The sequence below is a fragment of the Anabas testudineus genome, chromosome 24 (assembly GCF_900324465.2).
Source record: "Anabas testudineus chromosome 24, fAnaTes1.2, whole genome shotgun sequence".
Classification (NCBI taxonomy): Eukaryota; Metazoa; Chordata; class Actinopteri; order Anabantiformes; family Anabantidae; genus Anabas; species Anabas testudineus.
This window is the reverse complement of record NC_046632.1, coordinates 6,032,644-6,321,001: the sequence shown is the minus strand read 5'-3', so window position 1 is coordinate 6,321,001 and position 288,358 is coordinate 6,032,644. Positions and strand designations below refer to the sequence as shown.

The 288,358-nt window shown below is 40.8% G+C and overlaps 8 protein-coding genes across 12 annotated transcripts in view; 6 read left to right on the top strand and 2 right to left on the bottom strand.

The window, feature by feature from the left end:
- Positions 1–1,416, top strand: part of trmt6 (tRNA methyltransferase 6) — a 5,775-nt gene extending 4,359 nt beyond the window's left edge. Inside the window, exon 12 of the mRNA XM_026341709.1 lies at positions 496–1,416. Within this exon, the coding sequence (XP_026197494.1) occupies positions 496–657 (162 nt within the window). The 3' untranslated portion in view covers positions 658–1,416. The remainder of the gene's footprint in view (positions 1–495) is intronic.
- Positions 1,403–5,393, bottom strand: chgb (chromogranin B). Its single transcript, XM_026341708.1, has 7 exons — positions 5,058–5,393; positions 4,853–4,899; positions 4,673–4,763; positions 2,985–4,344; positions 2,678–2,777; positions 2,401–2,511; positions 1,403–1,538 (listed from the first exon to the last, which is right to left on the bottom strand). The coding sequence occupies exons 1-7, from the start codon at positions 5,095–5,097 to the stop codon at positions 1,458–1,460; spliced, it is 1,830 nt and encodes a 609-aa protein (XP_026197493.1). The 5' UTR covers positions 5,098–5,393; the 3' UTR covers positions 1,403–1,457.
- An 8,617-nt stretch (positions 5,394–14,010) lies between these two features.
- LOC113149523 (solute carrier family 23 member 1-like) lies at positions 14,011–21,433 on the top strand. Its single transcript, XM_026341707.1, has 12 exons — positions 14,011–14,167; positions 14,643–14,789; positions 14,877–15,034; positions 16,339–16,498; positions 16,582–16,763; positions 16,955–17,075; positions 17,188–17,344; positions 17,424–17,677; positions 17,772–17,936; positions 18,038–18,146; positions 18,257–18,352; positions 18,483–21,433. Exons 1-12 carry the CDS (start codon positions 14,120–14,122, stop codon positions 18,737–18,739), a joined length of 1,854 nt encoding a protein of 617 aa, XP_026197492.1. The 5' UTR covers positions 14,011–14,119; the 3' UTR covers positions 18,740–21,433.
- Positions 21,434–23,605: 2,172 nt separating this feature from the next.
- gpcpd1 (glycerophosphocholine phosphodiesterase 1) lies at positions 23,606–37,104 on the top strand. Of its 4 annotated transcripts, XM_026341701.2 has the most exons (20): positions 23,606–23,943; positions 24,248–24,325; positions 24,680–24,770; positions 24,868–24,952; positions 26,706–26,781; positions 27,627–27,668; positions 28,025–28,148; positions 28,329–28,569; positions 28,664–28,826; positions 29,002–29,131; positions 29,312–29,366; positions 29,481–29,573; positions 29,782–29,856; positions 30,334–30,373; positions 30,504–30,562; positions 30,780–30,845; positions 30,948–31,084; positions 31,442–31,577; positions 32,049–32,209; positions 35,520–37,104. In XM_026341701.2, exons 2-20 carry the CDS (start codon positions 24,277–24,279, stop codon positions 35,716–35,718), a joined length of 2,022 nt encoding a protein of 673 aa, XP_026197486.1. In that variant the 5' UTR covers positions 23,606–23,943; positions 24,248–24,276; the 3' UTR covers positions 35,719–37,104. The 4 variants fall into 4 exon arrangements, with proteins under 4 accessions (XP_026197486.1, XP_026197490.1, XP_026197489.1 ...); XM_026341704.2 differs by lacking the exons at positions 23,606–23,943; positions 24,248–24,325 and having other exon boundaries at positions 24,754–24,770; positions 26,540–26,781; XM_026341705.2 differs by lacking the exons at positions 23,606–23,943; positions 24,248–24,325 and having other exon boundaries at positions 24,711–24,770; positions 24,868–26,781; positions 27,943–28,148.
- A 1,795-nt stretch (positions 37,105–38,899) lies between these two features.
- Positions 38,900–45,032, top strand: napbb (N-ethylmaleimide-sensitive factor attachment protein, beta b). Of its 2 annotated transcripts, XM_026341723.1 has the most exons (11): positions 38,900–39,098; positions 40,573–40,652; positions 40,852–40,968; positions 41,682–41,728; positions 42,104–42,181; positions 42,295–42,350; positions 42,870–42,954; positions 43,069–43,173; positions 43,255–43,323; positions 43,423–43,473; positions 43,868–45,032. In XM_026341723.1, the coding sequence occupies exons 1-11, from the start codon at positions 38,998–39,000 to the stop codon at positions 43,967–43,969; spliced, it is 891 nt and encodes a 296-aa protein (XP_026197508.1). In that variant the 5' UTR covers positions 38,900–38,997; the 3' UTR covers positions 43,970–45,032. The 2 variants fall into 2 exon arrangements, with proteins under 2 accessions (XP_026197508.1, XP_026197509.1); XM_026341724.1 differs by lacking the exon at positions 41,682–41,728 and having other exon boundaries at positions 39,044–39,098.
- Positions 45,033–45,323: 291 nt separating this feature from the next.
- On the bottom strand, positions 45,324–49,859 carry gzf1 (GDNF-inducible zinc finger protein 1). The gene is made up of 8 exons (XM_033325892.1): positions 49,314–49,859; positions 48,840–49,198; positions 48,369–48,552; positions 48,012–48,181; positions 47,717–47,811; positions 47,467–47,634; positions 47,145–47,302; positions 45,324–46,997 (listed from the first exon to the last, which is right to left on the bottom strand). Exons 1-8 carry the CDS (start codon positions 49,857–49,859, stop codon positions 46,263–46,265), a joined length of 2,415 nt encoding a protein of 804 aa, XP_033181783.1. The 3' UTR covers positions 45,324–46,262.
- Positions 49,860–83,195: 33,336 nt separating this feature from the next.
- On the top strand, positions 83,196–90,935 carry trib2 (tribbles pseudokinase 2). Its single transcript, XM_026342114.1, has 3 exons — positions 83,196–84,551; positions 86,084–86,376; positions 88,650–90,935. Exons 1-3 carry the CDS (start codon positions 84,282–84,284, stop codon positions 89,122–89,124), a joined length of 1,038 nt encoding a protein of 345 aa, XP_026197899.1. The 5' UTR covers positions 83,196–84,281; the 3' UTR covers positions 89,125–90,935.
- A 10,438-nt stretch (positions 90,936–101,373) lies between these two features.
- On the top strand, positions 101,374–286,169 carry LOC113149836 (kelch-like protein 29). The gene is made up of 15 exons (XM_026342174.1): positions 101,374–101,631; positions 112,166–112,234; positions 165,190–165,501; positions 196,777–196,924; positions 199,618–200,160; positions 219,939–220,077; positions 226,643–226,839; positions 229,055–229,167; positions 230,625–230,771; positions 242,680–242,878; positions 255,807–255,989; positions 258,203–258,383; positions 275,390–275,583; positions 282,222–282,366; positions 284,703–286,169. Exons 3-15 carry the CDS (start codon positions 165,229–165,231, stop codon positions 284,884–284,886), a joined length of 2,646 nt encoding a protein of 881 aa, XP_026197959.1. The 5' UTR covers positions 101,374–101,631; positions 112,166–112,234; positions 165,190–165,228; the 3' UTR covers positions 284,887–286,169.
- The last annotated feature ends 2,189 nt before the right edge of the window (positions 286,170–288,358 follow it).

The following is a 288,358-nucleotide window of genomic DNA, read 5'->3' as shown; positions in this document are numbered from 1 at the left end:
TAGAAAGATATGTTAGCATCTTACTTTATGCTGACTGATTTATTCCCAAAGTCACAGACTTTAATCTCAGGTAGCTCTCATACAAACCTGACTCAGTGTCCTGCAGCCTCCTTATTGAGTGTTGCAGAAAACTGATATGTGTAGAAAATATGTTTGCTAACATGTGTTTAAAATAGAAATGCTGTGATTTTCTGTTCCAACCCTTTGTTTTAGTATGAAGCATCTACATTTAAAAGAAGGAAATTATTAAAATCCTTCCTGTATGAGTTGCAGCCACGTCTCAGTCACTGATATCAGGACAGACACTCCTCCTGGCTCCTCACCACTTGCTCTTACCAGCTGTATTTGTCTAATGCAGAATTTTACATGAGGCCAGATGAGTTTTGAGTGTTTGTATGCTCACAGATTTTCTCCCTGAGCACATAGTGTTATTTACCCCTGCGCTTCCAGTAGAATTAATGTCTCCTGACTAAATTTGTGTGTGTGCCTCCCTAGGTGTTGCCTAACAGGACACATCCTCTGCTTCTGATGAGCGGGGGCGGGGGCTACCTTCTCTCAGGGACAACAGTTGCCATGGACCACTCCAAACCTGCAGGCTCCCAGCAAGCTGAGGAACCGGCACCAAAGAGACAGAAACTGACAGACACCGAAGGATAAACAAATACAGAAGCGTCTAATCTTGTAAGGGCCTATAGGGAATTTCCTTCAGCATTCACCTCCACTTCTGCTGAACTGATTTGACATATCTGGAATAAGGGAGGCAGCATCTGGTTTGCATTCACCAACCCATTCCCCCTTGTGTATTAAGATCAGAGCGGATGAAGGCATAATGCTGAGGAGTAAACTGTAAACCTGTTTAGGCTATCTGAGCTCAGTTTATGTGTGTTATGTGAGGAACGGGTTGAGAGTATGCCACAGGTTTGTGTTTATGCTTAGTCAGTTAATTTTAGGTTTGTAACTTTATGTTGTCCTTGAAGAAAGTGCCCTTTGTTACATGATCCTGTTGCTTGTGCAGCTTCACTGTGAACGAAATCTGTATTTGCACAGAATTAAAGAAGCAGTACTCAAGAGCCTGACGTGTGAACATTTCATCCCCATTGAGAAATAATCTGACACGTGTGTTTGGTCCCAGAATAACTCTTTATTGGGTGCACACTGAACAAACTCTTCAGAACAATTATTTTAATTATTTGACTCATGTTATTTTCATAATTTCTATGTATATGTATAAACATCAAAGCCATTCCCATGCTGATTAATTTAACATCAAAATATCACAACTACAATGTTGAACAAGTTGTTAAGGTGTATTTGCAAGGCAAGGTCCAGGGTTTTGTTTTGTTTTTTGTCTTTGTTACACTGTAAGCACACTACTGTACATTGGCAGACAAACAGTAAGACAGCAGCTTTTATAAACTGAGAGCTGATAATGTTGTGAAGTTGAAGTCCATTCTTGCTTATGCACTGTTGTCATGCAACTTGGCAGCGATTTTCTGCAACTCCATGTCCATTGCTGCTAGGTTTTCCAGCTCTTTCTCCTGAAAAACATAGTATTTTTAGTATTTAGTATCAGAAACTAGATGGCATCAATTTTTTATGACACCTAAACAATGTACATTTTTCACTGTGCACAGAATAAAATCAGTTTTCTGATGCCTGCTTAAGCATTTGCATAATATGCTGAATAGGTAATTTAGCTTAAACATTCCCTTATTATCCCTCGAGTTGTAGAGCTGTAGAATTACCAAATCACTATGTCTCCTCCTCCCTGATTTGTTTCTCTGCTCCACAATATGTGACAGGATAGCGAGCTCTCCGTGGGCTCCAGCTCGCTTTTTAATGGGCATATTATTACTTTGATTGCTCTGGGAGGCTATAATCATGAGGTTCTTAGTGTGATTACCAGAGCAGTCATAAATCCATTGTGTAGAGAGTGCAAATACAAAAAGGGGACAAACAAGCTGAGAGGACAAGTGCTGTGAAGAAGGACTGATCTGAGCGACGCACTAGTTGTCCGTGTTCATGTCGGGGACTGTTCCTGATGTGCATTTGCACAGATGCACATTCACTGATGCTCTGTAGTTGTGAAGGTTACTCCAGAGATCTCTATGTAGACTAGAGATTTCCATAATGAACTCTGCTGCCAGATACTGTGTATTTACTTAATGCATCACGTGAGATATAAAACGTGAAACACACAAATGTATATTTTCTCAGTGATTGTCTGATTTTAATGCTGCTTTTTAATGCCTGAATTCTGGCTTGTTGGTAGTACTGTGCACCAGTTACGGGACAGTACTCTACGCAGCACTTTGTTTTAGAACCTTGCAGATCTGTGTCATAGAGACACTAAAGGCAGTGAATGCATGTGTGAGTCCTAAAGGTCGAGTACAGTTTTACCTCCTGCGGAGTGAGTGTTCTCTGGAGTGTGCTCCTCTTTGCCTCCTCCTTATTAGAATAGTTGGCCATCTGGTTTATTTTATAGCTCAGCAACTTGGCCAGGTCATCCATCTGAGCAGAAGTAGAATCAGAATTTCTCTGAACAGAACAGTGTGGGGTAAAATCACAGCCATCCACGTTCTTATAATACATTTATGTTGTCAAAGATGCAAACATTTATCAATTATATTATTTCTGTTATGTATATACTTGTAAAGCTGAATCTTTCCATGCATACCTTGTTTGAGGTCGCACTATGTTCATCTGAATCCCTTTTAAACCAGGCAGGATGGTAATAGCCTCTGTAAATCCAGGGATTGCGCTTCTCTGCCAGATACCTGAAAAAACAACCCCAATCAGATTCAGTCCTACCACTAGTTTTACCATCAGCACACGAACACTGCTTAAGGGGTTTGTTTATTTTGTTGTACAAAATTTAGTTTTGATCCCCGGCTCGTATTACTAAAACCCTGCAGTGTTTGGCGTTCCCAGGTGCAAAATACAAGCGTGTAGAAGTTGTTAGATATTATGCAAGATAGCAGTACCTCAAAGCTTCATCCCTGCTCTTTGCAGCCTCTTCATATTCCTCAGAATCACCCCTCTGCTCTTCCTCTTCTTCAGATGAGCCTCCGCCACGCTTGTGAAGTTTCTTTTTATGGTGGTATCGGTGTGTTGGTTTCCAGACGCGCTTTTCCACTTCCTCATCTTTTCCATGTCTTTTTTCCAACCCCCAGTACTCCTGGCTACGCTCCCCATCTTGCTCTTCTCTCTTGTCTTCTGAGAGCTCCTCGTTACGCTTGTGTCTCCTCTGGTGGTACCTGCCGGGCTTCCAGTCTCTTGTTTCTCTTGCAGTATCAAAATCCCAGTACTCTTGGCTGCGTTCTTCTTCAGGTTCCTCCCTGGCTTCTTCTGAGAGCTCTTCGTCACGCTTGTGTCTCCTCTGGTGGTACCTGCCGGGCCTCCAGTCTCTTTTTTCTCTTCCAGTATCAAAATCCCAGTACTCTTGGCTGCGTTCTTCTTCTGGCTCGTCCCTGGCTTCTTCTGAGAGCTCTTCGTCACGCTTGTGTCTCCTCTGGTGGTACCTGCCGGGCCTCCAGTCTCTTTTTTCTCTTCCAGTATCAAAATCCCAGTACTCTTGGCTGCGTTCTTCTTCTGGCTCGTCCCTGGCTTCTTCTGAGAGCTCTTCATCACGCTTGTGTCTCCTCTGGTGGTACCTGCCGGGCCTCCATTCCCTCTTGTCCCTGTCATCAAGACCCCAAGATTCCTGGCTGCGATCGTCATATTCGTCCTCATCTGAGGGTTCATCACTGCGCTTGTGGATCTTTTTCTTGTGGTGGTAGCGATGTGTAGGTTTCCATATGCGCTTGGATCTCTCCTCCTCCTCCTCATTCAAATCTCTTTTGTCTACATCCCAAGACTCTTGGCTACGCTCTTCCTCTGGCTCCTCCCTCTGTTCTCCTAAAGGTTCCTCATCTCGTTTATGTTTTCTTTGGTGGTATCTTCCAGGTCTCCAGTTCCTTTTTTCCCTTTCTTCACCTTCTGTCTCTGATCTCTTGTCGTCCATCCCCCAACTCTCTTGACTGCGCTCGTTATCTTCTGCGTCTTCTTCGCCTCGTTTGTGTTTTTTTTGGTGGTATCTCCCGGATCTCCAGCTGCTCCTTTTCTCTCGCTCTTCTTCCTCTTCGTTCTCGTGTCTCTTGTCCTTCTCATCACCCAGACTCCAGGATTCTTGGCTGCGCTCGTCATCTGGACTTTCTCTCTTCTCCTCCACAGATTTCAGGAGTGCCTCGATGTCTTTTACATCTGCTGAATTTGCCTCGGGCTCCTGAGCTTGACCTTTGATCGCCTCTTTATGTGTTACTAACTTCTCTCCACTCTTCGTGTCCAGTGGGGCGTGTTTAACTCCTACAACAGAACAGGAGAAAGATCAATAGAAGTGTAATAATCTACCCAGAACAGCTGTGGGGCACAAGTTATGGGTCGGTCATTAGATTTCAGCCTCGAACAAACTGATTATGCTCTGCTCTAGTTTCATATTTAGGTTAAAATAAAAGCCTGCACCATGAAAGAACTGTATATTTTCTTCAGTAGAGAAGTGGCATGAAAACAGTGACCGTGATTCTCTTTAATTCCTGATTATGTCACAGGCTTGTAGTGTATCTGCTTTTATCCATCTGAATTTGTCTCCTCAGCTCCCAGTAAACAATAAGCAGATCCGGCTTGTGCTACAAACCTGCTTGGAGAATGTCTCTGCACTCCTGATCCAGCTGGGAGTCCGGGTTGGACAGAGCTTTGGACAGGACTTCAACCAAACACCGTTTAACCTGCAGAAATGAAATCAGCAGAACTGTGTTGATCTGTGCTGCATGTTTTCCTCATGACTACTCTTTTTAACTTAATCATATGAACCTACCACGTCTTCTCTTTGTCCTTCTCTACCCACTGGAAGCGCTAGATTTTCTGCAACAGAACCAAGTATTCAGGTTAAAATAGGAGAGTTTCAAATGAGGCTGCAGAAGGAAACTGATCACATGCGTTCAAGTGCGGGGAGTCGTCGGTGTCTCTGTCCGTGGTCCTGAACTCAGCTCACCAACTTGCCTTGTGGCCGGATCACCTACCTGTCAGCAGACAAGCGACGAGGACAAAAATGAGCCTCATCTTGGCGAGATGAGGACCAGTCCAGCCAAATGTGAGGAAGCGACTCCCGTCCGTCCGAAGAGGCAGGAGAGAGCTGCGCTGACTGGGCGCCTGCTGCTCTGAGGTGTGGAGCAGAGGAGCGCCTCAAATACTGAGAGGAGTGGGCTGGAGGAGCGTGGGAGGAAGGCTTTAGGCTCTGTTACTGTCATGACTCATTAGACCTGCAAGGAGAGAGACTTGAGTGAAATGTGAGGCACGCTCGATGCCAACGTTTGGTGGAAAAGCGCGTTGGTAATCTCGTTGCTGTCAAAGCCGATTCAGGTGCCAGTTTGAAGGGGTTTGCGAGATGTTGGGGTCAGAGTTCGCGGAGCGTGTTTGAGCTTGATGCCATGAGACAGATGCTTGAGGACAGACAGGTACAGAGGCGGACGGATCAGATTCACCCACTCCTATGCGCTCTGATCCTGCTCTTCCAACTTTATGAACAATTCTAACAGTGTTTTATTTTTCTGTGCAGTTGTTATTCTTCTGCTGAAATGCATTATATTAGACAGTATTTGTTTTAAATCAAGTCGTGTGCATCCTTTATTGGTCTGAATTAGATGGCAGCAGTCAGGCATATGGTACCACGTACCGTATCATAGCACACATTAATGACACCTACAGACTAAACTGAGGGAGATTTTAGCCCAGTTGACTCCTGAATAATTCACTATGCTTCAGCTCATCCCATCCAGTTGTTTCCCATGGGAGCTGGTGATTTTCACCACCAGTAGAGGAAATCTCAGTGGAGACCTGGATCAATAGTTATTGTTATTAACACTCAAGCAACATGGAGGCACTAGAAGAGTAGATCTTTTTTTTGCTCCTGTGTAACATATTTTAAAATACAGCTGCAGTGAAACAATAAAAAAGACCCACTGGATTTGTGTTTATTCATGTGTATGTGCCAAAGAACGGTCATCTGATACACATGTGCTACCCATGAGCAGGGTATTAATCACTTCATGCTTCTGTGTTCATAACATCATCCTGGGTTGGTGCGAGCTGACATGTGCAGTGCAGTTCAAAAGTAGTGGGCTTAAGTCAGTGCAGCTCAGAACATTGAAACTGACAACTGCTGCCACCTTCTTCTTGGCACTTTGCATGATTTTTTCTTCTCGCTTCTTTGTATAGCAATTTGTTTTCCCTCAGTGCATATACTCTTTTATTCTGTCAAATTTGAGCTTGTGAATGAGAATATGAAACCATGCTTTTTCAATGGCTCGCAGTGTCATCTACTGTACAGCAGAGGATCCTATCTGGATGCCTAAAAGTGTTAAGTCTTAATAATAATTTCACATGAGATCTAACAATGCTTGAATGACAATGAGCATCGACCTTTATGTATGGCACATTCACACTCAGTTTCAATCTTGACTTGGAAACTGTGAGGCCAGAAACTGCGACAGCTGCAAGCAAAATGGGAATATCATGCTCCATAAATCTGTTCACTCGCCTGTGCTTCTTGCCCACATGACTGGTTACATATATCTTTGTAACCGCAGCGAACCTCCAGTGTGGTGGCTGAAATAATTAGTGGCCAGAGCTTAAAACTGTGGCATCAGAAATTCTGTTGTAGATCTAAGGGATACGCACTGATGTAAAGGACCCAAGTGGTCCAGCAATTTGCAGTTTCACTTATTTTGTGTACAGTGAGCCGCAGCAGTGCTGTGCAGTTTCCTGTACAGTCCCCTGGCAGGAAATCGTGTCTGAGGCTCAATACTCCACTCTGAGCCATCCAGCCTCTGGACATCAAAGGCACTGAACCACAAAATGATAGAAGTCCCCTCTGAACCACACACTTGATGATGCACATGTGTTTTCGTGGCATTTACTGATATTGCTCCTGGCCTGATTAATATTTTAGCAAGCCGTGAAGAAACAGGAGCATACAGACAGTGTAGGGGGGATTTGAGAGGAAAAAAGCTCAATGCGCTCCGACAGCCTCTGAGAGCACGACTCAGATCGGTCCCCGTCTGCAACAACACCACCCCTCTCATCACGACTATTTACGTGCGCGAACAAAGGTCGGGTGGCTCACGATGACTACAATGCGATGCACCTCATGAAAGCCTCAGCTGGCCTTTGATTTTTTCAGGGAGAAGCTTCATGTTTGACTCAGTGACTTTGATCATATTCCAAGAACAATAGAGCAGTCAGTGTATGGTCCTCTGTAGTCAAATGCACTCACTCTACTCTAATGTCTGCATTATACTGTCTGACATTTTGTAAAGAAGACACTTACTGTTGGTGTTCTAGCACAAGATCTAAAGGGCGTCACTAGTTCAAACATTCACCCTAACTTGAAGTATGATATCATCTTGATAACTGCTCAAATAGATATCTACCATTCAGTAACAGGACGGCTCATTTCTCAATAAAGTACCAATACAGACTTTAATGTCTGAATAAAAAATGCCACTTAAACCTTCCAAGCACATTCTAAACATTATAAAGCTGCTTGGTTGTTTATGTGCTCATCAAGTAGGATGATAAACGGCGTGTATTTGAGTCTGTTACATAATGTGTCTGTGTTCCCATGTATCCCAAGCTGTAAAACTATTAGCATCAGTATTGTAGCAGCAGGGTGCTTTCTCAATACAACACTCAGTAGGACCCAAAAGGCCAGTGCAAGAATTAAATGGCCCATAAACAGGATTCAGCTCTGATTTATTGTGTAATGTGGGTTTTGAATTGTCCTCATTTTCAGATAAATGACCAAAGACTAATTATTACATGTCATATTTAATCAACAGACTTTTAAAAAAATATTTTAGTGCCTGTTGCTTCTTTTAAAAGACAGAATTTTAAATAAAAAGCACTTGTGCATGTGTGTGAATTGGGTAAAAGTCAGGATACATGTAAATAAAATATTAATGGAGTAGACCAAGCCAGTCTTTATATTTGATATGAACAAATGTTCTTGTTCACAGGAGAATGATGGCCAATAATTCAGTCCCAACAGATGCTGAGGGGACTGTGTGCACACGTTTTCTACTTCAACACCGATGCTCTTAGGGGTTTTGGCTACAGTGCAGTGGAAATGTATGAAATGTTAAACAAGAGAGCGTCAAAGAGGTGTTTGATTTAAACACTGTCACACTTCTAGTGTCGATTACTTTGATTACGTTTTACATTTGGCTCTGCACTCTATTTGTCCTGTTTCTCTGGTGGCTTCACACACAGACTAAAATCAATTCTAGCTGGTATCATCACAATGGCTGACAATTTGACAACCTGCGTTCAGCTAGAACACCTGGGGCTTGTCGGCTGTATGGGATGAAACACCAGCGGCACTTCCACTACTGCAGGAGCAGCTCCTTTTTAATGTGGCTCGCATTTTTACTGAAATGAGCTCATGAAATGTCCGGGATTATGGATGATGCGATATTGCCACTGCTCAGTACATTGAATAAAATATCTCAAGCAGCCCAGGAAGAGTTCGACAGACGATTAAATTAGTTTAGTTGAGCTTACAACAGAAAAGAAATGTTTGCATAATCACACAAAAACCTGGACAACCTAATGCCCCTCTGCTCCTTGTTGAAAAACTGTTGAAATGTTGTTGTTGTTGAAATTATTACTGTAAAACATATGTTGCTGCACATTTTCTTCTTTTTAAAGCTCCATCAGTTTAATTCAGCGAAACAGCCCAAATGCCCGTTTTTCAACAGAGTTGGTGGCCGGATGGTCCAGTAGTTTACACTTTTGCCTCACGACAATAAAGGCCTGAGTTTAAACCCACTAGTCAGCTGTGTGTTTTCTCCTCTTAACTGGAAGAACAATGCAGAGTTTAACATGTATAGTATTGACATAATTAAAAAATAGACAAGCACATTTCCACTCACAAAGCTGCTCGTACTCGTGCTCAAATCATTGCAGCCGCTGCTCCTCATTCATATTTTATCAGCCTAAACATAACAAAAGACAAGCTGCCACACATCTAAGCATGTTTATAAACCTTTATACCAAACCTCTGCAGTGGATGAAAATTTAATAGGCCAGTACTGCTGCATTTACTTCCTCCCCTGTGTTCGTATCATGAGTATTGATTTTGATATGCTCATGCAAACTAGCCCCATTACACAACCCTGCCAGCTGCACAGATGCACAATTGTAAAGATCAATACACAACTAGAACGGTAATTATTTTCTATTGATCTTGTGTGATCTGTATGAGCTTGTTTTGTATATTGATGGCAGACCACATCTTGACATCCACAAAACTAAGGATATAATCCTTAGAGACGAGACATTTAAAGAAACATTCCCGTTTTTCAGACAAAATCTTTTGCTGCTGACTTGTCTTAGCAGAACTGTGGTAACATGAGGTCACTAGAGATCAGACATTTCCCCATTAAAAAATAAAAAATAAAAATTTAAATATATTAAAAAACATCATTAGCTTCCCAGTTAATCAAAATTCATGCATCTATTTGAGTTTGACACTTCCTTAAAACTCCCTTAAATCAGAAACAAACACAGGCTGTCCATGTCATTGATTTCCCCACTAGCTGACACTGAGGAAAGGCGCCCAGGACACAGTGTGCTGGAGAACTGCAATTTACAGGTAATGATTCCAGTGGTCCTGATTTGTTTGGCCTTGTGCTTCCACGCTGGGGAATATCTTGTATTGGCTAATTAGGACTGCAATTACAGATTAAGTACTTGAAAACCACTTTCAAATCAGCTGCAGGATCAACTTTTTCTCCTTAGGTTGATGAGTAGGGTAGTAAAACATGTCAGTACTGCGTTTGGGACAACACATGCACAAATTCACGTTTGGTTGCAAAAGGACAATGTTTTATAGCTGTGTTACAACAATCAGAGGACTTTAACTGTCTGAGTTTCTCATATTGACACGGTATTGAAGGTGATCGATGCCACAATGTCTTGCTGTGACCTTCAGCCCTTTACCTAAATTGACACTGATGCTAAGCATTCTTCACAGGGGTGATGACATCAAGCAGTACGGAGTCAGGACAGGAGACAAGAAAGTGAATGAAATGTGATTAGTTTGTTTACATTTTCCCTACAAAGGTTTAAAGGTTGCCACTAAGTATAAGAGTTTTGCCATACTAAACTCCAACAAACCTCCAGGGTGACATTCAGTGAGGCCACATGCTTTGAACGGTAATCTCTATCCTACAACTTTGTTTAATTCAATGTGTTCTTCAAGTCGCCTTACTGTGATCATGCAGTATATTCTATCTACTATAGTATAGAATATACAGAGTATGGAATTTCCTATTAAAATTCCTATTAAAATTGCTAAAGACCAGGCAGCATGTCTTTGTCTCTGTTTTCACAGATTAGCACCTTATTACTTTATTTGCACCTTTCACAAAAGGTACTCAAGCAGAGATTTACTGTAAACTGCTGTATAGACATGTTTAATGCCTATACAGGTTTTTATGCTACATGAATGAATGTGGTCTCTAAAATTATTACGAATAATACAGTTTCATACTGTACTCTTTTTAAGCATTTTTTGACTTTACAATCAAGGTAAATGCACTAAAACATCAGCCACTTCATAAAAAAACAGTTAAGTCTGTCTGAACAGGTATAACACACAAAAAGTGTTGTACAATATAAAAGTGATTTTTCTTTTCTAAGGTCTTTCTAAAAAAAGAGTATCTTTAAAATGACTGAATAAATGACTTCTGTGAATGACAGTAGCAGTAATTGATTGGCTAAACAATTTAAAAAATAGAAAGTGACTAAATGTCAAGTCAAGTTTTATTTATATGGAACTTTTCATACACAACAGCAATGCAAAGTGATTCACGCCCACTTAGAAGCAAAGTCAATTAAATTCAAAAAGTCAAATGTGAACCTTGTCTTAGGGGGCTTTTGTAATGTACTTGACAACAACACCTTCTGTCCTTAGACCTTTGACTTGGATAAGGAAAACCTCCCAATAAAGAAAAACCTCGTAACAGGGTGTAAAACTGACTTTGAGTAGCTGAAAAGAGGTGTGGCTGTAGCTGTAGACTGACTGGGTGTGAATGATAAGTACCACTCTAAGTTTTTTTTAGTAAAAAAAACATGAACACATGAACACTGACTAGTTTTAGCATTTTCAGACTTCATCTGTCCGTCTCGTAAGTACTTTGCTTCTACAGTGTTGGTGCCTATCTCACAACTGATCCCTCTGAATGGCCTGGGAAATAAGTGTTTGTGCTTAAAGTTGATAAAGGATAAAACATTTTTTTCATTTAGAAACATGTCTTGATATCAGCGCTATTCTTGTATCAATAACAAATAAACATTTTATTTCCTTCCATGGGGTTGAAGGTAAATTCATATGGCACATACATTTAATGACAGCAGGAAGTCTGGACAGTAATCTGGAAAGTAAAAATAATTTTACTCATTTGTAGATGAACCCTGATGAACCCTTTTAACAATGTCAGTAATTTGGATTAAACGGAGCAAGAGTCTATATTTAATCTAAGCTATCCCATAAACAACATAAATGTATTGCATTTAAAGATAACAAAATGTTTCTGATTACACTAACATACATTTCAGTGCATCCAGAAATATTCAAATGTCCCATTTAAAATGTCTTCAAAGAAAATCGTGTCCATGACCTGTATGGACACAACACACATGTATTGTTGGTGGTGTGAAGTATTCAAGCTCAGCAGCAGCGTGGCTGTGGGTATGCTTGGACACTTGCTTTAATAGCTTTTATAATGTGGCTAAAACTCAATTTAAGCAACACTGTACGACGGCCTTGTAGTTTATGTACCTGCCTCTCTGTAAGGACACTCAGTGGTAGTTTGGGAACAAAGTTGTGCGTTTTTTTATTATTTTCTGACTTCACTTTTAAATGGATTGGTGCTGGCATTTGTTTTGAGAAGGCCTGGGTTTCCCAGTTGTAGACAAGTATTAGCCATTCAGCCATTAATCTGATTTTACTCAGCTGAAGGAGTCTGGGCAGGAAACACAGTCAAGTTTGATGTACAACATGGTGGAGTCTGTGTGTGAACGTCTCACTGCTCACCATCACTCCCAGGGAGATTCACGAGATGTGATATGGAATCAAAAGGGTGAGAGCACAGAATCCTCCCTACATGCACACGGATGTGCTCCTTTAACCTGCTCTTTTGCCTTTTAACATTTGAAGCAGGTTATATTATCTTAATGCACTGTCAGCAAATTATGAAACATCCTGCGCTGAATAGTTGTTATGCGAAATGTAAAGTTATGGTACATCGCTTGTTGTACAGCCACAGTGTCGTGTGTTGTCACAAGAGCTTTCAAGAAGATCTGTAATCTTCTACTACTCATTTCCTCAGTCTGCACCAAGAGACAACGGCTTGTTGCATGAACAAATCCTTTATGTACTGTGACATCTGCTGACTGAATGTTCTTCTGCTGCCTTTAACCCATGTGTTTACATCTGTGCTTGCTACCTTTTGCTGTCAGAATGAGTCTGCACTATTCATTAACAGATTTGAAACATGAGCATTAGTCATACTATAAATGAGTGAAGTGCAAATGTAAAGTGGCGGCATCACCAAGCCTGTCATACTTTAAATAATGAAACATCACACGGCACCGGGGGATGCGACTTTGGTGCAGTGCTGCTGTTGATGTGTGCGATTTCCTAAGATGAGAGTCACTGGGAAGAAACAGGGACACATTTACAGCATGCAAAATGCACTTTTATGTTTTTATGAGCAGAAATCAGAGCAGAACCAGATTATCACATTTTTACACTGTCTCCCCACAAATTGGCTGAATCGCTTCTTTACACACAACACATGAAAAATGAACGTGCACAGTAATAAGTCACAAAACGATAGAATAGCATTATCTATAAAAATGCCACTGGAGTTAATGATGCCCAAGATTGCAGGCAGTGACATTAAAGTTTGGTGTTCTGCAAGAGCATCCTTTAGAATATAAATGACTCTCCAAGTGCTGAGCCAAACTGCACTAACAAACAGTACCTCAAAGTGCAAAGTACTTGCTTGTATTGCTGTTGACTGTCCCTCCATGACCTGTTTTATTTACTTCCTCTCTACTTTGTGACACATGAGTGATGTGTCAGGTGTGTGATTTTCAACTTAGTGGCTTGAGGAGGTGACACGAATAAGTGAGTCTGGTTAAACCTGACATCAAACACCACTCTGGCAAAGACAGTAATAGAGGGGAGCGCAAAAAAATAAAAAGAAAGAAGACAGAAAAGACGCTGTTGCTCTAGACTATAAAATGATTTTTATACAGTAATTTTCCAAGACTTGGCCTGACACATTTATCGGCATCACACAGAGAGATTATATCATATTCTCTTCACCCTCTAATTGAAGGAAGCGTCCTCTCTTTGAAGGCTTGAATCCATTTATCTAACAATCTTCACAATTTTTTCCTGTCAAGTGACTGTGACAGTTTGAGGTAAGCGCTAAATTCTCACCATGATCAAACAAACAAGCCATCAAGCTGAAACTGTCTGTTGTGTCTTTGCACTTCCACTGAATTGAATTGAACTGAATTAAATTAAGAAGCCTGTGATCGCGTACAACATACCTTTAGATGAACTGAGAATTATCCTTCCTATCATCTACCTACAGATTCCTTTACAAATCATTTCTCATCTTATCAGAGATCAGAAAATAGATAAAACAACTGCTCGTAAACTCCAAGTCCCTTCCAAATAGAAATTCCACTTTATGAAAAATAGCAAGTAATAATTAATATAGATATGTTCAGTATCTAAATGATGTTGAATGATGATGATTTGTCTTAAGATTGATATGTAACACCAGCTGTAACTGTGATAACAGGAAATGAAGTGCAGGTCAAGCAATCATGTTGTGTTGCCAGTAAAACACATTTATAACTCATGTTGCAATAAGTGAGTAATTTTTCCCGGCATCTGAAGATTATTCCTTCTTCCTCTTTTGACCCGTCTGTTTGTTTGACTACTGTTGTCTTTATTAGTTAATTCACTTCTTGTTAGAATTGGTTCATACTAGAATTTGTAATGGCTTCAGAGAAAGAAAGGACTTTACTTGACAACCTTGCATTTGATGTAAGTACAACAACTTGTTTGTGTAAAATCAGCCTATGAGTGACTTCATGCTGTATTAAATACTCATGACTACACTAAACTGAGGTACGATTAATCCTATTATGTAAGAGGCAAAGATTTGGACAATAGGGAGCAAACTATGGTCTTAGGCTGTTTCACATTTGAAGAAACTCTTTTTTACTTTCTCTACAAAGAGATCTACAAGCTTTTTTATTTAAACTGTGCACATAAACAACCAATATATCAACACTAGGATAGAGATGTCCATTCACTGTCCACGAAATCTACCCACCACTCCTCACTAACTGCAAAATGTTTTGAATCGTGTTAGTCAGGGTTAAACATTATGCGACGTATGTGTATAAACGTATTAGTCATTCCAATCATGTGAGAATCAGTTATTACACAGGTGTGTCTCTCTGTGAGCTTTTGTTATCTAGTTGTTTACTACACACATTTTTATATGGTGCTACAGATAAATGAGGAAGTCAATGATCAACCCAGAGGACATGCAGCTGAGGAGTGCAAGAGCAGCCGTGTGGCAGAGGATGACAGAAATCAGCCTGCATATTGTGTGACGGATGTTCCCCCCTGGTACCTTTGTATTTTCCTGGCCATACAGGTGGGTGTAAGCCCAACACTTGATGTTGGTTGGTTGTAAGGGTTCATCACTATTTATCACTCTGATCACCGTTCCTCATCTCTGCAGCATTACCTGACTGCATTTGGTGGGATCATCACCATCCCTCTCCTTCTCTCTGAAGGGTTGTGTCTGCAGCATGACAGCATGACCCAGAGTCACCTCATTAACACCATTTTTTTTGTCTGTGGCCTGTGCACCATGCTGCAGGTCACCTTTGGAGTAAGGTCAGTATGTTGCTGCACTTAAAAGCAGAAACCTACCGTGACTTTTATTTACTTATTCTTACACTTTCTTACATCAGATTGGAACCAAAGCATAGCTAAACTGAAACATATGGTTGGTGGATTTGCTTATACCGAAACAACACCATTATATTACAGTATTTATTTCATTTTTCTGTGGATTCTCTTTTAAATATCATGTCGTTGTGCACATTCAAATACATTTTTTCCAACAAAAAATTTGATGAATTCTGAATAAAAACACTGTGAGCTAACCAATTACATTCTGTACACAAAAAGTTTGTACATGAAAAGTATGAGCATGTACAGCACTCAATACTCAATCATTTTGCCTGAATTACTGCAGCAATTCGGGGTGGCATGGAGTCAATCAGTCTGTGGCACTGCTCAGGTGTTATGAGAGCCCAGGTTGCTCTGATAGTGGCCTTCAGCTCTTCTGCATTGTTGGGTCTGGTATATCACATCTTCCTCTTCACAATATCCCATAGATTTTCTATGGGGTTAAGGTCAGGCCAGTTTGCTGGCCAGTTAAGAACAGGAATACCATGGTCCTTAAACTAGGTACTGGTAGATTTGACACTGTGTGCAGGTGCCAAGTCCTGTTGGAAAATGAAATCTGCATCTCCCTAAAGTTGGTCAGCAGCAGGAATCAGGAAGTGCTCTAAGACTTCCTCTTCTCCCCCACATTTTTAAATGGGTTTCGTTTCACAATTCTCTCCAGGGTGCGGTTATCTCTATTGCTTGTACACTTTCTTCTACCACATCTTTTCCTTCCCTTCGCCTTTCTATTAATGTGCTTGGATACAGAGTTCTGTGAACAACCAGCCTCTTTTGCAATGACCTTTTGTGTCTTTGTCCTTGTGCAAAGTGTCAATGGTCGTCTTTTGGACAACTGTCAAATCAGCAGTCTTCCCCATGATTGTGTAGCCTACAGAACTAGACTGGGAGACAATTTAAAGGCCTTTGCAGGTGTTTTGAGTTAATTAGCTGATTAGAGTGTGGAAAAATCCTTTCTTTATATTGATCTTAAGTAATATTCTAATTTTCTGAGATACTGAATTTGGGTTTTTCATTAGTTGTCAGTTCTAATCATCAAAATTAAAAGAAATAAACCCTTGAAATATATGAGTCTGTGTGTAATGCATGAATATAATATACAAGTTTCACTTTTTGAACAGAATTAGTGAAATAAATCAACTTTTTGATGATATTCTAATTAGATGACCAGCACCCGTATTTGTCATGAATTGATTTTTCTAAAATCTATATTACGCTACATTCTGTAGGCTTCCTATTCTTCAGGGAGGTACATTTGCCTTGGTGACACCTGCCATGGCACTGTTGTCCATGCCAGAATGGAAGTGCCCAGCTTGGACCCACAACGCCAGTCTGGTCAACACCTCGTCCCCGCTCTTTATAGAAGTGTGGCAGACGCGCATGAGAGCAGTAAGCCGACTCATCACTCAGCCAACGACAGAATGGTGATGTTGATGCTAATAATTGATGCGTGTTGTTTTTCCTGTCCGCAGTTGCAGGGTTCTATCTTGGTTGCCTCTCTCCTCCAGATTGTGGTTGGCTTTTCTGGACTCATCGGTTTCCTCATGCGCTTCATTGGCCCCTTAACTATTGCTCCCACTATCACTCTCATAGGACTGCCAATGTATAACCCAGCTGGAGCCAAGGCTGGCACCCACTGGGGCATCGCTGCTATGTATGTAACCATTCACCTTCATGGCGAATGCCTCTTTGACCAGCTGGAAAGAAAAAATCTGTGCTGTGTGAACATGTAGCATTGCGCTGTAAAGTGGGCCCTAACCCTCTTAGACTTCAATCTAAAATCAACTTAAAAACTAAATTCTGCTTAATTTGCACATCATCTTGTTAATGTTCTCCTACTTGCAGGACCACACTGCTCATCATCCTGTTCTCCCAGTACCTCCGTCTCATACCAATCCCTGTTCCTGCATACAGCAAAACCAAGAAACTCCACACCTCAAAGTTCTTTATCTTCCAGATAATGCCTGTACGTTTTCTGGAAAGCCCTTACTCCATGCGATACATCACATTAAGATTTTACTGCATTTTGTGGTGACCAGTAAATGGTGACGCTGATACTAATACTAGATGTTGATTAGATTCTGTTGGGGATTGCGGTTTCATGGTTAGTCTGCTACATCCTCACCATCCATGATGTCTTACCAAGTGATCCAGCTCAATATGGCTACCTGGCCCGCACTGATGTGAAAGGAGACGTGGTGAGCGAGGCCTCCTGGTTCAGATTTCCTTATCCTGGTGAGTTAGAACAACAAGAAAACTATGCTGAAAGATGATTTAATAGACTGTCCAATAATCGATCATTTGACTGATTCAGGTCAGTGGGGAATGCCAACTCTGAGCCTAGCAGGTGTGTTTGGCATTATAGCAGGAATAATATGCTCTATGGCTGAGTCTGTGGGTGACTACCACGCATGTGCCAGGCTGTCGGGGGCATCCCCTCCCCCCAGGCATGCCATCAACCGGGGTATCGGTGTTGAAGGGATTGGCTCTTTGTTAGCAGGGGCCTTTGGCACAGGCAATGGCACGACCTCATTTAGTGAGAATGTGGCTGCCCTCGGCATTACCAAGGTTAGATACATAAAACAGCATAAAACACCCCATCATACAATTATGTATGTTTCAAATGACCTGTGCAATCTATCGCATGGCTTTTGCTCGACAGGTGGGTAGTCGAACGGTCATTCTTCTAAGTGGCGTTTTCATGATTTTGATGGGGGTGCTGGGTAAAATTGGAGCCATTTTCACAACCATTCCCACCCCTGTGATTGGAGGGATGTTCATGGTCATGTTCGCAGTTTTAACTGCTAATGGAATCTCTAATCTGCAGGTAACCAACAGCATGAAATCATACCTTTATTGTTTGCCAGCGCTATTGTACTAATAGTGTGTCATCTCACAATTTCACCATTTCTCAATCTCATTTTACAGTTCACAGACATGAATTCCTCCAGAAATATTTTTATCTTTGGTTTTTCCATGTTCTCTGCACTTGCCATTCCAAACTGGATCATGAACAATCCTGAATCCTTAAAAACAGGTATAATCAACAAGAAAGTGTCATTAGTTTCAACGGTTGTTTATTACTATTAGTTTTAGCTGACACTAAGATATCTTTTCATTAATTACTTGTCCCTGTGTGTGTCTCAGGTGTGAAAGAGGTCGACCAAGTGTTGCACATATTGTTGACTACTCACATGTTTATAGGAGGGTTCCTTGGCTTTTTCCTTGATAACACAATTCCAGGTGAGCTGCGATTGAAAGTTGTTGTTGAATCACATTACATTCCATGAGTGTGCAGTTCGTCTCAGTTGGATTGTTTTTCTACTACTATTTAATCATGATATAACGTGAGAGTCTTTCTGAATCCGCTCAGGGACTAAACGTGAGCGTGGCCTCCTCTCAATGGACAAAGACCATCTTGAAGACTCCAGCAACACCTGTGGAGGTGAAGAGCTGTATGACCTCCCCTTTGGCATAACCTCTCGCCTCTCATCCCAGTCTTGGGTTCGTTACATACCTTTTTGTCCTTGGAGAGGCCACAGATTTCAGTACAAGTCTGAGGACTGTGACATGTCACAGAGCCAGAAGAATGAACACAGTACAGGGCTCACTAATGATTCTGCTCTCTGAATCTGATATTTACTGCCCCTTTTTAAAACCCTTAAAACATCCATAGCTCAGATCTTAACCCTGTCGCTGTCTGCTTGTTTTTTATTATTATATTATATATCATATTGTGGTTTATCATAACTTGGTGAATATCATCACCTTAAATACAAAATACAGTTCTGGCCACTCTCTCTACTGTAAATATGATTATAAGAAGTTAATCAATGTTTGTATGTTTTCTATCTTACATTATGTGTTGCAAACTACCTGCAATGTGTTAAGCGTTTATAACTATATGTGTAAAATATTGGAAGAGAAATAAAATTCAGTCAGTACCAATTTACAAAGAAATAGTCTTGATCAAAGTGTTACAATGTTCCACCATCACTCAGAATTCTTCCAGTAACTCAAAGTTGATCACACACAAGAGACAAGAGAAAACCAAAATAATGCGCTCTTCATTCTCCTCTTTCAAAGGAAATTAAATTTAGCCTGTGGTTAGATTTATTATCACACGGTCCTATCTCCACACTTCCAGGCAGCTGCTTAAGGATCCACAGCGACAACCCTCTGGCTGTTATTGTGTTGCTTTTAGCAGAAGCAAACAGAGATAACACATCTCCTGAATCTTTCTTTTTGCCTCCTGTGTGTCTCTATCTCTTTCTCTCTGTATTCATTTCCTCTTTACAACCACCTTTGACAGGCAGGTGGGATGTGGTATAATGATTTGATCTGCGGTGCCATCAGTTTTCCCTCAAGCCCATTTTGAACACTGGTCGCTGGTTGACTGCACACTCTAATGTTATTTCAGAAAAGAATGGGCTTCTGAGTGTATTTTAAGCTTTAGAAATCTCTTTTGAGGAAATCTGTTTTGGTTCCTCACTGAGAACATATTACAGAATATTTAATTTTGTAAGGCGGTGTTCTGGAAGGAGAGTTTGCATACATTACAGTAACTCACACCAGGGTTTTATGTAACCCGGTGCCAGCTATCTGCATTTCAGAAATGATAACGATAACTCAGCAAATCACTGTTCATCATGGTCTTAAGTGTACCAGCTCCACTTTTTTTTCTGTCTCTGTCTCCAGCCATGAGATATTACTTTTATTTTCTGTTTTTGAACCGTCTTCTCAGCTTTCAGGCACATTATGAGATTTATTGTAAGCTCTTCCAAACGCCAAGTTTATCATTTTGACAAAAATAACACTGCAAATGGGATTTGGCGAACAAGGCAAGAGATAAACACACAAATGAAGAGAGAGAGAGAGAGACTGTGTATTCATGAGGAGTAGATGGAGCATGCTGCAGACAGATGTGGGATACTGCACACCCCTGCGGACTAATTCATTTAAACACAATGAAATAAAAAATATCCAATAAACTCACGCACAAGTAAATGTATTCAACTATTATCATTTACCAAACGCACATTCATTGAGATGACTGATTTTTATTTTGACAACAGTAATGTGCATTAATACACACTGAAGTGCTTTCACATTCCTTCAGTGCCTTCTTGGCTGGAACTACAATATAAACTGTTTTATTAGCAGATTTTCTGAAGCAACCCAAAAGAAAATATTGCAATAAATTTCAACTCTATTTGATTTAAGGATATGTTAATATATTATATATTATGTATAACTAATACATTTGTAGAATACATACAATTTGTAATATGAAAAAGTGAAAACATCACAGTTTGTGTGCTTGATCATGGGATTAAGCAATAGATCAATAGCATCGAGGATAATTACAACTAGGACTTTTTTGTTTTGTTTTGTTTTGTCTTTTATTTACTGTAGGTGATCAAGCACACAAATTGTGATATCAGCCATAATTCAGTTAGTTTGATTCCAATTTCAAAGATGTTTTTATGACATATTTAACCTACTACAATGACTGCAAAGTGTGCAGAAAAGCATGCAAATACAAAAATGACTGAGCTGTGATGGATGTAACTGGTAAACGCCGTTTGCAGTGGGAGCACTGCTGGTTGCAGAGAATAACCTGAAATATTCATACTGCTGCGGCCTTTCTTCCCTCATCATAATTTCTCTCTGTTCTTTTACTCTTTCATCAAGTCCTAACATGCTGCTCTTTCCTCCTTTTTTTTTTTTTTACATCACATCAAACCACTTTCCAGGACTTATTCGCTGTTACTGACATCAGAGAATTCAGATCCCACACACGCACCTGATAGCGAGAGCGAGTTGGCTCTCTGAAATTCCCATGTTTAAGTCATCCAGAGCTTTTTAAACATTTTAGCAAGTCAGGTCGATAATTCTCCCCGTAGCCCGAGACCTGTCTTCACTTCATCACAGTGGGGTCATGTTTGAGGAACAGCTGAATCAAAAGTGAAACCCCATCATCTCTCCCTCGTTGAACTCATCAGTCCTCTCCAGCTTCTGCCTTTATCTATAGCAAGAGGAACTGTGAAAACCATGATTACAGGCTTGTTACATTTCAGAGGTGATGAACTGCCTTTGTAAGCAAGCTTTAGCCCTGACACTACATTTTGTGGGAAGGTGGGAAATGTTCAAATTCATACTGCAGTGAGTTTCTCCCTCTCCCTGCTCTGTGTTTATGCTGTATCGTTTTGATTTAAACACTGGAGGGGGCTAGAGCTAAACTTTGCTGCCAGTGTAATGCTGAGTTTCATGATTTACAGATAAGAAGATAAAAATATAGTTATAAGTTATGTCACACCTATTTTTTTATACCAAAATGTTTGTTGTTTAAAGACTCTCCTGCTTTAAGGAATAATGAAAAAATGAAATCCAAAATTTTATGCCAGAGTAAAAAAGAAACAGTGGCTTCAAAGATTTAATGTGATTGTGCCACAGTTAGAAATCTGATAAAAGTTTTCCCCTTTGCCGGCACAATGCACTGACCTCAGATGATGATCCTTGCCTGCATGTTTACATACTTACATATGTTAGTACCAGGTTTCATATTAAAGTCACTTACCACTGAATTGCTCAGACAATTCGTAGCCACTACTTCCTGTGTGCAACTGCAGCCATGTCAAATCAAAGCAGCGTGATGGAGGGCGACCTTGTACTCTTTGTTCTAGTCCTGATTTGATCTGAGAAAACCCTCTCTGCTTATTCAACTTGACACTCTCACTTAGTTTTGATGCCCTGAAAAGGTCATTTCCTTCAGGGGTCTTGTCTTGTGTAATGTTTTGTGTAGGGCGCCAAAATGTCCACAAATGTCTCTGTTGTCCCAGCACAATAAAGTGTACTGTGTTAAAGTGTAATCACAGTGTTTAACAAGGAGGTTTAGCTGCTATTGCTGTTTCAAAAAAAAAAAAAAAAAAAAAAAAAAATTCCTTATTTGACTGTTTTCAGACTGTGTGTGTGCAGCTGGTTTCTATATTCAGCTGTATTTTCTTGTTTCTTTTCTCGATTGCACATGTTGTAAATGCTGCACCTGCGTTATTGAATTTATCAGCATGTTAATTTGTTTGTGTTTTGTCTGTTTACATGCGTTTTCTTAAACAGGGGTATCAGGACCATCATACATGCAATGAAGCAGAAAACAAATGAATTTATACACATCAACTTCTGTCCATAAAGGAAAGCCTTGTATTTTCAATTAATAATCTGTTGGTGTCATTTTAGAATATGGAATAAATAATAGTTAAAGTGTCGTGTAAGCATTTCAGCTCTTTAGTACATGTAGTCTTGAGAAGTCATTTCAGCCAGGTCACATGCCAGGATCCCACCGATGTAAACAGCTGAGTTACATTATCACATTTCAGTCCTTGGTGTGATCGCTTTTGAAGAAAGCTCTTTCTAGGTAGTCTATGTTTGTGTTTTCGGAGTCACTGCCAACTTAAGCAGCTGATTTGGTCAGCAGTCAGGAATGCTATGTTCCTGACGTCACTGTCTCAGACATGCCCTGCTGCCACATCTTCACAACACGAAGTAGTTTTTAGTGACGGAACGTGCAAGGTGTCGATTTCCGCTAACGACGTGTTCCCACTAGTTGTTTCCTTGTGGTCATGCAACGTGATTGTCGTTGCTGAGCCTGCACTATGTCCCTCTTAGTTCGTCCCGGTTTGTCTGTGTACTGTACTCGTACAGTCGGTAACAAACAAGTCAGCTGATGCGGCATTGGAAGCACCTCGTAAACCCTTAAACGTCAGCCTGTTTGCTATGTTGTTGTTTTTAATTATTACATGTATATTGGAAATATTGGAAAGCCATATTTACTGTTTGTGGTCAATTCGGCAAAAGGCAGTAAGTGTGTTACTTTCCTGTTTGTTTGACACTTTTGGGGTCTAATATGAGAACTTGACCCGATGTTTCCGAAAGTGCTTGAACGCAGCATGGGTGACAGGCAGAAATCCGGCGCGGGGCGGTTTGAACCAGTCCGTCAAGTGGGAAACGGAAACCAACACCACGCGAACTGTGAAAATGACGCCTCCAAAATAAAACAGCATAATAACGGTACCGGGGGACTTCATAGAAGTTTATCTTTAACACTCCGTGACTATGCATCAAGCACACTTTAAACTACATAAGACGTGTAATGCCAAGATAAGCTCTTTAATTATGTTTAATTGATTTTTAGCTTCTGTGAAAGTGTCTTTTCGAGCAGCTTGGTCAACGTAGCGTCAGGGTTTCGCTCTTGTGCCGTGTGGATAACCGTGTTTGGGATAATGTATATTTAATTAGAATTATTTTAAGTTTTGCCTAAAAAGACTCCTTCAAACCTAGCATGTATTGTGTTTCACACAATGTAAACCCCTCCCTGGCTCTTTGATTTATTGATAATTCACACCACACTCCCTTCTGGGCGGTTTACTGTACAACAAATTGTCAGTAAACGTTTTAATCTGAAAGAACAACCCGGATGTCGCTGTTATTAGCGGGCGCTAACTTCACGGTCATGCAGCAGGATGTTATCGGAGTAACTGGGGAACCTTTGTGTACAGTCATCTGCACCGGCAAGATTAATTAACATTAGCTATTATTGGCAGGGCTGTATCGTTTCTGGGGGCAAGTTAGATAGTTTTGAAGTTACTGCGACCTTATTGTTAAAGTCGTTCTATTTTTTAAGCTATAATCTGTTGGTTGTTAGCAATGGACGCACCGGCAGAACATGTTTGCTTTGGCTCCGACAGATGTCTCTCAGCGGGTTAGACGAATGATTTCACTGTGAGTTCTCCATCTTCAGGGCGAAGAGACAACTAGGAGCTGCATAAACCCAGGAGGTAACACCCGTCAGCTTAGCTGGGGCTTTACTTTGGTTATGTTTTTTGTTGTTAGTCGTTTTGAGTTCCTGTTTTGCTAATAACCAAATGTTAGCTTAGTTAGTGAGTATGTTGGCTAACTTCGAACTAAAGAAGTCATTTAAGTTGGTGACCAGGCGTTAGCATGAGCTCATGACTTTTCAAGTCGACGTTAACCACTTTTGTCACATGGCTGTGTTATTTTTCTGTAATTCGTTAAAATAGTGTTATTGATTATCAGTTAATAAAATAAAATGTTTATCTTGAACCTGTCAATTCCTTTCAGCATATTTCCACCTCCAGTCCGTGTTCACTATGGAGACCACTCAGGTGACTTTGGCTGTAAGAGCAGATACATCCCCAGGTATGGCTGCTTAACTTTACTATACACACCAAATCTAAAATAATATAATCATCTAATTATTTAAAATAATTTAGATTAGTAATGTACAACAGAGACTGAAAACTGAGACATTTCTTCTCCCTGACTTAACCTTATCTGTTTTGCCTCACTTTGGATAAAAGAGTCTGCCAAGTGTTATATTTCCCAGACACAAGAAGGTCACATATGTCAGCATGAACAAGTATTTTCAGACGCGTTAAAGGCAAAACATTGAACATTGTCTGTGAAGGGTGTTAAACCAGTTGTAAAAAAAAACAGTTTTTTTTATGTTTGGTGATGTTACTTCAGATAACAGGCCGCTTTGAACATTTCTAGGGGAGGTGATTGCAGCTGTCGGGAGCTGTGAAGCCCTGGGAAACTGGAGCCATCAAAAAGCTGTGACCTTACATCCCAGTGGGAATGATGGGTAAGTGAATCTATAATGTATTCCTTATTAAAACATGCTTTTAAAATATGACAATGTGCCTGTTTTTCTTATTGTTTTGATGTTCTGAAATCTACAGAAATACATGGATTGCAACAATCACTGTACCTAAAGGAGTTGCTTCCACGTACCGCTATTTTAAAGGCTTCTTTCTGGAGTCAAAGGTGAGCAGACTCTCCTGTGTATATAGTGGCAAAATTGCTGGTTATTTGTCTATAGTTGTTAAAAGCCCTTCTTATACAGATACAAATACCCAAAAGATGTTCCAGTGTTCATTTTACACAGTTACTGGCATCCTGGTATTTGTGTCATGAAGTTCAACTTGACTGCAACATGACGCGTAATTGACACATATATGATTTGCACACAGTTGATGCGTCAAGCACAAGTGTAAAGGATTATGGTCATAGATACAGTTTCCTGCAGTTAGATTTGTGGGTGATGAGAAGCTGAAGAATAAATGATTCATTGCTACCATTAGCATGTCTTAGTGTAAACCAGTAACTGGTCTCCCAAGAAAGTGTAATCAAGATTTCATGTCACTTCCAGCCAACACCCAACACCACCGCGCCTTTCACATTGCCTCTTGACTAAGGCGACTAAAACAAGCTTGTGTCAGTATGGTACCTGTAATACATTATGGTGAGGCATTTTATTTGCATGAGAAACCCACCTTGAATGGGCTGTGTAAAAGGGGCTACAGATTATCATTGAAGGTTGTCTTGGCTGTTACTTGTGAAACATATAAATATTGTTAAATCCAATGTCAAAGTAAATTTCAAGCCAGTGTCAGAGTATTGTTGCATATTTTGTGATGTGATGTGATGATTTCAGGTTCTTGTTTTCTGTCAATTGATACTTTTCCTTTTACAGCTCATCAGTGTGAAGGGGAAAACAGGTTCCATTTTTTGTTGCACTGACTTTGAAAGAGTGTGTTTGATGGCACTAGATTTGTCAGAGTTTAATCTAGAATAACTTACAAGATTTGTGTATGACTTGCCCTACACCTGTGTTTATGTCTAGTGAAAGAGCTTTAGGTTAGTTTTGTGCAATAACTAGCTTTGGGCAAACTGCCAGCTGACCTTTTCTAATCTAGGCATGTGAGCCTTGCCTGAGCCTCTGCTAGTCACCTCTGTACACAGGAATCAAATGTCCCTGTAACATGGAAGAAGTGATGGACGTTTTCCAAGAGATATATATGTTATATTATGTAGCTCTCTGTTAACATTATCCCTCTCACTAGTACAGGTGTGTACTTTTTTTTTTGTTCAAGAGGTGGGGCTCACATTGTGTGTGACTAAAGGCCTGCTCTGACTTGATTTCCTCATGTGTTTGTGCTTTGTTTTTCGTGAGATGCCCCACTTTTAGATCGCATAGACTCAGAGTTCATGTGAAGTGAAACATGTCATTGGCTTTCAGCAGCTGATGCAAGGTTAAAACCATTAACCTTTTTTCAGTGTGATTTATTTGATTTGTTTATGCAGTCTGAGTCGTGTTTGAACATTAAGTTACTCCCATGCATGTGGAAAAATAATTGAAATTGTAGTGTTGATCCTTGGCTTCCTAAAAGTAATATTGTAATCAACTATATAATAATAACATACAAAGTCAAAATGTGATACAAATACATCATTGCTATGTTTATAACTCGCTTTATTTATTATGGGGAAAAGAGAGCAGCTTAATATATAACTAAAGAAATGTTTCCAATTTTTTTTTTTTTTTTCTCCACTAACAAATCCACTTTTCAGATTCAACCCATGGTGGCTGACTGCCCTAGCTGGGGATTGGTGACTATACCAGCTCTAATTCTTTCCTCACACTCTGGTTCAAAGACAACTTGGACACCAGACTGAAAAGTAGTTCAATGTATTTGATTTGAAAACCCTAACATTGTGCCAAACATTGGAATTGCAGAATGCAGGTGGTCCCTGTCAAGTGATAGTCAATATGTGGGAGACCCATCATCACCCCCGCACGATGATCCCCACAGGTATAGAACAACAAAAAATCGTGCACAGTGTGGTTGGGTTTGATAAATTGTGTCCTACACCAACCCCCTATAAACCTCCCGTTCCATAGCACTATATCAAATGTAGGCTAATTACAGGTATAGTTAATTCAGAACTTATTTTTCTTGTTTTGGGCATTGTGTGTGTAAAAACTAACTTACTGCTGCTTAACGCCAGTGTTTCCACTTGATGTGCTTTCTGTAATTTTTTAGTAAGCTCTGGAGTTTCTTGCTTCTTGGAAAGTTTGTGTACGCTTTGGCAATAAATGCGGAGAACAGTTAAGAATAATGTACAACCAAAGCAGAAACATTGCAGTGCAGTAAATATCATGATCTAGCGCTGTAGCACTCTGTAGTTAAAACCCCATTGTGTTGGTGCAGTCATGTCCACACCCTGCTTGATGTCCCCTTTGAACCCTGCCTGTTACATAACCATTGTTTGTTTCTTTTAGTTCTTCTAACAGATGCTACTTAAATGCTTTCCCCCACTGTAATAGGAATTTGATTATTTTCAATCCAGAAGTGTTCTTTCTGAATTCTGGGAATAGATTTATAAACATCTTAACTTATCTTAAGTCATATAATATAAGGTAAACATATTGATATTTTCATATCACAAATGCATTTTTATTGTATAAATGAGTTTTGAATTTGAGGCAAATCAAATTTAGAGCAAACCATTGAATGTTTATATTTGGCATCTTATTATAAATGGTCAAAATTAAATGATAATAACACTAGTAATGCCCTGGTTGATCTGTCCTCCATTTTAATATAGTTAAGATGATTAAATTTTCCTTAATGAATGTCCTTTTTCTTCATTGCAGCATCACATTTGAATATTGATGATGGACAATTTGGAATTCACAGTAAGTTGATTTTTTTTTTTTTTTACTATTAACTGAGACACTTGCTACCTTGATTACTTTGTAATCACCTCGTAATTAAGATATGTAGTACTTCCATGAAAATGACGTACTGCCAAACTAAATTACTTAGCAATTTGCTTAATCTCTTAGGAGAACTGAAATCACTTTAGACCACATTTGTGGTCACTTCCTTCATTTTGTACAGCGGAGATTTTGAGGTGCTGTAACAAAAGAAAACCATTGTTTCCTCCCTGCTTTTGTCTTTTTCCACCAGCTGTGTGGTCAGCATTAATGGGAGACAGAATAGATACACATGGTCATCAAATGCTTCCTTCCTGTGTCCTTCCTATCAATAGATGGGGTGAATTGTGTTGACTCTGGGTGGCTGACGTGCCAGACTGATATTCGCCTGCGTCTGCACTATTCTAAGGTGTCTCCTGTGTCTATCACTAAGAAGAAATTCAAGAAGTCTCGCTTCAGGTAGCAATGACATCAATGCTAAGTTTAAAACTACTTCACCCTTTCTACCTGTTACCTGCTTTGATGATTATAATAATAGAAGTTTAGAGTACATTTTTGTACAGTATTTTGTTTACAGTATGGACTTTTTAAAATAAATAAATGCACTTTTCAGTATCAGTATTTTACCTACCTATATAGGATCAAGTTGATATTGGAAGGCATTGAGGAAGAGGAAGACGAAGAAGAAGATGTGCACAGTCCTTCATCTTGGCACAAGATGACCACCACCCTGGGGATCAGTATGATCAGTGCTAATGGCTACAAGTCGCGTCACTCACAGCCTGAGTGTGGGTATGCCCTGGAGCCCTCCCAGTGGACCGAATACAGTATCCACACCATGGACCCAGACAACCTTGAGCTCAACTTTGAGTTCTTTGAGGTAATGCTCGTGGAAGTACTGCCTCTGATAAAACAGTAAATCTTTATTTTAAGATGACATACATTTGTATTCTTGACTCTTGAATAATGTCCAGGAGGATCTGGGTGAGCATGTAGTCCAGGGTGATGCACATCCAGGACATGTGGGCACAGCTTGTCTCCTCTCTTCTACTTTTTGGGAAAGTGGCAAGGACAACGGAGTAGTTACACTCCCCATAATGGGTCGAAATTCCAGACAGACCATTGGTAAAGTCAGAGGTAAGTTTCCATATTCCACACTGGCTGATAATGATGTGACTGTATGTAAAAGCAATGGTGGGCTACATAATTTGTTTGGTAAGTATTTCTGAGCTTGTCTGATTTACAGTGAAACCAACGTTTCATCCAGTGTGCACTGGAAACCTGTAACAAACTATATTTGTTACTCTTTCAGTGGATTACCTAGTGATTCGACCCATCCAGGGGCTGCAGTGTGACATGAGCTCCTCATTCACCAAGTACTGGAAGAAAAGAAGTGCTCTAAATGTGGGTCACAGAGGAGCAGGCAGCACGCACGCAGCAAAGTGAGTCAACAACAAGTCTTTCACTCAAATAGGACTGAGTGCTTTGCATGGTTAAAATAAATGAGTTGATAGCACAACATTGATTCTCAATGGGGATGAAAACACCCACATATCCAGTAGGTGTTTGTATCAACATAATTTTTTTTTTAAAATATATATTTTTATATATTTTTTATACAGACACCAAAGAATCAGGGAGAACACAATAGCCTCATTCAAAAGTGCTGCAAAACATGTAAGTTAACCACACAGCCAGTGCATGAGTAGATATTTACCTTTAGATATGTTATCCTTCACTTTAAACCCAATGTTTTAATTTATTATTTGTGTGTCAATTGGGTACATGTAGGGTGCAGCCTATGTGGAGTTTGATGTTCACCTCTCCAAGGATGCTGTTCCTATAATATACCATGATCTGACATGCTGCATATCCACCAAGAAGGTAAATTAAAAGCTTTAGTGATGGAAAATATAAAAGTGACTTGAGAAATGTTTAAACCTTCGTGTAGTTTATCTAAAATGTTTTACTCTGTTAGCATTTACTTACCACTATCTAAGCATTGCTTAATCAACACACATTAGGAAAAGTGATAAGCAAAACCTGTTGCTACGTAATGAAATTAATGTAAATCTTTTAATCCAATTGACAGAAAAATGACAAGAATCTGGAGCTTATTGAGGTGCCAGTGAAAGATTTGACATTTGATCAGCTGCAGCTTCTGAAGGTAAAAATCTGGACTTACTAAAACTCAACTCACACTAACTTTGCTATTTTTGAGATGAAATTACTCTTAATTACAAGTGTGATTTTCCTGCTTTGAGAAGTCCATTACAGAAATTAGCAAAATAATAATAAAAAACAACATAAATGTTAACAAATCTTTTTGTAAAGATGATGTTGTTGCATAGTAACACAGAAGAACTGTTTGTAACAGTTTCATCAGTAGTCTCATTTCAACAAATTATAAATTGGCAGACTGCAGGTATTGATGTAGTGTTGTGACGACAATTTTACTGGCGTTTTATCACAATGTTATAAAACAAACTGCAGCCGCGCCTGTCTACCACACTCTTGCATAAGATAATTTCTTGACTTGAACCAGCCCTGCAGGCCACATGAGTGATTAAATAATTAAAATAGTGTTTTGTAATGTAATTTATGGTGACTGAGAAGATATTGTATGTTGTGTGTTGTTGCACAGCTGGCCCATGTTACTGCAATGAAAGCAAATGATCACAAAGGTATGGACCTCTTAAAAGGTGTTTTATCAAGACCTGTGTGCCCTGATCTTACTTTACTGCAAACTATCAATAAGTGTATGATGAGCTGTGTTTTGTGCATTAGCAGTCATCTTCTTTGTGTGTTGCTCAGATCTGCTGGACGATGAAGATGAAATCGATGAGCACCAGCCGTTCCCCTCACTGTCACAGGTAAATTACTTTATCATGATCATCATTATTAAATAGCTTATTAAATCAGTATAAGCTGTTTCCCATCCCTATATAAATAATAATATAACCAATAAATACTAGGAACTCCTCTACCCCATCTTTAGTTGCACTGTCTTCCAAATCACTGTGAATTACCTGTTATATAACCAACAATTTATCACTTTTGACTTTATTGATTTTTATACGTCTTGTACAGATCTTCCATGCAATACCTGAGCATGTGGGCTTCAACATTGAGCTGAAATGGATCTCACAGATGAAGGTAATGTTTTGTATTGCATTCGTTTTTTTTTCCATTTTAGGACAATTGCAACAATATATTCTTTTCATAATAAAAATATTTGATTTCTGCTTTTATTCTCAGGATGGGTCATGGGATGGTAACTTATCATCTTACTTCAACATGAATACCTACCTCGACATCATCCTTTCCTGTGTTCTGCAGAAAGGCGGCAAAAGACGCATACTCTTTTCCTGCTTCGACCCAGACATCTGCACTATGTAAGCACTCAAACTCAAACTATGCCTAAAGTATGCCTAACTTTTATTAGACTGCTACAATTGAAATTATTCAGTGAAGCTATTAACTTGCACAAACATTTATCAAAATGGTCAAATATTTTGGGGAGGGATGGGGGTGGGGGGAGGTGTAAAAGAAAAATCACCTGATTTAAAAACCACAACACAAAAATTGCCTGACATTTCTGTTTCACTCAGTTAGATTAAGTCTGCATCCGTGTGAGTCTTTGAGCGAAACTGTTTAAGATTCTTGCTATTTTAAATCTGTTTAGTAGAAAAGCCAGGATGTAAACACTGTGCTCTCCCACTGCTTCTGACATATTGTCCTGTTTCTTTCAGGGTGCGTCATAAGCAGAACAAGTACCCCATTCTCTTTCTGACTCAGGGAATTTCAGAGAAGTATCCTGAACTGATGGACATCCGCTGCCAGACCACTCAGATTGCCATAAGTTTTGCACAGAGTGAGAACATTCTGGTGAGCAGTCACATCAAACAGTCAAATGATTTATTATATTATAATACTACTTTACTGAAATATAAATAAAATAAATAATAAAATAAATAAATAAAATGAGGCAACTGTGGATCAGGTGACTGGGCAGCTGTCCATAAACCCCAGGATTGGTGGTTCACTTACAGTTTCACCTGTTCTGGACTATGTATGTTAAAGTGTCCCTGGACAAGCCAGTAAATCCCAAAAACCCTACCTGTCCACAAGAATTTTCCCAAGAGGTTTAATAAAAAAACTGAACCCAGACAGCTTCATGTAGCATATTCTGATAGCATCACTTGTTTTTTGCAGGCACATTTGGGGCTGTTATATTAGTTGTTATGTGCTACTTGTACTGTGTTATGAGGACATACTGAATGTGAGTAGATTTGTTCATTATGATATGAGCTTAAAAACACCACTTTTCTTCCCATCATCTTTTGATGCTTTTTTTAGGGAATCAGTGCTCACACCGAGGAATTGCTAAAGAACCTTAGCTACATTGGTGATGCCCAGTCTAAAGGACTGGTGGTGTTCAGCTGGGGAGATGACAACAATGAACATGACAACAGAAGGACCCTGAGAGAGCAGGGAATAGATGGGCTTATCTATGACAGGTAGGTTCTTCTATGCTTGCAATGTAGCTCCTTTAAGATCTCAACAATTGTAGATTAGAAACTCATAATGTTACCGTTAAGTGTAACAGTGCGTTGTTTGGTGCAAACTGTCACCAGTGTTTTGTTAAACATTCTCATAATTGTTTTTACCTATAACCATGCTTGTTACCCAACATCCTTATTCTGGAAATTATACAATACATCCAGTGCTTTTGTCTGGGGTTGACTAAAGCCTGAGTTACTAAGCATGGATTTCACTTTCATAAATTTGATAATTGCATTCACAGCTGAGCTTCTTGTCATGCAATGGCATGACGAATTACAAGCCCTGTTTGTTTGGGTTGAAGGTTATATAATGAACTGGCAGAGATGTTAATCACTTGGCACCTGCCACAGTTGATTGTGAAAATTGTTTCGTTATTCATTGAACGTTTTATATTCGAGTATGAAATAGGTGTACAACATGTGCCAATGCTGTTACATAAAGCTTGGATTGCAAGCAGAATGATTTTTTTTTCTCTGGTGTTAGCAAAGCTGCATGGTCAGCAGGACCTGTTAACTGTTTCAGTTCTGTTTTCCATTGTATCACAAGGTTTGCACTTTGGCCCATAGTCTTACAGATCCCTGCCGAATGCACGCCATAGGCTTTGAACCTTATGTTACAACCCAGTTGTCTCCGATTGTTCCAGATGTAACTCCATTTGACACCTCGAATCAAAACGTATCCATACAATCTCCAGGCTGTTGCTATAACTATGCCTCTTTCTTACAGAATTGCTGAGTGTTTGGTGCCATATTTTTGACTCAAGTTCTCCAGATTCCCGTAATGTCTCTCTGGTTCCTGTCTTTGTTGTTAATGTACTCACTCAACAACCCTTGGCTGGTTTTTGGTTGCCCTTTCAAGTACTGCCTGCAAGTTCATATCTTGCTCATTAAAATGCAGCTGGAACAAAATAATGTTCCTTGACAATGATACAAGATGGTTGACTTCTCATACAGTGCTGTTAAAATGTTTTAGGCACTTAAAGTGAAGTGAGGATGCTTTAAAAAGATGCCATTGATAGTTATGATATATAAGTTAACTTCAAAACAAAGCATAGTATTTGGATGAAGTTAACTAATTTAGTTTGAACAACCTTAAAAAAAGGACAGTTTCTCCCAGCAGGCAGGTTGTCCCAAGTATCTTGCCAAGTCTGTCCAAGTGTCTTCTGTCTCTTTGTGTAATCTATGGTGTTGAGATCAGGGCTCTGTGGGGGTCATACCATCTGCTGCATGACTCATTGTCCTTTTTGCCCTAGTTCGCCGTTACTCTGGCTGTGTGTTTGGGTTCATTGTCATACTTAAAGCATCTGAAGTGCCTAAAACATTTGTACAATTTTGTTGTGCTAGATATTAATAGGTTACTGGTTACTTGATATTTGAGTAGTGATAGTGGTTATAGCTTTTTGTCCTAAACACAGTTTGATTAGTCAACTGCCATGTTTATCATTTCTGAAACAAGTTTTCCTAGCTGATAGCTAGGTCACTTTCTGTTTTTTAATGACTGTGGGAGTATGCTTTGAAAGGCTTATTGTTTTCTGTTTGATTATGCTACTCAGTGATGTTAAAAAGTGAATGGCTTGTTTAGTGCATGAGATTGTGTTACTTCACAGATTGGATTCTGTTTGAACTAAAAATGATTTGCATTAGTCTCAAATAACCTTAATCTGAGACACTCCTGCATTTAAGTCTGAATATTCACCTCTTAGCAACTTGGTCACAGCACCAGTGCATTTTATGTTTGTGGATGATCTGCTTGTGCACTAGTTTTTTGTTTAGTTTAGTTTTTTTTTAAGGGGTGATTGCACTGGTGATTCTTTCTATGTTTATAAATGGGAAGCATTGCTCTGTCTTCACTTGGTGAGGCATTTTTCAGCTTGTGTCACATCAAAATGTGTTCGAGTTGCCTTGGCTCTTGCTTATCTGACCGATCTCTTAGAATTTCTCATCTCCACTAATCCATCGTGGATTGTAGGACTCACAGACTGTGTGGATTTCAGCCTATGAGTGTGTTTACTTTTGCGTTTGTTCACAGTTGATCCACATGACAGAAAGTACTCGAGTTTGTGTAAAGTTTTACTTTGGTTGTTAATGTTGGCTTGCCCTAATCCTATCCATGGCTTGAACCCAAAGCTCAGTCAGTCATTATCTGCTGTAAATCATTTGATTTGTGCACTTCTCTGGGGAACCTGCTGTAACCCTTATACAATGTAATGCAGCCCAAAGTACATTTGTCCTACACATAAACCTACACCTTGAGTGTCCTTGAGTGTTTTGAAAGGCACTTTAAATAAAATGTATTACCTCCATGGAATATTTTAGCTTTCTAGAACGTTGTATCTATTGTACAGGGGTAGATGGAAAGATATTGTTATTTTCTGTACCTGAATGGTGAGGCCACACTGTGGGATTTGATCTGATATCAACATAATCTGCTGCAGGTTGTAAAAGTCCTGTTCAGTCAAATTCAAACTGATAAGCAAGGGGTCATCCCAAAGTGAACTTGCTGACCCAAGGTGATGTTCCATGAATGTATAAATAGCCTCCAAATCCTTTTAAGTCACTGTAACTGTTAAGGATCCTTCTCATGGCCAAAATGGCAACCAGTGCAATCACACCTGTAGCTAAAATGAATGCTGCATATGTTGCTGTTTTCATTGACATGGGTCTATGGAAAAAAAGTTTGAAACTACTGTAACAGGTAACTGGTAACATTAACCCTTTGCTACTCAGTTGAGAGCAGAACTGGAGCACTGTCTATATTTCTTCCATCTTTTAAATAATCTCAGGTTTTTTTTGTTTGTTTGTTTAAATACAATTCTAAAATCCATTAACCTTAAGTTAATGTTTTATTATACAGTTAGTACTAACATGATTCGCACTACTCGGCTGTGCTAGGAGATTCATTCATCAGTTACTAACTTTTAGTGGATGGTACTGTGATGGTATAATCATACATCATATGTGTTATTATATATTTTGTAACACAACGCGTTTCTGTTAAAATTATTAGACTTTTAAATTATTATGCTTAAATGTGCTTCATGTTGATGTGCAGTCTAAACAGTAGACAGTGGAGCGATATTTTTGCTATTTTTGGGATGTGCAGTATATATTTCAATCCCTCTGCCATATCAATGTGAATGTATATTCAAACTTTTGTTAAAAATGTTTAAGGGGGTCAGAACAACTATCACTAATAAACATTGAGCAGCAGTGTAACACTAACTACTGTCAGTAATGTAACCGTTTCTTTTTCCTTTGCCTTCAGTATCTGTGAGGACCAAGGAGAGCAGCCTAACATTTTCCAAGTAGAGGAGCAACACTCCCTGCAGGAGGTCATCACAGAGGAGACCTTAAAGAGCTCCACCTGTTCCTGCTATTCCATTCCCTGCTCCATGGCTCCCTGCATTGCCTCAAAGGCTCGTGCTGGCAGCGGCGAGTCTGATTCTGGCCTGAGCTCCTCATAAATAAACCTGAACTACCCTTGAACCAGCCTCCCTGCTCACACACACTAAACAGGACCAAGGTGGGAATGAATAATGAACAAAAACACACAACACAGATTAGGTTGTATAGAAATTATATAATAGATTTAAGATTTTGACAAGATATAGCTTTATTTCTACCTTCATACGTGCTCAGAGTAGTAAAACCACTTTCACTACCATCTCAACTCCACTCTACTCTGTCACAGATCATATTTTCTGTCTCGTTCACAAATATTTCATTATAAATGCTATCTGCTGGATTAGTAGATAAAAACATTGAGGCTGTCATTCAAATGCTTTTATTTTTTTCACAACAGTCAACTGTCAATAAAATTGATATTTATTCAGCCAATATGTTTAATCTCTTCATAGTCCATGTGCTAAAATATGCATATGATATTCTAGAAAATGCAAGAATTGCTAATTGTACGTCACGCAGTACATGATGATGTGTGACATACAATTTATCACACATAATACATAATGATGCAGACACTACCGTGTCTATTTGTGCATGTTGCCATTACCTGAAGTGTTATTTTCATTGTCTCAGATAGGAATGAGTAATGGAAACTGACGACTATTTTAGGTGTGAAAAATGATTGACAGCGTGTTTAGAACATCCATTGTTGGGTTTGCATACAATGTATAGTACAAGATGTGTGTTTGGATAACATTTGAAAGTTGCCATTAATGAATGATTGGTGGATGGACTACAGCACTTAGTAGATGCCTACATGATGGATTCGTCTCACTGGAGAAATGAGTCCATTAATAGGGTGTTGAAATCCTTCAAATGCGTATATATAGATTAATAGCCATTATTGTTAATTATACACAACAGATTACATGTACTGTATAGCTTTTTATTTTTATCTATATGATTTGTGAAAAGCAGAAGAATGTTTTATTTGCAACAGTGCACACATACAACAGCCTTAACAGGGAAAAACGAAATCATGTCTTTTTGTGTTATGCTTTTTGTTTCACAATCGCCAATACCTCTCTCATCATCTGGTAAAATAGAATGAAGCTGGGATGTCTGGACAGAATAAACAAATACTTCTATAATTCCTTCTTATAAATCTTATTTCACTTCACAACACAAGAGTTTTTATTGCATAGCAGGTCGTGTTTTGTCATAAATTACACTTGAAATTCTTCACCATTTGAGTGTTGCATTGTGTGTAAGTATAATGCAAAAGTGGCATTGCAATTTAAAACAGTCTTATCGCACAATCTCTGAGCTTCAAACTGTGACAGTAGAGTCATGCATGATCTGTATATCTGTATAAATTAATAACCAAGAGAATGGCTGAATCTTGTGTAAATGTTAAGTGTAAATAAAATGAAAACAACAGTTCATTTTGCCTTTGCCTTTTTTTTTTGTCTTTCACATCACTTGACTTTTTGTGTTGCTGGTGACTTACCTGTTGCTGCAGACCTTCTGGATGTCATGTTATCTTTATGTGTCAGTGCTGTAATCAGAAATTCTGTTGCGTTTTTCTATTTATCAATCCAGCACAACCAATCACTGACTTTCAACACGTAACATTTGTCTGTTTTCTCAATAAAAAAACAATGGATCTCAGTCACCATTTGGGAACTGTGGGAAGCTACGGGAATCACGTGGCCCACTATTGTTTTTGACCCTTCAATGTGGGGCTGTGTGTTTACTTGATTATTAATATTGTTAAACATCAGATTTGTAAATAAACTGTAATACTTGATATTACACTCTAATCGGTGGATTTGTCAGTAGGATGCTATTAAATAAGATAAATTCTGTAGGAAGACAACTCTTATTTAATAATAAGAAATCCTTTAAATTTTAGTCCAACTGTCTGTAATGTTAGGCTTCTATAGAGTAGGCCTATATTTGTTTATACTTACATGTGTAGCTTGTTCCATAAGTTAAGGAGAAAAGGGATTAAAATCACTCACAATGGTGTTTAACCATCAGTTAATGATTAATAAGCTAACGTAAGCACAATGCGTAGTAGGCACCACTAATGAGATACAGTAGGCCTCTTATCTCTGATTGTCTGTGGCATTGGTTATCAGAGTGAACCTTGAAACTGATTTATCACTGATCAATCTTGACATTTGCAAATGGTTAGGAGGAATTCTCAGATTCGTATTCAAGTAAATATTCTGTATGTTCGAGCGGATGTATCTACAGACAGGAGAGGAACCTAATGGATGCAGATGCCTCCACACGAGTGCACTGCATGGCACGATGGGGCATTCGTCTTCCAATCATGCTCTGTGGCATGTTCGTGATGGTACACGTGGCAGGTCATCCTCGTCAAGATGACAACAGGAAAGTTAGTAGTGACTTAGAGCTAGGGGAAAACAAATCAGTGAACAGGGCAGGACGTTGAGGTCGACTGTGTACATCTGAGGACTATGATACTCAGGCATTGGTGTGATGTGTAGATGAATGGTTTGATGAGTATGTGGGAAACTTCTACTTTGTCCTTCACACTCAGTGATCTGATCTAAACCCAATTAAACACCTACAGGGGAGGTTGGCTAGTAGATTTCCAGAGACTTGGAGAATCAATGTCGAGAGGCACTGAAGCTGTTCTGGCTTCAACTGGTGGCCCACACCTAACTAGAAGACTTTCTTTTCCTTTGATTCATCATGCATTTGTTTAGCGCCCAATGGATCTGGCTAACAGATATATGATTACCTCCATTTTACAGCCCTTATTAAAAGTGCAACCGGTTTAAGCTTCCTCACTGCTGACTTGACATGTTGCAGCAGACCATGGTTGTAATACTTTAGCGCCCTCTGCTGCACACAAGAGCAACCTACAGTCATTGCGTCGCGTCTGTAGGACGATAACATGCTTTATTATTTTTCCCATTTTTACATTTTACATTTCTATTACAAAATATAATATAAAGATAAAAATTAAAGCGAACGTCAAATATATTTCGCGACATGTAATGACATAGACATATACACGTGTTAATATCTATGCTTGTCATCATATATTGCGTAACACTGAATATAAAAAGACACATCCACGTTGTATTGGGAGTTGTAGTTCTCTTTTGCCTCGACGCCAACTGTGCCTGTCGAATGAAACACTCAAACTCCCGTGATGCAACGGTGTCGCCTAAGCCGCTAGCTGGTGCACGCCTACGCCAAATAAACCCCTCGACTGTAATCCCGACTGTACACAGCTGAATCCTCTGCGGGTCCTTTCCGTCCTTTTATAACTCTGTTCCACATACAGCGTAGAAATAATGGACAACTCTGGGAAAGAGAAGGAGGCGATTCAGCTAATGGCCGACGCTGACAAAAAAGTCAAATCCTCCGGCTCTTTTTTGGGAGGGATGTTTGGAGGGTAAGACAGCACTGCACCAAAGACCACACAGCTAGCAGGCGCCACTGTGCAGCAAAGTTGGCACGTAGCCGATTTCTTTATCCACAGTCATTCTGTTGTTTGTCCGTCTGTCCACCATCAGGACGTTGTACAAGTGCAGCTGCACGTTTGACCCGTGTGAGACAACACGTTATATTTAGTGTAATAATCCCCTTAAATAAGTTAGCTTACTTAGTTAGCTGTTACCATTGTAAACAAAGCAGCAGATCACGACTCTGTCCTGGGCCTAATGTTGTCTTGAGAGATGCGCAGTTGATTGTTATTAGCTACAAATATCTCCTCTAACTGTAGTCTCACCCAGTCTCAGCATTATGGCTGCTTGTACTTACATGTCAGTACGTTTCATGTGGTTTCCAGTGAATTTAAACTCATGGGATTGTTTTCTATCTTTAATACATCCATACACATGTTCCAGCAGAGCGAGAAGAACCCAAACCAGTGACTGATGTATTGTTTTAACACAACACTATTTGTAACATGGGAATCATAGTGATTGCTTTCATAAGTGGAAACATAAATACTTGTGTTAATCCTCAAAACATATAGGATAAGACAGACCCTGCATGGAGACACATGCTAATAAGATTTGTTGATTTGTTCTGAATACTTTGGTAGACACATCCAGCCCGTATGTTTTAGGTCGAGGTTCTTCTTGATTTGACATTGTGGTTACATAGTATGGAGTACAAACAACATATAACATATAGCAGAGTAATGACAGTAGTGTTACCATACTCTTTTAAAGAGAGTCAAAGGTTTTCTGGAGAAGGCACCAGATTAACAAGATGGGTAATGTATCTGGTAATAACAAAGTTAATTTAAACTTTCATGAAAGGTTTTTCAGGACGCCTTCTTAGATTTAATACACGTGATACTTGTTTCCTAAGGTGCAAAGGTTGCAGATCTCTGCTTTCCATTCAAGGCTTGACTTCTATCAGTGACCTTAGGAATCCCGTTAGTATGTTGGTATTTCTATCAAATAAATTCACGTTGTCTTAAATGTAAATATTTTAAAATGCCACTTCTTATGCTCTTAGTAGGCTTTATACTGGTAATTCTATGACTGACCAACCAGTGATGCAATCCTCTGCCTTGATTGAACGGCCAGAGTATTAGTACAACTACAGGGAGCTCCCATGGGTCCACTTCTTGTCACGGAGAGACAGAGCTCTCTAGTGCGCGTGGAGAGAGATTTACATAAGCCAGCCGACCATCTGATCATGGCATCTCCAACTGTGTAACAGCATGGCATGTTACACAGTTCATCACTCTATCATATTGTGTAGGGATAATTTGTTAGACCATGTGTACTTCAGACTAATTATAAGCTCAAGCTGGTTTGTAATAGAACTTATAAAAAACTATAACTTATAAATCATATTTGTGCTGTGTTCATTTTGTTTACAGCTGTTTTACTTTTCCTTATTTTCCCTAGTGGACATCACAAAGTGGAAGAGGCATGTGAGATGTACTGCAGAGCAGCCAACATGTTCAAGATGGCTAAGAATTGGAGTGGTGCGTGAGCCTGTTTTCACCTAAGGATAATATCAGTTTCAGCACAATTGACAGACTGTATGTGCTGTTTTTTGGTTCAATAACTACAAAGTGCAGCACTTGTGTAGTTGCCATAAATTAAAAAAGGTGGAATTATTTGCGTACATTAAAGCAAGCTATGTAGTCCATGCATATCTGTTATTCTTTTGCCTGTCTACAGCGGCTGGAAATGCATTTTGCAAGACTGCACGTCTCCAAATGCAGCTACAGAACAAACACGACTGTGCCACCAGTTTCATCGATGCAGGAAATGCCTACAAGAAGTCTGACCCTAATGGTAGGATGGCGAGGTTACATAGTTTGAATCTGATTTCAACTCACAACTCATAATAACTCTAATTTAACTCTAACATGTATACTTGTAAGTTATTGCATGCAGTCAATTATTAGTTTTTGCAGTAAGTTATCACACTTAATGTCTCATCCTAAAAATATATCAGGTGTATTTATTTTGGACTTGGTATTTATTGTTTAGAGTATTTAATAGTGTTTGTGGTAAACTTGGATAGCTCGAGGATTACAACAACCAACAATGTGGAAATTAAGCTGTTCAAGTAGGACATGTCCTCTGACAGGAAATTAACTAAATCTCCTGAGATGAGTCATTTTGCCAGATGACCTAAACACATTGTATTCCCCAGCTGAATACTCAGCCTATTGACAGGAAATCAGGACATTTTCACAGCGAGTCTTTAGCTACATGACTGCATTTTACTATGAGGCCGAATTTGCTTTTTACAATCTGGCTCAGTTACTTTGCTGTTTATATATCAACCAATTGATCATGTAAGATTTATTGCCCTTGGATTGGTTGGTATTTACAGTTAGCTGATTTAGAGGGCTTTCTGTGGTGCTGTTTAATATTCTCTTGAGTGTAAATGTGTCCATTGGTTTGGGGGACTGATTTTGGCTGAGTTGTGTGGTAATGGTCTGTCAGATATTAACAAAACTCACCATGTCTAACTCTTTTTCCCTTTATGCTGCCAAAAGAGGCAATCAAGTGTTTAAATGCTGCCATCGATATATACACAGACATGGTAAGATGCACGTAGATAATGTGAATCTGTGTTCTCATTCACAGCAGTAAATCCAGCCATCTCACATCACCTGGATAACTAAAAAAATGTCACAGCGTCGATGAAGCAAGTTGTCTCTGCCTTATTTAATTTGTGGTCCCACATCCACATATTAAGACATTTGTTTATTTAATGCTGATATCCTGATAAAATCGCCTACTTGATACTCGTCTCAGTGGGTATTAATGTGAAAAGTTAAAACCTTGTAGACATGAAGCCACATGCTACTACTTGAACTCTCTGCACTGAGAATGTAACAGAACACTTTCTTTAACTTGACTTGACGTGAGAGGCTTCTGTGGAAACATCTAGTAAGTAATGATTTCTCCTCTCCAGGGAAGATTTACCATTGCAGCCAAACACCACATCAGTATAGCAGAGATCTACGAATCTGAGCTGGTAGACATCGAAAAGGTACCATTACATTGTCAGCAGTTACACAGTCTATGAATAATACTAATATTAGCATTATAGGGCGTATTTGTGAGAAACACTTACGATTGCCGTATTGTTTTTGTTCTGTTAAGGCTATAGCACATTATGAACAGGCAGCAGACTACTACAAAGGAGAAGAATCAAACAGGTACTGTCGCACACACATCACAATATTATGTCTTTTTACAGTTCTAATTCTTCCCTTTTCAGTAAATCTGCAGTTAAAGTCATGTTTACATATTTGAATTAATGTTGCTGATATTGTATCAGTTGACACTGATATTAGAATCAGTTCCCGTCACTGTCTCTGCCACTGGAAAGGCTTTTGGAGCATTGTAAAAATAGTTGACCTTCACATGACACCTTTGGAATCGTGAGCTTCTCATCCTGCAAAAGGCACAAAAGTATAAAACCTGCACTTATTTCACCATTAATAGTTTTTTCTACTAAGACCAAGTTAATATGAATGAATATGATCATGCTGAGTCGCTGGTGCTGTCAGAACTTACTGGGACATATAAAAAGTCCAGAGCCATTGTTAATATTATAAGTAGCACCTGTGCTTTTCTTAATGTGGCAAACTAAAAACCTTAAAGCAATATTAATTACTCATTTCATCTTCTGCTTTTCAATGTACTTCCACACACTACTTTACACTTTTCCTCAGTTCTGCCAACAAGTGTCTGCTGAAGGTGGGAGCTTACTGTGCTCAGCTGGAGCAGTACCAGAAGGCTATAGAGATCTATGAGCAGGTGTGTGTACTTCTTGTGTTTGTGTGTAATGCATAAACTTTCTCAATCAACAACGATGATGAGGATGTTAAGTTTTGTAATAAACTGCATTTTGTGTGATTTGCACATATGTAGGTTGGAGCCAACACCATGGACAACCCACTGCTGAAATACAGCGCCAAGGAGTATTTCTTCAAAGCTGCCCTCTGTCATTTCATTGTTGACGAGCTCAACGCTAAGGTGAGTTTCTAACTTTGTGGTTCAGTCTCAGGATTTGGGTCAGCGAGTTGTGGTATAATTAAACATGCGATATCTCCACAGATCGCTGTTGAAAAATACGAGGAGATGTTCCCGGCTTTTTCAGACTCCCGAGAATGCAAGTTGTTGAAGGTAGCTTGATGTTAGGAGCACTGAGGAATCTGATGACTCACTTTTTCCCCTTAAACTATCTACTTTCAATGAGTAACCTACATTTTTTTCATTTAACAGAAACTTCTTGAGGCTCATGAGGAACAGAACAGTGAAGCTTTCACAGAGGCGGTAAGTGTTATATGGAATATAAGTTTTAAAATAAGGTCCTTTGGTGAGAACAGAAATCCCTCTGCTTCAGTTTTGTTGGATCCCTTGTGTGTTCATTGAAGAGTAGACCTCAGGTATCCATTCACTCTCCTAGGACTGCATATTTTAGTCAAACCAGTTTCCAGTGATGAAGTGTATCACTGCTGTTGAGCTAAAAAGATTTTTCAAAGTTACCTAAAAGTCAGAGAGAGGGCACTCGTGATGCATCTGAATTTTACCGGGTGTGTTAGCTTTATACATGTGCAGTGCTGGTGGGAGTAAGTTAACTGATATGTATCTTGTTTAAATGTGAAGAAAATTAAAGTAAGTAATCCTAATTAGGGGGGAAAAAAGCTCACTGATGTGTCCCTTGCAGGTAAAGGAGTTTGACTCAATCTCACGTCTGGACCAGTGGCATACAACCCTCCTGCTGCGTATCAAAAAAACAATTCAGGGTGATGAAGGAGATCTGAAATAAAAGAAACACAGGCTACAAATGCAGCACAGAGGGACAATTCCATCACGCATGCTTTCAAGCACACACACACACACACAGACACACACCACACTGTGTATAGCGTCTGGAGAGGAGTGTCTGCTGATGATTTTGAATATTTTGCTCACTGCTATTCTGTCGAGTATGATCTTTGCTTTCCTCGCAAACATATCTGAATCTAGTCAGAATGTAAATCCTCTCGCCCTCACCTCTGTCTAGAGGATTGCTGCATTCCTTTTTTCTGCTGAAATCTTTCCTGGAGGATTTCAGAGCAGTTTAATGTATTGAAACAGATAGTATCGACGACAAGCACTGCATGTTTTGTACAGTTGTTTCCTAGTCAGATGCAGCTTGTTTTTTTTATGTAGTTTATTATATTTAAACTATTTAAACGTTTCAGTTTGTTGTACATACGAATATCATAGTGTGTATGTTTTTAAAGAATGTACTTTAATCTTTATTTGTATTGTTTTGAAGTAGAGCAGTAGTCAGTCATTATCATAAAATTAATTTTGGTCTCTTTTTTATCACTCGCAGGAGAGATAATCCTTGGTGAAGGCCGGTGATATGCACCAAGTGTAGACTGTTAAACATTTATACCTAATCACAACCATTTTAAGGTTATTATTTAGAATACGAGGATGTAATCATACTTTGAATGTTTGTGAAATGTGGTTTATAGTTTGACTGAGAACACTTTTCTGAATGAATTTTTTGAAGCACTGACACAGAAAACCTTACTCCTTATTCCCAGGGCAGTAAAACTTGGGGTATTGCGCATCATTAGTCCCTCATCTCGTGCTGTGTTGTGTTGTAAACATATCGCTGAAGGTTTACTGCTGCGGTGCACCTTCCAAATGGCCAGTTGCTAAGCATGTCATTGTGTATAGTTTAGTGTTGTTTCATTCACTAGTGTGAGTCAGACCAAAGTTTTTACAAAAAGGGTCAGTCACCCTGCGTATCCAGCTTCTTCCAGGTGGAATGGCAATGGACCTTGGATATGATCTGTATGCTTGTGCAAATGGACAATAATAAAGTTATTATATCCCAGCTGTCTGTTGTACTGCCCTGCCTTTGACCTTCAAGAAGCAGTGTTATATGTAATAAAAGCTTATCTGCCTTCAGATATAAGAGTCTGCAGACAAACAGAAAGGAAATGGGAACCAGTGTTATTTGAAATTCTGATATCCACTTATTATTGGAGTATATTTTAAAGCTTTTTTTTTTTTAACCTTTGTGACTTTTTCATAATGATTAATTTTTATGTTGCTATTGGAGGTATGTCATTCTTCATCACTGAGGCTGTTTTGTTGTGCACTTCTTCACAGAGTCCTTTAGAAAGAAAATTTTGTAACTTCTCTCACAGCAGTTTATTAAATGTAGACCTCTACTTTACATTTTTTTTCATCAAAGTGTTTTCACCAAGGTTGTAAAACACAGGCCAGCTGAATAGTTGCTTTTTTAATCATAATTTGTAAACTTTATAAATCCATGTATCTGATTAACTTAAAACCTACAAACTTAAAATGATTTCCTTATTTGAGGCAGCCTTATGAATCCATAATGATTTTACGCAGCATCTGCTAAGAAACTAAAAAACAGCTGTAGTTTTATGGAAATAACAAATCCAAAGAAAGGGCAGTGCTAGAATTCAGAAGGATTTAAACCTCTCTTCTCTTACCTACTTTACATTTGCACCAAAATAAATAAGCAGACTTGTGAAAAGGTGAACTTCATTCCCAAGGTGTATGAACACTACTTGAGATTCAGCAAGGTGGAGTACTGCAGGTGCCAAGGCTTCTGACAGGACTCCCAGAGCATCCTACAGAACATCTAACTAGTATCTTTTGCTATACATGATGTATGGAGAAGAGGTGTCTGCCATTTCTGTCAGGAGGTAAATATATTGACATCACTTTTGGCTTTAAGTGTTAAGAACTAATAATTATCTTCATTTTATTTGTATTCAATATTATTTGTGTCACATTTCATCATATATGACATACACATTATGTAATTTGATCTAATAGCTTAATACATCAGTTATATCTCTAAAATGTGACTTAAGAGCAACCGGTTCTTTTGATGAATACCATGACATTACAAAAGAGAGTGTTAAACACTTAAAATCACATTCAAGTGCGGTCGTTAGTTAAACACTGGACATGAGATTATAATGAGGATGAAACACCACATGGTCAGAACACACTTTCACACATTGCCAATTCCAAATAATAGACACAAAATAACATGAAATTCATACAATTACATTTTTCTACAAAGCATAGTTAACAGAATCTTCTTTAGGATCAACCAAGATATTATCTCCTGTACTTTGCTGTCCATCACTTTGGACAGTTGTGTTGTCACCGACAATCACAGTTTGAATATTAGGGTGTAATATATCTGCTTCAGACATTGTCTTAGTCTCTGAAACAGGAGCTAAAATGGTCTGTGAAGCAGCAGCTTCTAGCACAGATGATGTTGAAACAGGGATCTCGGAGACTGATGTGACATCAGATATAGGAACTGAGAGAACCGAGGATACAGACAGAGCAGTGGAGGAGGCATCAGAGGACACAGGGATAGAATGAGCCATAGACACAGGTATAGAGAATGGCACAGGGATAGTTGAACCATCTAAGGAAATGATGCCAGCCCCTGCTGTGTCTGTGGTTACAATGGGCTGTATCTGCGTCCCAGGTGGTACTTCAGTGTGGATGACTGTGATCCCACCAAGTGCGCCGTGACTGACCAAAGCAATAGCTCCATGACTGGTCCACTCAGATGGCAGAGCGACTGGCTCAGCTGAAACCACAGTCGAGTCGGTGTTGGTTTTAGCAGCAGCACCAGGGGTACCAACAGCAACACTTTTTCTCGTGGTGTTCTTTTTATCCCCTGCTCCCGCTTTTTCTGTCTTTCCCTTTGTAGGTGTTTTGGGTTTCCTATTCTCCACATTGCCCTCCAGTACAACAAGGTAGGTCTTCCAGGGAGCATCAGAGTCATGAATCTAGAGGTATAGAGGCTCATGTTAGTTTCACAGCCAAAGTACTTGAAACAATTAAACTTATCAGTGGATAAAGATGCATCAGTAGTCATTGTGGCCCGAATACCATTAATGTACACACGGAGTCACAATAAGTTAAACACTGCTGACCATAGTGTGCCTGCGAAGGGTGGACTTGTCTGTGAAGGTGCGGTTACAAAGGCCACACATGTAGGGTTTCTCTCCAGTGTGAATACGCTGGTGCCTCTGGAGGGCGTTGAGTTGTGTGAACTGCTTGTCACAGTCCTTACAGCTGTACGGACGTTCACCTAACAATCAGTTGAGAGGGAAAAATCACACACAAATAAGGACATCACTGTAAGAGTGAGTACAGTGAGAATAAAAAGTGAACTAACAACACATTTTTATTTAGCTGTACAAGTATACAATTCTGCCAAATGACCAAAAACATGTTAATAAATTCTACAATTGCCTGTATGTATTTTTAAATGCTGGTGGAGGGAGTTCCTCTGAGCGAAGCCTCGGCCACACTGTTCACACTTGTATGGCTTGGACCCAGTGTGGATGTTTGAGTGGTGTCTGAGGTATTCTTTGGATGCAAAGCTTTTCCCACATGCCTCACACATGAAGGGCTTCTCTCCTAACAAGAGAAAAAAAGATGTTCTTAGCTAAGACTCATATTAGCATAAATAAATTAGTGGTTGATACTGTGTCACGCTTACCTGTGTGTGATCTCTTATGGTAGGCCAACATGTGCTTCTGAGTGAATCGGGCATCACACTCATCACATGCAAATGGCTTCTCTCCCGTGTGAGTCCTGCACATGGTGAAACAGACATGTTTAACCCTTAAATATGTCCTGCTATAAATGATATTATTGTTTATCATAGCTCAACATGCAAAAAACAGGCAAGCAACGATTCTTTCATCCTTCTGTAAAAATCCTGGCCCTGGTTAGCGGCTACACACAAACCCCAGTTTTAAATATTACTTGACCAGTCATCCTCTGTTTAATACCTGCGGTGCATTTTCAGGGCTGAGTTCTGGGTAAATTTGGCCCCACAGTCGGTGCACTCATAAGGCTTTGTTCCTGTGTGCGTCCTCTCGTGCAGCAACAGAGCAGTTTTGGAGCTTAGCGCCTTTCCACAGTCAGGGCAGATATGCTGCATATTGTTACGTTCATGAACCTGAGACGCAGCAGAGGTGTACGACAGAAAGAATCAAATCAGGAAAAATAAAGCACATATGTAACACTTCTTTTCTTGACACAAATGATTATTGTTATTTATTACACTGCCCATACTGTAGTGTCGGGTAAATCACTGCAGTTGACTTTTAGAAGTGCAGTTGTGTGGGAATTTCATTAAACCTTGCCTGTCTTTGATGGCGAACAACATCCTTCTTCCGTTTGAAAGTCTTTGTGCAGGCCTCACAAGCAAAGAGCCTCTCGTTGCTGTGGACGTGCTTTTCGTGGATCTTCAGGTTGCTCCGGTTAGCAAAGGTCTGCTGGCAGGTCTCACAGCGATAGATGACATCTGCTTTCACTCCATGGTATGTACTGGCCAAGAGAGCAGCAATAGCACAAGATGAATGATGATCATCTAACACAGGTGCTCAGAGGTGAGTTTGCCTTAAACGTTTTACTCCAGTAAATGTCGGTGAGTTATGGTAGCCTAGTGCTATCACTGTCTCTAAGAGAACTGCTGAACAAAATCATTTCAATAACTTGCACACACATTAAGTTATCCACAGTTACTGGCCTACCTTATGTATGAATGCATATTCGTATGGCTGCTATTCAATCTTAGAAAACTCATAAAAACAGGAACTCTCTGTATGTCCTACCTGATGTGCTTCAGGTAGCTTCTCTCATAGTGGAAGGTCCGCTGGCACTTGTTACACTGAAACTGGGCTTTAGATGTTTTTTTGGAGGTCTCCTTAGACTGCCCCTCCTCCTCCTCCTCCTCCTCCTCCTCCTCCTCTTCCTCTTCCTCCAGAGATAACAATAAGGGGTCTTCAGGATCATTACTCTGCAAATCCTCCTCAGATTCCCAGTCATCCACATCAGAGCCTGGCAGCGCCAGCAAAGGCTCATCCCCTTTCTCCGTTTGATTCTCTGGCTGAGCCTCGGCTTCAGTCCCGTCCCCACACCCTCCTGTGTCTTCACTGGTAACGTGGTTCACAATTTTCAAAGTCTCTCCTTTTAATATTTAAACGCCTCTGGAGTTCTTTACGGCCACCCAACCTCGGCCTTAGCTTTCTTTCTTGTCTTTTTTCATCCTTCACCACATCCTGTGCCTTAAATCTTTTTGACATTACGTCTTTCTCAGAGCTTTGTGGAGAGAGCCGCCTCTTAGGAAATAAGCTTTTAGGCTGCCTCTTTGGTCGCCCAGTCCTTTGTTCTCCCTCAGCACCATTCATGTCATCTTTATCTACCTCTTTTGATAGAGACGTTTTCTTTGTGTGCTTTTGTAGAATTCCAGCACTCATGGCCTCTCCACAAACCACTGACAGATCCTCACAGTCCAAAAATTGTGCCGCTGCTTGAACATCACCAATCTTGTCTCTGGAAACTTCAACTTTGCCAGTGTACACAAATTCCAAAAACTTGGAGAAATCATTGGAGTGCATATTTGAGAGTAATAATTTGTCTCTGGCTGCATCCTGAGAGAGGAGGATCTTCTTGAAGTAGCCACTGGATGCTGCGAGCATCACCTGGTGGGCCTGAAACTCCTGCATGTCTCCTTGGTAGTCTACCTGCACTGTGACATCACTGAGCTGACCCTGCAGCCTCATCTGGTGCAGACATGCCAGAATACTGTCATGGTGGGATTTAGAGGTGAGCTGGACCACTTTGACTCCCATTATTCATTTGTGCTGCTGAGAATAGCAATGAGGAAGGAATGGTGACTTGGAGGATTTCAACAGGACGGGGTTTGATCAGATATAAAAGGCCTCACTTTGGAGAAGCCTCGCATCGTTGCTGCGGCTAAATGAGAGCAGTGAGTGTTTACATGTTAGTTAACTACATATTAGTCTTACTTAACTGCAAAGAAGGTCATGTTTAGCTAACGCCACATGCTTGGGAGAAGTTTGCTTAAATAATTACCTTCTAACACGAGGTACATGTAAAATAATGAGTTGTCCAAGAGTGTTTAGCTAAAGCCGAACTGCAGTGACAACACACATCGTGTGTGCTTCTGTTTCCTAATGTCCACTGTAGCTGCTAACATTAGCATCACAGAGACAACGACAAGCTAGGCTAGCTAACAATAACGCTCAGTGTTAACACTAAAACAAACGCAGTACAAGTTTAACCCATGTGAAATGCACGACTAGCACACACGGTGTGTGTGTGTGTGTGTGTGTGTGTGTGTGTAGCAGCCGACTAGCTAGTTTTCTTACCGTAAGCTCGGTAGAACAGCAGCCCCGCACAAACGCCTTCTACAGCGGACGGTGTTTCCTGAAGAAGTCGCCCCAGAAAGCGGCCGTTGACTCGGCGACATCCGGCGGCGCGCTGGCTGATTCAGGATCAGCTTTTCACGTCGGACTCACGTCTTTAAAGTTTAAAGTCCGAGGTCAGGTACTGCTCCGGGATCGTTTTGGCAGGTTTATTGACTAGAAGCGCATGAAAATAGCGCCTCTAGCTTTTTTTTTACATAACTCTACGTTTCATTTGAGGCCTCGCTTTTAATATGCAATCAACACTATATAGAAAAAACTAATTATGATTATTATAATTATAGGAATAGTATGCTAAATGTATGAGTAAATTGTGCATATTTATTTAATAAAGTAGCGATGTTACCGTAAATCCAGCAGCAGTAGTTGGATTTGTGGTTCTCGGTGCAGTTCTTCCATGCGGCCACCCGGGGGCGCCAACGCACAGGGGGACGTGACGTGCAGCAGCTGCAGCTGCTGCAGCTGCTGCTGGTGGACTGAACATTAATTGAACCCTGTTTAAGGCCAGATTGACATTTTTCTTAAGCATTATGAGTTTTCATAAAGGCTACTCTCATTCTAGATAGTTCCACTGAGCACACACGATCATTAGATGTTAAGCTTGCTGCCTAGAAATGCTTGTTTTGGGTCTGTAGTGCATAATAGTAACAGTGTCTTGGAGTGGCTCCCAGTCTAATACAAATAGGTCAACACGTGGAAAGATTTAAGTTAATTGATTTACATGCAGACCAGCATAAATCACCTACGCCCCTCACGAAAAAGCTCGCTGTCATACCAAAGGTGTATGGAAAGTTACTTGAGGATTCACTGGGGTGCTGTTCTGCAGCAGCTGCTGTCTTTTTTTTTTCTTCCAGAGGAAATCCGTATACCTTACATTTGTCTTAATGAATTCTGCAAGCTAGCAGTCTGCTCTGTTACGGTGACTCATGCTGCTCTCTGGACTAACGCTGCGCAGACTGATCTCTGATCTGGAACACTGTGTTCCTCTGGCTTTTATTACATTATTCCTCTGCCACACACACACACACACACACACACACACACATGCACAATGCCATATTTTATAGATTACTCTATTCATACTACTGGTCCTTCCTGAGTCATCTTTCTTATAAATATAACTGTACGGAACTCAGCATCTGCAGATGTAATGATCTGTATCTGTTGTTCATGAGAATCAAGAGTATTTGCATAGATATTAACATGGTGCAAAAAGAAACCTAGAGAGTTAATGGAATACAGAATTACTTTGTGCAAATTCATGAGACAAGACAAATAAATTAATTCACAGCATATGGCCATTAGTACAAAATCGACATTGCTGAGATTAGAGAAAAGAGAAAAAAGAAAATCACTTATGACCAGTTTAACTAGGATTTAGTCTGCATGATATAGAAAAACTTGCCCTTTACTTGTACTTGAGTAAAATACAGAAATAACAATAATAATAATAATAATAAAAGAATTCATTATTATTTCTATTTCTCTTTTGCAGAATATTATAGGGTTAGGGTTAGGTTCATGGTAATGTCAGTGGTAAATGGCAAAGTCATGTCAGCTCAACATTTCAAGGTTTCATATGTTGACACAGGATGCTTTGTCTGACTGAAGAGACGCCAGAGAAGCCAACATAAGGTTTCTACATGTCATCACTACTTGACATGTGTAATCGAGGGGATGAACGCATGCTGCATCACCGAAATAACAAAAGGTCACACAGTCATTTCAGAAACACGCCATTTTAATCTACTTTCAACAGTGATACTGGTTGACTTTTAACATTACCCAAGGGTATTTTGTGTTGTTTAAAGGCTCACATTATAACTGGGAGGGAGCACATGGCTCTCTTGTTATAGTCAAGGGTTCAGATTCAGTATCACCAGCGTCTTTCTGCCAATATACCATCAGGTTGTGAGGTGAGGATGAGGTGCACATACTATGCTGCACAAGGTGATGGGCTCAGCAAACACAACATCCTGCCATCACTGGGCAATGTTTACTCTGCTGTTGGCGAACTCCTCCACGCAACCCAAAATATCAGTGCTGACGTTCCACAGCTTGCAAACAACATAACAAAATGTGCACTGTGCGAGAGAGAAAAAGCGGATCTCAAAGCCAAAGCCGATTTTAATTTGAGACCAAAGAGTACACATACACACGCTGTAAAAAGAAAAACACTGCAGAATTCCGGAGTTTGGTGGTGATGGTTATGTCCGGGCTCGGTTTGTGTGCTGGAGTCGTACAAACACTTCAATTTGGATGCAGTGTCAGTCAGTCGGTGTCCTTGCAGGACCTCTCCAACTCAGAATCCCAGAAGATGAACTCAACCAGCGATGGTAAACACTCGAACATTACGTGGAAGTGTGGACAGAGGTGGTCCAGCATGACCGCAGCATTCTCTTTTAGCTTGCCTATATAACCACACAGATGATGCCAGACCAATCAAAAGCCAGGCCAACTCAGTATTCTGCGGCGTCTTTCTCTCCCCCTCCAGTCAGTGAACTCAGCTAATAGAAAACACATTTCATGAAATATTTTGTTCATCTTTTTAGACTCAACAATCTTTTTTTTATCAATGGTTCATTCCTGTTTTTACACTGGGATACTTTTTCTTTACTTACTATACTATACGATACTTTTTTTCATTTAGTACATTTATTTTTAAGGTTGTTTTTTTTTTTTGTTGCTGTTTTAATAAATAAGCATGGATCTCCACCCATTTTATGCAACAGTGAAATGGGGCAGAAGTCAAATATTGTACATGTTTGTGCAGTTCTCTCAAGGCCAAGGTTACTTGGGTAGAATACACAAAGCAGTTCCAACCTGCCTATGGTATGTCTATGCTAAGTCTCTTCCACTTTCCCCTTCTCATTTCTTTTTCACTGGCTAGATGCCACAGCATATTCAGTGTGTTCAGCATATAGCTGAAGCCCTTAAAACCTGAATGTAGCACTGCAGTATTTGAAAGTAAATATATTTATCTCTCTCTCTCTCTCTCTTATATATATATCTTCATATATATTTATATGACTATAAACAGGCAGCAAAGGTTAAAACTTTTTAGTTTTGTTAGTTGCTACACTCTGGTCCAAATTTATTCATTTTCATTAGCAGATGTTGGTTTTGCTAAAATAGTGAATGCAATCAATCCCCAAACATCATCATGCTAGCCTGTCATTGTGAAAATACTAGTGTGCTGACGTTAGTATTTCATTCAAAACGGTCTCACAGAGCTGCTGGTGTGGCTGCAGACTGTTAGTCTTGTACTGAGCGTCTTTCACTGCAGTGTATTGTAACAAACAACTTCACCCACATGAAATGAATATAGTGCAAAAATAACCTGTGAATGGGATCTGTCCTCTCCCCCTCGAATATGCTCCATTGCACCAAACAGAGATGTTTTTCTTCTCGTGCATGCCTGCTTCAGAAAATACTTTCCTTTCATTGATGAAAAGATATACGGCATTCAGAGATGAAATTACTTTCCAAATGGCCTCTGACTCACCATCTCTATTCCCAGTGCTCTCTTGCACTCACCCTCCCTCCCTCACACCCTCTCCACCTTCACTCGTCCTTGTGAATGTTCTATTGTAACTGTATACAGCACTTAGCACTTCAGACCGCAGACAAACCAGCTCAAGGACAACTGCCCACTCTTGAGATGCTCATAAATAGACTATTTGTCCAGGCTTACCAATCACCTTATACACCAAGCCTGTGTGGGTGCTTGTGGACATTGTGTAGCTTGCACCAAAATAGATCTCCTCTGCCGCTGTGTGAGGGTGGATTTGGGCCTCCAGCCTGCAGTGAAAGAGGAAAAATGATTGTTGTGCCTCTGAAAATGAACAATAACCGCTCACAAAGTCTATCCCTTTATAATGTGTGATTTTATCATCCGTTTGCAATCTGTAGCCCTCTAAAACAGGTGGTGTTACCTCCGCAGAGTTTCCCAGAATGCAGCACGCTCCCCGACTGTGTGGGACACGACCGTCAGCACATTCCTGGAGAGCTGGATCCCCAGAAGCAACAATCCCTCCTTCCTCTTTTCCCTCCCTTCCTTCCTGCCGCCCTCGTGTCCTCTCCTTCGCGTTCATGGATTGCATCACTCGTCTGCCTCCTGGCCTCCTCTGCTCGGACCCTTTAATCACATGCACACATAGAAGTAAATGTGCGCACACCACAGACACACACAGATGCAGACACACACACCCGTTGTGGGCAGAAGGCACCCTCGTCATTTCTCATACTGGTTTTGTGGCCTCGGTTGGAATTTTATGGTTGGTTTGAGCAGAGGATTCTGGAGGATTTCCAGCCGCCCTCCAACGACTCTGCTCCTCTCTCTCTCTCTCTCAATCCCTTTGTTCCTTCCCTTCATCTTTGCTCTCTTTTTCTTTTCCTCTTCTCTTTCCTTCCCTCCACCCTCGAGTTCAGAAATATCCTGTGGTTTTGGTTTGATCCCCTTGGATATGCCGTCGTTCTGCCTCTGTGTCTGTCTGTCCCTTCCTTTCCTTCCTCTCACTTCCTCTCTCACACACACACACACACACACACACACACACACACACACACACACACACACACACACACCGTACTGTAAGCGTACTACACTACTCATTACCATACAGGAAACACATCCTGGGATCAGTACAGGCAGGTCTGTGTGACTTTCAACTGCACACACACTCTCTTCCACCTCGAGTCTACAGGCTATCCAGGCAGGTTAACCCTGGGGTCACCTAGTCTCCAAGTTGTGTAACATGGCAAAGGTCCAGCACTTGTGTAATACCAGGGGCCTTGGCTGGCTGTAAGGACGCCATTCCAGCTAATAATTCCTTCTTCTCCACCAGTTTATAGAGGAAAACATAGTTGTTGAAGCCTTGACACAGAGTCTCATCAGTTTGAGGTTTTCTACTGGATCATGCTACATAAACCTGAAATAAAGCTCCTTCTTTTTCTTCTTATAACAGTTGACTTGGGTGGGATAGTTTTTTAAAATTCTGTATATCTTCCACATAACAAAGCCAAACGCAAATCATCACTTTGCATGTACAGTACAAGGTCCTACTAGTAAATCTGGCCTTGAGCTGAGACAGTCACTTGCAGGGAAGTGAACTTTGACCAGAGGGATTGATCCAGTGCTCTTTCCAGCTGACGTTTTAACTGGGAAGTAAAAAGACTCTCCCAGCAAAATAAACCACAAAATAGTTCTCAGGAAACACTGCACCCTGCTGCTCGGTTTGAGCTTGTTGACACAACGGCTCAAGACAGATTGTTTTTCAGATACGGAACCGGTTGTCAAATATACAGTGCCAAATTAACTTTGGGGTTACCTCACAAAGATCTGTGCTTTCCATACTACATTTGTTCATTTTCTTTGGATAGCCTCCCAGAAGTTGAGGAGACCACAGACATGATAAACACCAATGTGAAATGAAGCCCAACCATACTGCCAGCTGGCCCAACCCATGTAATGTAGCCGCCTGTAGACATATAGTTAGATGTTGATTGTTTCTCAGTCTTTCTCATCATGGTTTCTTATTCCTTGTTTATTTCAAATACAATGTACTTATTACATATCATTTGATTTCCTGCTTCAGAGGAGGACGTGAGACTGAGGAGGTATTTATTTTAGTTTCTACCCAAACCTTGTTCTCGAATGACTTATTCCCTTTGGACCTTTTTTGCATCACCACATAATCCCAATAATCCCAAGAAACACCGTTTTGCTTTAAGAGCCACCATTTTCTTTGTGTATGAACTTCGCTCTCCCTCAGCATCCTTTTGAAAATGTCCAAAAATGGAGAGGAGAGAGGAAAAAGAGCACGGGACGAGAAGGGGGGGGGGGGCTGACAGGCGGCTCCAGCGACGAGACCCATGACTGACACATTTACTGTGGAGCATGACAACTATGTGAGTGTATAAGAGAGATAGACACGGGAAGTGAGAGGTTGGGATAGAAATAATGCCTCTTTCTGTCTCTCTCTCTCTCTCAAACACACACTCACTCACAACCTGAAATGTTAGCAGTATGTCTTTTGCTCAGCTGAGTGAAGTCACGGGACACAGGGTCCACTTCGCTAATTTCATTCCATCCTAACTGGCCAGGAATTTTGCAGGGACACATGTGTCCGAGCAGGACTGCAGTCTTTTTCTACCCTGACTGTAAGCCACAGCTACAGACACCGATGTGTCACTTTGTCCATAATGAGCTCTCAATTGATCTGCTGCCATTGAAGTGGCCTTCAGCCTGAGACAACTGTCACTGTTTATCCGCATTATGAAGATAACAGGGCCGTCGTCTGTGGTTTGTGGTGTCGGATGAGTGAAGTGTGGAGGAGACTGTGAGAAGACAAGATAATGATTCATTGTGATCTATAATTGAATGATCCAGCGCTCATCGTGGGCATGATGGTGAGATCATCCACCACCATTAGACCTGGAGCTGGACCACAGGGCACCAGTATTTTGCAGACTTATAAAGAACAATGCTGGTGGATTTTGTTACAATTTGTAAATTTGTACAATGCTAGATTGTAAAATTCCCATAATGCAACTCAGCAGCAATGCACAAGTATTTTCAGAGTCAGTAGCACCACTTATATGAGTAAACCTGATTGTCCTGAGTAAATTCAGTGAAAAACAACTTCCACGGTCTCTGGCTCCTGCAAAACAGGATGTTTATTAAAACATTTCAAGTTTGACTTGATGATAAGCGTTGTACCTTAGTGATTTACACACATTTAACAGTATTAGAAAACATTAATTCTCTTAATATGAATTGTTACTCATGGTTTGTCTGTGTGTCTAAAGCACTGCCTATCATTTTAGATAATAGGAAGTAGCCATTTGCATTTAAAATGCTCTCAGTGGGACTTCTTTATTTCCATTTTGACTTCAAATATTTTGGTATCTGGCATGGGATGTAAAAATTATGCTGGTAAACTATTTTAAGATCAGCAGCCGAATAAAGGATGACTTGGGAAGGCTATTTGTGCAAGATGTAAGATAAGAAAAGTTGTTTAGTGAGCATTAAGAAGCCATCTATATACTGCATGTGTCTGCAGCACAGTGCAGTACAGACTGTCCTTAAGAGCACAGATACTGGTACTCTTAGAGCTTCATAGAACAACTGCCAACACCAAGCTATAACTATGCTACAGTTATTTTTATTGACGTGAAATTTGCAGGTATATCTTCTTCAATTTGCGATAACATGAAATATCCTGTGAACATTACACTATTGAAGTTAGATGTCAGGTTTGATCATACTTCATTAGTGCTATCATAACATTGTGTGTATGCGTGTTTGTGAAGGAGAGGTAGAAGTAGCATGGGGGTCACCTTGACTTTGCCGCTGCTGTGCAAATCAGTCAGTTAGAGGAGGCAGTCTTTTTCACGTTTGTTTAGCAGGAGTCACATCAGCGCACAGAGAAGCAATTTACTTTCTCAGCATTGCACAAAGTAAATACACAGGCTGCAGTCATAACCTCGCCCACCTCCTCCCTTGCTTTCTCTGTGTGTGCACAAGTGATAAAAGGCACGAGGATGGGAGAAAGACTACAAGGTACACAGGTGGATGGACAAAATGATCCAGTTTGCCTCATTAGAGAAAAACGTTATGTTCCTGGCGATCCTAGCAGAGCCAGGCTGTCATGGAAACCAAGCAGCATTGTCACGGACTGTTGCCGTGTGGTTTTTTTTTTTTTCTGTCTCTCTACTTTTCCCCTTCAACAGGGACGCTCAGATCACTGATATTCTACACCATGAAAGTGTGACTCAGACACATGTGTTTTTGCATCTGGAACAAAAAAAAAACAAAATTGCAAAAATGCACGCACATGCACACACACACACACACACACACACACACACACACACACACACACACACACACACACAAACACACACGTAGACTACAGACGTGCACAGAAGTGTCAGTACCTACAACACAGATTTGAAGATTTTGCTCTTTTTCTTTTGTAAAGACATGACAGATGTGCACCACACCGTGCGCTCCCCAATTCTCAGTGGTTTATCATCAGGTCCCCCCCCCCCCCTTCACGATCTGGGATGTTTCTTCTCATTACACAGTATCTCAAGTAGTATTATGCTTTAATCGCCCTTCAGCCATACAGACTAGCTGATGTGCTCAATGTGTTTCATGCTTATCTGGGCCACCAGATGTCAAAAAGCTGGAGCCCTTTTAAAAGCCAGAACAGCATCCTCAGCACTGGGCAGGGAGAGGAGATGAGGGATGTGGAAAAGATTGCCAGACTTTGTAAGGATACGTGGTGGGATTGTGAGAGAGGCAAGACGTGAGTGTCTGCCAAAATGTTTCACGTGCACCAGGTAATTTTTATTTGACTTTAAGGAGGTTTAGCATACAGTACCTAAGCAAGTGCAGGGCATGCAGTCACATATGCACACACTGTGGTGCTTGGTAGCACAAGTGACGAGTGACCCACTGTCTCATCTTTCTCCTGCGGCTGCCTACAGCTGTTCCATCAAAGCCTCACTTCTGGCACCCTCCTCCTGTGCCTGCTACACACACTCTTAACCATTTATCTCTCCTGCCAGCTTGATCTGGCTGCTTATCTCTTCAATCTTTTCCTAACTTGGATGGACAGACATATGTGCACACACTCACACAGTCTGTCGCTCTCTCCCTCTTCACACTAGAGGAGAGAACTACGTATGGATCCACTATGAGGCAACGTTCAGAATATATGGGATGTGGGTTGTCTCTGTCAGAGTGAAAGTCTTACAATCATTACAATCGGTCAGATAATAGTGATATTAATTATAATAATAATAATAATACATGGTAGAATTTACTGTAAGTTATTAGTATGCAGTCTTTTCTTTAAAGGGGATCATTGCTACGATGTGAATATGTGAAAGTAAGACCATATGCTTGTTAATTTCACATAATTCTTGGTGCAGGTCACAAAGGGAATGCTGGTTGTTGAGCCTCTCTTTTCCAGCTTCACTTTCCAGGATAAACATATGAGCTGTGATTATTCACGCTGCCTTTTATTTGGATCACAATCTCAACATTTCAAGAAATGTTTCACGCCTGTTGGTCAAGAAAGAACAGAAAGAACAGACCTTCACGCCTGCAATAGAACATTCAAACTTTGCTCCACCTATTTAAGTGTATTGTTATTCGCTGTAATAATGCCTTTCAGATAAAATCAGTTCAGTTAAAAATATAAGATCTAACATCAAATCTGTGCACTTGCTGTTTGTCCATGAGCCAACATATCTTTTGAAAATAATTATTAGGACTTTGGAATAAAATGGATCCGTGACCTTGACCTATTTGAGGAGGACTGGAGCAATGGCCCACACACACAATTCTGCTCTCCTTTAGCAGCTTCTTTACAAAACCATCTATATCCATCATCCGATGCTTTAAATGAACTAATGAGGTGTGAAAATGGCTGTTAAAGTCACTGATTGCAAAGTGCGTGGCTGCTTCCATACCAGAACAGTATTTAACAACAATGGCAGCTATTTTGCGGCCAACTGCAAATCAAACATCAGTTAACAAGAAACTCAGAGAACCTTGTACGAATCTCACCGGAGTCTTGAGCTCAGCGGTGCATAGCTAATGAGTTTCCTGCCTAACTGCTTCCAACCAGCCAGCCAGCCGCTCCCTGGCAAAGCAGCCTGTGTATGACTCATCACACGGAGCATGTGATCGTTCTCTTAATGCACACACACAGACACACACACACAGTCACTTTTGTCTGTCTGGGGCTTCCCTCCCTCCCCAGAGGTACATTACATGCATAAAGAAATCCCTGACAAGCATACAGATAAAGGAAGCCCTTTGTGTTTAAATTTGTGCATGCTTGTCCATTGTGCATGCGTTTCTTTGTGCCGCTCCAGTTTCAGTGGTTTTACAGTGTTAATATTAGTGGCAGCGTCAATGTGTGAGTGGAAGTGTGTTGATTTTCCTACAGGGTCACCATTTGATGAGGGATGAGTCATCTGGATTGAGACCCCCAAGGAAGACTGGCAGGTTGGTGATTCACCCTGCTACAAAAAAAAAAGTGTAAGTGCATCTGTGTGTGTGTGTGTGTGTGTGTGTGTTCTAAATGTGCATGAGCATCCATGTGCATGTTTATGTATGTGCAAGCATTAATGAGGCCATATGCAAACATATTCACACTCACTCACACTTGCATATTATTACAAGAGTGTGCCAGCGTGCACATGCTACATGTATATGTGAGGTCCTGTGGGGTAGGCAGCTTGCTTTGAGCTGTTTTTGTTTATCATCCTGCAGAGTGGGGAGAGTCGGTATATGCATAATCAGAGAAACACCACAGGGATTTTTTGACTCCATTAATCCAATACACAGGAGGGTATTCCTCATTCCACACCACACGCCCCTAAAGTCACACTCTTCTCAGCCATCTGAAACAATATGGCACAATTGCAGATGCAAACATCTGCAGGTCGGGCACAAATTGAAGTAATCTTTCTATTTTCGTGGCAGATACGGCTATACTTCAAAGCTAAACAATGTGCAGCAGAGAGGACTTAATCAAAGAAATCAGACACCAAACTGATATTCTGGTGGCTTCAAATCTGCAAAATGTTTTATTATTTAAAAGCCTTTGTGTCTGGAGAGCAACATCCCAGATTTCCAGACAGAATATTATTGTTAGAAGGTTCATTTTGATCATCCAGTTGCACAACATGCATGAAATTTCCAAGTGAAGCGCGTCTTCAATGAACCTAGACAGACATTCTTAGGAGCATTCTTACAAGGCATTACAGAGCGTCATGTCAAATGGCATTGACCTCATGAATTGATTAAACAAATACCTTTCTCTAAGAATCATTTAGGGTCAACAAAAGCCTTCAGCTGTATCATGTATTACACTGTGTACATCATGGAATCCACAGGAGGAAGTCACAGGACCCATAATGAGTGATAATCAGTTGAATGCTACTGTGGTTAAAGCAGTCAGAGCCTATCACTTTATATTACAATGATTGATCAGCTATGCGGGTTGCCTGACTGATGATGAGGCAGTTATCTTGAAGAGACAACAGCAAGATCATTAATCTTCCCCCACGATGAGGATGCAGCAGTGTGTGTGTGTGTGTCTGTGTGTGTGTCTTAGGACGCCCATGTGTGGCTGTTTGATAGGTGAAAGCAGCACTTGTTTATTCACAGCGGCACTGATGAGATTGATAAAGCAAATTTTAAAATGTAAAAAAAAAAAAAAGGGGAACACTCTCTGTCTGTCTCTCACATACACTCACACATGTACATGCACGTAAACACAATGATTTGCACACCCCCACGGGGTCACCTTGAGCTGCACAAATTGGCTTTGGTTGGTCGAGGTGTCCGCAATGGTAAATTAGCCAGGCGGTGCATCTCTTTGAAAGTCTGAACTCGACTCACACTCCCAAATGTCTTACCAGACACCATGCTTTGTCTCTTTTGTTCTCTTTCTTCAGCCCCTCCTCCTTTTTTTTTGTGTGTGTGTGTGTGTTTTTGCAGCACTCCCTTCTTGTTTTTGCTTTTACTCATTTCCCCCTTGCTTGCCCTTCTCATTCATTAAATCTGCACCTCTTTCTCATTATCCCTTCATCTTTGTCTGCCTTTTCCCTTCACTCACTCGCACACTCCCCTCTTCCTCTTTTCACTGCTGATGAATGGAGTGGAAAGTTCTCCCGCAGTATCACTAAACGCTGCTGCTGTGGCATTTCTTTACTCATTCATTCAGAAGGCTGTTAAATACAGTTCCACTTTCCAACTGCTATTCTCCCTCCGCTGTTTATGTGGATACATACTTTAATTATTGTCGCAATGAATGAGCTTGTTTGCTTAGCTGACATGCAGGAACCTGGGAAAGACCTTTCATTTAGGAAGAGTGATACTGCTGTGTTACTAAAGTAGCTCAGATAATTAATTTCCTGCCTCAGTGCATCAGTGTGCATCTATATTATAGGAAGGATCAAGGCCATGTTAAAAATCAGATGCATCAATACGTTGATGCATTTTATTTACTCATTTGTAACACTACCATGTAACTATTTCTTATGGATGTTGGGTTTAACATTTTGAGCAGCTAACGTTTGGTCTCGTCGATGCAGCATTTTGTATTCTGCATAAGACCTGAACGGTTGTATTGATCGTCCTTTCACACTACTTTAAGAACTCAAGCTTTGTTTTCTTTGCACATTTAAATAATTTTAATCAGCATAATCATGCTTCTTTGCTTGCTTTCCTGTTTCAATTCTAATTATTCACATCGTGCACCTCCAGATCTTCAATTGAACTAGTGCTATTTTAGTTCCTCTTTAATAAGGCACAGTGCACTAAAACAATATCAATAGTCTGCACCAATGATTCCTTTGAGAAGCTTAACCAGTTCAGTTTGAATAACTCAATAACTCAACTAGAAAATACAGTTTATCATTTAATAACAAAAACATATCCACATGTATGTGGATATGTAAAAAGGAAAATACAGAGCTAAAGACGACTACACATATGTGATACTGCTGCCACAGTAACGAAAGTTTTTATGCCAGCTAGGAGCAACACAAAATGTTAAAGTTAGGTATATATTGAAGCTAACCTTAAGGCTGACAGCTGAAGTTTATTAAAACACTAACACAAGTTTCAAATTGAACAAAATCTAATTCAAAATCAACTCATTGTGGATTGAACATGATGGGTGGTTGCGATGGGTTTGATGAGTTAGTACTGGGACATTAAGGTTGGGGTTTATATATGAAAAAGAAAAGTTGCACTCCATACACTACTTTCTTTCTTTATTTTGTCAGTTTTAGAACCTGCTAGGTACGAAGAGCAACAGACAGAAGCAGTGGTCTCTTTGATCAAAACAAAGTGAGTGCTCATTTTCGTCTTGCCATTGGCTGCGTTGGCATGGAAACCCCGGCAGAGCGGGGAACACTGTGGTCAATCAGCAAATGGGTCACATGGCGGGGAAAACAAGCACAGACAAACACACACACACACACACACACACACACACACACACACACACACACACACACACACACACACACACACACACACACACACACACACACACACACAACTTGTGTGGCAACCCCCCTGAGTATCAAGTGCAGTGTTACAAAGTAAAGAAACCTCTCACCTTTTTCACCACCGGGCAAAAGAATGAGCTCCTTTCTTTTGCACAACATGCTTAATGTGCAACAAACTATACACTTAAAGTAAGAGCCATATTGTTAGTGTAACACTCTGGACCATCGCAGAAGGCTCCTTATTTCACTTTCTGCATGAGCGTTTCTTTTAAGTCATTTATTATTGATATGTTAGATGACTGTAGGTTTGCAAGATGGAAAAGCTATCTGGGAGGCAGATGCAGAGATATTTGTGAGATTAACATTTGATTCTGTGATGTAGCCTCAGCTTCCTGTTGGTGATGCTCAGGCAGAAGGCAGGAAGAGAGTTAGAAAGGCGCTGGCCTCTGTGCGATTGCCTCCTGCTCAAGAAGACTCCTGAACAGTGACTCATTACTGGTTAGCGGGGAATACTCACTGCAGATAAAAGCACAGGAAGTTAGGAGAAGGTAGAAAAGGAGAGGTGACTTCGATTTTTAAAAGTTTCTTTTATTATTATTCAGATCTCTGGCTGCTCGCCCTCTTCACCAATTCACTTCCTGAGACAGTGTGTTCTCCACTTGCATTTATGGTCCACAGAAGATTTACAGGAAGTATGTGTCTTGATCTGCTGCCATCCTGGTGACCTTGTAAAAGTATCTGCAGGGCAACGTGATGCAATAAAAGATCATGTTTACTGCAGTACAATCTGTGGAAGCCAAAAAGAGCGATTGCAATAGAAAATAAGTCTCTGGCAACGTCTTGCAAATAGTAGTAAATAATGACATGAGTGATGTAAAGAGATATAAAGAATGTACACACAGACATGCAGACACACACATTTTAGTGTGTCTAGCTGGCTGGCTCTCCTACTTGGTTTAGGGCTGGCATTCAGTTACATCATTCTTCAGAGAACGGAAGCTCAGATTACAGGAAAGGCAAACACAGACCTCTGGGGTCTGTACGAGTGTGTGTGTGTGTGTGTGTGTGTGTCTGTATGTGTGTGTGCGTGCACTTGCTCTCTCTGTATGCTCTTCTTATATAACCAATCAGAATGCCCGACACGCTTCTCTCTATGGATGCAGTTTCGTTTGGGTTCAGATTTCATCATTCAGTTTGACACACAGTTTCAGGGCTGTTTGTATAGTTGAGATTTGGGTGATGGGTTTGTCTCTAAGCATCTTGCCATGATAGTCATTGTTACACTGCCAGAATACACTTAAATAATTGATATGCGTATGTAAAACAGCTTTGGTGTTCCATTAGAAATTATTTTGTTAATATTGCAGCACCAGCATTGCGGTAATAACTAAAGCTACACCAGCCAATAGTTCAAAGATTTGGGGATTTAAATTAAAAGTATTTATATGTCTATACTGAAGGTCTTTGCATTTTATCTCACAAGCAGAGGCCTTCCTGTATTTGCTTCAAAGATGCTGAACATAATCTTAGCTGAAAGGCAACATATTAGTTTATTTATTTATTAGGATATCTTTTTCAGTAGGTACATAATATTTCCAGGCACTAGAGCAGTTAACCACGCAAAAAGCTGCATAATTACCATGGAGACGTACGGTAGCTGTGAGCGTCATCATCAGGCAGGTTGAACAGGAAATAAAGCACAAGTCAGGACACAGTGCTCCACAGTTCACCAAGCATCTCCTCCCTTGTCTCTGCCACCCAGTGAGAGGTAAATTAGTGCTGTTTAATTAACAAGACCAAATGGGCTTGCAGATGTTCCAAAGGCAATTGAACATCAATAACTCCAGCTGAGGCCAGTGACCGTCTCCCTCTGTCTCTCACTTCATCTCCCCCAACACCACGGTATCTCTCTTTCTGTCTTTCTCTCTGTCTGTAAGACAAACTCTACCCCCCCCCCCATCCCTCTCCCCCCGTCTTCGAACTGTGGAGCTGAGATGGATTTCTCTGTTTCAGCTGGATGGATAAGTTGGTTTAGCGTGTTTCTGTATGTTGCCGCTGATTTCTCTCGCAGCTCATCCAGAGCTGACAGGATGTCACACATACAGTATGTGTTTGCTACTCAGGGCTTTTATGCTCTGATCACAGTGATTGAAGTCCTCCCTATTGATTTTGTGAGTTATAGTTCTGTTGCATGTGGAGAGAGAACCATCCAAGCACCATTCACATAATGTACTGCGCACAGACAGGCGCTGCTGCCGCTTTAGGTTCACGATTCACGAGATCCTGGACAAACAAAAGCAAAATGATGACCAGATATTACTACAGATTAGCAGAAAAAAAGTCTACACTTGCATCCAAACATCGATATGCTGACTCGATTTTGCCCAAACTAGGCCAACATCCCACATGTCTTCAGAGACCATGAGACCAAAATTGTAATTTTTTCCTCAGCTAGGATTCACTGTTCATGCCGAGCTTTTTGAATTTGGCTAGAACAGCAAGTTCTGCTGTTAATTAGTTCAAGAAATAGTGCACTTCCGCCCCAAGGCTTTATTAGCAAAGAATCAGATTGAGCTCTGATTAATCTGTGCTGCAGTAAAATTGAAGTAGAGGGGCATGTCGCACCGCTGTGTAAGACAAAAGCTTACTGGAGTGTGATGGCTAATTCAGATGAGGGCAGGGCAGAAACTTCGCTTTAGAAGGTGCAGATTGAATTCACCCCCGCTTCGGGAAGATTGTCTCAGAGCGAAAAGGGAGAGGGTTTTTTTTTTTTTGTTGTTCTTTGCAGTCTTTGCTCATTCTATGATGCAATTCAGCAAGGTGACAACAATGTGGCCCACATGCAAAACCTGCTGGCCACCTGCAAAATGGAGTCATTCAACTCAGGGGAAGACAAAGATGATAGGTTGATGCTGATGAAGGAGAGCATGCTGATGGCTAGAGGTTGATCCTTAGGGTTCTAACTTCAATTTAGTAACTCGTCATGTTATCATGTTGTTCTGCCTTTGCATTTTTCTTCAAGATGGAAAACTTTGTCCATCGATGTCTTTTATTCATGTGTCTCTATTGAATAATGCTCTTCTTAATTGTTGTACTCCCTTTCTGACTCCGTTGCTCCTCCTGGCTGTATTTCAGTCTCTCGAACTGTGGCAGCAGCATGACTCATGCACACTGATAGGCTGACTGACTGTTCTGTGCCACTCTGTTCCTGCTTTTCCACGAAACATCACAAGTATCATGAATTTTTACCCTCTGCAGCTCAGGCTGGGAGAGAAGAGGAGGGATGGTGAAATAAAAGGGGAGAATAATAGAGGGGAGCTGGGGGTATTCTGACAGACGCATAGAGGCATACTGTGAATGACAGAGATAAACTTTGACTTTTAACTCTCGAATGAATAATCTGAGATGAGAGAAAGGCAGACAGGATAAGAGAAGCCCTTTCTCCTCCAGGAGTGCTGTGATGTGGCGTGTGAGCTAAGATGAGTTGATGGCAGTGAACAGCTCTCTTAGCAACAAAGAGATGGTGTTCAGCCAGGCAACAAAGTACAGTAAAGGTAATGTTGGCAAACGAATAACCCATATCCCAAAGGTTCTGAGACATCTGGCCTATGGTAACACAACACACTTACAATGCTCCTGCAAGAATTTATTGCCTGTGCACATCTAAAATACAATCAGGATCCACTTCGCAAGAACATTTTTACAAGCTAACAATATTTCACAATGGAAAAAGATGCAAATTGATCTTTGCATTAGATCTGAAATATCTGCCTTGATATGGTATGCAGTTTTTTGAATACGCTTTTATTAGCACCTTGTGACCCAGACTCATTGACCCATTCAACAGCAAAGCAATATTCACTTCTAAAAGTTTGTGTGAGGTTTCTTCTAAGCCTTCTAACCAAAAAGACACATTTCCATGATTTCTACTTGATTAGCTTTGGATCATTGTCATTATTGCACCTGAAGGGCCGTGCAGAGAATGGTAAAACATAGCAGAGTATTGAAGAGCACGGGCAGCATGCAGAAGGAGGGTTTAGTGGAGCAGAATAGAATAAGTCTGAATCTTAAAACACTGCTACCTGCATATTAGCATAACATGTGGTTATGTTGCACCTCACAACACATGCATATATTGCAATATACTTTACTTGTCACGTCTCTCTTCATCCACTACCTCACATACTGTATCTTTCTATATTACTGTGTGACTCACAACCTGTGACTTTGTCTTCATGCCATCTGTGCTATGAGATCATTTCCCAATGTCAAATGATGTAAATCTATGTAAAGTATAGGCAAACGACTCTGGAGCGATGCACACGTGCGACTGGTTAACAAGTCATTTGTCACTGAAATGTATGAGACAATGCAAGAAATCAGCGAGCTGGTATCAGAGGGTGTAATCTGACTTCTGTACAAAGAGGTATTCTGGTTTTACAGGTTTGCATTTGCAAAAGGATGAGACATAAAGAAAGAGGCAGAATGAATGATGTAATGTATTAAATGTTAGGAGGTTATTTTTTCTTTTAAAGGATGAAGAGTTTGGACAATACTGTCACTTGTTGGCTATTGGCCATCTTTTACTGCAATGCAGTATGTCATCACTACCACCGTCTAAAGGAATCAAAACTATGGTTTCCCATCTCTGTGATGAATATTGGAAGCAGAGGAACTGAGACCAAAGATATTTAAAACTGTGTCGCCCCAGTGCTTCAAAAGATGTTCAAGGGGTGAATTATTCACTGAGGCATCCTGATTAGAAAGTGATTAATCAGTTCATCCAGGCTGGTCTAAATGGAAACAATCTTCAAACACTGCAGAGAGGTATTAATGTTGGTTGGAATATGTGACGACAATCTAATTACAGAAGCTAACAGCATGTAATCTTCCTCTTTTCTCTTTCCTTTGCCTCCCCGTTTCACTTTCTTGCTCTCTTACTCTTGTTCTTGCAAATATGCAAAGGAGGCATTTCCTCGTAATTAGCACAAATTATGCAAAGCAGATCAAAAGTTAGAATTTAATGTTTCATATTGACAACAAATTAGGTTTTAATGAAGGTGTCTCCTCCTACCACTGCAAAACATTTCACTCATGTTTAATTGCTGAAACTCCGGGTTGACCTTGAAACTCTTCATTTATATAAAACTCACAATTTTGAACTTCCAGTGAAGGATTGGATTGAACAACTTGGCAATGGAGACATCACACATGAACAGGCTCTTATTTTTATCATCCTAGTTCTGTGTAAGCACAGCAGAAACTGTGATCTCTAAATTGACACAAGCTCTGCTAATCTTCACAGGATCAGGTTTATTGTCTGTCAGGCTCTGAAACCAACATCTATTTATTAAACTAAGCATGCTGAGTCACAGGTACACTCACACACACACACACACACACACATACAGACACGCACAAATGCCTCAGGTTCTACATGCTGTTCGTATGTTTCTATGTTTATGAGCCGTGTTTCTGTATGAGTGTGAAGGCATACGTGTATGTCAGCATGCATACATGTGGTAAATGTATACCTGACTCCTCATGTGCATGTCAGTACGCCTCTTGTAATTATGAATGCACACATCATGTATTCCTGAGATAATTTGCTGTTGTAAAATCACCCTCAAGGTTAATGCATTGGCGTGAACGTACAAACTACATAGCTAATAACTAAGCGGTGATGGTAGTGCCTGGGTCTTCAATCTGCACATAGAAGATGCTTCTTCATTACTTTTCACTTTCAACGTGATCCAGGGGGTGATCTGTGCAGTGTCGCAGTATGGACTGGCAGCAGGAAAACACTGTGGTTATGATAAAAATTGCCCTTGTGAAAAAACAAGAGATGGTGTTCATTGCCAGTGTGTGTATTGGTGGGGAAAACAAAAACAAAAGCCGGAGGCAAACATGTTAATTTTGCACCCACTAACCACTCACACCCACTTGCAAGCCCGCCATTATAGACAAATACGTTTACCCACTTGAGCTCATGCACGCACATTGTCCCAACATCCATGGGATTAAATTACCAGAGAAGAATCACCTTAGCATCTTTCCTCCTAAGTAATGAGCAGCAGTTCACATCCTGGCTCTGCCTGTCTGAGCGTTTGAATGAATTCAGTGGGGGTTCCAAGAAAAGAATCAGTTCCCATCCAAGCCACCCTTAAAATTAAACACTTCAAAGGGACAGATATATAGTGAGAAAGAAGGTGGTAATTTGTCTGTGTGCACACGCAACACCAGTTTAATTTCATCTTACAAATATCAGGAAACCATACAAACATTTTGAAAATGTGCATGTCTTATTTTGATCTTCAAAACATCTCTGTGTCGTTGTGGCAGTACAAGACAATACATCCTAGGCCTCAAATCACAGGACGTTGCTGCTGTCTTATCTGTTTGATTAAATCTCATCGTGCACCTTGTGTATTTCTTGGGCTGAACCGCAGCATGGTGTCTGAGTGCCTGAGTAAAGTCAGTCCCCATCAGCAACAATCAAGGTGAGGTCTTTCTCCCCAGGCTAAGCTGAGCCACCAGCCACATGTTTCTCACTCACCGCCCTGCCTTGCATCATGTTCTGATCATAGCCACAACAACAGACGTAACATGGGAAAGACAGCAGATTGCAGCACTTTGGGCTGAGGTAAAAACTGCAAAACTTTGCATCAGAACTTTTTTTTAAGTTTGGGTGTGTCTAAAATTGCTGAAAAGTACCAGAAAGGATGTGTAGGGGCAAGTAACATCACTGACTTTTAGGACCTTCTTCTTTGCAACATTTGTAGTTTTTTCTAATTGCCTACAAAACGATTGATCTCCATCTTTCTGCTGACTATAGCCAAGTAACTACATCATAGGTCTGTCTGCTGAGAGTCTGCATCCAGCCTTGATGAATGAAAGTGCTCTTCCCCATCAGAAGACAGGCTTTCCTGTGGCCCTGTCCATTAATGCATTATAAATGAGCCTGCTAGCATCTTCAGAGAAACATGTGATGCTTGTGAGACACCACAGACCAACGTTTCCTGTCTTCCAGTAAGGAGCAGCCAGCACCACGTGACCTGGCCGGCAGGAAACCATGTGATGCAGCAGTCTAGACCACCAGACCAAAGACTGACAAATTTAAAGATCTCCCCATAATGTATGTGCATTTAAAAAAATCTCATGCTGTAATCATTTACTTTGAATCCTTCCTAGCTTTGTTTTGGCTGAGGTCGACAATGTGACACTTTAATTGGCAGCGTTACTTCCAACATAAGAGTCAGATAAAGCCTGCACTGAAAGTTTCTACAAAGAATGCATCTGAGGATTAGTACACATGTCTGCTCTCTAGTGAGACACAGCAACAACTGGACTCAATTGGCTCTCAAAGCCATATCAAAGGCTTGATTTTGGGATACTTTCTCCAGGTATTACGCAGTACAGAAAATCCTGTCCTTTTCATCTGTGACAAAGTTAAAGTGATGCTACGTTTGATGTCTGAGCCAAGAACTCAGAGCTAAAACACTTCTGCACTTTGAAGTTGCTTGTTGTGCAGACTCAGTCGAGAATTCATTTAATGTTCTGATAGTTGCAGCGTGTCACATGATGACTCTGAGCATGAAAGCCAAAGCTCTGTAAGGGTGGGAATAATGATTTCTTTTCTAAACCCCCTGCTCTGTGCTATGTGCCACCATATGCTGTCTGTATGCTTTATCCTGCCTGTGTTCACGGCAGCCACGAGCTATCTCTTACCTACATGGAGCATAAATGGAGCACACACAGCATTAAGTTGACTGGAGAAAGAGAAGAGAAAGATTGTGCTGTGGTCCACTTTGGTTGGTAAAGCCCCAGAGTAAGCACAGTGGTTATATGAACAGCAGCAGACATGCTACACACACCACAATCACACATATAAACACACACCTGCGCACACACGCAAAGTTGCACTGGGAGAGTGGGAGCCACAATGGAAACTCTGAGTCATGAGCACTCCTTTGCCATTCTGAACCTAAATCATTGTGGCACTGAGTCACTGCAGGGCTTCCTGTGTGTTCACTTATGTGTCTGCCTCTGTGAGCTCGCACAAAGTCAATCTACAGTATACAACTGGGTGTACTAATTGAAGGATGTGTGTGGTTTTATTTTCTATGCATGCACGGTCTTGTGTTATTTGCATTTTTTTCCCTACATATTCCAGATTGTCTATGTGTTCCCAGCGTACAGTATGTGCACATATACAAAAAAGAAACCTCAAGAGGAAACCCTTTTTGTGAGGGCTATGCAAATTTCAGTATAATCTGTTACCAGAAGAGAGCGAGAGAGAGAGAGAGAGAGAGTGTGTGTGTCTGTGTGTGTGTGTGTGTGGCAAGCCTAGACTTCAGCCCAAACATGTGTCTGGTGGGTAGCTTGTCTTACAGATCAAGGGTGTAGGCAGTCAAGGATGCTGCAAATAGCAACATAGAGGGGGATTTTTATGTCTCTCTCTTATTACTGTCTCACACACCTTCTCTCAGTCACCTTTCACGTTTTAAAACATGCTGCTTGCCTGCATCCTACACCGACTCTTATTTTAATTCTCTTAGCAGCACAGTTCAGGCCCAGAGCTTTAATGCATTCTGATAGCACATAATAGGACTGACATGTCAACATGACTCTGGTCAGCAATCACACATTTTCCATAGAGATAATGAGGGCTTTTAACATTCCTGTTGGTGCACACACACACACACACACACACACACACACACACACACACACAAACAAACACACACGCACAGTTAAGGGGACATACAGAGGGCATTATGACCTGCAGCAATGCTGAGATGTGTTTGTGGTTGCAGTGGCTTGATAAGCAGGATGCCTACATGAAAATGAATGAGATAAAGCTTTGCAAATTGTGCTCCTACTTCCTAGCTGTAATCCACTTCGCTTCGATTCTATCACACAACACTTGGCAGCAGGCTAGCATTGAGGGTAATATACTTTCCACAAAACTTAAAGATAGCATTTATAGGCCAGTCACCACCCAGATATATTGCAGTTCACGAAGATGAGAAAAGAGCTGTTGGATTCCTCTGAAGGAATGGAAATTTTGGGCCGAGGAGTTGACATTGTGGCCATTCTCAGTCATTTTAAGCAATCATAGAAGATTGCGTGGACACCAAACATCCTTCTCAGACCGCAGTGAAATGTTTTTAGGCGTCACGATTGCCAGTTGTTGATTAGAAGTCATTTCATTCTGAGCTTGGGCTAGAATTAATTCGAAAATCTGTAGGAGTGATCATGAGACAGGAAGGTGGGAGGCTTTGAAACTGAAACCAGCCCGAATGGAATCAGATGCATGCTCAGCCAACCGCCATCAGCCTACTACTGGCTGCCTAAAAGCTTCTGACCTTTGAGAATTAGACGGATATGGAAATTATTGCTTAACAGGTTTTGAACTCATACACGTCCTGCATGAGTATGCACATGAATAAACAGTATACACAGGTTGTGGTGACTATGCAAGCACTCACAAAAATATAAAAAAAATATCTCCACACAAATGTTTTGCAGTTTAAAAGGTAGAGGCCTGCACTTATTCATACTTAAGAACAGTGCACGGTGGAAGTTGCACTTTATTATTAGCTTTCTAAAAGATTCAATCCACCATAGAGAGCAGGGTGTAACTGAGCATTTTGATTTTCCTCAACTCCAGGCAGGCAGACCGGGAGAAATGAAGCGGCTGGCTGCCTCAGATGACTCATCCCCATTGATGAGCTTAACAGCCATCAATTCCACTCTGGGGAGCAGAGCCCAGCACTCTCCCCCACCCGCTGCACCTCTGCCTGGGCTAGGCTTTCTCTCCACTCCCCCTCTCCCAGTAGAAGGCCTGGAGCTTAAATTAGAGCTCTGGCAGCTGGCCATGTGAGAGAGGAGCAGTGAGACGGCTGCAGCCATTCATTCCTCTGGAAGCCTGAGTCAGATTCACTCTAACAGGGAGACAGAGCTGGGGGCTGGCTCAGGGTGGGCATGTTCATTTTTCCACAATGGAGAAGTGGGATTCTTCAGTTCCATCACAATTTGAATAAAACTGCTGTCAAAATGCAATTCAGCACAAATAACAGATTAGCTGGCTCATCAGCTGCTGAAACTGTAGGAATTTCACGCTATTATTGTATTTCATTTTTATCTATATACTATAGCTATACTGAAAAGATCACTTTATTCAAGGACTGACTTACGGGGCCATACTAAGCTTTTCAGGGCCTGATGTTACATATATATTGTTGTGGAGTTGCTGCCCATCCTATAGGTAGTTAGAGGCCCGGAGCTTGAGGTGAACACGTTTGCATGCTTGCTGGTGGTGAAACACTCAGGTTTCATCCAGCCAAAGAGTTTTTTCTAAATGCCATACCATCTGTTGTCAAGCGTTGTTGAAGTCAATAACTGGTCATCCGCTCAGGTCTCCTACACACACTAAGTACACTGTGCCACCCACCATCTCAGGTTAGCTGTCACCACTCTGCTCACGACTAGCGCTTGTTCAAGTGCTCATACTGAGATCGATATGTTTCTGAGAAAGTGTTTTTTTTTTAAGGTGAAGATAAATTTACTTTACTTTTCCCAAAGACAAAGCTAATATACTAAAGTGGAGATGTATACAGGTCAACAACAATCTTTAAGAAACACTTCACAGACTCTGTTCCACTAAGCCACAGGATTTTTGCTTGGTTGTTGTTGGGGATGGTGTTGGTACCTGTACAAGTGGAAGAATCAGGAGCAGAACTGGTAAGTTAATATATGTACCTTGGACATTGTTTTTGTGTCTGTTAATTTTATTGCACAGCTCATTGCATCATTAGGCCATGTGTTGCTCTACAATTCAGCACACATCATTTGCAAAGCAAAAGCTACAGAGGTGATACATTAGGCCCACAGAGGTGCTCCAATCAATCGGAGAATAAATCATTTTTTATGATCCTATATTTAACTAACATAAATGCCACACGGATGACGCTGACTGCTCACATCATGTTAGTATTGGGCAGTAGACTCACCCCAAATGTTTGTACTGTCTGCAGTGTAAAATGTTATTATTCACTGTAGATCTGAACTGGACATCTTTTTTCTACAGGAGAGCATTCAAAGCCAACGAAAGATACCAGTGGTTGACAGCACTGTTTTGGGCTTAGTTTGACACACTGGATGTTTTCCACAAGCTGGCCAATGAGGGAGGTACGTGTTTACTCCCCAGGCCAGGGGAGGTGTTGCATAAGAAAGGATGATAACATGTCTTTGCAATTTCTTAATTTGACAAGTCACATAATTGTTTAATCAGTAGAAACCCCATAAAACCCTATATTTAGCATAATATGACACCTTCAACATTCATGACATTAAAACTAGACACCAAGAGACAGATCAATGGATAAATTCAACATTTGCACAAAAGCATATACCCTACACGTACACACATAAGTAATATAGGACTATAGGTATATTTTAAAAGCATTGTAGCGGTCAACAGGCTTAGACGCTCTCACGTACACACACGAGAGTTTAAAATAAATGTCTGTTCAAAATTCAAAGGAAAATAAACAGATTACAGATTAGTTAATCGATGGGAGAACATAAAACAAGAGCAAAAAAATACAGCATTGCTATTTGGTTGATTTACATTTACTATGAGTGTATTCCAGCAATACTCCATCATATCATTATAATAAAGGTAAAAATGTCTCTTATACAGCTTAGTAAGATGAAATCAATACAAAATAGAAAACTCATTACAAAGACACCTGCCACACTTGTATAATATTTGGTATTATGTGTCAATCCAATCCTTTTGTTTTCTCCACAGTGTGCTGTTATCACTGTCTGAACAGATTGCTTTTCGCTTTGCTCCCTTATTTCTTTGGCACTTATTACATCTGAAGTCAGAGAGTAGCCTCTCAACATATTGCACAGGTTGTATTAAGTCATCTGTTAGATTTCATATAATGTGGTGGCCTGATGGCACATTTCAGAGTAATAACACAACATATCAAACATGCTTCCCCAAAGCAATTTACTGCAACATCTATGACAGGCAGACAATATGTGCTGTGGCTCTGCCACATCTGATACAGATTTGCAGCACAGTAGGACACATTTCAGGGTGTAATACACAAAATGTACCTCTTCGTATCTGCAGGCTTTTGAGAGTTTTAAAGCAAAATAGATCCAAATGTATGAGCCTCCCATTACTCTAATCACCATTCCTAGCATTATTATCATTTGTTTTAGCAGCAGTCTAGTTATTACTGTTACTCCCTCCATCCATCCATTAGCTATGCCTTCTTATCCTTGAGGGTAATATACTCCACCATGAAGACTTATTACACTGACATCTGTAATCTATTGTTGTATAACATTTGACCTCAGTGCCAACCACAGACGCGTCTGTTAGCCTGATTCTTACTGACATTCTTAGCCATTGTAAATGATAGAAGATGGGTGTTATTCCCTGGAAAGTGATCCGAATCTCTTTAAGAATTCTTTTTAATCACATATTATTAAAGACTGATGAGTATTTTGCAACTCAGTATGGCAAATTTTATTCAGAGAAAATACAGTGGATCATCAACACAGTTAATAGTGATGTCAGCAGTAAGGCTGGGATGTGACTCCAACATCTGTTTAGTCTGATGGAGAGCACTGTGAAGGAAATGTCTTTTTCTTCTTTCCTAGAATACACACACACACACACACACACACACACACACACACACACACACACACACACACACACACACACACACACACACACACACACAAATACAAACACACACAGTAACTTTGTAAAAAAAAAACACATGACTGCATTCACTTGGGAAGAATAGCTGGCTGAACTACACAATCTCCAGTGTTTTATTTTATTCTTGTATAATATACTTCATTAAATGGCAACAGAGATAAAAAAAATATGCAAATATGCATTTTTAGTGATTGTTTTTAATTATGTTACAACAGCAGTTCTCATTTGGAGGTCATTTCTCAGCAGGAAATGAATTTTCCAAGGCTGCAATAATTACATCATGTCTGTGTTATTTGCATGTGTGTGCGTGCATGTGTTTGTAAAAGGAAGGAGAGGAATAATAATTCCATTTGAGAGAAGATTAAATCAAATGAAAATGCATCTGCTGTGCTGTAACAAATAAAACAAGGGGGAGTTTTTCCTGAGTGTGTTTGTCACATGAACCTTGTTCTCATTTTTAACAGAAAATGCTGAGGGCCCATGATGAAAACTGACCAAATGACCTTAGAAAACAGAAACTTGTGGAAATGCAAAAGTAGGCAAAACTTTCTCTTTTGCTTTAATTTGCCTACACACATATACACACACACACACCTGTGAGGTCAGCATCATAGCAAAGCTTGCCTGAGTCAGCAGAGAGAGACAACGGAGGTGCTACACTGAGAAATCAGCAGCCGAGCTGTTCTCATCTTCACCCTTATCTCTTGATCTGTGCCTCACTTGCAGAGGTACAATGCTGAAGGGGTTGTCCTGTTCTGATTAGGAAAAACCATCACAAGATACCATCACTGATGATATCTGAAAGTCTGCTACTCCAATCCTCCAGCCACCTACACGCTCTTCTCCTTTTATGATGCACCACATTAGAAAGCTATCTAAAATCAAACCATCAAACATAAAATGAGCTTCAACTCCTTTCTGGAAGACGCTGTCAAAGGTTGTACGTAGTAATGGCAAAGGATATGGTAATGGTCTTCCACACAGACATGGCAACCTTTTGCTTTACCCATTTCTGTTTAAGCCATTATGATCAAAAATAGAGTAAGAGGAAGTGGAAGGGAGAAAAATAGCACAAGATTTCTCCTCACTGGCCTCTGCAAGTGCTGCGGTAGCAGAATGTAGTCATTTGCACTGTAATGGTACGATAAATACACTGACCCGTGCCCAGCGCTGATTGCCACAGGCATGGTTTGTTTGACATGCCAGCCGCCGTTAGGCAGATATAGTAGAAACAGATCATTACTGTCACAGCTAATGCTGTTAATGTTACTTACTGTGACAGTAATCGCAGGTCCTTCCTTCTCTCCTCACTTTCTCTTTCTCCCTCTATCCACCCTCCTTGTTAGTTTCTGTCAGGCCTGGGGCTGTTTTGCGTGGAGAGATGGCCTTTCAAGATGACAGTCAGTTATTATCTTAATAGCTGTGCATCCCCAATATGAGAATACATGTCATATTCAAAGCAGGGTGGCAAGCAGCCCACACAAGCATCTTTGAAATGGCAACAAAAAGGCAGGCATTCCCTTTTGCGACTCTTATCTTGTAACCATTCATATTTTTTAAAACTAAATGATGTGTGCCCTTATCTGATATCTGCTGCCCTCAATCTAGTGGCCTAGATTGTCATTGTACAACAAAGACTTCCTCTTCCAGATTTCATAGCAACAATAGGAGGCCTCTGCCCGTTTTGTTGTTCAGAGTGAACAGTAGAGCAGACAACCTTGTTTATTTGAACTGATTGTCATGCAGCTTGTTTGACACTCACAGTGTAATGAGCGACAGCGCAGGAGTGGGATTTCAAAGCAGCCTCGTGCTTGTGTGCATCTGCACCTGCCAATGTCTCGTAGGTACAAACGCAGAGAGCAGGCTTCCACGTTAGATGCAGCATCACTACAGGCAGGAAGTTGAGCCACAGTGAAGTGATGTCCTCGCCAGCAGTTCATCAATGTGCACTTCGCTGCTGTATCCCCACCTCACAGTCTGCTGCCTTCAAATGCTGTGTGTGATTGTTCTTCACAACAGTAGCATAAAATAAATGCACAATATCCCCCCAAAAAGGAATACTACACACTCTGCTGCCTCCGTATAAATGGATTTAACTTGTATGGATTTCAGTTTTAATGTGTATGGTCTAAATGCTGTTTCAGGGACTGTTCCACTCCATCAGGAAAAAAAATGGAGAAATTATGTTGCACATAAAATAAATACAGCATAATGAAGGAGTAATTCACTTTAGATGATGGAAGCTGCATAAGTCGACCATAATTATGCTATGATGGAGTTCTGTTACTACATCATGATGCATTGTATAACAAAATGAAAGTGAATCTTGACAGTATTGGATAATTAGATTTGCACTGGTGAATGTGTGTTCGTGTCTATAGCTGCGTTGCTCCTGTAAGTGCCAGATAAACCCGCCGTGTGACCTGAAGGCCCCAGCTAAATTTGATTGGGTAATTTGCACAAGCACCATTCTGTTTAGGTAATATGCATGTGAATGTGCAACAAACATCCACTTGGACCCAAAGATGAACTAATAAGATTTCGTTTTTTTTTTTTTTATTCTAAAGGTTGGTGTGACACATTTTTACTATTTAAACCAAAATATATCAGGAAGGTTCACATATTTGTAAAGTCTGCAGTTCATCTCTGTAGTTCGGCTTCTGGTCTTTGGATTGTGTGAGGATCCAGAGAAGAATATAACTACAACAAAAACCAACCTCTTTGTACTGAGGTAACAATGATGACCACTACGTGACAAAGCGTTTATTAGTTCTCTTTAACTTTTTAATTAAAGATCTTTACCCATCTTTACATCCTCAACACTAGGGACCACATGTCTTTGTTGTCTTGTGTGAATATGTTTTCTCTAGATGTGTCCAGTAAACATTTTGTTGTTTGTTATATTCAAGAATCATTATCCAGGTAGTCAGATTCTTTGTCCAAATAACATCATTACAGTGAACTGTAACAGTGCATACTGAGGTTGATTCCCTAACTGTAATGGCTCCCCTGTTATGACACCCGTCTAAACGGTAGGAATAGGAACGCTGTGACTGACTCATCACCAGTGAATGCAGTAATATGCTGGTGTCTCTGGTTTTCCCTGTGACGCCTCAGGCAGTTCCATGTCGGTGTAGCATTGCCAGGAAATATTTTCTACATGGGGAGCACAATATCAGCTGTCAGAGGGACCAGAGAGAAAATGCAAATCGAGACACCACTGATGTTGTATTTGCTGGGTTTTTGTTCCCTTTGCTTGGCAGTTTGAACATGTCATGCTTGATTCTTTCTTCTATGTGCCTGTCACTTGAAAATAAGCATTCTACGCTGCATATTATAACAATATTATATCTTTCTATAAACTGTTATCAGTTTAGATTGAACAAATTTCCATTGACATTATTGTTATCTGACACATAAGCTGCACATTAACGAGAGATCAAAAGGTATTTTTGCTTTGCAGCTGAGCCATTTAGAGGACTTGAGCTGCTAAAGCGGTGTGATTTCACTTCTGCGGCTCTAATGTACGACTATTATTAACCTCCCCACTTAAGAGTGAGTGAGTCACCCTGTGACAGAGCTGCCACAAGTCCTCACTCAGCTGTCTGACTTCATGAAGGAGAGATCCAAGCCAGTGACGCCAATCCTGTCTCCCCCTTGAGCCAAGATCCTTCCTCTCCACAGAGAGGAGGTCTCGTCTGCGTGACCTGCCACTCACAGTCACTCACACTTCCTGCTGCCTCAGAGAGGAAAGTGGAAAATAATGTCTCACCAAAAAACTCTTCAGGCAGTACATCCTGTACAAAAGCACTGGACATTTTCATTTGGATTTGTCTAATGTAGCAGCACAAGAACCTGCTGGTCATAAGCCAGCAGGTTCAAATACCAGTGATCCAGTGGTCACAACTCACACTTTTTGTGTACTGCTTTAAAGTTTTTCAGTTCTTGAAAGGGCCAAAGCATTGCTGCTGCAGTGTATCATACAGTATGAAACAGTTGTGTGTTCTTTTTTTGACCTACTTTAATCAGTTTGCATCATCTCTCTTTATTTTGCCCCCGGAGGTATTTTCCAGGTTCCTTTGACATTTAGCCTTCATTAAAAATTAAGGTTAGCTCCTGTCACTCAATAGATGCACAGACCTTCAGTTTAATATGTGCTGCATTGTGCCCAACACAGTTTCAAATGTCTTCATTGTCTCAATTACTGAGACAAAATGAGGACACTCTTAGTGTGAATACACCCGTCATAAACATAACATTTCAAACCTATAATGTATACAAAATAACAGGTTACCCTGCAGTGCCACAGCTTTCAATGAGCGCGCTTACATTGCATTTTAATGGGTAGATCTGATTAAAAATTGATATTAAAAACAAGCTTGAAGTTGTAATTGTGCCACTTTTTATGATTACAATTGTTATGTGACAAGCTGCTGTATCAAGCAGATTATCTGGAAATAATGGAAAGAACTATGAGCATCATTACATAATCAGTGAAACATTATCTTCCCCACGCCCTCCTTTCTTTCCTTTCTTTCTTCCTGTCCTGAAATCCACAGCGCCGGTTGGTTATAAACAGGCCTTAGGTCCCAACGCACCATGAAGGGCACAATGTGGCACATGCACCCATGCTCACCAAAATAACTTGTTTTTTTCTCTCACTTGAGACTGTGGGGTGTTGCAGCTGTTGCCCATTATCAACATACTTACGATGGGTCCAAAATGAAGTATCATTGGAATTTGCCTATAGTAAACCAAAGTCAAAGTGAGACTACCTATGATAGGAACTTCTGCACTTTTACCTTGACTGAAAGTGTTTGCCCTGTTGGTTTTGTAAAACATTTTCGTCTTGTTTGCTTTCATTCGATGTCTTTACTCTCCCACATTTCTTTAATAAACGTGTTGCTCCTCTCCTCAGCTGGGATCTGACTGACCGCCTGACACAAAATGTTTCACCTGTTTTCTAGAGACTACGTTGGAGAGGAAAAACACTTCTTTCTATCACTAGGATCCTCTTTCTTCTTTTTTCTCTTACAGTTTCTACCACTTGTCACGTTCTCCTGCTCCCAGCCTTTCCGTCCTCCAGCCTCTCTCTCCCTCACATCAGCTACTCGCTCACTCACTGAGCGATCATATTTCTCCTATGCTTCTGCATCTATCTTCTTGCATATGATTGAATTTCCCAGTGAAAGTTACCTGCAGGGTATGGATGTTACAGCACTGATCTTTGCTGGTATCAACATGAGCTGGCTAGCTTGTATTACTACGTGACAGTGGAAACTGACTGTTTTCAAAATGAAATACAATACAATACAGAGAAAATAACGATAACTGGTGTGGGCTTTGTGATGCATCACAATAATCTCATTTGATTGCCACTATGGAAAATATATGCCTCTCATATTATTCTCTCATATTTAAAAATGACAGAAGAAACTGAGCTTAAATCATTTTCTACAAGGCAACACTGTCTATTAGAAAGTTGGTAAATAACATCACCCTGGGAATTCAGAGATGCTCACCATCCTCATTGACCTCTGCAGTTTTCCATGAGACACATCTTGTTTTTGTATTATACATACACATAGTCATAAGCTCTCGCTGGAAGGCACTGCTGAGGCAGCCTGCCATTATACTCTTCGGCATGTAGGCGTGTCTGGAGAGCTGATGAGCCTCAATGGATTTTCTCGAGTGCTGCTCTCCACTGCGAATGAATCACACAGTGTATCAGGGAATGGGGGCAAAAGGAAATCTCTGGGGATTATTATACTGATTCATGCACAGCTGTGGTTTAGGCTTAACAGAATCTGTGGTTAGATTGATGGGCAAATTCAGAGATGTAGTGGCATGACACAGAAAGGCACATTGGTAGCTTGTGCATATGTCACTACATTAATACAGTAACCTGCAACAGTTCTCTAGTTTAGTAGTACTTGTATAGTTTTTAACTAAATGAGCGAAACAAAAGCAAAGCAACTGTACAGTGTGAAATGTTCCAGCGTTATAACAAAAAATTAAGTAGGTGGTTCACAGAGATTATATCACAGAACCCAGTATCATACACTTGGGATATAAAAGCTTGTGGGTGAAGCCACATTCTGCAACTGTGAACTATCATTTCTGAGATGAGAGGCCTCTGTGTGAAAAATGCATTTCCATGTTGCGGGGGCTTATTCAGGCAGGCAGCAAGAAACGAAGATGTAGAATAGCGTGTGTTTGTGTATGCGTGTGCAGTGCTGCTGCCTGCACACAGGGGAATAAAGGTTAACTCGAACACTTCTGTCAGTGTCTTCAGTCCAGCTGCAAGCATTCCTCTCACCACCCCTCCATGGAATTGCACAATCCTGTTGTCACAGGATTAGGTCCTATCATAGTGCATGTTTTTGTTGTGTTCTTCCTAATTGGAATTTCATATCCTTGCAGAGGACAGTTCATGAGTGAGTCACACCAGTGGCACATTCATTCGCTCATGTTTAAATAATCCTCAACATAGTAGCTGTGCATACTGTTAGTAATGTGTGCTAGATGACTCTATAATGGCGTTGAGGCAAATGATCACCATGCTGTATAGCTGCGCTGTGCAGTGTACATCTGTATGCCATTGTGAGGGAGGGATCCCCCTCGCTTTCATTTCAGGAGGAAACACATTTGTAACACAGCACGTACAGTAGCTATACTCTCACACACCCACCTCCACTCCCCTCCCCGACCCAGTGATCAGCATGCGATGCTTTCAGAGTCCTGGGGGTGTAGCCGCGCTACATGGCTCGCGCATTAGAAGTCGGCTTGAAAGCCAATGGGGTTTCGCTATGGGAGTGACGTCAGGGGGCGGGTCGGGTTGCTCGTGTATGTGTGTGTGTGTGTGTGTGTGTGTATGTTTCGTGTTTGTGTGAGCGCGCGCACGCGCAGAAGCCCCCCCCCTATCCGCCAGCCAGCTCCCGTACAGGCGCAGTGTGTGCAAAGTGTGTGCAGTGTGTGCAGCTCGGCTGGCCTCCCTCCGCACTGAATGGACTAGATTCCCAGCCACGTAAGAAGCACAGCGGCACAACGGGAGAGAGGATGTCCTGCTGAATCAAGGGATAGGCCTGGGAAAGTCGCCGGCCGTCCCTTCCTTCCTCTCAGCAGCGTACACCAGCAGACATACAAGACGCACTACACATCTCTTCCACTGGACTAAGAGACCGAGAGAGGACGTAAACTCCTGCACACAAAGAGCTACAGCAGCTTCCGGATGCGGTTTCTCCTCCTGTGATATATCCCAGTCTCCGTGCATGGATACGATCCTGGGGAACAAGGCCGTGCACTGACCTGGTACTAGTTAGCCAATGAAGCTAACTAGTTAGCTCTGCACCTGCTAGCCATCATTTGTCTGTCCCATTTCGCCTAAATTCAGCAGCTTACAGTTAGTTTGCAACGCTTTATACATTTTGCTTCAGATTTGTTTTGTTTTTTTTTTTCTTGTGCCTACAAGCTGTTTTCAACGAATCTGAAACGTGCCATAGCATTAACCGGTGAAATAAGCTAGCGGACGAGCTGAGCGTTGTCTTAGCCGCTCTCCATTCATTGCAGAAGCTGACTTTCGGAGCCCTTTGTTGCAGTTTTTCGTGCCTGCTCGCAACGCCGGCGTTAATGAAATCGCAGCAGGTCTGTGCAGAGGCTTTCCAGTCGACTTGGGGCAGCGGTTCTGCTATTTCAGCCCGGCCTTGAGTGGGAAAACAAAAAAGGGGGCAACAGAAGATTACAGAGCTCTTTTTGTTGCACGAAAACCAACGAGCCAGCTTTGCCTGTTGATAGTCTGTCATTTCTAGCAGCAGCCTGCAGTTGAATCAAGTCTTCATCCTCCTTTTTTTTTTTTTTTTTTGTTTTTCTTTATCAGAGATTTACTAAAGCTGGACGATTTTTTTGACATTGCACTGAGTTTACAACAAAGTGTTGATCGCATCGAGGACGAGAAGAACCAGGAGGAGGAAGGACCCCCCCCCACCCCACTCCCCCGTTTTGTGGAGTTATCACCCTTGTTCCTCATGAACATACAGAGGTCAAATCCAATTAACATTTCACGTTATGGGAGATCGCGGCACAAATCGCACGATTTCGAAGAATTGTCTTGTTTACGGACTACAGAGTCGCACCAGAGTTTCAGTCCCAACCTCGGGTCCCCCAGCCCGCCGGAGACCCCGGACTCCTCGCACTGTATCTCCCGCATCGGGGACTACCTTTTGTTGGAGCCACTGGAGGGAGACCACGTTTTCAGAGCCGCCCACCTGCACAGCGGGGAAGAGCTCGTATGTAAGGTTAGTAGGCAACACTGGAGACGTATCCTACCTTGGATAGCCCGTTAGATCACCAAAACGGGCTCCTCACCTCACTTTATATACATCTACTGCAAACAGGGCCATGCAATGAAAAAACCAACATCTGCAGCATAACATAAAGGGCTCGTCCAGGTTGACCACCGTTGCATTTCATTTGCATTTGCACAACAATGATTCTGGCTTTATTCCACTATGTGTTGCCCTAAATGTAATGATACTGTCCAGAGGGTTGAGTTGGTGGCTGTGGGTTGGCTATTGCAGTAAGGCCACCCCCCCTTGACTTTTTAATAATTACTTGAATTGTAAATAGAGAGCTGGCAGAGCAGTCTAATGGAAAAAGTGAATGGGGCAAGCTGCGTGGTTTGGATTGCATGATGTAACGTTGACAAAGGAGTGAGTAACCACGCACACACTCCTCTCAGTGCTGCTCTCGCTTACCCATGGTTTCTCTCTTTCACAGTGCAACGCTATAATCCTATTATTTCACCCTTGATTTCACATTTGATGCAAACGCATGGTCATATTGTTCCTTTTCATAGCGGGACTGCAATCTTTTGTGGGCAGTTTTGTTGAGGGTTAAGAAATTTGTACAAGTTCATCCACCTGCTGTGCAGCACTGACCTCTCTAACTATGTGAAATAATCCACTGTTAGCATTGAGGATCGCATAAACTGTGTATAGCTGAGATTGACTTTCCTATACAGCTGATTACGTGGGCTGATGTGTTGTCCCTCAGGTACATTCCAGCTTTAAGAAGGATTAAGTGGCTTGATGAATTGAGTCCATAGTTACAAGCACCATTGGACTCATAAGCCATGACATATTCAATAACCTGTACCTTTTGACTTGAGATAATGTTTCGTCATGGCAATAACAAATTAATGGCCTTTGGCACAGCCTGTGAGCTAACTGCTGTTTGACCTCATCTACTTTGTGTTGGTTTCAATACAGCACCAATCAATTCCCCACTTCCAGGATTGATCATTCCTGCCAGGCTGGAAGCCTAGGTCACAATTTAAGATCTCAAGAGCTGTGGGGTGTATTTGTATTGACTGCGAGCAGAGGAGCCCTCTCATCTGAACTGGTTGTACAGAAAGTCCGTTGGGGGGTTACTATGGAAACAAAAGAGACACTGCAACCCTGGCCTGCAGTGCAATGCTACGCACTGACATGATGCTTTCACTTTGTCTCTACGTAACCTTACCCCCTCTGCCAAAAGATTAAACACAAGTCTGGTGTCACGAGAGCATAGTGGGCTTACTCACATTTTGGTTGCATTTTGCTTAATTAAAGGGCAATTTGAAGTTCTTTCAGTTGGGTTTAATTGTGTGTCTCCGCAGTGGGAACCAGAAAAAAGTGACTGTTTGGCAGATGTTCTCACCCAAAGACCTTTACACCAAAACAACCTAATGAGATAGTTGCACTCATAAGCTACTCTAGACGAGACACAATGACTAACTGGCCTGAATGCAGACTGCAAGAATAAATGTTTCCTTTTCTTATGATTGCAGGTTTTTCACATTGGCCGATACCAGGAGTCACTGGCGGCCTACTTTGCCCTGGGACAGCACCAGCATATTAACCAAATCCTGGAGATCTTGCTCGGGGAGACACAAGCCTATGTGTTCTTTGAGAGGAGCTATGGTGACATGCACTCTTTTGTCCGCACCTGCAAGAAGTTGCGGGAGGATGAAGCTGCCAGACTCTTCTATCAGATAGTCTCGGCTGTGGCACATTGTCACGACAACGGACTGGTCCTCCGTGACCTCAAACTAAAGAAGTTTGTCTTCAAGAATGAGGACAGGTGAGTTCTGCAGAAAAACATAGTCTCTGTTGAACACATTGACTGTGGAATTGTGGCATTTTTTTCCACAGCTTCGCTCGTACATATTGCATTTGATATGACAACGTGTCGATGTTATCTGTGTCATATCTCAGCTTACAATGGGGACAGTGCAAACTGATACAATACAAGATTGACATGCCTCTCCTAGATATTATGCAGAGCTCAGGAAATATAAACCCTTTGTGTCTCCCCCCCAGCTAATCTTGTGCAGATGGTGTACAGTATGACACACATAGGTGTGAATGTGGCATCTGTATATCACACACAGTCTTGTTAGGTAGTTACAATTATTTCTACTATTGCTATTGTACTGACAAGCGTGGACAGGGCTACCATGACCAATTATTGTGTGACAGATGATCAATTAAGCCAATTAATCATTTTTATAGTGATCCGCAGTAGAAAGCTGTGGAATCTCTCTTGCACAGCGCAGGTTTACTGACACCTGGTGGCAGAATTTTAAAACTACACGCTTGAAATTCAGGCGTCTGTTGCCACGGCAACCAGAGTGGCCCTTTTTTTTATTAATCATTTTGATTTAATAATCATTTTGTACTTTTTATGCTTCATATTCAAATCAGTTTGTTACTCTTTTATGACATTGGCGACATCAACACAATACCAGTGTTAAAGATTCAAGGGACAACTTCATGCCAGCCAGTTTTTATCCAGCACCCTGTGGCACAAGCACTGGCTGGACCTCAGTGCCCTCTGTCTCAAAGTGTGATGTCATTGTTTGGCACTAACTGTGGAAAAGGGAAGTTGAGCTGGCTTACATATTCAGCACGGGTCCAGTGACCTTGAATGTCGCACTAGACTGTTCATGGGGTTAGATGCTGAGTCCCCCTCCCCTCCCATTGAATGATTGATGTGGGGTGAATTTTAAGAGTGATGGTTCAGGACAGTATTGGGTCACATTTACTATATGGCCTGTCAAGAATCCTCTTACACCTTTTCAGTTCTTCAGGCTCAGTGGACATGTGGGTACAGAGATACTGTAAGAAGATGAATCTACTTTATAGTCAGATCCATTTTTGTCATACCCATGTTAGCCTTTGACCAAACAGAAACATGTTTAAAGAACACTGGTCAAAGCTTGGCCTCTAATGCAATCCAACACATATTATAAGGTCACTGCACACTGCATTTAATATAGCTTAAAATAAGACACCGTGCTACTATTAAAGTGGGCTAAGTCTTTTTTGTATTTGTCAGCCATCTTCACTAATTGCTGTTTTGCACATTCTCCAAATGAGCCATTATCCAGGCAGTAACATGCTGTATTTAAATAAGCTCATGGCCCTTTATCTCACAGAGGAACAATGGTCATTGGCTCAAGGAAACATTAGAATTTTCCCGAAGTGTAAATATGAAAACGCTCCACGGCATATTAATAAAGGATATTGCTTTACAGACAGCGAACCATAGAATGAGGGTTATGTGCATGCACGTGCACATGTACATTGAAATAAATACATTCTTGAATAGGTCTAAGCCACTGCTTCATGGTTTTAATTTTCCTAGTGGCTCCCAATAGATACTATCACACATTCTGGTTCTCTGTATGGAGCATCATATCTCATGGACCTCACACACAGATGGCAGTGTTTGCACAGACACACAAGTGTCTTTTACCATGCGCATGGAAAATTTTTTTTGTCTGAGCCTCTCAGGATTCTTTAGTGACAAACAACCAGCCATGATTATCAGCACTCAAGGGTATTATAGTTGCCATTGTTGGGTTTAGAGAAGAGTGCAAATAGATGTTATTTTGAGGGGGTAGAGTAGGGGGGAAAAAGAATCCACATTTGTCGGATTCTCGATACTCAGAGTGAAACGGTTCAGTGCGTGAAACTTAAGACGATCAGTCACCCATAATGGTGTTTCTTTTGAATTGCGGAGGTCTTTTGGAAAGCCTATTTGTACGTCAGTGCTTTGTGACTAGGCTTTTATCTAAGTGAAAGGAAATGTCAAACTTAAGCCTAGAGCATTATGTGCTCTACTTCCTCTGATATCCAAAAGCGATGGATCTGAAAAACTTAAGATTTCCATCAGTGCAAATTACCCCACTTGAGTGTCCTTTGTACTCAATTTTTTAGCCTAGCTGCATGATGATATAAGAGTAATTGTCCAGTAATATCATTCACATTATCAGATGATTCTGTGTGGCCATTGTTTTGTAAAGGGGTATCATCATGTTTAATGTGTTTTTGTTTTCGTTGTCTCTCCAGAAGCTTTGTGAAGCTGGAGAGCCTGGAGGACACTTATATCCTGGAGGGTCATGATGACTCTTTGTCAGACAAACATGGCTGCCCGGCCTATGTAAGTCCTGAGATCCTCAACGCCAGTGGAAGTTATTCGGGAAAGGCTGCTGACGTCTGGAGCCTTGGTGTCATGCTTTATACCATTCTTGTGGGGCGCTACCCCTTCCATGACGTTGAGCCTGGCTCTCTGTTCAGCAAAATCCGCAGGGGTCACTTCAATATCCCTGAGACGCTCACACCCAAGGCCAAGTGCCTGATCCGCTCCATCCTCCGCCGGGAACCCGCAGAGCGCCTCACCTCTCGGGAGATACTGGAGCACCCCTGGTTTATGTCTTCCGGGGCACTTGGGGGCGCTGTGGTGCACGGCAGAGGGGAAAGAGAACAGGAGCAGATGGTGCCTGAAGTGAACATGGAAGAGGAGCTAGAGCAGTTCTTCAGCTGAGCAAACACCAAGCACAAACGGACGACTCCGCCACGGTCGGCTCACCACGCTCACAGCAGAGCCAAAAACAGTAGAGTAGAGATTAATAGGTGAACATTTGTCACTCATAATAAAGGTGTTTCCATCCTGTTTCCTTTTCCATCCTGTCATGGAAAACCTTAAGCCTGGCATGACAAATGGCATCTATACGTCACCTGGTGACGCACGTCCTGTTTCTGGATGTTGCCACCAGACATGCAAGTTGCAAACAATGTAGCAAATGTTCTTTTTGGATCAGTTTGGTCTAATGTGGTGCTCATAAAAGTAGACACATTCACCATTTTTGACACTATGGAAAGCATGAAGGGACATAAGTACACAGGAAACCAAGGAGAACAATTCAAAATGAACTGCAACACCACACCTTTTCTTAAAAACTTTGTTTTGTTTTCCGCCATAGCTTTAGGTGGTACCGGTTTAAACCATAGACCGCGGTCAAAAATCACAACCCCAAGTTATGTTGTTAAACTAATACAGGGTGATTATGCCTGAGCGGGGACCATTGGTTAAGAAATGGAGCAGCTTGGGCTTTTCATTTATCACCCATCATCAACATGTTTGTCCTTGACTTTGTTTCAAGTTTTGTTTTGTCAGCTCTCATTTGTCTATGTTTTATGTTATTGAAAATTAGTCACCACTCCTCGATGGCCTTTTCAGTAATTTTAATGTTTCCGCCTTCTTAGTCTCTTAGGCCTTCACCCTACTTCATTCACCACCTCACTTTCATTTTGTTGTATGATTACTTTTGTTAACCATACTCTTTTTTTTTTTTTTTTTTGATGTTGTTTTGTTTTTAAGCTATTCCAGTCTGACGTTATTGCTGCTTTAATATCACTCCCTCAACCTCAATCTTAAACTGTTTTCTTGGTAAGCCTCCAAATATGGCATCATGCACTTGATGAGTTAGGTGAATGACAATTCCACCTCTTAAAATTAGCTTCCTATTATTTAAATTCATTCTTCAGTTTTAGGAATGAGAACGTAACATTTATTTAAATTGTAACAGCTATATAGTATATATATCTATATATATCTATATATATATATAAATAAATATAAATATATATATTTAAAATTACATTGCAGGGTTTTTCTTTATTCAGAGATTCCTTTTTCATGTATGATGTAGGCAATATCTTGACACAGGACAGGTGCAAAGAAGAAAATATCTGTCTGAAGTTTTAGAAAACACAATATCTTCTGTGCCAGTATTCCTGTGCCCCGACAACCCATGCCACCCGGTCTCCCTCATTTCTTTATGAAAACTTGATACGAGATATTCAGTGATAGTATTGCTATGACATGCTCACTCCAGGACCTCATGTTAGTTTTCTACTGCTCGTGTAGGTTCTGTGAAACGATCATGCTCGGAATGGGTACCAGTGGACATGTTTTGTCGTATCTCAATGTTACTTGAATTTGTGTTTTTATCTAGTCATTGGCATGTGCCCCATGAATGCTATAGCCTGCCTAGCAGGGGGCAGAGGGGTGGGGGGAGGAGGGTGCTTGTTTTGTAAGAAAAAAAAAAAAGAAAATCCTCAATTTGCTACTATTCTGAGTTGCTTTTCAATAAACAACTATTGCTTTTATTGTTTTTGTAGACAGAGCTACCTTTTATTTAAGTTGGTGCTGATTTGGTGCTAATGTTTAGTCCTTTTTGTTTCATGGAGGGTGGTGCATGGTGGGATACCTGCCTCAGATGTTCTGATTGTATTGTAACAGGTTCTGGTGTTTTGTCCAAATTTATTCAGTAAATAAATTGTGAACTGCTATTTGGCTTGTTCCTTTTTCCTTTTCCTCTTACATACATGTTGAAGATACCCAGTGACATTGTAATTCAGAAATCACATTATAACTTATGCCAGGATGACATTTCAGCAATGTATAACAAGAGGGTGAGAAGGCCTTTTCATCACCCAGCTACAGCTAACAATTTGCAGCCTATTTTACACAGCGATATAAAAAATAATCATTTTTTGTTACTTCCAGTACGCTCTCAGACGGGCCGAACAAAAGCACTTCCCAGTTCATCATTAGATTGCAATCACTTGGCAGAACTTGAATGGATTCCAAATGAGCGAGGAGAAAAAGGTTGCTGCTCCATCTGAGCTGCTCTGTCAGACCCACTTCATCCAAATGATTGCACACGAGGCTCTAGGATAAAGCTCTTTAGCCGAATAATTTTCCTTGTGATGAGAAAGCCCTATAAAATGTGTGTATATATATATATATATATATATATATATATATATATATATATATAGTCTTTCTTTGCAGTTTGACGTCATTGCAGTTTAGCAAGGCCGAGGCTGACCACCTCTGGCTCTGCTGACCTCATCCAGTCTTGGAGGAAGAAAATCACTTCAAATTCCTTTAGTTCATGTTGTGCCAGGACATGTGTGTGTATAGACCAACATCTGTGCACATATGTGCATGTGTGGTTGTGTGTGTGGGCCCAGAGCTCATCCACCTGTCATGTTCGTGCAGGATAATCCTGATTAAGGTTGGATCTATCAGACAGCTGCTGTCATAGGGCATGGGAGCTATCCCTGTATAAATAAAGGATAAACAAAGGTCCTTTGGCACACAACGACTATTTCTACTCATAGGTTGCTGCTCAGAAACAACTGCAGGTATGTAGTTGTGATCAGCTTTCTGCTTCTTGTAGTTCTGTTAACACACTGTTGTGCATGGGCGTACGAGCCCTTCCTCCTCTTCGAGCTGATTCATGTGAGCTGACACAAGATGAGAGGCTATGGAAGATTGAAAATGATTTCACGTTTGAGGCACTGCGACAGGCTTTCTAGGGCAACCGTATTCCTCCAGCTATGTAAAAATAAAATCCAGTTTCTCTGTAATCAAATGTGAAATTGAAGGATCAATGTAGCGCTGTGTATTTAGATTTTTTTTTCTTTGACAGCGTCTTATAAGCAGAGCGTGTCTAAACATTACAACTTGCCATCATGCAAATAAAGGATGCAAGAACAAGAGCTCAGCGGACCGGGAATTGCCTTCATGAACTTGAGCTGGTGAAAGCTAGCCTGACCTCTAGAGGCAACAGTATTAGAAGTCCTGACCAGACCACATTTAATCAGGTACATAAATTTAGAGAAGCTCCAACCAGCCATCGCTGTTGCAGAATAACAGCAGGAAAGCAGATAGCCACATTTCCTCCCCTGCACGCTTGTATTGCCTGTTGACAGGAATGATTCATCTTGTGTTTACACTATTCTTTCAGTACTGTGCATTTTCACAATCTGTCAAGCTGACAGTGAAAGCTGTTGACGTTCACAAACCATTTCAAGACTTAGAAAACACAGGAAAAACCTCTCCGATTCTGCTTCTGTTTGAGATAAATAATTGATGTGTGTTTGCAGCTTATTGTAACACCAGGACAGTGCGTTAGCTATTTAGTCAAGAGGGAAAACTTTCTCTGTTCTCTGTTTTCTGTCAAAAAGACGAGCCAGCATCCAGTCAGGAGCTGCTCTATTAACACCAAATGGAAGACGAACCTCAAGGCAGCTTTTTATTTCTTTCTAAAATTAAAAATGCAGACAATGTGTGGCAACGCTGCTGGTTCTAATGCAAATGCTGAGTGACCGAATGCAACAGATTTAGGGAAGACTATTTCCTCTGATGAATGAAAGATGTTAATTTTACTAGCTCCTTTGTGGAAACAAGACTCAACGCTTAAAATTCAGGTTATTGTGTTATAATGTTCCCCACATTTCAGGATGCAATATACTTGTTTTCTCATGTGCCGCTGTCACCTGTTTGCCCCAGGATGTTGTAGGAACTCATTTGCTCTTGAATAATTAAAAAGTCTAGACATGTGATACATTACTGTAGATGATGCTCACATTTAGGGGTTTATTTAACCCTGAGGCTAAATTAACATCCTTAAATTCATTTTGAGAGCAGTTTTAAAGGGAACTGTTCCCATGTCCCCTAATATGTCTTTTCAGTGGTTTTTTATCTAATTACAGACAATATGAGAATTCAGTATAATCATCCTGCATGTACCCAGAACCAGAGGGAGGAGGATAAGCCCTTATACCTGAAATGATGTCATGTTACTATGTTTGTGTAATGGTTGTAGTATTTCGTCAGGGCACAGAACTTGAGAATTATGTCTTACTTTATTGCGTTTACTCCTCAATTACTCCTCAGCTTCTCAGCAGGAACATAAGCATTCTGCAATTCAATTAACTCAGCTTGGGTCAGTTTCGATTTTATGTAACTCAGGGGAACAACTTTACTGTCTCGGAGCTTTAAAAGTTTTTCTGTGTTCCACCAAGCTCCTCCAATTAAGGTTAATGGCATGGTTGTGTAACGATCCTGCTACAACAAGGCCCCTTTCAAATACCGCTTCTATTGTGTCTGGGCTTTGGCAGGATACAGGCTTCTCCCGACGGAGCCAGTAGGCTATAAAGGTGCTTCAGTGAGCTGGTCCCCAGACGCAGCTTCGTGCACATGGGTACCCTTGGGTGTTCTGGCAACAGAGTTTTGTGGCAGGGCACCAAATAAAACACACAGACAACAGATGGCCTCTGTTGTCTTCCACCCAACCATGAGACTTCTGCTGGCTCTCGGTTACAAAACCCACTGAGCAACAGAGACGCAGTGAGGCCAGGTGGAGTATATGAGTCATGCACTGTGTGTGTACTAGTTTCCTGCTGCAAATGATCAACAAACAACATATAGCTGCACTGCCACAGTTCAGATGGTCAATATAGCTCTTTAAAGCCACTGATTTCTATTTTCTTACATTGCGTGTGAGTATCGGTGACAGCTGGTGTCAATGATTAGTGTAATTCACGTTATAAAAATACAAGCATGTTTGAATCACTGATGAAATTAACCTTTCATCACATTATTGTGAAAGCACCAATCAGCTCTTGAATGCGGCACATACAGTACATAAGCACATGAGTGCTTGTGTGCTGGTTAAAAGAGATTAAAGGTAATTGATTTCAACACTAGATGGTGCTCAGCAACAGAGTTTTTGGAAGAAAGGTTGTTCCTGTTGGATACACAGGCTGTCCATACTGAACTACATCATGTTATAAGGAATATGGATCAGAACGGATCCCTCCCACCTCACAGGTCACAATGTGGCTAACAACAATCAATCAAGATGAAGCTTTGAAAAACTGATTTGAACAATCAAGTCTTCACTGGACTGTGTCTGTGTGGTTTGATTTGATTTGACGACTAACCTCACCATTGACTTCGTTATTTTCTAACTCAAGCCTGCATATTTCAAATCAATGAGAAGTTTGCAGTCAAAACAGAAATACAAAAGTTTTTTATTGTAATATTAGCGAATCTGGTCTAAGTTTGGCTGAAGTCCACCAGCATCACTCTAGTAAGAAGCTGATCTGTGGGGCCTTCAACCCCTTGGCTGCAAGCAATTAATACTAAGAGAACGTGGATTGATCAGTGCCCTTTAAATGGCTGTGTAGCAGAAACCATGATTGTCTTAATCTGGTAATTATCTCCTAACAAGCCACCCGAAGACGCATGGAACTCCCTACGCTTTTAAGAGCCGCTCAGCCCAGTGAATAACAGTGCATTACACTCCGGGGAGCCAGGAAGGCATGTGTCACAAGCCGCTGCAGAACATAAAAAAAGCAACATCCCATTTAAGTCTCTGGAATATTTTTACGCAAGTTGCTTGTATTTGACACTTCACCCGAAAATGTTTGTTTTTATCAAGCGTTGCCCCAATTATTGGGTCAGTAAACAGCATAATCAGAGCCTCAGGATGACAGAGTAAATTGGAGAGTGGTCTTCTATGCTGTCTTTGCTTTTCACAACCTTTTGTCAATACCCAATTATCCTTTCTGTTGCTTCCCCCACTGATAGCACGTGGCTTTAAATAGACTTTTTTAAAAATAGGGCATTGTTTTCTAATTGCAACAATCCAGAGTGATTTTGACATATTGATTAACTATTAAAGGTTTTAAACATTGCAAGGTAGTCTGGAGCAGAAACAAGATCATATGACTAGAAGCCTTTTCTTTCTTTTTTTTTTTTTTTGGATGCTCACTGCTGAAGGTACGTCTTCTTCTTCCTGTCTTTTGTCATTTTTCCCCACAGTTGGCTCAAACTGCGTCATTGATTCTGGTATAATGTACATGAAAATGGGTTATAAAAGGAAAGCTACAGTTTACTGACGTTCTATGTGCCTGAACAGTAAAGCTCACAGAGTAATCACTGGGAATTAAGATAATATGCACCAATGATCAATACATTGTCAAAATAAAATAGTATAATTTCCTGAATAAATGTATAATATGGCAGACTGGCCATGTTACATCACACTTAATAACAGTTTATTATCTCTCAGAAATGTGGTTTTTTCGCAGAGTGAAAAATGAGGAAGAATTAGAAATAGCCTGCTATTTTTGTCTCTGTAACCTTTGGTGGAGCAGTGCGCGCTGCTAAATATCAACTGAAAATCATGGAATAGTTTCAGTCCTGGTGGGCTGACTTGTGCCCCCCAAAAGCTTTAAATCATCTGGCTCAATGAATCAGAGTCTTGACTGAGCCAAATTGCCTGACTGTGCCCTGTGGGAGAGATAATTGGGTGAAACAGGTTGTTTTTGTGCTTTACTGAGGTGCAAGAGAAGCGAGAGAAAGGAGAACACAACACGGATTTCTCTTTTTAGATAGTAAAACCTCTGAAGCGTGCAGCGTTTTGTTTTTGTTCAGGAGGACGTTTTTCAGTAAAGCGGTTCACTTTTGAACTGGAAGCGCAAGATACTGATGTTTTATCTTCTTTACGTCGACATGGCTAGAAACAGTTGCCCAGTAACTCAAGCAGAAGATACTGAAGACATTTCCTTTTAGCTTTGTTCTTTATTTCTATCAACTGTGAAAAAATAACTACCTGCTGGTTTTAATTCTCGCCGGTTTGTGATTACAGGCGACTCCTTTCACAACACACATGTTCATTTATTCCTCTGTAATAAAATCTGCTCAAAATTGATTTGGTAATAGCAGCCAATTTATCTTCTCCATTTGGTCAGTTTACCCATCATTTATTTAATGAAATGTGTTTTTACACACAACATGTTATTTAGAAGAATCAATAGAATACAATGTGAAATAAATCTAACTGTAGACAAATCTCCTTTCTCACGCTCAAACTACCAAACATGTAGCAGTTGGCACCTGTGGAATACAAAATGCACAATGTAGCCTGTTAAGTGTTCAGTTTCAGTTTTGTTCCCGCTGAACCAATTTCATGCCAATTATCTAGTCGAGTTAGATAAAAGATTTTGTCCCTTAACTTATCATTTTCCAGTGTTTTTAAATTCCTGCTATGTGACGAACAGTCAAATACACACTCACACGTGCACAAAAAACCCCATACACACACAGAGTTGTGACATAATTAGACTTGTTAACTGGAAGAGATCCCATCTCCAGCTGTGGCAGTAAACGTGTGAGCTTGTGGTCATCTCTACATACAAATAAAATCCTGTTTATTGTTTTGGTTTCCAGGCATCTATGTCGGAGCTGGAATGTGACAATACAATTTACGCTCTCAAGTTACACCACTAACTGCAAAATGTACTGTCATTAAGGGAAATGTGATCAATTTATAGGTTTTATTGTCATAGGCCTGGCAATTTAATTCACATTCCATCCATATAAAAAGCCACTTCGACATTGCTGCAAGAATGGAAGTCATTCAACCTCGTACTAACCACCTGTGTTCACTGACAGAAAGATAAGGAACATCCAGTTAGGCAGGAGAAATATCTGACATCAGAAAAGTCTGTCTTAAACAAAGATCAGGCCAGAAATACTTTGATAGTTTCAGAGGGCGAGCAGCATGAATGTCATTATCATTTAATACAGGCCAAGTACCTCCACCCATCAACATTTGCATTTCTGAAAACCTGCCATTGCTTTCTGTTCTCGGGAGTTGTACTTTGTTACGGATGCTAAAGGCTGATCAGAAAACCATCGCAGCTAATTAATCATTTTAAAAGGCACATTCTTTTGTGGTCGGATCGTGATGCGAGAAGAAGACGTGGTTTGGAGACTGGACGTTTGCTTTTTCATTTCCAGACAGATATGGATTTCATAATGGATAAACACAGACTCACTGTCTGCTTCATTTCCTTTTACAAGGATAAATGTGTTGACTCTCCCCTTTTCTGTGATTCTACTTAAAACATTATTGCCCACATGAGTCTCCTACACAAGGGTGGGGTTTTTCTACACTCACAGAATAGCTGCAGAAACCTATAAATGTGACAAACAATTTCATTTCAAACAAGTTCTTTTTTCTTTTTGTCTTATTACAAGAAGGATGATGAGTGTGAGTGTTATCATATAGAATTTACTGCATCATGCAATGTTTATCACAATCTGAGCTTGGTTTTCATGTAAAAATAGCTTTTACTAACTAAAGCAACAGAATATTAAACTGTAGAGTTGTTACAAAATCTGCTTTATTTAAGTAATGCTGGTACGGGTATTGGCACTGGTGTCAAAGTACAACAGTGCTGATATATCTCTTGAAATGAATTATAGAAGCTGATCGATAGTAAGTGTAAGTGAATTAAAGTATAAAGAAAAGCAGAGGTTGCAAGGTTTCGCTGTGTCCACACACCGTCCTTCCAGATCTCTTTCTCCAATACAACTTTTTGAAAAATATTTTGAACCAGTCACAAAACTCCTGCATGGAAAGCACAAGAATCTTTTTTTCATTCACGGATTTATGCTCTATTTTCATTCTATTCCTATGGATTATACAGAAAACAAATCCGCCAAACACTGAGATGAAATGAAACTGATGCGATTTGTTTTTCGGCCACTGCCCCTTGAGCCCAATTACTGTTGTTTACAGGCTCCGGATTTTGTCACATATAGGGAACAGGAAAGGGCATGAGTAACACAGTGCCCTGCAGAATTGCCGGCATTCTGGGTAGGTAATTGCAAAGCAACCTGTGAAAGATAAAGCAAGTTTCAACACGCCTACAGAAACAGATAATTACAGAAAAAATGTCTTTTATTCAGCTAAACCTCCAGCATTTATTTTACAAATAGGCTCCAGTTTAGGATTTAGTTAAAATAAATATAGGATACTGATGACCTTTTACAGCTTCTTGTAAATGTGTTTAATTCCTTGTTTTTGTTGCGTTATATTTATTAGAAAAAAATAAGATCTTCAGTTACTTTGTTTAAAACATAATTTTTGTCTCTTTAAAAATCCACATTTTTATTTTGCAGCTCTTGATCGTTGCCAGAACCAAACAAAGACAAAGCAAACACTTTTAGGTTGCTGATACATTACAATTATTTTAATTATCAACGCACCAATGGCTCATTGTTGTTCCCTGCTTCTTACAGATCTTGAATTGCATCTTCATCAAGCCTGCCATTAACTGTGGCGTTTGCATTGTGCACTCTCCTCATCCCAGTCTTTCTCTCTTGATGAACACTGAGTCATGCCGTTGAACGTAAGCCTATCATCAGCGAATGGCCCTGCTGAGCTTGCTCCATCGTTGCACATGATACTCATTTTCCGTTGAGAGATTAATTTAATAAAACTAAGATCTCGGATAGGGGAAATTTATTTGTACAATATAAAAGCCCCCCTTTTTAATTCCAGCTAGTACCTGCTGGCTCAGATTAGGCTCACTGAGCTCTGCAACACATTTGTACACACCGTTGCACACCATCGCATATGCTGCCATGGCTGAAAGGCACAGCTGAAAGACTTCTGAAATTACTGCAAAATAGAATTTGACCCCTGATAAGGCCCACTATCTAGTCTGCCAAGTGTGACTGTGACATTTTGATGCAACGCTGGATGTCTCAGTAGTGGAGAGCACTCAAGTGTTTTGCCTAAGCATTTTAGAGTGCTTTCAGAATATGTTATTTATACTCTGCTATGCACTTTAAACCTGCTATGGTTTAAAGTATAATGATAGAATATTTTACTTTTTTATCAATTTAAATTTGCATTTGCTCAAGCACTTTATTATACATAATTTTGTAATTTTAAAGCAACTTCATACTTAACTTTTTACTTTTTACTCCACTACATTTATTTTAATCAGTCAGTGCCTTTCAAAATAAAAGTATGTTATTAATGATAGGTCCTCCTTGCATAACTGTGTAATTTACGCATTAATATTGTACTTAAGTTCATTTTCCTGATAGGGCTTTATAAAATTCTTATTTTATACAGCTATATTGCTGTTTTTACTTGACCCTGTGAAGTTTTCTTACATTAGATTTAGTGTTACTCTTAAACTCACTGTCTGTGAATCTTTGAGATCTACTATTCAACTATGTTGAATGCATTCCTTCCTCAAAAGTACTCATCAAACCAAGTTTTAAGTAGTTTAGATTGTATACATCCTGCTGACCGCCTAACTGACTATAATAATTGATGTGTTTGTATGTTTACTGACACTTTACCTGGTAATTAGAGGAAATGTGTGTGTCTTTGTGGTAAATATTACCGGCCCACTCACTGAAAAACATCTGGACAAAACCTACACAGGTTCCACCGCTCTCTCACCATTGGATATTCCTGGCATACATCAGCTAAAGGATGATTCAATTGTGTTACTAAATACTGGTAATGCAAGTGAAAAATGGAATGGAAGACATTTATCATACCATATAGAGGACCCATGTGCAGAAATGAAGCTGTAACTACTTTAGCAAACATACTGCATGTTCCAAGTGTGAGTATTTTACAGCTTACAGTGGTGATTGGTGTTGGGCCATTTGATAGCACTTTAATGTTTGTGGTATATGACCAAAACACAAAAAAGTAACTCAGCTCTGGATAGCCCGTACAGCGCTTTGTGGCTAATTGATGTTCTATTATCTAGCAATTAACACCCAATACACTGCAATAACAGTGGTTTTCTTCTATTAATGCGTTAACAGTGAGGCAACATGCACAAAACCAGGACCCTGAAGCTGCGGTGAATTCAGCCATCATTCATTTATTATTTGCACCTGTGCTAATGTATTCTTGGAAAACAGCCTATTGAAATACAAAACAATGCAGTAAGCTACACTGTAATTATGCTGTTTTCACTTCAGGCTGATTGGAGCCCTTCTCAGGTTAAGGATGGGTGGAGCTATACAATAATGAGCGTGATAAAGTTGTCCCGCCTTCATTGATGGACAGAGTTGTCAGTCAAAGCGTGCGTGTACGCCCACACACTCCTGAGAACAGGGCTAATTAAGCAAAATAAGAGAGAACACCTGTGTAGGTGCATAGAGAAGGAGCAGCAAAGGAGACGAACAGTAAACTAATGGATTCTACATCACAAGTCACTGACAGAGTGATAATTCATCCGGGAAGAACAAATAGTTGTGTTAGGGAACAGCTGTAAAACATTAGAAGGTGTTATCAAGGTATGGACGGTATTTAAAGGAACTATGTGATTAGGAACTGTGGGTTCATTCCTGTGTTAAAATCAGAAGTGCTATATTCAGGCGTCATTGGTTTTCCTGTTTTTCCTACTCTGATGTCGTGATATAACTTCTTCTCTTTGTCTTTGCTTGATAGCATCAGATTGTTCATTATGTTCATGAAAAAGTGGTTAGAAAAGTCAAAAGGACATTGATTTTTAGCCAGAGACCGCCCTGTTGATTTTTATTCTAGTCATCTAATCAGAGACTAATTTAGAACCAGGACACGAGGTGAATACAATTACAAGCATTTAACTACTAGGTAGGATAAAAAGAGCAGTACTCTGGGTAATGCAGGAGCAAAGATGGAGGGGAAAAAAAGGAAAAAGAAGCCGTGTTGGTGGGTGCTTTTGCTGAGATTTTCACCTGGGGGAAGTTCTGTAAACATTTTTTCTCTGCAGCCAATTAGTTTACTGTAAACTGATATTGTATAATTATAAAGATCGATGCGTTCACTCTTCATCTGGAGAATGGGATTTTTAAAACACACAGTCACCAGATATGGATCTGCATGCACCTCTCTGGGACTCCTTCAGTGGCCCCTGGAGATGTCAAGACACTCCAGTGAGCACGACTGGGCTCTCCGTGCTGTGCGAGTAGCACTCAGCAGGTCGGTGCAGTTGCACATAGTGGCTGGTGGGAGGCGCTGTGGGGCTGATGTGAGCGGCGCAACGTGAAAGGGGAGGAGCAGCGTTGGGAGTAAAGTGGCCACACGGTGTGCCAGTCCGTCCAAAGCCGGGGCTTGCATCTCTCCGCCGCCGCGCAGCGAGCGCAGAAAGACGCGTTCGCCAAGTCCCCGTCCGCACCACTTGGTGACGTGCACCGCGGAGCACGGACGAGCCCCTCGCCGACCAGCACGCAGCCGCTGCCGGCGCACACTGTTGTTCCCTGACTGTAAAATGCAACAGCAGTGTTTACGGGATAAAGACTGCATTCATACATAAGCGGCGTCGTAGCGAAACAAGGACAAACGCCGGGGGACAGGAGCAGCGAGCGGCCGCGGAGGTAAGCGCTCGTCCAGCGTAGGTGGAAAACAGTCGGCACGCCGACTGCGCGTCCGCTTAATTTGGCCGTGCTTTGTGTCGGCTCGGAGTTTTTAGACGGCACACGGGCACTTGTCCTATCATGAATGGATGTAAGGAGGATCATTAGTTTCACTGCCACCCCTAAGCCGAGGACCATAGCCTACCCAAATGGTGTGTGCGGCGCTCGCGTTGTGCGCAAGCGCTCCTGCAAAAAGGGACAAACTTGAGCTTGAAAGAGGCTGAAGGGGTTAGAGAAATAACAAAGTAGTGGCTGATCTGAACAGTTTGGGACAAACTGCTGGTGCACGACTTGCATTTTCGTTTTAAAACCTCTATAGTTCTGACCCAGGTCTCTTTTTTAATAAAGGACAGAATACATTTGAGATTTGGTTGGAAAACTATTGAGCAAATTGGTAAAGTTATACTTACTAATGGTCCGTTGCTTTACCATGCACTACATCATTGAATGTGTGCTTGTGTAGGCTCTGTATCATGAAAAAACACTACCATAAATATCATAATTGCTCACATTGTGTGCTGTGAATGTATTTCTAAAACCCTGTAATGTTCCACAGATGTATTCACTTTGTAGTCCACACTATCCAAGACCCGTCCTCTACATTACAGAGCACTGCTCATCACAAGTCCAGTGTGTCCTTACAGTGAAGTGCTGTACCCTTGGCTGTGGAGTAGCGCACGGTTTTTGAGGGACACTGTCTTTTCCTGGCAGAAAGTTTATGATGAATACTAATGCCGTTTGTGTAGAAATGCTGCCACTCCTCCATGATAATCAGTGCCTTTATTTCCCCAGCGTTTGAAGAGGTTTCAGCGAGAGAATGTCGTTGGTACACGACATAACCTTATCACATTTACCCTCTGGTTCACATGTGGGATGACTTATCAGCCCTTGTACTCACACTGGTCACTGGTCTGTCTGTTTGACAGCCCCGAAGTGACCATGTGTAACTTTATATAAATATACAGCCATCCCACTCTTCATGTATGAATTCCTAAGTGGATGCACCGCAGTGTTGTTATTTGACTAATGGGGTGGGCATCTGGGGCAGGAACAGGACACACTTCCCCACTGATGACATTTGAAAACCTAGCAGGCTATTGTGAATCAAGGCAGGGATTAAGGGCTTTAGCCGTAGTCCTCCCTGAACAGGCGGGGAGCTCTGCACTCTGCGTTTGCCTCAGAGCTGGGGCCCTTTAGCGGGGGTCTCCTTGCCTCATCTGCTGTGTATGACGGAGAATTGTCTCTGCATATTTAGAACCGCCAGTCACCGTAGGTGGATGATTGTGCAGCAGCGTCGGCAGCAATAAACAGGAGCGTGTCATTTGTTTGTGTTAAGCCACAGAGTCTCATAGTCAGACAAGCCTTACCTATGTGGAAGTATTGTGGTTTCTCCAGTTTGTCACAAGCTTCATTGCCGTAAACTCAATCAGGGATAATCCTTCTATATCAAACGTGATTTAGGTTGGCCAGGGGAACCGATTTAGCCTGAGGAATTCATTTAGAAATTACCCTGAGGCATTGATCCTATTAGTAAAGGCAGAGCGAAAAATGACTCTTGTTATGGTCAGCAAATTACAATAATGTACCTCAAGGCCATTTATTTCTTTTCCCTCAAGAAGGAGAGGTCTTTTGCAGGGTAAGGTGTGAATAATTTGACTGGTGTGCATATTGAGCAGTAAATAGAGCCCCAAAAAGTTAGGACAGATGAAATGCTACACACTGTATTCTTGTACAAGTGTTGCCTCTGGTGATGGACTGTAGTCTAGGGGAGTCTAAAGAACAGAAGCTGTGCCTGGCTCACCAGCAAACATGACCACAGAAAGCCAGACTCTTAGTGTTTTTCATGTAAGTACAGTCACAAAAACATAATGGTGCCTCAGCTGCTGTAAGGCAGCAGCTTGAACGAGATGGAGGCATTTCCACCGTCTCCTTTTTTTAAGAATGTACACATAATGCTTCTGTGTATCTGGACCCACTCAACAAAGCAAAATATTAATGTGTGAGTGTAGCCAGCAATTACACTGATTCTGCTGGAGCGGAGGGTATTAGAAGACCAATCTGGACCAACCCCTAATCTTTATGAAAACGAAGAGCAATTGTGCATGTTTTAATGTTTCAGTTGTTTTCCCTTGACAATGAAATCAATTTTACAAGGTTAAAATTTGTGTTTTTTCTTTGTCACCACATTTCAAAGACATCCAAGCACATTTGTATATAATTTTCACTAATAAAGTTTCTTTCATGGGCTCTTTCCAGTCTTACCTCCATATTTTATCTGTGTTGGTTTTGGTTGTTTATTTTTTTTTTTCTGTTCATCACTCACCTGGCAAAACGACTGACCACACCTACTGAAGATACAATAAACACCTGTTTTCACACAGTTTTCCTGTATTTATGCTTCTCATGGAGGAATAGCTTAAAACGGCAATAGAATTGCCACAGATGCAGCTATTCGTGTCTGTTTTGACGTGTGTGTGTGTGTGTGTGTGTGTGTGTGTGTGTGTGTGTTCATTTGTGGATTCATTTGCACCTCCGTTACTCCATCTACGTTCCTGCTGCATCTTGTCCTCTCATTCTTCTGTCTCCTCACCCCTTATCCCTTTAGTCACTCTGAGAATTTATAAAAATCAGTTTTATCCTGTTATTATACAGTGTATCAAGCAGGTCTCAAACAAAATGTAATGTTAATTACAGTAGTTGTGGTTTAACAAGATAATGTGTGACAGGTTGTGAGCTGTGGAGTCACTGCCACTTCCTCCTCCATGGGCATGCAGTATTAGGGAGTATTAGGAGCTGGATATTGCACTCACTGACTTCTACAAACTACTCACTTTGTACGTGATGCATGAGTCTTTTTTATCTTTGTGTGGCTAACGACACACGGCCTATTACTGTCTCTCCCTCTGGCCGTGCTTTACATTGGGATGATATCATGCAAATAAAGCACTTTTATAGGCTCTGAGAAAGTTTTATATATATGAAAGCTCTATGTATTTTGGATGCAAAGCGGATATTTATTCTAATTATGTAAAATAGATTTGGACAACCATAAGTGCTGCATTCATTAATTTATTGGCCGGACATGTTTTTATTTAAACATTTAGGGAAATATGTTTATTGATTTTCTTTCTGAGAAGAAGTAAAAGTAGCAGTAAAGATAAATTGATCCTGGTACAAAAACCCCTGTAACCCACAACATATTCCAACGAGATGTACAGAAACTATGTTAAAATACTGAACTTTACAAGGGTTTTGTTGTTCTGTTTCACCGTGTTCAGTCTTTCAAATATACAGATTTAACCAGCTGCTGGCACTAGTTCATATTTACTCTATTTGAAAACAGTATCACTAGTCTGATTTACACTCGACAGGCAAGCAAAAAAGTGTATATGCAAGAAATATTGAAACGGTTGTGTAAATGTGAATGGTTGCTGATGCTTCTGCTGCTGTTAAAACCAACATTTTGAATTTCATTAAAACCCAGTTTTTTGACGACGCCCACACAGGAATCTTGTGTCCACAATTCCTCTTTAGTCTATTTGCAACATATACTTGTTATTCTTTACTCGTCCTTGTTTTTGTTCCACTTAAAGCTGTCATCTACATCCCCCCAGTAAGCATTGAAAATACTGCCTATCATAGCTAAATTGCTACAGCCACATAAGTGGTGCACACAGCTGAATGCAGCATGCTTATCAAGCCTGTAGTCAAAGTGGTCGTGCTAAAGCGTGGAGGACAGCAGTACCAGACTTTCTTTACCTGTCGGAGACAGGTTCAGATAGGATAGGTTTATCTTCAGCCCCAGCCAACAGTTGGTAGGATGAATAGACTGTTTAACCCAGTCATTTAAAGATCCAGTCTCTCATTATCGTGGTGGGTTTCTGGGTGTCCCAGCCACGCTCATCAGCGTATCAAAGGTAACAAGCTTACCAGCAAAAGAGCTATTTGTCTTTCAGTTTGTTGGCTGTGTGCAGCTTTGATATTAAGATGATGGAGTTCTCATCTCATAAACGGGGCAGATTAAGGCCATCCTTTGAAAGTCTTTCCTGTAAGTCACCTATAAGTACTTACTTCAAATTTGAATCTGTCGTTTAATTTGTTGATGTGGAGCTGTTGAAAAAGGTCGCTACTGTAGAAAAACAGATGTATGTTCTTACTCTCTTTAGTACCAATGAGGAAAAGGTAGTTATCTATTTCATATTAACAGGTGTGTCACCCCTTTTCTAAGGATAAATATGGTTAAACAATGTAAGGAGGATTTTTGCATCTTTGACCAACAGCAGCGAATCGGTCTTCTGTTATTCCCACTGCAGCCTTTATGATGTTCTTTTTGGGACTCAAGTGGAAGTGATATCTATACTTGAATATGCTGCTGGATATTTAGCATCAGAGGGTATTACAAAGCATAATATACTTGCTAATGTACACAGGGCAAAAGGCCATGAGCAAACACTGTGCCTCCCGAGCTCTTTAGAGATCAGTGAACTATGAAAGGCTTCTCTTCACTTGCCCTCTCGAACACAGCCGCTGAAGGGCTTGTGCTGCTGGTATCATATTTCTAAAAAGCCCACAGTTTCCCTGTTCAGAGAACCAAATGGTCTCAAAATGCACTAAGATGTCAACCTCCTACATCTGTGGAAATTTGAGTCGATAACTCTGTCAATTTTTTTTTTTGAAATTCTGAAACTGAAAATTTCAATAACTTGCTATTTGACTTTTTATTTTTTATTTTTTTTGAATATAGTGAAAAATAATGCCTGAAACTTTCTAAGATATTTATTGAATTCCTATATAAATCACTATATATTTTCGAGTGTCTTGTACACAGACATTAGTTTTCATGTATATTAATATACTGTAGCATAGATAAACACATTTTATGTTTAAATGCATACTAACAATAGTTCTAGCAGATTTGTCCTCGGTTATCTTTTATTTTCCATTTACGTAAAAAGCGCTATTCCTAAAAATAATATTGCCCACTGTTAACAGAGTTGGTGAAGTGCCTGCTCTTGTCTCTGGCTCCATCCATGTTGTCCACCACTATACTATTCACATACATGCCATATTTGTTGAGAGCAGTGCATTAGCCCATGTCCCAGTGTTATTGTAGCCTTAGTATTTTCTGTGCAGTCCATCAGCTATGCTTTCAGGAAACGGAGCCAAGTTACGCAGTCCAACAAATTGCTGAGACTCATAAGGCCCTGGGCAAGCAAGCTGACACCAAGAGCCAGGTCCAAGGGCCGTATTTACCAGATAAGGACCCAATTCCAGATGTACCCATAGCTTAAGAAAAACCCACTTTGACTACATAGCCTATTTGAGAATAAGTCATTACCATAATTCTAATACTCAAAGAAATGCTTAAATTCAGTTGACATTTTTGGGCACAGGGTTGAAGATTTGGTTTTCGTCTCGGGGTCTATGCAGTAGGTAAAGCAGCCGTGTGTCTGAGTGGCAAGTTATATATAATGACATATAATGACACCACAGGTTTGTTCCATGGATGGGGAAGAGATGGACACGGAAAATGTTTTCTGTCCATCACCATTGCTACAGCCACTGCCGTTTTTGTTCTTTATGCAGGCTCCCGTTCAGCTTATGTTAGTGCTTCTGCTTTGTGGCTATGAGACAGCCCCACCTCCCGCCATATCTCTTTTATGAATCTTTGTAATTTTCATGATACATATTTTACGATGTGATCTCTATTTTGGGATAAACATTTATAATGATGTAAAATCTGCTCTGGTTATGTCTGGACTGTTTAAAAATGCAAAATATAGCAGACCTTATTTGAGAGTGAACTGGCCCTTAGAAGGACATGGAGGCATTATGTAATAATTTATTTGAAATTGAATAATTGAATCTACCTTGAGGAGAAAAGGGAGCTTGCTGGAACAGGGTTTGAGGTGGAATGTCAGACCCAAAACCAGGTCTGTCCACTTGAGGCAAACCAGACTTCAGATTACCTCAAGAGGAAAACAAATTAAACTGGTCACTATAGTCACTTGAACTAATTTCCCCTGCCTTTCTTCTTCGGAACCATGGGAAATTACAATACAACTAATGTCAGCTCAGTGGTGTTAGTACAGTGTATGGTTTATTCCTCTAATTGCACTGTGGAGATTTTTTTCCATCATGATTTGTCTTGATATTCAAAAGGAGCAAAGCATATTAAATGTTTTAAAAATATTACATATCAAGAAGGCTTTTACCAATAATCTCTTGAAATCATTATTCGGCCATTAAACATTATGAAGAATAAGCAGAACTGACGGGCTTTTGTTTGCCTGAATCTTATGATGTCACCGTTTCTTAATTCTCTACCATGTATTTTATTTTGAGGAACCCACACATTCTGCAACTGTGAAACTCTAAATCATTTATCTTCAGAGAGGAATGAATATGTAAATAGTTCGCTTAATGCAAGTATACATAACAGCAACTTACAACCATGTCTCATTTGCATATTCCGACAGTGCAAGTTGAAAGGTGGCTTTTGAGTTAAGAGGATACATAAATCATGTGTTTTGTAAGAGATGTGATGTGCATCTGTAATAATTCTGTTTACAACCTGTTTGCTTTAGACTGGATGTATTCATCCAAGGACTAGAACAGCTTATAAAATATTGGCCTCATCCCAACCACCTAATGCTGTGATGCATGTGCTCCAGGGTTGATTAATTCATGTTGGCAGTAGATTTTCCCTGCATAAATACCTGCAGCACAATGACCAGGGTCATTAATTGTATTTAGTAATTACTGCATGACATCTGGCAACAAATAATAATGAAACGGGCTGTTTTTATTTGGAGGCTCTTTACTAAAATTTCCTCTTGCTATCTGTCAGGGGGGTTCTAGCTGTTGTCATTCATAATAGTGGAAAAATTGCATGTTACCGCCACATTAGCTGGGTGTCAGTGGTTCTTGTAAATATCAAAACTTTATGTTGGTATATAGAGTTAAAAAGACTCAATTAGCAATCAAGGGGACGTTGCGAGTTTAAGTGGATTCCTACTCACTTAACCTCCCTTTACATCTTTACAGTTCACTGGAGTCGAGTGGTCACTGCTCATATCGGCAGCCAAGGAAATGAACAGTGACAATTGGAAGTAAACTCGTGCTTGGACAGGCATCAAGGGCAATCTTTCTGCTTGGTTTATGAGTTGCAGTTTGCCTGTTTTTTGTATTCAGAGACACAGACATTTGGCTGTGATAAAACTGACCATAATGTTAATAAGACGGTGGCTGAAGGTGGCATTGTAAAGATATCTTTTGTCATTGCTCTGTGCCTGTGGGCCTCAGTGGAATTTCATAGCTTTGCCGAAAAGACATTTCTCTTTCTCAGCATTCGCAAGATATTGCCCCTCTCTGGATATGAATTTAATGTTACTCGGAAAAGAAGCCTTTTTGATTTTACGAGAGAAATCTTTAAACTGTAGTTATACCAGTCTGTGGTCACTTTACAGTTCGGCTGACAGTTTTAGAAGCAACTCCTGGCCTTGTTTTTCGGATCATCTTGCAAATACCCTTTACCTTGAAATGAGTAGTTCTGCTGAAAAGTGCTCCACTAGCCTTTTGAGAGCTGAGCCAATGTAATGGCAGCCAAGTTTGATTATTAATGGCGGGTCTCTATCTCTCAGGCCCTAATTGGTCTCTGCTGATTGCTGAGCATTCTGATTAAGAAATACCATTAAATTTGATGTATCATACTTCCAAGTGTTTTTCACAGTTAGCCAGCAGATTGAATCAATTGATAATTACATAAATGATTTATTGCTGGGGGTCACTTTGACAAGTTTGCAATAATTGGCACTGTAGGACCCTTACAGACTGTCTCGTGAATAAGAAAGCAGCTTCTTTGTGTGAATAAATTGAACTGATTTCATGGACAGTGTGTTAATACTGTTGTAAATGTTTCACATTATTTTGAATCCGTAAAGAAGATGTAATACTAATAATTTTTAGCATGATCTATGATGAGGTATTTATTTAGTTACTGTTTTCGATTCAGTAGTGACTTTTTGGACACAAACTGCTTGTTTTTCATATGGATATTCAAGTAGTTAATTAGAGAAAGAGGAGACAAAATATAAATCTATAGGGAGAAGTCAATGAGGTAGTTAATGGCCTTGCTTTGTGTGGAGTTAATGAAAAACATCTCTAATTTCATGCCAAAGTAAACATTTTTCCTACAGGGTTTTAACTCATTTTCTCATTAAAAAGGGAAAAAAGCAGAAGAGACGTTTCAGGTTTAGTTCACACTACAAGGCTTGTGTCTTGTTGTTGAGGGGAGATGGTCATAAAGTTGTCGCATGTGTAATCTATGTTGTTGGACGTTCTTGTGTTAGTGTTTTTGTAGTTCTAATTGCAATTAGAATACAAGAAATTGAAAAACTGTGAGCTAGCAGCGGGATATAATGCATTCAAGTATAATCATTTCAACTTATGTTAAATATTTCTAATGTATGCACAGTTAGACTCACTCTAACTTTTAATGAGATATCACTTAGGATCATTTTGACACGGTTACATAAACAACCATATGTTAGAACTTTTTTTTTAGAATCACTCTGTGTTCAGCAGCAGCAGATCCTTTTTAGCTCCATAAACGGATGGTGGAAAGAATTGGTTTTATACCACTGAGCTTCTGTCTTTTATCATCCTCTCGAGGAAGATTTGGCAAGGTAGCGCTTTTCATTCTTGCCCAATCATCACAATGGAAATTTAAAAAATAAAATAAAGCAACGTGTCTTCACCTACCATTTCTCATCTTAAAAGGAAAAATACAGTCAAAATCATGTTCTACAGACTATTAAGTCTGATGTGATGTATGTGACTAGGAAGTGGAGTCAGCAAAACATGATGAATGAGTATTATGAAATGTTTTTCCTGTCTGCTTTGTCTCAGACATATGGTTTTTCTCTTCAGCCTCATTTTAAGAACCTTTTGAAGAAGAGCAACTACCTCCACCTTTTCAGACATTTACAAAAACTAATTTCTGGTAGCATATCTCAACGAGAGACGGTGTGAGAGAAAAAGAGAAATGTACCTGCGTAAATGCAGATGGTGTGATTACCAACTTGCCTGCACAATCGGAGCCTGTCAGTGGCTTCCTGAAAGACAGGGAGTCTGAAAGGAGAGGAAAAATGCCTCTCTTGGATTCTTCTTCTGCTGAATTTAATCAAATTATAACAACTGATGCGATCAGATTTACCTTTTTGTTCTCCCTCAAGCTGCCTCATCTACCTCGGGAAGAGATTGCCTACATTTCCCAGAATGTCTGAGAAGCCCCAGAGAACATGCATGAAGTTGCCTGAGAATTTCACTTGTGTTTTTTTTTTTTTTTTTTTTTTTTTTTGGTATGTGTGGGTAGAGAGGAGAGAAAAAAATAGAAAAGAAATCCTCTTAAAAGCAGAGTGAGACAGGATTCACAGCCTTTAAAGTTCACCACAGCTACATTGCATTCTGGTCTATAGAGGCTTCTCTGGGGGCTTGAGTTGTATCTCTACCTCATCTATGATGGAGCTGTCTCTCTGTATGGTTAAGTTTAGACAGAAAGCCTTGCTGTGTTTGATTGTGAAGGAATTCCACCCAAACCTGATTCTGACACTGATTTTATATGATTAGCTCCAGTTAAAATGTCATCTTGATTTTGGCCATGTTACACGTGTAATAAGGAAAAAAATCACATCATAAAAACCTCAGAATAATTCATACTGTTCAGACTGAAGATTCTCTCCTTTGTTTTCTACATTGATCTTTATTTCTTTCATTTTCTGTGATTAAGTTATAATTCAAAGCGACGTCTACCGTCGTGTCTCGTTGTTCAATGAAAATGCCCTTGTGCAGTGATTCCAGCAGAATCACACACTCTCAAGTATAAACTGACACAAAGAGCAAGACGCGGTGACGTCCAGAGGCTGCCGCAGTGAAGGCGTCAGATGATCGCTGTATTTATGAATACCAGAGCTGTTGTTAGGTTTGACAATGAAGGCCTTTGAAGTGTCATCTCCCATGTGAACCCTCCCCTTTGTCATCATCTTAAAAGGAGCAGAGCCTTCAGGTTTGCAAGTAATTGTAGTAATTTTTTATTTGCTACTATTTTTCTTTGGAGCTTTTCCAATGCAAACCACATGCCTTCAGCTTGACCTTTTTCCACTGCTGAATTATCTGACGTTGACCTCCAACGTTCTCTCAGGACAGTTCCAGAGTTATTGATGGGTTTTTCTCAGTAGCGTTTGTCTCAGTGGAGTCGTTTATCTGTTCTCCAATCCAAGCACTACACTAATAAATCTCTTGATGCTGGTTATTCCACCCTTTCTAAATTCATATTTTTGATTGAAGGGATGCCTGATTTATTTATTATTTTTGTCATTAACAGATGGCGAGCATGAACATAGTAGGGCCAGAATTATAGATGTTTTCACTTTGTGTGTGTTTGTATGTATTTGTGTTTGAAGGATTCACAATATTCACCACTATGTTTCTGCAGGTGTCGACGGCAATACTCAAAAGATCTAATTTGCCTGTGATGAGCATCCCCATCCACCAGAGACCAAAGGTACGGTAGGATATGAAAAGCTCATTATCTTATGTCCCAATAAACATTTTATTATGCCTCTGACAAGCCACACAGCATGACACAAAGGGCAATAAAATATGAGCCAGTCATATTCTGCCTCATCATTTTATTGTACCTTATGTGTTTAAACTATTTAGGACAATTGTCATTTTGGTAATTAATGAACATTCTTATTATAGTTAACAATAATTTGTTTATGAAAGAAATAAGAAATTGTGGTCCGATAGAACCTGACATTCCAATTCTGCAGGCTTAATGTGCAGTACTTGATCTTTTGATACAGCTTACTGTGTGTGAGTGTACATGTTCTGTGGTGTTGGCCTGGTTTAGTGGGGGGTTGATCGTCTGGCATTATTTGATATATGGCATCATTAATTCTGCTTGACTTCCCTGCCGTGTCCAGAGAATGAGCTATGTATGTCTTTGTTTCTCCTCCCGCAAAGTTCTTGCAGTTTTGTCAGTAAGCAAATCCAAGCCGATCGCTGAGCAGTTATGGGGTTAGAGTCTGATATGGGGTCATTAATAGATAGGATTACTCCTGGACCACAGGACCCTAGCGATGTACAGACCCCTCTGGTGGTCTGCTCATTGCTGATGAAATAGAATTGAATTAATGGGGTTGCCCACTGCGAGGACTGATTAGAACAACATACTGCCTTTGATCCCCGGGTGAGGTGACCGGGCGCGGGCGCCACAGGCACATGGGGGGTTGGGCTTTGTGTCAGTGTGTATTAGTGTGTATCTGTGTGCATATGTGTCCGTCCTGGGTCAGTGCATCACTGATGAACAGGACTCATTATGTGCACTCTTTGCTTGGCTCCAATCCTCACTGGGGGGGCTTCAGGTGTAAAATCGTTCTGTGTTTTTAGTTTGTGGAAGTCTGCTCATACTGTGGCCTGTGTCATCCAAAGCTGTGGTGGTCCATGCTGTGTTCAGCTTTCACAGTTTGGCAAATTAACCCCACTGCTGCATACAGTACTTTTTAAAATGCAATGCAAAAAGCAATTACACATTTAACTGTACACACCTGAGCAACAGGTCAGGTGTGTAGAGGTTAGAAATCCCATATATCTAACATACGCAGTTATTGGGTGTTACTTTAAATCACAACTGGCTTTTCACCTGAAATTTTGGATGTGGTTGTTTCACATGGTCACATTGAATGACATTTCATACAAACTAGCAGCTGGATGGTTTAGTGGTAAGATCTTTGCTCTCCTCGTCGGAGACCAGGGTTCGAATTCCAGTTGTGGCCTACCTCCTGTAGCGGTACTTAGACAAGACCTCCTTACGCTTACCCTGCCTACCCCTTGTCTCCCTTGTAAGTCTCTTTGGATAAAAGCTTCTGCCAAATGACTAAATCTAAATGTAAACTGGATGTATTTGAGCATTTTTCTGCCTGCAGCCTACACTCAGTATCCAACTGTTAATCCTGCCCCAAGTAAAATGCACCAACCAAGCCCACAAACTCAGATGTATTGTGGCATGAAATTACATAAATTACATTCTAATCAGTAAATCTTTGGTTAGTGTTTTTGCCAATGAAATGTGATCTGTGTCATAATGATTCCATTTAGGAGAGTTTGAGCTGATTGTAACAAATTGAGCACATCATGTACTTTCTCAGTATTTATTTGAACCTTTAGTGAATATAAATTTTTTTTTTTTTACACCTTTAAGGTCCACCATAGCGTACATTAAATCAATTTACCTACTAATTAAAAACATCAATGGGAATCTTATAATCTATCTTCTATATCCTATCAACTTATAGTCAGTGGTTACCTGCTGACCGTAAGGTGTCTCAATTCTTAAAGCTCGGAGTGGTTTTGTTTTTTGACTGTTCTTATTCCAAACAAACTGCAGCACATTTAGCTTGGAGTAGCACACAGACTTGAATTTTCACAGCCCTGGTGTGGCTATTTGTTGCAGAGCCAAGTTTCAGTGCTCTTGTTCTCATTCTCATAAAACGAGTGAGTTCTCCACAGTTTGTTTAAACCATACAGACATTCGTGGTGTGAATTTACTCCATAGCATCACAGCCGAGAATAAGAACAAAGAATTTATTTTTTTATTTACTTTTGTTGGCAGAAAAATTCGAAAGTCCAAATGATCAAAAATATACCACTGCCTGCAAAGCCTGCCTCTCAAACTTAAGCTGGAACACAAGCAGTACATTTTAGTTTTTATCCACATACCTTGGGGAGTAATGGTCATCATCACCCTCGTTTGCCCAGCAGTGTGCTGTTTACATTGGGCCCCCAGACGGTAAGCTGGAGATGTCTGCCGGAATCATTCTCAAGGCCACCTCAAGTAATGATAGATGACAAGCTTCTGCGAAGAGGAAAACAAGTCTGCTGGTTGCACGCAGAGCCGCTCAGACAAAGGTGCCATCAGCTGGCATCCTATCTGATGCACTATTTGTGTGGTGAATAAAAGACTGTAGGGGGCTCTGTAACAGCTACTAAGAGAAAGCTAAATCTCTCCTGTTAAAGGGGGTTATAAATTACGACTCCTCCCTGTAAGTGAATCCTGATAAAACGTTATGGTCACGTTGTTTCAACAAGATCTTCACATTTGTGATACAGAGCTACCTGCTTGTGCTGAGCGTTAATGTTTAATTGCATAGTTATTTGTATTACATTATTATTATTAATTGCATACATAGTATGATTGAAAATGGAACTTTTCTATCAGCTTAAATGTTTCTGTGTGTGCATTTGAGTTAAATGTGACTGACAGAGATGTATTTGGTTTTCCTTAATGACGTTTATAGTCATTCTCAATGACTCTAATTGATGTTGATGTAAAAATTTTAGAGAGAAGAGGACACATGCTGTCCTTTAATAATGGGTAAAATTATGATGCAGTATTGAAATTACATAATTATTTGGCATGATAGTGGTATTAGAGATACTGCTGGGAGATCAACCAGTGTGGGAACCATCAATATCTACAGCAATTTCTTGTAATCGATTCAGTGGCTTTATTAAAAGAAAAGAAATTAAGCAGACCCTGGCTTTAGATTATCTGGAAGTTGAGTCATGGCAACTGGACTTCGTGTTCTCTGTCCTTTTTTGAATGAAGCTAAACAGCTGAAGGTCCCATAGTGTTCTCCTCCTGTGCTGGGCCATCCTCTTGTGTAGCAGCTGTGTAGTTTCTCCAATGTACAGCTCTGAGCACTCTCCATCTCGACTTTCTTCATCCTTCTTGGCTTCTGTGGAGGTGTGGATGTTTTCTGTTCAAACCGGAGCCTCATCCTAGTTTACTTACTTTAGATTATTTTGGATCAGATAACTGTACCTAAGTTCATACTTTCATTCTCAAGTCTGTGTATTCATTTTCAGTGCTTTCCATTAGAGCTGCGCTCTCACTTTCTTATCAGCTGATCAATTGATTGATGAATCACCGTAGGTCTGCACTCAGTGAGATGTTGTGAGCAAGATCCAGTTTTGAAGCAATCTGGGGGAAATAGCTCAGCGTCAGTAAAATCATTCGAAGATGTTTTGTGTGTTTTAAGGACAAACTACTAATTACTTTATAATGATGGTTTTTACCTATGTCACCTGCATAAATAAATATAAATGGATTATTCAGTGACATTCATATTGACAGACTGAAGAGTGAATCCAAACACTGAAATTAACTCATGCTACTGAAAATAAAATTACTCTTACCCACACACACTGAGCACACAGTAAAGAAGCCACAGCCATGGAAGACAACATTCACTGACAAATTTGAACAAATTATCTCAAGTAAATTCTATTTAATTTTATTTTTATAGTCCCAAATCACAACAGCAGTCATCTAAACTTTACAGTGTAATGTTTAAAACCTTACAGAAAGTAGTTAATGTCTGACTAAAAACTTTTTGCTTCTTAAACAAAGGCCTTTGTCCTGCACATGTGCTCCTGTAAAAAGCAGATTAGGAACTAAGTTATGTGTATAAATTGCAGAAAAATAAAAATTTTTAGTTCTTGAGGAAAATTCTACTTAATACTACTTATATCCTCTACCCCCAGTTACTTAAGTGCATGTAAATGCAGTCACTGGCTGGGAATCAATTTATTAGGGGTGTAGATGACACGACTGCACACAAAAGGTCAAATATAAGAGTACACACGTACATATTTATTTAATAAGGCCAGGCTGACTTCGAGCACTAGCTTCTACCTCATGTAATCTTAAACACAGTTAAAATTGTGCTTCTGAGTCAGCTTATAGATGAGCCTCCACCTACCACCATTATTCAGACAAAGAGTCCTCACCTGCTGACAAAGGGGAAAAAGCCTTGAGACGGGCATTTATCTGGACGCAGTGCAGTGAAGTATTTAGCTGTAGAGGCAGAAAATGATGGGGGTAGTCCTTGGTAAAGGTATTTTCTAAGCAGAAACATAATGACACTAATGACATGACCTCTGACTTCGCCACTTGTCTTTTCTATTGAAAGTAATCAGGTGTGCAGGAAGGAGGCAGAGAGAAGTGTGGGGCAAGGTCAGGTTTTTTCAGGCTATTAATGAAACAGTGCACAGCCATGCCTTAATGATAAGAATGGCTTCTTCCTTTTTTGTGGGGCCACATGGGGATCCCATTCACACGCTGTGTTACTAGACCATAACAGAGGCGGAACATAAACACACATACATAAACACCCACTGCACATTGTGCTGTCACACGTAGCCAGTTATATTCTTGTCACAAATAGTGAGGCATTGTCTCCCACATGCCCCTGGAGTGATTTAGACCTAAGGCACCACAGGGGGTTGGCCCATGGTTAAAGGAGCATGGAATCCTAAGAGGCTGACATACACAAACACACACGCATACACACAGCAGGGATTTAGCATGGCATCTTATCCAGGCCATTGAGGCTAATATCTGTGAATGGGGCATGCTGGCACTTTCTGCATTGCTATCAGTGTTTTCTTTTTTCCTTAAAGTGCCCTCGGGCACTGCACAGCATAAACACATCATCAGGGAGAGGAAGCGTTGTAGCCCCTTTCTCTGCAGTGTCCTCACCCAGGAGTAGAGAAGTAGAATAAGGACAGTACTCCCAAATTTAAAGTCATTAATATTTTACTGTCAGATGATGTTTTGCTCAGAAGATAAAACCCCTCTAATTTTCACTAAAAGTACTACATTACTTGCTTTGGCTCCATGATGTCAGCATCATATTCTCATTGTGATGTTTAAATAACTTGTTTTATAAGCTCTTCTGTGCTATTTCAAATGGCACATTGTAAGTAGGCCACAAAAAGCCCATTGATTTTTTTTTTTTATTACAGCTTCATTAAAAGCTTTCCAGCATGAAAAGCAAAATGTCACCTGGCCATCCACTAAAAAACACCTGGAAGGAAAAACATTTTATTAAGACTTCTGTTTAATCAGAAAACCTCAAGGAAAGTAAAAACTTCTCAGTAGTGTTAGTTCAAGATGGGTCACAGTGACATGGCGCTAAAGACAACAACAACATATGACAAATCCAGCTACAATAAAAAAACAGCAGGCTTCTGTTTTTTTTTTCGTTTTTTTTTAACACATTCAGGTGCAATTTAATGATAGAAACATGAGCTACAGAAATACTGGACTTTATAAAAGCATTAAGAAATAATTAGATTAAACTGTCAAACATTTTCAAATCTGCTTTACTGGCTTCTATTCATTTATTGAAGGGCTTTTTTTTTTTTAAGTATCTCTTTTTGTTCAGGTGTTAAATTGACAATTCAGACAAGGATAATGAGTTGAGCTCGGTTATATATAAGAGAAAACTGCAAAACACCAACTGTCTGTTCATCCGTCTCTGCAGCCACAAAATCTTGTCTGCCATGGTTTGCCTGAGCTCTTTATTGGTAGACCTTTATCTCCTCTTTGGTGAAGATGTCCTGCAGCCCAATGTTTTCAGCAGCAGACCTTACCATTTACCAAGACATACATTGTGCCTGTCATGTCAGCTGTCTTATTTAAGAATATCTACACCTGAACATCCCCGCCATGCATGGGGAGAGATTATGGTATAACCTATAGACAAAGTCTTAGAATGTGTCATTAGCTGCCATGCTTTTGTAAGATAGTTACCATGGCAGATAAAGTATATTGTTTCACTTAATGTCTTGAGCAGCACTCAACTTGAGCTTGGATATAAAACAGTGTATGCTTCAGGAACAGCGTTATAGGTAGTTTCATCTTTGCAGAACAATATATTGCATTACATTACATTGCTCTTTCTGATTCTGCAGAACCTACTGAGCTAGTAAGCTTTTGTTCTTTGGCTCTTTCTTTTTTTTTTTTTTTTTTTTACAGCTGACCAATAACAGTAACAGTATTGTTCTATTTTACTGCAAACTCCACAATGGCCCAATGATGCACTTTTAAAATACAGCCCGCCCGCTGTACTATGCAATATCTGAGATGGAGATAAAAACCCAAACATATTGCTGTTCCTCCTTATTTTTTTGCTCACTGAACTTGACTGTGTATTTAAATTTTTCAGCTGACTCAAGCTGTTTGGAGAGTCAGAAATATGATTTGCTCTCTGTTTGCCTTCTGGGTCGAACTGTTGCAGAATGTAGCAGCTCGCCTCAGAATCGCACTGATATTGTAAATAGTCACGGTCCACCTGCTCTAACCCTGTCAGATTTACAAAGATACATTTGAAAGGAAGCAATTTCCATGCCTGGTAAGAAAACTCCTTTTTAACCTTAATTACATTGCAGCTCTGTAAGAACCAAATGTTCTCTGCTGAAATTAATTTCCCAACAGGGACTCTTATCAAAGAATTCAGATGTACCTTCTTATCATCTGTGGTCAATGGGCTTGTGTGAAAATTTACTCTGAATTAATTGCGAGTATCATCTGCCAAATTTTTATTTGGATATCTCCCTAATGTTGACATAAGCTTTAATGGCCATCTGCAGAGTGCAACTCATTATGGCACATGTCTTTATCCCTACATATGTAGGGGGCGTCTCAGATGTTTTACTGTGTTTTCCACTGCTGTTCACAAGCGTGACTAAGGTGCCAAGGTTGGTATGCACACGGGTTCTGCTCGAGGCAGAAAAAAAAAAAATAGTGCATTTTCCACTTAAACAGGGACATGAAAGGCTGCAGTCATTTGTCTCGGTGGTTGTTGCTGAATTCTTTCAGCAGAGATGAGAAAGCTAATTCAGCCATCACTGGTATGCGACAGGTCATTTGCAGTTATGTATTTAGCTGAGCTTTTGAAAATCAAGATTTGCCCTTGAGCTTGTCCCTGTCTTTAATGTTATTGTCAAGAATGTATCAGTAAGCACCTCTTGATCCACAGCTTGTGCATTTGGCACATTGTAAGACTTAAAAAGGTCACTGTGTAGTTTTATGGGTGAGGCACATGTGTAGGGCAGATGTCAAGGAGATCCTATAGGGGCTCAGACAGGTTACCCCTCACTTAACATGCATTCCTGCACCATATGTGTTGCTCTATTCTTCTTCTTTTCTTCCTCGTCTTTGCATATTACTCAGGCAAAACAAATCAGCTTTTACTTTCAACCCCGACTGCTTACTAAATTAATCACCATTCAACCTAACCGCTCACACAAATCAACAGTTCTTCCCTCCAAATTGTGAGCTGTAGAAATTTGTCTTGATTAAAAACAAAAAAAAATCTCACACTATAGCATAGAGAATCCAAGCTGGAAAACAGTGCAGTGTGCAGTGAGGACCTTGCTAGGCTTGTTTCCTGAAGTGTACTTCAGGTTTCAGATGAGCAGGTGTTCTTAGCGTTGAGGAATATTTGAAAAAAACAAGCCCTCTTCTAAACATACTGACCTTCTGTTGCTTGATGAGCTGATGATATGTCAGGAAACAGTCTATCAAAAATCTGTGCCTTTCGGTGCAGTCATCTCGCATGTGTTACTTCAGAGATGCCACCTACAGATTTCATTTAATATATTGATTTGAGAGAGTTGACAACACACTGTGGAATTTAAAAGCATCCCGTATGCTTTCACTTGAGTCTGTCACAAACCTTTTTCTCATTTTATCTGATCATGTTGCTTATGTACCACTCAGCTGTTTTTGTGTAGAATTTGGTTTTCTGCATGTGTACCTCTTCTGCTTTTGTCAAACTTACAACCCACCCACTGAGATCAGATTAAAGCTGACATGTCAAACACAACAACACTGAGTTGCACGCCTAGAGCAAAGCATGCTGGGATGGAGCGACACATGCAGTATGCTGCTCTCTGACAGCTGAATAGGCCAGTGATTTAAATGGTGCTGTCTCCTGTAATTGCTCTAAATCTGATGTTGGATGTATAGTTCACAGCTTACTCTTAATGTTTTTATGAAACTTTCATTGATCTTGTTTTTTTCTGCAGTTGCTGCTGCACACAATATTGATCTATATTCTATAAATCAGTATTTATATATTCTATATTATACACCTGTGGAAAAAAAAAAAAACCTTGATTTTTTTTTTTTAAGCAGCAGTAGACTGTTTTAAATACTTACTGTTCATCAATCCAGCAGTCTGACATATAAAATATCTAAAGTCACATTCAAAAGACTGTTGAAGCCACTTATGGCATTTCGCTTATGCAGTTTATTTCAATACCAGCTCTAAAGTTTCTTATAAACTGACATTACTCGCTATTTGCGATATTTTAAAAATGTGAAAAAGAGGCTGAATGTCTTCTCTGTTAAGCTTTTGAGTCAAAAGTGACACCCGACGCTTTACGCAGCAGCCATTTGTAAAATTATTGTCAAGTGCCAAAAGCCTAACAACATAATTTCTTTAGATAAACTTGGAGAAGAATATTTTAATCAGTATTCACATATCTGTAGCCCCATTTTTCCCAGTTTAAGTATTTGTAGTGTTTCCTGTGCAGGAAGATGTGCAGTGTATATATTAATTGATACACTCAACCTTGTTCTTTACCTTTTAATTCACTTGTAGATGAATTTCAAATGTCCACCTTCTATCTTCCTCACACCAGAGGAAAAGTTTAGATTACCTTAGTTTACCCCAAATATTAGACTTTTTCATTTGTGTCGCAAAAACATGGAAAAACTTTTTGAGGTAGAAGTTACACTTACACCTATCATCTCTGGGGAATTACGTTTTTGACATGCCTGGAGTGATTTCTGCACATCCAGGCAAAGAGCTGACAGGGGTCACCAACCTGTGAGCTTTGGTCCTTTTACATTACACCAATGCTATCCACACTTTTTAAATTTCTTCTACTCACTCTACCTTTAAGACATTTTTTAGAAATCTTTTTACCAATTCAGCCACTTCTGGACTTGAGAATGCCTTGTTTTGATTCTGAAAAATCAATAGCCATTACAGGAGGGAGAGAAAAGAGAGGGAACATGCTCAAGAGGGAGGGAGACAGACTGCTATCCCTGTCAGTCTGGCCCTGCCTGACGGCTGTCATCTCCCTTAATTGCTTTGCTAATATCATCCCCACTCAGCCTGGATCTAGGTCAGCAAGGCCCCTCTGCTGGAGCTGACTTGAGGCTGTCCTCCTTCATGATCTCTCCCTCTCTCTGCCTTTTCTTTCTTGTTTCCCCTTTAGGCCTTTCTCAATTAGAATAAAAATGTAGAGTAGGAACATAAGAAAGTTGCATTGTTTCTTGTTCTAAAATAACCTGAGTTTGGATTAATCCAATCAGAAATAGTTTTTTTTTCCTGGCAGTAGATAATCATTTATGCACCCTGCTCTATTCTGGGATGGGAAATAGGCTTGCCAGAATTAACCTTTATATTTCCCTCAGGTGATGCAGGATCTGCTTTTTTATTTTTTTTTCTACCATTTTTCTGCTGTTAGCACCTTCAGGTCAGACTACAAAGCCACACAGTAACTGAAAAACTCAACACTGCTAACTTGTAGCAATGGTAAATTTAGCAGTATTTATAGTTTTTATATTAATGTTCTACTCATTAAAATTATAGAATTTATTTATTTACACAAATTTTCATTATGCTTAGTGGTTTTATCAAAACACGGGCAGCACGACAGAATGGAGCATAGATTTAATGTAGTAGACTGGGTTAGATTTCATTATCACTGCTCTGTTATTTAGCAGGGTAAATTGTGTTTGGAAAATGTAAAGCCATGGTCAGTAACTTTTATGCATAACCATTTATTTAGAAGCAGTAAAAATAAATGGCCTGTTTGGTGGCCAAGGATGGGCAGGATGCTAGGTCAGATATGTAGAATCAGCAGTAATCTTATTCCACTGCTGTTCTTCTTTCAGAATATAAAGTATAGAAACCAATTTGGCCAATGAGTGCTCTGAAGCAGCTTTCAATCATTTTTAGTCCTCAGTAGAACCAGAGGGGTTTGTAGTGTTGAATAAAACAAGGTATATCATTTGTTTAGACAGAATTTCCAAAAATCGAGCTTCTTTCTCCTCAACACATATAAAGAAGCTTAGTGAAGTCTGAAAAGCTCACTGCGTCCTAGTTATTGCTGCCAACACACCGTGGTGCTTTGTCTCAAATCAGCCGATACTTCAATTATTTTTACTATCAAGAAGGTTTGCATAGCAAAACATTTTCTGAGATGAAACTTAAGCACTGTGGAGTCTGTGATTCGGGGGTAGAGGGGGAATATAATGTGAGTGTTGGGGCTGAAGCACAGAGGAGCTATTTTCTGCCTTGGGGAAAATGGCAATATTTTCAGTGTGATGTTGTGAGTTCGTTATGGTTCAAGGCGTTGTTCAGATTAGTTCAGGGTAGCTTGTATTTCTGCATTCCTGTTTCAACCTTACAGTTTAAATGGTACTAAACCTTACAGCTTTGTGCACCTTAATATTACAACAGCATTTTGGGGATTTTGAACACAACACCTAGGTAAAGCTACTAAAACCTGCCCAGCCACCTGGAATATAGTCTCCTACCAAAACACTTGAACTCACAAAATTAATAGATTAATAGTTGAGAGAATGGCAGCTGTTTTCCTCATTAGGGTGTTGAAAACTTGGTTCTTTATCTTGTGTTTGCATTCAGAGTCACGCCTAAATCAGCCATTTTAAAAGAGAAGGGACAAGGTACAAGGGGCTGGTAATTGTGTCAGCAGGAGAGCTCTGAGCCAGGAACTGTCAAGACCCTCATACTTTCTCCCACTCCTGGTTTAATGGAGCATGTGAGGGCCTAGGTGTGCAGCCCCAGCCTCGGCTTAGGTTTTGTTCAAATGGCCTCCCATCCTTTTCTGCACACTGGAACAATAAGCCTAAGGTGGAGCAGCTGGAGAAAGCATTAGTGTAAGACCCTTCCTGCAGGTTGTCATTTCAGCCTCACCGCCCTCCATTTGCTTCCACAATAAGACAGTCCTTTTCATGACCTATAATAATAGCAATAACCTCAGTTTGTGCCTGGAGTTGTTTCGTTGCAATTTAGTATAAATGTACAACTGATGCTTATGTGTAGCAGTCATACCTCCAGGTGCAAATGAGCATTTGGAAGCTACAGCTAGCAGTCTGATCTCTCGCAGTGAGACCAGGCAGAGGTTCTTTTACAACATCTCTATCCCCTCGGGGGCTGTAATCTTTTCTCTATTGGCTCACAGTCACAGATTCCAAACACCGTCCAAACGAAGCTTGCCTTCATGGTAAAGAGTGAAAGTCCAGCTGTCGTCCAAACTGTTTGGTTTGGAGGATCCTGGGAGATGAATCGAAGCAGATCCTCTGGGTAGAACGAGGCCTGTTGTTTTGGAATTGCTACTGGTGGGAACAATGCCCAGATTTCACAGATCTGTGGTATCATTGTTCAAACCACATCCAGGCTTGCTACTAATAAGCTTGTGACTTAGACACATTTCTCATTCACATGTTCTCCGCTTGCTCTCTGCGTTCATTTTCATCAAACCAGATTTTTATGAAAGTGCTTTGCCTTTACTGCAGTCACCAAGTTCATGATCGGTTGAAATGTGCTGAACTATCATACCACATTTACTTGTTTGAAATGATCTCAGAGTTCAGCATATTTATATAACTGTTTAAAAGATTTTGAGCTACTTCAGTGCAGAGGCTTTGCTGTCGTTTGCATGCCCTCCTGGCTCAGCTTTCTAAGCAAATGCCAGCTTATGGACTTTTAAAGCATTTTTGTGGTGATAACTAAATATGATGTAGTCGGTCAAGTATTCAACCTAGCTGTTTTTAAATTCGTAGGCAAGAACAAGTCTCAAGTCCTTAAAGGCAGGTTTAAGTCAAGTCAGAGGCGTTCATAAGCAAAATCCAAGGTGAAATGCAAATCTTTCACATCTTTGAATGCTGAGCGTTAAAAAGACACAGCACTTCAACATTGTCCGTCAGATTTTTTTTTTAAAATGGTCCAATACTTTTGCTTATGACCAAAAGCATGTTCTCAATGATCTTTTCTTTAGCACACTAATGAGCTAAACTAACACGATCAGTACTTCTTACATCTGCAAAAAATTAAAACCAATTAAATGATGGAATTTATTAATTTTAGTTTAATATTTTTGGTCAAAACTTGAATGTTTTTGCTTGTAGTCCTAATTATTGTGACTTAAATCTGATTGACTAAGTCTCAAGTCTGCAGGTCTGGAATTAGCAATATGGCCTTTTGCAGGAGAAATGAACAGTAATGAAACTTGTCTTACTGACACTGTATTGCACCCAGAAGACTGTAGAGAACAGAAGTCCAGGAAATTGTGTGGGTGCTTCCAGCCTATTGTTTTATCACTGTCTGCTCTGCGCCCAGCCAACATACAGGCCCGGCTGTGTTCTCATGTTGATTAGCCTGAGCATGTCTGCTTGCAATACTTTTGATACTCATTTTCTCATTGGGGCACCATCTGCAGCTCACTGCATCAGTGTTTGCCCCACACTCCCAGTCCCACTCAGATGTGAATGCCAAAACAATCAGATAGGAGGACATCGACATGAACACTCTTAGGTTGAATTTGTGAGTCAGATTTCCCCCTTTGCTATGTTGCATCCCGGTAAACACGTTTTGAAGATGAGCATGTTGAGTGGTGTTTTCTTTGCTATGCGAGGCCACAGCATCACTGGGGAAAATAAACGGCAGTATCTAGGAGTGAGGATGATGACAAAGCTATATTAGGATGATCTTTTCATTTCTTTTCAAACAGCTTCATTTATTTATTTAGAGCCTGCATTGGCCTGTGGGTAGTCTGTGTGTATACATTTGTATAGCCACACCAACCCACCAGTTATGCCATTCAACATCACCAATTGACTTCCATCAGTCTGTAGATAGGAGTTGCTTCACCAACAAAAATGTGGGAATGAAAAAGACATATTTTCTCACAAAAACCCATCCCAACACTAGCTTTTAAAGATTTTGTGCTTATTCAGGTAATTCTGTGTTCCCTTGTTCACATCAAACTCAGGGTCATGTTGTGCTCCAAAATACTCAGGCTTGAGAGGCAAAATGAAATTGCTTCAATCAATCCTTGATGATTTTTATGTGAGGAGCCGTGCAGAAATAGTAGATGAAAAGAAGTAGTTCACCCGGAATTAGTCTTCGGGATTCCTCCTCCTCATTCCTGAGGATTTATTGTAACAAGAACAAATTTAGAGTTGGCCAGTTGTGTCATGTAAACCCTCTTGAAACCTTTATGCATAATCAACACAGCACAGCCAGAGGTGTGATACTATCTTGTTAATGCCGGATAATGGACTTTTATTCTGAAAGATCTTTAGATATTTGGTCCAGATTAAAATAAAATAAAGTACAAATAAAGTATTGGATTGATTACTGTAAAAATTTACTACAGACAATTGCCGTTTTTCAGACTATTTATCAGGATGACTTTCATGATCCCCTGACTTTTTATCTGTTGCCATGAAACCACACAATTTGGTACACACCTCAGAATACATTTTAACAATTGATATCTAGCATAATTATCAAATCTGAATTGTAATTTTATTCCTTTATGTTATGACCACATTCAAACAAAAAAACTGTACTTTGTGTGAAATGCTAATTAGCAATCCAAGCAGGCTTGAAGGGATATGGTTATGATGAAGGTGCATAGCCTCATGGAGGTGGTGGCATGGCCATAAATTATTATTGACAAATAATGTAGTTCCAGCATGAAATGCAAACTTAAATGTATGTTTCAATGCATGTTTTTTTTTATGTATTTGTGGTTTATTTTTTACTGTATTTACTGAAATATTAAAATCTTCCACTTAAAAACGAATGTTTGCACTGAACACAGTGTTAAGAGAAAACATAGTACCTCAAGCACTAAAAATCTCATACCTCTGCATTTTTGTTTCTCACAGCACAGAAATAAATTGAATTAATAATGTTTGGAATAAATGTTTTAAGTTTCACCTTGCGTCCTTAAGATTAAATGAATGTGTCTGTTAAATATTATAACAAAAGGCAATTCACAGAGTGACCCCTAACTTTCAAATTCCAATGTCACTTGCAATGTGATATTTAATAAATGAACAACAGGACAGTTCTTTTTCCAAAGTGTCCGGGTCATGTTAGATAGACGTGCGTCAAATTATATTTTATGATTGGGCTAATTGAAGTGGCCAGTTTTTTTGTTTTTTTTCTTGTCTGTGGCGGACGGCTTTACTGCCTCCTTTGAGGAGGCAGGGAGAGTGTGACATCATGGAAGGACATGCAGCTTCCTTCATTACTCAAATCCTCTTCATAATCTCATTCTCCACCTATGACCAGTCAGATAACCTCTAGATTCAGTTAAGTTTGAGGTTTCACTGGCAGTTTTCAGTAAGAAAAGGTGGAGAATGAGAATATTACATTTCCTTGTCTGATTAACCTGAAGGTTGAATCATAGGCCATACCATTTATTTGCTGTTTAATGACTCAGCTATATATCATTCATGCATTCTGTATTGATTTGGGAGAAATGTTGCATAAAGCATCATAATGAGTAAAACAGAGAGCCAGGAACTGTCACTGTTTATAATAACTAATTAGTGATTCCAATAAAATGTGTTTGTTTATCATGTAATTAATTACCACCATCACATTATAGCTTGTCTTGACAAGACCAGTCCATAGACCTGCCCATTCCTGCTCTGAGCATCTGTGTTGCTTTAGTTTCCCCATGGTTGTGATTTCATATGAGATTCACTAGACAATTTCCAGTTTATTACTGCTGTGTCCAGGCAGTCCCTGATAAGATTAACCAATGTCTATGAATCATTGCTGGAGAGTATTTGAGGCTCTGGTCAGCAGCGGAATGTGTTTTCCAGGATTGTTCACTAGAGTAGTACAGTACCCTTGTGATATGAGCAACATTTTACAGAAACTGCCCCTGACCACTGGTCCAGGACTGCTGTGATGATGTTGTGTTTCTGTTCTGCTATTGGCTGAGGTTTGGATTGAGCGCGCCGGTGTGATGATCTCTGATCTGTGGAGAAGGCCGTGATGAGCCTGTGGGGAAAACATTCTCCAGCCCCAAACCCAATTTCGACTGAAAGATTGAGGAGACTAACATGCGCCGGGCCAGGCACTGAACTCGTTCTTTTTCGACTTGTCTTTTAATCGCATCAGGCTTTTAATTCTTTCATGAACTAGTCTCAGACCATTTTTAACCTTTCATGAAAAGTGGGGAGATAAGAGAGCTGTGATTGTTGTTTTATCCCCAGAATCTTGGCAACATGTTGCATTTTTAGAGGAGACTTTTGTTTTACCATCACACTTTTGGTAATTGTATGAAGGGAAGTGCATTCTCATCTCACTCACACACCGAGTTGGTGATTTGTATATTGGGCCATCTGAAACAACAAGTCCAGATTTAGTATTGACCAGAAATGTTGTGCACATTTCTAAAAGTGTAGGTAAGTTGTTGCTTTAATCCACTTTCTCTATGGATGGATGGTTGTATATCAGATGTGTGTCCATGTTTACATCACATTGTCTCGGTTACGCCTGGATCTATAGGCTTAGTCATGAAAGTGTTGTTCATGCAGTCTGTGTGAGCCGTTGCCTGTTATACAGATAGTGTCTGAAATCAATAAGTGTCTGCGTCGCTCCTTGCCCATGCACACTTCCCCACCTTTTACCTTCAAAAGGTCAGACACAGCCTAGTCTTTTAACGCCTCATTGTTTATTGTGTGTCATGTCCGGCTCTAATGACCTGCGCCCGGCTGGAAACAATTCACTGCCGCCATCAGCAGCAACAGCAACAGCAGCCCTGCTTCTCCATTTTGATTAGTTGTGAGATTTCTTGGAAGATGAATGGTTCCAACATTGTTGACTGGTTTGGAATATGTGCTGCCATAACCTCCCTGCATGCTGCATATTCAATCCCAGTTCTCTGTCTGATGGCGGACAATTTACTGGAGATCGTTTCTCTTTTGTTGTACATGCCGGTAGTCACACTGCCCCCTTTCTTCTTGCAAAGTGGTGTCTTTTTTTCTATTTGACAGTTGCACAAAGCTTTAAGAAGAGCACAGTTTGACTCAGTAAGCACAAAGATTGACAGGTAGTTTATGAGTAAATACAGTTAAACATGTGAACAATTGTGTAAAATTAGTTGTCTTTGCTGTCTGTAATCTTCAAACGTGAAAGAGTAATTATTGTTTATATTGATGGCTGGGTGTCTTCTGTTAAACATAACTGGCCATCATAGTTTACTCTTTATTTACTACAATCGTGTTTACTATAGTTTCAGAGCCCAAAGAAACAGGAACGGCATCACAACACTATTCTTGTTTTTAGCTACAGCATTGTTGTGGTTTATTTGCTTTAGGAAGGTATTAATTTTGCAGCTTTAACACTTACCTAGAATAGTTCAGCCAATTATTCAGGTTTTTCAGATTTGATAACAACCTTTAATTAAAAAGAACTTTAATCTTTATGGGAAAAATAATTAAATCAGTCTGGAATCCAAACAAACAACTGACACCATCTTTAAGATGCTTGCTAATCAGAACAATATCATTTTGCAGTAATTCTAGGCTGCAGTTCCTGCACCCACTTCCTCAGGTAGCCTTAATTAATGTTCCATCTTAAGTACAAAGAGTATAGACTGTGAGAGATGATGTATAGCAGTAATAAGGGACGGCTGCGTGATCGGTACGGATAGCTGGAGGAGTTTGACCTTGGCGCCAGGCATTCATATCTGAAGGTGTGGGAAATAATCAACATTGGCTCCTGGAGCTCAGCAGCAGCATGCCCCTGATGACTGTGCTGCAAACAATGAGCTTTACTGATGGAGGCGAGTGTGTTTGAGACATGTGCATCAGTTTCTTCTCTTTTTGTTCTACTCTCTCTCTCTCTCCTATTTTTGTCCCGTCTCCCCTCCAGAGGTTATGTGGCTTTATCAGCAGAAGAGGTCACTCATTAAAAATGGCTTCTTCTTCAACAGAAGCTTTCCTTTTTATTTCTTCATACTAATAAAGTATACATTCCTACACTAATCCTGTTCTTAAAAAAAAAAAAACAATGTTTCTTTTGGTTAAAATAACATTAAATGTAGACAAAGGTTCCAGCAGTAATAAGCAGGGGCACACCAGCCAATCACTTTGGCTTTTTCTGGCTTACTGATATTTATTTGGCTCACAGCAAGTGTGATTTTGTTCAATATTCAGAAAACAGAGATGGAGGATGTTAACAGTGAAAATAAAGTCGTCACGGGGCTCCGCAGTGTTAGCAGTCACCCCAACAGTCTCTGTGACATTCAGAAGTTGGAAATGGCATTTGTGACATTCACTGAGTGAGAGTAATATATTCACCTCGGTTGGCTCATCTAGCCCTCACCAGAGCAGACAGCTGCTATAAAGGCTATGTGCACCAAGTATTCTCACATTGTCAACAACTGGCTGTAGCCAGACTGCAAGATTTTATCATCCCAGAATTGAGTGAAAAGCCAGTGATATTGAGCTTATGCTTTATTTAGAGCTGTTGCTATATAGGGAATTTTTTGTTTTATTTTTAATATATTTTATACAGTGCCTTCAGAGTAGATTCAGACCCTTTTTGCCTGCACACTTTATTGTTGTGTAGATTTTAAATGGCTAGTTCTGCCCATAATTTTCTCCGACACTCCACATTCTGATCAAGTGCATCCTGTTGACCTAAATTATTCTTGTAACATAAATAGAACTTCACTAGAGTCCACCTGCAACAGACCGACTGGACATACAGTAGTTTTAAAAAAATATATTTTATTGCCAAGTGGTTGTTTAGAAAGGCACATACCTCAAGGATCTGTAGAATTGCGTGATAAAGTTGTCATGAGAAATGGATCAGGGTAACGGTTTAAAACTATTTCTAAAGCTTTGAGTGTTCCCATGAGCACAGTGTCCTCAATAACGGAACAGAAGACATTTGCAATCATACAGGATTCTTTATATCATTATAGGAGAGGTGACCAAGCCAAGAACCCAACCTGCAGAGAAGGAAAAACCTGCTTAACACCTGGATAAGACTATGGTATATATAGTGAGGCGTGGTGGTGGCAGGATTTCATTTTCTTTAGATATGTTTGTATTTTAATACATTTGAAAACATATTTTTCATTTTGCCATTATGTGTTATTGAGTTTAAAATTAAACCTGCAACATAAAATTAAAGGGGTGTGAATACTGTCTGAAGCCACTATATGCCATCACATTTATGATGTGTGTACATTCTTTTTATCACACTGCACCACAATAGACCAGCTTTAACCCAAACCAAAAGGCGGCAGAGATGTGGCAATGGGCTATTACTTTCTGACATATTGCAGTGCATATGTCATTTAACGTTTCATTCGAATGATGGACAGGGGCACGTTCCCGCATTCAGCTTGTCACCAAGAGCATTGCTTAATATTTTCTCTTCCTCATGCTGTATTAGATGACAAAATGGCAACTGCTGCCATTCTCTGAATGCTGATGTTGAACCCTGATGCCAGAATTTTTATTTACTGTCACTGTGCAGCATGAGGAGAACCATAGCACCACCTTCCACAACAACGTGGGAGAGGAAGACGGCCACTTAGGACCTTCAGCCCTTTCCGGAGGTGTACTGTGGCAGTGTAGCTATCATATCTAGAGGAACACACGCCTAAATTATTACACCAGCATTTTGCCAAAAAACTACTCTGCTATTTGTGCATTTTGTTGGAACGTCTTTAGCTTTGAAACGATGGCAAATTTCATCACAAGTTCACACACTCTACCCTGCCCATTCATTTATTAAGCCCTCTAAGCTATGCCTCAGATCTTCTATTCAGTCTTTTTTTTTCTGTTGCACTCTATTATTCTGTCCTTCTAAAATCTGTTAGCTTTTTCCAGCCATGTGACCCTTAAGTTGCCACTCTACTCTAAAATGAAAACCACAATGAACACGATTGCTTTTGAAATAGCAACAAGTGTAATGTCAGGCAGGAGGTCCAGAGGAAGACCAAAGACGAGATTTATAGATGTAGTGAGAGGAGACACAAAGTTGGTGTGAGAGCAGAGGATAGAGTTAAAAGGAGGCAGATGATTCTCTGTGGCGACCCCTGAAAGGGAACAGGCAAAAGAAAAAGAAGAAGTAGTAGTAACGTCAGACCCTAAAACATTGTTAAAGAAGTTTAGGGGAGTAGATGACCAGCTCCAAAGGGGGGAAAAGAACCGTAAAACACAATCATCAGTCTGTTCACGAAGGCTGGTAGTCAGAATAGAATTTGAAGTTGTGCTTTCAGTTTTAATACTCTGGAGGGCTGCATGGTAATTAACTGTTCATACTGAAAATACAAAGTGCCACTCAGAGAGTCCGTTTGTTCATGTTTTTAGTTCACTACACAGTTAAAAATATGTCATATTGTTGTTTAAATTATTTAAATGTTCAATTATAGTCTCGGCTTTCCTTACTTTTTCACACCACAACTTTTATCAGTAGCTAAATTTACTAAAACTAAACTTAAAAGAAACTAGAATGAAATAGAAATAAATGATTAAAATAAAAAATAACCCAAAAGAAACTTCTGCGGCAACTAACCTAAACTGTACAGAACTTAAGAATGAACCTAAATATGATTAAGATTTAAAAACAGTAAACATTAAAAAATATAAACAGGCTTTTTCTGTTTTAAGTACCAACTATGAGCAGAAATTTCAACCTTGTCATTTTAAGTAATTGTCACATTCACAATTTAAACTATGGAAAAAAAAAAGGTGGGTGGGGACTCGGCAGACATTTCCGTTTCTTATTGCTGCAACAAAGGACCACTATGAAATGCACACAATGTTGAGGTGTTAAGCTACTTTCTGATGGCCTAACCAGTCATGTGTTATGATGCTTAACCTGAAGCCAGCATCATCCATTTTTTTTAAACCGGAGGTAAGTCCTCTCTCCACACTCCAATGAAGAGAGATGTCGTTCAAGCTGCAGATTCTCTGGTGAGCTTGAAGGACATTGGACGTCCTGCAAAATCCACCCTCTCTTCCACAGTTCTCCAGCCTGACCCCTGTTTAGTTGGCATACTCCTATATTTAATCAGCACAGTGATGGCTGCTGAGACCTGAAAGAATAAAAGGACTAGGGAGAGGGTAAAAATAGGAGTTTTCCTACTGTCTCTGGTGGGTTCATCGTACAACTGTAGAGCTGTGATTGACTTGGCAAAGGCTAAATCAGGACTTGCCAGGCTGCTGGATTGGAGTAGGCTGACAGAGAGCAAGTATGAGTAAGAAAAAGGGAAACCAATAGAGCTCGATTGCATTTGCAGCTCAACAGAGAGCAGCCCATTTTATTTACAAGCCAAGCGTGTATGTGTGCGCTCTCCTCTCCCCCTCTATCCCGCTCTTCCACTAGAGGATTGGGAAGGCGTGTAGCACGGTGTCCACAGAGGGTTCTCAGTACTGCCATGCATTTTACCGCTTGTAAAGCAATCATTTCCATCTCCATTTCCCTCTCTCTACCCCCTTCGGCTGCTGGGACTGCTGAGTCAGCTCACCTTCGTATGGAGAGTGGCTCCCTCAACCGACACGTTATTGATTTGCCCCTGTTTGTAAGGGGGAAATTTTGCTGTGCTGCACAGCCAGGAACACTGCTGGGCATTTAATTTAGAAGGGGGGGAAAACCTAAACCCAACTACAGTAGCATGCATGTGCACACACACACAGTCGTGTGCATTTAAAAACATTATGTCTTAGCGAAAAAGTGGAGGAAAGCAGGGATATAACACACAGGTTTACATGGATACAGACTCACCCCCTGACACAAGTGCAAAAATGCATACACCTATTGTGTATATGTCAGTTCATTTTGGTACCAGATTTTGATTTAATGCCAATTCATTTTAGTCTAATTTATTAATTTAGTGTATTAACCTATCCCAAGACGTTGCATCAGATGACAGAACATCACTGAATCTAACATGCGTTTTTATTAAGAGCCAGAAGTAAAATCAGCTTTAACCAGATAGTTTGGGCAATAGAGGAAATCGTTTTACTGATTTGGACCAACACCTTGTGATTCCACAGATGCTGCAGGTTGTCGAATAAGACTTTGCATTAAGCCATTTTATTCATGTCGCTTTTCCTTTTCACATTGTTTTATTTTCATTCATTGATGAAGAGCTTTGATAACTTATAAGTACCATATAGTACCCAATAAATATACAGCAGTTAAATAACCAGATGATAACTCACTGATCGTCCTTGGAGGCATGACAAGGATGCCTCCAAACAGGTCTATTACACTGTTTGGGATGTAGCTGGTGTAACAGCCCCCACGGTGGGGTTAATAGAGTCGTATGTTACCTTACTTAAATTTTCCTTTAAATAAGCCTCAAACCTCCTGGAAAGAAGTTGAGATAGCATATTGCCATCAACTTCAATTAGGCTAATTGATCTGTAAGAAGAGCAACAATCTGAAGGTTTATTCTTTAAAAAAAAAAAACAACCTGAGATGAGATGACCAGTACTTCAGCCATTTTCTTGTAAAATTCTGGCCAGGAGTCATCCTAACCTGGTGCTTTGCCACTTGGCAATGATTTAACTTCCTCACTGACCTCGTCTTTAGTAACTGGACCACCTGGGATATCTTTGCCCTCATCCGAGAGGCTTGTTAAATTTTAGTGGTCTAGAAATGTGCACTATTAACACATTCTGAGTGTACATATGTTTGTAAAAACATTTTATATTATTAACCATCTGTCTGATTTCAAGGCATCTAGCCTCTTCTATCTTTCACAATAGAATCAGTCCTACCCTTTGCCAAGCAGGTTGAAGTCTTACCTGTTTTATAGGGTGATTCAAATAATCTGTGCTTGGAATAAAAGATGGCCTCTTCTGCTTTTTGTGTTAGGTTATTAAGGGCTGACTGGGCCGCGTCGAACTTTAACAACTCTAATTTAGAAAGAGAATGCTTCAGCTCCCACTCGAGGTCAGAAATCTGTTCTGCAGACTCTGTTGTCTAAGTGCTTCTTTTCTTTTAGCCGATGTATATGATAAAATGACTCCCCTTATGTAGGCGTTTGAGACTCCCATTATGTAACTGCTGAAACGTCTGGGGTGTCATTAATAGAGGAGTTTTAACTGTTCCTCCAAAAGAGTTAGGGAGGAGGGATTACAGAACAGTGCAGGGTTTAATGCCTGACAAGCAGAGGGATTGTAATAACGAGTTGTAAGTACCAGGCTAACATGGGAGTGATCTGAAGGCACCATGGCCTTTATGGAACATTTTGGCTCTGTCAAGGACTTGTCTTGATGTAAAAGAGTAATTAATTCAGTCTTGATAAAGAATGTGAATTTTACTATTGGGTTTGGTGTCCTCCAGGTGTCAAAAAGATTAGAATCATTACAAAGTTCCCTCATGGCTGCTGCTATGAAGGATGTAATGATTTGATGGGGTGCTCATCTGGACCTGATCTAAACATGCAATAAATTCCCAAAACCCCAAATTACGAGTGACTTTGTACTAGAGGATAAACCTACTAGTAGATTTGAGTTAAAGGATGCATTAAATATATTAAGGGGAATATCTATAAGTAGCCAAAAATTATAATTAATCTCCCGCCTGAGCCTGCCGTGCTTTTATTTCATGTCAAGGTTATTTTATTCAACTGTTAAGTAGTAAAGTTGCCAGCTGCAGACTTATAGGAGGAATGAAAAACTTGACCAAACCTGTGTTTTAATTTTAGGTTCTTTAGGACGGGACAAAAAATAGTTTTCTTGTAGAAAGGCTTTCTGTGCCTTTTTATTTTAAAGTGAAGAAATAATTTAGCATCTCTTAACTACGTTGCTGATCCCTCTTCAATTCTATTGTGCTGCACGACGAGCTTTTCTGGATATCGTATTGAAAATTAGCATTGAAGGACATTAGGCAGGTTTTAGCAGATGAAAATTTGAGATTTCTCCCGTACCTATTTAGCATTTTCCTTGTGGCTGAGCCTCGGCTTCTCCCAAGAAATGTGAAGTTTGATGATCAGCAGCCCAAGGCGATCACTCTCCTGCCCGGAGGTCTCGTCTTACTACGGGCCGAGCATTGTCGACAGCCAGGACTTGGATAAGATTATCATCCTCCTTGTCTCCCTTCAAATTCAGGACTCGTTTATTGTCCTGTCTGCTACGACTCTCTGCGCCGTCCAGCTGCTCAGCCATGGCTGCTTGTTCTTTTTCCATCTGGCAGAGTGTCACAATGAGAAGCACAATATTTGGAAACAACACTTTGTTTCTGAAGTGCATTTTGTCAGATTGACGAGGAAAACATTGCTCATTTAAGACGAGCTATTTCTGTCATGCAAGGCATTTAATCTCGTGATCGAAGTTAATTTATTTTTTGTGTGTGTTAGTCGCAGACTAGTAGGCTGCTGTAAAATAAAACTAGCAGTCACAAGTATTTCTTTCACAAACACACTCTGACTCAATGAGAGCACATTTTACTAGCACACTCTCCACTTCAATGTGGGCCCCGGCCCAGTGAGCTACATCATTGCTTCATTTGGATCAAACTCTAGAGCTCAGGAGTCATTTATCTACATAGTATGTGTGTCTAACCTTCAGGCATCCCACTCTTTGCCACTGGGAGAAATCAATGCCAGGGTGTAGAACAAAGAGAAAACCCACTCTGACTTCACCAAGGTAGAGATTTGAATAATTTATTTGTTATTCTTCTGCTGTAGACAATTCTGCAATGTTGCAGACATTATGGGGCAACATAATGCATTTTCTTGTCTGTTTTCGTGGAAACTTTGGATTTTTATGTTTTGTCTTTTTTGTGTTTTACTTGTTCTCATCTGCTGGATGTGATCTGTAATGAGTGTACACGAGTTGGTGTGTACTGAAGTGCACCAATAAATAATTGCCTTTGGAAATAGAAAATACATTTTTATATTTAATAGAGATCTGAACAGGGTTCTGAAAGGACTTTCAGAACCCTTAATTTTGTTCATATTTTTTTACAAAAGCCCTCTTGAGCATTTTTTCATTGGTAAACAGTTGCCCGTCTTAATATTGTAGCTTTTCATTCAAACCAGTCTTCATTACCAGATATTTTTGTTTTGCTGTGCCCATTTCAATGTTAATCAAAAGAGGGACTAAAAGAAGCATGACGGTGCTTGCCAAGAAGAGAACACTTGTATAAAAATGTCAAGGTGATTTAGACAGCTGCAAAATTCACGAGGCAGCATTTGCTATTATCAGCATGTCTGTGTGTGTCTCAGTCTGGAGATTCCCAAAACCTTCTTCACTATCAAGAATTTGTTTTTGTGTGTGTGTGTGTGTGTGTGTCTCAGAAGTGACTGATGATATCTCACTAGACCAGTGACTGTCTGCACTCTCAGCTTCTGCATTTCTTGTCTGGGGCTCTGTAATGCACACACATACACACAGGTATAAGCACATACACACACCGCTGGTGTCTTGCTATCCTGTTTTCCTGTCTCCTGTGACTCTGTCTAGCTGGTATTGCTTGAGTGACAGCTCTTGGTTTGTCTGGGTATCCGTGGTTACAGCCCAGAGGCCTGCGCCGGGGGACCCAGTCCTGTCAGCACTCTCTGAATCCTGAAACCAGAGATGGATGGCCGTGAGCCACCTCTGCCCTGAGCTCTGTGCTCTGCTCGTCTCTCCCGCTCCTCTTCTCTCTTTATCCCAGACCGTTCTTCTAAACTGACCCATTGTTGGCAGGTTGCTTTTGCAGAAGATGAAGCCAAATATGTCTCGTTACTACCGCTTTTTTTTTAGGGTTAGCACAGAAAAGAAACTTAAGAACAATATAAAGCTAATTTGAATACAAAGCAATAATTCAGTATAACTGCAAATTTATCCAACCACCGCAATAATTATTAATAGTATCTTGTAATCATAGTCGACATGTTAAAAGCCAGCGAAGGTACAGGAGTCAAGTCACTGTACGTTTAATGACAGCTGGTTTGCTTAATCTCGAATCTCATTCTAACAACAAGGATCAGTGGTCCAGCAGGGGAGCAACAGTTACAACAGATCAAGTGTCCATCCGTCTTCAGTGACCCGCTGCTTCTGCTTTGACAGCTCCAATGATGGCTCCAATCCTACTAGAGTCTGTTGCTTCAGAGACTGGTGATGAAGGCAGGAGGACAAGAAAGCACAAGTGTGGCGGGAGTGAGGGGTTGCGTTTGAATTCTTTTGGCCCAGAACGTGAAGGGCGATAGCACTGTTGCAGGCATGTCTGATCTCTCAACCACCTAATGAGAATATTTAACAGTTGCTGAGTCCACAGTGTGTTGGAAGTCATTCATCACTCCACTGATTTAGTCCTCACCATTTATATGTTGAGTGTGCAAGATGCCTGCCTTGGGGCCAGAGGGCAGTGCTAGGCAGGTGTGTTTAGTGCAGAGAGAAACACCAGGGTAACTGAAGGGACTTTGGTCTGGGATCTGCTTTATTATTTATTTATTAGAATTGTGGGATTGGCTATATAGGTCTTTCCAAGTTCAAAACCTAAAGCATTTATATTAGTAATTATAACTTATTATGCACTTTATTGTGAAGCAACAATTCTAAATGTAATTTATATTTCCCACTTTACTAATTTTTGATATTTAATGAAGGATTTGACTTTGATGCTAGCATCCAGCTGAGTGTGTTGACATGCACACAGTGACACTGCTTCATCTTTAGTGCTAATCATCAGCAGTATTTGGTGAAAGTATTAATATATTTTTTTACCTCATTATGCAAGATGAAAAGTCAAGGAATTATAAATCATCTTGATGGTGTCTTTATCAAATTGCATCTTTTCTGTAATCTCTGCAGGGAAAAAAGGAGGAAACAAAGCCTCAAAAATCAGATCTAAGCTATACCACACATTTATGTCATTGGCTTCCAAAACTGAGCACTGCAAAGGCCGGCTCCCTTATGACTGACCAAACACAGACACCACACTCCTATATACCTGGAAGAGCTCCAAAGCCGCTTCCACTTTCATGTCATTTGCTTGGTGACCTTCATATATATATCAGCTTGCATACACTCAATCAAACAGAAACATGTACCACACAGCTGAAGAAAAAAATCCAGAGTGTCAGCCTTTCCAAAAAGAGAAAGAGCCCGTCCTGTAGTTCAAATCTGTCAGTGACCGTGATGTGACCCCATGCCATGCAGACAAACCAGTGAGGTTAAAGCAAGGTGAGCGTATGTGTGTGTTTGTGCCTGTGTAAGTGTGTGCTGAGGCTTGCATGTAGTGACAATGGCCTGGTCCCATAAGGAGCAGTCTTGCACTCTACCTGACCCCTAGATTGACAAGCATAACATAAGCACTAAGGATGAAACAGGCTGGCCTAGCCCACTCAGGCACAGCATAGCTTAGCACGGGGTGCATGACTATTTAATGAAGGTTTCCAGGGCAGAGGCCTGGAAACACACCGGCTCAGAGTGTGTGTTTTCTTCACCCGCAGAGACCCATTCTCATACCCATGTAAATTACCATGGATGAAGGCAACGTGAAGGTCAGCACTTTACTGTTGGAGCATGATATGTCAATGGACCCTTTTGAACTGGGGGAAACAGGAGGTCACATAATTCACAGCTTAATGTTTAGTGCATGTATAAAAACAAAATCAACTCCTGATGACCCCCTCACTCATCCATTTTTAATGGGATATAACAGCACAAGATCTATTTTTAAAAGGACTACTGCAACACTCACAATGTTTCCATTTATCAAGCAGTGTTCACCAGGGCAGGTTGTCTGGTGTAATTATTACTGTTAGTACAACTGGCCATCATGGATTTTTAATGTTGTCATGACAGGGAGTATTGTAATATATTGAAACACTTTTGAAACTGTCTACAATCTACAATTTTCTTTTTTCATTATTTCCATATCTGGGGTTTTTGCATTCTTTGTCAGGCAAAACCTAAATTCAGGTTTGGTTAGGTACCTCAAGCTACACCACTGTGCAACTAATAACTAATCTGTTAAATACTTTATGATTATGAGATGATACAATTGTTTATTCAGTGTATTCGGTTGAAGATAATGGCATTTAGTGTATATTTTAATCTCACTCCAGGTTAGACTAATTTCATGGATATGGCTATAAAATAACCAGCTTTCTCAATTTTGACCTCATTTGTGTCTAACGCAACATTATTCCACATAGAAATTCCCTAAACGTGTAAGAGACCAGATTGTGAGACGCCATAAAGATTGAACAAGGCACAGGAATATTGTTAGACTGCTGAACATAGGCTGAAACTGAGACGGGAGGTGTAAGAAGAGCCATTCTACCAATGATGGAAGCCACTTTGGCTGTGTGATGACACAGTAAATGTGCCATTTACACAACCTTGCATTGGAAAAACAAATGGGTAAGTGCGTCTTACTTAACACTTCATGATTACCTGTGGAAATCGATGTTTAAGTGATGGGTTGAATTGTGAGAAGGATATTAGTATGGACAGTGTCCAAGAAGAAAGCCCATACCCACAAAAGAGCACAAAACTGTAAGATTATACTTTGTCAGAGAACATGACCTGGCTAAGGCCCCTGACTTAAATGAAGCATCACTCATGCCCAAGATAATTGGGGAAAAAAGTTTTTATATATAAGTAGGTTTTAAATATGGAGCATTCATTATAATTTTATTTGGGGGGTGTCTGAAAGCTAATGAAATTGTATTAAATACTGTAGACAGGATTGTGCTTTCATTTGTTGTTAACAATATACACGTGCATTTTGTGCACCATTACTCCATAAATATTGAAAATGATCAAATGCCATTTTATATATTTAGTTTCTAGAATAAACTGTGCTCTTTACATGCAACGTCAGGCTGTCTGTCCTAGAGGAGGCATCATTACTCTGTTGCTCTTAAATACTTTTTGGGGAGTTTTTCCCTTTCTTTGATTTCAGGGTCTAAGGACATACGGTGGTGTTGTGCTTTGCACTGATTCACCGCACTCTGACAGTTAGCGTGCCATATTTTCCTCTGTCTGAGCTGTAGTTTATGGGGGCAACTCGACACACTTTCAATTACCTTCACCTGCAGCAATCTTTTTAGGTGACAGAGGAAACCGGGGGACAAGAGAAGAAAAGTGAACAGATAACAAATAGGGATCAGAGAAGATGTTGTTACTCATTGAATGGTATCATAGCCAAATCAAAGTTTTGATTGAGTGCTTGATTCACCTGCATATGAGATAGATATCATTTTGAATTGTTTTTCACATATTTAGTAGAAACATCAAAGGTGTCTTCCATTTTCCAATTAGCAGTTATGATGCTTTTCACAATTTAATAAGACATTTTATATTCCTTTTTTTCATTGTGCATGTATTATTCCTTATTTGTATTAGACTTTACAGCCTGTTCTCACTCCAAGTGCATCAGATACTTTGTCATGCTAAGCGTGCTCCTCAGCCATTGTGTGTTGTAACTAGACAGTTTCTGGAAGAATGTATTTTATCTTTTACTTTAATCTCACCTAGAATTTTTTGGTTTCCTAACCCTTACCCAGTTATCTTTGAACATAAAGTCAGTCACACTGTAATGTTTCCACCTGTTACTGATCATTTGTCATGACGATATGTCCAATAGACAAAATAGATATTTTGCAGCCAAATGGAGATTCATTCACCAGCTTATGTAAAATTCAAACCAAATAATGCTTTTGCATTGCTAATTACTGTTGTGATGGTTTCACTTGATATGTTATTATTTTCTTAGCATGCATTTGCATTTTTTTTAAGTTATGAATGTTGTAAATCTTCTATATCTTATAACATAAAATGATGTAAAATCTGATCTTAAGAAACCCCAGTCCTGGCTGTTAGGATTATAATACTCAAATGAAATGAAACAAATGTTTTAATGACCAAATCACACTCCATTGATTAGGGAAATGATTAACATAACCAACTGAGAAGAAAGTTTGTTCGTTTCGTTTCGATAAGTTTTCCTCAACACATAACATAACTTTCAAGAATGTTGATCCATTCAAGTACAAGGGATGCAGGCTTGCATGGCGACTTCTTTACGCCCTCTATATGCTTTTCCCACGATGGAGCCAATTGTTGCAAAACTGACAAGTCATTGTCTTTTCCTAAGCCACAGTAATTCATCAGCACTTGAGGCAGCTTTGGCTGATTGCATTTTCGACAGAGCAATCTCCAGTATGTCATAGAGCATTTGGCTTTTATGGCAGGGCGGAACTTTGATGTCAAATACAAGGGACAGTGGAGGCGAACATGGAGAGTTCACCATGCTGGGCCTGATTGCAAATTGAAAATCCTGTGTGTATCCGGACTTGTGCTTGGCGTGTGTACCTTAGTGTGTGTGAGTGTGAGAGAGAGTCAGTGTTTGTACCTCTTGAGATATGATGGAGTTTTTCCATCTGCTGCTCCCTCAAGCCTTATTTCTTTCATCTCCTGAGATATTCATAAAGCGTAACAAAAATAATGGACATAGTGAACCACCTTTCATCACACTGCCTCTTTGTGTGTGTGTGTGTGTGTGTGTGTGTGTGTGTGGGGCACATACAAATTGCTGTCTCCTTCATTTGCCATCTCTGTAGCCATGAAGCAGCCACAATAGTTGTTGTCCGGCCACAGAGCAGCCAGCATAACAGCTTTAATTACCACAAGAACGCCTTTGAGGCTCAAGAGACGAGGAAGAAAAATGGTAGCATTTTCTAGTATTTTCACATTTTTTGCTTACGCCTGTAAGTTGTAGAGAAAAATAATGAGCGTGCAAAGCAGTGTTAAGATGTACAGCATTTAAATGTCAGTTTGGTGTATGGCTGCAACTCAGCCAAGGAAAATGAGTGTTTCCCAGGAATACGCTGGAGAGCCAGGCTATAACTGCAAGAAGCTGATAAAGTTCAGTGTTCAGAGGTAACGTCAATCCCTGGGCTCATGATAATATTTCACTGTCATTTCAAGAAATGATCACTAGAAGCCAGAGTTTAAAAAAAACAAAACAAAACAAAAAAAGATAAATAGCCTAAAGGTATCTAAACTGTGATCCCCCTGTGCATTTAGCTGATCAGTCCTGCACCACCTCAGAACTATGTGCTTTTCTTTATAAGAAAATAAACATTAGAGCATCAGTTTGCTTTGTGAGAATGAATTTCAGAACATCAATAACTGAAAACTAACCTCAGCTTGTGACATGTTAAACTTGCATGTCTTTCTCACTTCCAGCCTATTCAAAAGTAGAATTGTCGGTGTTTTACCCACATCTCTGCTCTATGGTTGATTAAATCCAATATGCTCCACTAACTGCTCGTACTGCAGTCATTTAGAAATGTAGAGGCTCTTTTACAGGAAGATTTCTAGACTAAAGGCCCCATGGAACGCAAATATATTAGCAGGTATTACTCTGTAAATCTCTCCCACTTATTGCTTCGGAGCGACAAGTAATAATGTCAAACAGTGTGTGTATTTTTATTCGGTCGCAGTGATTCTGGGATTTTAAAGGGAACCCTTCTAATTTCCACTCCACTGCACTGGCATCACTACCAGCCTCGGAGTTTTGCACAGTCAAAGTCTGTATTCAGCTGTCTGAACAATGAGAAACATTGGACGGCTCAAGTGGTCTCCACAGAGCAGTGTTGTGCGGTGCAGTAACCGATATATTTAAGTCCGTATTTCACTAATTCTGGGCTCAGTTTGGATTTCTTATGCAGGCTGTACAAGCTATACTAAACTCTGTATTTTCATTTACAGTAATAAATGGACAAGCATATCAGATGAATAACAGTCATGTAGTCCAGACACTGCTAGCGCCACTGATTAAATTTCCTCATTATTACATTATTGCCCTGAAGGTGGCTCTTGGCAATGTGATGTGCTGTGTGAATATGCACTTTATTATACTAGCTAACCCCCTCCACCTTCACTTTGTCTCCCATGACTCCACCCCTCACCATGTTTCAACCTGTCTCAGCAGTTTGGACATAATTGGTTGAGTAAACAATAGTGGTTTTAGTAGCTGATGATGCTGACACAGGTTGCTTTGTCTATTGTCTGTGTTTTTTATATCCCAGTGAAATAAAGCAGCTAACAGACTAATCGCATATCAGATTGATTTATTCATTGATGGACTTCAAAAGCTAATCAATCTGACTTTCATTAAATCTCAGCAGCCTTCGCCATATTATTCTACTTACTTGTATTGCAGGTAACTGGGAGGGATTGCCAGTGCCCCATAGCTCATAAGTGATGCCAAGGTATCCATTGTAATTTGTTGACATGTTAGCAGAGCTATTATGAGCATGTTCATTATTTTGACTGATATCCAAGTCAGACAGAGAAATTGTTGGTCCCCAGAGGATAAAACACTGGTGTAAAGTAAAGCTAATAGGAAATGTCCCTTAAACTGTAACCATTTAGATAATATTGCAGTATTGTGAGAGCCATGTGACATAGTTTTGCTTGTATTACAACACATTTTTGGCACAGTTGTAGGTTTTAAGCTCAATGCTTTCACCACAAAATCTTGAGAGAGCCAGAAAAAAAAAAACACCAGCTCCACCGAAACAGCATTTGCTGTAGTTGATGCATGCATTATAGACTACAGTTCAAATCACTGAGCTCCTGCATTAGAATGCAGTCTGTGCATTATAAAGAAGCAATAACAAATTCTCCCGCGAGCTCAGAGGTACTTCCATTGGAGAACCCCACATGCATTGCCAAGTGTGATCTTTGCCCTAGAAAACTTGAGCGAAGAATGACAGGGGAAGAACAGAGGTGGATGCAAATGAAGAGGGGTCGAGTCATTTAATACATGGTAATTAGACTCCCCTGTGGCACGGACGGTGGCCTTTTTAGCTGTGGTCTTGAGTTGTGTCTGGACAGAATGGAGCACTCTCTGGAAAGAAGACAGGTATTAAGTGAAGTCCAGTGAGAGACAGAAGTGAGTTGATGCCATAACCCAAGGAGGAAATTATTCATCTTGTCAAGACTTTGCTCTTTTTGCTCCCTTAGTCATTCATTTATTTATTTAGTCATACACAGCTTTGGTAATTACATTTTGCTTTCAGGGAAAATTTTGCCAATTCAGTAACCCCCTTGTTTTTGATGGTTGAGTTTGTTTGGTGCATATTTTAATACATTTAACACTTATTCCTGATTGAAAAGGCCCCACCATCCAAATGCACATTAGTCATTTTGGAGATAAAACCAGTTTAAAAGCTGCTGATGCAAAAAGATGGTCTAACAGATGACTGATAACAGATGTCTGTTTGTATCATTCCCGCCACAACCACACACTGTTCAAAGTGCTAAATCTATGCTTATTGTTACAACAATTCTTATTACTCTTATTACTGTATTATCATTGTTATTATTGTCATTAATATAATTATGTTTGACTGTAATTGCTTTCATCCTTCCAGGAATTTATTCATAATCAAATTACAGGATAAGTTTTATTTAAGTGTAATATCATCTCTATGAATATCTGAACAAAACTTTTAATTGCAAACCTTTGGTGAATTTGGTGAAACGATAGTTATTTGATATCGCTTTTAATTTATGAGTGAATGAAAAATGGATTCACATAAAAATCACAATTTAGATTTTTGCAGATTCAGAGTCAGTTCACAAATGCTTCTTTTAATAATGTTTTAGTAATAACGAAAAACGTGGAACTTGGCAACAAGAGCAAAGTGCGGCACACAGACTGTATGTGGTATGTATATAATGGAGTTATCCTGTAGTTCATCTCCAGAAAAGGAAAGTGTTGGAGCACATTTTAATGCCTTGATAATGAGCTTTACAAGATGAGGGTGGATGATTTTGTGAATACTTCATACCTCATCACAAACATTAGTGGAGCAGAGCGCTGAACTCTGGCATTAACAGAGCTAACCAACAGGAGTTGTTGGTACAGTAACTGGCTAGAAATGAGGAGCAGCACCTGTGTCTGTGTCTGACCCACTGTTTAAAAAAGCACCAGGAATTTTAAATTGTAAATCTGACACTGTTAGTACATCTACAGCTTACTGATAAGTGAAAACACAGTTTGACAGGTGTTTAACAATAAGTAAATTGGTGGGGTTTAGCGAATAGTTCATTTGAATGTTTTTAATTTTTAAATAGATTTCATACATTTTTTAACAGGTTATAATAGGTTCCTTGGGTGCAGCGTCATAACATAACAAATAAGCTACTTAAGTATTCCAACTGTGGAGCAGATTGTTTTAACACTTGAGCTGCACTACATATTGCATGAAGCAGACATCAGGATCCTGTGTTCACCTGAAGCCTGAATTACGTCCATTTTTCAAGGCCTTGGCAATGTCAGTGTAGAATGTGAACCATTTCAGGTCCAGTCCGAGAACACCGAGAAATAATTTGTTTCTAAAACACTTACATAGCATTTTGAAATGAAAACGTATGCAGCCACGACTTTAACACATGCGGCTGTCGACCAAAGATGAAATCAGATGAAAATATCCTCCCAGAACAGATTTCTTTTCCAATGCTGAGTATACAGCCCTACGTTGAACTCCAAAGCCCTTGTATGAAATAATTGCTGAGGTGCACATTCACTTTTTTTGTACAATCGATAAAGGGGAGACAAAGACTAAGAGGGAAACATGAGTAAAGAGGACGAGAGAAAGAAGTTGGTGAATATGAGAAGAGAGCCTCGGTCCAGATGGAGTGGGACACTCATGAGTGGGCTGGTTTCATACTGGGATGAAGGATGAGCAAACACTAAAACTAGGAACGACGACCACACAACGCACACACACTCCAGCACACAGGTCCACAGCTGTGGCCATTTATTAAGGTTTGCTGAACAGCATTGCTCGCTGGGAATCCGACCAGATCAAACCTCCTTCAGTTCCTCGGATACTGTAATTGCAAAGACTTTAGATGTAGCACACAGAACTCCACTTTAAGAGTGTGTGTATGTGTGTATATCCTTGTATGATACTTGCACGTCTGTGTCCTGTATTTAAGCTTAGCAATACATCTGCACATGTACAGTGTATGTTTTGTGCCTTTGAGTGTGTGCTTTCAGACATGCATATACTGTGTGTGTGTGTGTGTGTGTGTGTGTGTGTGTGTGAGGTCAGTCAGAGTGCAGCAAGGAAAGTGTGTCATCAGGGAGGAGGGACCTTGACTAGTCCTTTCAGCCATGTGAAACACCAGCACTGACAAATAACTGAAGCAGAAGCTCTCTCCTCTTGCCCCCCACTACTCATTGACAAACTTCTCTGTACACACACGCACACACACACACACACACAACACTCACACAGTCACTTTGTCATAAGCGGTCACACTATATTGCAGTGTTTCACACATACTGTTGTGTACACACACAAGCGGCAAAAGCACACACACACACAGAATCACAGCCACAACTGCAGTGTTGCAGACACACAGTCACACACAGCCAAGCGCAGAACTGTGTTGTCACACTAAGTCTAACAGTCATACAGGAGAGCACAATTTACATTCTGCAAAAGTCGATCATAGATGGGTCTCTTCCACAGTCTTCTTTTGGGATTCTCCTTCCATATCTTAAAACACATGTAGAATTCATCCGTTATCTACCTGCTTTTCCTGTTAGGGGTCACGGGGTCCAATCCCAGATGTCACTGTGTGAGCGAGAGCTGGTTTACACCGTGGACGGGTCGCCAGTCTATCACTGCGGGCTGATGTATAGACAAATTCACAGCTATGGCAAATTAAATTCAGTTATTAATCGTTAACCAATAACCATTAACACACATGTCAAAAACGCGTACAACTGTGTAGTACAATGCTGATTGACACATAACCTTACATGACCTGGATGTTGTAATGTTCATAAAGTTAGCCCCTCTTTCTTAAAAGTTAAACTTTTCCTCTGCCCCCTGTACAGCGACCCACAGAAGGATACGCTCCAGCACACACACACCAAACAGGGCTGCAGACAGAATTTACACAGCGCTCACATACGCTAGCTGCATGGCTGCTGTAGTTTCTGTTTGGTTGTGGTGAATGAAGCAGTCAGTGCAGCGTAGTGGTACAAATACAGTAAACACATTTCCAACCAGGCAGGGAAGTTGTTTGAGTAGGAGAGGGCGTCCCCAGCTGAGCCATCTGACTGAGAGTTTTGGGCCATGGTTCTGACAGGAACAGACCCTGAGAGAGGAAGACATGGTGAAGATGTGCATTTTAAGGAGGATATTGCAGTATTCATGTGTCTGTGTACAAGTGAGAGCCGGAAGAAGAGAGCAAATATGACATTTTATTATCTTAGTGTGTTTGGACTTTTTGTTAGTATACTGTACGCATTGCATGTAACTGTATATCTAAAACCTTTGTATGTAGCTTCTCTGCAGCAGTAAGTGTTCATTAGGGTTTGAGCGCAGAATATATGATATACTTTAATGGTATGTCTTGAGTAAGTGCTTTAACTCTCTTTGGCGCCATTTAATGGGCTGCTTAAAAAGAGAGAATTGATTTCCTTGTTTTTGCGTCAGAGATGCTTCCGTGTAGCACCAAGGGTTACTGTAGCAGTATGTCTCTCTCTTCCTGTGCTTGTGTGTGTGTGTGTGTGTGTGTGTGTGTGTGTGTGTGGAGAGAGAGAGAAAAGGGGTATAAGAGAGTGTGAGACTTTGCAAAAAAGTGAGAGTTTAGTTTCTCCCCAGCTCTTTAGAGTTTCCCTGGTGAGTTGGCTGGCAGCTTGTTTGCTGGTGTAGCAGCAGGAGGAGCAGCAGCAGTCGGAGGTAGAGAGATTGCGATAAGCCCCTTCAGAGGCAGACAATAGATGCTATAATGCTATTGGAATTAACGACTGGCATTCCATCGTTTCTCATCTGATTAAGACCCAGTGACAATCTTCTTGCTACAGTCTGTAGTTGTCACCAGCTATGACTAATGAACTGTGATATCCTGCTTCTCTCTCTCCCTTTTGCCGTGTCTCTCCCTTCACTTCACGCTCTATCGATTATTGAAATACTCTCCGTTCCCTCCCAGTCTTAACGCGCCCTCGCAGCTTCTCCCCCACCCTCTGCTCCTTTCATTTGCCCCTCTGCTGTGCTTGCTCTCCTCCCCGTGCTGTCCTTTATCTTGTACCATTCATTTGGCTAATTTGATATTTGGAGTTGATAGGGCTCTGAATAGAGGCCCGTGTTTTCACATACATTTGTCTCCATCTCCTGATCTCTCATTTCGCTCTCATTCCCTCTCTCTCTTCCTCTCTTTTTCAGAGCAGCGATAATGAAATCAGGCTCCAGCCCTTCATCTGTATTAGCAGCATTTGCGGGTCTAAGAGAGACTAACAGCCTGCTAATTCTCTGCCTCTGATTCGTTAAACTGACAGATATTTGCATAATTTAGCTGCCCGCTTTCTCCTTCTCAAAGGTTGCCTGCAGACGCTTCTGTCATTGAATGGAATTGAAAGCTGTCAACATAATGGCCTGTTTGATCAGATTTGAATATTTGTTTAGAGATCGGAGCAAGAACCATAGAAATATGCCTCTAAAATACCACTGATTTCAAAGAAACTCAAATGATCTGCTTCACAGAAAGTTAAATGTTTAATTTTTTTGCTTCTGACAAGTTAACCTAATTCTTTGCACAGTTTTTGTACCTCTCTGAATTGTCTCACCTTCAGGATCTGCTACAGTATTCACACACTCCCACGCTTTCCCCTGAAAATGCATTCGTGTTGGAGGGAGCAGAGTTTCTTCTTCCTCTATGATGCTGACAGATATGAGCAGTGGCAGCACTCAGTGGCATCTCTTTCACCGTTTCCCTTTGAGCTGCTGTGTCTCAAGGCATTTCACAGCATTTCCAGTGAATAATGTACACATGCACATGCACAGTCACATGCACCAGCCACATGACTCCGCTAAAACACACACTCACTGACAGATTCACGCACATTATTCCTATCGCTCTTTTGTTTCTTAGACACTATGCATACAGGTGTTCCATTAACCTTGGAGGCTGACGGTGTCTCAAGGTAGCTTCATTACCTTCAGCATGATTAGCTCTAAACTAGACTGTTGCTTTGAGGTCTCACACACACATTCACACACCTTCCCTGGCCTCTATTGTCAGAGGGCACCCGCAATGTAGTCATGCTTTTCACGATAGATAAGTGGCTAAGGAAAGGAGAATTTGTGTGTGTGCGCGTGTACGAGAGAGAGAGAGAGAGACCCTCCCCCTGCTTCCATGCATTAATGAAGAGCTGCGGTACCAGGTGCCCTCTGTGGGAAAGACACAGTGAGGGAACCAAGTAGGAGAGGAGGAGGAGGGGTTATAATATGGTTTGGCATTTTAGCAGCCTCCTTTTCCTAATGGTGCTTTGGTCTCGCTGGGATTATCCAGCCAGCACGCTGTGTCACGGTCAGTAAACTGCACTGTGCCGGAGGGAAAGGGCGTGCTGAGAGGGGACAGGGGTTGTAAGGTGGAAGTGTCAGGAGAGAGTGGGAAATGTTCTCAAAAATGCCCAGAGGTATGCAACTTTATCAAAGTGAAAGGGGCCTGAGGGAGTGCATGAAATAGGAGCCCCCAAACCCATCGATCTGCGCTCAGGTTTCAGAAGGAACAAGGTGTAAAAGGGTAAAAAGTGTGAACCAATGGCAGCTGCACCAATGAAGAATGCAAAAACTGAATAGATGCAAAGTGCTAACAGCCTCGCACAATTAATGGACCACTGAGCACATTTAAAGATTACATGTCTTTACAATCCAGATATTTCCATTACTGCTCCTTGTCGTCTTTTGAATTCAACTTTACAGGGCAATTAAATAAATGTCTCCAAAGAAAGCACTTTGCCCTACTTGAGGGACTACTTGAAAAAGTGTTCGACGCTCCTCGGGTGAAAAATGTCTGTAGAAATGTATAAAATCACACTCCCTCCAGAGAGCGGTTTGGCATTTTTGTTTTACTGACGTCCCTGCCAGCTATGCTTTTACAATACCTGTAAATTACTGCTCTGCTCTGAAGCTCCCCCACCACCACCACCACTTTTTTCCTCCTCCTGTCTCATCCCTCTTTGTTTCCCTTACTCTTTCTTCCTTTAGACCTCCCACACACAAATCACACATCTGTCTGCTAGCAGGCTTAACATTTAGCACTACAGTATACAACCGCACGAGCAGCGGCTGTATGTTTTTATGTGTTAATATGTTTTCCATGCTGCTGCTGTCATAATTCAGGTCTCAGTCCATCATACATAGTGCATGAATTCTATGTTGTGCCTAATGGTTTGTTTTTTTGCTTTTGTCAATCCCCTCCATTTTTGGCTCATCTGCTTTTCCACCGCTCCGACAGAACCTGGGGCTGACCCTTACAGCATATCAAATTCTGGATTTCACAGCTTTTTTTCATATTTTTTTACCAGCAGTGCAGAGTGTAGTGAATATTATCCACATATTTATTCCTCTCTGGATGCAGGTTTCTCTCTGAATGTGCTCTCTACATGCAAAGTCATGTTTGTTGCCACCATAGGTCAAAAGGCCACCAAACTGTCTGCATTTGCTTTACATGTGCTCCATTAGCATCGATTCCCCATTCTAGTTGAAAAGTGCAGTTAATACCAGGCGAGTAGCTCAGCTTGTTTTATTTATGAACATGTGCCTATAGAGACATCCGTTATCTTCAGTGGTTACAAAGCCTCAGCGTACGAACTGGTAGGGGAGTGTTATACAGAATCCCAAACTGTTTCTGTGAACCCATCTGATTTAAGCACATTTCTTTATACAGAACCCAGGGGCATTGTGTACTACACTGCTACTAAACCATAGCTCATATTTCAGCCATGGAGTATGAAAAGCATGGTTCAAGCAGTTCGTATGTTGCATTGGAAATGAGAAGCAACTATTTAAGAGTCTGCTTACAAGGGAGCATCGACAGATCCTGCACTGTCTATGGCAATTCCTTTGATACCAATCAAAAGATGTACACTGCCTCTCATTTATGCAGATGAAACAGTAGCAAAGTGGCTAGTTTTGGACACGACTCACGGGTTTGTCACAGGCTAGAACTTAACACAAATGATTTGCCTGACATGTCATTCAGTCGTGTAGTGTGAAATTTAACCAACATAAACATGTTTTTTAAAGGGAGAACCAGATCAAAGCGGAGTGCGACACCCCATCTGCATCAGAAGTAATGCACAGCTCTTTGTGGTCAGTTAATTAAGATTAAATTGAGTGGATTGATTGTAGCAGGGTTTGTGCTGTGTGGTTTGGTCTGTCAACAGCAGTGTGAGAGAAGACTGGAGCAACAAAGGATAGAGGAGAGCAGCCTTGGTCTGTCAGTGAGACAGCTGCTTTAACTACAGTCAGGCACAGCTCCTACATTTACATTAATTGCACACAGTCATATCTACAATCCAGATTTTAGCCATCTTAAACTGAACTGTGTGACAAGGAAGGGAATTACAGCAAGTATAAAACGTGCTTTTTTTCATTTGGGGAATTCAGAACCGTTTTAAAGCAAACACAGTTTGTGGAAGTCTGAGGCATCTGCAGTGTATGAAATGCTTGCTGATTGAAAGATAAAATATTCGTGAATGTTGTAGTCTGCAAAAATGTCAAATTGAAATCAGGGATGTGGAACCGGGGAGAGAGAGTGTGTGTGAAGTCTAGTGCAGCCTTTTTGAGCCACAGAACACACGGTATTATGTACAGTAATTTACATCCTAAACAATCCAAGTAGGATTCAATGTTACTGTAGCTGTAGATGTACGTCAGTTTAACCTGCTGGTAGCAAACACTGACCGTGAGATTGTAGTCAGCTCCTAAGGGTTGAAAATGGTTCGTTCTTCCTCCGAAAAGAAATGATACTCATCATTCTTTTTGTTGTCACTTGTACAAATTATATTCAGGTGTAGATTACACCGATACTGTGACATCTGCCAAAGGTAAAAAATGAGTCTATGAGTAAAAGGATGCTTCATTCTACTTGTATCTTGTGCCCTATTTGATATCGACATACTCTTTGACAGTTGTCCAACTGTGTATTGACGCTATATGTCACTGGCTTCTGTCAAAGGCTGGTCTGGCACTTTCATTTAGCTCACAGATCTATCTCAATTTGCCCATCCATTAATCTTTCTTTTTACTGTAACCCATCCAGCTACTGGCTAGCCAAAGCAGATGAGATGCCCCATTACTTATTTAGCACCACTTTAAAGGGGACCCAAGTCAATTGAGAAGCCGCTCTCGTTTACGGTAACATTTGCTGAGCCGTCTCAAACACAGCCGGCAAAGATGAGATTGAGTGCGATGGAATCAAGTCAATAAAAGACATGGTGGATGATGTGCCCTGTGGTCAGAGAGTTAAGTGAAGGTCAACCTGTCCGGGCACTGTGTAATCTGGTGGCTCTCTGGACAGTGGCAGACAGACACATTTGTAAGTCCAAGGTGGAAAAGTCTCCTGCCCTTCAATATCCCCTGAATCGATGTGACCAGAAGAGAGTGATAGTTTTTACCCCTGTAATGAAATTTCTTTTTGCCCCTCTCATACTACACAGGATCCTTATTCTGAGGAGGGCAGGCTTTGATGCATTGAGAGCCCATAAGAAAGGACACATGATAAGAGAGTTGTCGGGGGGAGAGAGAGAGAAAGGGGGCAGGCTCCTCAACCAGCCAGGCTCTTTGTGTGAGAGAGTTGGGCTGGCATGGAGACCGTACCCACCTTCATCATGATTTCCCTTTTTATTTGAGTGCAGAACAACTGTGGAGGCCTGTAAGGTAGATTTGGACAAACGTCAAATGATTTAAATGGTGCCATCTTACAATAGTATTATTTGTGTGAGTGCAGACTTAATCTAACGCACAAGTAAAACTAAACAGCTTCTTCTTTGATCCTGACAACAAAAACGATTGCACCAATTATTTTCATTTAGGGCTATTTGTGTGAACACATCCATAAAATAACCTGGTAACACAACAGTGTTCTGTTTTTGCCTCGCTTGTGACATAGTTTAATAAATCCAGCATTTCTGTTTTACAAATTAATTGGCTTAATCTTTCTTGGGCTTTGGCTAACAACAAGTACAGTGGGAGTGGTGTACTACATTTGTTGTTAGCTGTAGATGACAATTGAGCACACACAGTATGGCTGGATGGCGGCACTGAGCTCCCAGTTCGATTTGATTTCCAAAGTGCAGTATTCATTGATTTTTATTTTTATTGATGTTTTATTGACAAATCACAGTGATTTGTTTTATTCAGATAACATTTCAGTGTTGTAGAAAGTGCTTCAGGGAACTTTGGCCCTAATATTGCAGTTGGTTACATTTAACTAAAACAAGCCTTCTGTGCTTACGCCATTAACTTAACTAACAAAGTAGACATCTTCCACATGTAACCCTAAAGCTGAATCTCTTACAGAAAGTATAAATAAGTTATTATAGAATCATTAAAATAATCACTGAATGGAAAATCAAGTTCAAAAAGTTTCTCTCCGCCCATAACACACAAAAAACATTTTCCGCTTCTCTCTTCTTTCACGAAATACAGCATATTGCTGCAACATATTAAAACAAAAAGATTGCTGCACTGTTATTGCCAGTAAAGGGATTTACCATCAGGCACGATTCCCACCATACTGAACATGGAGTATGTGTTTGTGTTTTTTACCTTTTCTCCCTCTCAGTAGGCTCTCCCTATTTCCCTCTCTACCTTGGACACTTCTCCTTCTTCCCTTTCTCTCCTCCTTTTATCTGTCACTTCACTTCCGTTATCTCTGATGTTGCCCAACAACCTCCGCCATCCTTGCCTCCCTCTCTCTCTCTCTCTCTCTCTCTCTCTCTCTCCTCCCCCTTCTCTCTCTCTCATCTGTGTTGGACTCATGTGGCTTATTGTGTACAACAGGCATGGGTAAGAGAGAAAGGAGGGGAGGGGGGAACAGAAACAAAGAAGTAGGAACAAAGGGAGAAAAAAAACTTTCCCACTGTAATTCTTGTAGCTGCACCACACCACACATTCAATCACAAGCAAACCATGCAGGCACTACGCATTTAAAACTCTTTAGTGGTCGTCTTCACCCTGCAGAAATGCAGGTAATACAATATAATGAATGAATGAATATGTCACTAGCTGCTTTGGATATGTTGGAGCACAGCTCTCCACTGTCTGAACATAGTCGTTATACAGGGTGATGAGTGTTGGCAGAAATGACTTCCTGTCTCTGACTAAAGCTGCTCTGCCGTTTGACCAGCAGGCTGTGGAGAGGATGTGTGTTACTCTCCATGATGTTCAACAGCTTGTTCAGCATCCTCCTCTCAACAACCTGCTCCAAGGGTTCCAGTGAAGTCCCCAACACAGAGCCAGCCTTCTTGATCAGTTTGTTTAGTTTGTTGCTGTCCCTGGATCTGATGCTTCTGCTCCAGCAGACAGCAGGAAAGAAAGTTGCACTGACTACAACAGACTGGTAAAAGCTGTAACATCTTGTTGCACACATTAAAAGACCTAAACTTCCTCAAGAAGTAGTGTCTGCTCTGTCCCTTCCTGTAAACCGTCTCTGTGTTACATTTCCAGTCTGTTGTCAAGGTGAACTCCCAGGTATTTGTACCTCTGCTTCATCTGCCAAAATGGAGACAGTGTTTAAACTGTCTCTGTATCATTAAATGTAAACTGTATCATTTACCAAAAAGACATTCCCATGAATCTCTTGATCATGTTAATGTGATGACTAACAACGGACATGGTAAATCCTAACCCGACAAAATACAAGTCGGCCTGCTTTGCTTATCACTGGATAAATATCAAATGTAGTTTTAGCCCCCTTCAGTACTAATGATGAAATTTTACATTCTTAAAATATTAAACTAAAATTGATTCAGCGTTCAGACAGAAACTCAAACTGGGAGGTGGGCTGGAAATATGTTGACTGATGCACATGTGCCCATTCAGGTTCCCTTCACTCTGTGACAGGGATATAAAGCTATACTGTGACAGAACACATTCCCCAACTCTGTACCTCTACTACAATTTGGTGTGTTAAACTGTACACTTATTACTACCTCTCTTTCCTTTTTTTCTCTTTTGGTAATTTCAGTGGGCTCTCTATTTGTTCATTCCACTTTCCTCAGCCGTCTCCTGGGCCATTAATCTATACCACACCAACCGCTCCTCTGAGCCAGACCGGGCTGCGGCGCCACTCACTGTGGATTCTGAAAGGCCCCTGTGTTCATACAGATATGAAACCCTGGACAGAGATTGAGATTGGCTTTTAGAGAAAGCACAGAGAAGCTCAAAATAAGTAGAGAGAAAGTCAAGGATATACAGATACAGAGAAAAATGCACTCAACCCTCCTTAGTTTTTCACTTCATCTCACGCAGAAGTGACAGAATTATGTATTTCAGAGAATGAGATGATCTTGCACTGAACAACCGCACTGAGGTAAGTGTGGCGTCTGCCCTTTTGAAAAGGTTGAGATTTGAGGAGATTAATATGCCATTGGATCACACTGGGGGATTTCTGGCTCACTCGTAGCCAACCTGGACAGGCAGCAGCCGTCAGTGGTGACAGGGGACTCAAGCAGATGGCCTGGATTAATCAGGGAGAGAGCACTGTCCTGGGTGTACGCTCCTTTGTGTGTGTGTGTGTGTGTGTACCAGGGTCAGAGATAAGTCATGAGTAAGGGAATTTTTGTGTGATCAATAGATTTAACTAACTTGACAGTAAAGATATTTTGACTCGAGATTCTGTCGTGAACCATGATAGAAATGATTGGAGTTGACTAAGTTGGGAATGTTGCGTGAACACGAGCTCTCTTTAACTTTAAAAGAACGAGCACTGAGAAATAAACATTGGTCTTTGATTTATTAGATATTTCCTTTTACTACTTTGTTTTGACTTTATTCTGTAATGTGTATCTAAAACAACATGAGACTACACTGAAGCTGTCTCTGAACAATTTTCAGCTGGAGTTATTTACATTTTTTGAGGTGTGTACACACATCCTCTTTAGATATCATCACTCAGGGGACTAAAACAAAAACTCATTAGCGGCCAATAACTTAGAAATTAATTGAATTTGCATCTATCGCACAGAGTGATATTGTCTTTGAAATTGAGTTTTACAAGTGTCCGTCCATCTGTTATTGGCTATTCATTTATGTTGTGTTGTGTTTGTATTGTTGTGTTCTTCCTTTACAGAGTTGAACATATTCTCATCAGGAAGTCAAAAGTTACAAATGTTTCTGTTGTCTTGGATGTCTTTTGGATAAAGCATTGCCGTGTTTGGGATCCCTCACCTAGTGGAGCCAGATTCTAATTCCTTTACTGGCATAAATTCACACTTCTTTGGTCGTCTTGAGTAAAATTCGAAATTTAGTCTGGTCTTGAGCTTAGATGTGGTAGGGACAAGTCGGTATGACTTAAAGATGTTGCATTGCAGTATGTCTAGTTCAGTAGTTCATTCACAGTAGCTGTTGAAGGCAGAAAGTGTTATTTATTCATTTTCTGTTTCCCTAGACAGTCTAGGGATCCAAACCAGTGAGCGTTTCAGTCATAAGCATGCTTTCCTTACCACTGTCCCTGCTGTCAGTGACTGAAGCTGAAGCTTCTAACAAGGGAAACGCTGCCTGTATAAGCTGTCGTTTCCTACTCATTTCCTCTAAAATATAAACTTAACAAGAACATTAATAGAGCCATTTAATAATTTCTGCTGGGGAAAACGGTGTCTTGGGTGGCGGTGGTTTTCATTTTTTTGTTAAATTGCCTTTTAGTACTACAATCTTGGATGTTGCTTCACATGAATGCTCCCATTATAAATCTTTTTTATTTTCATAAAGTATACTTTATTCAGCCTCCAAATGGAAATTCTCTTCATGGCCTCTGGTTGGAGTGCAGATATAACCAGCGGGACTGGGTCATCTAGAGCAGGTAGGGGTTAAATATTCTGCTCAAGGTTTCTTGGAGTACTAGGTGTACACAAGGGGATCAAACCTAAGGCTCTCCAGTCTAAGGATGGTAACTGCCTGGCCGTGCAGAAGTCAATAATGCGTGCTTATGTAAGGGGGGATAGACCTAAATGTAGAGGAGGGTCAAGATCCAACTCGGCCTCAGAGCATCTCTATGGAAATGATAGGAAGAGCAAAATTGTAAATGCATAGGGCATTTCTATGGCAACAGGGGTGATGCCACGATCTTAGCTGTAGGCAGAGTCTGTGTAGCTGAGGATACAACCACATACCACGGTAGCTTTTTATAGTGGAGGCCAGTAAGCTCACAAATTTCTCCATTGTAAATCACTGTCACTGTGGCCACTCCTTGTGCTCTCTTCCACATTGTCTCCTGTCTCTCGCTCTCATTTAATTCTCTTCTTCTCTTCCTCACTCTCTCATTGCCGCTCCGTCTTTCTTATTGATGTCTATATCTCCTGATCTCTCCTCCAGCTTGGCCATGCACTCTAAGCTGGCGATGTTGAAAGAGATGGATGCTCACTGCCCTCAGTAATCTCTGCAGCAGCCATTTAGATAATTAAGTCACTATTCTTGCATTTGCCTCATGTCCTGCTACCAAAGCTAAACTACACACAGACATGTTGACATATTAACACTGAAACTCACAGTAGTCCAGAGAAAATGTCAGTTTTGTAGTTTGAACTACCCTGTGTGTATGTATGGGTCTGTGTGTGTAGCTGTGTGTGGTATCAGCAGTGAGAGCTGTTTGTTTTGATGCCGTTGTTGGTTTTTGTCTAGAGAACAGAGAAATCCACAGAAGGATGCAGCAGGGGGAGAAAAGGCATCAGCTGCCATGGGCCACAGAGAAAACACAAAAACACAACAACACATAAACACAAGCATTAATGTACTACGTGATTGGCATCTGGAACGCTGCTGCTCCCACACCCTGTAGAAAAAGCATTCAGAAAGGCTGGATGGGAAATTGTGCACGCTTGCCCCAGGGTTTTTCTCCAACTTTGTGTCTTGCCATTGTGATAATGTGGCGTTTTGTTGAAAGTCTGTGTTTTAATTAACTGAGCAGCAGCGTGGTGTGGTGTGCAGCGGTAGAGGTAGCAGTGCCTCTCTGTTCCTTAGGCTAATCACATGCCTGGGATACTGACAACCAAACAGTGGCAGGCTGTTACTAACTCGGCCATTCTAATATTTCATAACACTGTTGTCATTCCTGTCTGCATGGGTGCCAGTGAGAGCTGACATTTTTGGACAGAAAAATGGCTGTCGGCCCATGCTGTTTTCATCATGCAAAAGTAAAAACAGAGCCTGTGTTCTCAAACTACAGTAAACAAGAAGCTTGGACACCCTTGCATCATGTTGTATCCCTCACAAAAACACACACACAAGCTGCTATTTTCCAGATTGGAAGAAAGTTTTACTTGTTAATGCTCTACTATAAGAATTGTGCTGATGCACACTGAGGGGGAATTTGCTGCCAATGGTGCAGGTACATGCAATATTTCTTAATCGTAAGAAAGAAAAAATAACCCTCAGCCCGTTCTTTTTATTTCTCTTCTTTCCGTCTACCTAATAAACCTTATCCCGTTTTTTTATCTGCTTTGAATGATTTGGCCTTTGCTTGCGTGCTTTATCAAAAAGAAGATGATCAGGAAGTGTCTGTCTCTGGCAAAACGAGGCAGTGTGTGCATGTCACACCAGTGTTTCATCCATCAAGGTGTCAGATTAATGTACAAAGTGCCATCTCTCACTATCATCTTCTCTGAAACACCGGTGGAAATCCTAATAGGCAGATGAGATAAGGAAATGTGTGGCGCTGGATTCAGATTAGCTCTCCATCTGCTCAGAATGACTGGTGATTACACCATAATTCAGGTTTATTTGTGTGTCAAATGCATCCCAATTGCCATGTAGCATTGGCTGTTTAAGTAAAACCACTCTATGTGTATCTAATAATGTGCTGATATTGGAGGTAATTTTGGTTTGAATGGTGCTCAAGCTGCCGTTTTGGGTCTCAGAATTCCACGCAGGCCTTTTAATGAGCTGTACGGACATTTACAAAAAGTACTAATTTCCTTCAAACCTCCCGAATGCAAAGAATCAATCTCAACAAAAGGCTTGTTTCCATGCCAGCATGTAGCTGCATGTATCTCTGCTTCTTATCCCTGAAGATGGCCCTTTCTCTTCCTCTCTGCAACTCCCACACCACACCTACACGTGAACGTGTGCACGCACAATGTGTCTGAGCTGATAAGAAGACCCTGAACTCCACTTTTCCTTTCCCGTGTTCGCCTTCCTTCTAGCTTGTGCCTTGTTCTTCTTGTTTTTGCCTTCATCTGGAGCATCAATTAGGTTTCTTCTCCTGTCCTTAAGTGGGAAAGCTAAAAATACCCAGGAAACCCTGGTTCTGTATGCTCCAACGATCAATATTTTAAAAATAGTAAAAGAAAAATCTGTGATGGAAAGTAAGATCTCCTACTGAAGAAATATTATTTTTAGTGTGCCAGCACATTGCTTAATGAGTCATATTTTTGTGTAGCTACATATGCAGGTGTGTATATGCATAGCTATAAGCAGGCAAAACATGCAACATTGGAATTAAAACAGTGTCATCCTGTGTGTCTTTGGTGGTACAACCTCTTGCTGAGGAGGAGCACTTAAAAAGCCTGAGTCTCTGGCTTGCATTGCTCTGGGCTATTCTTGTACCAACAGTCTCTCCCATTATTTAAATATCGGCATGAATACCTCTGTGGTCCTGGATGAACTGTCAGCCTATTTACTGCTGTGGAGTTGTATAACTGTATATGCAAGGTGCGTGTGAGTAAGTAATGTGCACCTGTGTTATTCTGTGTGTGTGTGTGTGTGTGTCTATTAGTGGTTGTGTGCCTCCCACAGGGCCGCTCATTTACAGCAGTATGTTGTCGCTGTAAAGTTACTGCATACCTACTTTGCTCAGCCCTCACTTGTACAATCCGGATTGCTGATGGATGAATTGATCATTACCACACATTCATACCAAGTGTGTGTGTGTGTGTGTGCGTGTGTGTGTGTGTGTGTGTGTGTGTGTGTGTGTGTGTGTGTGAGAGAGAGAGAGACACTATAGTGAACGCTGGGCTGTCACAGGGTCAATATAAGTAAACACCGGTACAGATTGGAAATGGAGCCCTTCCTCTTAGGGAGTATCTGTAGCGAGTGGAATAGCTGGGGTTTTAAAACGTAGGGCAGAATGTGCCAGCAAAGCAAACATCACACCCCAGAACAGACGCATGACACAACACCCATCCCACCCTGATCCCATCCTTAACACCCTTCTCTCTATTTCAGGCTGCGCACACACACTTTACTGCTGTTATATCTGATTTTCTCTCTCGCTCGCTCACGCCGTCTTGCCGTCTTTCATTCGCTGCCACATTCTGTCCATCTGTTACGCTCCTTCTTTCCTCACGTCTATCTGTGGCTCCATGTGTATTCCCATGTGCCTTTGTTAACACAGCTCTGTCACACACACCCGACATGCTGCATGCTGCCTCGAAGTGACAGATGCTGTTATTTAGGGTGTGTGTCTCACGTTTCCACCTGCCAGACAACTTTTTAATTTGGCTAATCATTCCACTGTTACTCGGGAATGGAAGCTCAACGATATGGGTTGCATGGACTCAAGCAAGAACATGCATCTCCATGGAGATAGCAACAAGGTCACGATGAGACCAGGAACAACTGACCTTGCACATATGCAAACATTAGCATGCATTTACACTAGAGACACACACACACATTGTCTTTTTCCTCCTTCTTAAGTATGTACACACCATCTCACTATCTCACTTTTGTGTCTAAGATGCACGTACATTTGGAACATCGTATGCTGGGTGTAATTTGGATTCTGATGCATCAGCAGTACTAAAATATCCATTTTTGAAACAGGCTTTTAAAACGACCAGCGACCAACACACTCAGCCTGCGCTACAGCTGACTGCTTTTAACTCACGATGTGGCTGACAACACAATGGAGATGCCAGTCAGCCAGTCAGTCAGCTCATTAGGTTTGATTGCTGACATGGTATTTCTCACTTTCTTCCTCGATTCCTCTTTTCATGTTGGAAACCAGAGCCTTTTTGCTGCCGTTTGGCCGTTGCTGCTTCCAGAGCATTAGTGGTTTTTAATCATTTGTTTAGATTTTCATCTTGCAGAGAAGAATTTTCCGTCATCAGCTGTTATTTTAAGTAGGAGCTAGACTCGGAAAATAGCAGTTGGCGTGGGAAACTCTTATACCTTCAGGTAAGGTTATTAACATGCTGACAGGACTGCAAAGGCTGGAGAGCCTCATTAATTGCTGTAGGATATGACTGATTTTCAGTCATTAGTTAGTTATAAAATTGAAAGAGCCCTTAAAAAGCTTGGCTTAGCATGCAGACCTCGCAGAGGTTATCATCTCTCCTTTGAAAGACCATTGTCTTGTCTATGGCTGACAGTGACTTCATTGGATGTGAAAGAAAATGGGCATATCTTTATTGGCACCTTCTCCCTAGAGCCCTGCAGTGCAGAGGAAAGTGTCATTGGAGATGTGATGTATTTAAGTGTTTATCTGGTCTGGCAGAGTCCACAGGTGTGTTGGGTGTTGATTTCCACAGGCACCTCTGGAAGCGAGATTTCTTTTATCACCTCTTCGTACTTACCCTCGCGAGCACACAGCGCACACTCTCAGCCTCAAGGTGATGTGAGCTGACTCACATGAACACACACACAGGGGCAGAGGGGGAAAAAAAAGCAGTTGCAGAAACGTAGTTGTGACGAGAATTTAAGTATGTAATTAGTAGCTTAAATCCTTCTGTTCACCGAGGACCATAAAGTTAGTGGGATTTGTTTTGGTGACACCCGTTCAGCAGGGATCAGCTGCCAGCCTCCGGCTACACAGTACATACTGACATTCATAGTGCAAGGATGACAGGAATTCACTTAGAGGATTGTGCACATATTGAAATGTAGTGCCAAGATTCTGAAAATGCCACTTGGGTAAGTGAGTGATAGAATTTGTTGCATGGTAATGTGAGAGACTTCTCTACAGAAAAACAACAGCATTTCTCATTTGTATACACTACTTAACACAAGTCATGTTTAGTATTAAAGGAAGAAGCACGATGTACCACAAAGCCTGGCTTGGACCCGTAACATATATTTTATGAAATAAAGTGTTGAACTATTAGACGCTGTTATTCTTAATATCTGTTTAAATCCTTGTGGACAGCGTTGTGTGTGTGTGTATAAAGGTGCAGGACATATTTTGTTCTAGTTCAAAGGCCACGTTGGCAAAGACAAAACACCTTAGCTTGGATTCTTGTTCCACTGACCTTGCTTTTGATGTCTTGTCTCTTACTAACACTCCACCTCTCCCAGGCTTGGACAAGTTGTTTTAGTTGCTTATCATTAAGTACAGTATCCCTCAGATAAAGAAAGAGTGGATGAAACGCTTGCAACCTATTTTACTTATTAAACATTTACATATGCATCATAGGATAATGCAGTTTTGCCCTTTTGTCCTTTTCCTTTTCATTACAAATGGTAAATACTGAGAGACAGGAGGTAGAAGGAGGTAAGAGTTTGGTCATAGTTTGGTGCTGGAATAAAACTAAAGTTTTCTTATTTTCAAATGTGTCCTGGACAACCACTCTTCACTCGTCATTCTGTCCCCCTGTAGTTCAGGCTCACCAAAGTTTATTCTGCATATTCTGTCGAGTGTCGATTGTTTTGTTTCTTTTTTTTTTTTATGTTTTTTATTCATAGTCTAATGGATTTGTTTTCAAGTGTCCTTTCTTCTGGTTGTTTACTGGAAAACAAACATACACTCTGTTTATTGCGATTTCCTGTTTAGGCAGGAAATTGCAAAAAAAAAAGTCTCAGACCCAGGAGCACAATGGACAGACAGACAGACAGTGACATGAACCCAGTTAATTCTATAAATGATAAAAATAAAATGTAGAAAACCGTGAATGCAAATGCACTCGGTCCCTAATTCTACCTTGTAATAATGTCCTGATCCTATGTTAAGGAATTTTTCAGTCTGTGCTCTTACTTAGCTGAGGTGTAAAGCTCAGGAGATAAGAAAATATTACCTGGCACTAACTCTGCCATTGTTCCACTGGACTAGCACCTTGTTACTCTCTGTCTCACTTTTTTTTTTATAGATAATACAAGCTTATTCTGATGGAAAATGTGAGGTTATTAAAAGAGGTTACTGTGGAGAGGGAGAGGGGTTATTGCAGAGAGAGAGCTCGAGTATTGTCACAGCTTTTAGTTGCTCCGTCTGGCTCTGGCTACACATCAGCTCGCTGTGTTTGGACAGAGCAGACCTTGTACGAGGGAGAAATAAATAAAGGGAGGGGGGATTGAGAGAGGAGGGGAAAAAATGAAAGGGAGCAGAACAAAGAAAGACAAAGGAAGAAGGAGTGAGCTTCTCAGTGGTTAAATAAATGGATGGTCCCAGCAGCTAAATCTACAGTAGGGTCGGTGCTCTTACTCGCATCAAAGCTTTTTAAAGAACCTCCACCAGCCTACTCAGACGCACATGCTCCACTCAGATACTGAACATGTGTGTGCTCATTACGGTCTGCCAAAACGGGTTGTGCAGATTTAGCTGTTCAGCTGTAGTATATAGTGCTTTTGTACACTCGCGCATAGAAATACACACAGAGAAGCCGGCATTTCAAGGCATTTGCTCCACTGTGAGGCAAAGAAGCGGCGTGACAGACCTCAGCGTGTAGAATAAAGACTTATCATCTGCTGTCATTCTTCCTTTTACAGACCAGGGGATTTTGCATGGGGCTCGCTGAACCTGGTTTGAGGTTGTTATTTATTTATTTCATGTGTTATCAAGGGCTTGAGAAGCATAACGTGCCTTTGGTGAAGAAAAGTACAATGCACTACAAACCCCTGAGTGATGGATTTTACTACTTAGATGCTGAATCGCTTTGATTCATGATATAACATAGAGTGATATGCTGCTTATGCTACACAATAGCACCATATCCCATGCTGATGTAATTCCAGCTCACTGTCGCCTCTTAGCCTATCACATCCTGCTGTGCTTGAGAAGGGGAGAACCCTCAAATGCACTTCAAGGGCAATCTGATTGAATTAACCAGCCATTAGATGTATGAGATGAGCTGTAATTGGAGGGGTATTTATCTATTCAGATGAATGAGTTTTGACCGCAAGGTCATGATACTGCTGCGCTGTCCGTATGACAAGTTAACTGAGCATGTACCTGTTTGCGTTTGACTTGATTGTATTGTTTTACCCATCTATTGTTGAGCCTACAATAAACAATAACAAATTTAGTTCCTTATGGTGTTGGCACTGATGGTGTTCCTTTTTTTTTTTTTTTATAGACCTCCTCAGCAGTACTCATTTCCTTCGCTCTTGTCGTTAATGACTGGGAGAAATTGGAATTAGAGGCAACAAATGAGCTGTGGTGTGTTCATGTCAGTCAGGTGCAGAGGGAGCAGATGCTGTGAGCATTTACACCTTCATGTCTACATGTTCTCTCCTTTTCTCACCAGTTCTTGCTCTGTCTTTGTCCTCTGGCTTTTTAATGTAATATTTAAAACTCTGTCATTGTGTGCTGTCTTACTGTCATTTGCATACGTGTAACTAATAAACTAACCTGACCTTTTTCCCCATTCCCTGCAGGCCTGCCCCTGTTATTCCCTCTGAGAGGAAAAGGAAGTGATGTCACGTCACCACCACCGCTTTGAGAGGGACTACCGGGGACCCTGGGAGCGGAGGGACATCCGTCCTTCTGGACTCCACAATGGAGGAGCCAATCACAGCTGTGCCTCTGCTGTTGTCAATGGCAACAACCGTCCGGGGCTCCTTCCCCTCCCAGTCATCCCCTCTCTCTTGCCCACCCCAGTTACAGTTGCCGTGACAACATCCAGCAGTGACATAGCGGTCAAGCGAGGCATCACAGCAGCAGGATCTGTGGCTCCGGCATCAGCCAAGGTAAGATGCTTGTCCAAATGGATGCTGGGACACCTGCTTCCTGTGACTCGTCTTTCCAACCTCTGTGTTTCTTCCTCCGCTGTCAAGTTTCATTCTAGTCTTTCCCTCTCTCTGTGTCAACTCTTTAATCTGTGCAGATTCCCCAACTGGACATAATGTCCAACTTTTTCCATGCTTTCGGAGCTTTCCAGCTTCCTTCTCTCTCACTGTGTTCCAGTTTTCCAAATGTTTCTGCACTGTCCAACTCACTGGCATGCCTGTCTTTATGGTTCAACTGTCTCAGCTCTTGAAGCTCCTCCACTAACTTTTTTCTTTCTCTCTCTCTCTGTCTCTCTCTCTCTGTGCTGCCTCCTGCACTCTCCACCCTTATGCCTCATTCCAGTTCAGCTGCTCTCTCTGCATTCTCTCTATCCATTGCCCAATTTCTTGCCAAACCATTTTCCTTCCATCTTCATTTTCTCTCTCTGCCAAATGGCAGGCTTGTCCTGCATTTGCCTCCTTGGTAATTTTCTTCTGTCGTTATGTAAATGACCCCTGACAGTCATGGGTGCTGAAGGTAGAAGTGATGGTTATAGGTGGTGCTTTTCTTAATAAGCAAACAAACACATGACAATGTAATTATATCAGCCAAAAGTCATAGTATGATAGAGAATTTCTCTCAACCTGCACTTAACTCGTATTCAAATTTCTTTTTTCGTAATGAAGGTAGCGCCTTGTTATCAGTGATCTAGAATATGAGGATGGCTCCTCGAGTGGCATAAATAGCAGTGTTTGAAGCGTTGTGGTTTTGGTGTATACATTTCTAATCATGTTTGTGTTTAGACCTTCTGCTGATAACGGCAGCTTGGAAATGTCTGAACAGTATAGTCAAGAGCCGTACAGTTTGTGTACTCCACCCCCTCGCCTGGGGATTTGCTAGCTATTTGGCTGTCAGCAGTATGTGAAGAGAGGCCTTTACCAAAAAAGACTTAGACATTTCAGCCGCTCCCCTGCCTTTTCTTTCATGGATGCCATTCATCTTCACTCACACCAACACTCCTCCTCACTATCAGAGCATTTGCTTTAATTTAACTTCAGTAGCTCAACCAAGGCTTTTTTTCCCTGACACCTTCTTGGTCTCTTGGTCTCAGTGTAGCCTGCACTTTAAGAGCAGATGTAAACAATACTCTAGTAATTTAGCCCATAAGTGCACATTATTAGATACCCTGCTGAATGCATTGACCACAGACATAGTAAATCTGCCTTGGCACCGCGTCAGCCCCTCCTTTTGTGCAGCTGAATAATTACATACATCCCAACAAAGTCTCACCAACTCCCACCGTGGCCATTGTTATCATTCAATGGCTGCCAGAGCAATTAGGTGCTTTGCCTTGCACTTGAGTGCAAATTTGTTTAAAGGTACAGTATATGTGAAAATGTGTGTGAGTATATGCAGCACATATTATGCAGATCCTTCCCTAGATGCCACTCTGTTAGCTTTATTCAGGGATTTACCTTTCTACTTTGTCTTGCCTTTGACAGTCCTTTGTAATGCAGGGGAATAGAGACCAGCAACATCTAAAAGGGAAATACCCAAAGTCTGGGCTCAGCTTTAATTACAACATAGAAGAGACACAGGGACCTCAAGAGCTGGCCAACACTATTGGAGTCTTCTTTCTATCTTCTTTGCAGTTTTCTGCTGTCCTCATTTACTCCCTCTCTATCCTGTCATCTTCGATCAAAGCTGCTGGGGATGACAAAGAGTCTGATGGACAGATGCAGCTCTCTCTCCGTGGTCCCTGTGTCTCTGCTCCGTCCATGGCTACACTAAAAAGCTGACAGGCTGTTATTGATCTCTTCTGTTCGGAGACACTCTCTTCATAAACACAGCGGTCCTAGTGGGGACACGGAGCGTGTGCATGTGTGAAAGTGATAGCCCTGCACATATTACACACAGTGTAATAAAGTCATAAATAGAGTAATCCTTTTCTTTCATTTAAAATGTGTGTAACTTAAACAGGTGTACTGTAGCAGCATTACTTTGGTGCTTTTAGTTCTCTGTTCTATATAAGTTTTATTCATGTTGTTTGTTTCAGCTTTAATGGTCAATAAAGAGTTATCGGGTTGGCGTGATGGTACTGTGTGTGCATGCGTGTGTGTATGTGTGAGAGCACATGCCTGTGTATGTGTGTGTGTGTGTGTAGGTGTGCGCATGTGAGTGTGTGTAGGACAAATGCTGAGAGTTGAAAAGTACCATCTGGCCACATTGTCCATCCTGATGTGAAGCTAACCAAATGGAACAGTGGACTACAGTTAATTTAGAGCTACACTTTGTTATCCCCTGTTGGGCCATTAATTAATTTTTATGTATTTTTGAGTCAGTGCACACACTAAATCTGTGGTGTTAAAAACCACATCTATTTCTGTCTGCTGCTCATGAACACGACTTGTATACGTCAACATTAAGTCGAGGATCTTTTTGGATGCCATTCAACTTGTTCCAAGTGATACAGCCATCCATCAATTAGCTACATAAGTTTATTCTATGCTAATACAGAATGGACATTTTTAACATGAAGTCTTTGCTTTATTTTTAGCTTATTGCAAAAAAGAACAGCACTTTTAGACCAACTTTCTACTGAGCATGATGGCACCAAGCAAACTAATGTCAACAACAGATATTTGTTCATTAAATGAACAAATATTTCACTATGATGTCTCCTCCTGTTGTGGGGTTTATATTCATTATACACATGCGGAGACATAACAGAACAGGAAGTTCATAACTGAACATAAACACTGGTATTACATCATATATTTCAATTTAAAATGTTTGGCTAAAACATTGAGTGCACACCTTGTGACCCACACTATGTATAATTTAGTGGTGTTAATGACTGAACTTATTCTGCCTTGACATATTCATTGGGAAATAAGGGCCACGTACACTACCAGTATCACCTGATGTATTCTTTGGCCTGTATGTTCCAGAGAGAGCAGTGTTACTGGAATTACTTTGTATTGCAGTGATACAAACAATGATTTAGCAAAGACTTGTGCTTTTAAAAAGTATATTCACTTCCTGGGAAAGGTTTTGTAAAATATCTGAGCCGGATTAAATGTTTGCACATTAATGTTACAGGTTATTATTGGGGGTTAGTAAGGATTTTATAAGGTTTAAACATGGGCCAAAGCTGTTTTTAACTGCTAACACATAATATCACACAGAAAGTATCTTCCCACAGAAAGTCCACTGAAACATGGATTTTCCTCCATGGTCTAATCTTTTAATATGAAATTTTTAATCCATCTTCCTCTCACATTTAATAGCAGTAGTGCTGGACTTTGTATTTCCTTTTTACCAGAAATGCAGGAGCAGTAGCTGAGGTAGGAATAATACTTTATATAAACTGTTGGGGTCTTTGAAACCACAGAAGTTATTTCACACCAGGAGAATGTGCTATTTGTGTAGCCTGTAGCAATCTCATTAAGTTAATGTTGTTGAAAGAAACTCTAAGTTAGCATTCTTAAAATGTGTGGGACTGTTATTTTAATTAAAAGAAATTAATTATTAGATAAAGAATACAGTGTTTTTGTCATTGGCAGCTGTCATTGTTTCAAGCACTTGATTGCCTTACAAACAGCAGTAGACGGTGGTGTTGTCACTTATGAGCTCTCTCAGTTATGACTTCCTGATTTTAGTAGTTTCTTTATATACCAGAATAAGGGCGAGGGAGAATGAGGATGGATAAACCTGATATTTGCCTTTAGTTCTGTTTATTAAAAGCTATCCTCAACAAGGAGTTTCTGCTGTTCCTGCAGCCGCTGCTATGACATCTACTGTTGTTTGATCTTCAGCTGATAGGGATTCAGTGTAATACCTGCTGCCGGCAGTACATTAAAGTGGTTTTCCCCAGCAAGGCCAAATGAAGCATTCTGTCTGCTGAGCACATCTTGACAGAAATTGTTATACATCCATTTTTCTTTTTGATTGGCTTCACCTTCCTTAGGAAAAGATGTCATCATCCCATGACAAAGCTCAATACTGGCAGTGATTCTTTTAAACATGACTGGTTACCCTTTTGCCATTGTCAGCACATACTGAGAAAGCGTATTGTATTTCCATGTTTGTCATGTTTTTCAGAGGGTCAGTATTGAAACAGATTTAAAGAAATGTGATTAAAGGCATCAGATAAGCCTCATGAAAGAAAAATTCCAATTTCCAAGCATTCACATCATCGATCAATAGAGCTCATCTTGAAACAAAATCACACATTGCGTCTTGTTGGACATTGATTTCAGCCAGGTCAGCTGGCCAATGGATTGAAGCAGACCTCATACTGTGACTAACACAACATGGTATCCAGAGAACAGCAGGTGTCATGGCCTCTCTCTGACACAATCAAAAAAAAAGAAAGAAAACTCACAAAAGCATGCCTATTCTGGGAGGCATGCTTTTTTGCAACCAGTTTGAAGCACATTTGTCATTTTCATGACATGTGAGCGACAAGGCGAACAAATTACGTTGATATATATTCTGGTCAGCTTTAAAACACTCAATATTTTTAAGGCAACTGCAGTAACAGCATGTGAGTTGACAGTGTGACAGAACTGTGCCTCACCTCTGTGATGCATCAGCAGTGTTTTAGCTTTTATTTATTTATTTTTCATCCAGCTTTTTATTTTCCTGGGTCTTTAAATTTGCATCAAGAAAAAAAAATTCTACCATGTGAACAACACTCTTGTGTCAGGAAGCCTGGTAATGAACAGACCTTTGAATTCGGAAATCACAGTGTCTTTATTGAGGTTCAGGCTAAAAGGAGAAGGAGTCTTTTGAAAATTGGGATAACCTTGTGTCGAGTTGGTGTGAGATGTATTGAATAGGAGATGATTAAAGTTTGAGAAGGCAGCATGCTGGGTATGCTGGATGAGGGAGACAGAACGGAGACACGCGGGGGAGGGGTGGCAGGTGAGAGTTACTTTTGAATTAGCTTCAAGTAGAAAAAAGAAACTACAATAGTTCTGTCAAATCGTGAAACTCTATCATTGAGATGAGATGAAACTACGTTTCTAAAGCAGACACCACTCTCCATGAGGTCCTAAAGAAAACCTGACTTCCTTAGGAGGAAACCAAGAACGCTAAGCATAGCTGCAAGAAAAACAATTGCTTCACAGCTTGATATAAAATCTTCTCTACCTGCCTTTTGTTATTTTGTACTAATGGACATAACTTTATGATGGCATCCTGTTTGGTTATATCATTCTTAAAGTATATAAAACTCTTTAGAGATAAAAGTAACTATGTTCTGTTGTTCCTCTGTTCCTGGAGTTATCCACTGAAATGAACTGAACTGTTGTGCATGAAAGTGCTAAAGAAGCATGGGCATTGTCTGTGTTTCTCTTTTCTTTTTTTATTTATTCATTTGATGCTATCACTTGATTTCTGGCTTTTCAGCCATTTTTGCACTATAAGTATACAACCAGTGGGAAGTGATGATGACTGGGCATGGAGATGGATAGACGGTTCCACTGAAAAAGAACAGCTCAGGACAGGCACATTTGTTTGGACTGTGAACTTAATTCAGAATTGTGAACTATTAAAGTAAACTAGTTTGTTTTAATCTGCGTGAACTGATCTATAAGCGAATGCTGTGAAGTGTGAACTAACACAACAATGTCAAAATTCCTTCTACCTTTCTGAACTGCATTTATCTTTCTTAGGAGCAGCAAGGTAAACAATCTTCACACTCCACTGACTGGATTTGATTTATTGGCTTCTCCTGTATGGGTTGTCCTCCTATCACAGATTTGCTCTGTGCCATTTACATTTACACTGAAAATGTCACAAAACCCAGCTCTCAGAAGTAGAACGAACTGATTGATGGGAAATATTTCATTTTAGCACCGCAGCTTTCATTCATTATCCAGAGGCCATCATGTAAAACTTGAAGGGTTTTAGTAGGTGAGTCAAGTATCTGCTTATCTGACTTTCAGTGTTTAAACAGTTCTGTAATTTTAAATACGTAGCGCCAGAGGTCTGTTATACGTTTTGTTCTTTGTAAGTGGTTAAGTGGTGCATGTGTCAGAGTATATTTCAGTGCTGAAAGTCAGCGTGTCTGACATCAAGCTGAGACAAACCTGTCAGCTCTTTATGCCTTGACTGTCCGGTCAAAATGTCAGTTTGGATAAAGACAGCCCTTAGTTAGTATGCAGAAAGCTGTCCTCCGGTATTAGACATGCCACTATTAACAGTGATATTTCCTTTTTTGCTTTTTCTGATTGAATTTTTCCTTCACTGGGGAAATGGGATTTTAATTCCCATCATCACATTGAATGCCCACTGTTTCCAAGGTACATATTAATAACATGTCATGTTAGATGCATACATGTGATTTTAATTGGTCTGACAGTTTGTGAACACAATCTTTCTCTTTTGCTGTTCACTTTTCAGTAGTCATGCATTATTTCACTGTAATCTTTATCTATAAACACAAACATCATAATGTTTGTGGACAAATGAATCTACTGTCAGGCATCTACAACGTAGTCATTAAGAAACCGAGGACCTCAAGGGAGCGACGTGTGGATTAAGCAATGATTTTCCTTACGATGAGTTATGGAAACTTTTGAGTGTTAACGAGAAGCAGTGATTGTGTGTTTACCGGGAGCAATTGCACCAGGGTCTGGATGTCTCGGCACCATGTGGAGAGAATTAAAGTTTTCCACTCTGAATCAGACCAGGCTATGCTGCAGTGATTGCTAATCAACAACTGTTAGAGAGAGAGAGAGAGAGAGGGAGAGACAGTCAAGACAGACAGGAAGCCAAACACACTGAAAGACAAGCACCTCAGTCATGAGGACTGTACACTGTCAAACTAACAGAGAAAAACTGTCAGACTTCTTTTTTTTTTTTTTTTTTTTTATCAGCATTTGAAATTGCATGGATGGAAAATTGAAGTTGTGCATCTGATGACAGATTTATCAGAAATCTCACACCCTCATCACTCCGTCACGACATAGTCATCTTTTATTGTCAACAAAAAATATTGACAGCAGTTGATTCAAGGAAAGAATCCACATAAAATGAAACAGTTGGCGGATGTGGGATGATAAGAATGCAACAGGTCAAAGAAAAGGTGAAGGCAAGTGTTATCTTTGTCTTGTCAGTCTCTCTGTGACAGGATGTTCTACAGGCTTTATCCAATTCTTATCCTCTCTTGGGCTCTCCTCTGTCTGTCTTTATGTCTATAGAGCTAGGATCCCTGCTGACCTTTGGTACCAACAATAGAGTGCCACATTTATCCATCCACCCGTCTCTCTTTTACAAGACACAATTCTGCAAACCTGGCCAATTTATGTCCTAACAAAGTCCTTGTTTTTTTCTGCCTTTTTAGATGCATCTGCTGGATTTTAATTCTCTTTGAGAAAATACAGCATAAACTGGTTGTGTTCTGAAAACCATGGATATCCCAAAATAGAAGACCTTTCAGGGTCTTGGCTTTGCGGTGGTTTTTACTGGTTACAGCGAGCTTCACAAAAGGCTGCGTGCGTGGATCTGGCAGCAGGAGAGAAGCTGGTCCAGCAGGGGCTTGCGCTCCTCTTTTTTTATGTTTTGTGTGTGTGTGTGGGTGTGTGTGGGTGTGTGTGTGTGTGGGGATGGGAATGAAACGCAGCTTCCACAACATACCGGCTGTCTTATGAGTATGGCTCCAAACTGACGGCCTGATGGCTCAATCTAATAACCAGTCATTCAATATCAGATTTGAACGTCTCTCTGCTTTGTGGAAGACGAGATGCAAGCCCCTTCACTATTTATGTCACAGTGACTATGCAGTACGAGTGCACGATATTGAAAAGGCTGCGGAGGGTGTTGTCATCCAATACTGTACATCTGCTCTGCCAGCAGTACGCAGAGATCATCGTCTCACTGGTCTTTGACTGAGCAGGGACAGGCGAGTTGCACAGCACACAGACAAAGGTGTGGTTACAGAGTGTGGATTAGTCCGATGGTCTTTCCTGCTTTCTGTCCATCTCCTGTGCTTGCCATCGCTCCCAGATAGTTTGTCAAATTGGGAGCTTATTCTGCTCTCTACAACAGTTGATGAAAGTAAGAGTCAAAGAAACATCCTTCCCCACTTTATCACCCTTGTTTATTTCCCCCATCACATTTCAATTACTTTTTACTAATTCTTCAGCCGATCTCTCTCCATCCCCAGGACCGCCACCCTTCAAGCCACAAACAACTTTGCGTCCTTGTTGAAGCATAAATCCTAATTTCTGCGTCGGCATTGCCTCCTTCTGAGCGCGCTTGTGTGAAATTGGATTGCTTATCCGTTGGCGCTGAGTGGCAGAGATGTAACATGGGATAGCAGCAGCCGGATGCTCAGATGCAAGAGACAGCTGTTACAGGACACTGAGAGATCACAGTTGACGCCTGACTCCTGGTCCTCATCTCTTCAGGACTGGAAATGCTCTCAGCAAATCTCATGACAACATAAAGGAGAACACGGCTGAACAACAAACAGAAACATACTGGTGTGGTCAAGCACATTGCACTCCACAGCATGTGGGAGGTTATCAGATTTGCTCGATTTGCTCAAGTGTCACAAGGTCATTGTTGATCCCTGGGCAATTCGAAGTGGCTGTCATCTTAGATTTGCCATTATCATTTGTCATCGCTACCACAGCTGCACCTCTCTCCTCTATTTCCTCATCTCAGGGTGGAAGCTCAGAGTTAAAAGGGATAAAGTAGTAGTTCACACAAATTTATCTTAACCTTATCTTTATTGGTCTGAAAGGTGGCTGTAAAGTGATGGCAACTGTACTTAGCTTGAATTCATGTAACTAGTTTTCAAACATGCATAGAAACTTCTGATGCTCATCCTGCAACATAATCTACATCTTCACTGCCGCATTGCTAATATGACAAAATCTACTGGATTGACTGTCAGCTACAGTACTGGCCTTCATTAAAGCTGAGAGATGAAGAGTCTGTGTTTTGGTTGACCACAGCCACTGATTTGTCACTATGGAGACTCTGACATTTTGTAGCCACCTTTTAAATCTAAAAAATGGTTAGAGGATGATGTATAATAGTCTGACGACATTTACTTAAAAACATGTAGTCTAAACCTAAACAACATAAAATTAGGATCAGCTATGTATTCTCCAGTTTACAGCAGAAAACTTACAGTTCATAGCTTTATATGTCCGTTCTGTGTTTATGGAGAAGTGTGATGTAGATGCTAAAATCATGCAGTACTCATTTTGTAGAAATTTTATGTTCAGGTTTAATTGTTCCTTCAGGTTTTAGTAAAAGTGCTGACTTATTGATGTATTGGCAAATGGATTTGCTGCATGTTGTAAAGGCTACTTTTGGCAAACCAGTTGACAGAAGCTCAGTGAACCCAAAAGAGGACGCTCTGCGCACTAGTTCAAGGCTGCCATTCATCCAACTATGTAATTGAGCACATCATCAAATGAGCTGATCCACACTCTAGCCCTTCAAAGACCCACACTTGGTACCCACACTCCCCTTCAAGTGTTAAATGAGCCCCCTGCTGAGCCTAGCTGATGGTATGTCATTTGGTTTTCGTCTGGTGGGGGGGGAAAAAAATCATCTGCCAGTCTCTTTTCCCTTCCTGTATAGCCACCTCCTATCCCTTTGTCTGTCCTGCTCCACAATTGCAGAATAAAGAGCGGTGGCATTTAAAAAGGTCCACATGTGGAGGGGTTGACATTCAAAGTGCTTCCACCTTAAGGTTAACTCCATATGAAAGGTGATGGTGAATGTAAGCTTTTAAACCATCAGCCATGTCATGTGGAATATCACATATCAGTGAGGAGGGGATTGAGCAGTGTTTTAAGATACACAGGTAAACAATACATTTCTCTCCATCGTGTCTGGCACTTCACTCAGCTTTGTGTCACACCTTTTGGTATTAATCTCTGTGGGTGCTCTCAGTATCAGTTTCTTGCAAGAAAAGATACAAAGGGTTTTTTCATGTTTTGTTGGTGTGTTGCCCAGGTTTTATGTGTGTTAATGAATTCGGCTACAGTAATTACGGGCACTTGCCCTCACATGAATCTGCTAAAACTAAGACATTGATTCTTTCATTCTTAGTCGAGAAAGGTGGACAAAAAGTGTCTGCACTTTCTTTGGTTGTAAACAGGCATTGACGTGCTTTGCTTTGAAATTCCTTTGCTTGACTTGCTAAGGTTTTCAGTTGGGTGCACAAAAAGGACAATAATCAAGGCTTAAGCTGTCTTGAAAATACAAAATCATTAGTCGCTTGACTTTGTGTTCTCCTCCCTCTAAAGCTGATATCTGGAAAGGATCTCGGCCGGGATTTGTTTGAATAGATTATGTTCAACCACTCGTCTCGTGGTCAAATATCTCACTATGGAAAAATTTAATTTTTACACATGTGTGGTTCCCATGAATCCATGGTTCTCAAATAATAACCTTTGTGATCCTGGCACACATTTTAATGTAGCACCATCTTCAGGTCAAATTTATTTGTACAAAGGTGGTTGATGACTAAATACCTGCTAAATAAATGCCATTCCCCTCGGCTGTACTTTGTGGTTGGTAGTAATTTGGAAATGTTGTCATGTTAAACTATAGTGAAGACAGGAAATCTTACACCAGCTAAACACTGACATGCATACCAATTAGCAACAAAATTAAAACTACCTAGTGGTTTTAATGTTGTGGTCTACAAGGCTCAGCATGGGAAAACTGTAATGCTGGCAATGATCGACAGGTGTCACACAGTGCATCACAGTTTGCTGTGTGTGGGGCTACGAGGCTGCAAACCTGTCTGACCTGAGTGTGCATGCTGAGCCCTGGCTGCCACAACAATAAAACCATCAGGTAGTTTATAAGGAATGTTGTGGCTGATCTGTGTACGCATGGTGGAATTGGCATTTAGCTCCAAGTACTGCTGTGCTCCAATACAAACTCACAGACCAGCTAACAGGTCTGGCTTGTTGCCACTGTGGATGCACTATGGTAGCTTTCACATCATACATTTAAGTGAAGTTCATTTTGAAATCATAGAGAAAATGCTTTTTTAACTGTTAAAATAAATATAACTGGCTAGATTTTTTTTAATCTTATCTTATCTGTATATTAACTGAAACAATTACACTCTGTCACAGGTTTAACATTTTGCATAGTTGTTTTTTTTTTTTTTTTCTTTTCATAAACCTATAAAGCTCCTTATTATGACAGCCACTTTTCTTGGACACCAGACAACTTTATATCTCATTATTCTTCCATTTCTCTCTGTCCATTATTCAGTTGTCAGCCCCCAGCATTGTGGTCCAGTCGCTGTGGGCCTTCCCTGTGCGCTGGGCTCAGGGGATCTACAGCCAGCCATTTTAATAATACACACATAAATAATAGATATATTTTAAATGCAAATTCTTACAGGGACTTTGGGGGTGACTCAATCATGCAGCATTTGTGGTTTGACCTTAACTTGGGCTAGCAAATTACTGGGAGCTTGGTGTTTCTCATTAGGAGCTCCACGCATCATCACACTGCCCAAGTACTCTTCTGCCATAACTACAACTACTGTGTACACTATGTAAATGTTTCCTTTTTATCTTTACACACTTCTTTTAAAGCACTGTTGACACACAGTTTAAATGTTTAGTGGCATGCATAGTTTCACAGAAATGCTTTATGTGAATTGTCATCCCACTCATCAGTTTACAAAGGTTGATGTGATCCATAATTTATCAGCAGCTTAATGTTGCTCATATTGAAGCAGAAGACAGAGGGATAATGACAGCACTGCTATTGTTCTGTGTTTCTCAAAAAGACATTTTCTCCAATAAGTCACCCGGTGACTGATGGCATAATTAGTATAGGTGATTTTCAGAGTTAGGCAGTGGTGAAAGGTGTTTAGTGGAGGTGTTTATACAATACTTTAAATTCATGCATTTAAAATTGTACTTTTCAGTAAAAGTACAGAATTATTATGGACAAATTGACTTGAATGATCACAATAAAAGTACTTGGTCTATAGAAAAAGATGATTATTACATTTCTAATGAACATATTACAGTATATATTCTTACTGGTTAAGGAACTCCATGTGCTTCCTATGGTGCTGTACCACCAACCAGTCTGTTGAATTATGTAAAGAAGGGTCTGCTTGTTGCTGCAGAATAGATATAGGTATTATAAAGAAAAAGAAACAGAAATGTCTGTTCATTGTTTTGATATGTCTAATTCATTAATATTGGATTATTGTACGTCAAAGAGTTCTTTTAAACTATAAAGTCTGAAAAGCTCTGATGGGGTGACTGATGGTAGAGCTGCTAACAAGTCCTAGACATCTGACGTATGACAAGCAGAAGTAGAGAGTGCTTTTTCATACAAGGCCACAGGTTTTTTTTTTGATGTAAAAACTTTACCTGTACAGTAGATGTAAAAATATTTACATTTACCTCTGAAGTGTAGTAGCATAGAAATAAAAAGGAGTATAAAGAAGCAAGAACCACTGGATTATAAATATATGGTAAGAGAAGTACTTGAGTAAAGGCATCATTTATTGTTGAAATTTGTCCACGTTGTCGCTGACACACAGATCTGCTTGTCTGGACTCACACAGGCATGGGTTCAAACTGTGGCACTTCTTGGTGGTTTACAGCAGCAGTTACCACTACGTAACTCTGCCATTAATGACAAATAACAGTATATGTTAGTATATGCTCTATGTTGATGTATGTAAACTATAGAAACAGTGTATCTTAGTGGAAGCACTTACTGCATCTCACAGGAAATTTCTATAAATCGCAGCCAAACATCAGTACAAGAAATTATTTACAGCAACGTTTTCTAAATTAATGCTCTGACATATAATCTGAAGACATGGATTTAAAAAACTCTAATCTATAAGATACTGTCTTGCTGATGAGAGTTAATGTGTATTTTAGATAACTCCTGATTGTTTCAGCATCACCTTTCCAAGCCTCTCGTGTAACACTTTCTCTACTTTCTCTTTCTCTGGTCCTTACGGTTACCTACAACGTTTAGTCCCTGATCCCTGACATTTTCAAAGTCTTTTGAAAAACAAAAGACCACACAGTTTGTATTCTGCTGTAATTCTACTCTAATAACAGCACAGCCAACTATATTGCAACCATAATCAGATTAGATACTTCTGGGAAATAACAGTTGATAATGTTTGAAGAGGAGGATAATATCCCTATTCAAATTAGTTTGCAAATTGGAATGGAATAAATTGTCTGTTCAACATAATATTTTACTGAATCTAGAGGCAAAGCAATCAAAAAGTAATTGACGGCAATTAGATTATGATTACTAAATTTAATTAATCTGGTGGATTACACTACTGGTTCAAAATTTGAAGTAGGTACTGTAATCTGTAACAGAGCAGTAACATGAGACAGTATATTTTTAAGGTAATTTCAAGTAATGCTGAATTTGCACTGCTCCCTGAATATTGATGTTTTAGATAAATAATATTACTCAGCACGATATGAAGTTCTCCACTCTGGAGTAACAGCTGCTCTTAAAAATCAATATTAATTTACTTTAAAAGGTTTAGTTCTTAATTTTACTCTCTAACTTGGTAAGCAGTGATGCCAGCTCTAAAGTTATTTCCAGCAAACTAGAAGTAAACTAATCCCGCTATAATCAATCATCGTCAATGTAACAGCTTTATTAAATCAAGTAATTACTTTATAATTGCTTGGTGCCGAAGTGGTGTACTTCTTTACATACTGGGGTGATTATATTTTAAATGGCCATACAGGTGTGTAAGCAACCTGTGTGTTTTGAGTCTCATCATCACAGCAGTCTGAGTGTATAGGACGCTTCTTGTGTCGTCTACAACTCATTTAAATGTACTGATCTCTGTCAGTGTAGCTCTGTTGTCTAAATGCCAGTGGACTTGGCAGTCTGATGCAGTGCCGCTCTCCGCCAACCATGCCAGGAGGTACTGTCTGTCATTGCCTGTCATTTAGAGAGAAAGTGTGTGTGTGTAGTGAATTGACACAAAAGAAAATATAAGATATGATTGTTGTATCACTTGCTGCTCACTCATTCCATTACGACATCGCCTGCTTGTGTCAATCCATTACTGGCGATGTTACCTAGAGCTACAGCCTAAATGTCGTCCCAGTTTGAGTCACGTTTCCATTTTTCAAAAAAAGATGTCTCTGTCCCACAACGCAGCCTCTCCTCCTGTGTTGCGGGTGTTTTTGTTGTTGTTGGAAATCCTCCAGCTACCATCTCAATTAAGAAGCGGATTCCAAGGGACTGTTTGTGCAGTCCTGCCACATCTTGAGAGTCTCCCGATGACACGCTGTAGCGCAGAATGGTGCATAAAGAGAACACTCTGAAGGTCAGATTGAAATTGGAACCATTTCATCATGAGGCATTATGGGAAGTGCTGTGCATCTAAGGGGACAATAAATAATGTCAAACATGAGCCAAATGCAGTCAGTATACACAGCATTACTTGTGAGTTATTTTTAGGTCCAGGGTTTTTATTTAGGACTTTCTATGTCTATCTTTGTTTAGTTTTTGCATATCCATGATCAACTGTGTAACAATGTCATGATTTGATTGTCTTCTATGCTCTTGATCCCATCACGAGTCCACACACAGACTTGTTAGTGAAGTTCAGAACCATCACAAAAGGAGCATGGGAAAATGGCATTAGCAAAGCGTTTCATTTCAGTAAAAGGGACCTTTAACAGGATGTGTCAGCGATTGAAATGCAAATAATGTATGTTGTTCAAATGAATGATGTGGCTCCTGGCAGGTGTGTTAATCTGCCACTGCTGGAAAATGCACACCACTAGCCAGCACTGACTTTGCAATGATGGTGCCAGCGACTGGGAAATGAAGAGAATATTGAGTGTATTCTGTACTTGACAAGATCATGTCCTTCATTAACACAAAAACCCACAAACTATTACAACTAGCATGTCATGATTCAGTGTGGGTCATGGATTGGACAAAAAACGGATGTTAATATCAGCTCAAAAGGGCAGTCTGAGTTTAACGCAATCAAGGACTTGTATTGTTCACTTACTGGGAAAAACCTTAACTATATTTCAACAAGCGAGCTATTTCAGATCCTGCTGGAGCACAGCGTATAGGCTGACCTGAACCCAGGGTGCTGTGTTTACCTGGCATGTGCCATAATCATTTGGCTACCAGGGCACTCCAACAGTGTGTCAGTAAGTATGTTTATGCAAGTATGTGCTTATTGTATGGATAGTTAAATACTCAGGCATCACATTTACTGGATTCATGAGGTTCTTGTACTTTGAGTATGTCTCTGCATTTTTACTTTTTATTTAGCTCCATCATTACCTGCATCAATTCTAATAATTTAATGATGTAATATTTAACAATTTAATGGTAAACAAGCATGCTCAGTGCTTCCAATGACGGCATACAGTACACCAGGGGTGTCCACACTTTTTTCAAGGGTGGATAATGTGACCATTCATCCTGCCTGGCAAATGCAAATGCACTGTTTTATAGACATTTTAATTCAAATAACATATTTTCATTGTTTTCCATGGGAATGCAAATAAATGTAAGCGACCCAGGCATAAGCAGGTCTTTTCTGGAGGACCATTTAACATAAAGAAAAAGCTGTCTGCGGAGAAAAACTTCCAGGAAGCTGATAAATGTCTTAACCTCAGATTCATCTTACACAGGACATTTTATGGATAATGAAAGGTTGTCTGTCAACTTTTAGGTTCAAAACATACGAATATTTCATAACATCAACAGCACAAAAGCTCCATAAATCAAAGTGCGTATGCCGTATTTCTAATTGTTAATCTCAGATTACCAAAAAAAGTAACTTACAGGCACTACTGTGTGGGATAATACTGAGATCTGAATTGCAGTATACAAGCCAGGTTTGGTTTAAAGACAGTGGTTCAGATGCGCAAAATGTCACGCAGGTGAAAGTCACTCAGACTTGTCCTCAGGCAGTTCTTGTTTGAGTTTATAACAGAGAATGTCTGCTCACACAAATATATGAAACCAAACAAACAGCATATTTTTTGCAAATCTTTGAATATCTGGAAACTTGCCTTTATCAAGCTGCCGGTAAAAGTCCATAAGGGAACGCTATTGGTGTCACACTGAAGCTCGATGAGCTCCAGTTGCAGTATAGAGCATCATCGGGGTCCACGGAGAAGAGAGAAGAAAATAAGCAACATCTCCTTTTCAATAGCTCCAAAATCCCGAAAGCGTTGCTTAAACTTAGAAGCCAGAAATGCAATGTCTGGTGCATACGTGTTTGTTTGCGCACATATATTGTCCCGTGGAAGGCTGTTCATTACCTCCTGCAGTGCTAGGAAATGTGCGGTATTTGGCTTTTCATGACACAGTCTTTGATAAACTCACCCTCTGCAAAAGGTTTGCCACATTCAGTGATAAGCATTCACCTCGTAGCTTACCTTTGTGGCATTTTCATTTTGACTTACGGGCTCGTGTGGAAAAAAACACTGCTGTGAAGCTAAGGCAGCTTCCAGTTGCTTCACCTTTTTCCATGCAGTTGCTACCAGATAGCTTGTCATATGTCTCTTTACATTGAATTCCTTATACACAACAACAATCTCTTGGCAAATTAGGCAAACACAGTTGTTTAATATTTCAGTAAATGAAATTTCCAATTCCAATTTCCACCTTTCCTGTAAGTGGCAACCTTCTGAGTCAAATTTTTCTCTTTCTAACAGAAGTTGCCTTTTCCGAAATTGCCTGGAATGGGTCGCAGCCATAGACTGTATATAAAGTTTAACTATATAAAGTCTATGGTAGTCACATAGTGAGAGGTCGGTAACTCGGTTCTGCAGCATCATTTGGCGACACAGGAAATTGCATTTTCTACATTTGTGACATTGGCAGTGCTGGTTGACCATAAATTGTATATATATAAATGTATAAAATACAGCAATCATAAAAGCCACAATTGGCCCCCGGGTCAGACTGGACATGCCTGGCATACACAAATAAACATCCACGGAGGATAGGGTCAGAATAAGAAAATTTCAAAAAGAAGTTGGGGAAAAAAAGATTAAACACAGATTTGATCTACATCTGACAGACTTTATTGATGCTTTGCAGTTGACAGCACAACTATAGCTGTTTGGTGTCTTGTGTAAGGAAACCTTGGCGTGTGGCCAGGAGGAACCAGAGGTTGAAGCACTTACTCTGGGTTTGTAGTTGGAACTTCATAGTTCTCTATGAAACTTACACATTTTGGGTAAAACACAGACACGATGCTAATGAATTTCAGTTGGTTAAAGTGTTCACTTCAGGGAGCATCTTTGTTCTTCAAGGGTGACATTTGAAAGCACCTTTTACTTCTTGTCCATAAAGCAGATGAACTCAATTTTTCTGTCTCTTTAAATCAAAAGCTTGACATTTTGAAATGGCTCGTGTTTGTGATTGCATGTGCTCCTGAGCCGTTTCTGACAATGAGATGTAAATATGTTACACACTTCCATGCATCAATTTCACTCTAAAATCTGTAAATTAACCTTTAAAGATAATGTGGACCCCTCCTTATTGCCGCTCAACTATTTGTTCATTTCCTGAATAATGTTTTTTCCACCGTGTCCAGTGTTGTTTATTGTACATCAAAGTGCCCCTCAAAGATCTAGGTTGAGCTATCATTACCAAGTAAAAATGCAATTTTTTTCCTCTTCCTGCTGAAGGCACCTATTTAAAATTTATTGTGGTCAACGAAAAAGAAAACATTAATATTTATCAGTTGGAAAAACAAGTAGTTGAAGAAATGTAATAGTTGTTCTAATGCAAATCCTTTAAATTTGTATTGAGCGAGGTAAGGATGTGACCAGAAATCTCTTGGTGTGTGACCTGCATATTTTCCTGGTAAATGAGACATGTTAAATGATGTGCCAGAGGGAAAATGGGTCTTTTCAAGCAGCACACACTGTTCCGATCATCACAGATAACCAAGCTGGAAGGCCAGGGACCTAATTTAAGGGCTATTTACCATACACCACATTTTCAATGGAACTGCACCCAGCTGCAAAAATATGCACAAAAAAAAGAAAAAAAAAAAATCAGAAAACCTACAAGAGAAAATGTTTCAAACCTTGCATGGCCCACAAACATGATCTTCTGATTTTCTGGAGTTTACAAAGACACCGGTAATTAATAATTCATCCACCTCCTCTTGAGATCCTTTGCTGTGAATGTTTTGTGAGCTCCTCCTCAGTCTTAGTGCTCGGCTCTGAAAATGAACTAGTACAGGGAAAAAAAGGACCCACTTTTATCAAATACAAAGAGGTGGGAAGTGATTAATTCCTAGGCACATCTCCTGGCTGTATCACCCCTGACTGATTCATCAGACTTGAGCAACAAAGGGAACACCGTTTTTAATCAAAGCCATAATCCTAGATCTAGATCAGCGGTAAAATGGGATTTGTCTCTAAACGAGTTATTGTTGTCAATTCTCAATGTGTTTAGATAACTCACAGTAGAGGTATAACAATAGGTGTTGAACAGTGAGCGCTGTCTTCTCACTGTCTTCATGTCTTTCTCTTATCGTGGTATTAGTTTGTGTGACCTAATCTTTTCTGAGCATTCAGCTTTCAAAAATTAAATGTATTAAAACTATTTAGTTGTGAGAGATCATTTTATCCCGTGAAAAAAATGACAAATATCTTCAAATTCTTGAACTGGATATTCACAGGTTATTCTTTTAACCAAGTAACTATTTTAATCAAGTCAAGTCAGTTTTATTTACAAAATCTCAAGGCACTTTACATTTCAAGTTCAAGACCTTAAAAATGATGTATATAAACAACAAATCAACAAATCCCCCATGAGCAAGCACTGGTCAAGAGTTGAGAGCAAAAACTCTCTTTAATTGGATGGAACGTCCAGCCTAACCCTAACCAAATCTACAGCAAAAACTTGAAAATGTCCCAAACTGTAATCTTGTAACAATGTAAGTGCATAAACCTAAAGCCTAACTCTAGCTAAATGTTAACCAAAGAGGTTTTGGATCAGGAAATAGTTAGCACTGATTCATAACATTTTTGAAAGCACCAACAAATGATGCCCTTTAAATGGGGGCAGCACATTAGAAGATGCTTATACTGTATGAGTCCAATCTAGAGGGCAGGTACAAAGGGTACATTTAGTCGTTTTATTTGGAGCATGTGTTGATGTATTTGTTTTGGTGCTGCAATCATAACCATTGTTGCAGAGCTTTCCCATTTTCGTAATTTGTAGGGAAACACATTTAATAACATGCATGTATGTTTTGTATTTGATAAGAGAGGATGCCTTTTGATTGAAAGTCAGCTATGGTAAAACACTCATTTTAGTTCAAGAGAACACCCTCTTTGACTCTGATGAGTCACCCTAGGTTGAATAATAGTAGCTGCAGGGGAAAAATCAGTCTAATTAAACACCATAATGGCTGCGTTATCAACTTCTGCATGCACACTAAGCCATGTTGAAGTGGTTTCAGTTATTGCTGGTATTAATGTATATTAGACAGTGATAGAGAATCCTGTAAACTGTCTGAGGCCCATGACCTTTGGTTTGGCCACCTAAAAAAAAACCTAGCCTGAGTTATGGTGTACTTGACTTAGAAGAAACTGTGAACCAATGAGAAATGGAGGCCTCTTTCTTTTGTTGCTGCTCTTAAATACGGCCTCATTATATCAGCTTAATGACCTCATTTAAAAAGGCCTAATGACTCTCACTAATGTCCGGGCATGGCCCGATATATTGTGACTGTTCTCACAAGCGTTGTCCTCTACTTGCACATTGTGTATGCCGATTATGAGGCCTAGTCTCTATGGAAAACACAACCTATTTATTGTCTTCTCCTATTACTTAAGATTGATGTTAATAAAGTGCAGTGGCTGTTATTTACAGCTTCCAGTTTCTGGGACATTTTAAAGCATAATGGATTTTGCAGTTGAAGTATTGCAGTATGTATATATTTTTCATCCAGCTGTGGGCATCAAAAAGTGTTGTGTTTAGAAAATGCCAAAATGAAGTTTAATACATCCATTTCATCAGTTGTTTTAAGTGTATCCTGCTCCTTTTGGTTCATTGCTTTGCAGCAGTATTGTTTCCGACAGCTGAATTGAGTGCTGGAAAGGTCACGGAAATGCTAATGCCAAAATATAATTTCAAGTCAGCTCTTCACAATTCAGAGTATATATTGCAAAAGGGAAATGTTAAATCTCCACATCCAGAAATATTAGCACTGTTAGCTGTCTCTGTGTCACCCTCGTGTGCTGCTTGTGATGACTCCCGTGTGTCTCGCTCAGTGTACACTCTGATAGTATTCAATAAAGATCAGAGTGTGAAACCAGCACTTGGCTACTTTGTTATGGATGACTTTAAATAAAGGACTGTGCATGGCATAGACATAGATCAATATGTGGATAGGCTTCTTGATGCGGTCATAACCACCAGCGCACACCCATTGTGCGAAGCACTCTTGTCAAAGACGGATGTAAAAGCACATACAGTCAAATATGTGGCAGGAAATCAATGCTTTCTGATAAGGACTGAAACCTGACAGCTCAATAAGCTTTGGACAGAAGATGTTCCCTCTTATTCTGCCTCATCCTCCCCTTCCTACTATAACTGTATCCCATTCCTACAAGGGACTTAACAGCTCAACCCTGCAGACTATTTCAGATTACAAGCTCCTGTCAACAAGTGCACAGGGAACCTGTGTGCAGGTTTGTGTAAGGAAAATATGAATCAGTGGACAGTACAGACACTGCCAGTGACAACAGAAGTGTCCTTAAAGCCCGCCTCTAGTGGCATCATTACCTCATTCAGATACAGTAAGGGGGTTTGGGCACATTCCTGGTCAAGAGGGACCTTTGGAGAAGTCCCTTCCAACTTTACTCAAAAACTAGCTGCATCAGCTGCTGCAGATACATTCAAGTGTAGCTTGAACTTTTCTGAAGTGGCTGCTTTGGACATAGCACAGTCTAGACTAAATGCAATTTAAGCATTTAAGCAGTTAATGGTCTCTGTCTGCATTCTGTTGATCAGTGAGTGTGTGATTTGTTTTCTTACATAGTGTGAGTGAGACGAAAAAGAGAAAGGAAGGCACCTCAGGTATTTAGCCCCACTTCTGTGCACACTGGTATGCTAGTTATAAATTTGGCAGCACGAGCAGTTTTTAGTAACATGACTCATCCATGTAAGTGATTAATCATCTAACTCATAAATATTAACACTGCCTGTGTCCATGAAGCAGAAACACTTCATGTCTCAGATTATCACTTAACAGATAAGTAAAATGAATAACAACATTAAATCACTTTATAAATGCCGAAGGGAATAAATATTGGCCTAAAAAGCCATTCTTTTCTTTATTTTGTTTTTTTGGAGGGGTGTTTGTTTTTGAAGTCCTAGCTTTCACACAAATTTGATGTGTGTACTTTATGTACCCGCTACAGCAATCCAAAGCAATTCTTTGTAAGTCTGCCCATTTCTCTGGCACTGGGACTGAGAAAATAGATGGTAAATTGTGATTCTCACAGGTTTTAAGGTAAAACGAAGAATAGAAGCATGCCAACTAGCCTGATGATTTAATAGTCTGTATTGTATCTGCAATATTTGAGCATAGAGAAGAAAAAAAGAGTAAAATAAATGTGGATGTAAACTACAGCATTGCCAGACACACTGAATTTTACCTCTTCAAATATGTACTTATAGACAAGAAAGAGCTTTTGCAGTATTTAGGAAAATATTTAAAAACTTTTCAGTTACTAAGAACATAGACGATGCAGTGTTTCATAGTTTAGGTCTAAATAGGTTTTCTTTATTCTGACATTAGTGATAAAAGCCTAGAATTACAAGTAATGACATTTTATATGGAAGACTACACATGCAGCTTCCTCAGTTATGTTTATGCAGTGTTGACGTTAGCAACTAGATGTTGAGTCAGCTTGGAACCTTTTTTTTTTTTTTTTTTTTTTTATCAAATTGCATGCTGTTAAAAAACAAAACAAGCTTAGAGACATCAACCAATCTTCAAAAACATCCTAATTTTACTTTTCAGTTCTAACTTCTGACACAGGATATGGACCTTGAAATTACTTTTGCCATGTGTATAGAATAGAATTAGCATTTGAAAAACCAACAACATTAGAGCATATCAAGAGAAGCTCATTCACAGGCGGTTGAAAGGCAGCTTCAAGCAAACAGAAAAGCTTTTCGCTGAAAAGATCCTCGCATAATTCAAGAGAAGGTCTGTTTATCCACCTGCCGCAGTGTAGTGCATGGCTATTTCTCACTTTCTTTAGGAGTCTTGGGTGTCTAATGATCCCAGCATGTCTCTATAGTGTATATATTACCCCAAGCAGTGCACTGCGTGGACTCCCTCTATGCCTGCAGGGGCACAGAGCGGTACTGACCACTTCATCTTGTGGGATAAAACCAGTCTTTCAGTCTTCCCTCAAACCCTAGGAGGGGGGACAGTGCTGGTGCTCCAAATGAAACCTCAAAGGTTTGAACATCACCACAGGTTTCACATGAGGCTGGCTGTGTGATGCCTTCTTCGACCTTGTCCTTTTGTCTAAGAAAGTCCATATCCCTTCTCACATCATGTCACTTACATTTAATATATCACATTTTTTTTTATAGGAACACATTTTCTTTTGAGGCTTAGATGTAGACATTGAAATACATTTTATTCCTTTTACCACTCTGCAGTGTGTAAAAAGTCTGCACAAACAGCAGACAGTAAGAGGGTGGTAGGCACACTGGTAATTATATACCTTAGCAGAGTCATGGGGGGGTTTGATTTGACAGTGCTGTAATGCACATTCTGCTGTGGCCTACCTCACCTAATACCGCTATTTTTAGGCACCTCAGTGAAAGCTGATAGTCGCCAACTGGTGTATTCATTTCAATGTCCAGAGTTCATCTGAGTCGAGCATCAAATCTGGACATTGTGCTCTCCTAATGTTGCAGCAACATGGTGTTAATTAAGCACATTTTGCTTCAGTTACTGGCCATTGGCTTTACCTATATTTTTAGTTTAATCACTCACATCTGTAGTCAAATGTTTTGCTTCCCAGGTGCTCCGGTGATGTAAAATGTTCAATATGTGCTTTTTAAAGATTAAATTCTGCTTTGGATGTGGATGTGAAATTTATACTAAAGCTTTACCTATTTTACTTACAGTATTTTACCATCTGGTTTGAAATCAGCTTTTTCAGAACACACACTTATGCCAGAATGCATGTTGACTTCTCTCTACTTGTGGTCCCTGTTGAGCAAAGGCTGCTTCTTTGTCTGAAAGAGCTCCGTGTCTAGCAAAAGTCAATAGGAGACTCCATGGGATAGTAGCATCCATCTTAATGCCTGTCTGCCCTGTCAGATTTATAATGTATGTGTGTATGGTATGCATGCATCACAGATTGAGTTTCAAACTTTCTGTTCAGCTCACAAAGCATGTTTTAAAAAATAATTCATCTCATTGCCCTTTTTATTGGTCATTTTGTTAGTCTCTCCATATAAAAAGTCTAAGAAAATTGATAAAGATAATACTCAAAAAGTGTAAATGCACACTAGTTAACTGTGGCTGAACATGTAGGCTCCTAATCCCTCTTTAAATTAAAGGAAATAAATGGAGGAATTGGAGAAACAAGTGCAGAAGGGCGTGCAAATATTATGTGGATGTATGAGTACAGGGCAGAATGTAAAACCATGAAACTCAGCTATATAGCTAACTCTCGCAAACAGAAGTAAAGATAAAGATTTCTATTTGGTTCTTGAATGTAGCAGCTTTCTTGTCCTTGACGGATAGATTCATTCGAAACAAGTTGGCCGCTACAATAGCAACCTGATAATGTAAGACATTTTAATACATACTGCACTTTGTGTAATGTTAATTGCACCACATTCACATAACATTCAACTGTAAAGGCCGCATTGAAGTGCTGTATATCAGAGAGCCATAGATGTATACACAAGGTGGTAATGAAATTCCTTTATACTAATAATATGCCAGTTTGGAACTCTGTCGCCTGTGCAGCAAGTCTTCCGTTTCCCCCTGATTTCGAGCCATGCCATATGGTCATCTGGGTTTCGGCCTATCTGCCAAAAACATTCCAGTGTTTGCTTTGCAGATTGCATGCATTGTAAAATGCATTTAAAAACTCACCACATTGCACTCTTGGCATTGCAATATCAATATAAATTCAATTTGTTCTTTAGTGCTAAATGGCTGTTTGCCCAGTTAACACTCATTTATTACAACTACACGGGTATTCTAGGTTCTCACACACATACACACACACACATGGCCATTCATAGTAGTCATTCAACCAGAGAAAAAAGCTACACAGTTGTCTCTGAGTCTCTGAGGCTGCTGCTGTGACAGGCCTTGGATATTTTGTTCCCCAAACACTCACCACATATCAAGCAGGGTCACAGCCTGATGGAGACCTATGTCTCTTACTGTCCCGGCCAGTGCCAGTGCAGGGCAACATGGTCCGTGACGCGCTCCTCTGGGAAGTGTGACCATGACATAAGGAATTGTTCCCAGCTCACATGTAAGCACTTGTCACCCTCTCTAAGAAGCTTCACCACTATTGCTTAGTCCCACAGATGGGACATGTTCACACGGTGCTGCAGCACCCCAGCCACATACTTAAAGAAAAGAAAACTCAAGAAAAGGAGGAGCTGAGGTAGGGTCTGCAGGGCAAGTGTTGCAACCTCGGAGAGCACTCATGGGATATTACGCAGGGTTTCAGCCCTGCTTTTCCACTGAAGCTTGTCGGCCTCGCCCCTGCGATCACGCTTCTTTTTTCCCCGAACGTGTGCGTCAAGCCAGAAGCTTTCCAAGCTGTCTGAGATTTTTTAGTTGGAATTTCAGTGGAAGTGAAGTCCGTTCCTCTTCACTCGTTTGGCTCAGGGCTTGAAATTATAATGTCTGTATCTGTAATTCTTTCTGTGGTGCATCAGTAGCATATAACCTGCAAGGTTGTGTTGTGTGCTTTCATTATGTTTGTCTGCTTTGCTGCCATGTGTCGGTGCCTGGAAGGTGCCAACATTTTCTAGTGCAGTTTGTGCATGAACAATTCTTCAGATGAATTTTAGGGGAAATTTCTAGTAATAACTAAAATTGCATTGATGGAGCTACCGATAAGACAGAAGCTGAACAAGGTCATCAAGAGGTTCAGCTCTGTCCTGGGCTGTCCTCTGGATTCAGTGAGGGGGGTGGGGGACAGAGAGGTCATGGCTAAACTAGCATCAATGCTGGACCATGAGTCTCACCCCCTGCAGGACGCTTGTCTGTCCTGGAGAGCAGCTTCAGTGACAGACGGATCCACCCTCGCTGTGTGAGGGAGAGATTCCGCAGATCTTTTCTCCCAGCTGCAGTCGGACTCTTACAGCGAACACTACCAACACTCATTTGGCATCCACCTGCTGTAATCATGTGAAATACTGTAGTTTGAGGTTTAGTCACTTTACCTGGTATTAATTTATTTATCTATCAATATCCATATACTGTACATACACATAGGCACATATTGTACACACTTAGAGTTATTGTAGCTTTATTATAATGTTCCACTTAGTATTTTTAATGTTTTTATGTGACATCTTTGCAACTTTTGGCACTCTGCTGTGTACTTGTACTTTGCTGTTGCAACAATGAAATTTCCCCATTGTGGAAGAAAAAAAGGTTTTCTCAAATTTTTATTTTTATTTATTTAACTTAATCTGGCTAAATAGTGTTTAGATAATAGTTTATCCAAGTCATGTTTGGATTTTAAAGAATAAAAACAAATTAGCAGACAAATTACTATCTACTCAAATAATTGTTTTTAATTATTATAGATAATATAAGAGGAAATACACAGGGTTACAGGCTGTTTATGTAATGGAAGTATTGGTCCAAAATCATTTTTAATTGGAAAGACACAAACAAATTTTTCAAACCATAAGAGTTTTATAAAATCTGTGCTAAAGTGTTCTCACTTCGACTGTTTAAACGTTTCAGACGATATGTGAGCTCCTCCAATTTACAACAAGATTGTTAAGCAATATATTAGGGTTTGCTTTTTTAATGCGACATTTTGTACTTTCAATGATGCAAAGTACATATGTCTGTTCTGTTTATTTTATCTAAACATTTGAATTAAAAAAGAAATACTACCTGCATTAATTCGCCACTCTGCGATATGCAGCTTGTATACTCTCTAAATACGCATCTTCTCCATCTATGGCACTAACAACGCGGCATCTTGGTGCGCCACTCCATTTTAAGATGGCTGCCAAAAATGGCGCGGTAGCCTCTTTGTTTACTCGTGAGATGCTCTGCTATGTTCCAGTCTAATAGATTGGACACAGCAGCTCCATGGATCGGCTCCAGCATTCAGCACCACTATGACGGAAGCCCAGAACAAATCCACTTCACATTTAGGTGTCAGCGCGTTGTCATGGAAAGGAGATACCTTTATACAGTAAGTGAATAATGTCCGACAGAAAATAAGTTGTGCGTTTTTGTGCACTCCTTAACTCTTCTGGTCAGACCACACTTGGCTGGAGCTTTTGGACATAGCAATAGGACGAAAAGGGGGATTTTTTTCTTCTTCTCCCTTTTAGAAAAGCTGGAAATGATCTGTCAGAGGCAATGATACTAGGCTATGTGATGGATAGGTTTGTCTTACTCTGCCTCTCAATCTTTCACTCCTTTCTTCGCTGCCATTCTTTCAGTTTCTTTTCTCCGAGGAAAGCCATTATTTCCATCACCATCCACATTTCAGCCAAAGTCACTGTATCTGTCCATGCCTGGCCAAAGGGAAGAAAAAGCCATTCGGTCGGAGTTGAATTTCATTTCCTTGCCTGCACATACTGTTTTTTTTTTTTTTTTTTATGATTTGTTCATGGTGGGAATTACAATGTGATATTATTTAATGGCTGCAAACAATATAGCAAGGCACGGCAGTGACTGCTGTTATTGAAATTTTGATTATGATTAAATTTGTGTACATGCATCTCCTCAGAGATAGCCAGCTGATGGTGATGCTGTGTTTTCTCACATGCATTTAAATTAAACCATAATGGCAGCTCTACACTGGATCTCCAGAAAACCAGAAACCTTTCTGATCCGTTTGTTCGGAATAGATTAACAGATAAACCTATCAGGAAAACAACTGCATTAACAGGCCTTCCTGATTGTAATGCCAGCCGAGTGATATCACACAACAGTGAACCTCGCCTGGCCTGCGGTCTGTTATTTCCCTCATGTGTACAGAGCTGTGCCACAAGAGGAACACTGAACCTTAAAAGGTAGAACATAATCCACGGGTGTAGCACTGGCCTGCACCCTGTACATTGCTACCTCATTGTGTCTGGCAGTTGTGCTAATGACATTTCACAAGATTGGTTTTTCACTGTGCTATTGTTAATGACCTGCTTTGTGTGTGTGTGTGTGCGCTTGTGTGTATGCTTCTCTACATTTAAGGACTTACCCCTTCCTTAACCCTCCTCTGTTTTTTCCTCTCTCTTTCTCAAAACCGGCTTTTCACCCAGACCTGTTATTAAATCTCATAGCAGTTAGTTAATTTGATCAGTCTGTGCTTTAACGTTGTTTACCCCATTGGGACCTAGGTGCTGTGGACATACTCTTATTTCTCTCTCCCTCTCTCACTCTCTTTGCAATTTCTCCTCAAGTCAAGCAATAAAGTATTTTCTCTGGGGAAACTAAAGCCATCTCTTTTCTAAATGGTAATGGAGCAGCAGTAGCTCAGTTGGTAGAGCAGTCATGTATGAATACCAGCGACCAGGGTTTAACTCCGGCTTCCTCCTGTCTATGTGTTGAGTTGTCCTTGGACAAGACATAAAAACCCTTTATTAGTGCCGTCATCTACTGCCTGGCAGCTGTCCAACATCCTTTTCCCTAGGGGGATCAATAAAGTATATCGTTATTATTATTACTACTTGTTCAGGCTCAGGTTTGCTGTATCATAAGCACAATACTGTAGGTATTGTGTAGAATATCTATGATGGAAGCTTCCTGTGGAAGCCTGATGTTTTACTCTGTGTTATTATGGGATTGAACTGGTGCAATAACTTACACAGACAAGGGCTGGCTCAAACAAAATGCAAAGGCAAACACAAAACCAGGAGCTAACGCTATTTGTTTGGTTGTGGATGTTGTGGATGACTCAAAGCAATCAAAGCCCAGAGCCTTGGATCACTATGAGGCCCATCCTATATGTACCCACAGCAGATGGTGGTCAGTGGCAAGCGGTTCTGGTGGGCACAGTAATGTTGCTTGCTATTGCTCGATGGTAAAGTGTGCATAGTGACAGATGTCAGCTTTTACCATGTCTGGGGAAAAATAGCTGAAATGCCAGCCAGAATCAAACTGTTGTCCCCACTGCCAGGACAGAGGAGGACAAGTATATATTTAGACCTGATGGATCTTGATTTCATCTTGCTCTCTTCAATACACCAATTCTGACATGACTGCAACATTCAGGGGTTTGAGAAGCGGGAACGGTCCTTCCAGTCCTGCTGTGTGCGTATGTGTGCTCATTTGTAGTAGCTGCAGGTGGACTTATACAGGAGAAGCAGATAGACAGCTGCTTGAAATTCTCACAATGTTGTATAGGTTGGAATTACAATACTATGTTTTGTTTTTTACTTTGTCTTGCAGTTAAATAAGGGTATTGCTTTATTAAAGTATTTGACAGATAAATAGATAATAAGCATTACACTAAATCTAAATAATAATATTTAATTGGCAAAGCGATCACTTTCATGTGTGCATGCAGCCCCAGAATATGTGCAGATTTATGTATCGAGGTAAATGTGAACTCAAGTGTGAATTGAAATTTTGTGTAGAAGCGGCACGTTCTACTCTTGCAGTATGTGGTCCATATGCACGGATGCTAAGTACAATACAAAAACCCCTCCCCAGCCAGCTCAACGACAAATATAGAATGGCTTGGCACGACTCAAAAATTATTTATCCGGCTCCCCTCCTCTTCTCCAGCATGGTTTTTGTCGAGTCAGAGGAAACCATCTGCTGCCCGGTGATAATGGGTGGCTGGGGAGGAGGGAACTGGAAATAGGGAGAGCAAATAAAATTGAGAGAAAATGGCAGGCGCTGTCCCAGAACCTACAGTACCTTCCTGTCTGCCTGCAGCAAGTCTGCCATCTTAATAAATATCCTGTCTGATATCTCCTGGCTTCTGTGTGTGTGTGTGTGTGTACGCGTGCGCACATGTATTTTTACCTGCTGTGTGTGCATACACACTTGTGTTTTCTGTGTGTGTGTGTTTCCTATCTAACCTTGATCATTTTCAACTCAAGATTGTTCCCGAGCCTAGCTTGCTGATATGCTGTCAGTGTGATGTCACTGAGTAAGAACCTTTATTTTATTTTTTTTTTCCTGGTGCACTGAAACTGTGACAGATGGATTGCCTTTCAGCAGAAGACATGTTGTTTTTCTCTCTGTTTTGGGCAAATGGGTGGAGCGTTAATGTGAGAATATTATGAGGCAGATGCAGGACTAAAGGAAAGTAGGAGCGTCAGTGCTGCGAGTTAATGAGGAGTTGCCTGTATAGAGGGGAAGGTAAAGCATGGCTGGAGAGGAATACAGTAAAGCGCACAGAGCGGAGGAGGAAAGAACACTCATTAAAACAAAAAGTGGGCTATAGAAACCAACTCTTTACCTTGAAAATGGTCAGAATCTTCCCTGCCTGAGTCTCCAGGGCTCTCAGATGGAATTGAGCGCTTAGGGCATTCTCTAAGTAAACAGTTTCAGTTTTCTCTTGTCTGAAGTCGACAGGTTGAGCTGGACAAAAAGACCTGACAGTCCGTCTCCCCCTAAACCCAGCGTCTTTCTCCTACTCCATCACTCTGTTTTCTACTTTGCCTTGAGATATTTTATTTTGTTTTGTTTTTTCCCTTTTGCCCCCAGCGCTTACAAAATTCTTAGATAACTTTCAACATGGATTTATCAAGCAAGTGGCATTCATTGAACTTTTCTGCTGTTGGAAGTTATTGCAGAGCAGATGTTGTGTCCTATCAATACCATGTAATGTCTTCAAGTGTGTAAGGCCGTAAAGCTGTAATAAATCCATCCTAATGATGACAGAACATTTTCCAGCACTGGGATCGATCCCATATGTAAAGCTGCACATGAATTCACTGTGAGCTGGATTGTTTGGATTCCATTTTGTTGTGCTGTCAGCTCACTCTGTTGGGCTTTGTCGACACAGCTGTTGGAATGCACGATGGCGTGCTTGATGTAGTGGATGCCAGGTCAGGGAGGATAATGGAATTGAGGGATGGAGGGATCAGCCAGGAGGACACAGAGGGGGCCTGGTGACCAGGTCTTTTCTATTAACTCAGGAGGCTGTTTGGGGCGGGCCGGGGAATCAGACTTGGCTCTGCCCTCTCCCTGCCTGGTTGTTAGACCATGCGTTCAAACTGCAGATAGGGAGAGGCGAATATTGCTCTGGGGTCCAGTGGTGATTGACCCCGTGTTTTCATCAGCCTGGACTTACCTGATAACATTTCATACTCCTCTACCTGAGCGAAATATTTGAGATGTGGGATGCTGAGAAAACCTTTAGTTCGGCTTGGTGAAGATGCATTGGACTCACCCCACGTACACACGTTGTCACCTAGCTTTTAATTTTCTTTCTTGAAATTCCATTTTTTATTTTGTCTCATCTATGCAAAGAGACTTCTTTCAATTTACTCCTATTTGTCGTATTTGTATTCCAAATTCTATTATTTCACTTGATTCAACACAGTGTTTAATTTGTGGCAAAATTAAGATATATGAAATCTCAGGAGGAAGGATCTTAATTTGAATGGAGTTTACACTATAAAGTTAATTGTTATTTGTATATAAAGACAGAAATATTGGTCTTTCTTCAAACAATTTTCAGGCAATGAGCATTTTTTTCTTCATTCCTTTTACTTCTTTATTTCTTATTATACGCAGGCTGTAATCAGCAGTCACTTACTGCTAATTATATGCCATTCTCCTTCTCGGCTCACTTCAAGACCTTAAAAAAATAGTTCAGATGGCTGTGATTTGTTTGAAAAAATGTAATGTGCCTTTTAATCTTTAGTTGTTGATTAAGATGATTTTAGAGTCATTTACAAACAAGCTGCACTGTATGGTATTTAAATATCGGGTACAGAGTGGTTTGGTTTGGATTCTAACCGATTACATTTTTTCTCATATGGTACATATGGTTCATTTTTTTGTCTTTGTTCTGCAGGTCTCTGGTCTGTCTCCTGGAGACAGCCAGACCCAAGGACTGCTGCTGGCTCCAGGGGTGAGGTGGGGACAGACGCCCATCAACCAGCTCACACCATGGGACACAGATGAGCCCCCTGCCAAGCAACATCGAGACAGTGAACCCACCGGTAATGAATTGCGCACACACACCATTTACATACACACACACGCGCGCGTATGTACTGACAGACACGTTCACACATCTACCAGTCCCCCCTGATGTGAGTTTACAGGTGCACAGAAGATGTATGCATGTACATGTTTCACACACTTACACACACACACACACACACACACACACACACACACACACACACACACACACACACACACACACTGGCTGCGGTGCTAGCCAGTGCTAATGAGGCATCTTGGCTGCCCTGCCCTACATAAAATCCATGCCTGCCTCCACAACATGCCAACTTCACATACACAATAATGCATAATGTACATACCCAAACATCCTCTTTACATAAACCAAATTAATTATTCATAATTATGGAAATGTCATTGTGTTCATTAAGAGGTTTCAGAATAGAGCTAGTATACATCCATATTGCACCTTTACAAGCCTTATAGACATCCCCAGCATTAACTCTGTAGCTATTTGATTGCCCTTGTTAATGTTAAGCTTAAACTGATTTGTTCTAAATTAAATCTGCAATTTGTGGCAAAACTCTAAAAGTCCTCCAAATGATCTCCACCAGGTCTAATTTAGATGTCGACCTTATTCTATTCATGGCACTTTAAGATGTGTACAGAGCGATCTTGGCTCTGCAGTGCTATACGCAGCCCCGACATTAACGAGTTAAGGCAATGTTGAAGTTTTTTACTTTTATTGTAATGAACTCACCCAGAATGGCTCTGCCCTAGAGCAGTTAATTTCCTTCCATTGCTCTGCTGGCCTCTGCCTCCTGCTCATCACAAATGTGTCTCATTTAAGAATAATACTGGCACAGATCTTATTCCAGTGGAAATTCTGGCTCAACAGATCCAGATTGTAGACGGCTGCTCGTCTGTGGCAGTAAAGCGTCACACTGAAGGCATGTTTCTTTCCCTGTTACTCCCTGTTTACCTCATCTACTATTTACAATTTGCATACGTTGCATATAGATAGTTGTTTATGTTTAGTGGATTAATTATTGAACGGTTTACCCAAAAGGAATGCTTCTGTAGTAGAAGCTATTCAAACCTATTCCTGTTATGCCTGAAGGATGCAGTTGTGATAGGAGAGTATGGAGCCCTGTTTTTGCCTGTGGCAATGTTGCACCCCCTGCAGTGTGGCCACTGCCTCCTGCTGTGCACTGAGGGTCTGGCTGAATTGGCCACGAAGTTGTGGAGGTCTTATTATTGTGTGTAAGTGAGCAAGGCTTCGCCCCACCACTGCAGCTCCCACACCCACTCTACAGCTTTGAGTGAAGCACGAGGAGAGTGAGATGTCACCGACCCAGCGCGCTGTCGCATATGACACTCAAATCCGAGCATAGTGTTGCATATTGATTTGCGTGTGTGCGCTATTCCAAACTGTGACTGGCGTTTGCAACGAAGCCAGCTCCTCTCCACACTTCACTGAACTGTGTTGCCAGAAAGTTCTCTGCCAACTGTGCCAGAATTAATCAACGGTTTCTTTCAACAGGAACTTCACTGTTGTGTCAGTTAAAAAACTTTGTCTTTGAAAAATAAGTTTTGTTTCAACGTTAGTTTCTTTGTACAAAAATAGTTCTTTTTTTTATGTCAAGCTTTAGACTTATGCTAATTGTGGAGTAAATAAATAAAAAAATGTTTCGTTTTTTAGTATAGAATTTAATAAAAATCTTTAATTGAAATAAAAGACAGCGATCATAACCACTGAATACATTTGAATAATTTAATGCAGGTGCTTTGTTTTTGTTAAACATTGTAGGCAAGAACAAGTTAAAATTAGTATTAAAGAAAAGATATAACGTGAATATCGAATGTTAATCTAATCTATCTTTGTATTAAAACACACTTTATTAAAAGTGGATTATCATTCTCACCCATTTTATTAGAATCCTTTATAGAGATGAGCCATAAGAGAGGGGAAATGAAATGCAGCGTTTGTATTGATTAGTGACTTGTTAATCATTATTGCATTGTGAATAATGTGTGCTTCTTTTTTCTTCAGCTTTTTGCATGCAGTGATTTAGCCTTTGGCCTCTTGGCAAAGTGGTAGGCTATTTTTGGAGCTTAGACCCTGGCAGGAGGAGCTAGAGACGGGGGAATAGGAGCGAATGAGCGAGGGAGGCAGCATTCAGATCCAATATGGCTGCATCTTCCCAGCAAACCCTCAGCATCTAACGCCTCAGGATAGAGAAATGATTCGCTCAGAGTGTAAACACAGACTCCTACACAAATATAGTGGAGGCTGCCACATGCACTGAGCGTGTTTACTTTCACATTCAGAAAAGCATTTGTTCATCTTGTTGCAAAATAAATCTCTTAATCTTATTATGATGTTGATCTTGGTGCGGATCTGTACATCACTTCAAATATACCGTATTTGATATTAAGTCTCAAGTCAAGAGCAAACTTGGACTGAAGCGGCACAGCATGGTGACAGTTGTGGTGTGGAGAAGAATAGACTGAAGCTATCGTCTCATGCTGTTCTTTGTCTATATTTCATCATTTAACAACAGACTTGATATCAGGAATATTTGTGTTTTTGACTTAACAAAACACCACAAATCAGTTTATACCACTGAAGTGTATTCAGCTGTCTTTCACATGGTATAACAGTCTATAAACTGAATAAGTAATTGATGAATCTTCAATTTCCCTCTTCTGTCTATTTTTCATTTAGGTCCAACCTGGGCTGCACCAGTAGCAGCGGTGAGCCAGCCCAGTCTACTGCCCCACACATACGCCCTCCCCCAGCCACCCTCATTCAACCACAGCGTGACTGCACAGTCACCCATCATAGGTGTAACCCCGTCCATCCAGACACCCATGCCCCCGCAACACCCTCTCATGACCACCCACTTCCAGCTGACGCCACAGTCGACCCAGCAGCCGCCCTCCATGGTACTGAGCATCCCAAGCCAGCCTGCGTACCCCTCAGCTCAGCCCACGGTTGCACCATCTGCAATCACCGCCCAGGCCAACCGGGTGGTTCATCCAAGCCCTCACAGCGTGATGGGCAATGGCCACTTAACCTCTCATGCCGGCCTCATCCAGCCCCCCGCCCTGCCTCTGACCAACGGACAAGCAGCAGCAGCAGCAGCAGCAGCAGCAGCACAGGCTCAAGCCACGCCTGCAGAAAATGAGGACGGTCCTAACGGGCTGCAAATGCTGCGGACAGTCGGGATGGGGAAGTACGAGTTCAGTGACCCAGGACATCCAAAAGGTAAGCAGAGACAGGCTGAGTTGACGCACTCTGGGCAGGAAGATTTTTTTTTAGGTGTTTTTGCAATCACTCTCCCGCAGATGTTGAACCTGTTGCAACTTTCAAAGACTGAATCAAAGCAGATCTGTTCAGCTGGCAACCTAGACTCAGAAGTGAATCCAAGCCACCCTTATGTAGGGCTGTGCTGGAATGAAACGCTCCGGCCTCTGCCCTCTCACTGTATGACACAACAGTTTTGATGCCAACAGTCATAAACAAGGCAGCAAACATTCAAGCAAGGGGCTGTTAAAATACAACTTATAACAAGAGCCAATTCACTTCAAAGCTGCTCCAAGGTCGCTGAGACTGGAGGTGCACCTCAATAGCAGAGAGACAGGGGGCTTCTAAATACCTGTTATACTGCCTATAGTGGATTCTTTGGAAACACGCTGTACTGATCTCAAACTACTATACAACAGCCACATCTGTACCATTGTGCTCTGAAATTGGTTAAAAATGTGTCAAGTTTATCTTTTCATAGTGGCAAAACTCCCAAGGCTTACTAAACATGAGGCAGGAAGAGCTTTCAGTCCCTGCCCTCAAATCTCTCTCGAAATCGTTTGAAGCCTTGTTGACTTGCTGTGCTGTGTTTGTGAAGGTGCTTCTCAGCTCTGGCTCGTGCCTGAGTCTGCGAGCCATAAATGGGTGTTTGGTTTAACCTTGGGGTTTATGATGCAGGGCACCAGAAACAGATGTTTGCAATTCCCCGACCAATTTTCACATTTAATGAAGCTTTTAATTTAGGTTTAGATTGTTTTCTTTTTCGTGACTCATTTTGATCAATAAAATGTGAGCAAATGAACTTGTAGATTGCAAAAAAGCAATTATTTTGGGAGCTGCCTGTGATACATTGAAATGAGACTGCAGGTAGAATTGGAAATGGATAATTAGACGGTCTTGTCGGCTTGGTCCAGAATATATTGAATGAGAGCTTTTTAGCTTCTGCCATGTTGAATAAGCTGTCGTGATCCATTAACCATCATGTGTCAAAATTTATTGACCTTCCTTGAAGAGGCCGAAGAAGTTAGGATTCATTTGGAATGACATGAGTATCTATAAAGATCCATTTTCCAGGGCAGCATGGCACAGTAGGACTGTTTACATTCAGCAGTGGAAACACTGTGGCTGATTCATGTTATGATAAAGTTAACTTATTCAGTTTGTGCAGTTACAGTTTGTCATCTGCTGCATTTCAAAGGCAAAATGGAAAACATCCTTGTGTGAATTTCTAGACATCACACACTCTGTGAAAACCTGTGTAGACCTCCATGAAGGTCAAACTAAAAAATACAGGCACTGGAAGCTCACATCTCCTCAACCATTTTAGCCGTTTGTTCATCATTGCTTGGCACTGGATAGATATAAGACACCACTGGGGTAATGTCACAAGGACAGTGGAAATAGGCTAAAACATAGAGGCCCGTGTCTTCTCTTCAGCAGACCTCTTTGCTGGTACAAGCGCTGTTGTTATCACAAAAATCCCCTGGACCATAGACTCACTGCTGTTTTCTTTTGTTCTGTGCTTTTCTGTGTTTTTGATTATCTGTCACTTCCTGTCTCTTCTGTGTCTTTTCCCTGTGCTTTCTTACTCACTCCAAAAAGTTACAAATCCCAAACGCCCCACAGGTCTTAAGTATTTTGTTATAAATCAGTTAACACTGCATGTCAATGTGGGAAGTGTAGCTACTGTCCTGCAGCATTGGCATAGTGGTAAAATGTAGCGAGTAAGCGCCTGTGACCTGCATTCTGTCTGCGTCTGTTACAATTAAATTGGACCTGCTGTTGGCACTTTGTGTTTGGACAAAAAAAAAAAGATGTAGTCAGTGAAAAGAAGGGAAAGCGGTTAGAGGTCAGTGCTTCTGCAGCCCACTAATGGCTGAGATGAGGACGAGAGGGTTGGCAAATCTGATCCCAGGGCAGAGAAGGCAGGGCACAAACACATCTGCTATAAAACTACACACACACACACACACACACACACACACACACGCATGCTATATTTCCTTGCTTTTTTTGCTTCTCTTAAACACACACAGACGCACACAACACACAACTGGACAGCGGTTCGTTCATACATCTTGTCAGGTTTTCTGGGGTGAAAGCCAAAAAGGAATAAATGAGTTGCCCAAACTCGCACCGTGCCATACACTGACATGTGTATGAATAGCTGATGAATTATCATCCTGAAAGAGATCCGACGAATGATGTAGCCTGAGTTGACTTGTGCATTGATTTGGTGTATGTGGTATGGTGAGAGTGGACAGGAGAGAATATCCTTTCATTTTTACATCACGGGGTCAAGCTAATCCCTTGAAATGGATGTCTCATGTTTTTCAGAAGTGATCATTGGACAGTTAAATACAGTACCAAAGCCACTACTTAAATGGTTGTGTTGCTGCATTAAACAAAGGGTTGAGCCTTCAGACACAATGCTAGTAAGCACTGATGTGCAGAGGGGGGTTTGTGGCTTTTCTTGAAGGGAAATGCCTGGATCTTTGAGGAGCTGACAGAGCTCTTCTCCTTAATCCAGCTGCACAATGGGCTGCTTTGTGCATGTGCGCAAAATTATGTGTGTATGGTTGCCCACGTGCACGACCTCTTGGGTGTGACTGTATGGATGTTTTGTCAGATGTCAGCCTCACAGCCTTAAAGCCAAACACCACAGTGACAGAAATCACACTCGGTGTTTGATTTGGCTTTGCCTTCAAAGGGAGCAATTTGTCTTCGCTCTGCATCAGTGGGCACATCAACAACTGTGTGCTCCTCTCTCTCTCTCTCTGTGCATGTGTGTCTGTCTAGGAATTTGTCTGCTTTTCTGTTTACAATATATATTATGTGTGTTTGTGTATTTCTTCGGAAATGCCATATGTTTGTGTGCCTGAGTGTGTGTGTGTGTGTGTGTGTGCGTGTGTGTGTGAAGATTCACAGAGAGTAGCTTGAAGGCAACTTTAACCTCATCACCTACTGAGATATGCCAGCCACCAAGCTGTGATCTGCCTACCTCGTTTCTCCATCCACAGCAGGGCTTTTCATAATACCTGCCTGTCATAGTGTACAAATCAAACTCCACACTCTCTTGCTGATTGTTAAATTCTTTCACACCACCCACTCCTTGCTCACTTCGTATTGTCTTCGCTGTTTCTCTCAACTGCAAATTTTATCAGAATAAAAAGAGAACCTCACACTTAAATATCAACATCTGTAGCTCGATCTACAGCGAACACAACTGTCAGCACATTTTGTAGAATGTGAGAACACAGGTTGATTGACGTTTTAAAAAAGGACAATTAAAAAAAAAAACATGAACAGGACACAGGAGGAGGCGCGAGCAGAGGAGATAGATACAGAGAGAGTGTGAACATGAGAGACAGGGAGATGCTGAGAGTGGAGTCGCTGTGTGTCTATTGACCAAGTCATTAAAATCGATGGCTGTCCTGATGAATATCAGCCAGGGGAAGCTAGTGCAAAGCTCAGCAGGGACGGACTTGCTCACTGCAAACATGATTGAGCACCATTTAAAAGCAGCTTACGACTGAGAAACACATTAACTTCCATCAAAAGGAAGTTAGAATTTCCTAATATCAGCGCCTGTTTTAAAGGTTGCCACTGTTACCTATAGCAGTAAATAATGGCTTTGATATTGTCTGTAGCTGTATTGTGGTCTAAGCTCAGGGCAGTCGCTGTTTTTGTTGCTACGTGTCTAAAAATAAGCTGCTAATGAAGTACAGTGGCTGCACGTGCTGAGAGCTTTAGTTGAGATTGAAGTTTGGAGTCACACACAGATCTGTGAGATCTGTGAGCCTGTTTCCTCATGTCAGGTGTAATTTTAATGCATCCTTCCACCTCACTGGCCTTTACCGGTGTCCTTCTCTTCTCTCTCCCTTTGTCGCACTCGTTGGTGGAGTGGTACATATGCGCACGGATGATAAAATGAACATGAGGGGGGGTGGGCTCCTCTACTGTTGCACGCATGTAGCAGCACCCTGCATCGTCTTTGGCCAGGAAGTTCATCTTCCAGTCAGCTCACATCAGACATCATCTGGGGACCACGCAGCTCTGGAGCTGCTAGTGAATGCAATTAAGATGCCTTGCTGAGTTAAGATCAGTGTTTTGCTTTGCTACAGCACGACCGCAGCAGCCTCTGATCCAGCGCCAGCTCACCTTCCCTTTGCTGTGACCATTTCATCCGTCTTATCTGCCTTATTCAAACTTTGGTCTCAGTAAGGCTTTAATTATGTATTCATTTTTGTTTACTCTTGGACAGAGCATATTGGCACTGCAACATTGCCGTCCACATGTATATTGGTTCTTTGCACATTACTGCTGCAATATTGCCACAATGTCGGGCAATTATAGATCATCAAGCCAGCAAGATAGTGCTATTTATTATGGGTAGATAGGTGTGCTTTTCTTCACTTATCATACTGGCTAAAGGGTATTTTGGAATCAACAAGCAGTTTTATTGGGTGGTTTTACCTTTACCTGTTACTGTTGTGCAGATTGCACTCTTTTCACCACATAACTGTCTAGACTGAAGTAGCTGCAGTCATTAAGTAAACATAAACCTTGCAGTATTATCAGTATTATTATCAATGCATAAATATTCTCTTCAATTCAACAACAAGAGTGTGGCGCTAGCATGACAGGCCGTTCGAACCAGTTATTAAAAACACAGCCAGTTTGTGATAGCCACTCTGTGACCATTAATCATAGCAAGCACATTAATTAAACCCTCCCCTTTCCTTTCTCTCTCCGTCTCTCTTTTTCTTGATAGCGTGCAGAGGATCTCGACTACATCCGCACTGCATTATACAAAAACTCAGCTTTTCACCAAGACAAACATAACACAGGATTTGGCATAAGAGTTGTGGGGTTTTTTTATTTTAATTTCCAATATGCTGACTCGGATCAGTGTACATGGAATAAGCAGTGGCAGATTAATTAAAGTCACTGTGGTGTTGGGCTGGGCGATTATCTTAAAGCTATCCACATCAGGATTAGCTAAAGCAGAACTAGGGTTATTATGATTCCAAAACAGGCTTAACTTGGAATATAAAATGCATGGATTTTAAAGTGTTTTTTTTTTCTTCTTCTATCTCATAATATTTCGTACTTCTAGATATTCTAGTGGAAACTGAAATAGGATTTACAAGATCTAGAAATTATTAATGAAGTTGAAATTTATTCCAGTCGCTATGGACTCAGTATGCAGGTAATTCTGTTAAACGAATACATGCAGTACGATGGTGATATACTTTTGAGTAACCTTGACATGTGTCCATGTGGGACCTACATATTAATGATATTGACTCAAACGTCTCATTTTAGAACAGCAGGACAGGTCTGGAGACCACTGAGCCGGTGTGCACATGTACTCTTGCACCTACACGATGCTGTCTTTTTAACTTTGCTAAGGATGGCTTCCGTCAAGTTTCTAGTACAGCTCCTACTCTCAGAGGAGAAAGCATAAAGAGGAGGGAGGGGTGGAGAAATGTGAGGTGAGGTGAGCAGCAGCAGCGTGTCATAAGTGGAGGAAGGAAAGCTGCTCACCCTCGTTCTTTCTCTCCCTCGTTATCGTATTTTAAAGGAGAGGAGCCCCGCCAGGAGCCCCATACATTATATCCCCCCACAGTTAATATAGGGACGGTGGATAGCTCATTAAGATTGATCATTTCTCGTCCACCTCCACCATGCAGAACGAGGCACTGGCTTCATTAATCACTGGGATTTCAAGATAAAGCTCAGTGGCGGCACAGGACCCGGAGCCTGACAGCCCGGCTGCTACATGCATAATCACAGACACGGCGCAGCCAAGAAGCAGCCGCCCAGCTCCCTGCCACGCTAGAGGGGGCACCATGTCTACGCCTCCCTCCCTCCTCCACCCTCTCTTCAACCTATACTCTCCTCCCTCCCCTCCTCCCCATCTGTCCTCTTCACTGAAATTGTCTGTCTCTTTCACTCAGCTCCACTCCCATTCGTGACGTCACCCCTCCCATGCTGTTGTCTCCCAGCATCTTTTTGAGTTTGCCACTATTTTAACATCCACCTGCTTCCCATACCCACTTAGAGCGTCTGCTTTTTACGCCCCCCACCCGCTTGTCATCCACTTGCTTCCTGTTTCTTTTTTCCTCCATCTCATCTCCTTTATTGTCCTTCCTCACCGTAGCAGCCACCTGTTCTCTACTCCTCTCGCCGCCTCCCTGCTTTCTCTACTCCACTGATGCTGAAGTTGTTAGCCGCTTCTTTAATAGCTTTTTTTCTTGCCCGGTGATGCCTCAGTTAGCAAAGTGGCAGTGGAGAATTTAGGAGAACAAAGGATTAAAGAGAAAACAAGTCCAGTCAGACCAGATTGCTCATTTGCCTCTGACAGCTGGAGCGAGTGTCAGACAGTTGTTTTTATTTAAAGTACCCAATCAAACTGTCTATTTTGTCTTAATACCTTCACAAAAACTCTGCACTGATTGTAGCTAAAGAACGAAAAATGTAAGTTCTATTAATTCTATTAATGCAACATGATTTTTTTTGCTGATTGTTGAGCTGTTTTAACTCGACAATTGAAAAACTGTGTGAACGTTTGATAAAAGAATTCAAAAGAACTTTCTGCCAAATGTTCTTTATGTGATAACCTGCATTACCTGAACATAATGTTTTGCAGAGGGTTTCAGCCCCGGTGTAACCGCTTAAGTAGGCAGCTGAGTGGCTGAAAGTAATGAATTAATGATGCAATAGATCGCTTAATGTCCATAAAGGTTTTAAACTGATGACTAAAAGTAAGGCAAATGATTGGAAATGAAGGCTAAATGTAGTAATTAAAAAGCTGACATATTTCTGCCAATAAAAATTGGTAAAATCTTTGTAAAGTCTGCTAGTTTTTGACAGTTGGTGCAAACCTCACCAAACGAACCTAAACGCCGTTTATGAGCTGCAGCTTCGTACGTTGAGGTCTCAAACTGGAACACTGCCACTTGCCTACATGAACCGTCCCTCACTTATGTGGGAGTAAATTGATTTGTGTGTAAAGTAGTGTCAAAGTGAATGGAGGTTACAGCCTTTAATGGGCCCGAATCTCGAACACGTCCCGTTATCTGATATGACCAGATTAATTGCCACAAGTCAAATGTCGATGTGTTATTCTGCACATCAGCCATGAAGTAGATGGTGATGCATTATCAATGAGGCCGTGTGTAAACACAGCAGATGTTACCAGGAAGTTAGTCAATAGCGGATGTTTCTCTCTAATGAGAAAGCGTAATTGCAACAGGGAGGCAACTCAGTATCCAAAACAAGCAGCAGATGCGCTGCTGGAATCTGGAAGAAGTTCAGCAGTATTAGCTTGATAATGTTCACGATGTGTTCACTTATCTGAGTGGATAGTCAAACTTTTTCCTTACCCAGAAACTTTTAAATTGGTTTGATAATGCATGCAGGGCATCTAATAAATACTAATGACAGAACCAGACATTAGCAAGAATGGCTGCCCTCACCAACTCATTATTCTACGGTGTTAGCAACAGGCTTAGCATGCAAAGATATATAATTCTTCTGTGACTTAGACAAATGATAATGGCCTGAACTGCAATCGAGTGATCTTTATAGGCTAGTGCTGAACTCTGTAAGCTAAATGGACTTAAAGTCTTTTTAGCAGTAAGGTAGTGCACAATGAGATGCGAAACAGCAAAATGCTTTTGCCCTATTAAGTTTACAGAATGCGTTCTGTTGCTAGAGGCTGCATCTCTGAATTATAGTGCAGATTGTGATCATTATTCTGCTGCAGCAGTCATTGTAGCCACTCTCCTCCCTCAGACACAGACATTGTTTTCTTTTGTAAAGCAGCTTGCTTGAGTGCGGGATGTAAAGTACTGTACTTGGATTACAACTTTGCAAGGACACGTCGGCCATACATAAGCACTGGAGCATGCTGGACGCAATCAGGATTTGTGGGGCAACCGAGTCTATCGAGAGAGCGAGAGAGCCAGATGGCAACAGGAGGACAAGGAGTGAGACAAAAAAGATGTGATCAAATGCAAAGAGTACTCGCTTAACTACGTTGTAGGCTGGGAGCTCTTCTCACGTGTGCAATGTGCTGACAGGACTCCCACATGAAGCCTCACCCCCACCACTAACCTTTCTGGATGGACTGCTCTGACTTTCACAAAGTTACCCAGTAAACACACGTCTTCTGGGAGAGATGTGATATTTTTCTTAAGCTGCACTGGTGACATGGGAATTTGTTGTTTTTCTGTGTGTGTGTCTATAGCGGTGGGGGCCGGTGGGGGCCGGTGGGGGCCGGTGGGGGCCGGTGGTGTTGTATGTGTAGTTGTGTTGTCCTGCTGTTTAGGGTCAACTTGGAATTCATGTCGCCCATAAAGGCAAGCAACACCAGTGTTCAAAGCCTGTAAGGAAGGTGCACAAACCGAACTCATAAACACAGGCGAGGCGTAAGACAAGCTGGATATCTACATTCTCTCACACACACACGCTGGAATCTGTGCTCAGCCACCAGTACGTGCCTAAATGGGAAGGGTGGAGGAGCGCCTGGCACAGCTGAGGCTGTTGGTTCCAAACTGCAGTTGGCTGAGCAGACCCGAAAGTAACTTGAAACTTTTAATTAGTACATAAAGTGGAGTTTGCGCTATGTTTTATTTGAAGTATATTTGCACTTTAAATACTTTTAATGCAAGTTGACAGCTATTCGTAAGGGGACATGCAAGTAATTTCCGTGGAGTATTTTCAACATTTAAAGTGCAACCATATTCTGTATTTCCCTAATGGCACTTCTACCAGTTGCCTTTTAAAAAGAACTTCAATCAAACTTTGAACTTTTAATGTTGCGTTTATGGTCTCTTTGCCATGTCAGCTGACAATGTGCTGTAGGGTTGTTGTTGTTTTTTTTATGCCAGTACAACATGCAGAGTTGGCACAGCTGCATTTCATCCTCAACAACAGCAGCAGAGAGGGGTCTCCCTCCTTATCATAAACTTTTGAGCACACACAAGCCACTGTTTGCCAGCTTGCAATTTGAAGTTGAGAAGCCATAAAGCCAGTAACATGCCCTGCAGCTCCACAGTACACCTCCTAAAACTATGGCATGTTGATTATGCCTCCATAATCACTGGCTCAGCTCTCTGCAATAACCATGTGCGCTGTAGAAGTGCCCTTGCTTAGTTAGTGTGAGTTGCAATTCATAAGAAGACCAACTGACAGTTTCAATATGATTATGACATGAAGAGGAGAGGTTTAAAAGACAAAATGGTTGTGGTGTGAATGTTTCCTACATTACCTAGGGTGATAAAACTTTTCAATCAGGTGAAATGTCAAACATTGAATGATGATGATGATGCCAGAGTGGACAGGCTTCCAGACTGAGGCCCTGGGGACACGTTTGGTATTTGTTGTAGTTGTGACGTTGCAGTTTAAAGTCAGATCTCGTTCTCTGTGAGTGCTTGGAACAGGAAGGATCTAGTTAAAATAAAAAAATAGAAACCTGCATTTGTTTGTCCTGATCTCTCCCTCGTCCGTGTGAGAGAATGTGACACACTCTTAGCCGGTCTTATGCTCCAAAAGAACCACCTCCTTCATAAGGTGAAATAGTGTACAAGTGGAAACAGCTGGCACAGATGTTGATCTAAAGGTTGCATTCATACTGATACACAACACCATTGTCCAGATGATTCATTTCACTCAATTAGCCTTGTTTTTCCACTGGGCTTTATAATATGGATTAGGCAGAACTCTGCCCCTTGCAGTAATTTATATGAAATAGTAATATAGCAATTTAATTAAAAACGACGATGGAGAAGTGTTGCACACCCACTCAGTTCTAATCAAATCCCCTCCAAGCATACAGTATGTTATCAACACCAGCCAGTGACGACTCATAAGCACAACATTGTTATTAGGATTATTCTCTTATGACATTGTCTTGCCTAAAGTCACGTTGTATGTGTGTATTTGTGTGTACTCTAGGTGTTTTTGCATGTATCTTGCATACGCTTGGCTTCCCTTTGCACCACCGCTTGTGTATTTCCTGAACAATGTCAATGTCATCTGTTTTGGAGTGACTGGACTACTCAACGCTGAGCTGAGTGCGACTCCATAATGCTCAAGCAGAATGTTTGGTAGTCTGTGATAGAGGAGGCACTGTCCACTTCTGCATTTTCATGTGGCATGCTCTTAAAAAAAAGTAGCTAAAATCCATATTGGCATCTTGCCTCTTTGGCACTATGACAAATAAGCCAATCCACAAATTCAAGGATTAAGCCTGGCCTGAGCAATAAAATGTGGACTTTTTTAAGCTCACAGGCCTGTATTCCTAAAGCATTTTATCTCAATTCCCAAAAGCAGTTCTTTTTTTAGAAGTCAGGGTTTTTGAATTTTCTTTTCATATAGCTTCTCCTACTAACTTCTAACAATGATTCCTTGGATGCAAAAGTAAATAACACAGTAAGGAGTTGAAATCTCAATAGTAAAGCATTTATGAATAATTAGGATTCATTATTAAATGACTACTCAGCATGGTAATCAACCCATTCATCTAAATCAATTGTTAGCATTGGGAGAATTCCTAGTCACTTTTGGAGCAGTATTGCTTCAATTCAACGGGCAATTGGCAAAATGTTCAGATGATGGAGAAACAGAACTTGTCCAATCAGGGGCTGTTGTTATGGAATAATTTGGCTGCTGCCTCTTGTAAGAGTAAATACATCTTTTGGCTACAGAAACAATTCAGAAAAGGCATGAAGCTCTGCCACAGGGAATGATTGATTACACTGAGTACTTTCAATTAGCAACCAACTGCATATAGTGACATTATCGTTGTGACGTGCAGGGCCTTTGCGCAGTTGTCCCTTGTGTGAAATAGGTTGTCGGTCTGCCTTCATCCCAGACAGCACACCTCTGTCTGCTTCCAGTGGCAGAAAAACAGAAAAGTGACTGCTACTTCATCGCTGCAGTTAATTTAACTAATTAGTTTATAATTATCTGTTAATTCAGTGTTCATCACATTTCATTAGTCCATCTTTCTGCTTCGCCCGCTTTATTTTTCTGAATTGATATTTGCTTTTAATGTCGTTCCGTCTTTCCCTGCATACTGTTGAATTGTAAATACATCTGTGGCCACATCAGTCTAGAAAATTAGCATCCAGCTGCCTTCGAGGTGCTGTCAGAAACATTAGAAAGTTGCATGAATCATATGTGCAAGCGGGTATATATGTCAGCGAGAGCTGTGTTTTTTCAGGTTACTAAGATGTGGCATTTTATGACACATACAGTGAAAACTTTATCAGCAGATGTTAGTTAGAATCATGTATTTTTTCCTTTTTAAACTTTATCAGAAATAAGTAATGAAAAATATGAATTAGTTTTATTTGTGTGTGCTTTGTAAGAGGCATTGTGGTGGATCTGTGCATCACCTGGGATTTGTGTGTGTGTGTCAAGCACATCAAGCTTCACCCACTCTAAGAATAAAATCGTAAGTCAGAGCAGGTTTCCCTGCTCTTCTTTACTGAGCTGTCATCACCTCAGCTTCTATATGGAGAATTGTTAATAATAATGAATGTCCCATAATATTCTTATAGCAAGATGTTGGATAGCTTCACAGACAAAGCAGGTAGTGAGCATTAAATTAGCACTAAGCTATTTTCCACTTTTAAAAGGATCAAACATGGGAATGGCTTTTCTATTTGTGTGTCTCTGAATGCGTGACTGGCTGTTTTTATTTCAGTGATGTTGGGTGGAAAATTTATGAGCATGATATGTTAATATACTCAGTCAGAATTGTCACATTAGTAGCTTTGCGCCATATTGGACTTGATATTTAAAGCAGGTTCAAAAAACATTTTTTTTCTGTCAAGAAAAGCTATAAAGGGACAATAAACACACACAGAAAGACAAACGGGTTTCTAGGACTTTAAATCTAGAGCCATGTGATCATGTCCATGTAAGCGAGTCCATGTAATTACACCTATTCTCTTTATGCTTTTTTTGTGGGCCCTTTAAGGTCCTCTCAGTTTTCCTGTTACTTGACCTGACTGGAGGAGAGGCATTGGGACAACCAGCATTAACCCTGTACACCTTAATTAAGAACTGCTTTTACTGAAAACAAGGATTCTAGCCATGTTGTTACAAAGACTTTGGGGTGCCGCTGATTCTCTTGGAAGATTTTAATTGGAAGTGAAATAGGCATCATGACTTGATTTGTTTTTGTAGCTTAAAATGCTCTCAGCTGGAATAAACTCAACAATCCTCCTTTGAATTATTTTGGAACAGAAGTCATGTCCCAGTTATTCTTTGGGTAGAGTTATTCCTGCTGTGCATCTGCCGCAGCTTACGCTCACTCTGCATTGATTACAGAGCCAGGAGATAGGTGTAAATGTCTTTCCTCTCCTTTTTATTTTTTTGTTGTTTACCATGGTGAATTTGAGACAAATGCTCTGTATACCAAACAAAGATATCATTGTAAAAATGTTTCTGAAAGAAAACTAGTTTAATTTTAAGGTTTTACTTTTGCTCAGATGCTTTGGTGACCAGTTTTGCATTATCTGATGTGGTTTACTAAATGAATATGTTTTAACAGCAGCAGTGTCGTTACAGTGGCACCGTGATCAAAAGCCTGATGTGCACGTGATTAGAATTGTAGTTAGCTAAGGTATTTATAAATCAGAAACTTCTTTTTGATGATACTATTAGTTTCATATCAGTTGTTGATTTCTTGGTTTTGCAATTACACCTTTGAATCGTACATTTTAATAGAGCAGCAGTAAAAAATGTAATTATACTGTCGGCAGAAAGACGCTGCTAATAGCTGCATTTTTTCTCAAAGGTGGCCTCTGCTTTTAAATTTGAACGTGTTTACTGATGTTGACATCATAGAGACTTTTTTTCTCAAATTTATTTCAGACCACATACATAGAATAATTGCATGACAATGCAGAGTTTCTTAGGCTACAAATTAACCCCCTCCTTCTTAAACTGTGTCTACTTTAGGAGCAGTGGCATTGTCTTGTGAACTACTGTTTGAAATATCTGCATCAGCGATGAAGGAGATTCTCTGAGCTGTAATAACATAACTGCAGCACTGAATCAGAATCTTAATCTAATGTGAACTCTGACCAGCCGTATGCCTGCGGTCAGATACTTGTACTTTTAGCCTTTAGAAGACCGTCATACACACCTTTTGCCGTTTGAATACAAATGATCTGTTGTACCTTTTGTCTTTCATATTTTGACCAACCGTTGCACACCTGAGGGAGCGAGGGAAATGACACTCCTCTAGTTTGCTAGCCACAGAACTATCCTCTTGTTAAAACCTGACCACTTGTCACCCGCCGTTCCCCATATCTGGCTAATGAGGGAGTCACAGCACCAGCGAGGACCAGAGCCTCCTCTGACTACATACAAGCCGAAAGAAAATAGAACATTGCATGACATCCTGTCATGATGTTGCAGCAGACCAGAGGATGCTCCCTGGGCTCCCTTTGTTTGTGTTCTTCCTCTCCCGAGTCTGTACTTGTATTTTCCTTGACTTTGTTCCACTGGTGCCAATAGTTTGCTTGCAGGAGCCTGACCCTTGTACCAGAGGGTATACCTAGAGGTTTAACTGTGCAGTGCAGGGGGGACAACTCTGTGCTTTTTACTACTCCAGGTCATTTCTTGCATGCCTATTGGAAAAAGCAACAAAGGCCCAGGCGGCGTCTTTGAGGGACACAAGTTCCTTTTACAGTGTCTCCCCCGGCTCAGTCCGGGCTCATTGACAGCAGTGCTGAGGTTCATGCAGCTCAGCTCAGCAAATTTAAGCAGGGAAACATAAAGCATCCTCATCATGGACTATTCTCCAAGGCTGTATATGGTGCCACTGCTCTTTTAGAGACTGAGCTCAGGACTTGAGGATTTCTGAAACCTTGCATGAGCCTATTTATCTGGAAATAAGCATAAACTAGTGAGACGTCTCCAGAAAAGAATGTGGCAGTGATTGTTAGAGGTATGTTTTACAGTATGTGCAGAGTAATTGTGCTTTGAAGGAGACCCAGACTAACACTTGGATCTGCAAATAGGTTTTCACATAGTCTATTCTCTATTTCAGTCAAATCTCACCATCCCTGCTCAGTCACTAATATGAAGTTAAACACTATTCATTCAAGTTGATAGATATTGATTATCATCCAAAAAACGCTTGACCGGCTAAAATATGTTAACTTTAGTTTTCACATTATGAATGGATATGGATCTAAATTTAAAGTGAAGACACCAGATAGCTATTAAATAATACGTTTTAAAGATTGTATTTGTTTGTTTGGTTTTAACAAAATAACATAGGTTTGTTCCTGGTCCAATTTAATATAAAATCTATGAAGAAAATATGCATCTTTATGTTCTTGCCGAGTAAACTAAACCAAATAAACCAAATAAACTAAACCAATTTAAAGAACTTATTTTAGTTTTAACATGTATTATAAAATGAATCTTAAATTTGATCTTAGTGGGGTTAAAACATTGATAATTAAATGTAACAAAATATTTTGTATCTCATTCTTTCCTTAAAGTGTCTTGCATATAATTTTTAGTTCTTTAGTATTTTTCTACAACTTTAGTATCTGTGCATGTATACTTTTATATATAAATACTACACACCGGTCTACTATTAATCTAGTTTACTGCTCTTTGCCCTTCTAGCTAGTCCACTTACAATGGGACCAATCCTGTACCTACACTCAGTAAACCTTTTATTTTCTTTATTAAACTGTGGTCTGAGGGTCTTTGACCTAGAATTCAAATACGCAAGCTCTTGATATAGAGAGAGAAAGGAAAAAATATATATATATTTATGTGTGTGTGTGTGTGTCGGTCAAGTCATTTTTTTTTTTATATTTCTGTGTACATGACTCTCAGCTTCAGAGCTGATGTTGGGTTTTCTCAGCCGTGTTGCTTTGGACCTAAGGTCACAGAATAGAGAGATTACATTATCCAACAACTTGTGCTAATAGTGAACTTTTGACCATCTCTCTGCCTGTGAATGCTGGATGTGGGTGTTTTTCATACACGGACGCTATTTAAAGTGTTTGCCTTATCAAAGTCAGCAGGGGAGAGGAAGCGGTTTCTCCAGATATCCATCTGATAGCACACAGCTCTACAAGTTAATGTTTTGGATTCTGTGGCAAAAACAACTTACTTATTTCGGCTATTTTTCTGTTTTAATTTAGCTTTTTTATTAGTGCACCACTTCACATGGGGACCCTCGTAAATCCTCATGACATGACATTAGTGTTTTAATGGCAGAGTTTCAGGCCTTCTGTTCTCTGCAGGGGAAAGACATTTTGGGAATCTCAACCGTGTGAAAGCTTTTTGGATTCTTGTTGAGTTCTTTTGTGTGCTCTTCCTATGAAGCATGTTCTTTTGTACAAAGTCCATTTTGATCATACTGTACTCCCTAAGTGCACTGTGCTTCAGTCTTTCAACAGTGCTGCTTCTGCTGCTTTAAAATAGGTAGATCTGACTCCATTTATATTAAAATTCGTTTTTACTTTTCTCTCAAAACACAATTTAGTTAAAATTGGTTAAAAAAATATTTAAATGATATTTTCTATTTGTTAATGAATATCACTTAAATCACTTAAACTTGCTCTAGGATATTTGAAACGTTTAAAAATAACATTAAGTGATTATGAGATCTCTATTTTGAATATAATCATTATGATCAACTATAAAAAAATTTAATAATTTAATAATTTAATCTTGCTGACATTACTTACCATGAAATAAAAATGGTAAATGGGAGTATTTCATATTTCAGGTTTCAATTTGACTGGTCTATAAAAAATATAATACTCCTTAAATAAAATTCAGATGTTCTGTTAGTGAAATTAAATTCAATAAACCAAAACTTACAATATATCTAATTTACAGACTTTTACTCTATGCAGAGCATAAGTTATTGTCTCAAAATGTTAATGAAAAAAGCTTTGAACTAAAATACAATTCTAATTAATTTTTATATATGGTTTGAAAAAATAATCAAGCGCTGCTTCAGTTAACAAAAGAAAAAAAATCTGCACTGATGTTTTCTCCAAGCTGAAAAAAAATATGGAGATGTACATTGAATTATTGATCAGGTAGCATGGTTTGTTCTGGGAAATTAAGCTGTGAGAGTCTGTGTGAAATTGATTGTTGAAAGTTTTGTTGAAAGACAGCCAAAAAGGTCAAAATGAAAACATCAGGGTTCTTTTACAGTGCAACCTTGAATGTCACCCAGTTGGATAGAGATGTGAACAATTATTTGATGCTGTAGAAAGATTTATTGTTGGAAAATAAGACGAGAAATCATTTAGAACGATTAATACATTAAAATCTGTTGAGCATGGTCACAGTGTGAGCAATAACCTCTTCTATCATATCTTCTTTAATGTTTTCTTTAACGGAAATATTAGAAAAAAATAAAATTATACAGATCTCCTTGTTTTCTTATTTATCAAAACATTATTCCATACAGCTCAGAACATTTTAAAATAAAATACCGATTAACAGTTTTAATAAAGTTTAAGGTTTAAATATGAGTAAATTCAGTATGTTTAATTTGATATTATCTAAACATTTTGACATTTTCCTGCAGAGAAATTTTTTTTTAAATTTAACACCGCTTGTCTTCACACAGATGTAGAAAACATTACATTTGTAGCAAAGTGCTTTTCTGTAATATGTAATTTTAAAATATTGTTTTACGCTGTTGGTGAGGTACTTTAAAATACAAAAAGACAGAAAATATTAGGAGCTTATGACGATGTATCCTAGATTTAAAGTAAGTTCTTGGGTAAACACAAAATGGTGGGTCTACAGAGACGCACGTAAAATACATGGACTGTGGACCCCTAAAATGGCTCCAAGTTTAGAAACCAATGGCGTGCTGACTCGATCTTCCACAGCAGCCAATCACAGCTCAGTGAGTGACTTACTACACTTTATAGTAGTGCGCTGATAGGTTACTGGAAATCTCACCCCTGGACTCAATTGGCCACAACGCCCAGAGATGTTTGACAGTAGAGTTACTAGGCTGAACAGCAGAGTTGGCACTGTGTTAAACCCCCTGTGCAGTGTGTCAGCCAATCATGAAGAGCCAGCATAGGGTGTTGTTTTTATTGTGAAAAGCTTAGGGGCAGGAAACTGCGCTAACATATTTCCCCTCTGTTTGCGGTCTATAATACACTCCAGAAGTGTACCACATTATACCCCTGTGAGAATATCTGTGCACTTCCCACAAAACAAACCTTACCAGTGTTTTATTCGCCTGATGCGTCTCTGTGCTGCAGAACTTGACGGTCCTCAGGAGAGTTTTCCTGTAAGTGTATTGAGACATTTGGTCTTTTTAAAGCTGCCTTGGACCCATTGAAGATGGCTGTGCCTCACCACACTCCACGCCAAACCTGAGAATGGCGACGCCATGTGCACTTTCATGGTCCCTGGTGGTGATGAGTTGTTCTAGGGTGCTCACCGATCTACCCCTAAGAAGCCACAATTAGCTTTCCATCAGGCATTCAGGTGTCTCTGCGCAGCTCCAAGGGTGGCGGCCATTGTTTGCTGACAAGTGCAGTTCTCTGTCTCCCCCTCTCGCTTTCTCTATTCTCGGGGTGAATGGATGGTGTGCGGTGTGGCTGATTGGAGGTGAGAACCATATCGGTCGCTGGAGATTCACTAATGCAAACTCAAAACTACTGTGTATTCACTATTCACAGTCCATGCCCACATAGTAATCAGATAGCTGGCCAACTGACAAGCAGCAGTGGAGTGGAATGTGGAGAGTGGAGAGAGGTAGATGAAAGACAAGGAAAATGTCAGCCTTTGTGTCTGTGCGTAATTGTGTATGGCTCACTCTAACCATTAGGCAGTGCATCTGGTCAAAGTACAACAAACGTATAGTTAAACACTGCATCTATTATTTTGCCCCAATTTAGTATTCAGCATGTTTAATAACCAAGCCGTTTTCTTTCTGCCCATTAATTCCTTGATGTAATAACTGTGAAGAATGCACCATTCAGAGAAAAGGCATTTACCAAAGTACGCTTCTGAATTGCACCTTATTTGTCATGTGTCTTTATACTGTATAATTTCAGCTACAAAATTAATTCAGAGCTGAGCTCCCAGTGTCATACAGGAGAATAGGAAAGAGCTAAATGAGTGAATATTCCAGCCAAATAGAGGGGAGAGTGTCATTCCAGGTTAATTAAATCCTGCTTTGAGTCCGGCATGAACACAGACCTCTTTCAGGATGATAACGAAAAACTCCTTTATTTCAGCTCGGGCATCGCCTCTCCAATCACAAGTCTGATCATTTCCCCACATTTAATTGCTAAATGGTTGTGTGAAGCACATATTCATCCATATACACATGCACACCTTGATTGTTAAACATGACATTACAGACAACAAATTACTCAATACCACATTTAAACACCAGATGAGCTTCAGGAAATGTAACCCTTTTCTGCTGTTCAGGGGACATCTGCCACCTTTCTTATCTAAATCAGCATGTGTCTCACACTGTAGATAGTATTTGTCTTTCCTCAGTGTGGAATATGTGCCTTTCTCCAGCTCAGACTACGGTTTGTGCCAAATAAGTGTTTACTGTGCCTCACAGCCTGCAGTCTCTATCAAATGCTTTGTTAACAGTAGGACAACAGTATAGAAACTGTCTCCCTCTATAATGATAATGTTCTACATTATCGTGTCTGTAACTTACTATTTGAATGTCTTAGCGTTCTCGTTTAGTGGCAATCTTGATGGGAGATTAACAATGCTGCAGTGTCGCTTATCTCTCCCAAGGCTGTAGAGTACCTTGCTAGTCTCCTGCTGATTTTCACTCTCAGCATCCCCTCATGGTGCCTCATTAAGACACAGAGAAACAAGCACCTCCAGCCCGACGCTCCAGTAAGGCCAGGCCTAACATGGGTTCCTACTACACCACATTATACAGCTCATTGTGTACCGTGGCCTTCTACAGCACTTTGGTTGGCTTTAAGCTTGTTTTCTCAGATTGTGTTTCGTCCCTGTGTTTGCATCTCTTTTTTTCTTTCCAGAGAGGAAGACAAGGATAGGTGGTGGGTATTTTCTAAGAGAGAAATAGAAGCATGGTGTTGGGATTTGGGGATAAGCAGCTGTTTTCTCGTTGAGCGCCATTTGAAGGTCAACACTACCGTACGAGTAGGGCACTAGCCAACGAATTTGAGCATGAATAATGTACTGACAGTGTCTCTGTTTTCAGCCCACATCTCTTTTAGATGCCTTTTAATCTCATTCAGCCTCCCTTCATTAAAGCTCTCGTGCTGCAGGGTAAATTTACAGGAGTCAAAAACAGTTAAACAAGCATCTTTGTCCATAATAATCCTAGATTCTGATCTCATTCCTAGCTCTTTGTTGTTCAATAGAATGCTTTGTACAGTATTGAACATGTGAGCTGATATTTCCTGTCTTATGTGCACCCTCTGTACTGCTACTGCACATATACTTATATACCGCACACACTTCAGTTTGCTTTTGCTGAAATGTTTAATTTTAATCTGGACATGCCGCCTCTTCTCTGTGATATAATGAACACTGTTTCTGACTGGCCAGCGTTATTGTGCTCTACAATCTGCACTTTTTCTTTCTGTTTCTTGCTGTCATGCTTTTGTTGCACTCAATGTTTCAATGTTTGAAAGAACTGAACTTCTAAACCCAAATGTGGCATTGTCTGTTTTTTTTTTCTTGTTCTACAGAGATGTTGAAGGAGTTGAACCAACAGCGCAGAGAGAAAGAGTTTACAGACCTGAAAATTATTGTTGAAGGCAAAGAGTTTGAAGTCCACCAAAATGTTCTAGCTTCCTGCAGCTTGTATTTCAAGGACCTGGTGAAAAGGTTTGCCTTCGCTTCCCCTCCCACCAGCTGTTGATCCAATCTGTTCTTTTCATAGGGCGCATTTTGTCGCTTTTTTCCCTTTCCCCTTTCTCTCTTGCAGGTGTTTGAAGACTTTGGTTCCTAGCACAGGGCCAGCAGCCATTCCTTCCTCTTCCCACTCAAATGAATGTATCTGAAACTGGATAAAAAAGGTCAACCCTCGTCATTACCTTTCCTCCCCATGTAGGGCAATTTAACCACATTTCCATTTTAATGAGCAGTGAAAATGTTCCATGACTGGGGATGTTTTAAAACTCACCAAAGGGCCAAAACAAAATAATCATACATTCTACACTTTGGGTGGTAATTCACCAAAGCCACGTTGTCTTCGGGGCAGAGGGATTTTTGTCTCCCAAGCTACCATATTTTTCTGTTGCTAATTCATGAGTTTTTGCTGCAAAACAGCCTTTTCATATGCTAATACATCATGGTTAGTCTAATCAAAAAGACAGTTCAGAGTCATAAACAAAGGACAAAACAAAAGCACATCTAAGACAGCTTACTGAACCACCACTTTCACAGGTTAATGCCACCCTTCACTAATGTATTCATTTGATGTGAATCTAAGTATTCCCCTACTATTCTGCCCTTCATACTTCATGTTTTTTTTGTTTTCACGGGCAGTTTTTGTTTTTCTTTCATGGATGCCTGTCTGCTTACGTGTGTGTGTTTGTGTGTGTGTTTCAGCATCAGCTAAAGACATTTTTATTTTAAGTATCTCTAGATGTGTACACACAAGCTTAAGTGTGACTGTGTAAAGTCTGATAGCGCAAGTCTGTCTCTTTTTTTTTTTTATCTGCCTTGTTTTCTGCAGAGGGAATACTATAATTCCCTGATGTCCTCATCCTTATTTCAAATCCTTGCAGGTGTTTCGGCTTGATTGAGAGTCTCCCGGACCCAAATTTGTTTTGCCACTTTGGTGTTGTTTGTGGGCGCTCGTGTGCGTGCCTGTGTGTGTGTGTGTGTGTGTGTTTTTTTTGTCACTTGCATGACTAGAGATGAAGTGCTGAGTAAGGACAAAGACAAGAAGCATGCAGTTGGTCATGGTAGCTGGAACGCCTTAGAAAAGTTTCCCACTTTGCCCCACATCCATGCTGCCTCCACAGCAAGCTCATCAGAGAGTGGAGAGCTGCTTATCAGCTGCCGCGGCCTCCTCGCTCAGCACTGATACACTTGTTCTTCTTGAATGAGAATGGAGTGAAGAAGAGCAGAGAGCCACGGAGCCACCTCGGTTCTAGGACACTCATCTCAATGACAGCTACACTCGTCCCGCACCCCATGAATAAAAAAGAGACACTCAGACTTCCTTTGACCTTGACAATAGCAGAGAATCTTCCTGAGAGACTGAAGTGACTTAGGATCCAACTGAAGCCCCCGTGCTGGTCAACCTGTCTATCAGATTGTCTCGACTGTGCCTCTTATCCAGGACATAGTGAGATCATTTATGCATAAAGACAGGACCCCTGAAACACTCTGAGCTCCCAGAGGAGCGGGCTGAATTTCATCAAGCTGATCTTCATGCCTGCTGCTGCTTACATTGTCAGATTTTTCTTGTTTAATTTGACACTTTAATATGGCAAATTCTCATTAATTGGTTTATTAATTGTAAAACTACTTAGATTTATTGTCATAACATCATCATTTTTCAGGAGATTATGTCCAAATGCAAAACGTTTCCCTACCAGCTTCACACAGGAGAAGATCTAATAAACTTTACATACTAATAATGTTCAGAAAACATTTTTGGTTTATGATCAGCAGCGTTCTGTTAACCTTGTCTTTATGAAAATAAGATTGAATTGGGGGTTCGATCATAGCTGTTAGTTGTTTGCAGTCAATGTGCTGCACGCTCAGTCAAAAAGAAGCAAAGACAGCCAAAGGCCTGAGTGTCATTGGAATCATTGAGTTACTGCTTCCCAGCTGAAACTCAGGTCACTTTTCAGTGCAGATGGAAATATGCTGATGCTACCTGTGACATGCTGCTGTTCATATCTTGGAAAGACAGAGACTTCATTTCCTAATTTACTCTGTACCCAACCTTTCTTGCCCAGATCGTTCAGTAGCCATTGCGACCATTCATATCCCCTGTGAGGCCACTGTGAATTATGACATGCATGTGTACAGTTTGTGCTTGTCGTAGGGAAAGTGTGTGTGTGCGAGTGTGTGCGCGTATGTGCATCGCAGTTGTACTTAACATAAAGTGTGTACACATGTTTTATTGCATGCATACTTTAGTGTGTGTGTATGCATAGGAAGCCGGACATAATTTGTGTGTGTTCTCCAGGCAGGCTGCCATCAGCCAGAGAGAAAGTAGAGATGTAATAGTGAAGGGTGAGGGAGTGCACATCATGCTTTACTTTCTAGCCTGCCCATACACACACACACACACACACACACCCCAACAACAACAACAACCCAGTAACTTGCTAAGGATTAGGATAAGGATTTAAAGGACTAAATTGGCAACGAACAATTTGTCAATCATTAAAATTCAAAAACTTTGGATTTTTTCTTTTGGGGAGATCCTCCTGAGGTTCCACAAGAGACACAGGTTTTCAAAGAGCCTTTTAAACTCTGCTTAAAATCATATCATAAAGCGTTTTACAACAATCACATATTTTGTCATCATTTGAAGTTTTCAACTAAGCTTTAAAAATGCTCCCATTCTTCCTCAAAGAATCCACGCCTCCCCTCCAGTTTGTCTCCAACCTGCCATTTTACCCCACGATACCTGAAAGATGTAATGCCACTCTGAAATGTGCACACACGTCTGCCCTCGCTCCCACCCAAAAACCTATTACCCTACCCTTTAAAGGGCCGATGCACAGAGCAGGGAGACAGATCATCTCCGGTAATTCCATTTTATCCCTTAGGATTTTCCAATAAGTATGCTCTGCAGGCATTTAATTTATGGCCACTGCATCTCCACACCACAGTTATGTAAAAGCTCCAGAATCTTTGAGCAGTCCTGACACACACTTTCATGCCATTGGTTTCTCTCTCTTCTTCTCTCTTGTGTGAGTTGGGTAGAGAGCTGTGTTAAAGCCCCTTACATTGTCAGCCCTGTGTGAACACTACAGCTGAGCCCTGCTGCACTGTTCAGACCTCTGCTGCTCCAGCCTGAGGGGAACACAGGACATTGTAATACTCCGCTCAAACTTCAGTTAGCATCATTGTTCTGACTGGTTGTATTTAAAGGGTCATTCTACCTAAATAGAAAAACAGTAATAACTTTCCTCTAGTGTTATTTAAAGATGCATTGAGGTATCTGTCTTTAGGACGTTTGCCACTATCTCAATACAAGAAAGATGAGATTATTTTGTTTAAACTAACTAAACTAACAGTTGCTGTTTCAACATATAATGGGCTTCATGCAAAAACATTTTCATATAAATCTCTTACTTTTCAGGTCACCAAACTCTCTTAGCTTATGGTAAATACCTAATTTCAGCATGTTGAATGCCAACTAATCTACTCCCCTAAATTGCCAAATAAGATTACCTGTTCTACTAATTTCACCCCCAATAAATTTCACAGTGTGACGCTTCAGGTCATGCTGTCAGACAGGAATAGATTAAGCATTGTTGGCAGTCGTATTAGAGAAAGAGATTATATTGTGTTTATTTTGAAGCAAATCTGTGAGAATCACAAATGAACTTCCATTGACCTCCACTGGATATGGTCGAAAGCAGAACAACTTTCTGCACAGCCTGATACCTTTTAACACCTTTTTCGGTGAAGTGCCTTTTTAAACACAGAACTGTAAAATGGTACGGTTTAGACGTTGCTGTTGTACACCTATTTCTAACATATTAACTTTTTTTTCAATTTCTGTCATCACCCCTCAAAATGAACTTTACTTTAAAGTTTTTGTAAGAGTTCTGTCAATCCAATGTCTGCATTTGGCTTTTTTCCTCTCATGTTGATAGCCCACTGTTCACACTTGGATGGAGGTTTGGGCTTTTAAACCCTCCACCTGTCACCCTGTCCTCTTTGTCCTTTAGAGCGTCTGACACAAACTGGACTTTCTCCAGCCAGATAGCCTTGAAGTCTCCCGTTATCATATCTCACGTCATGGATGGAATACCATGGCCTCAATACTGTAAAGCAAACGCAAGCAAAACATGCATCCCAACAATGATAAAGCTAGCACATTATGTTTGTTTATTTTTATAATTTATTCCTGATTTATGTTGTGACAGAAGATGTAAATGCAAGCCATTTTTAGCCCAGACAGCGTAGGCTTTGCATCTGAATAAGCGTCTATCTTAACATGTCTTGGTAGTGTATGTACTTCCACAGAATAAATGGTCTTGTAAGAACAAGCTTTTTCCCTGAAAAATAGGCTTTTTTTAGGGTTGAAGGATGTATTAAGAATTGTGTGTGTGTGTGTGTGTGTGTGTGTGTGTGTGTGTGTGTGTGTGTGTGTGTGTGTGTGTGTGTGTGTGTGTGTGTGTGTGTGTTGCTGTTCCCCTCTTTCCTCTCCGCCTCTGCTCGCCACCATTTTGACAGTGTCTGCTGATTTTAAGACTTCCTCTTGAATAAGCGGTGCATTTTTCACAAACAAATTTCTTTGCCTGAGTGTGCCCATCTCTCCCCCCCCCCCCCCCCCCACACTCACCCTATCTCTCCTCCTCTGTCTCTGTCCTGTCCATTTAAATTCAAGTCTGCAATCAGACGCAGCATAAATATCCACCTCCTTTAGAAGCTCCGGAAAAGTCATTTCCATAACATAAGTGCTCAGACAAAACAAACTGCCACTTGAGCTGGTTCCTATTGCACTAATTGACCAGGTTGATGAGCATGCTCTTCTTTTATTTTTAGCTCCCCTCCCTCCCCCTCCCCACCCCTTTCTTCCCCACCTCCCTCCATCACTTTAACCCTCAACGACACTCCCCTTCCCTTCTTTCTGTCTTACTACTAGTCCCCACTGCAGGGGTTTGTGCGGAAAAAGAGCAATAACACTATGTGGCTTTTTGCTTTGCAGGAGGAAAAAGAGTAACTACCTTGGTTTTTCCAGCCTATGTCCATCCAGAGACAAATGCCATTGTCTTTCATTTTATTTTTGGATGTCCTTTTCCCCTCTCACCTCCTGAGTGCGCTTTAAAATGACAACTAATGTCTCAGTTCATACACTACAGGCTACTGATGGTTATTGCAGCGGGGACAAAGGCTCTGTTTAGGTGATGGTGGATTTTTTTTTTTTTTTTCTTTCCGGGGGTGGGTGGGGATATCTCTTATTCAAAAGACCAAGGCACAGTCATGGAACAACCCAACCCCTCTCTTCAGAAGGATGGCTGCTGGCACCCTGTGGAAGAACCGTCTCACCCTGCCTCCCTTCCTTTTGCCTCCTCTTCCTCCCACCTCCCCCTCAAACTGTCCTCTCTCGTCATCACTCTAACCATTCCATCTACCTGTCTCACCTTGTTTGTTTTGCTGTCTGTGCCTCACTAAATGCTGACTGTTTGTCATGATTTCTAATCCAACAAACTGGCTTCAGCAGAAAAGCAACACACACAGAGAAACAGAGTGTTACTGTGCTGCCATGACTGACAGACACAAACAGCCTCCATCCATCTTAATGTAGGCTACTTTTCATATTGTTGATGTCCATAGCCGCAGGGAGAGAGACACAGTAGTGGGGGCATGCGTTCTGCGGGGTTTTGATTCCATTTAGTTTGCCCTTGAGTGGATTACTGTTTCACATGGGACATTAAACATGGGTGGCGAGATGTTATTTAACACTCTCATACCTCCCCGGAGGGATCCTGCATGTGAACTAATCTCGGCCATTTGATCCCGGTGAAGTCACAACTTGGCCAAGATCTGAAAGCAGACCTCCACTCCCAGCACATCTCGGGCTCTGCATTACGGAGGGATATCATATTCTATTTAATTTGCTCATCCAAGCACTCCCCGGCACCTCTTACACCATGCCAGTAGGAGTGGATACACTGCTTTGATATCCAACACGCACATGGCAGCGGTGTAGGCTCACGAACAGCGAGAGCTCTGCAGCGCAACATGCTTTAACCAGCATACCTTACATTCTCTCATACTGTATGTCAGTGTGTGAACTGTGCCATCACTTTCTTTCTCTCTGTGTTTTGTCTGATAGCTCATATGTGCCCTGCCATGTATGCATATCCACTTCTAAAACTATGCATACATGAAAAAGTGTGATAAGCATGCCTGTTGAATCAAAGCAATAACTTTTGTTTGCCTAATCTTTGTTCAGAGAGGACATTTTGTTTCAGATGCAGCACTGTAGTTGTAAATCTGCTAGTCTCATAGAAATGTAGAAACCACCCAAAGTTCTTTTTCTGTCCCTTTTCACTTTATGTTGTTATCCTATTGTGTAATGATTCTCTTATTTTCTCCCCCCTCCTGTATTGGCCAAGGTGTGTTATAGGTGTTGTGTGTAGCATACGCATATCTGTTTCCCTATCCTCCTTATGTTTTCGTATCTTTACCTCCTCTCAGAATCCCTCTAATTCACCTTTCTCTGCCGTGATTGGTTGATCAGGTCATTGGGAGAGACGAGGAGCGGGGAGATGCTGGAGCTGAACATGAGCAACATCAGTGCTGATGTCCTGGAGCTGCTGCTAGAGTTCGTGTACACAGGATCACTGGTCATCGACTCAGCTAATGCCAAGACGCTGCTAGAGGCTGCCAACAAGTTCCAGTTCAACACTTTCTGTAAAGTCTGTGTCTCCTTCCTAGGTAGGAAACACTGTGTGTGTGTGTGTGTGTGTGTGTGTGTGTGTGTGTGTGTGTGTGTAAGTCTTAATAATCTGAGTCGTCTGCTCTGCTGGGAGTGTACGGCAGTTATGAACTGAATCACGGCTCAAATATCTGACCCAAACAGTGGATTAGGAAAATGGTTACACCCCTAATAAGCATGTTCACGCTTATTACATTAGAGATTCCTCCCCAATCTTTCCTGCTACACACAGAATCTACAGCCTTGTGTCTTTTCATAGCTGCTGTGCTCCATCACTATTCACAACCTTACAGAAGGTCTTGGACAGAACCTACATAATCTCCCTGACTCTGGCACATCCTGCTCCTTTATGCCATTTTTCCAAAGGTAGCAGCCATGTGAGAATTTAGACTGCTCTCTCAGTTGGGCACAGTACCTCTGATCTAGACCCAGTGGGTAGGACCAAGCACGGGGGCAGTTTATAAAAAGGTCAGGGAACAATTGTCACTTAAATGTCAAATCCTCTGGCCTGAACCGTGATGAAATCGAAAAATGGCAAAACCGATTGATACTTAGACAAAGTATGGAAAGTCAAGCAAAAAGGGGGAGGGGCTTGCCAGTCCCTTAAGATCACATGAAAAACAAATAGCATGTTCCACATTTTAGTGGGTCAGGCTACCAAAAAGCTGAAAATGTCAGGTTTTGCATTCCATTTAATAAATTGTTTGGGGTATCGGTAACACAAGGGAAGTGCATGTTAGCAAAAAGGTCAGCAGCAGGAAAGGACTGAAAAGAAAGTAAAAGAGAAGCAGCAGCCCACATTATTGATTTGTTTTTCTCAATTCGGCCAAAAAAAAAAAAAAAAGTGGAAAATGGGAAAGCCATTTGTAGACTTCATAGTCAGTGAGATGTCAATCCATTCTTCCTCGACAAGATTCATGACATTTCAGCGCATTAGAAGGGGAGAAATACAGGCGCAAGTGTGTGTCCTTGAGCAAAGAGAAATTGATACAGTGTCAGATGTTATTGAAGTTTGTAACAAATACACTGAGGAGAAAACACATCTCCACGACCTACTTCTGCCACGTTGACTTTTATTCACAACTTCAGATTCAGGCAAACTTTAGATTCAAGGAAAAAAAATACTGTGCGTGTCGCTCAGTGAGAAAATATGACTTCCTTTTAATATTGGAATATTTCAAGTAAATTAGCGACATGCTCAATGCTGAACTGTTATGAAGGTATTGGAGGCATTTGAAAAATCTTCACTGCCTTGACTAAATTGAACTGCAGACCTGGCTGTCTAGCATTGAATTACGTGATAAAAGGACTGTGCAACTTATTGTTTTGAGCATGTAAGTATGCACAGAGAGGTAACTCTTGATCTGTTCGTGATATAATAGGGGGGCATTTTCAGACAGCCTCTTGTTTGATGCTGCGTGAAGTCGCTTTTATTTGGTCTTTAGTTAAGCTTTTGTTTAGTTGTGATTTAGCAGATGTCGGGTGACCTTTATCGGCTGATATTTGTTTAGGAAAGGCGCTCTGACTCTGTCTTCAGTGATAAAAAGCCTGGCATTGCTTTGCTTTGATGATATTGTTTAGTCAGGCCTCTTTCAGTGGCCACTGACCCAGTCGATGTGTTTCCTTTGTTTGTGTGTGTGTGTGTGTGTGTGTGTGCGTGTGCACATTTTCCTCTCTTGTGATAATGTGTATAAAGAAAAAATAAATAAATAAAATGATATACTGTACACAGCACATTATATGCTGCACAGTTTGAAGACATCACAGGCAGTAATAAACAGACTCCCCCTGGCCTGGCCATCAAGGTAGTTTCAAATATTCCCAACTCTGTGTGTGTCGAAAAAAACCCAACAGGACCTCTTTAAAGTACTGTGTCTTCCAGCCTATTCCAAATCCCACTCCCTGCCATCCACCACCTCCTGCCTGGGCTGTGAGCGATCGATTCCCCTCGTTGTTTGTCCCTGGAGCTGTTTTGAGTTATTAGGCTTGTTCTGCCTTAGTCTAAAGCAGATACAACCTGATAGGCGATTGGTCTGTGGTAGCCAGCTTTTCTGTCTCTGTTGAATTCCACATCTGTTATCTTTTTATGGATGTCTGAATTATGTTTTTACCTGCCTTAATCAATCTGCCTGTGTCTTTGTTTGTTTCTTGTTTTGGTGTCTCTGTGCTCTTTGCCTGTCTCGCCGTCCCTCCGACCTTGTTTATCGACTCCAGAGAAACAGTTGACAGCAGCTAATTGTCTGGGAGTGCTGGCTATGGCTGAAGCCATGAGCTGCACAGAGCTCCACAACATGGCCAAAGCTTTTGCACTGCAGAACTTCCCTGAGGTGGGTAGACGTTTGTCTTTTTTCTTTCGTCATTTTGCTTTGGCGTCATATTGTGAGATTCTGAAGTAACTTTGCAGTTAGTAGGTGAAAATTATAATAATGTCTTGCACAAAAAAAACAGAAGCCCATGCATTTTTTACTTAATTTAATTTAAACTACCAAATGCATGGACCTGTTTATTCAATAAATAACATTAAAATGTTTTTCTCAGGTTAACATTATCACCTAGGATTCAATTAATTCAGTGCGCAATGTATAATGTACTGTACTGCCACTACTACTACTATCCAACAGCTACTTTTTATCTAGTAGCTGTTGGATAACTTACTGTGGACAAATATGCAAAACGCACAAACACAGGAAATTTAAAAAGAGGCTGTTTCAAGCTGAAGAGGAGGCTTAATCACACAAAATCACACAGGAGAGAAAATAGCTTTTTTAAATTCACCTTTGTCACCGATGCCATAGCCATTTTTTTCATTAGCTGTCAACGAAGAAAATAGACAGATAATCGCTCTACATCAGCACCAACTGTGTTTCCGAATACAGATTTGTTGAGTCTTAGTTCTGGCAAATATACGTGAGAGACTTAGCTGCTGAGACTTGGATAAGAAAGCTGATTCCGCCCAGATGCTTGTCCTGGTAGTATGAAGCAAAACCTGCGATCCTCTTTCCCGGAGTTGAGTTGCGTCTCTTTACAGTTGAGTTGCTGACCTCTGAGTCTATATATTATATTGTTAGTAGTGAATAAGTGATCCAGAGTTTCGTTTTAGACACAGATTTCTTGATGCATTTATATTTGTGTACAACTGAAGCAAAAGACATGGTCCATTTGGACAGTTTCTGATTTTAATCCTGAGCCACATATACTCACGACTCTAGCTTCATTCACACCAATCCAATATTTACATGGTATTGATATTTTCATCTATGTCTCAGAGGAAAGCAAATGAGAGCGTTTACCAAAATACTGAACTAGTTCCTTAAATCGTTCAGAAAAAAGCAGCAAACTACTGCTATTGACAGTAATGAACTTGTCGTTTGACTAATGGGACTTTTGTTCATAAAACCATTGATCTGAAAGTAAGAAAATGAGAAATAAGATTTCATATAGCTGTGTAAGGTCAGAAGCCATCCTACGGTGTAAACCTGCTGATGATTTTGCTTTCAGTGTGTACAATGCACACAATCACCTTTGTGTAAACTGGTAATGACTGGCCATTATTTGCATGACTGAAGTGGCTGTCTATAATGAAAGTATCAGATACACTGACTAATAATCAAGTCTACTGCTTTTTCTGCTCTCCAAGCCGATCACCTTGTACTGCAGAGTTATGAAATGAAAGGAGTCATTCTCACATTAATACAAAAAATATCTACAGTATGATATTCATGTATATACACATTGAGCTCACAGTGTCTCGAAGTTTGACTGTTTGTTCTCCATAACTCTTCAGGTGGCAGGGCAAGAAGAGATATTGAGTGTTTCCAAGGAAGACCTGGTGGCCTATCTGTCCAATGACAGTCTAAACACAAAGGCTGAGGAGCTCGTCTATGAGACGGTCATCAAATGGATCAAACAAGACTCCAACTCCAGAGTGCAGGTAATAAAACGGGACATGACACTGTGGGTCGTTCAAAGGTGCACCAAAATGCATCATGAGACAAAAAAGTGAGACAAAACCCCATTACCACTGACGGTACAGATGCTGTACATCTGCAGGGCCGTATTAGTGTAGTTGTTCTATCGATCCTCCCTGTCTGCTTTGAGAGGCGCACAGCATGAAAAACCTGACAAGCGACTCCTCGTTCTTTCTTGGTAGTGTTCATCAACTTTGTGCTTCAGATGCAGCTTTACACAGCAGTTGTTCATAATCCCAGGAGTGCTCTGCCCTCAGAATGCGCTCTATTCTTAGTTACACATCATTTGTTTGTGAGACACAGTACTGAATAAAAAAAACAAACAACAAAACACAGACTGCCACAGTGCTTCTACCATACGCATTAACAGGTGTTTGATTTATTCCTAGATGATATTAATCATACCAAATAGGTTATATCCCCCAGAAAGGTATTGACAGTAAGGAGGTGCAGCAGGTCAGATTTTTAACAAAATGGAATCAATAAGCCTCAAGGTCAGAGAGTTAATTCCAGCCAACATTCATGAAAAGGTAAATGGACTTCCTGCAGGTGAAAACCTCAGGTTATGGGATTTTTATGGATTCAGTCAGAAAAAAGCTGAATTTAAAGATGATGATTCAAAGTACTTTATAGCTGTTTAAAAATGAAGGTGAGATTATTATCCGATAAATTACACTGGTCCATCACAGGAAGAGTCGTCCACTCAGAGTAATGTCTTCTCATCAGCTGCTATGTGAGGGAACAGCCTTATATCAGTTGGATCAGATTCTGTGCAGACCTCCACAATCAATGTTACTTTATTAACACCCGTTTTTTATGTGGCACATACATCAATATTGGATTTTTTTTCACCTTTTGATTTCAGACTATTAAATGCAATACAAAATGTAAGGACAAAGAACAGAAGGAAAAGAAATGGGATGGCAGTGTTCTTCACAAAGTCGCTCACTGACAGAAGCCAGAAATAGTTCTTTGACATTGATCCAATCCAATGGATCAATAAGAGAATTTCAATCCAATAAAATTGGAATTTGTGAGGTGACTGATATGAAATTAGGCTAGGCCCTGCAAATTCACAAAGACCCACAACAAGGCTGATGCACAGTTTTTAAGAGAACATATGATCCCTGTAATCTGCGTCAAAAACCTTGAGCCAGGCCAGTCTGGCAGACTCCTGCAATCTCACACTCTAATGGAGAGGTGCAGAGGTGAGTTACTCAGATGAAGTAGAAGAAAGGAGAAATGGAACATTTTCCCGGTTGTCTGAACAAACCCACCGTACTCGTTCCTGAGACGAGACACCTGGGTCACTCCGTCTCCGAAGAGAGAGGGAGAAGAGAGGGAGGAGTGGGAGGAGAGTAGCAGAGGGAGAAAGAAGCAGAGCGAGAAGAGTGATTGAGAAAAAAGGCGATGGCGATAAACAAAGAGAGCGGAATGGAAAAAGAGCCCCTGTGTTCTAATCTGATATCCAGCGGTTTGTGCCTCTGTGCAGAGCCATGACATATCCAGGGAGTGGAGATGTGATTGAGCTCTCGGTCAAGCTCAAATCTCCTGCCCATGTGTGACTGAAGGAAAAAAACAACGACTAGCAAGGCCTGGCGGAGAGGACAAGAGAGGAGGGGAGCAGCGAAAGAATAAGCTGCTTCCATCATGCCACAGGAGAAAGGTTATGTGACCCCGAGGGCTGAGTTTACACGCATGGTCCAGCTCTAGCTCATCGTTCCCACCCTCACTTCCGTCACTTCTGCCCATTGGAAGCAGAGAGCAGCGGAAATCACTCCACCAGAACCTGTGACACTTTTTAATGACATGTCAGGCCAGAATGTCACAGCACTGGTGAAAAACTCAGGCAAGGGGGAGGGAAAGCTTTAAGCCTTGAGCTATGTTCGTGTGCGTATGCATTCATCTGAGCATGCACATTGTGTGTGTCTTTGTACGACTGCGCGCCTGTGCGTGTGCTGTGGGTTGTAAGCTGCAGGCTATAGAGTGGAAAAGTGGCGTATTGGAGGCTCTGGGTAAATAATATGCAATTTTCTCTCTCCACTATGCTGTCAGTAAAATCCAGTGGCACCAGGAAACGGGGCCCGGACATCGCTTAGAGACAGAGAGCATTTGAGCGTTAATAATGGTTTGCTATGAGACACAAACCCAGTGAATGAAAGAAGAGAGCTGGTTCATGTTTCTTTGAAGGTGTATTTGCACGCTAATGTCTGTGCATGTATATTTTACATTTAGTAACAAAAGAGTTCAGCAGAAAATCAACTGGCTTTGTGGACGGATATGGGAAAAAGATATTGTGCAATTTAGTAATGAGACACAAAGAAATTTTGACTATTGATAGTTTAAAGGAATAGTTCAACAATTTGGGAAATATGCTTATATGATTATAAATGTTTTCCCATCTTTGCGGTCTTTATGCTAAGCTAACTGTTTGCTCATTGACATTTTGACAGTGACCTTCCCGGCTACAGCAGACAGCAAAGTTCACAGCATAGACACGACTCACTTTTCTTCTACTTCTAACCTTCCCACACAGTTTCAGACGGCCGCTCACCATAATCTACACGGCTTTTCAGCTTGACGGTGTACAGGCACTTATTGGGGACCTATTTTTTTCTTAAGTCACTTAAGTCACTCACAAAGAGACTTGAGACTTCACTTGGACCTTGATTTAAGACTTGTGAACAATCTTTATTTCTAATTATTTGTTTAAAGAGTCGACAGCAGCAGTCTGATGGATTCATAGGCAGCGTTGTTAAGTCGTGCACACGAACAGGTGTGAGATGAATTCAGTTCTATTTTTGCCACTTTTGACAGAAGTTGACTGCATCGCTCTGTGTGCTTGTTTTTATGTTACGCTGTCTTGAATTAGTCATGTGATTGGATTAAGCGTGGAGACTCTAAAGGTTAAAGCAGTACAAAGCCAGTTGTCTGCGTTGCTGCACTAAACCAGGTATTTTTCTGAAGCTGCATCACTGCACTCGGATGTACTTTATCAACATCACATAAACAACATGATGCTTAATGGGTTAGGGGTATTTAAAATATGCATTAGATAAATGGTTAATGTGGTTAACATAAGATCTCTGTAAAGCAGTCTGTAAAATGTAAATGCATATGACAGCTGAATATGAATGTGACAGATTCTAATTGGTTATTCCAGTGAAAGAGAGAGCAATCAAGATAAGACAGACGTGCCTTAGTTAGGTTAGGCTTCTTAATTCACTACCAGCATCAACAGTTTCCTGACTTTGAAATTCCCTTCAAATGTCCCAGTAATTCGGTAACAAGCGAAGTGCCAACAGACCACAGATGGAAAAAGGTAACTGCAGAGAAATAATTACATAAACCACAGTCCCCAGTCAATAGATATGTTCAAATCTGCTTTAAAAAAGATTAATTAATAAAAATTGATTGCGATGAAAAAGCAAGAACTCCGGTACAGTGGTCTGCGTTGATTTACGATTATGATTGATCTTGATGTGTTTCTTCTTCTGAAGGCAGCAGGGCACATGCGCCACAGCCCAGCATGCTTACACACAACAATCTGCATTTAGCTTAATATATAAATAAAGAAGTAACTGTATAGCAGTAATATCTACTTTGAACTACTGACAAATGCACTGTTTTAGACAGTCTTGATGTCATGCTAGACACAACTGAAGGCTTATTACGACTTGATGATTAGATTTGCTGTCAGTGTAAATTGAAAGTATTTTGGTTTTGAATTGTACAAGCAGTGGTAAGACACTACTTCATCATTAGGGGAATTTTTCATAGCAGGATTGTTTTCTGTGATTTGTTGTGGCCTGAAATGCTTGATTTATGGAAGTCTTTCTGAAAACGTCAGATACATGTTGCAGTTTTGAGTTGGAAAATACAAAGCAGCTCTTTTTGGAGCTCGGACTGTTAAAGCCAACATTTTAACCATTCTTTGGTGTGTTTTGCAATAGAATAGAAATTGCTAAAATGTAGGATTGCTAATCAACATTACACACAGTTCAAAACAGCAGTATGTTTTGTGGGTAAATGTAATACATCCATGCCTCACACCACACTACTAGAAACAAGGAAGTGAATTTGGTGACATACAATAATGTATACATACTGTACCTCTAAGAACTACATCCACCTCCAAAGAATACTGCTTCCATGGGTTACATCCACAAGATGGTGTAACACAGTGTCCTGCGTCATGTTTTCTCTCTAAAGGTGCTGCCTGAGAGAAACCTGTCCTTCTTTTCACCCAGCAGCCTTTTGTGGGACGACCACAGACACATGGCTCCAATTATAACAGCCCAGCCTCTGCCAAATCCCTGAATAGGACCTCCATTACACCTCACTTCAACATATTTCATGAAGGATCCTATCTTGCCAGGTGACTCAGCCTGACAAAAGAGGCTGATTAATTGGCTCTTTGGAAAGTGGCCAACTAATGTAAGAGCTAAAAAGGACAGTTAATGGTGTATTTTGTGATAAAAAAGGCCAGCCTTGCCATTAGCAAGGACCTGCTGTCCACTCATCAGAAATAACAATGGCCTGTCCTGACATTTGCGGTTCTCAAGGCAAATTAATATAGTTGAATGTATTACTTCTTATGCTTATAAGTTTCCAGTTATTATTTGGAGGATTTTATACAATTGACTCTGGTTATATGGTGATGTGATTCTTTTTTTTCCTCCAGCACTCATTAAGAGGAAAGAAATCATTTCCCAGAACAAATGATACTATCATTATGTAGTTAGAGTATAAAATTATCAAAGGACAAAAATGCTTTGAGGCTGTGAATGGATATAAACTGAGTTTCCCTCATTGTTTTACAATTCATTTACCTTCAAAACTACAAATGACCCTTTCACCACAAGCATCACTTTTAATTTAGTGTTTCTCTTTTAAAGCTCCAAGTTCAAAACGAAAACTCCTCATCATTGTGCACCCTTAAAAAAAAGAAGGTTAATTGTGTTTTTTAAGATGAGGACTTTGGTGTCAGAAGAATCTCCCTTGAAGAGGAAACTGAAAATGTTTTAGAGTGAGCTGAAATGAACGTGACACAGGACACCGCCAGCATGATCTGTGACAAATACGCACTCCTGAGGAGACGGATCCAGGCAATGGAGATTGATGCAGCGAGCAATCATTGCTTTTTCTTCTGCCTCTCTGGCTCCCCTCCTCTTTGTCTCTTTCTCTCCAAAACACATACACACATTCCTCCGTGCAGCTGAGTGCAGTGCAGTTTGAGATTTATACAAAAAGCTCATGATGTCACTGTTCATATCCCAGCCCTGTACTTAAATGTTCGCACAGAACTGCGTACGGGCTCGCTAGTGACTTACGTATTAGAGAGTGTACGAGATCTGATACAAGCCAGTGAACTCTGGACCTCCATTCTCATCTATGTCCTTTGTCGTCCCAGAGTGCTTTCGGTCCTGATGTGTGCAGTCAGCTGAACCGCAGCCAGTCAACCACAGCAGCTGCATATCCAGAGCGAGTCAAAGGTGTCTCATTTCCACTGGGCTCTCTTCTAAACACGCAAGAGTTGCGTGATGCATGGAGACCAAACATATTACACTATCTGTTCATAGGAAGCTGCTGTTTCGATTCTACTCAGATTCATGAGGAAATGCATTATTATCAAGTAGATATACCTTGATGTTATTACAGGAAGCAGTCTTTCATGCATGTATACTTTGAATTAAAACGAGCAGATTTTTTTTTGTCTTTGGATGAAGTCATGCTGAAATAGGCCTCGGAGGAGAACACATTGCACCTGTCAGTATTTGCTTAGGGCAGCAGTCAGCTTCTGTCATTCTCTACTGTACATCTCTTTCCATCCCACGTCCATCCTTCCAGCATGATACGCACACATGGGCATGCAGGCGCAAAAAGCGCACACAAACACACTGAGCAAAGCATCTCTTGAACCCTGATGAAGTGCCATTTGCAAGAGCATATTTTACTCTTCCATTTTGTGTTATCGCAAAAAAAAAAAAAAAAAAAAACAGCACATGCATATGTTATCAGACAGAAACCTGCACACACTCAAAAGGACACTGAGCTGCGGTCATTTCAGCTGAGTGGGTTTGTTAGCACTGTGAGGCTAAACATGGGCACGCGCTCTGTTGAACACACACTTGTGAGTCAGTGTGTATGTGTGTGCTTTATTTTTTATTTTTCATACAGGCTGCGTTTTAAGCGAGGGGTTGTTCATTTTTCACACTAAAGCAGGCTCATACTCCTATCTTCTCCCAGGAAAGCAAATAGATATGACCGTTCGTGTGTCATTCATTTGATGCCACGGTGGCACTGAATCACTGCACAGACACACACACACACACGCAGTAAGATGCGTTAGTCTTCACTGACAGTAGTGGAATGGGAAATGCTCAGTGGACGTTTGTCATCTGAGTTAGCGGACGGCGGCCTCCCGACTGCTTCTCTGCTGCCTCTGACAGATCTGAGAGGCTCCCTGTTAGACACATTATCCCTTTCTTTTAGCAGGCTCAACCCATTCACACACTCGGTCCACCTGCCTGAGTTTGTGTATGTGTGCAGGGAACAAGAAAAAAGTGAGGGTTGTTGGAGGTGAGCTGTACAGCCTTTTTTTTTTTTTTTTTTAGATGTTCAGTGGATAACAGTGGATGCATTCGGACTGGGTTGCAGTGTATGTGCAGGGGCTGGCACTGATAATATGTACTAGTATCTCTAACCCTAACTATATAGACACACTACATAATTTCCCCTTGTACAGTGAGAATAAAAAAAAGGAAAAAAGTGTGGCATGTATTAAAAACATGCAACTCCTTACCAGTGATGTTAAAAAGCTCATGTGCAATAGGCTAGTATCTCTCAGTTGGCATAGTGGTTATGATTTGCATCTATTAAATGTCATCTCTGTTTAAAAGTATACACGGATTGCTTGGATGAGTAGGCGAGAAGATGAAAATGACAGGTCACACCGTTCATCTGGAGGGACAGTGCGCACATTCACTCCACATGCCTGTGCATGAGAGAGTGATTGCTCAAGAGCTTGTTGGAGATGGAGAGAAATGGAGTCAGACACATGCCGCCTGCTCTCATCTGCTGAGTGCAAGCACATCACCCATTGGTCTAAGTGTAGTCTTCTCATTTACCTGGTTCATGTCACATCCACATTAACAGTCCAAATACCAACCTGGCCGTTTTAGCACACAGTTCATATGGCATGCATCCAGCACATGCACTCTTTGTTCACCGTGCTTTCAGGGAGGATGATAAAAGCCTTCATGCCTATTTACCAGCTGTAACATTGAAGGAGGGTTTCACTCAATTGTCTAAATATCAGATCTTTTACTTCACTTTTCAGATACACAAAAAACTGCCTTCAACTCAAATTGCTCAAGCTGACAGGAGAGTTTTCATCCATTAACAGGTCTGAGAATGTTGGCAGGGTGGGTTATGATAGAGTTTAGGTTTCTGTAAACACAGGGCTAAAGTGTAATTATAATACTGCAGCTCTGTTGATAATTTAACAAGAAATATGCCTCTTGTAATAAAAGTTCAAAACCAAACCAAACAAATTAGAAATTTCTCTTTAAAATGTCAGGTCCTTGTTGTGACTTGCACTTTTTATTAAGGCTTTAGATGGACAGAGTCATGGCAGCAGGCACAACGTGGTCTTCTGAGGTTCCTAAAAATCTGTACAAAATTTTTCTTCAATTTCAGCTTGAACCATCATCCCAATACCCTTTCTGATAGCATGGCTGACAAGCTCATCTGTGACTAAACAATCCTCACACTGGTGACCTATAGTCATTTTAAAGATCTGCAAAGACAAATGTTGAAATAATCCTCCCTCAAATTAATGGTTTGAATGCATTTACTGCGGCAAGTGATTAAATAAAACATAGAACAGTAATAAAATGCACTGATTGAAAACCGTGACAAGCATAAAACTGCCCAATCCTCCAGTATACAGTAGCTGCTCATTGCGTTTTGTATGAAATATGACTGGTTGGCTGAATTACAGTTCAGCCAACCAGTGAAGTACAAAACATGTGATTAGCAAGGAGTTATTAGACGAGCACTAACTGTCCATTTATCGTCCATGAGCGAGGCGTTAGCAACAACATAGAGCAGTCTACACGATGTACCAAAAACTAAGAAAATCCTCTCACTTTAAAAAGGTCTGGAGGAGACATAACTGTAAATTGGCTCAGCAAAACTTTCTTCTCCGTTTCTTTTAAAAACACTTAATTTCTAATGATAAACAAGAATCCTGAGTGAACAGCATCTGCTGTAATTCCTGCTTGAGTAGTTTCAATGGTTGGCATGAAGCAGGACTTTTTTGTGAGGTCTGACACTTTGGATTTGAATATTAGCAGCAAGTGTGCAACTCTCCCTCATTTCCATGCCGATATATGCGTGTGTGGGAGGAAGAGCGGGGAGCAGCAATGGAGGTGGAGAGACAGAGAGACAGAAAGTGAAAAAGATGTGGGAGAGATGGTGAGTTAGTTAGAATTAGAGATGAAGAGTAACTCTTTTTTTAGAAGTAGAGGGACAGAGGGAGAGAGATGAAGGAATGGAGCCAAATTAAAGTGGAGCAAAACAGCCCGGCATCGCCCCACCACTCTCTGCCCCACACACGTCTGTCCACGCACTCAGAGGCCGTTTCAATAATCCATTGTTTGTTTATTCAGAGGGCGGCTTCAGTGACTTTACATTGTCTAAATGTCTTTAACAAGATTTACACTTAAATAAGATTGAGGCAGGACACACCAACCACCAACAGCTATGACCACAAACACCGTGGTTCAAACACATTACAGTCCAATCCTACAGACGTGAATCCATCTGTATCTTTCTGTATTCATGTATGGGCTATATCTCTGTGTGGGTGTGTTTGTGGATGGATATTTATGTGGTGTAGTCCTTACCTTTTCTGCAGAGACCAGATGTTGTCTCTTTGAGCTAGTTTTACTGCCGTATTAAAGATTTTTTTGGCAAGTGAAGAGAGGCTGCAACAGATGTGGGTTTGTCTGTTGCTAAGTTTGCAGATGGTACAGTAAGATGCTTTTGTTTTTCTGTACTTTATTTTTTAAAGGTAAAGCAAACTTTGTTTGGCATCCATGCGTGGCTGAGCACTGATGTGGGTGTGGTTTGACCACGTTTGATCTCAGTATCGCTAATGAGTGCACATACTCTCTAATACAGCTTAGTCTGTCCAACTTTCCTTCAACTCTTAACCTGCTCAGAATTCCTCTGTCTTTGAATTCTGGAGCCAGCTTTGTTTTTAAATAAGTGATGTTCAACTTTCCCAACTTTCTTTTTGCTATTCAGCAGTTCATTCATGTTCATCCCAACATGTATTACACAAGAGGCATGAAAACAACCGGGGACATGTCATGACTAAATTCACGGTCATGGGCAGCTCAGGGTCTTCAGCCCAGTTGAGCTGCAAGTTTCTGGACGGTAAAGGAGGACAGAACATTTGAATGAAAAAACCCACGCAGCATGCAAACTCCACACTACTGTAGAGAAGACCAAAGACCAAATTCCATCCCAGGGCCTTCTCTCTCATCCACCTGGTGTTCTGAATAAGAGTAAGATTTCATCATGCACCCCCAGTCATTTGAGCACATTTATTTCTGCCATGCCACTAAGGGCACCACCTGGCTGAAAATGCCCCATATACAGCTTTAATTTAGCTCTGCGGGTCAGCACGGTCAGTTGTGGACCTATTTCAGACAACCTGCAGAAGTATGATCTCATGAATCAAAATCATCTTTTACACAAGCGAAATTGAATTCTTTTCTTCAAATTGCGCCCATTTGATGAATATTTGTCTAGAAAAAGGATTTACTATGAGTTTTTTTTTTTTTTTCTTTCTTTTTAAGTTTCCCCACGTTCGATTACTGGGATTAATAGCGTATCATAGGGTTGTGGCAGAACTGGAGAAAAGTAGCTTGTAATAGAAAAGGAGAGCAGTAAGCCTGAAGCTTAAGTTACCTCCATTTGAGTGTGACATGACTCAGTAACTACTGGGGCAAATCTCCCACTATGCAGCCACTTTAATTGGAAGTAGTAGCTTCTCTTGAGCTAGTGATTCTTCCCTTAAGAATATCTCACTTAGTAGCTGGCTTTGACTTGGCCCTCTCGCTGTGTTTGAACGGAGAGGTGCTGGGACACACACACAACACCGCGCTGTTTGTTTGATAAACTGTCGGGCAAGCCGTGCGCCTTCGTGGAGGAAGGGACGCAGACAGTCGCATCTGCAGGACATTGTTTTGCTCCGAGCGTGCTCACAGAGAGGAGTTGTCATCAGCAGATTCCTCTGACTGCTGTGGAACCGTCACATCTTGTCTCACATCTTCTCGTCTCTTGATTTCAGTTTGCTTATGTTGTCTTTTTTCTTTTGTTGTCCTGCTGTTCCTTCTCCCTCACTTCTTTCCTGCTCTATCTCTTTCTTCTCAGGCCATTTTTTTTTCCTGCTCCTCTTCTCCCCTCTCTTGTCATCTTCTGCTGTCTTATTTCCTACATTCTGGTCAGATGCGCCCAGGACATGAGTAGAGAAAAATATGGGACATGTGCCAGAGTAAAAAGGCCTCAGGTGGTAGAGGGAGCTGCTTAGGCAGAGTGTCAGCTTATTATTTGGTCCCCCATGAATGATGTTTCTCTGAGTCTGTTGTCCTGTCTTTCTCCCCACGCGGCCCGGTCGTATCGCTTTGAGCCAAAGGGGTCGACGGGGTCAATCCCCGCCCCCCTATCTGTCGTTCTGTCCATGCTTGTTTACAGCGTTTACTGTCATAGATGAGACTCCCATAGGGGTGCGAACTGGCACACATACACTGGGAAAACAAACACACACACCAGTCAGAGCTATAGACGAGGTTTCTATGGCAACAGTCTGTCCTGCCTCTGTGTCTGAACACCTATACAGTAGGAGCACACACAAACGTATGCACATCCAGTGATGGAACAAGCGTGCACACAAGCACAAATATTTGTGCTGCTATAGTCGACTATTTACATTACTTTGGTTCAGAGCCTAATCATGGCCACGAGCACGAATGCTGCAGCAAATGTTCACATTTTAAGTCATTATTGTGCAAAATGAATCTTCTTTTTAATTTTTATGGTAAAAAAAATCTGTATCTGTAGATAGTTTTTTGGCTTGAATGGCTTATGATTAATCAGAACCGGGTCTTAAATTAGCTGTAGAAGAACATTAGCTGTCTGTTGAGAGATTTAATTGGGAGACGAAAAAAATCAGGAGCAGAAGGTGGAAGCGGTAAGACACCCCCTGCTGCCTTCAGCTCTCACAGTGTAACCAATCGCACATAAGAAAGTGAGACGGTGAATGGATCTCGCTAAATGCTATTTCTGGCTTCTTATTGAATGATGAATAACTTTTAATTACTGAATTAGAAGTCTCTAAAGTTGATTTGAGGTTAGGATTAGGGTATCCTACATAGGTGAGGAAGTAGAAAACTGACACGTGCTGGGTGTGACTGATCTAATGTTCTTGCTACTAACTGGTTTCCTCATTCTAACAGCTGTCTCACAATATCGTTGTTGATTTACATACATATATAATGAAAAAGGTTATTAGTACAGAAAAAAATATATATGAGGTTGGGAGTTAATCCAGCGCTTGTTTGAGTTCTCAGTGTCTGTGTTTACTGAAAGTGATATGCTGTGTGTTTTATCTGCTATTTGTTGAATAATGTTTATAGCAAATGTCTTTGATCATCCCTGGTGGTTTCACTCAGAAATTAATTTAGATGTCTATAAACACTGCTCTTTATTTTGCTTCTGTTGTGTTATTTACTCAGCAATCTCTGATCTTCTAAATCTTTCTCTCTCCTCCTTCCTCCCCTCTGTCCACCCTTGCAGCATTTGTCCGAGCTGTTAGCAGTGGTGCGTCTCCCCTTCATCCACCCATCCTACCTGCTGAATGTGGTGGACAACGAGGAGCTGATCAAATCGTCAGAGGCGTGTCGCGATCTGGTGAACGAAGCCAAGCGTTACCACATGCTGCCCCACGCACGGCAAGAGATGCAGACGCCCAGGACCAGGCCGAGGCTCTCTGCTGGTACGCACACAGTCACACACAAAGGCACAGATAAATCAATGTGCATCATCTTTGGCCTGGATGACCTAAGAGCGAGTTTGCAGGGACACGATCTGCCACCCACCACTGTAGTTGACCCAGAACATATTGCCAGCATCTATCCACCCGTACAGAACCATTCTCTACTGTGTTTTGCTGAAACCAGAGGTCAGGTCTCCACAAAGGGGATTCTGTCTTGTCATTGTACTGTGTATGTTTTAGCCCACAGCTGGGAAGTGGGCTAAGCTGTTTTCCACACTATTATAAATACTTAAACTCACACATGAGAATAAGATCATGTTTCCAAATTAGTTTTTAGTCCACAATCAACCAAATGACTACTGGAGACAAACCTGATTGAGGTTACCATAAAAAATTATAGGGCTTTTAAGCACTGGGCTAATGCAACCCAGTGCTTAAACATGTACCCAACAACTTTTTCACACTACTTTGGCAAAGTCAGGTCCTCACTGCCGCCGATCTCCACAATATTGGAAACGATGTTTGTTGACATTGTTAAAACCAAAAAATTGGAAGGCACCTACAAATTGCTTTTTACCATTAGATTTTTCCCTCAGGTCAGCTAGGACCCCACACTTTCGCCTTGTAAAGAGCTGCCTAATCATAGTGTCTGCATGAAATTATGAGCTTCGCACCGGCACACCTCACCGTTCAGCTCAAGTTATTTTCTGCTTGGCAGAATAAAGATAATTGCCTAACAAATGGCACTTTATGGAGAGGTCAGTTTACCAGCCAACTGTTGTCCAGTTACTGTGTTTATTTGCCAGTAAACAAACTCTGGGGGAATTGCGTTGAGTTAATATTTTTGCATCTTTAATTGTCTGTAATGTAGTCGCATGGGGCTTTGTAACGGAGCATTTGCCTCTTGAGAAAAGAGCACCATGATTGCTCATCCTCTTTCCAGTAGTTTCTCTGAGTTCTCAGCAGTTTCTTGAAGCATTTTCTGTCGATGCCCGTTTTATAGTGTCTGATATGTGTGTATCATGCATCCTACAGCATCATGCACATTATGCATGCTGAAGTGTGTGCTGATTCACAGCAGCTCATGCCTCTGTTGAACAGAATTATATAAATGCATAAATCCTGTCGGGATGAATACATTCATGATGCATTAGACCCCAGTGGTTCAGTGGATGAGAAATACTGTATATGTTTTTCCAATCATGTTTTGAATGTTTTTAATTTTTTATGCCTCATGTGTGTTTTGGTGGTTATGATTGTTTGTGTGCATGCATGTTTTGCTCAGCCATCTGCTGCTTTGGACAGAGTGGGTTCTGCGCAGCAGGGTGCTTGGTCACTGGGACTGCAGCGTACAGTAGATGTGTGGACTTGCACGTTGACTTTCAGGACAGCATAATAGATAAAAGAAAGACCGGAAGGAGAGTTTGAGGTTGTTGGAGAATGTGGTTGGCACACAGAGAGGACAAGAAAGTGAAGCGATGTGGGAGAACAGGAGGAGGGGTCAGGATGTGCTCAGTGAAAGGGAGGGCAAGAACCAGGCAGGGGGATCAGAAATTAAATTTAAAGGGCAGACATTTGATTGAGTTTATTCCTTGAGCATGTGTCTACTTGTGCAAGCAGTGAGTGAGTGTGTAGGTGTGTGTGTGTGTGTGTGTGTGTTTGTGTGTGTATTTTAAATGTGCGCAAGCAGATGGGGCACCACCTGAGCTCAGCTGATAAGTCTGTCAGGCGGAAAAAGAAAGGAAAACTGCCATCCGTGAAGCGCTTCTTGCTGAGTGCAGTCAATCTGTGAACTTGTGAGTCGCGTGCATATGTGGGCATATTAAACTTGGTGTGTTTGTGTTCATACATTGTGTGTATGTGTGCGTGGTCACATTTCTGACTGCCTCCCACGTTCAAGTGTTTTAGTGATAAATGAGTGAGTTGAATTGCATTGAATTGTTTCTGCCTAGATATTTTGTTTACTCCTGTGAGACAGATTTTTAATTAACATTTAGACTTAAATCTGTGAATCCCATGATGGAAATTATACTCGCAGTGCGGGTTTTTCATTACCATTCACTAGTAGAGACGAACCAAAACTGAGCCATTAAAGTCAACATCAAGATTTGAGTGTCAGCATAGTCTTATAACATTTTATTGGGATCTTAAGTAGCAATAGCAACAGTTTGGGAAGTTCATTATGACTCTTTATTGAGGGATAGAGTGAATGAAACACTGTTATTAATGAGGTCTGAAAGTGCTGTGGCCTTTTAACTTATCCTATATATAAAATACCAATATCTGTAATAGGCGGAAAATAGACTGAAACATTGTCACTGAACGATTTTATAGTTTTGGCCGACAACGACTAATTTACACATACAGCAGACACAAAGCAACATCAGCATTAATCTGAGCCATGGTTCTGTCCAGCTGACCAATATAGCCCAGTATCTGGGTATCGAGTATCTCAGCTCACCCTCTTTCCCCACTCTGTTTTGGCTTCACCAGCATATGAGGGATATACCGGGGATTTTAATCTGCTAGACGATCCATTATGCTACAGGTTAGTCTCTATGTGCGTCAGCCATTTGGTGCTGGTCTGGTAGTGTACAGTGAGTATATCAGTGCTTTTCTGCTGACAAAAACAGTTGCCTGCTGCTGCTGCAGTTGGAAACAATGCTGAGAAGAGTGCAGTATGAGTGAAGTTGAAACTGCAGGGCATAAATCTAAACCGGGCTTTAAAAGTCTAAGGGGAACTGCAGAGTCAGTGATCACTCTCTACGAGTTCTTCAAAGTCAGACTTTTCACATTACATGTAAGCATTAAAATATTGATTAAGGGAGCATGTTTTTTTAAAATGACAAAAACCTGCTCAGATTTTACTAGTTGATAGCGTAAAATATCTTCCATACTTTATTTACCAGTTCACTTTTTGCCAAATTAAGATCATACATCATGTCATGGATTAAACAAACATTAATAAGAATATTAATGGCCTATGAAGATACACTATACAATGTGTTCATAAGATGGAATGACAGATTTTTTTTTGGTTTAACAGAAAGGCTGACATTTAATGAGTTGTTGCTCCATTAGCCGTAAGCTCTAAGAAAGTTATTTCTATTGCAGCTGAATAGAGGCAGCCAGATGGTTTCCGCACACCCTTTAATTGTCTTGTTTATCCAGGTTTTTCTTTATATAGAACCCTGCTGGGTTGCATCGGAGTTATTTCTTTCTTTTACTTAATTGCTCTGTTTTTACTGATGGTTAAGTTTTATATCAGTCACTCTGGTGACAGGTCCTGGTACCACATTGTTTAATTTAGTGCTTGAAGTGGAACAGAAATAATGCCGGACGACATTTGGACAAAGCTGTTTTTCTTGTTCTTCAGAAACGTCTGAGTACCCACCATAACATAAAGTTTATTTCTGAGCAGCCTTGCTTGGAAATGTAGTCGTCCTCTATCTGCACCTATTTTGTACTGTGGAGCATTTTATTGAGTGGATGCTCTGCCCATTAATTTTATTAGATGCTAATGAACAGTGCTCCCTTATAAAAATATTTAATGTGGAAATTGGCTACGTGATCTTCAAACATAAATAGAAGCTCTGCATGCTTCAGCTTTTGCATGAATGTATTTCTTGTGGAAGGTATAATTTTATAATTCTTACATTTGATTCTTACATTTTAAATTACTTTGTTACTTATTTTTAACTTGCGTCGTCTCAGTTTCTGCTGCAATAGTGAACTCCTCAGGTCGGCAGGCAGGGCTACAGGTGATGTATTCACATAACATTGTCTTGTCTTTCTTATTTGGCCAGGAAAGAGTCTTGAAGTGAAAACTATGAGAGTCTCATAATGAATCCACAGTGTTTTGTGTAGTGTATGTGTATCCATTAGCTGCTAATTGGTTAATTAGAGTGTGGATGTGCATCTGATTAGCTGTCATTAGACTTTCCAGGGGATCAGGAGGATTAAACAGCCGCTGGTGCTTGCAGTTTACTTACAATCCTTTTTGTCTTAAATCATAAGATACACTCTGATTTATCTGTATTATTAGTCTGTCTGTCTTTGTGTGCTGCAAGAGAGGAGCAAGAAAAGGAACCTTGTATATACAGTACACGGTGTGTGTGTGTGTGTGTGTGTGTGTGTGTGTGTGTGTGTGTGTGTGCATGTCCTCAAACCAACCCATGTGTTATGTTCCCATTTCCTTCTCTCCACATGTGTCGCTGTACTCGGCTCTGAGGAGGGTGGAGAGAGCCAGGGCAAACTGTTAACTCAACCCAGCCAAGTGGAATAGCACTCAGACAAATGAGCTGTAATGACTAGGAGACGCAGGGGTCCGGCTCGGCTCATACTGTTTCCCTGTCTCACTCGTACGCACACACACGTTGTTAAACCTTTAAGTACATACACTGTGGGAGGGAATCCTTAAACAGTTTTTCAGTCTGTCTTGCTGTCCGTCCACTTCATCATCTGTAATCAAGAGTTCATGTATCTGATGGGGAGAAAGTTAACAACTAGAGTAAGACACACAACCGAAGTAAGAGTTTGATCTCACAGCAGGTTCGCTCACACAGCGTACCTGCACTAGAGTTTTATGTATGTGCTCATTCCTTATACATGAATTGGTATTTCCAGTTATAGATGTTTAAAACTCCCTTGGACTAAAATAAAATCAGAATCATGGAATGTGTTGCTGTATGATTCAGGTTGCTCTCTAAGCTGCTCAGGAAATACTGATATCAAACATTATTGACCGTTTTACTTTCCCGCGGCATAAGGCGAGCCAAATAAAACACTGGTGCACTGGTTGTGTGGTGGTCTGAAATGGCTGGATTTCATTAGATCAGGCAGCACAATAGGTTGGCACGCATCCACAGTTTGCAGACAATAAAACCAGGCTGTTCTGTGAGGTCCAAAGCCTGTAGGCGTGACATTCATCTACTCATTCACACCTCCACCAGCCAGCAGCCCCTTAGAGAGTGGCCGTAGTGTGCCACCACCGCAAAGAAAGAAGAACAAGATTCACACCTTGTAAGAAGAGCATAAAAGATCATCAGATGACTTTCCTCTCGTGTCTGCCACCTACTGCTTCGGGCTCCGACCAGATTAACAAGCTGGTCGCCTGAATGTTTCCTCAACTGTTCCTCATCAACACTGACAGTGGCTCTTTTTCATTGAATAATTGAATTTATTTGTCATCTTTCTATGTGGCTGCACAGTCTCAACACTAACCATTAAGCAAGGCGATCGTGACAGGGAAGCTGTCAGCGGTTTGGAAAGACAATTACAAGCTTTGCTTTTTTATGTCAGGACTTTGTTGATTATTGTCCTGCTCTGTGTAATTATTCAGCCTGGTTTGTCTTTTAGAGCCAATGTAGCATGAGATTACTCTGTTTCACCTCTCAAACTGGAAAAGCAGGATGCAGGAGAATGTGCCAGAAATGTCTTAATCGCACTATGTGAAGAGTGCCCTTCAGCAGATCCTCTTCCGATTTTTATTTCTGGAGTCTGAGATTGTATTTTAGGGAGGGAGCGGGAGGGAGGGAGGAAGAAACGGAGCGAGCGAGCAGGGGAGAGAAAAAGTTGGATACAGCTATTCACTGGAGAATTGGAGTATGAGATTTTTGACTGGGGCTTATCAGGGAAATCTCAAGCAAACACATCTATCTCGGCTCATAAATGTAACATGGAGGCAGTAAGTCCAGATTAGATAACCTCTGGTCTCAATGACTGCGGTGGCTGCAGCCAAAATTAAGGTTCCATCCACTTGACCTTTTGACTAGTGACTGCTGTCAACCTGAGCTACTGAGGAGGAGGGAGTGTGCACGGGGGAGAAAGGGGAGGTGGGAGGGAGGAAAAGGTGAACGATTGGCTGTTGCCAGATAACTTGAGTCATTCTGTTCCTAGAGCTGCAGTTCGTGCTCAGACCTAAAGCGTGCTGCATTTACAGGAGCATGGATCAGCCTCAGCATCACTCATGCCACATCTGGCACGTTGACCTGCTATACCTGCTGCAAGGCTGGAAGGCAGCTTCATCCTCATCCAATATTCAACAGACAGAGTGAACCTGGTTAGACCTGGATCACATTTGCTGCTGGTGCAGGTTTGGGGCACAAAATGATATTCAAATACTCACGTCTAGCCATGTAGATACTGTTTTTTTTTTTTCACCAAGATTTCAAGATGCCTGTCCCGTAGATTTAGATCATCATCCTAATACAAAACATGGAGCGGGAAATATGTCGTGTGCTGCTCGCATTACATTTAACAAATTCAACAGCAACACTTCTTTCCAGTGACAGTGTCCCAGTTACTGGGGAAATTCCTCTGAACAAACCCTGAACACCTCTCATAGGAACCATTTCCCACCCAAAATCGAGGTATGTGGATCACCCTGAGTGCTGGGAATATCGTTTCTGGAAAGACATGAGTTGTTTTTGTTGTTTCTTCACAAAAACCCAGTTCTGTTCACACTAATGAAATTTGGATGGAGGTGGAAATTTCCCAGGACAAATAAAGCTAAACTATCTGCATGGTTAGATACCATTAGAAGTAACCCATTGATTTCCTAGATTCTGGGTTTAAGTACACTCGAGAACACATTAAAGGTTTGTCTTCACTTTCAAGATAATCACTGCAGTGCAGATTCTTGTCCAGTAGACAAATAAAAATGCACACTTGCACACACACACACACACTGGAAATGGTGACGTATGTACACATCGCACATCCCTGGACCCCGACATTATTTTGGAGCCTTTGGCCTCCTGATCCTCACCATAGCAAATTAACACCCTGGGAGAGAAATCATAGGATTAGGAAGGAGGAAAAAAAAGCAAAGCAAAAGGGAGAGAATAGAGAAAAGCGACGGAGATAAGAGGAAATGGTTATGGACCAGCAGTGAGATATTAATATCTCCTGAGCCCTGAGAGACAGACTGCTGGTGTCACTGTAGCTGTGATACCCAGTGAGTAAAAGTCCCAGTTATACACTATAGGAATATATTTACCCACATATACTTCTACATGTGACATGTTTATTTACACACATTCCATTTACATTTTCTCTCATTCTGTCATTGACAGCTATGGATTCCTGTGATTTATGTGTTTAATGCTCAACTACAAACCAACCAAATTTCCCTCAGCATAATAATGTTAAAGACTAATGAAAAACAGAGCTTCAACTCTCTCAAGCTGACTGTATGAACAATCATTTGAGCGATGTACTCGTTCATAAAAAGCACAATTGCGTTAAAGCTGCTGCAGATGAGGCTGTGTGAGTTCGTACTTGTCATAAAGAAGAAGAATTAATTCCGAGATTCAAACTGCACAAAACAAGATTTGGGTTCACTAATATCACTACCATTTTGTACTTCTGTAGTTGTTGAACTAAGTGTTTGGCACATTAAGGAATGAATCTTTAACACTGAATCCTCAAGCTGAGTTGAGCCCAGTGAATGACCAGGGTCACTGACTGAAAAAGTAGCTTTTAGCAATAGTTTCCATCACAGATGAAGAGCCAACCATTCACAGCTATAATACACAGCACACTATTAATAGAATAAAACCATTTCACCAAAAACAGTGAATGCACGGACACTATTACGATGCAACAGCTCTTGTACGAGTGGTTTCTGAGCTACTGCTCCTAAAAAGAGTTGCTTGTATGATCTTCGTAAAGCTGAATCTGGTTCATCAACAGATGAACCCACCACAAGACTGAAAAGCCCCATGAGGCGTTTGTAGCTTCATGAAAAAATGCCATGTAATTTAAAATGTAAAGAAAGAAGATTGAACTAGTGATTGTTACGTTCTTACTACTGAACTGAACAAAAATATATCAGTCTGCATAGGAATCTGTCTATTGGTCTATCTTCTCAGCAGTAGGTTTCAGACTGATGGCGCAAGCTGATATTTTTAATTTTTTTTAACTTCAGAAATTGTAGATACTGTAAGATATTTTCAGTTTTTAAGCACTCTGTGGACTTTTCCTTCCTCTTGAACAGGGAACAGTGATGAAGATCATGATATAACTGAAAGCGCCAGAACCCATAAGTTGAAGAGAGATTTATTGATTTATTTGTCTTGTTTCTAAGTTGAGGAATTAAATTTGGAACTGGTGGTAGTGTAGGACGGGAGATTCTGGCACACATGTCCGTGTTTCCATCCTTGAGGCTAAGCTGATGTAAAACCTTACTTGTGGTAGGTCCTTAATGTATTTACTGTACTTATGTATTTATATCCCCTAATGCTCCTTTAACTGTAACTGCAGGGTTGAATGTATAGTTAAAGGTCATTAAAGGGTGAAACACTTTAAAAACGGTGCATGAGGTCAAAGAACAGGAGGTAGTGAACAGAGATTTGGAAAGCATATTGGAAAAAGAGCAAACTGGGTTTTTGGTTTTGAGATAAAAAGGCCTGAACGGAGAGAAACAGAGAGAGAGTCTCCCGTGGCACGGCATCAAGAGGGAGGGAGAGATAGAGAGGTGCAAGCCTTAGGGTGAAAAAGAGGAGGAGGAATAAAGAAGGCAGGGTCACAGCATGGGGCAGAGAGCAAGGAGACACATAACAAGGTGAGATAAGGCAAAGCGTGGCAGCGGGGAAGCGGAAATGACAGAATCGTTCCGTTCTGTCTTCATCTCTCAATCAATGTTTCCTTTTCAAGAGTGACTCTGTATCCGTGTGCGCGCGTGTGTTGTGTATATGTGTTCAGTGAGGATCCTGCTTGTTCCAGCATGGGGTAAAACACGGACGGTGTGCTCCTGTCAGAGATGGGTTTCATTTAGTTGAATTTGAGTAAGGTGGAAGCAATAGGCAGAAGCTGTCAGAGAGTGTGTGTGTGTGTGTGTGTGTGTGTGTGCGTGTGCGTCACACTCTGTGGGTGGGCATCAACTTCAATTTGAGATTCCGCTCTTACACAAGCCTGTCCGTCCCTCAGAATTAATCTTTTTTTTTGGGACCCCCCCCCCCCTACACACACACACCAGTTTGCAGCATGTGACGGCTGAAACCTCCTTCTGGGGGATTTAATGCTGGGTAGCCGTCCAGATGTTACAATTGTAGTCTCAGTCATGCATAATGCTCACTAATAATGCTGCAGTGTTTCCCCGTTCTCCAGTCTCAATAAAGACCCGACCATTTGACTTAATTAAGCTCCGATCAATATTTTCTATTGTGTTAATAGATTATATGTGTATTGATGGCGCCTGTAGTAACGAACACACAGAAAATCATCACCTGACTGCTCTGTGGAACATTTTAACATCTTCCAGCTTTTAATTTTTCAGATTTCACAGCCTACAAATTGGTTCACTCCGAACACTCTTATTAGCATAATTTTCAAACATAGCAAGCTGCCACCCCCCCCCCCCCCCTCCACCCCTTGAAAAAAAAATGTATCTGAAATCCCATTGGATGCCATCTTCCCAGTACCAAACCGTAAGTGAGCGACTAGCTCGTGAACACAGGGTACTGCAGCAGATATTATGTTGTCCAGACAGAGCTAAGAGGAGAATGAATATATTACATTCATCAGGTGGACACAAACACGACCACAAATGAATGCTAATGCTGGTCCATGTCTGCTGTATGTGTTAAGGAAGCCATTTTTTGCTACCAATTTAGCTAAATCAACATAAAAGGTAATAATCAGTGTTGCTTTTGCAGCTAGTTAATGCAGGTTTAATGGTGCAAACACACCACACAACACGAGGAAAGGTGTTCAACTGTCATTGAATTTCACATGAATCCCAAAAACACAGCTTTGTTTCAGGACCACGGCTGCCATCTCGTTTTGTAATTCCACCGTTGGGCAGGTGACGCCGTACCGTAGGGTTTTTTTGCGATGCATTGTTATTGCAAATATCAAATACACAACTTAAGTTTCAACAACAGTAGGTAAGAGTCACAAGCATTGACTAAGGAAAGAATATAACTGGGTATATATTAGAGCATTGTTTTAAGGTGTTGTACAAAACTTGTGCTCAGTTGAATTTTCCTGAATATAGACAGGTTAAAAATACAGCAGAAATGTAACAAAAGGTCAGTAACAATCAGGAGAAGGAGACATTTTCTCCCCAGGCTGCCATGGGTATAAACTCCATCAGGGAAAAAAAAAACAAGAGCTGTCAAGACTAGGTTATCCCTTCATCCCCAACCGCTTGTCTCCATCCTTCGATCCTCCATCCCTTCATCCCTCAGCCCAACTCCCGTCAAACCTCTGCCTGACTGACAGCCATCCCTGTGAGGCTTCATTGTCTGAGAAAATTCACACACGTACACACACCCACACAAACCATCTGATCCGACGCCGTGACTCCCCGTCAGCATTGCCGCTCTCCTGTTTTGTTGCGTTCTGACAGGCCGGTGTACGGTTGTGTTAGCTTGTAAATGCATTCAGGGCTTCGGGGGTCAGAGCCGCATAGTCTCAACGCCCAGATGTGGACTCTCGCTGACGTGTCTGGCCAAGCGGAAAGCGATGAGAACAGCCCGACACATGTGCACTAGGTGATAATAAAGACCTGCATGTGCATAGATTTGCAATCTGCCATGTTGAAGCAGCATGTGGAATTGCTTAAGTTGGCCTAATTAGACGCTGAGGGAGTTCAAGCTGGTTTGAGAATTCATATATGTTTAAAATAAAAACAATAAAAGAATTCCCTTTTATTGTTTTTCAAATCAAGTAACAATGATTTAAGTAAAATTCAACAAACCTGCGGCATTAGAGGATTTAAGATAAAATCAAATGTAATATTTTTAATTTCAGAAACAACAAATATTAAACTGCTTACATGGAAAAAAAAGAAAATCATAAATGAGCTCGACCATAGGCACTGAAATTTTGTCAAGTTAATTTAGGGGCCGTCAAACAACTAATAAAATGAAAGGAAAGGAGATGAAAAAAGATGAAAAATGTAATCCCATAAAGCCAGGGAAAATGCTCCAACTTTAAAAAACCCAATAAAGTTGAAAAATAGCGTGTGATAAAGAGAAGTAGAGTAGAAACGCGTGCGGCAATAGCAGCAAACTAATCATGAGAAAGAACAATAGCAGAACAAAGTCAACATAATTAATGTGTGTCTGTAGGTGTGGTTGGAGGCTCATGAGAGGTAAGACAAAGAGGCTCTTTTCACTTTTTTTTTTTTTTCAAAGAACAGCTAGTGTTGCTGTGACTGTCCTATAAAACTCCACTCCCATTTATTAGCTGCTTATCCAAGGTCTGTTGGAGGTTTTTTGGGGCCTTTTGAGGCTTGGAGTCTGGGGCTTCATGCCACGAAACGGTGAACGTGGACCTTCGCTGGGAACAAGTTCAACTCAAATCACTTTTAGCTGCGGTCCAACTTTGCACATCTTTCACACGCTGCCACAAAGGGCGGCGACTCCTACGCCTTCTGTGTTTTGTCACGATTGTCCTTTTTTTAAGTCTATGTACCAGACCTTCATCTTCGCCATGACACTGTCACAATTTCTCCTTCAGCCGTCACTTTTTTTTTTCTCCCCCGTCCTACGCAGAGGAACACATTCTTACAATCTCACAGAGAAAAAGGTGCCAGCCAGTTTTAAGCTGTCCACTAAGTCTAAGCTGTATGTCCACGATATGTCTGAGGCAGTGCTTACCTCTCTGTGTGTTTGCCCAGCCTCAGCAAAGCCCATTGTAGTTTTTCTATCTTTCTCTATTTTTTCTCTTATTCCTCTTCCTAGATAAAAGTCCTCTGTTTTAGCAGCTTTGAAAGAAAAACAGAAGCTTAAGAAAAAAAATAAGGGTATAGTTTTTTTTGCTTTTTTTTTTTTTTTACTGAAAGAAACAGATGGGAAAGACAGTCGCCTATGGATGTGCCTGTCAAGAGAGTGCCTGCGTGGAAAAGTATTGATTCAAGCAGCTGGGAGTGTATGAAGATCGACTCTCCCTCCCTTCCTCTCGCTCCCTTTTTGTTTTTCTCCCACTCTCCCTCTCTCTTTTCTCACGTTGGGTCTCTCTCACCTCCCTCTGCCCGCCCGCCCGGCTTGCTGCTTACAAACACACAGCTCATTTCTGTCTGGCGGTTCGTCGTCTTGCCTGCTCACTGGAGCCTGCTGCTGAAGACTGAGAGGACCTGCGACACTCATGTGGCAGCCTGCCAACCTGTTTCTGTGTTTTGGATCACTGGTGTCTTTATCCACCAGCAGTGTGAGTGTGTCTGTGTGTGTGTGTGTGTGTGTGTGTGTGTGTGCGAGCGCGTGTGCAGAGAGCAGGGACTAATAGGGATGAACGTTAAACATGTTACAGGCATCTTTTTAATCACCCAAGGCTCAACACGTGGGCGTGTATACGACAAGACACATCTTCGCATACACATTTACTCACATTGCTTCATACCTACTGAGTTTGTGACTCTCTAATGCACAAACAACGCACCAAGTTTCACCAAGTTTACAGACAAGTAAATGCGCAGGTTGGTTGATAATGTTATATGTATAAAAGAGAGCTGGGGGCAACCAAACAAATGGCAGCCCCATCAGTCTTCGTAATTGAGTTATTCTTTTCCACTTAACTCGGCTGTGTGCTGCGACCAAACTTATCTATTTTGCATTTTGTTTTGCATTTTCCGACAAGCTTATTGACTTAGCAACAGCCAAGGCCTGCTGAATTTTAAAAAACAGCAGACTTATAATCTATGACTGTGTTTGCGTTTGTTCCCATGCAGCTCCTCAAGGTTCTTGTCAGAAAATAAAAAAAAAAGTTCAAAAGGGGTTTTTAAAAGGTGACATGAGGCAAAATTCCATCAAAGATTAAACCACCTAGTTACTGCAGCTGAATTGTCTCAAAGGGCCTTTGGTTCAATCTCGGTCCTTGTTTACAGCTGGAAACCCTAATGGGCTACTTTCTCCCATCTCTGTCCTTCCTTTGTCCATCCTCATCATCCACCTTATCCCCATCCTGATCCTTTATCCTCCAGGTGTAGCTGAGGTGATAGTTCTTGTGGGAGGGCGTCAAGCAATCGGGATGAACCAGCGCTCCCTGACAGCAGTCACCTGTTTCAACCCGCAGAACAGTAAGTGGTACCCACTGGCCAGCCTGCCCTTCTATGACCGCGAGTTCTTCAGTGTCATCTCAGCAGGAGACAACATCTACCTGTCAGGTGAGCTAAATCACCCGCTCCAGCAGCACTACTGTAGCTTTCCTGCTGTTCATATAGTGGCACTGAGCAGGAGGGCCATCAGTTTATCACACAGCGTAGTGAAAAGCCCCTCGATCAGGAACATTTTATTGTAAATGTGGAAGCAACATTAAATGTAAATGAACTAAAAACACAGATTTGTTTTTGTACCAAAATTGCTTTTAATTACATGATACCAGCATGGTTATTTTGCCCTGACTGAATTATTTCAACCACTGTTTTGTGGATTAGCATGAAATTTGAAATTCATGTTCCCCTCAGGCTGAATTATAACTTTGAGTGTTCCCTGTTGCTTCATCCAATGCCATCATCAGGTCAAATTTGTCCGTTACTTTGGTTTGTGAACAAATAGCTGCCAAACAAACACAGTTCCCATCAGCTGTACTTGTGTTTTGCTAAGTAGCTCATTCTAAACATGCATCATCTGTACGTCCAGCAGGATGCATCCTCTGCTAACATGTCTTGTCCTATTATTTGCTTGGATCTCCATATTTGCAGACATTCACACAAATGACAAGCAAACCACGGCTCCACCTTACTGCAACTGTTTGATATATAGATATATATAGCACATGAACATTTTTAGGACCGAATGTGTCACATCTGCACCTGAAAAACAGGTGCCTCCATAAGTCTGGCCTTGTGTGATAATGGAACTGCAAATGTGTTTTCACACTTGACATGAATTTTATAATATGCAGACATTTCTGTTAATAGTTCTTGATTTTATCAATGGGGAAAACACATTTTGATCAAAACCCAGGGTTTTGATCAAAATGTGGCTCCAAGGTGGAGCCTGGATTTATTTATTTCTTTTCAAGTCAGTGAGTTGCACTGAATAAAATAAGTTACCAGTCAGCTAAGTAAGGGATAGCTCAGTGGCACTTAAATTATCTGTTATGTTATTACCTTGAGTTGAGGTCCTTCTTGATCTTGATCTGTTTTTAAACCAATGTGAGTGAAAAATCTTTAATGTGCACAAAGTCACTTGCATCATTTTCATTGAAGAGATACGTATGCCACGGTGAAGTGAAGCAACCCAGGTTATCTCCCACTTCCGTGACCTCTGTGAAAAAGGGTTAAGAGTTTTAAAAAGCTGGCTGGTCTCAAAGCTTACTCATCTGTTGCTTTGAAGGCTTTTGTTTGCCCCACAATGCAGAGAACTTTAATGTCTATCTTTTTAGAAGAGTCATTTATGTCTAGACTGTCTCTCATATTTACTTTCTGTGAAGCATTTTTTGAACTTGACTTTTTTTTTTTTTTAACCTGTCTTTACAGTCACTGCAGTGTTCTGCAGTTTATTTTGTTCCATAGTAGCACACTGTGCACTCTGTAGCTCCCTCCATGAGACACCTTTAAGTTGCTCCTCCAGAGGCAGACTGAATTTCGCCCTCCACAGTCCATTTGTGCGAGAATCCTGCACGGTACTCAGACCTTGACATTGCACTGTGGAAATGCAACAGGATTTGTCCTGCATGTACCTTTCCTCTCTCTCTTCATATAAATGTAAATTTGTGTTTGGGCATTGGAACAGGTCTACATGTGTCTGCTGGGAGTCAGACAGCCAGTGGGGAAATCAGAGGTGTTCTAGCTAGCCAATCAACGGGCTTCAGTCTGTAGCCTTCCTCACACCCAGAGCAGGGTCACTGAGTCACGGCCAGTGTTACATGTCAGACTGCACAGCTAACAGGGCTGCTGTGAAGAGGCCTGAAACAAGTACAGTTCTGTTCGTTGGCTGGTTGATCAGTCAACACATCATAAAGCAACTTTCAGTCCGTTAAAGAAAAGAATCAGTGTATCTACTGTAGCAGTGGAGGTTTTAATAGTGAATTAACTGTTTAAAGAAGAAAAATAATATTCATAATAAATATTTTAATTATCATGCTGCCAAAGTACGAATGACTCATGAATGAATGTATCAGTCAGCAACAGCAAAACCTGTCTCCAAAGTAGATAGTCTGCTGTGTGTTTAATTTTACTTCTGTTAGAGAGAAACAGCAAATAAAAAAAGACATGAGAAAACCAACTATGTAACTGTGGTTTCAACACAGTCGTTTCGACGCCTAGAACGTCTGGAACGATTATGGTATTATGTTTCCCAATTTTTCCTTTGGTGGAAACACCTTTATAATCACTCTACACACCTACTCTAAGAATCCCTACTATTATTTCAGGTGGGACAGAGTCAGGTGTGATGGTGGCTGATGTTTGGTGCTACATGTCCCTGTTGGACAACTGGAACCTTGTGTCCCGGATGACTGTGGCTCGCTGCAGACACAACAGCCTGGTGTACGATGGCAAACTCTACACCATTGGAGGACTGGGAGTATCGGGGAACCTGGACCACGTGGAGAGGTAAGAGCCACGCAGTCTCAACAACACCTTGTCAACAACAAGAAGTGCCTGCAGCGTCTCACAGCTGGCGACTGCGTATGGCTCAAACCCAATTTGACAGCCGTCTCCGAGCACACATGTGACCAAGTCTGCAAAAGTAGGTGTTTGCTGAGCAATCCAGTTTGAGCAAATAAATATTCACAGTGTGCAGCGAAACGTGGCAGATGGTGTGGCGTGCAGTAGCGCGGCGCAGCATATTGCAAAAGTGGTTGGACAGGTTTGTTAGCATTTTCTGTGAGAGCAAAAGGTGCAAAGGAATGAATCTGAGCTGGAGAATATTAAATGGTCACAGCTGTGAGTGTTGTTGTGCAGCGACAGAGCACCTCTTACTTGTTTGTGAGTGGTGCATGAGTGAGAGGATTTGCTTTTAGAGAGCAGAGTGGTATACTGTGTCTGATTCCATCCACTTCAGCACCAACACATCACTGACACTTCATTTGAAGGTCGTCCACTGTGGCCTATTCAGCTGGGTCTCTTCTTCTTATTTTTCTGTACTTGTTGAAACTCTTCAGCATAAAACCAGACATAGAGTGTTCTCATGGAGTGTAATGAATTCCTAGTGGCATTAAACATGAATAGGGAGTGTTCAGATTTAGTTATTGGATCCATATCGCTTGACTTTTGCAACTTTGCTCCCCATTTCTTATTTTCCTCGTAAACTGGGCTGAGTGAGTTTGATCAGAGAGAGGGGCTACCTCCCCTGCACGGCAGCGCGAGATTAACCAAAGCAATCAAAAGAACATTACTGAGTATATTAGAGCAGGCCGCTGCTGCTCATTACCTAGCTGCTCAATTGATCTCCAAAGCTGTTTGCAATGCACAACAGTCCTCCAAATGAAACAGCCTAATTTGATATTTCCCCATAATGCTGCAATACAGTGTCGTTATGACAGGGGGTAGATAGAATATTTGCCCCATAATGGAAACGCATTTGATTCCTCTGTCTCTGAGCTGCTTAATTTGAGAGCTGCCAGTGCATCTAGGGCATTCACGGCTCCAAAGAAATCAGCGTTTCGCCGTGTGGTGTGTTTGTATGTTCATCTCTGTCTGAGCCCTTGTGTACGTTTTTCTGCAATCATGAAGCTTCTCCGAGGCCATCAACAACTGGACTCAATTATCAGCACCGTAAAACTTTAACCTACTTTGCCTCTCTCCAAGAACTGCCAGAGGCCTCTTATTGTTGGTGTTAGCACTGCACTCTTGAAGGTTGCATCGGCTAGGGAGAAATAACCCACACACCGAACAAAATAGTTGAACTTGTAGTTGTTAGGAAGAAAATGCATGGTGCTCAGGCTGAACCAACCCATTTGTAACATGGGGTCAGGGCTGTATTCACCGCCTTATCATGTAAAAGCTAACAGGTCTCTCAAGCTGTTTGGAAAATTGTCGGAGCAGTCAACGGGCTTGTTTCTAAGCAACCGAGACTTTTATTTAGTTTTTTTCAGAAATCACTATGTGGGGCGAAAGTCAAAATTGAGCCAGAAGGTCTAAAGACTCACTAATCTGGGAATAAAATGCTTAAATATGTGGAAGTTTGTGCTTTTATAAAGGGCACAGACAGGATATTAATGCCTAATATTCTGAAACTGGTATGTCTGCAGATATACTGAAACTGAAAAGGTTTTTGTGTTCATTTTTTATGATGATGATTACAAATGCATTATTCATAGGTACAGATTTCCATTTAAAATGTGTTATTTGAATACTCTACCTTTTTTTCCTGGCAGGATGTGTTGACCTGCTGTGAATGCCTTTACCACTGACTTCCTTAATGAATTGTAGATTCATCAGTTGGAAAACACTGGCGGTGTGAGCTGCGCACACCTTTCTGGAGACCAGAGCATCTAGCTGTGTTTAGTGGGAAGAAGGTGACCGCCTGTTAGTGGGGAATAACAACGGTGCTCTAACAGCTGGATATATTTTGCTTCCTGCTGGTAAAACCTGTTTTATCAGGTTTTATATTATTGCACTATCTGTAATAATACTGTATAAGATTTGGTTGGAAGGAAGATATTATGTCCCCAGCATTCTCAATGGTGCGTTTTCAATAAGACACATATTGCAGCATATGGTTATAGCCAGCTTAGTTTAGAACAGTGATATTTTATGGTTACATTAGGAAACTGATCAAATTAGTCGAGTATTGCAGCTCACATAAGATTCAGGTATTGGTCTGTAGGCCTCTATAGAGAACACACACAGTGTTTAAGTCAGTGGAGCAAGAGGGTTGCAATTAGTTGACAATAAAGTGTTTGTTAAAGATTTGCTTATATAAATAGTTGTCTACCTATTTTAACATATATCTGAAATCATGGTATTAGAACCAAAGGACAGTACAACCAGCTGTTCAACTAGCCAACAGAAGTACTGAAAGTGTCATTTGTCTATGTTGTAATGGGGATATTGAAGGAATTAGGTGACAGCTAAGACAACATAATTGGGTGTCTTTGCCATAGACTACAAAAAAATATATTGGTGATTGTCACTTACAGCTGCATAATGTTCACAGGGTCGCAACTGCTGTCCAACCTAGAGCCAGAGCACAGATCAGTACCAGGATGAGGTTCAGACAACTTAAAAAAAACTTTAGTACTACCTTAATGTGAGACAAGGAAATAAGAATTAACAAATGCCTACTCTCACAAAGAAAAAAAATAATAATTAAAAAGTAAAAAGTCATTATCAGTAGTGAATGAGTCAGTTTGCAAGTTTTATTTTTTTCTGTTACAATTATACTGTATTTTAGTAATTACCGTTATGCTGTAATACATAACCCTAAATGCTGTTATGCTGTTCAGAAAAAATAACATTGTCTCTCTTTAACTAACTCGTGTGCTGCTACATTTGAAATTGATGAATCTCAAAAGCAGATTTTGCCTCTCTCTCAACTTATTCTGAAAGGGATTGTGTTCTTAATGATATGTTATTCCAAAATAAAACATGTAAACAGTGAAGGGGGACAGTATGGGGCCACATTTTGCACCTGAATATGTTGATGTACCTGTTTGCTTTGTGGAGGAAGGGTGAGCCATTTTGAAGATGAAGGAGACTCTACAGCAGATTTGTGAACAAGAGGCAGCTGGTCTCAAATCAACTCAAAAGACTGGTGCTATAAATCATACACAATCTCAACGGCTCGGGGAAGAGCTTGACAGATTAGGTAATTTATTTCATAGGACTCATAGACAGGAGTTTATTTAATTCTTCAATATTTTTCATAAGAATACTGAACAAAAACACAATTAGACACATTTGTCTGAAAATTGAACCTAACTTGAGAGTCCTGTAAAAACGGATGTGGCTTCTTTATATTCAAACCCCCATGAAGACATGAAGGCCTACACGAAGATGAACATTTTGGTTTCAATTATTTCAAATGAAAATCTGTCTAACTAAATAATAGTTTATTACATAACCATGGCATCCTACGCCCTAGTGACAAATGACTACATTTATACTGAAAGTACTTGTTTGCCATTAAACTTTCATATTCTGACTTAGTTTACATTTGAACCATAAAAAAAATACAGTTAAAGATTATCAGGATCACTTTTCAGGCCATTTCTGAAGGTATTTGTTCATTTCTGCTTTGATAAATGAGCCCCATTAAGTGCTGATCCTTTATTTTGTAGCTAACTACCAGATTTGGCAGGTGTGGCTCTGCAGTGAGACACAGTTGGCTCTACTGCAGCTCACTATTGTTGGGCCAAAACTCTAAAGATAGTAGAGACTCCAGCAGGGAGGCAGCCAACCAACAGCAGGACTAAACCCTGGCCAATGGAGATAAGGGAACTGTTACTCAAGCCTGTTTTGTCACATGTACCTGCACAAGCACCTGAAGTGAAATTGTAACATGGGGAGTTAATAACATTCAGAAGTCATTAGTCAGTGTACCTGTGTGAATGGCTGCCTCGTTTGATATGCAGATGGCTGGTGGGGATTGCATGAATGGCATGAACATGCAACAGCCAGAGCTAATTTGCTCCGCTCATAGTGATTGATGCAGATATTGTTTACACATGCAGCCAATCTTTTTTTTCCTTGCGTATCTGTCTGCATTTCTTTGTGCACTACTACATGTTCTTGTACTCATTGTTCTCCGAATATATGTACATACTTTATGTATGCCCCTGTGCACACACTCGTGTTTGATTGTGTGTCTGCATATATCTGTCAGCTTCACCTAAGGTCTCTCACCTTCCAGCTCTGGCTCTCAGCACACTGACTCCTAATTTGCAGTCCTTCCTGCCTTCCTTGCACCCCATCTCCCCATCCATCTCACTGAGGGTTTCATGCTCCTAACCGTGAAATGCACCCACATTCACAATTATGTCTTCAATCAGAGCTATCTCAAAGCTAGTAGAATGCAGCCTTTCTCTGGGAACGGCAGGAGGTCCAAATCAACACTCAGAGGACCGAGCAGGCTTATTCCTGTCTCTACTTGCTACACTAATGACTGACAGATTTTTAGGGATGGAAGCAGTTGAGTTCGGGAGGCTTTTAACTTGCAATCAGGTACCCTGGGCCTGCATGCTCCTCAGCATGTTGATCCTTCAGCAAACCAATATGATTGCAGAGATTGAATAATTCATGGGTGTCTAATGATGTGTCAATCACAGATGGTTTTGTTTTATTTATTGCACACTATGCACAGGTTTGTGCGTCCTCCAAGCTCTATTGCAAGTTAATATTGCATGAAGACTGTTAGCAACATGACACAGAGTACAGCAACTAGCGTTTCTCATCAGGGATGTTGTGCTGTTTGGCTAACAAGTCTGGAGGAGAGAGAAATAATTGGCAAAGATCGTTTCTGTCTTTTTTTTTATGGCTTTTCAAACTCGGGCGACCTTTCACAGTGTGGTACATATGTGTTTTTCAGTTTTAATAACAGTATTTGTTGTAGGTGTAGTAAAAGTGTCCCTGTACCGTACCACTGTGTGGAGTCATTTAGGCAGTTTTTTATTGCTGGCTGCTTGAGTTGTGTTTTTCCATCTCTGTGAAGGTTATTGAGCTTCTCTACAGTGACCAACCTTGCTCTGTCTTAACCAATGTATTTATTCTGTCTTTAACACAACCTGTCTCCATCTATTCTCTGAGTTTTACTTTTTTCCATTAAGTGCACTTTTAATTTTTAAACAGCATAATGGGCCATTTCAAGAAAGTTGGCTTAGTGTGATGCAGGAGTCAAATTGCAAAGCATCAATTACCTTGTGGAAGAACTTTAAATGACAGCCGGGACATTTCACCAACTCATTCATGACCAAGAACATACGGTGAGATGGAGATTTCAGTAGGAGGTTTGATGTCTTCTGTGGGCTGCTCCGCAAACTGACAGGTCCTTAAGTGCTTGATCTCTGTGAGTGGTGTGCATGCTGGGTTGCCAGTCACCAAGAGAAAGGTCCCCTTCTCTGGGGATACCAGGGGTGCAACAGACTCCACATCACAATCATAGAAGGAAAAGGCCTCAGCTGCTCATTGAGTTGTGTTTAGGCAGGATTTGCCTCCTGGCGGCTCATATGAGCACGCTCAGATAGGGATCTGCTCCTTTGTCTGCAGGCAAACAGAAGCTGTCAAGCAGCCAAAATGAGGAGCTCACAGCCTTACTCAGCTCACACGTACTGTACAACCACCAGTGTCTAGTTCTTACTCCCTGAACACAGCGTGACTACAGTGCAGGGACACTTTTTTAAACACTCACACTTACAGGCAGACAGGCACTCACATATATACTACAATGAGTTGGAAATGAAGGTCCTCCTTTGTCCGTCCCTGCTTCTTGCCCAACAGCACTCTCTTTTGGAGACAGTGGGAAAATAATCAACAGGGCGATGATGCTAATAACAGCGGTGCGCTCACCCCCCGCACTCTGCAGCCCCTAGGTGTTTGGGACCCCGCGGAGAAAGTGTCAAGGAAGAAGGAAGGAGAGGGAAAAGGAGAGAGTTCGGCACCACGGAGTCAGAGGAGGAAGATTAGAGGAGTTTGTAGATGCAGCATCCCCCAAAGTGGGCCTAGGAGCTCTGCACAGTCAGTCGCACTGGAACCAATGTGCTCATGTGAAGGCACCCTCACTCTCCTCTCCACAGCAATAATGAACTGATGAGCTGTTGTGCATGTCTTTTATGTGTCTATGTGTGTGTTACTGCATAGATCTGTTTTCACGTACTGGGTCAGACAGTGCCTCGAGCTAGTTTTGTAGCGAAGAGGGGTTGCTGCGGTAGCCCTGTAGCATGGCACTGTGGTCTGCGACAACGGACTCCCAGAGCCCCCCTGCTGAGGCAGTTCTCCCCTGCTGAGCTAATCCCCTGCTCCTCAGGATTAACCAACTTCACAGCACTGTCCCCTACTGCGCTGTCAAGGCATCAGTTCACCTCCAATAGTACCCCAGCCACCACCACCCCCCTCCCCCCATCATCCCTCCCCTGCACTCACACTCTCATGCTCTCCCTCTTTACCCCTCGATGGCACCCCTCTTCCTTCTGAACTGTCTGTGTTGATTTTCCCTTTTCATGTCTCTCTCTCCTGCTCACTCTTTCCCTTTTCAGCTCATAGGCTCATTTACTACAGATCCTGTTTACTTTACATCACAGCGAGTCATTTTTCAAACCATGCTGCTGAGTTTTAGAATATTTGAACTTTGAGTTGTTGGTTTTTTTTTTCCTGCCAGGCATGCATTGGTTTCTTTTCATCCCATCACAATACGAAAAACCCTTGAAACTTGCTATAGCTGTGAAATCCATCACATTGAACATCAGGGTTGCAAAGTTACATTAAGGGTGTGATATAATGCAGTGCAGACGGATGAATCTGTTCTTAAGCACTTGATTAGCACTAGTGCTGACATGGTTAGTCATTAATCAGTTTGTTGATCTGTGAGCATTGGTTGCTTTGTATCAACATCTTTGGTGTGTGGGCTGACAAAACAATCTAAGTGAAGCTGCCACTATACACAGTGTCACTAAATTCTTTTCTTAGCTTTTTCCATAATTGTATCCACTGAACAACTGATGGTTTCCCTGACAAACCTTGTGACGGACCTAAAAACACACATACTAAACATTAATGGACATCAGTAAATCAAATTTAGCTTATGTAAAAGTAATTTTGTCTGTCTACTGTGTCTTAACAACTTCATTTGAAATGTTGAAACGTTGTTTTTTCGTATTATGTTACATAGAAAAACCTTTGCTTATTTATTTGTATACTGTATGAACGTGACCACCTTCTTGCAACATCCCACTGGCTCAACCCAAGAAAATCATGTCCCTCTCATTCCTCTCTCTCCATGCCATTTTGAATCCCTCTGTTCCCCCTAAAGTTTCCCTTTTTTAAGCACAATCTCCAACTTTTCCTGCAACTTCTGTCCCATAGCTGTGTCTGTGTCTTCATTGAAATGATTAGGTGGGCAGGAGATGATGGGTGTATTTGGGGCCTGCGAGGCTGGTGATGTGGAATCTGTCAGACATGCTCGAGCAAAGACAGCGTCTCCTCTTCACTGTCTTCTAATGGGACACTGAGGTCTCTGAGACATGGAGTCGGAGGCGCGAAGAGCGTGCGTGTGTGCGTTTGTGTGTATGTGCGCGTTTATGTTTGTGCGGATGAGTGCATGATGGCTATAGAAAAACGCTGGAGAGTGGTGGCAGGTGTGCCCGAGGATGGTATTAAGGAAAGGCAGAGAGTGGCTGCAGGTAATGAGTAGTATGAGCTGCATGTGCTCCCTCCTTGTTGATAAACGATGGGTTCGCACTTCGGACAATTTCCAGCCTTTAACAACAGGCTAGTCATTTTTCTTTCTGTTTCTCTGCCTTTTACATCCTTTTTCTCCTACTTTTCTTCAATCCTTGTCAAACACACACACTCACTCACAACATGTGTATGTTCATCTAGTATCCCACTCTTTCTCTCTTATATCATCATACCACCAAGTCACACATCCAGCCAGTCAGACTGTAGCAGCGTGTTATTGCCTAATTATCAGTGGTTAGGCTTTGATAGATACTGCTGAGAAGGTTGGCAGTGAGTTCGCAGTCCTCCCCCCCCCGCAGGAAGGAGCAACAGCTGACCTTTAGAAACCATAGCCCTGGCAAACCATCACAATATCCAGACACCGCACCTCACTGGCACACAGGGAGGGATCGACACTGGAGGTGGGAGGGTTAGTTGTTGTATATACATTTGTTTTGTGTGTGTGTGTGTGCAACACAAGATGTGTGTAGACATAAAACAATTTGAATCTCTGTAAATGTGTAAAACATAAATTTAGGTTATTAAATGAAACTCAGGATTACTATTTAAAATGGCAAAAATGAGAATCATTTATTAATGGGCCACCAGGAACTGCTTCTAGTTCTTCCCTTTTTAACTTTTTAACTGGTCATGCAGTCGGCTTGATTTATGTTCAGCCTTCCCTCAAATCAGCTTTTCTTTATGTTTCTTTTTTTTTTTTTGTCTTCTCCTTGAAAATAATAAATACATATTACTTTATTGCATAAATATGTACATGTACATGTAAGTGTGAATTGAATGCAAGCTCAAGGTTGTTCATCCTAGCAGAGTGGCTCTATGGATGGTATTTACTGTTGGCCTTGGCTATTGTTTAGTGCTAATTAGCTAATTCTGGCATTCGCTCATTCAAGACACTATAAACATTAAGCCTGAAACATCAGCATGTTAACATTTAGCCCAAGTATCTCCTTCCAGAACCGCAGCCATGACTGAAGACTCTGTCACTGTTCACATATTATCCAGTGATAACGATCTTTTTATTTTTTATTTTTTAGCCAAAGATGACTGCAGCTCGACACTATTTGTAGCTTAATGAAAACATGAGGATCCTTCTCTCTCCCCACCAACACCACCGCCGTCCACCACCCCATACCCCTACAGTGCTGCCCTACATGGTTGCTATCAACACAGGGGCTTACTTTGGTAATGAAGTGGGGTCTCACTCTTCCATCTCCTGTCTAGTTCTGAAGAGCGCAGAGCAATAATTGGTGTACGACCTACACCACCGGCAGCACTCATGTCCCCTGTCCTACGTGACATTCCCATCCAATTAAATCTGTGTCTACACACATACAGACACTAAAAGAGCGCACACGCACACTTATTATGGCTCCCTAAGTTCTCTTCCTGATAGTGTGTCAAGGTGCCTTTTTAACTTTACACAAGTGTTGTAAAGCATATCTGCACAGTTTATCGACACCCAGTGTGACACGAGTGCGTGTGTGTGTGTGAGTGTGTGTGTGTGTGTGTGTGTGAGAGTGCGAGTGTATACAGTATAAACTTGGATGCATTCAAAGACGGATTGTGGGTTCACATATTGAAAGAGCAGACTTGTGCCCTGAAAGAGTTCATTCACAGGGATTATTGTAAATCTGTGTGGCCAGCGGACAGATCACTCTCTGTCTCTGTCTCTCTAGGATTTTCTGAAGGTGACACTGGGGTGGCAGGTCCGTGTCCATCTGTGTTTGCATATGCTGCCATAGTCTGATGTATGTGTGTGCGCATTTATGCATGGTGTGTACACGTACAGTATGTCTGTGTTATTACCCAGAAATGTGCTGTAATCCATCAGAGTTAATGACTTGTGTATATGTGTGTGTTCTCCGAGAATGATGGCAGTGCAGTGTGTTTGGTGTGTATGTCTCTTTTGGCTGACCTTGAATTCAGTCTGTTAGATGAACACACACAGAGGCCGTCCATACGGAGAGCAAGGCTCCGTCGGATCCCCAGATGTCATCATACACAATCTGTCAGAAGTGTGTGCTGTGAGCAAATAACAAGAAAAACAGCTCTGCCTTTGAGAGGAGTGGGGGAGATTTGAGATTTCATCAGTGAGGAGCTGTGTCAAAGGGTAAACTATTAGCACTTAACCTGGGGTTTAAGGTCTCTCAAAATGATATGTATCAGTAAATGCCACGTCATACTTTCCACCCAGCTTTGTCTGCTATGGTATCTACAACATAATCATTAATTCAATGACATGGGTTAAGCTACTGTAATTGGATATTTTCCACTTCTTTTAAAGTGCATGAATACTACTAACCCTGAAACATAACCCACACATGGATCCTGTACATGTACAGATGTTTCCCAACATGTTTACACAATAATCACATTACGTTACTAGTTTGAAAAATAGCTAGTACTTTATTACAAACACAAAACTGTCTCTAAACACATTATGTGGATTTTTAAAAGCTATTACAACCCACAAACAAAGCACTCGTGGAAGTTTTGCTACTTTGATTGTTAGTTTGCTGATGTTAGCAGGAGCTCAGAATAATAAACAAAAACTTAAAAAAATGAAGAATGAAGCAGGCTTCATCATTTCCCCGATGAAGCTTCCTATAAGATGCTAATACCCAAACATTTACTACTCTGAGCAGTGCAGCACCCTTCCTCTGCAAGACTCGGTACATTTCACTGTCAGACACTGATTAGTAACCTGGTGAGAGCGAACACTGGTACAAACAGCTGTCACATGCAGAGAAAATCAACACAGGGAACAGAGGTGAGTACAAACGAGTTCAAATTAGTTGTCACAGAGCTGCTGTTTTTGTTTTCATCTGTGACAATTTGCACAAAGCTTCTGTTTGTAAAATAGAGAAGAGCAAAAGGTGCTTTGGCTCATTTGAGGTCCTCTTTACAGTCTAAAAAAAATCATCAGTACTACTGTCAAATTGCATTTAAATGTGAGAAGGTATAAATAAAAGTAACTCCAGCCCTTCTCCATTATTGTTGTTAACCTGGAATATAATTGTTTACCTTTTCCAGCTGTACTTTTAAATCTTCATGTTCTCAACATTGTGTTGTGTAATTGCAATATCTCTCAGCAGGTAGATTTTACTATAAAAAATAAAAAAGCCAATAAATGTATACTTTTTTGAGGGGAGGGGGGCATTTTGGTGCACAATCTTTTTTTTTTAAGTATTTTATTTTCAAAGGTAAATGGCCAAAAGCAGATGGCATTGTACTGAGAGGTTATTACATTTTACAGTTCAGCTACAATAGGAATTTAGTACAGGAGATTAAAATACCAGTTTTTTTTTGCCCATCAGACATCAGAAAAACAGATATTTTATCAAAGGACAAATATGTTGTAGAAAATAGTTATTTGTCAGACCAAATTGCACGTTTTTGCAGTATGGAAAAATCTAACCAGAGGTGACAGTGGTCATTTGGAGATGTGTATGTGCGAGTGCTGGGTGCCCAACAGACAGCATGGAGATAGTTGAGGTGTGGGAACAGGCCTCTCAGTTTCTGTGATGTGCTCTGACACACAGATGGCAGCTGACACAACATAGACAGAGTCTCACTGCGTCCTCTCGCACCCACTCTCTCTCTCTCCTCCTTTTCCTTCTCTCCAAAATGGATCTCCTCTCCCCCATTTGCCTTTATATGAATCTTTAGCCTGGCTTGATAGACATTCAAATTAATGCCACTCTCCTTTCCTCATTTTCTTTCCCACTTTCCGCCCCTTCTACTCGTTCACATTTCCTTATACATTTCTCACTATAGCCATCATCCACACTGTGATCTTGCCCAGGTGTGAGTAAAGCATTTTTGGATGAGATACCAGCAAATATGCAAAGAAGCAGGAAGTCACAGTTGAATGATTTCAAATGAATATCCACAGTCACTATCGGCGGCTTCTTTTGTCAAAACAGCCCACATGCAAAGTACAAATGCAAAGCTAAATTTGGTTTAAAATGAAATCTCAGTTGGCAATTTCAGCTGCATTTTCCTTCCTAGGACTCTATAGAGGAGTTTGTCATGCTGTTGAGATTTCCCCCACCTAGCTGCTATATGTATGAACATTCTTGGCAAACATGACAAACACTAATGTAAGCAAATGATGCCTATATTTGTGTGCAAATTGTTTTGAATGCCCTCCAGGCTGGAGCTGATTCACACAGTTGCCCCGTTTTCCTCAATCCAAATCACAACCTCTCAGTTCATTACTCCTGACAGGAAGCGGAGGGCTGTGAGGGATTGATTCACTCACATACACGTGCTCTCGCTGTCTACTTGTGCCTGTTCCGATGGCAGTATAGAAACAAGATCAAACTACTTTTGGAAATGGGGTTGCATACAGATGTCTTTATATAGTAATGTATTCTGGTTTATTGAAACTCAACTCCAAATGAGGGGGTCGCAAACTTCGGGTTAACTGTAAAAGAAAAGGAAACGCAGTGAGAACTAAATAAATAAGCCAGAAACAAACTCTTACAGAAACAATTTACAGCCGTGCTAGTAGCTTTGTGAGGATGTGATTAGGCACAGTGGTGTTTCGAGCTTAACGCTAGTGTCAGCCTGCTAACATACACCTAATGACATGTACTGTGTACTGTTTATTGCTGATATTAACATACTAAGTACAACTGGTCATCTGAGGCTGATTGATATGATTTATTTATTATTTATGTTTTGGATTGCCATCCGTCAAGACATATTATGCCTTAAGAATTGAGCCAATGCACACATTTCACGTAGTCCAGCTCTAATGATTGGATCCAAAAGTCCACTTTGATTTAGTTGCCAGCTGACTGAAGACACATTTGCTCACACGACGGGCTTCATGTCGAAGTCCACCTGCATCTGAAGGTGTGTGTGTGGGCAGCAGGAGGAGAATGCACGACGGACAGCGATAGTGTTCATGCGAGTGAGATAGCTCGCTGAGGTGTTGCAGGGATTAATGTGAATTTGTAACTTAGGGGCACGAGCTGCTGCCCGATAGAATCTAAAGCATCAGCGCCTTCCTGCAGGCCATGAATGCGTTGCTTTTCTTTTTTTTTTTTTTTACTTCCGTTGGCTTCCTGGACACGCAGTAACGTTTCAGAGATTACGATGCTGTTGCTTTTGTTTGTGTCTTTCCTGTCTGAATACCATCTCCCACATACTTTTGGAATTTCAAGGCTTTTAATAGGTGGCGTTGGGGGAAGCTGTAGCTGTTGTTAAACAGTCAGTGTTTGCATGCATTGGCAGCGTGATCGTAACTGCAGCCTGATGCACTCTTCCGCCCGTTAATGGATCTTTTTGTCAGCTTTGAGGTGAATGCTTTTGTTATCTTAGCGAGCCATTTTTCTTTGCTCCGTCTAACTCTCCACTCTCATTTCTCACTCTATATATGATGTAGTTTGTATCGCAGGGGAAATAGGTGTGTGAGTGTGATCTCCATCTTTTAAAGTTTATCATGTGTTTGTGTGAAATAGAGGGGCATGATGCAAGGAACCATATTAGTGGATTAACTGTGATGCCTCAAGTGCCGTTTAGATGTTAGGATTACACCATGTGCACACACTCGTCAGCAGACACACAGACAGCTTTGTAATGTGTAGGTCCTCGTTGAAAGATGGATGGTATGTGGATAGTTTGAAGAGGCAGAGGCGGGTTAATAACTTGTAAATTCATTACCTCTGAGTTCAGACTTTTCAGTCATCCAACAAACTGCAGCTATAGCTTTATGCTTGACTTCCTGCATCACATTATATCACACTGATTTATGCTTTTTAATATTTATTCCTCTGTGCTGTAACGTCTTGATGCTGCTCCGCTGGGGCTGCTTCATAAATAGGGGAGAACAAGACACGCAGGCTTCTAGACGTGTAATGCCACAAAGCTAATCCAATGGACGATTCAATAATAGCCGAAACTTGACTTGCCTCCATTAATTTTCATGTTCTGTGACTCAGATATGTGTAGTTTATGTTAGAAACTAAAGACCTGATTGTGGATATCTGATTAAAATGTGCCACTGTGATGATCATTCGTTTATTTGAATACTCATGTGAAACATGCACAGATCCATTTTTGTTTGTTTGTCAGTAGAAACACATACAATTGCATTATACACATACTTAACTAGCCACCACTCATCAATAAATATGTGCTTTATGTGTGATTATTCCATTTGGATAATGCAAACTCACTCCCACCCTTGTATTTAACGCCTGCTTGTCCGTTCACCATACTGTTGATCAGAAACTGGTTGGATAAGATTTTTGATCTGTACTATGCAGAGCAGGTGGTTAGAAGGCAAGTCTGTCTGTTGTCAACATAAACAAACATGGCAGGTGTGACTACATTTCTAGTTTCACCTGTTAACAGACATTAGGGTTCTTATGCAGACAGGTCAGAGAAGAATAAAGGCCAGCGAGACGCTTGCTGCTACTCTCTTACTGTAGCGACAAACACACTGCGTGGGTCGCTTTTACACCTGGCTGACATGAAATTGTAATTGTGATTTGTTGCCGCGTCAGTCACAGAGCGGGATGTGTGTTGGGGGTTTTTTTTTATGCAGATTACACATTCAGAGGCAAATCTAGGCTGTCCTCTTTCTTTTCATTCACTCCCCTGTCTACCCATCCTATCTGTCTTTTCTTTCTGGCACTCCCTACATAAAAGAACACAATCCCACATTGTTTGGTCTGTTGTAACCCCGCAGCAGCATTTTAGAGATGATTGTCCCTGCATGATGAAACAAGCCCTGTCAGGAGCTACAGCCGATTACATGGCTTCATGCAGTGATCAGTCTTTGTGTATAAACACTTAAAAAAAAAAAAGGCAATCGATGCGGTGCAACATGTTGATGGATCAACTCCTACAGTGTCTTAGTCATAATGAAAAAGCTCTGTCTGGCTTTTCTATCTGACAGAGCTTCAGAAGAAAAGGATAGAGAGATATAGTTGTTGTTTTCATAATCTAATCGTGTCTTTATTTTATTTATTTATTTTTTTTTGTCTCTCTCCTTCCTCCATCTCCTCTGCCTCGGAGATATAATCGAACCACATACACCCACTCTCAGAATCTTTTTAGTGTCAGTCCTAATGTCACGGTTCATATTAAATGCTTGATGGTGAATCACACATGTAATGAATTCAATCAGATTCGTGACCTGTGAGGCCGAGACGCTGAGCTTCTTCTGATCTGCACGTTCCTTTTCATCAGAACCCCTGACCTTTTTGCCTGCGTGATATGCTGTGCCGTGTTTACATTAATGGGCCTTTAAACTTATGTTCCTGATTCGCTCCCTCCTAAAAGAGATGGGGTCTCACATCAGCACACTGAAGTAAGAATAGCACTGCTTATTGAACATGGGGTATTTCTGTTTTCATATCTCTTTTCCTCTCATATTTTCTCTCTAACGTGATCAGTAAAGCTGCACAAAATTTTGCACAATAGAGTCTTTGGGATTTATTTCCCATTTATCTTTTCTCATGACGACCAGCTGTTTGCAGGAGTCCTGTTGGCCTTTTGTCTGTCCCGTAATCAGCTTCACTCAGCAGTGCTTGACCCTTAAATTTATGAACCTCCCCAATGTGGTCTGAGGGGTAATTACATCTGCCAGAGAATGAGATGCGTGTTAGTCCTTCTATCTCATCAGGACTCAGTTACTCAACCTGATGCTTCTGTGTGTGTTCGTCTGTGTCTGTGTCTGTGTCTGTGTTTAAACTGTGCTAATTGGCACTCTGGAGTGTTTGGAGTCCACCTTTCCCAGAGTCTCCTCTGTGTCACCACTTTCTCCGACTGCCAGTCAATTCAAACATGTCCCTTCAGCAGCTGTTGCCAAGAACATTATCAGATTTCCAAAGAGAATATTCCCAAAGGCTAATTCACCCATTTTTTCCCGCACGTCGTCTAACTGCCTTCTCCCAGGAAGCTGGATGCAACCAGTGCTTCCAGGTGTCAGTTTAATTCAGCCTGACTTTAAATGCCACAAGAGAGTAAATCACCCACATAATGAATAAAGAGACCTTTTGTACACGTGTATGTTTATCAGATATATCAGATGAGAAAGGAAAAGAGACGGAAAAGAACCAGACACCTGTGCATTCACTAAAATTAGGCGAAACACTGATGAAGGCCATTGACCCCTGTAAAAAAAACTGTACTTAAAAAGAAAAGAAACGCGCCTTTAAGTCACAGTGTGATAGTCAGATTTTTTTTCAAGCATTCCTCAAGTGTTTGAAGTGTACGGTTGGTTGTCCTGGGGGACACCGGATATGTTTTTTCATGTAAAGGTGTTTTTCTTTTACCACAAAGAGCCTTGATTAAGAAGGTTCGCTTTAGTCTGAATGGATGTGTGTTTTAATCACAGATCCTGGATCAGTTTGGAGCTCTTTAATGAGGCCTACTCCAGCTTGGAAGGCTGTCGGAGCGGCTGCTTTGATCAGTAGCCCATGGACGGGGGATTACACTGCTAACACACCGCGCTAATGGAGCCACAGGGCAAAAAGCACACACAAACATGTCTGAACACACACACACACACACACACACACATATGGTACACACACTAAATGCAAATTCAAGAAGTATACATATAAACGCACACACATAACTTCTGACAAGGGCACAATCCCATAAGCCGCTGTCTTGTTCTCATGCAACCCATTGTGTCAGGCCCTTTCATCTGGCTGCGTCTGTTTGTGCCGGTTTGGGTCGGCTGAGTTTTAGGCCCAGCGTTGATGTCTGTGCCAAGGAGGGCTCACTGAGAAAGGTCCAAAGCTCCGTGCTGACACACAGCCCAACTCTAGAGACTAATGGCTTGTAGCTCCCAACATATGTTGCTTTGTGTAATTGCTTTAATTGCTGTCATTGTACGTAATGGTTGGTCTTTTTCATCTTCCCTGGTGGTGTAGGCATTCTGCTAATTATATCTGTCAGCCCTGCAGCCAAAACGAGCGTTTCACTGTGAATTCTGAGCAGAGGGAATTTTAAAATCAAGAGTGTTTCTGTATACTCTTGATGCGTGTGAGTGTAAATGACCGACTTCAGAGTGTTGGCATAGTTTATGGAGTTCGTAAAGAATCCCTTTCGTGGAGGTGAGATCATGACTTTATTTATGATCTCATTTCTCTTGATTATTTCAGGTTTAGTTTTTTAATTCAAACACAACAAAGATTGAAATTAACTGTAAGGATGTAAAAAAACTTTTTTTTCTCTCTCTCTCTCTCTCTCTTCAGATACGACACCATCACCAACCAGTGGGAAACCGTGTCCCCACTGCCCAAGCCAGTCCATTCTGCAGCAGCCACGGTGTGTGGAGGGAAGATCTATGTGTTTGGGGGTGTGAACGAGGCCGGGCGCTCGGCGGGTGTCCTCCAGTCCTATGTACCGCAGAGCAACACCTGGAGTTTTATTGAATCACCCATGATAGGTAAGGCAGGTGCTAACATCCACTGTTTTTGTCACAGATTCACAAGCCCATTCCTTCAACACAAAGTGAAGCCATGTTACATTCTCGGGGGGATGTGTTGCCATTGTCACCGTCACCCTTCATGTTACAACAGAACTGCTGTTTCCTTTTTAACCCAGTGTGCGCAGGGATGTGTTTTGATTATCCCTCGCCCCTCATTGTGCTTGCATATTTGCCATTTGCAAGAAAAGTGCTCACTAGCTAAATTGTTCTCCTTCAAGACATCATAAAAATATGAATATTAATGTTTGCTTTTTATTAGCAGTGCTACAGAAAAACTGGAGATGGCATTTACTATGACAGCATTACTGTAACAGCTCATATGCATGGGATTCTTTTATCTTTGGTCACTGCTGTTTCATCAACAAGGAATCTTTGGGTCTTTGATATCGTTGCTTGGTTGCCTAGCAACAAGCCCGGTTCTACCCGCTTGAAATCCTTCAATATCACACTTAACTTGTGTTAAAAACACAAACTCTGGATTGCCATTTGAAGGCAACATATTGCCAAACATTAGAGGACTGTATGAATCTCTTGTGACTGCCTCATGCTCCATTTACACCTCACATAGTGAGAGTCCTCTGCAATGCTATATTGATATCCTATTTTGATAATGTTGGTCAATTTCCTAGAGGACAGAAGATGGGAAATCTTTCACAATATCACAGTTTATTTCTGGGAAAAATGTTGGGCCACACTCGTGGTAAAACAAAATTCAGTGCTACCTGTATGACCTTTTCTATTCCTGCTGTTTTCTCCTTATCATTATTATCATCCTACTTGGTATTTTCCATTATTCATTCTAATGAGAAGACCATACCTGAAATGATAGGTGGGTCCAGCCATAGCTTCTGACATGTAATTGGCCAAACTCTCTAGTTATTCACCGCACAAACCTGCAGCCACATTCCAGTCTGAGCCACCGGGGACCTGTGAAGGACGCAGCACCAGAAGAAACACTTTAACCAAGCTGCTCCAAGGTAGCAGTAAAAACACACGGCGTACAGCTCGGTGTGATTCAAACACAGCTGCGTTCCCAGTGCAAAGATCCTATCCACGGGCAGTTTGTTTTGTTTTTTTTAGCAAAAAAACATTCTTGAAGCATGTGTGGGGATGATTGCTATTGATTTGTGCATATTATAGGTCTCTTCTGTTTGTACATTTAGACCCAGACATTTTACACATGAACCTATATGTGGCAGTTAAATCCAATCCACAAAATTCACTGTGGCAAAGCAGTTGTTTAATATTTATTCGCTTTCTTGCAAAGAGGTAGACAAGGAGGCTCAGGAGTGGGAAATAATGTAAATGGAAATACTCTGACCTAAAATAGTTGTTTTTTACACTGGTTTTTAACATGATAATAGCTATAAAAGTTTTATGGGTGCTGGTAGGAGGAATTTTGTTAGGGGGAAAAAAAAACACACATTTCCCCAAACAGTTTCTTTAAAGCGGAAATAAATATTTTTAAAGATGTTGGCACATGATGTATTCTCTAGAGAGCTTTTCAAATGCTGCTTTTGGAAAAAAAAGGAGAATTATTATCTCAAATAGTGGCATATTGTTGCTGTAGGCAGCACTCGGAGCAGCGGGCTTCACAGAGAAACATGGGGTCAAAAAAGTATTTAAATTCAAATGTTTCCTGACACGAAGTTGCTCTCGTGTCATTAAAGTGTGGAGGCACTTCCTTCGGCACCGTTGCCCAGAAACTTGCTCTGTTATTAGTGCCTTTTCAGAGCAAGAATACTGTGAGCGAAATTATGATTATGTAACACGGGTGTTTTGGGGTGAGAGCCGAATGCTATTAAAGGGCTGGCAGAGCAGCTGGCAGAGGTGAAATGAGAGAAACATATGTGGAGAAACACACACACGTAAAGAGATGCAGACGCGCACACACACACACACGGCCTCTCCTTACCTTATATCAACTGTACATTCCCCAGAGGCACAGGTACACAGAGCATAAATTATGTAACGAGCCAGGAGGTTACTCCACGTGTGTGTGTGGGTGTGTGTGCACGTGCGTGCCGTTTGTCTTTTTATGTGCGTGTGTGCATGACAGATGCAGACAGACAAACCGTCATCTGTCAGGGTGTAGATGAGCCTGTGTCTGACAGCCAACGAGCCAACAGATAATGGACGGGTTTAGTGCTTCCTGTGAAATTGGGCCGGCGATGATTTTAGTGAGCCGGTGGGGAGCGTTTCTCGATCAACCCTCTGTTTCCCTCCATCGCTCTCCCTCTCTAATCTCTCGCTACATCTCTCCCTCACTCACCCTCCTTTCTCACTCCTCCCACTTCTCACCGTTTCCCTCTCCATACACCCCCGCAACCCCCTCCGCATCTCAGCACTGTCTTATCGACTGACACAAATACAGCTGTGTGTGTTTTCTACGTCTGTGCACCAGCATATGTGTGCCTGTGTGTGTGTGTGCCTGTGTGTGTGTGTTTTCTTTTTTTTTTCTGCATGGGCCATCTCCCGCATGGACTGTAAATGGGTTTCACAAACACTTATCAGGACTGACTTCCTATCTCTTGCAGAGTGAAAAATAATATTACTTGTGCCAAAAATAGTCCATTCAACAAGTCCATTGAGATGTACCGTGTCACTGCAGCTTTGGTCATCTATATTATACTTTGTCTATATAACTGTCAATCTGAGCAGTCCTGTATATGTTCGGAAACATGGAATCATAACAGAGCACCCATACATACTGTATAGTAAACTAATTATATTTTCATTGCCTTCCTCAAAAGGTCAGCTCAGCCAAATTACAAAAATGCCACGGTTTTGAGATATGTTTCTGAGATTTATGCCTCCCTACAATGGAGGTGATTGGATTTTTGTTTGTGATGCTCACAGCACTGAAAGATGACATAAAATGTCTTTGTAACTCAGAGTAATAGTAGTAGTAGTAAAACAGTCTTCTTTAATTTGTTTTTGACACAGTTTTGACCAAAAATGTTTTGCAAACTATTGGAATAGTTGCGCTTATTTATCTTCTTTAGTTCAGAAACATCAACTTGTTACACTGATACACATGATATATAAAGTTTTTTTAAATGTTTACATCCAAAGGTACATCGCATAATGATTTTATTTTTTAATTTGAGTGAAAGGACCCTTTAAAAAACTTACTATGTGAGACATTTCTACATAGAAACATACACACTAACACACTTCCCAGCAGAAAGACAGGATTTCATCAACTGGTCCTTTCCTGAGACCCAGGAGCAAAAGCACCCAGAATGTGAAACCAGGAAATTGACTGCAGGACAATTACTTGTGCAAATGATGTAGCAGCCAAACTGCGATTAAAAGCACCATTATGGAGTTGGGGGAAGAGGAAGAGTAAGGTGTCAGCACAAGAGAGGCGGAGAACACGTTTCCATAGTTACCTGATTGGACATATACCCCCCCAAACCCACCCGCACCCTGTTCCCTATCATACTGAATTAAAGTACATCATCCCTTTTCTGCTATTTTGGCTCGTCATTTCAAAGGCAACTCTTATTCTCCTCGCACCACATAAAAGGACAGTGTGCAGGGATGGAAAAAAATGTTTTGCTGCTCCAATTACCTTGTTGTAATCTTATCTGAGGCAGCAAGAACTGAAGCTTCTTTGTTCCATTTCTCCTGCTCCCTTATGCTCTCTGGTGGGACACAGAAAGCTGGAGAGCACACCGAGCACCTTGTCCTCCATCTTTTTTTTTTTTTTTTTTTTTTTTTTTGGAACAAAATGTCTTGTTTACTCTGACTGACCGCACATTTGTCGGTGTAATACTGTGGCTTTTGTGATGACGACTGCCGTTTGCTAGGCTTTATCAAAGGAAGCAGTCTTATCTCGATCTGTATACTATACAGTGCTGGTTTGATTGAGTGAGTTGTGATATATTTGTGTGTGTGTGTGTGTGTGTGTGTGTGTGTTATCGCTGCTGTAGTGTTCCGGTGTTACGAAATCAGATATCCACTGTGTTGATGCTGAAATGAGATAGGAAAGAATGTGAGGGGAACAACAAGGTGTTTGTTTAGACAGAAGCCACAAATTCCATCATAGCTGTGTGTTTTTGTTTGTGTGTTTTCCCCTATTTGCTGTCCTTGACCTCAGCCCGAGGGGTCCCAGACTTGGTGACTAAGCTGTTTTATCAGGGTGTGAGAGGCTGCGTCAGCCCATGTTGCCCCTCAGGCATAGCTGTACTTCTATCACCGCCGCCGTGTTAAAACCTTGTTTTGCTGTCTTCTTCTCCGTGCCTTTATTCATTTTTGATGTAGAGTGCGGCCAGTTGTGGATTCTTGACAGAGTTTTTCCGACCTCAGAGCTGCGAAACAAGACAAAATCCATTGTGAGACTTCAAGAATAGCAAAGCTGGTCTGTGAATTTGAACGCTTTCAGCTGACGCAGACAATACCTGTGCACTGCTCACTGTTTTTCAGTGTTGGTCCACGCGGACAGCCAGGGGATAAGTGCAAAAGCAAAGTGGTGGAGAGATGTTGAACCCCGACAGCAATAGTCCTTCGAGGCTTGCCAAATGAGAATGAGATTTACCTGCCCAGTACTCCTCCAAGCACTCAAACCTGCTGCTTACTGTAGGTCCAATGAGAGAGAGAGACAGGAAGCAATGAGAGGGGGGTTCTGTGGGGGGAAAGAGGTTTTTTTTTTCCTTTGAGAGCATCCTGTTATTATTCTGCCTCAGGCGCCGAGCAGAGAGAAATGAGTGTTCTGTGTTTATGAGACCTAACGCGAGACATATATATATATATGTGTATACGCTTGCGCTGGCACACATACTCTTGGATAGACTGGCAGCGGCATATCAATGAGACGAAGGAGGCAAAAGAAGAATGCAAACACATCAGGGGGGGGATACCTCAGATGGCTGAAGTGGAAGTTCAGATTGGATTTCAGGTTGTTTAAATGATCACAGCGGTCATATGAAGGGACTGCACGAAGTCGTTTCGAGGCTAAAGTTAAGTCTTGTTCAGTCATGATGGCAGCTTGGTTGTCAGTGTCTGTCAGTCTGAAATACCTGAACAATGTTTGAATGGATTGCCAGCACAGTTTATACAGACATACGAATATATCCACAGGATGATCCCTCTGACTTTCTACTAAAAAAGGCAGACAGATAAAATCTATGTATCAGTTACTGAATAATAACTTGATAATACTTTACTCTATTTTGTCAAACCAACAACTTTTTACAGGCATGTAAACGGACAGCAGATTATAAGATTTGACTTAGGACAGTTTAAAACAATACGAAGAATTAAAAACTAATTTCTCTGTGATTTTCTTTGTCTTTTTTCTGTGCTGCTGTTCTCCAGCTGTTCGTCTTCCTTGTTTCTGCTGCTTAGATAAGAGAAAGTTACCACTGTTGGAGTCTGAGCTTGGAATTTAATAGCTGCCATCAGTTTATATCTGCTCAAGTCCACACATCACAAGCAGAAAGTCCAGTTGGCAATATGTTAGCATTGATTTATTGTATTTCATCATTCTGATGTTAGCATTCAGTCCAAAGCATTTGTATAAGTAGAGCCTCACAGAGCTGTTGGCATGGCTGGAGACTCTAGTCTTCTTGTTAGAAAACATTATGAGTTGAAGTGTAATAGTTGAATATATAATACAGAGCAACTCATTCAGAGAATGAGCCCGAGGAGCAGCAGAAGCACCTCTCGCCTCCAGAGGTGACCTGTTAATTAAGTCTGATTCCTCGTAGCAACTGGGGGAAAGGCAAAGAAAGTGGAGGTGGTTCAACTACACCAGAGATGCTTTTAGTGCCTCCACTGCCATTATTAAAGCGTCAGACTTTACTCCTCCTGTCTCCAATGAGGGATGTCCGTCCATTGTGGCAGTAAACAGCGAGGACGGCGGCTCACGGCCAAGTGTCGGTGCATTATTCATGCTGCTTGTAAATTGGCCAGCTGCAGTCTGCTTGAGAGAAATTGCTCTGAGTTTGAAATACACTTCCTCTTCCCACACAGCAGGCTGCTGCTCGCAAACTGCAGGTTTCCAATGGCTTCGTTCCGCACAAGCCACTGTCTCATCTTGTTTCCCATCATCTCTAATTCCACAGCGATGCTGTGTCAATGCCCCTGTTTCCTCACGTGCTATATACTCCATCAGATTGAATTATACGGTATGCACGGTATGCGGTGTCTCACCTGTTCACGCGTGTATTCCCAGTAAATGCACAGTGGTTTTCCTTTGATTTTTTTTTTCTTTGTGAATATATGGAAGTGCCACAGGGTGTAATGCAATTGTGAATTATTGGAACTTAGGTAACTTCTTTATATTGCCACCAAGCCCAAACATATTTTGGAGCAGAACCCAATAAAGCCGCAGTGATTTATGAACTCTTCTTTTTCACTGGTTTGCCATCCATTCTCAGTTTTGTTCCTTCTAAAGCAATCTTGAGAATGGCACATCTGTAAAGTGATAACGAGAATGCTGATGATGATTTTTGCATGCGGCTTGGGGGGGATGGCAAATTGATGCCATTGTACAGAATGAAAATTTCTGCTGTGTGAGAATAGCTGCAAACAGTAACAGTGTCTCCTCTCCTTTCCCCTGTCTCTGTCTCTTCCTTTTATATCTTTAGATAACAAATACGCCCCTGCAGTGACTCTAAATGGTTTTATATTCATCCTGGGAGGAGCCTACGCTCGAGCCACAACTATCTACGATCCAGACAAAGGCAACATCAAGGCTGGTCCCAACATGAATCACTCTCGGCAGTTCTGCAGGTAAGACATTAATAATATACAGTGTCTATGTATACATTTATAAAGTTAGTCTGAAATAGAAATGATTTCATTTTCCCCCTATCCATCTACATGCAAAAACACATACTGATAGAGTGCAAGTGTTAAAATCAAATCAGTTTACAAAAGTATTCATACCCTTCTTTGAGTCTTCTTGGGCAATCAGGTTATTCCATTCTTCCTGGACGTACCATCAGATTGGATGGGTGTCCATGACTGCCATCATCTGGTCTCTGTCCGGCTGTTCTATTTCACACACTGTGCCACATCAAAGGTTGTGAATCCTTTTGTAAATGAGATGTCGTAATTTTTAAATTTGGATGGATTTGCTTTTGGTATAGATACTTTCCTAAGTCACTGTAACGGTGCCATATGTACCTAAAGGTGATTTTAAAGACTGTCTATCTTTGTGTCATATCACAGGTAAAGAGTAAAATGTATTCAGGCCAGCTCATTAAGAGTTTCTAACATGATAAACGTGTTTGGTGAAACGTCTGAAACAAAAAAACTAGCAAACAAACAAAAAATCGCTTTCTAAGTCACAGGCTTGATTTTTAAATTTGCTTCAGCAGTGCCAAAGTCATTTGTCATGCAGAGATAAACATTAAATCAAGCAAAGTCTTAGTGGTTTCAATCAACTTTCTTTCAGCATGTAAATGCTTTTACCAAGATTAGTTGTTGACTTGCATGCAATAGGACTGAAAACAATGTTCTAAAAGGCAGAATCCTGCACTACACCTTTAAATATTATACAACTTGAGAAGAGAGATGAGTAAAAATTAATAGCAGTGGCATCATGTTCTAATGTTTCAGTCAGTCCAGTCCACCAAGGTGTGCAGTGTCCTGGATAATGTCTTCCAGACCTGGGCCCTATATTTTTATTTTTTTGCAGAAACATTGAAACATGAAAAAAGAAAGACGCATGCACAAAATACATTTGGGAAGCAATTACATACAGTGATCTTATGTGCAGAGCGTACTGTACAACATAAATCATGTTGTCAGAGTTATTGATAAGCTGCACCGGCACACGCCAGGCAGCTGTTCTGCTACATTTAACTAAGTCTGACACAAGAGAGTAGGGAGACGTGAGGAATGAGGGAGAACAACAAACACACAAAGCTGCCAAAGAAAAAAAACATTGAGAAACAGCACTATCTGCACAGCACGCTCCTACACTGACGTCTAGCAGGTCATCATGCAGGAGAACAGATATCCTCCCCTCGCTGCATCCGGCCCTGTGAAGGCCCGCATCTCCCTTCTGTTTATCAGGAAGAGCAGCTCCAGGCTTTGCCCTGCACTCTCTCCATTTGGATCAGCTGTGCTTTTTCTCTGAGTAGATTTAGGCTTTATGTAATAATCTTTTTGAGTCCCAACAGTGTTGCGAATTTATGCAATAGGACTCCATGTTGTTCGCTGTGTGTGTGTGTGTGTGTGTTTGAGCGTGCACCTTATGTAAATGTAGATCGTTCCAAGCCCCCAATAGGAGTACAAAGTCCTAATCGGCTTACGGCCCAAGTTTTAATCCGCTCTGCACACAAACTCCTGTTTCCGTTTCTCATATCAAATGAGCACATTTGTACAGATATTTGCTCTTTCATTAGCTTTCTCTCTTGCCCTCAAGAGGGAATGTAATATCTGTATTTTTTTTTCCCACCTTAAAAAGTAGCCGTGCAAGTCAAGAGCATGTGGGAGTGATGTTGAGTAATGTCATGTGTGTCACGACAATCAGCGTGTTTGTAGATTTATTGTCATAGTCAGTGCACAATGCAATGTGCTGAATGTAAATGCACTGAATAGCTATTGTTGCAAAAAAAAAAAAAGCTCAGTACAAATTGTGTCAAAACCGCTTTGATTTAATTTAAATCTCAAGGGAATAGTTGAATGTTTTGCCAAAGTCACTTTCTGGAAGTATTCTGTGAAAAGACAGAGAAAATGGAGGCCACTACTACCCTGGCTCTATAAAATGCTAATAAAGTCCGTCTGTAGAACACTAATTGACTTGTTCTATCTCATTTTTATGTTTCATACAAAAACTGAAGTGTAAAGACAATTTAATTTTATAGGGGGTTATGTATCCACCTGTGACCCTCACAAATGAGCAAATAATCATCTGTACAATAGCAATCCAAGCTATTTCCTAAGTCTTTGTGCTAGGTTAACTGGCTGCAGCTGCATATTGACTGTAATGCAAAGACATGAGAGTAGTACAGTTTTTCTTATCGAACTCCCTTAAAAGGCAAATGTTGAACTGCTCCTTTAAAGATAACTTTTAAAAGGAAGGTTAGTGAGCAACTATTCTGTGTGTGTCTATGCAGTGCGGTGATCCTGGATGGGAAGATATACGCCACAGGAGGTATCGTGAGCAGCGAGGGTCCAGCCCTCGGCAACATGGAGACCTTCGACCCTTGCACCAACACTTGGACACTCCTGCAGTCACTGCCCTGTCCGCTCTTCAGACACGGCTGCGTGGTCATCAAAAAGTACATCCAGAGCGGCTGAGGGTGGAGCAGACCCGATCACACTGGATCGAAGCCAAATACCAGCTGGGCTCCAGTTGTGGGACAATGTGTGGCAGCTTAGGGCCGGGCTGGTCAGTCAGCGACCTCTGGACTAGACGCCAGCATTCATTCCCCCTATTACCCACCCCTGTGCAGAATGTACTCACACTCAACTACTCAGCCATGTCAGGTGACGATGCCTAACCTCCAGTACTGTATGTGTCATGGTAGTAGTCCATCCTCACACCCAACAAGGCACAGGGACCCTCTTAGTAATTTACAAGCTTTTTTGGATTTTAGTGAAGTTGTCTTTTTTTTTTTTTCTTCTTCTTCTACAGTCCTGTCTTTTCCAGATCTTAGTAAATTCACCACCTCACTGTTACTTTAATGTCTCTGACAATGGCAGTGGAAGCCATTGCAGTTTGTTTTTTTGTTTTTTTGACACTTTGAGAAAATTGTGTTCGACAGGTGTAAGCTTCGTAGTCATTCATTAGAGAACAGGAGTTCTTTGTGGTATAAGAATGCTTTTCAGTAGTGACATCTACAGACAGGGGGAAAAGTGAAGGACAGGAATGCAGCTGTTTTCCTCCTTATCAGTAGATTTAAAGAGTTTCTTCTCTCGCCACAGTATCAGGAAGCAAAGTTCTTACTGTGGAGTATGGATTTATGAGGTAATTTTAAAAACAGGTTTTGAACTCTGTAACTCGGTCTTTTTAATGACTGGCAAAACACAGGACAAACCATCAAATCTGGATCGAGTATGATTTAAAAAGAGTCTTTATATATATATTTTTTTCTTTGTTGTGCAATTCAAACCTGATTGAGATATCATCTGGAGGGTGTGTGGCTTGTTCTCTCCCCTTTGATTTATACTCTCTTGCTCTCTGGGACAAAGAAAACAGTATCGAGAGAGAGAGGGAATTTCTTCCCATCTGCTGACGACTGATCAGATGCTGAAGGTGGACAGTTACTTCGGATAAAAGCACAATAATCACCTGTGACTGTTATCATAGAAGTTCCATTGATTGATGTTTCTTTTTCCCCCCGTCATATTCTTTTTTTGTTTTATAGTGTGTTTCATTGCAACCCACAAGTGACATTGGGTTGGTATTCTGTAAATACAGGAAGGAAATATGTATATTTTAAAACCTGAAGGCAATTCTGTATAAATGTTTTTAGAAAAAAAAGATAGGTTGGATTCAAATGGTATCTCTGTAAATCTGTACCCAAAAAGGAGAAATTAATTGTTATTATTGAAGCCTAATACATATACCATAACATGAACACATTGTCAAGACTCGTTTTGTACTGTATAACTTATGTAAAGCATGCATACAAGAAAATAACCTAGTTGAATCAGGTGAGTTTTCTAATGTGTGTTTAATACAGAACACAAAAATGCTGAGGTGCAACTGAATGCCAATGTTGAAGAAAGAAAACACTTCAAATGTACAGTTTGCACCTTTATTCAAGTATATCACAGCAGTTTATTTGAGAAATACAGTAAATGTTTCATTTCAAATATAACTTACACTAAAGTAACAATTGTGAACAGGTGTGTTAAATACACAAACAGAATCGACAAAGCTATGAAAAGTCTCGACTAACTTAACTGTGGAAAAACAGGGAAGAACATAGAAATTCAGAATAGAACAAACCTTTTCCTTCTGCATACTGGACTAAGTAGTCTCAACTACCAGACAAAAATTGGTTGTTAGTCCAAACTGGCTACAATTCATAATAAAGGAAGATCACAATGTATGACATTTAAACTACTCATTTTATTTCCAAATGTGTTTCTAAAGCCATAAAAAATAACTCTTTTGGCAGAACAAGATTGAAAGAAAGTTTCCCGTTTCTCTTCCTGACATGTACCAGATAGACATTACGTTTACAATCTGTCTTCATGTTAGTTTCTTCCAGTATGCCACAGTCTGAAACCACTTGACAAACAAAACACCAGAACAATGAAATAAATAAACGCTGAAAGGGCATGTGGTCGCGTGTTGAACCTGAGAGACCTGTAAACCCTTTATTCCCCCATACGCGCCAAAAATAAACGTGCTACACAAACGCTATGCAATTCAGCAACATTGTTAAAATGGACGCCACAATGCTTCCCAATTTGTTAAATTTCAAATGTACAAAAAGACAATTTACTGAATATTAGGTGTAAAACATGTTAACAATAAATAATCTGAATTATGAGATGAAATCTGCAAAAAAAGAAAATTTGAAAAATAAAAAAGGCGACTGTGTAAAGAGGCAGAAATGCTGTCTGTAGCTGCTAAAAAAAAAAGGAAGGGGTGCTAATGTGGAAGAGGAGCAGATCTAGGATGTCTCCTCAGTGTGAAGGTAGAGAAAAAATTAAGAGAAACTAAAGCATTAAAATATAGAGTCCACGAAATATCCTTATAATGTATGCAATCATCATCTGGCTCAAATGCAAACATACATAACAATCAGAGATATAAACCACTCTTGGATTACTGCAGCAGCCGTGGTTGCACTGATCCGGTACCTTAGTTGGTACTCTAGATGTTGCAACCGTATTTGGGGGGGGAGAAAAACACTGTTTTTGTACCCAGTAAACAGTTTTCGCATTAAAATAAATTAAGCTGAGGTAGCGTTGGTTTTTCTCTCTGCAGTAGTCCAAGTGCTAACCTGTCATTGCCAGTTTGCATATGGTCTTTTGCTTTTGTCACCTAAAATCTAAGAAAAGGCAGAGGTGAGCTGGGTCAGAGTTGCACCGAGAGGTTTGAGGATTGGACAAGAGTGCTTTGAGAGAAAAGGGGGGGAGGGGCTTCTCCAGTCTACACCTGCTCAAAAAATGGCATCTTCAAAAATATGAACATGCCATGAAATTTTATAAAGCTTCAGTAAATACCTCCATTTACTGCAGTCAGAAAACATATACTGTGTTGGCCACAGGTGAGATTCTAGCTTCTCCTGTCTGGTGTTGAGAAAATAGAATGAAATGAATCCATAAAAGTCAGTACACACATTTCAAAGGATAAAAAAAAAAAGAAAACTAACATCATTTAATGCTCAAAACACCTTAGTGACGGGCACTGCCTAGAATGGCCTTGTTCATTATGGATTCACCACCCATGCATAAACAATCTCAAGCAAGGTATTTTTATGAAAAAGTAAAAAATAAGTATCAAATACACAACATAATACAAAGGTTGATATGACCAGAACGTGTTCATAGTTGAAACAAAATTCCTGCAAACAGGCACCCTTTGTCAGCACCTTTGAAGAGAGTGGGATAACACTTGGCACAAAAGATGATTTGACTCGCATTCTTATTTTTTGCATATGAAAAACTGAAGAAAAGCTGGTGTTGGCAACCTCTCCTTACACACCTGCTGTATGCTCAGCTGGACGCTGACCTCCCCTGACTGGACTAGGGTAAAACAGCAACACATTTAAATATAATATTTGAAGTGCTTCAGACACGGCTCGACACA

Coding starts and splice junctions, on each gene's coding strand:
- LOC113149523 (XM_026341707.1), top strand. CDS start 14,120: ATGGCTTCAGAGAAAGAAAGGACTTTACTTGACAACCTTGCATTTGAT. Junction 16,499..16,581: donor GGCAGACGCGCATGAGAGCA/GTAAGCCGACTC, acceptor TCCTGTCCGCAG/TTGCAGGGTTCTATCTTGGT. Junction 17,937..18,037: donor ATGGAATCTCTAATCTGCAG/GTAACCAACAGC, acceptor CTCATTTTACAG/TTCACAGACATGAATTCCTC.
- gzf1 (XM_033325892.1), bottom strand. CDS start 49,859: ATGGGAGTCAAAGTGGTCCAGCTCACCTCTAAATCCCACCATGACAGT. Junction 47,812..48,011: donor GCCCTGAAAATGCACCGCAG/GTATTAAACAGA, acceptor CACCATGTGCAG/GACTCACACGGGAGAGAAGC. Junction 47,303..47,466: donor GCATTTAAAAATACATACAG/GCAATTGTAGAA, acceptor ACTGATTGTTAG/GTGAACGTCCGTACAGCTGT.
- chgb (XM_026341708.1), bottom strand. CDS start 5,097: ATGAGGCTCATTTTTGTCCTCGTCGCTTGTCTGCTGACAG. Junction 4,900..5,057: donor CGTCGCTTGTCTGCTGACAG/GTAGGTGATCCG, acceptor GTTCTGTTGCAG/AAAATCTAGCGCTTCCAGTG. Junction 1,539..2,400: donor GAACACTCACTCCGCAGGAG/GTAAAACTGTAC, acceptor TATGTTTTTCAG/GAGAAAGAGCTGGAAAACCT.
- gpcpd1 (XM_026341701.2), top strand. CDS start 24,277: ATGGAGACCACTCAGGTGACTTTGGCTGTAAGAGCAGATACATCCCCA. Junction 28,149..28,328: donor TTCAAGAAGTCTCGCTTCAG/GTAGCAATGACA, acceptor CTACCTATATAG/GATCAAGTTGATATTGGAAG. Junction 32,210..35,519: donor GATGGGCTTATCTATGACAG/GTAGGTTCTTCT, acceptor CTTTGCCTTCAG/TATCTGTGAGGACCAAGGAG.
- trib2 (XM_026342114.1), top strand. CDS start 84,282: ATGAACATACAGAGGTCAAATCCAATTAACATTTCACGTTATGGGAGA. Junction 84,552..86,083: donor GGGAAGAGCTCGTATGTAAG/GTTAGTAGGCAA, acceptor TTATGATTGCAG/GTTTTTCACATTGGCCGATA. Junction 86,377..88,649: donor GTCTTCAAGAATGAGGACAG/GTGAGTTCTGCA, acceptor TTGTCTCTCCAG/AAGCTTTGTGAAGCTGGAGA.
- napbb (XM_026341723.1), top strand. CDS start 38,998: ATGGACAACTCTGGGAAAGAGAAGGAGGCGATTCAGCTAATGGCCGAC. Junction 42,182..42,294: donor AGCTGGTAGACATCGAAAAG/GTACCATTACAT, acceptor TGTTCTGTTAAG/GCTATAGCACATTATGAACA. Junction 43,174..43,254: donor TTGACGAGCTCAACGCTAAG/GTGAGTTTCTAA, acceptor ATATCTCCACAG/ATCGCTGTTGAAAAATACGA.
- LOC113149836 (XM_026342174.1), top strand. CDS start 165,229: ATGTCACGTCACCACCACCGCTTTGAGAGGGACTACCGGGGACCCTGG. Junction 226,840..229,054: donor AGTCTGTGTCTCCTTCCTAG/GTAGGAAACACT, acceptor TATCGACTCCAG/AGAAACAGTTGACAGCAGCT. Junction 242,879..255,806: donor CAGGCCGAGGCTCTCTGCTG/GTACGCACACAG, acceptor TTTATCCTCCAG/GTGTAGCTGAGGTGATAGTT.